Here is a 210,771-nt window from a genome sequence, read left to right as displayed (position 1 = left end):
GAGGAGTGGTGCCTCTCGAGGAAATTATAGCCTAGTAAACGAAACAGCATTCGCATGGGATTCTGATTAGTGGATGATTCTTTTGGGCTTGGTCTACTTCGGCGGGCGTTTTCGGGCTGAAAAACCTTTTCCAAGCTAATTTATCTAATATGGGTTACCTCCCCATAGTAGCATAAGATTTCCGGGCATTAATATATAAAGAGTCGGAGGTAATAATGATTAAAGAGCATCGCCAAATACAGGAAACCATGTTGTGGCCAAGTTGGGCCTAGGATTGCAAAAAGCCTCCATTCGTACTGGAGGTCCCAAGAACTTCTTGCTGTCCGGTTTTATGCCGGCATAAGCGCTTCGGTGTAGACTTGAGAAGATATGTTGATCCCCGTCCTGCACTGTATCCGGGACCATTGCTTTTCCTGAGGCCAAAATAATTTCAATGATTAAAGAACATGAAAATTGGAACATGGAATGTTACAATATTAAAAAAATCACTAACGTATTGACATTTTGACTGACGAATTCAGACGAATCCAACTGGACTTATTAGGGGTTTCAGAAACTCATATCCCAGGGGTAGGAAACACGAAATTAGGTGACATCGAATTCATTTACTCAGGCAGGAAGGAAGGGGTACATAGACAGGGAGTAGGGGTCATGATGAATAAGGAAGCTACTAGGTCCTGAATAGGCTGAGAAGGTATTAATAATAGAATACTAATCGCTCATTTTATGCATAAAAAAATCAGGGTATCAGTTATAATACAGTATATGCCCCTACTGAACCAACTGACGGAGATACTAGTGACTCGATGAATTTTACTTAAAGTTACAGGAGCAAATAGACAGGACCCCAGGTAGAAATATGGTTTTTTATTACTACTACTACTACTAATAATAATTCACTGCAGCACCAGGCCGCCTGAGGCCAACACAGCTGCGCACGCTCCTCCTCCAACCTAATCTATTCAAGGCCTCCCTCTTTACACCTTCCCAGGAAGTTCCCAAGAGATTTTAATACCCAGGTCAGTAGAAATACGGATAGAATGTATACTAGCCTAGGTAAATTAAGAGCGTAACTAGGAATATTAACAAAAAGCTTTGAAGAGAATGTGGTTGTACAAGAATTATCTGAGTGATAAATCATATGAATGAAATACATGAAATATGAATGAATACAAAATGAATGAAATGAAAGTGGAAAAGAGCATTAATTTATGAACTAAGGAGGCATGAAGTGGAGGCCATGGATAATATTGCGGAGGATCCTGAAGATGCAGCTAAACAGCACAGCAGTAAAATATTACACTAGCATGTTAATACATTGAAAGAGAGTAGCCAATCCCGACCTGTCCCAGTTAAAGATAGGAACGGGACCACAATTAGTGACAAGGGAAGAGTTAAAGAGAAATGAACAGGACACTTTGAGAGTATGCTAGACCGATACAAAGTTGCAAGAAAAGATATAGAATAAAACGAAGAAGTTTGATACCTTGGACGTGATAGAAGATTTGTTTTGTGAGAAAGAATTGGCGACAGTAATAAAAGGATTAAAAAACAATAATGTTCCAGATGCTGATAGTGTGGTAAATGAGTTTGTTAAGTATGGTGGCTCTGAAGTTAGAAAAGTTACAGAGATTATAAATATGATTTTTGAAAAACGGTTCCTAGTGTTTTTAGGAAAACCTTAATTAAACCACTGTAAAAGAAAGGTGATAAGACTGAGTTTGGTAATTATCAAGGCTTTAGTCGGGTCTCTGTAGGTAACAAATTACTTAGTAATATGACACTTTTTAGACTGAGAGACGCTGTATACATAGTTTAAAGTGCCGAAACCCAATAGGCAAGTGTATTCTCCTGATGAGCCCTTGTGTTGGGTTGTTGCCTCTGAATTATTTGTCTTTACTGTTTTTATCGTTTGGTAAATGACGACTCATACTTATTGACGACATGACTGCCTGTCCATGGATTATTCTTTATGGTTGATTGTGTATGGCTATGCTGTTTGACCTATGTGGTTGTATGGATGAGTAGGTTTAAGGCCTCATTCAAGTGCTGGTCTATATTAATCACTAATTTAGGAAAACAGTTTTCCCTATCTCCTTTTTTTTTAATGTGTTTGTGCTGTTGCATTGATGATTTCTCTTTTCGTTATAGTTATAAGAGAAGAACAGTGCGCTCTTAGAAAAAGGTAGAGGATATGTCGACCAATTTTTTACTCTAAGGTTAATAATTGAAAAGTACCTGAGTTATCAAACACGTTCGGTCCTCAGTTTTATAGATTACGAGCAAGCGTTCGGTTCTATTGATAGAAGAGCTTTAGCGAAGATCTTGTCTTTGTATGGTATATTGGACAAATACATTGAAGTGATTAGTGATATGTACGGGAATAACATTGCTACGGTTAAGGTAGGAAATAAGTTGAGCAGCTGGTTTCGTATTAAATCGGTAATTAAGCAGGGTTGTGTTCTGTGCCAGTTTATATGGATTATTTTGACGGACTTTTGTCTTAAGAAACAAAGGAAACGCAATATGAGAACACGGAATCAAATCAGTGGGGGGGGGGACTCTCCTGAACTTAAATTATGCTGATGATTCAAGCATCCTAGATGAAAGTATGTGCAAAAATGAATGAACTTTTAGAGGTTTTGCGAGTTCAGTGTGCTATCTGAAAGTTGATGTTAGGTAGACTAAGTCACTAAGGCTAGGAATAAGTGAAGATTAACAAGTGACGTTGGGTAACAAAAAGATTGATTAGGTGGATGTTAAAAGTAGAACAGCCCAGGCTCAGGGTGTTTCTTTATAGTTAAAAAAAAAGTCTGCAAACCAAGATTAGAATGTGGGAAGCTACAGTGATGACAGTGTTCAAATATGGCTCTGAAGCATGGGCACTCCGAAAAGCGAATGAAGATTTGCTAGATATTTTCCAAGAGAAATTGCCTACTGATTGTTCTGGGAACCTGACTGACTGACCGTATTTCAAATAGTAGGCTATACGAGAAGTGTGGTTAAATCCCGGATTCTAGGGCTATAATTAGAGTAAGGTTGAGATAGCTAGGGCAAGTTCTTCCGATGAAGGATGAGATTGCCGAAGACTGTCGTTTTCGGCCAACCGTCTAGGGCTAAACGGAAAGCATGTCGTCTGCGGTTGGAGGATGCCATAAAGAAATATTTAAGGGAATATGGGAATTTCCCGGGAGGGTGTAAAGAGGGAGGCTTTGAACAGATTGGGATGGAGAAGGAGCATGCGTGGCAGTATTGGCCTCAGGCGGCTTGGTACTGCAGTGACTTGTTATTAGTAGTACTACTTCAGAGGTTTCAGGCTTTTATCTACCAAAATGTGGAATTATGTATTTTTTTTGCCAGAAGAAAGTTCGCGTATGTGTATTTATTTGTTTTTGTTTTATTTTACCAGGGGTGATCACATTTAAAAATGGTCCTAGAAGATCAGACGAGGACTCATTCGACCGAAAATTAATGTCAGGAAACACCAAATGCTAGGTTGCGTTGGTGATTCTTTTCTTCAAGTGCCAGAAATCCCTCTCATGAGTCACCCATACTCTTTGCTTCCGGTCATTTTCCTATTCCGAAGGTAGAAAACTTCAAAACAATTCAGATTAAGTTTTTATACCTTGTAAATTTCTTCTTTACCTTCGAACTTTGACAAAAACCATCTCTTGTGTCTTATATAGGTGTTTGTGATAAAATTTTAGAGGCACGGCACAATAAACTCGAGCTTGGCTTATCTACGTTTATACCCCAGCACCATCTTATCCAATTTTTCTATAGGTCACATAAGTTTTTTGTGCCCTTTGCCCACACTATCCGAAAACAAGATTTAATAGTGAGATTCGGAAAAGCGCTATTAGCAAACAAGAAGCACCGATCTACTCTTACACAATCCGTGCAGATCCGCGGAACTACTAGGTATCACAACAAACTACAACCCACTGAGTGCTATTGGGACAGACTTGTAAACTCCTCTGTGTCATATTTTGTACAATACTTATGTATTATTTATGTATAATAATAATTATTTGTAATAATGATAATAATGAAATAATAATAATAATAATGTAATGTAAAAATCTAATGTAATAATAATAATAATTATTTATGTATGTATATATTATGTATTATACATATTTATATGTATTACAGAATTATTTGTAATAATGATATGATAATAATAATAATAAGGTAATAATAATAATATTTATTTATGTATGTATATATTATATATTATACATATTTATGTATAATTATAATAAATGAGTATTTAACAAGTGACTTTTTCACTTTCATTTTGTAGAAATACCGTAATTTTGCGTTCACATTCGAGTTCCATAATACCTATTTAAATAAACGAATACGAATTTCATATTGTTATTTCACTATTATCTAATGTTTTACTATACGAGTTATAAATTGATATAACTGATCATGGTTTATCTGCAAAAAAATTTGTTTTTTATACATAAGTATCACAAACACTCTCAGGCAAAATATTTTATTATAAAAATTAATAACGTTACAATTTTTAAACCATAATAAACAACATCTTGCACACCAACTGTCATATTCCTTAATTTACAGTTGCCAGATTCAAACGGCCCTCAAAAATACAAAGACACAAACCAAGGTTTATGAATGCACTTACTGGGATTCCTTCCCCAGTTTATAGAGGGTTCCCCAGTCCAAAATTAATAAAGACTGATTAATATTCATTCCTCCCAGGTTTGACCCCCCCCCCCATCCTAACTGGAAGAAATTGAGTGGAAAGCAAAACCCGTTGATAAACCACTACCCTTTTCATATAATATTTACACCATGTTAATTCATGCGTATATTTAATCTATTGGAAAGTTCTGAAATTCTAAAAGTGAGGCCCTGGTACGCCCTCTTTATGCTGGGGAGCTAGATTAATTGCAACAACTTAGTACTCATTTAACTTATTTTCTAAGCCGAACAATAAAAGCTCTTAAATACTAAATTTAACAAATCTTTTTATTTTTTTTTTCTGGATATCTTAGCATCTAAGCGCTAGATTAACTCTTAATTTTGTACTCAGAAAGAAACCTGCTAAATAATAAAAATGACAAAAATGCAGTGGCGTTAACACGATATTCATGAAAAGCCTATTGACTAAAGACAATTTTATGATTAAAAAAAAAATACAGGTAGCACTTTGCTTCAAACAACGACCAGAATCTTCAGTTGACAATGCTGCATTTCGCAGATTTTTCAAAATTAAACACAGATTATTAGGAAAAATTCATGAATTTCTTAAAAAAAGTGGAAAAACACTGAAAAAAGCAATGATAAAGGTTAGCTTCATGCATAATGTGTTAACTGTAATTATTCAGCATATTATGAAGCAAGAATTTTTTTTTCTTAACATGTTTCCTTCTTTCCAGTTAGCTATCCAGACAATTATCTACAATTTTACCTTGAGACTCAAGAAATCCTAAGAAAGATGGGAATCCTCCCGTAATTCCAATCTTTTATTTGCTTTACCGTTACCCCCCCCCCCCCACGAAAAAACGCATTTGCCTGCTTAGAAATATGGGCTGTTTTGTTCAAGAGATGAAGGACAAAATTACAAGTCCTGATTTGGCAACATAGCTTAAATAATTGTATCTTAAGACGCTTAAGTCGCTTAAGACGCGCTTTTGGTCGCTTAAGACGCGACCTCATTCGGGCCACAGCTTTGCAAAGAATGTGTAAAAACATAATAAAATACTATACATATAGAAATGATTGCGAACACCAAACGGTCCTGGGTACTTTCAATCAGAACATTGGTGCCATTAATACTACCAGGGGGTGCTCAGGGAGAGGTAATCACTCACAACACCCACCAACCCCTCCAGCTATAAAGTTCTCTTTATGACTTAGGCCCTAATGCATTCGCCCTGGGATCTATTAAAACCAAGTCGAATTGTTTTCGTGAAGACAATACTGCCTATTAAAGCACACAGTGACTTTCCAAAACTTATTTCTCGTCAAAGACAAATGGCTACTGAGGAATTTGACAGAACAGGCAAAACAATAGTCAATTTACGTAAATGAATATAAGTAAGGTTCATATTCAACTTGCAGATCCAATGCCAAGCAAAAAAAAAAAAACTCAATGAGAAATTCTGGCATTCACAATCAGTGGAAAAATTTAGTGTCCCAGAGACTATTCTCAGTTTGGCCACTCGAATAAATGCCGCATCTGAAAACACTGGCGAATTCCGGAATTCCGGCACTCAGTAAAAAGTCCATTTTTACAATTTAGGATAAAGGTAATTGAAACAGTGTTGCCATTCCTTAGGACTTTCCCCAAGATGTTAAAATTGCAGCCCAGAGATTGAAATCTTGGCGAAAGTTTTTTTTTTTTTAATTTAGGATTAAAGTGGCTCCTCAAAAAGTTGCCCAATGTCTTGAAATTTGGATCCTGGGCTTAAAAATGTTAGAAACAAATTGTTCAATTAGTATTGGTGTTGTCTTCGGTCACTCAGCCAATTTTCTACTAAAAACCATCAAACAAATACAAGTAATATCCCCAAACTGTTCATTTCACTCAGTACCAGTATTATTCTTGACACTAGAGAATTTTTACGTTTTTGTAACGTTTAATTTTTACGTTCCTTTTTTTCTAGGAATTTTTTACGTTTAAAATTTAACTAGATAATATTCAAAAGATTATAAAACACTGTAACAGCCATGACATTTAGCATTACATGCTTAGCAAAAATGTCGAGCCAAAATGGCCAATGTGGTAAGAAAACTACTACACATGACGTCATCTTATGATGAGTTTCCAGCGAAAATTTAACAAATTTTTCTTTCGCAATAGAATTTGCTGCCAAAACAAGAGACAATTTTGATAACTAGTATTTATGGATCGAAGCTTTAAGAATTCCATTAATACAGAACCAAGATGCAGATCTCTATGATTCGTGAACTAATACTTGAGCTTAGCATTGCATGTTTTACGAGAGGTTGTAAGGCAAAATGGCCAATGCTGTAAGGAAAACCTACGACTATGACGTCATCTTATGATGAGTTTTTAGCGAAAATATAACAAATTTTTCTTTCGCAATAGAATTTGCTACCAAAACAATATAAGCAATTTTGATAACCAGTATTTATGGATTGAAGCTTTAAGAATTCCGTGAATACAGAACCAAGATGCAGATCTCTATGATTCGTGAACTATGACTTGAGCTTAGCATTGCACGCTTTACAAGAGGTTGTGATACAAAATGCCCAATGCTGTAAGGAAAACCTATAGCTATGACGTCATCTTATGACGAATTTCAGCTACTATTAAACAGTCTTCGGTGCTGCATTACATTTAGCTAACAAACGAAGAAGACAATTTTGATAGCCGCTATTTTTGAAGAAAAGCTTCAATAACTACATCAAAGAGTCGGTCATTCTTGAACTAATACTTAAATTTAGCATTGCATGGTTTACAAAAAATATGAGGCAAAATACCCAATACGCAAGGAAAACTCATATACATCACGTCATCCTAATGCCGAATTTTCAGTGAGAATTTGACAACCTTTGCTTTTACAATACATTTTACAATTCAACCAAGATGGGCAATTTTGATAGCCAGTATTTTTGCAATAGTTTCTCAAGTTACTGCAGAATCAAGAAAAAGATCTCTATCGCTCATGATCTCCCCATCAAATATACCCTCCGAATATATCAAACCAGCGAAATCAAAGGAGTTGACGTTAAAAACTATGACATCTCCCATCATAGGAGGTTAACATGATATTTTGATTTCGAGTTTAAAGTATCAATAACATTTTCACATATACCAACATTCATACGTGAAGAAATACAACATTATATGTACATTAGTACAAAGAATGAAAAAAGCCCAACCATAAAATACTCAACACAATCAAAACTGAATATTTAAAAAAATAAACAAATCACTATCTATTGTACTTGGAATTGGCATTCCAATTATATCGACCACTTTTATATCCACTATTCCTATCCGAGTACCAGGACCTTCGCCTGTGATCACCACCCTGATTGTTCGGGAACCGTCCTCGATTATTCCAACTACGTGATGAATTCCATTTTCCATTATCTCGGGAATACCAGTTAGAATGGCCGTTACTTGCACTGTACTCATATTTTTGCCTTTTAGCTTCTTGATAGGACTGAAACGGGTTCCCGTTAATTTGGCCTGACCAAGAATGTCGAGACTTATTCTTCATTTTTTTCTCCTAAAAAAGAGTATTTACATTATTATAAATGTTCAAATATACACAATATATATGTAGATATATCTTATCTCTTTAAATGAGCAATAATTGTATATTTATATATTTATAATTTTTTTCGAAAACGGCTGCATTTCTTTTTTTTTGAAAATAGACATCCTGAGATTTTCCGTCCTGTAAAAACGATCCAGATAGGTCACCAGTTTGAGAAAATTCGTTAAGAGCCTTAATTTTGAGAAAAAACGATTCATGTGAGTGACGTCATATTTATGAGCACATTTCCTGAGAATAAATACGTCATTTTTGCCTCATGAGGGGCTGTATCGTTTTTAGTGTCTATCACGCACGCCAAATTACACAAAAAATATAAAATACCAAGTGTAATGAGTCTACTTACAAAAAGCGTCTCCAGCAGTTTCTTAATACCTAGAGGACAAAAACGTAAACCGAAAATTGCTTAAAATGCACAAACTGAATCACCAAGTGAGACAAAATCAAGAGGACGACCTGAGAAATGTGACGACCTGAGGAATCCATAATGAGCGAAAATAAACAGCCTTGATCATCAAATATGACAAGTCCAATCCAAGCAGATAGGGAAAAGGCCACTGGAAAAATATCTGAAATACGATAAACGAAAACGAAGAACAAAGAGATTTGCGGTTAAAATATTTGCAAAAACGACAGTTACAACGAGTCGAAACGAAAGTGAAGAACAAAGAAATATGCTATTAAAAGACAAGCAGCAGCAAAAATTCCGAGTCAAAAATCAAGGAAAAACAAAGAAACATGCGGCTACAAGATATGTGACAACGAGGATCAGAACAAATCAGAAATAAAATTGAAGAACAAAGAAGGTGAGACAACAAAGAACAAAGAATGCCTAGAGGACAAAAGTAAATTAACAATTGCTCAAAATGAACAAACTGGACCTAAATGAGACATGATCAAGAGGACGATCTGAGAAATGTAAATGTAAGGGTGAAAAAGAACAACCTAGACAATCAGATGTGACGAGACCAATACGAACAGCTAAGGCAAAGGGCATTAGAAAATGTCTGAAGTAATGATAAAGGAAAATGAAGAAAAAAATGTGAGTAGAATACTTGCAAAACAACAATTGCAACAAGTTAAAAACAAAGTTGAAGAACCAATTGAACTCAAAACGGAAGTGAAGAACAAGAAAATATGCAATTTCAAGACATGACACAACGAGGATCAGAACAAATCAAAAACGAAATTGAAGATCAAAGCAATATGTGGCTAGAAGATATGCGACAGCTAAGGAAAATAAAAATGCGGTTAGAACATAAGCGGAAACTAGAGGATGATGTAAATCAACCTGCTGATTCAATGGGACAACAACCTCGGTTAAAAGACAAGCAACAATGAGAATCAATATATAAAAGCCTGCCGCTTCACCGTGCAGGGGACGTTGTATGTAGGGGATTGGGGATTGTTGTACTTTTTATCAAATACATTTCATTTCATAATAAACAGAGATATTTTTACTAGGCATAAGGGGAGAAAAGGGGGACAATACTTGGGCCAGGATAAAGCACATTTTTAATGTTGCCATGATAAAATTCAACAGCTAGACGTGTTAACAAAAGGATGAGAAATCAAAACACTGACATCAAATCTGTATAATAAAAGGAAGCCAATAAAAATATTCATGAAAATGTTAGAAAAAAACACTGAAGAATCAAGTCGAAGTTAAAATAAAATCGAAAGTGTAATCTATTTGTAAGAAAATAAAAAAAGGGTTTCGAAGTTTCTTTAGAGTCCTAATTACTACTGCTACCACTAACAGCTCATTGCAGCACTAGACCACCTGAGGATAATACAGCTGGGCACACCCCTCTTCCGGCCTCATCTATTGGAAGGTTTACTCTTCCTCACTTCTCTTGACCATTTCCCGCCTCAATCGTGGACGATCTAATTTTTGTTTGGCCCCAGATGAACAAGAAACCACATTCTAAAATAGCGGAAGGAAAAAAGAGAATTTTTTTTAGAGACTTCTTTTTAAGGCCACAAGGGTAAAGGTCACGCAATAAAAAAAAGACCCTTCGCTAAAGCTAACTTCTAACGGGAGTCCAATTATCGAGGCATTAGTCTGGTCTCTGTAGGTAGCAAATTACTTAGTAATATGGAACTTTTTAGACTGAGAGATGCTGTAGAAGAGAAGAACCGTGCGGTTTTAGAAAAGGTAGAGGATGTTTAGACCACATTTTCACTCTTAGGTTAATGATTGAAAAGTGCCTTAGTTGTCCTCAGTTTTATAGATTATGAGCAAGCGTTCGATTCTGTTGATGAAGAGCTTTACCAAAGATCTTCTCCTTGTGCGGTATACCAGACAAAACACATCAAAGTGATTAGATTCAAGATTCAAGATTTTATTTAAACTTCTGTACAACACACACAATATATAAAAAAAAGGGTCAAGCCGGAGACACAAGGTCGATTGACAAAGACCCGGTATAACAATATAGCACACCTATTTGACAGAAAAAAGAAACAAAAACAAATGCATAAAATAAATATCAATAAATCCACGACTCACCACTAGACGGGAACCCACCCACAAAACAACTGACACTCGGCAAATATCAATCCGAAAAACAAAACAAAACAGTGTGCAAGCGAGGGTGACCGATGACTGGCAACTTATTTGAAAAAAAAAAATAATAAAAAAAAATAAAATGAGCCCACCTTATCAATATCAAACAAACAACTATTCACTTTAAGATTTTTTTTTTTTTATTATTATTACTGATTCTTGAATTTATTTATAAGGATAGAATGAAGTTGCTTTTTAATATGTGGGAGAGATTTACTGCAGTCAATATATGGTAGATAAAAATGTCATGAACCCATGATCGAAAAATATGGCGAGAACCGTGATCTCTCAGTGGTTAATTTCAGGTGCTGCATTCTCCATTTATTACGGGTTTCATAAACATGGTCAGGTTGCTCAGGGAAAAAATTTCTCGTACGAAAGTACGGAGGCAGTTCTGAGCGGTTATATTTTACCTTGAATAAAAAAGAATGAAGAGTGAATAATTCTGAAACAGGCAAAATATTAGTTAATAAATATATAGTTTCAGTTTTAGATTTATTTGGATAGGAAGAAGGTGACGGTAAATATCTTTGCAAAATTCGAAGAGCCCGGTTTTGAAGAGTCTGTATCGGTTTTATATGATATTTGAAAGTTGCTAAATAAATTAGGGGACAATACGTAAGATGGGAATGCACCAAGGCAAAATAAATGAGTCGTAGAACTTCATAGGGGAAAAAATGCTGAAGCCTCCTCATTACACCAACTCCTTGGGAGATTTTAACGCGTGATCTATTACAATGTTCTTTATAAGATAGATTTTCATCAATAGTTATACCATGATACCGGAGTGAAGTTACCCTTTGAATTCGAATATCTGTAGCCTGATCAATTATAGTTGAAATTCCTTTTGCTTTGTGTCCAAGTCTACTATAAATGATGAATTTCGTTTTGGCGGCATTCAATGACAAAAGATTAGCTTTTAGCCATACAATCAGCTGGGAAAACACGATTTGCAGCTTCTCTTTGACATCATCTTCCGACTTCCCTGCAAGTGTTGATCCAGTATCATCGGCGAAAAGGACATTCAGGGTGTTGGTTTCTGTTGCTGATGGAAGGTCATTTATGTATATTAGGAAGAGCAGTGGTCCCAGAATTGAACCCTGAGGAACACCAATATTGGGCAATAAGCATGGATCCGAAGCTGTTTTATTGATAGTTGTTACTTGGGATCGACCTGTTAGGTAAGATGCGATAAAATCATGCGCTGGTCCTCGTATCCCGCCATGGCTTAATTTAAACAACAATATTTCGTGACAAATCGTGTCAAATGCCTTCTCAAGATCCAAAAAAATACTTGCCGGAATCATTTTTTTATCAAGACATTCGTGAATAAATTGGACCATTGTCAGGATAGCGTCCTGCGTACTATGTCCCTTTCTAAACCCATACTGATTTTTTGGAAAATAATCATTCGAAGTAAGGAAATTATACACTCGATTATAAAAACATCGCTCCATTAATTTAGAAAAGCCTGAAAGAATAGATATCGGTCTGTAATTCGTGCAATCGCTCCGGTCAGAGCTTTTATACAATGGTATCACCTTTGCTTTCTTCAATGAATCCGGAAAAGTTCCTGATCTAAATGACAGATTTATCAAATGACACATTACTTTATTAATACTCGGTAAAACAACTTTCACAATGTTAGTAGACGATTCATCAATCCCCGGGAAATTCCCATTTTTCAAAAGCTTACCAATATTGGCAAGCTCTTTCTCTGTTACCGGTGTTAAAAACATAGATTTTACAGAAGGCTTTACAAGGTATGTACGATAATCACATTGACCATAGGGCAGGTTATGTTGGAGCTTGTTGGCTACCGAGTGTCCAATTGACGCGAAATACAAATTCATGTAATTAGCTATTTCTAGCTCCCTTTCAATTATATGACCATGAGCGTCCTTTATTTCTGATGGTGTAGAAGTTTTTGGTGATCGATTTAAGCATGAATTGATTAGCTCCCAAGTTTTCTTTGGTGACTTACTTACTTCTCTAAAAGAATCAAAATAAAATTTTGTTTTAGCATTACGTATTATTTTTGAAAGTAGATTTTTGTATTTTTTGAATGTTGTTTTATTTTCTTCGCTTGGGAATGATAACAATTTTTTATAAAGACAGTTTTTTTGTTTTATTGAGGTCAAAAGGGAGGGTGATATCCACGGTTGAATGGGTTGATTATATTTTCCTTTTCGTGTTTTTACTCTGGGGCATGACTCGTCAAAAGCAGCGTTAAATTTTTCGAAGAAATGAGCCATTGCGGAGTTTACGTCTTCAGAATCAAATACACGAGACCAATCGATAATATTCAATTTATCGTTTAAACAGTCCAGATTTTTTTTTGTTGATAATCCGGTGTGATATTTCTGGTGCTTTTTTTGTTTGAAGCTGATATTTCACATCGAAAATCAACAAAAAATGATCAGAAAAATCCGTTAAAACAACTTGTGAAGACGTGGCTGGTGTTGTTAAAAATATGTTGTCGATGAGAGTTGCACTAGTGAGTGAAACCCGCGTTGGTATTGTACATGAGGGAATCAGTGATTTTGATGTCATTAGAGAAATAAATTCGGTTGTTTGAGTATTTTCATCATAATTCAGTAAATTTATATGAAAATCCCCCATGACCACAACATCTTTATCGTCTAAAGATGCTAATAAGGATTCCAAAGATTGCAGAAAAATCGGGATTGGTGCCAACGGAAACTTATAAACGACACAAATTTGTAATTTCATGGTTCCGGCCCGACATTCAACAGCCAAAATTTCACACAATTTTTCAACGTCATATTTTTCGAGCTCTGGCAGACGTTTAAAATGCACTCCTTCTTTCAAAAATAACCCGAGGCCACCTTTTCCATGGTTTTGTCTACTTTTTTTAATGAAATTATATCCCGGAATTTTAACATTATGTTTTGTCACATCACTGATGAATGTTTCACAAACTCCCAAAATATCAATTTGATGTCTTGGCAATAATCTGGTTAGTTCATCAATAGAACTAATTACTCCCTGTGTGTTTATAAATCCAATTCTCTTCGAATTATCTTCAAGTCTATTTATTTCATCAGGAGAAACATACGATGACGGTTTTATTTCTGAAAAAGTATTATTTTCTCTTTGGCCAAAAACATTAAAAGTTTCAGAAAGTAACGAAAGGTTTAGAGGTTTTCCCTTCAAAGCTGCCAGCCTATCACGTCCCCCCACAACCGCAAACTTAGAATTCATTTAAAAAGAGTCGGAAAGATCCTACCTCGTGCCAGCAAGTCCGCGCGACAAGGACCCCGTGCCATTGATGAATCATGAAAAACCTGCCATCCTTCGAGCAAACTTATATTGAGTAGGTATAAGTGAACAGAAATAACTGGGGCAAAAATAATGAAGAGAATCTTGAACCAAGTTAGCCTAAGTAACAAACGAAAGTAAATAATCAACATCACACAAACACAAAAATGCAAAATATATCAATCAAGAGCGGAGTAGACCTTATTTTCTCACACTAGTCGCCTTTAGTGATCTTACGCTTTTTCCCACTACGACTCTGAATCCGATTTGTATTCAAGCCACAATTTGGCACCTTTTTGCTTCAGGCGTGTAAATTGTACAGATCCATTATCTCGTAATTCCTTACCTTTAGCCAGTAATTCATTTCTCACAGTATTTAATTTGGTCGGCAAGTGCTGCGGTTAGGGTAGGAAATGAGGTTAGCAGCTGGTTTTATATTAAATCAGGAGTTAAGCAAGATTGTGTTCTATCCCCCTTTATAAGGACCATTTTGATGGACTTCGTCTTAAGCACAGGAAAGGCAATGGGAGACCACGGAATTAAATGGAGAGGAAGAACTCTCTTGGACTTAGATTATGTCGATGTTTTAAGCATCTTAGATGAAAGTGAGAGCGAAATGAATGAACTTTAAGAGGTTTTCCGAGTTTTAGGGCGCTATAGTAGGTTTAAAAGTAAATGTTAAGAAGACTAAGTCACAAAGGCTTTGAATAAGTGAAAATGAAAAGGTGACGTAGGGTAACGAAAAGATTAATCAGGTGGGCAGCTTCACTTATCTTCGTCGTATTATTAGTAAAGACGGTTGGAGCAGTGAGGATATTAGAAGTAGAATAGCCAAGGCTCAGGCTGTTTTCTTCACAGCAAAAAAAAGTTTGGAAGAAAAGTCTGCAAACCAAGATCAGAATACTGGAAGGTACAGTGATGACAGTGGTCAAATATGGCTCTGAAGCATGGGCACTCCGAAAAGCGGATCAAGATCTACTACATGTTTTCCAGAGAGATTAGCTACGGATTGTTCTGGGTACCCGTCTGAATGACCGTATTTCAAACTGTAGGATGTACGAAAAATGTAGTTCAATCCCATTTTCTAAGACTATAATGAAAGAAAGGTTGAGATGGCTAGGGCATGTTCTGCGGATGAAAGATGATAAATTGCCGAAAATTGTCCTTTGAGGCCAAACGCCTAGGGCTGAACAGAAGGCAGGTCGTCCCCATCTGGAGTATAACGAGTCATAAAGAAATATTTAAAGGAAATGGGAACTAGCTAGGAGGGTATAAAGAGGGCTTTGAATATATTGAGATGGAGGAGGAGTATGCTTAGCTGTGTTAGCCTCAGGCGGCTTGGTGCTGCGGTGACTGGTTAGTAGTAGTAGTAATTTCGCTTCGGCTGCCAGATTTAAAATCCATCCTTTGAAAAAAAATGTCTGAACATGGGCAAATTTTCGGATTGTTTCACTTTCGGATTCAAATTTCTACTTTTTATACGGCATGCGTACCTCCTTAGTCTGTTTGATGGGAATGTAGTGAATAAAAAAATATTCATTGGAAAAACGGCTATAAGATAAGAAAATATACAACTAATGTAAGATATTCTAATATTTGTATCTCTAACAATATTCTAAGTAATATATTCAAATAGCAAGTTTTCTTTTCTTTTCAAAAAAAGATGTTTTTCTTCTTGTAGTTTGCCTAATTACGGAGATGATTTCGCACAGTCTTATCACGAGACTCAAATTCTGGGCGCTGTAGCGGGTTACTGCAGCTGAGATAAAACTTCGGGCCCCATATTAGAAAGCAGAGATCAATCAAATTACACCCCCATAGGACTAAAAGCTTGGCCACGGCAGGATTCGAACCTGCAATCTTCGGATCCGGACTCCGACGCCTTGTCCATTAGGCCACGTGGTCATGACCATACCCGCTTTGCTGAGGTAACTTTTTAATTATTCTTCTTCTTATTTGTGTTATTATAGAAACGCTTTCACAGAATCTCATCACCAGAAATAAATTCAGTGCCCTGTAGTGGGTTGTTGCAGCTGAGATCAAACTCTTGGCCTTGTATTACGAAGCAGAGTTCAATGACACTACGCCACCATCGGGCTAAAAAGTTTGAAAACGGCAAGACCCAAACCTACAATCTTTGGATCCGGACTCAGGGACTTATCCATAAGGCCACGCTACAAATGAGACAAAACTCAACGTCCCATGTTGCCAAACAGAGAACAATCCCACCACACCCCAATAGGAAAAATATTCGACCACAGCGGGACTCGAACCCACAACCTTCGGATTTAGACACTAACACCTTATCCATTAAGCTATGTGGTGTTTGGCTAAACCATAGTGCTAGGGTAACTTCTTAATTATTCTTTTTCTTTGGGCTGTCATGGAGACGCTTTTACACAATTTCATCACCAGAATCAAATTCTAGGTCTCCAAAATAGTAGCGCTGGCAATAGTTAGCTCAATCGGGTATTTTTCCCCGCTGCAAGGGTTCCGACTCTTCCCCTAAGTTTTAGACTTATGGAAGGGTCCAGGGTTGAGCTAAATTCGAGTCTAGTTTCACTTCGCCTTTCAGGCATCCTTCTTTTAGGTTCTATTAGCTTTTCAAAAACTATCTTTTCAGGTCCAAACTTAAGACTCACTCTTAATAGTCTTAAATTTACAATCTTTGAAAATTTGCCCTGGTCGTCTTCAAAGGAATCCAACTGTGAAATAAAGCTTTTGATATTGTTGTCAAAAAATGTTCAAGAGCTGTGAGCTTGGATATATATTTTATGCCACGTGTGAAATGGGTAGCAGTCTTGAAGAAAACTAACAACAAAATTAATATTCATTAGTAGGCTTCTGTAAGATTACCAAAAATAACATGCTATTTTTGTTTTTGACTTATTAATCTTAGACACAAGTTCGTATCCAGGGAGGAACTTGCCGGGTTTGCCCCCCCCCACAAATTCTTGTTCGACAATAAAAAGGTAACAAAAATGCGTAAATCTTTGTGCTTGTGTATGATAAAAAATGTACTATTTATCTAAAAAATTATTTTTTTGGATAAGTGAACCTTCAGAAAAGAATTTCTGATTTCGCTTAGCGACGTCGCTTGGTAGTTGTCCATCGACAAATTATATCGTCATTTGTCTGAACTTGGCAGAGTTAACATCTGAACGCGATTAAAGTAAATAAATAAAGTGACATTAGCGAAGATGTAATAAGGATTTGATGAGGGTAATATGAATATAATATGATTTGGTCATACGAACTGAAAATGTAAAATTCCACTGACCCATTCGAAACGAAAGCGGACCGAATATTCCCCTAAAAGAAGACGTTTTTTTTTTCATAAGGCGATAAAGTGCGGCGACCAAATGGAGAATCGAGAATTTAGTCGTAGTGCTACATCTGAGAAAGGAGGAAGAAACTAAATTCCCAACTTTCATTCGGAACAGAACCAGGCGGAACATTGACTTAAGCGAGGACAGTGTTGGCCAAAGAGGGTGTAAGAATAGGGCAGTTGAAGCAAAATTCGGGAGTCTAGCCGAAGCACTAGAAAAATGAGAAGCTCATTTCTCAATTCTCATTCGAAATAGAAACGAACCGAACATTCGCCTAGACGAAGAAAAATTTTTCATCAGACGAAATAGAGTCCGGCAACCGAAGCAAAATTCTAGAATCTAGCCTAAGTGCTAGAGATAGCAAGCTGTGATAACTTAAAGGGGATGCGATAACTTTGGAATTTTACGTCCCTTTTGTCGACGTTCTTGTCAATCAAAGCAGGTGACACCACAGGTAGCTCCCAAACGGCAAAATTACTCAAAAGATAATTATTTTGAGCTGATTTTTAGCGTTTTCCAAGCATGTATGATGGAACATTTTTAGGACTTGCCCCTTTCCTCAACTGGAAAATGAAAATTCTGCTCCACGAAAAAACAAAATTTACACTTTCTAATGACGTATTTGGCTCATTAAAACTGAATATTTCTATCTCCGGCACAGACAGGGGAGATGATTAGTCTTTCTAAGATTTATGCGAAAGTAGCGTGTCGGCTTTTAGTTTTTTGTCGTTTACTCTCATCCTTTAACCAAACTCTACACGCTACGATAAGATCGCCCAATTAATTCTACACACAAACTAGAAAAGTTCATAACGGACGAGATAGGGTGATCCCTTAAGGTACCGCTCGCCTTAACTTTGATTTAATTCGATTACCTTTCCTGTGTCGAATTCTTCATTGTAAAGTTCATCAGCTGACCTCTTTTTTGACTCCGCCCTCAATTTCTCGCTTTCGACATCCAGTTTAGACTTAGTACCGTCCCATCTTTGAACTAAAAAAAGGGACAAAATTAAAACAAGTTAGCACGGCAATTTTCTAAAAGAGATGTTTAGAGCATAATATACAGTAACCAGAAGCCAAACTTTCATATCCATATAGCAGTCATCCAACCTTGCGTTTGTTGCGTGAATTATCTTATTCTACTTGTTTCAAAAACAGCATATATTGTTTAAAAATGTGAATTTCTGTAGCTTTTTATTGTTTTTCGTATAGCATTTTTGTTTTTGCATCTTTTCTGTCATTTGTTTCTATAGCCTTTTTTTTCTTCCTTTTTTTCCCGTTGATAAAAGCCTTGGTTTTGAAACTGAATTATAAGGACTTCCATTATTATTTGTGCTTTTTTTTTCCAAAGTTCATTGTCCTATTAAAAGTTCAAGCAGTTTTTCAACATATTCGAAAGCCCTTTTGAGAGCCAAATGTCATTATTACAACACCGTGGATTGAGAAGCCGTAATTCTAATTGTTTTAAGATTCAAGCTCTTTCTTTACTTTTGTTTATTTTGACTGGGGAGACACTCACTGTCCTGATGGAACTAGCTTGGTCCCTAGAGCAGAACTGCCTGAAATCTGATCTTCAAAAATTAAAGGCGCTTGGAGCCGAAACGTTAAGACTTCAGCTTTAGCATAAAAAAAAACCAACATAACAAGTACTACGTCAAATTCAGAACTTTCAAAGCAGTTCTGTATAAGTTGCAAAAATTTAGAATCCTAACCCCAGTGAACGGGAGGGGGGGGGCAACCAAATCCAGCTGTACCATTTCAATCACTACATTTGCACAAACAATAATATAACCTATGCCCTTAGCTTATGAAGAAAGAAAGGAACCCAGGGCGCAGAAGCGTCCTTCGGGACTTCTCTTTGGAAGTTAAAAAAAAAATACATATAAATAAGAACTTTAGTAGGGCCAATGGCAACACCCTCGTTCTAAAATGGGATCCAGATTAAATTCTTATCAGGGAGCAAAAGTAAAATTATAAAGCACTGAGAGAGGGCTTTGGGCCTGTAAACCTCCCCCTTGTGTCTCTTCAAAATCTAAAAATGTGTCCTAGGATTTCTTGCACTGTCTATATGAAAGAAATACAGATCTTTGGCAATTCTTAAGCCAACATTTCCCCTCTTCATAATAAACTTAACTATGATAATGAAACATTCTCCAATAAGTACAAATAAATATACAAAAGATCAAGTTACCTTGATTGCCGAATCCTAGGTACGACATGTCTTTGAGCTCTGATACGACGTCGGTATTGCTTGAATTCTTTCCTTCTTCCTGTAAAAGACAAAATTATAAAAAAAACGTTGGTAAAATTTGAATCCTTTTCTTCTTCCTGTAAAAGATTTTTTTTTTGTAAAATTTGTATTCTTTCCTTCTTCCTGTAAATAAAAGAAAAGAAAAACGTCGGTACAATCTGAATCCTTTTCTTCATCCTGCAAAGATTTTTTTTGACATCGGTAAAATTTAAATTCTTTCCTTCTTCCTGTAAATAAAAGAAAAGAAAAACGTCGGTAAAATTTGAATTTTTTTCTTCTTCCCGCAAATAAATAAATAAAAGCGGTAAAATTTGAATCCTTTTCTTCTTCCTGTAACAGATTCTTTTTTTTAACGTGGGTAAAATTTGAATTCTTTTCTTCTTTTTGTAAAAGACAGAACTATAAAAAAAAAACGTCGGTAAAATTTGAATCCTTTTCTTCTTCCTGTAAATAAAAAAAAATAAATCGGTAAACGTTTCTATAAAAGCGTCGATATAAAAACGTTGGTGAAATTTTAATTCTTTACTTCTTTCTATAAAAGACAAAATTACATATATTTCCAACTGATAAAACTCGATATTTTGTAATCATTATTATGAAATTCATAGCTTATTATGATGCTTATTTTATATGCATAGCTTATGTTATATACAACATAGCTTATGTTAGCCAACAACTAAGGAGAAAGGGATGGCACAAAAATAAGCGGTTAACTAAAATATACAGGGCAATATCAAAGAATTCAAGCAGAAAATTATTTTCTGCTATTCCAGCAGAAAATATAGTCGATTAATGAAAAAAAAAAAAAACGAATTCACTTCCGCTTCGGACAACAATAAAAACGTATTTCAGAATCATTAAAAGCCAAAGGGGATTTTGCCGTGTACTCCATTCCTACTCAATAAGAATGGATCGAGGAGGTAACTGCCGTTTGTTAATATTTTCATTTATTCGATTAGCATTTGCAACCACCATCAACAAAGCTCAAGGGCAATCACTAGAAAAATGCGGTATAGATCTTAATACAGATTGCTTTACCAATGTACAATTGTATGTTGCATCTTTGAGGGTCGGTAAACCTGACAATCTATTTATACGCACAGACAATGGGACAGCGAAGACTGTTGTATATTCACAAGTTTTACGTAGTTAATTTGTATTGTATCTATCTATCTATCTATCTATATAAAAACGAGTTGTGTGTATGCATGTTTGTTTGTTTGTAAAAAGAGCGTTTGCATATGACGTCATTATTAGTACATACGGCTTTGTATATGGACAGACAATGGGAAAGCCAAGAATGTTGTATATTCGCAATTTTTACGTAGTTTGAAACACATATATAAATCTATCTATATTCACAGGTGGGACACAGGGACACAACTACAATGGCGCGTAACTAATATGGCACGTAACTAATATGGCGCGTAACGACTTACGCGCGCGGGGGGGCTTGGGGGGCGCGAGGCGCCCCACCAACTAGGTGTTGGGATGGCGCGAAGCGCCACCCCAACAGCTAGTATATATATATATATATATATATATATATATATATATATATATATGAATATATGAACGCCCTTAGCACATTTCCTAACCCAATCTTGGACTGAGTGATAAGGCAACTGAACCAAATTGTTGATTAGGTGGCAATACATATTCCAAACTTTGGCTTTGTCGTATCACGCCCTTGAAAAGCGAAATTCCACCATTTCACATCGTGGAATTCCAAGGAAGCTTCAAATTTAATGTTGGGGGGGGGGGAGTTGTCAACAATATTTTTTATTCGATCCACCAACCAGTTTATTTCGATACATATATATATATATATATATATATATATATATATATATATATATATATATATATATATATATATATATATATATATATATATATATATATATATATATGTGTGTGTGTGTGTGTGTGTGTGTGTAATATATTCATCTATATATATATAAAAATAAGTTGTCTGTGTGTGTGTGTCGAGTGACGTCATGTTTGTGTGTCGACTGACGTCATGTTTCGTCGACTGACGAAATTAAAGACCGGGACATCGGGACACAAATGACGACCGGCACACCGGGACAGAGGGAATATAAATGACGACCGGGACACTCAAAGAGAAAGCGACCGGGACACAAGGAATGTTCGATTAGCAATCACAATCAACAAAGCACCGGGACGCAAATGACGACCAGGACACAGGGAATATAAATGACGACCAGGACACACAAATGACGACCGGGACACAGGGAAACAACAACAACGGGGACGCCGGGGGGCACAGGGGGATATATAAATGACGACGGGGACACAGGGAATGTTCGATTAGCAATCACCATCAACAAAGCTCAAGGGCAATCAGTAGAATAATAAGGTATAGATCTGAATACAGATTGTTTTTCCCATGGACAATTATATGTTGCATGTTCAAGAGTCGGTAAACCTGACAATCTATTTATATGCACAGACAATGGGACAGCCAAGAATGTTGTATATTCGAAAGTTTTACGTAGTTAAAAATATATTTATATCTATCTATATTCACAGATGGGACAGAGGGACACAACTACAATGGCTCGTAACCAATATGGCGCGTAATGACTTACGCGCGTGGGGGGGAGCTGGGGGGCGCGAAGCGCCCCCACCAACTAGGTGTTGGGGTGGCGCTGTCGCGCCCCAACACCCCAACAGCTAGTATATCTATATATACATATATAAATAAGTTGTCTGTGTGTGTGTGTCGAATGACGTCATGTTTGTGTGTCGATTGACGTCATGTTTGTTGACTGACGAAATTACAGACCGGGACATCGGGACACAAATCATAGATTATTCTTTATGGTTGATTGTGTATGGCTATGCTGTTTCACCTATGTGATTGTATGGATGAGTAGGGTTAAGGCCTCATTCAAGTGCTGGTCTATATTAGTCACTAATTTAGGAAAACAGTCTTCCTTTTCTCCTTCTGTCTCTCTTTTTTTTTGTGTGTGTGTTTGTGCTGTTGCATTGGTGATTTCTCTTTTCATGATATATATCTATATATATATAAAAATAAGTTGTCTGTCTGTGTGTCTGTCAGGTGACGTCATGTTTCTGTGTCGACTGACGTCATGAAGTTAGTTGTCGTCATTTTTGCTATGACGGTGACGTCATAAAAAGATATTTAAGACATATATGTTCACGTAGAAATCTATTAATGTTTAAGTTTAAAATGACTGATGAACTTACAATGGCAAAAGCCGATGAAGATGCTCAAAGAGTCTATGCCAAAAAACTTGCTGCTGATAGACAAAGTCAGAAAAGAAAGCGTACCGAGGAATCAAAAGAACAGCAAGGAAACAGGCTTGAGGCTGATAGAGAAAGAAAGAACAGAAAGCGTGCCGAGGAACTACCAGAGCAACGCGAAAGCAGACTTGCTGCTAAAAGAGAAAGTGAAAAAATAAGGCGTACCGAGGAATCACAAAAACAGCAAGAAATCAGGCTTGCTGCTGATAGAGAAAGTAAGAAAAGAAAGCGTGCCGAGGAATCACAAGAACAGCAAGAAATCAGGCTTGCTGCTGATAGAGAAAATAAGAAAAGAAAGCGTGCCGAGGAATCAGAGCAACCTGAAAGTTATCGCCTGGCATTCAGGTACAGCCCAGTCGATGATTATAGCTTGAGTAGATGTGTTCAAACCGGGACAATGTCTAAAATTTGTCCCTATTGCAAGGCCTTGAAATTCAATGGTGAAACAATGGGAATGTGTTGCGCCTCAGGAAAAGTTAAACTTCCTCTATTGGCTGCACCACCAGAGCCATTGAAGACTTTCCTTACTGGAACTACGTCAGAATCTAAGCGTTTTTTGTAACAAATCAGAAAATACAACTCATGTTTCCAAATGACGTCGTTTGGAGCCCAAATCGAAAATCCAGATCAATTTATGTCTACTTCCAAAGTAAAAGGGCAAATTTATCATAGAGCAGGGTCCCTTCTACCATTCTCAGGCGAGAATCATAAATTTTTACAATTGTACTTCATCAGTGATAGAAATTCTGAATTGAATGCACGTTGCGAAATTTCTCCCAACGTTGAAAGGACAATCGTTTCCCAATGCAACATCTTTTCCACGAAAATAATAATTTAGTGCGTCTGTTCAAAACAGCCATCGATTTGATGCCTACTGATACGCATAAAATTGTTATTTCCGCTGACAAAACGCCTCCTGGCCAACATGTGCGTAGATACAATGCTCCAACTATCGACGAAGTGGCAATCGTTATGGTTGGTGATCAGTTTTTACCTCGAGATATTATTCTTCATAAGTGAAACGCTCAGTTGTTAAGAATTGCTGAAACTCATCGATGCTACGATGCCCTACAATATCCTATCATTTTTTGGGATGGAGCCGACGGCTATCACTTTAATATTAAATTGATGAATCCAGCCACTAACAAAGAAATGAGTAAGAAATGCAGTGCAATGCATTATTATTCCTATAGACTAATGATTCGGCAGGATGAAGAAAATTATATTTTAAAATGCCGTGAATTGTTTCACCAATTTGTCGTTGATATGTATGATAAAATTGAATCAGAACGTTTGCTATATATCCGCCTGAATCAGACCAAGCTCTGCTCTGAACAATACATTCATTTGCGAGATGCAGTTATAAATGACGGTAATACCACAAACGTTGGAAGATTAACAATTTTACCTTCGTCATATGCTGGCAGTCCCCGTCATATGCATGAATATGCTCAAGATGCTATTGCGTATGTTCGTCTCTATGGTCTCTCCAGATTTATTTATTACATTTACATGTAATCAATCTTGGGACGAGATACTGCAGCTTTTACTTCAAGGACAATCGGCGGTTCATAGGCATGACATTACGGCCCGTGTCTTCCGGCAAAAGTTGAAATCACTGATAAACTATATAGTAAAACTTGAAGTGTTTGGGTCAGTGCGATGCTGGATGTACTCAGAGGAATGGCAAAAACGAAGTTTGCCACACGCACATATACTAATCTGGCTACATAAAAAAATTACTTCGAACGAAAGTGATGATGTGATTTCCGCTGAAATACCTGATAAAAATGTCGATAAGGGGTTACATGATACTATTGTAAAAAATATGATACATGGACCTTGCGGTGCACTGAACGAAAACTCACCATGCATGGCCAAAGGAAGGTGCACAAAGCAATATCCTCGACTTTTAGTATCCAACACAATTACTGGCAATGATGGTTACCCACAATATAGAAGAAGATCTACTGAAGATGGCGGTAAAACAGCAATAAATAAAGAAGCGTAACGGTACCACCACCGAAGTAGATAACCAGTGGGTTGTTCCATATTCCCCATTATTATCAAAAACATTTAATGCACACATAAACGTTGAATACTGTAACTCCGTAAAGGCAATCAAATACATATGTAAATACGTCAACAAAGGCAGTGACATGGCAGTTTTTGGCTTGCAGCCCGAAATCAAAAGATTTCGACGAAATCGTACAATATCAGGCTGGAAGATACATAAGCAGTAATGAAGCTGTTTGGAGAATTCTTTCATTTCCGATACATGAACGTAGTCCAGCTGTTGTTCACTTAGCGGTACATTTACAGAATGGTCAACGTGTTTATTTCACGGGAACCAACGTGCAACAAAGAGCCCTGAATCCACCGGATACAAAATTAACAGCTTTTTTTTCGCTTCGCAAAAATGATTATTTTGCAAAAAAAAACTGTTGTATACTGAAGTGTCTTCGTATTACACGTGGAATACTAAAAATAAAGTATTTGAACGTCGAAAACAGGGTAAGTCAGTCGACGGTCAACCTACCATCTTCAAAGATACCACGATAGGAAGACTCTATACCGTTCACCCCAATCAACATGAATGCTTCTTTCTACGCCTGCTTTTGGTGAATGTACCCGGTCCGACATCCTTTGAGTATTTGAGAACTGTAAACGGTACTATACATGACACTTACCGTAGTGCATGCCAAGCTCTGAATTTATTGGAGAATGACCAACACTGGGATAACTGCATCAATGACGCGTGCGAAACGTCAACCCCAAGTCAAATTCGTGCATTGTTTGGCATCATTTTAACAACTTGCTCTCCATCAGCTCCTACAGAGTTATGGGAAAAATATAAGTCAAAAATGTCCGAAGATATACTCCATCGAAAACAGTTAGAGACGTCAGATATGACTTTTGATTTTACATCAGAAATTTATAACTACACTTTAGTTATTATAGAAGATTTGTGCGTACGTATGGCAAACAAACCTCTTCAGGATTTGGGAATGCCTTCACCTAACCGTATCGCTGCTGTTTCGACATGTGTAGAATTGGATCGTGAATAAAGTTACAGTACGAGTGATCTATTGTCGTATGTACAAAATAACATTTCCAAGTTAACGTCGGAACAAAAAGACATTTATGATACGATAATGCATTGTGTCGATAATAACGTTGGAGAAATTTTCTTTTTGGATGCGCCAGGAGGTACTGGTAAAACGTTTGTGATAAAACTGATTCTGGCATCAATTCGATCAAAAAATGATATAGCGTTGGCAATTGCGTCGTCCGGAATAGCCGCAACATTGCTGCCTGGTGGAAGAACTGCTCATTCCGCTTTGAAATTGCCTCTGAATTTGCATTCTACAGAAACTCCCACGTGCAATATTTCCAAATCATCTGGGACGGGTAAAGTATTGCAGCAATGCAAACTTATTATTTGGGATGAGTGCAAAATGGCACACAAAAAATCGCTCGAGGCTCTGGATCAATGCTTGAAAGATTTGAGAGGGAAGTCGAAACCCTTTGGCAGCACATTAATATTGCTTGCGGGAGATTTCAGGCAAACATTACCTATAATACCTAGATCAACTCCTGCAGACGAAATGAATGCTTGCCTGAAAAATTCTAATTTATGGGCACACGTAAAAATATTAAAATTAACTACAAATATGCGTGTCCGATTGCAAAACGATGACTCTGGTCAAACATTTTCAGATCAATTGCTGGCAATTGGAAACGGAAAGCTCCCAGTAGACTCAATTTCAGGACGTATACAACTACCTGCTGATTTCTGTAATTTAGTGACGTCCAAAAATGAATTGATTGAAAAAGTATTTCCGAATATTCTAAAAAATTATAAAAATAATAAATGGCTAAGTGAAAGAGCGATTCTCGCACCCCAAAATATAGACGTCCACGAAATCAACAATATTGTTTTGACCAAGATTCGAGACCAGGCAGTCCTTTACAAGTCAGTCGACACAGTTTTGGAACCAAATGAAGCGGTTAATTATCCATCTGAATTTTTAAATTCCATAGATCTTTCAGGGTTTCCACCACACGTGCTACAACTAAAAATAGGCGTACCAATAATACTTAAAATATCAACCCACCAAACCTTTGCAATGGCACGCGACTTGCCGTAAAAAAAAAACAATGGAAAACCTAATAGAGGCCACAATCTTGACAGGGCCTTTTGAGGGTGAGGCTGTTCTTATTCCTCGCATTCCCATGATTCCAACGGATCTGCCTTTTCAATTTAAAAGATTGCAATTCCCAATTCGATTAGCATTTGCAATCACCATTAACAAAGCTCAAGGTCAATCATTAGAAAAATGTGGTATAGATCTTAATACTGATTGTTTTTCCCATGGACAATTGTACGTTGCATGTTCGAGGGTCGGTAAACCTGACGGAATTCGAAACCCTTTGGCAGCACATTAATATTGCTTGCGGGAGATTTCAGGCAAACATTACCTATAATACCTAGATCAACTCCTGCAGACGAAATGAATGCTTGCCTGAAAAATTCTAATTTATGGGCACACGTAAAAATATTAAAATTAACTACAAATATGCGTGTCCGATTGCAAAACGATGACTCTGGTCAAACATTTTCAGATCAATTGCTGGCAATTGGAAACGGAAAGCTCCCAGTAGACTCAATTTCAGGACGTATACAACTACCTGCTGATTTCTGTAATTTAGTGACGTCCAAAAATGAATTGATTGAAAAAGTATTTCCGAATATTCTAAAAAATTATAAAAATAATAAATGGCTAAGTGAAAGAGCGATTCTCGCACCCAAAAATAATAGACGTCCACGAAATCAACAATATTGTTTTGACCAAGATTCGAGACCAGGCAGTCCTTTACAAGTCAGTCGACACAGTTTTGGAACCAAATGAAGCGGTTAATTATCCATCTGAATTTTTAAATTCCATAGATCTTTCAGGGTTTCCACCACACGTGCTACAACTAAAAATAGGCGAACCAATAATACTTTTAAGAAATATCAACCCACCAAAGCTTTGCAATGGCACGCGACTTGCCGTAAAAAAAAAAACAATGGAAAACCTAATAGAGGCCACAATCTTGATAGGGCCTTTTGAGGGTGAGGCTGTTCTTATTCCTCGCATTCCCATGATTCCAACGGATCTGCCTTTTCAATTTAAAAGATTGCAATTCCCAATTCGATTAGCATTTGCAATCATCATTAACAAAGCTCAAGTTCAATCATTAGAAAAATGTGGTATAGATCTTAATACTGATTGTTTTTCCCATGGACAATTGTACGTTGCATGTTCGAGGGTCGGTAAACCTGACAATCTATTTATATGCAGCGACAATTGGACAGCGAAGAATGTTGTATATTCGCAAGTTTTACGCAGTTAATTTGTATTGTATCTATCTATCTATCTATCTATATAAAAACGAGTTGTTTGTATGCATGTTTGTTTGTTTGTAAAAAGAGCGTTTGCATATGACGTCATTATTAGTACATACGGCTTTGTATATGCACAGACAATGGGAAAGCCAAGAATGTTGTATATTCGCAATTTTTACGTAGTTTAACTCCTGCAGACGAAATGAATGCTTGCCTGAAAAATTCTAATTTATGGGCACACGTAAAAATATTAAAATTAACTACAAATATGCGTGTCCGATTGCAAAACAATGACTCTGGTCAAACATTTTCAGATCAATTGCTGGCAATTGGATACGGAAAGCTCCCAGCAGTGGGAAAGCCAAGAATGTTGTATATTCGCAATTTTTATGTAGTTTGAAACACATATAAATCTATCTATATTCACAGGTGGGACACAGGGACACAACTACAATGGCGCGTAACGACTTACGCGCGCAGGGGGGCGCGAAGCGCCCCACCAACTAGGTGTTGGGGTGGCGCGAAGCGCCACCCCAACAGCTAGTATATATATATATTTTTTGTGTTTGTGCTGTTGCATTGGTGATTTCTCTTTTCATGATATATATATATATATATATATGTATGTATGTATGTATATATATGTATATATATATATATATATATATATATATATATATATATATATATATATATATATATATATATATATATATATATATATATATATATATATATATAAATATATATATATATATATATATATATATATATATATATATATATATATATATATATATAAAGAAATTTACAGCATCCAGGAAAGGTAAATTTTCCTTATGACAAATTAAAACTATGTACCTCCAAACAAGCACAATCTGCTCTATATTTATAAGAAAGGAAAAAATGAGGCGAGACTTACCGGTTGCTTTTTATCATTATCTTCTTCTTGCCTTAACGTCGGTGAAGGAGTCTTAAATCTTTCCTTCTTTGGACAAACGTCGTATTTCAACGATTCAGATACATCATTCTTGCTTGACTTTTGTACAGCTTCTTTCAATATTGTTTCGTGTTTCAGTTTAAATTTCTTAAGTTCTTCAATTGTTGCATTTTTATCACTTTGCTTTCTAGTCTCTTCATTTTCATCACAAGCTGCCAATCGTTCTTTTTTCACTTTTTTGGGAACTGGTGAGTTTAAACAACTTTCCGTATCTGAACTAAATTTTGGGTTTTTAGTGTCTGTTGGTATGGTGTTACGCTCCTCACTTTTAGCACGTTTGAAAATTTTACCCTTTATATCTGCAAATTTACGTTTCATGCTCTCCCATTTACTTCTACCGTCGTCTTCGGATATCAGCCAATCGGAGGTAGATACACTAACAGTAGGCGGGATCGTTGTTCCGTTAGTAACCTCCCACTTTCTTTCAGTGGCTTTCACCTCTGTTCTAGTAGTGTTTTTGTCGTCATCCGAATCAGATTCATATGGAACAAGACTCTTAGCTTCTTCGTTTTTGGTTTTTAACTTTCCTTCCTCAGGTTTTTTCACAATTACTTTAGTAGATCCGTTGAGAAGCGAAGGTACTGGTCCTTTTAGTTTTGGGTTCATCACTAACCTAGGTTTAGTGGATTCTTTGGTTTCTGGATTTTGATTTAAAGAAAACGATATTTTTTCTCTTTCCTTAGCCTGAGGTAAGTTTCCATTCCTAAATGGTAAAGGCTGTTTGACAACGCCATCTACTCCTATTATGGCTGGTTTGATCACTGGAACAGGCCTGGGTAATGTGACAATTTTGGCCACAGGTTTAGCTAAGAAAAAACATTCATGTTAATATTTAAACAAGAATCAAATTAAATAAAGAATAAAAAAAAATCTTTGGGTGTTCTTTAAACCCCTGAAGATAAGTATTTTAATACAGTAAAACAAAAAGTATCATAGCTTACGGTCAATGGCAAGTACTTGAGAAAAAGCACGAGAAGAAGGGAGATAATCGCATTGATTTAACAATGCAAACAGAATTTTATGTATAATAAGTACCTCTTGACGCCAGGGGCACCAATTGGGGAGCAGGGGGCAATTCTCTGCCCTCCCCCTACATTTTGAAAAATAGCTTTTGATATTACGATTTTAAAAAGCTAGATTTTTAAATTTCTCCTTTTTCATATCTTCAGTAAAACTGAACAAATCCTCACCCCCATTGCTCCTACTTTTTTGTGAATTGGTAGCCCCCTTCCAGGCCCTTTCATCTGTGCTGATAACCTAAAACAGAACATAGTGCCTGTAGTTTTAAAATTTCCTATTTTAGTTTCCTAAATTTCCTATTTTAGTTTCCTATTTAATTTCCTTATTTAATTTCCTGTTTTTATATGATACTCTCCTTTAACCCAACCATTTAATTTGTAAAGCGGACATGTCCGATTGTAATATTATTTTTTTATATCAGGACATCATGCTAATCTAAACACTTTTATTCAGTATTTCCACTTGTGAGAACTGATTTTGAAAAAAAAAATCCCAATACTCGCGTTCATGAATCGTGTGGATGCCATCATGTATTTTGATTTCGGACAATAAAACTTCAATTTAGTTTGTTTATTGTTTTATTGCTACAAAATGCATAAGCAAAAATAAAAAAACTAAAATTAAAATACATACGCAATGATAATTACTGAAAATGAAAGATAAGAAAGAAGAAGAAAACCAGAGGAAAAATATAAATAAAACATAGATAACAATAACACAAAAGGAAAACAGAATATTACTAGAAGAAGATTCAGCAGAAGGTATGAAAGGGTACTTCTGAGTTTAAACCTAACGAGAAAATCTTCTAGTAGCATATAAGTTGGCATTATTGTGACCCCCCCCCCCGAAGTTATAGCAACGAATTCACGAGATTAAATATTAAAGATATTGGCAAAACTCAAATAACTCAAATTTTTGCCACAAAAAATTTCTTATATGTCGTTTATCTTTTAATAGCCTTAAAGTTTGCATATTTAAAAACAAGTGCAATTGTACTCACAAATGCAGGACAAAAAAAAAATATAAAAAATTGTCAAGACGAGTTAATGCATGAAAAAACGTAGTAAGAACAACAAAAAAAGAAAATCACTTCAAATCTTTTTTTCTGGGGGGGGAGATTTTTCAGGGTCTAAAAGATAAGTAGCAGCTTGAGACCATCACGAAACACTAGATCATAATAGACAATGGAATTGTAGAAAACATCCAAGGTGGCTGAGAGACTCAGCAGACATGCAAACACCAATTCAGGTCATTCTTTCTCACCATAGTATTTTTTTTTTTTTTTTTTAAACAAGCCCAATCCTGGTCGTAGCTATTTGCTCTCTCTATCTCTCTCTCTCTCTTCAATTTTATTTTCCGAAAGTGAATTTATGTTTTTCGCCGATTGTTCACGTATAGTCTTGATTATTGGGAAGTATACAGACTTTTTCAGGGAGAATTTTTTTTGATAGGGGTCAGGTGGAGGGAGTTACATGGGAGGATCTATACATGGAGGAAGGGAATTTTCCATGAAGGGGGCGCCGGTTTCCCCGTCTTATTTAAAAAGCGATCAGAAATTAAATAGAAAAAAAACAAGTTTTTTCAACTGAAAGTGGGGAGCAACATTAAACCTTGAAACGAACAGAAATTAATTACATATATGAGGGGGTTCACCCCCTTGTCTATACCTCGCTCTTTACACTAAAGTTTTTTAGTACTTTCAAAGAGCTATTTATTCTAATTAAACGGCCTTTGTAATTCATGGGTCATTTTTAAAGAATTGGAACAAAATTCGAGCTTTAGCGTAAAGAGCAAGGTATGGACGAGGTGGCGAATTCCTCATATACGTAATAATTTCTATTCGTTATAAGTTTTAATGCTGCTCCTTACTTTCAGCTGAAATAATTGTTTTTTATTTAATCAAAAATTATCAATTGAAAGATTCAGCAAAAACTTACGAGATGGCTCGTGATTAGAGATACTCTTTGTTATTGACGAGAAAGAGCCATTAATATCTGAAAAAACTCTTTTTCTATTTAATCAAAAATTATCAATTGAAAGATTCAGCAAAAACTTACGAGATGGCTCGTGATTAGAGATACTCTTTGTCATTGACGAGAAAGAGCCATTAATATCTGAAAAAAAACTATTTTTTTTATTTAATCAAAAATTATGAATTGAAAGATTCAGCAAAAACTTACGAGATGGCTCGTGATTAGAGATACTCTTTGTTATTGACGAGAAAGAGCCATTAATATCTGAAAAAACTCTTTTTCTATTTAATCAAAAATTATCAATTGAAAGATTCAGCAAAAACTTACGAGATGGCTCGTGATTAGAGATACTCTTTGTCATTGACGAGAAAGAGCCATTAATATCTGAAAAAACTTTTTTTCTATTTAATCAAAAATTATCAATTGAAAGATTCAGCAAAAACTTACGAGATGGCTCGTGATTAGAAATACTCTTTGTTATTGACGAGAAAGAGCCATTAACATCTGAAAAAACTTTTTTTCTATTTAATCAAAAATTATGAATTGAAAGATTCAGCAAAAACTTACGTGATGGCTCGTGATTAGAGATACTCTTTGTTATTGACGAGAAAGAGCCATTAACATCTGAAAAAACTTTTTTTCTATTTAATCAAAAATTATCAATTGAAAGATTCAGCAAAAACTTACGAGATGGCTCGTGATTAGAGATACTCTTTGTTATTGATGAGAAAGAGCCATTAATATCTGAGGAAGCCTGGCTCCGTTCAAACATCAGAATATAAGCTCCGGAGTTAAAAGCTGCATTGACTGATACTGAACGGACTGAACAATCATCAAAACAATAGTAGTTTCCATTGGATGCCACAGCTATTGCAGTATAATGGCCACAATTTTGAGAAGAGCCAAGATGGTTGACAAGTGAAGTGAACTTGTACGTGATGGGAAGTTTTGATCTTTGACTTTCGTGCAGAAACCGCGTTAAACTAACGGACTGAGAGAAGTGAATGGGTTTATTCATTTTACCACCAAAGCCAGAAAACCTTAAAAGAAAAGAAATGTTTAGGTTGAGTCGAGAATTCAAAAAATTAATGACAAAAATCCAAAAACAGATAAAACAAAAATAGAGAAGAAATATTTTAGTTCAGCGAAGAATTCATAAAACCACAAAAAACTAACAAGGAGGAGATACAGTTTAGTTGAGCTAAGAATTACAAAAATTGCGAAAAACAAAACTTAAAGAAAAAGAGGAGAAACGCGTTAAAAAAAGATTTAAGAATTACAAAAATTGCGAAAAAAACTAAAAAAAAAGAGGAGAAACGTGTTAAAAAAAATTCGAAAACGCGTAGAAAGTAGAAAATAGAAATAAACAAGAGCTAAGAGCTCGTATGGCACTTGTGACGAGGCGAGAAGAGCTAAGAGCTAAGAGATTATATGGTATGAGCTCTAACAAAATTTTATGAATCAATAGATTGATTTAAAAAGGAAAATAAGAGGCTTAATGCCGGTCAGGATTTAAAATTAGAGCTCTGAGTCACGATGTCCTTCTAAATATCAAAATTCATTAAGATCCGATCACCCACTCGTAAGTTATAAATACCTCATTTTTTCTAATTTTTCCTCTCCCTTTAGCCCCCCCAGATGGTCGAATCTGGAAAAACGACTTTATCAAGTCAAATTGTGCAGCTCCCTGACACGCCTACCAATTTTCATCGTCCTAGCACGTCCAGAAGCACCAAACTCGCCAAATCGCTGAACCCCGTCCCCCAACTCCCCCAAAGAGAGCGAATCCAGTACGATTCTGTCAATCACATATCAAGGACATTTGTTTATTCTATCCACCAAGCTTCATCCCGATTCCTCCACTCCAAGTGTTTTTCCAAGATTTCTCCCTCCAGCTCCCCCCAATGTCAAAAGATCTGGTCGGTATTTGAAATAAGAGCTCTGAGACATGAATTCCTTCTAAAAATCAAATTTCATTAAGATCCGATCATTTATTCGTAAGATAAAAATACCCCAATTTTCGCGTTTTCCAAAAATTCCGGTTTCCCCCTCCAACTCCCCCCAATGTCACAGGATCTGGTCGGAATTTAAAATTAGAACTTTAAAGCACAAGATCCTTCTAAATATCAAATTTCATTAAGATCTGGTCACCCTTTCGTAAGTTACTAATACCTCAATTTTCAAAATTACCCCCCCCCCCCAATTCCACCAAAGAGAACAGATCCGGTCCGATTATGTCAGTCACGTATCTTAGACAGGTTTCTATTCTTCCCATCCAGTTTCATCCTGATCTCACCGCTTTAAGTATTTTCTAAGATTTCCGATCCCCCCAACTGCCCCCCCCCCCCCCAATTACGCTTGACCCGGTTGAGATTTAAAATAAGAGATCTGAGTTACGAGGTCCTTCTAAATATGAAGTTTCATGAAGATCCGATCACTCTTTCGTAAGTTAAAAATACGTCATTTTTTCTTATTTTTCAGAATTACCCCCCCCCCCCCCAATAGAGCGGATCCGTTCCAATTACGTAAATCACGTATGAAAGACTTCTGATTATTTTCCCCACCAAGTTTCATCCCGATCCCTCCAATCTAAGCGTTTTCCATGATTTTAGGTTCCGCCACCCCAAACTTCCCACCAGATCCGGTCAGGATTTAAAATAATTACTTTGAGACACGATATCCTTCTAAATATCAAATTTCATTAAGATCCGATCACCTGTTCGTAAGCTAAAAATACCTCATTTTTTCTAATTTTTCAGAATTAACCCCTCCCCCAACTACCCCAAAGAGAGCGGATCCGTTCCGTTTATGTCAATCATGTATCCAAGACTTGTGCTTATTTTTCCCATCAAATTTCATCCCGATCCCTCCACTCTAAGTGTTTTCCAAGTTTTAGGTTTCCCCCTCCCAACTCCCCCCCCAATGTCACCAGATCCGGTCGGGTTTAAAATAAGAACTCTGAGCCACGATATCCTTCTAAATATCAAATTTCATTGAGATCCGATCACTCGTTCGTAAGTTAAAAATACCTCATTTTTCTAATTTTTCAGATATAACCCCCACCCCCAACTACCCCAAAGAGAGCGGATCCGTTCCGTTTATGTCAATCATGTATCTAGGACTTTTGTCTATTTTTCCCACCAAGTTTCATCCCGATCCCTCCACTCTAAGTGTTTTCCAAGATTTTAGATTTCCCCCCTCCAATTCCCCCCAATGTCATCAGATCCGGTCAGGATTTAAAACAAGAGCTCTGAGACACAATATCATTCTAAACATCAAATTTCATTAAGATCCCATCACCCGCTCATTAGTTAAAAATACTTCATTTTTTCTATTTTTTTACAAACTAACCGCCCCCCCCCCAGATGGTCAAATTGGGAAAACGACAATTTCTAATTTAAGCTGGCCATGTCCCTGATACGCCTGCCAAATTTCATCGTCCTAGCTTACCTGGAAGTGCCTAAAATAGCAAAACCGGGACCGACAGACAGACCGACAGAATTGGCGATTGTCACTTGGTTAATACCAAGTGCCATAAAAAGTAGAGAGTAAAAATGTTTTGAAAGCAGAAAGAAGAAAATAGAAAGTAGAAAATAACATAAAATCGGAAAAATAGAAAATAGATAAAAGCAGAACACGATGAAATGAAAATAGAAATAAAGGAAATAAGTCACATTTGCCTAAAATCGGCCTATAAATTTGTCTATAAAAACCTAACAAAGAGGAGATACACTTAGTCGAGCTAAGAATTACAAAAATTACGAAAAAAAGAGGAGAAACGTGTTAGTTACGCCACAAATCCATAAAACCACTACAAAAACCCAAAACAAAAAGACCTGAAAATGAGAAGAAATATTCCAATTCCGCCAAGAATTCTACAACCACGAAAATCTAAAAAAAGAGGAGAAACATTTTAGTTGAGCCACGAATAAAAAAAAAACAACACACACAATAAAAAACAAAGCGAGACAAACTAAAAAGAGAAGAGATGTTTTAGTTAGTGCAATTTAGTTTCATCATCGGCTCGCGTTGATTATATTCACTTTATTAATTTTTTATATTTTATTTGTCTATTTATTATATTTTATATTATTTATTATATATTTATTATCGGTGCACACAGTCGAAACTGAAGGAAAGGATCTGAAGGAAATTGAAGAAAGTAAGGAATAATTGAAGGAACGAAGTCCAGCAAGAAAGTTTGAAGTAACATTTCTATGATTATTGATCCAATGATGAAACACTTCAGTGATTAGAAATCGTGAAAGAAGTCTAATAGTAAATTTGTTCCTTTGGGAGTCGGCCCAGCTGGATCACAGTAATGTACAGTAATATGCGTTCCCAACTTCTCCATTGAAGAGTTTCTGGGCACATCATGTGTCGCGCATTTTTCCTTGACTTCTCCTTCGTGGGTACGCAAAGACGAATTATTACCGATGGCTGGTCGTAAATGCGGTAGGAATGTTGAAAAAACTCCAATGCTAGTGCTAGTTCCTCCACTGAACAAGTTCGTTTGTGGTGCTGCGATGTGTCCCATTTCTGAAACGAACATTTATATCTTTGCTGTGAGGTGGTTGGACTTGGTCAGTGGTCTGGAAAGACTCAGAGCCACAGAAAAAAGTAAAAGTGGGAGATAAAATCTTCGACTGCAAAGTTGCGACAGAGCTGTGCAGATACGTAGATAGGATTTTTATCTTGGGGAGAGGAGGGAGTGCGAATAATAATAAAAAAAGTGTTTGAATAAGAGATGCCCAGAAATTCAGCTAAACTTAGGTTCCCCCTACATACGTCTCTGAATTTTTCTGTATGACAGTAGACAACAGCTGTCTCAAGGTCTTTCACTCCTAAGACAGTTTACATTGGGTTTATAGCGTAATAAAAACGCCAGCACAGCGTCCGTTAAATCTTTTACTATGACCTACTCCCACTCCATTCTAGGGTGTCCTATTTTTCTTTCTGAAAATTTTGGGTATTACTCGCTCATGCCGTCCGAAGAACAATAATGCCTGGGAATCATCATCTTTCAAAATTTTGGGTATTACTCGCTCATGCCGTCTGAAGAACAATAATGCCTGGGAATCATCACCTTTCAAATGATACGACACGATTTGCTTTAGAAGCCAAAACGTCTAACTCCACTCTGAAGACAAATTTGAGGCTTTAGACATAAACCAAGCGATCGACAAGGATTAAGACATTGACCGGCCCGATTGACCCACAATGGGCTTCTGGAAAGAGTAGAAACGGAGATAGACTTTGACCATTAAAAATGTGATAAAATTTTGTGTGCAACAATACATAACAACCAACTGGGGAAGGTAAACAGGAAGGGTGTGCAAAAGCACAGGATGGCTGAACCTCACCCCCCCCCCCATTGCACTTCCAGGCTGAAGGGCCTTGAGACGGAGATCAGCACCGCCGGTTCGGCGGTGCTGATCAAGATAAAAAAAACTTATCTTGTTACAGCCCTCCCTCCAAAAATAATAAAGCCTAGAAATGGTCAAAAACCTAAACCTAGCATTTAATAACCAGTAAATTTAGTAACCCCAATAAAGTAGAGCCGAAAATGTCAAAAACCTAAACCTAGCCTTTAGTAACTAGTAAATTTACCAAAAATAACAGCCTAAAAATGGTCAAAAACCTAAATCTAGCATTTAGTAACCAATAAATTTATTAGCCAAAAATCTGGTACTTTGCACTAGCAGTGTCAACGAATATTTTTTTTTATCCGTGACTTAGCGTCGAGTTCCCATAAAAAGCATTTGGTGTTTTCTCTGTAGATTACCAAACGGAACAAACGATACGACCCACGATAGATTTTCCCCTTGAACCAGCCATACTTTGAAAGTTTAGAGTCCCCCTTGACTGAATAGTCGACAAAATAAATGACAGAGATAAAAACCAGCAACAGGATAAAACACTTTCTCCTGATCAGTTTGAAACCCAATTACTAAAGACCTAGGGGCAAGAGCAACCTGATGCACGAAAAAATATTTTGCTCCTCATCTCCCCCCCCCCCCCAAAAAAAACGATTTGCACGAAAGACTAACTTTCAAATTTGGTAACGAGTAAAACAGTTACCTAAAAATCTAGTATTTTACACTAGTATTATACGTGACTAGGTCACTTTCAAAGCATTCGCTAATTTTTCTGCGAATTTTCATAGTGACAAAGTAAATCAAACACGTGGGCCTTAAGTCCAGTTCGTCATCTCTGATAAGACCCATGATATATTTTCCTCTTGACAAGTTTAGAGACCCTTTGGACGTAACGTAACCTTAGACGTAACCACGTCAGTGTGACCAGATGTGTATCTTAAAGTTTAAAGCCATAAAAGTGAAAATACGCCGAAAGCTCCGTTTTTATATTGAAAGAGCGCCGAATGAACGATTCCCTCCACTCCCCACTCCCTGAAAAATGCACCGATTTGCAAAATCCAATGAGAAACCGCCTCACAAAAGCACCGAAGTGGCGAAAATGCGCCCCATCTGGCCACTCTGAACCGCATTCCACACATAAATGAAAGATCGATACTAAATCGATCGATACTGAACACTAAGATCGATACTAAATGAAGATACTAAACGATAAAAATGAAAGATCGATACTAAATCGATCGATACTGAACACTAAGATCGATGCGTTATTATAGTGCGTTAAATTATCGGTGAGGTGTTACCAACTCTTTTAAACACTATATATTAAAAGAGTTAGAGGGGAATATTATACGATTATAGCGAAATTTAGAGGCTATAGTGAGAAATATGCAAAACTTTTTCCCATTCACTTTATTTGGCTTCCTATAGGAGTTTTAAATATTAAATTAAAGATCAGATATTAAATTAAGTACTAATTAAATATTAAATAAACAAAATATTAAAGAAAGCATTGTCCGAACAGCGATGATTTGCTCTATGTAATTAAAACTGTATTTTTCTTTACTGTATCTAAGAAGTCTTTCGGGAGGGAGCAAAAGGAAGAAGTGCTTATGGAGGAGGGTCTGCCCACTTTTATCGAAATCCTAAATTCCCCTTGTATTTTTGGCACTTCTTAATCAAATATCCCAAAATATGTTTTATTACCCCCCCCCCCAAAAAAAAAAAAATTATGTTTATGTGTCTTAATGTTCTTGCTTTCTGAACCATTAAAAACTCCAAGAAAAATAATAATATATTTTAATTTATACTTTAATTATATAAAAATTAATAGATGTATCATATATTTTAATATTAATATATAAACAAAAAATATTGATTTTTACTTTCTTTTAAATGCAGATAAAACATTAAAACTGATCAATTCTGTAAAAATAATGTGCATTTTTACCGCTTAAACTTACAAGGGAAACATACTCCAACAATATAGGTAAATAAGTAAAATAATAAAGAAATAGGAGCTTAAAACCTGCAAGAGTTAATCTCTTAATATTTATTTAATTCTTTGTTTAAAATTTTGACGATACTACTGTAAACTATAAAGTTAATTTCAACTATAGAAAAACGAAGCTATTAACAAGGCAGCCCTTAGAGCTGTAAAAACTTTTTACAATTATTAATATCATTTAAATGTTTACGAAAACAAAATAAACGAATGAGCTGGCCGAAAAGTGGTTATGTTTTACCAGGACATATACCCATTGAGTAAGAAATCTCCCGACAAACTAATTAATTTCATAAATTAATTAAATACATTTAACTCAAATGTCTTACAGTTTCACTGGAAGCCACACCAACAATCATCAATTTCATAGAATACATTAAAAAAAATAAACACATATTTAAAAGGCTGTAAGTATTAGCACCTTTTCAATTGGATGTATTAAACACGGAGAGGCAATTTTAGAAAGCACTGCTTTGTAAAAAGAAAAAAAAAATAGACATGGAAATAATGAGTTGCAACGACTTAAAAGATTGTAAATTTGAAAATCGTTTCAGCTGGATGCTTAAAACAAGAAGAGGCCTTTCTAGAAAGCATTGCTTTCCAAACAGAAACAAAAAAAACATACCTTAAACACACCTAAAACAGAAATAGAAAGTTCCAATATATTAAAAATGCTAAGAGGTTGAAATACCTTTTCAACTGGATGCATAAAACGTGAGGAGGCCTTTCTAAAAAGCACTGCTTCGTAGCTGGTACTTTCTGTTTGCATCGATCACACCTAAAATATAATTATCACTATTAGTATCCTTCTCAAGCTTTTTAGAAACCCCTCCCCTACCTTTTTACTCAATTTAAGACTATCTACAAAATTAACTTTTGTAAAATCTCCCCTCCAATTCAAAATAATTTTGACTAGAGACGTTAGTAAGCTTTCTAGAAAGCATTTCTATCGATCACACCTAAAATATAATCACAACTATTAGTATTATTATCATACTTTCTGACAACTCATCTCTTTTAATTCATAGTCGTGTTTCTACATGTCTTTATGTCGTTACAGTCATCGTTTCTTTAAACTTTACAACGATAAATCCTTCCACGGAACACATTTTTCCGAATCGAAAATGTTGGCGGGGAAACAGACACATTTTACTACATAATGCGACTGCAGATATGAAAAAAACTATTTCATTACAGAAGATTAAACCAACCATCCTGTTAGTTTCCTTCTTGTATTGTTTGCTCCTCCCCCTTGTGTTTTTTTAGGTCCCCGATTTTTGACTTTTTGACTTATGACATTTCCTACTTTTAATCCTTGATTACGGAATTATATTTCAATCCGATAATTACAATTCTGGCATTTTTTTTTACTTTTTTTCGCTTTTATATGACTGTTTATTTGTCATGTTTTCATTTATTGACTTCAAAATTTGAATTCGGCCCTTTGGGGTTTGAGGTAGCATTTTTTTTTGTAATAATCTTATTTTATGTCTTGCAAAATAGAGAAGGCAAGGATTTGGATGACATAACAAACGAAATAGATAAAAATAGAAAACAGAAAAAAAGAAAGTATAAAGTAGTCATTCTGAAAGTAAAAAATATTTTGAAAGAAGAAAATAGCATGAAGTAGGAAAATAAAAAATAGATAAAGTAGAATGCATCGAAATTAAATAGAAATAAAGCAAATAGGTCACATTTGCCTAAATTCGGTCCCTTATAAATCAACTTATAATCGGAGATTATTCAGTTTTTATTTTAAGCACAAGACATGCGTTATCAATCATCAGAAATATTACTGTACAATCTATCCTTTTTATTTGTCTGCTATATATATATATATATATATATATATATATTGCAGAAAAGAGGATAATAATTTAGCCCATTTCCTCATGGAGTGCCAGGAGCTTGAAAGTCTTAGGGATGAAATTTGGGGGGACCATCGGTTGGTGCTACTTTCTGATATCCTGAGGTCTTCGAAGCCTGAAACCATATGCAAAACGGCACGACATGTGGAAAAGGCGGGAGAGGCTCAGTCGAGCCCGAGTGAATGAAAATAAGTATTGTTTTATATTTAGTGTGTGTTCTGTGCAGTGTTGTATTATTAAATCATGTTGTGTATGGCCGAAGGGCTCAAATAAACTTTTTCTTACATTCTTTCATTTCTTTCTATATGAACATTATAAGGGTATATGTGTAAGTTTACATATGTTAATTCCGTAAATTAATATATTTTGAAAAAAATATATACTTATACAATTAGAAGTTCATGAAAATGTATCAAAATAAAACAAGAATTACTGCTGCACATCTACAAGACGATAGGAGGCTCTTCATTGACACCCTGTGGGCTCTTCTAGAAGAAGGGAGGGGCTAAGGTCTAAGGTGAGGTGCGGTCCCCAGATGCCACGTACGTATTCATTAAATATAGAAATTAAACATGGTAAATATTTAATGAAATACGATAAATTGGAACAGTGAAGGAAAACTGTCAAGTAAAAATTATAAACTTTAGAATAGAATAGGAAAGAAAAAGAAAAGAAAAATGGAATAGGAAAGGAAAAATGGAAAAGGAGAGAATATGAAAAGATTTGTAACAATGCTGAAAAAGATAATAAAAATTTAAATATAATGCATCCAGATAGACATAAAAACGCAACCATATCCTTAGGTAGGAGTTAGTTATAGAGAGAATCATCCTTATTGGAAGAAAAACGTATCGGTTTAGTGAACATGTAACAAAAATTTCAACTTAATTTTAATTTTTTAGTTTAATATAGGTGAAAATGTACATTGCTACAAAGGAAAGATGCATCAGCAATATAAATAAAGAACAAACAATCTTAGCCTACAACTATACTCGATAACATACATAAAAGAAAATTAAAAGGGATAGGTAGGCCCAGGTATATTTGTCAGGGGGAGGGGCAAATGAAGCCAAAGGATTGTGTTTAGCCATTTACGTAAAAAACAAGATGAAGCAGACAATGTTAGCTATGAGCGGTTTACATTCAAGTCCAGTAATAAGCCGTCATTTCCGTGTATAGGATGAGAAAAGCGTTCCGGAGTTACAGTTATTGCCTCCGCTGAATCGATTGGTGCATTTCAAGAAAGACACCATCTGAGAACACACAATCAAAGTATCAAACCAAAAACAACAAATCGGAGATAGCAAGTTTACAGTTTTCAAAACGATGCGAAAATTGTGCCATACATCTCCCAGCCACCGCGACAGACAGCGCTACTGGGACTACGCGGCAACAGATATGCAAAACACTGCAAGACACAGATACCAGAAAACCTTACCACCTTATAAAAGAAACGACTGAAAAAAAAATCTCTACTGGAGTGATAGGCGAAGATGTAACGCTGTCTGAAAAAGATGGCAGTGCTACTTCCAGAAGCTGCTGAACATCATTCACGACATTCCTACAACTCAAATGCCTTCATTTAGGGGGGATGCCATTTCCCCCAAAGATGCATCCCTAGTCCTAGTTCGGTGCAACCGAGTTAAGCTCCATTCACCAATGTCAATGTTGACGTCTTTCAATACAAGAGATCAAAGAGGTAATCCAGAAGCTGAGAAATCACAAGGCACCAGACACTGATTCTATTCCAGCTGAAATCAAAGCTTATCTTATTCTTACTGAGAAAATCCATTTGCTCTTCTACTCAAATTGGTCTCGAGACCAATTTTCTCAGGAACGGCAAGACTCAGTTATAATTCCAGTCTTTAATAAAGGCGACCGTACTGAATATAAAGATTATAAAGGAATTTCACTAATAAGAATCGCTGGAAAGACTTTTACAATGATCCTGCTAAACTGATTCTGTCGGGTCCATAAGAGAATAATGCACCCCAACCAATCTGGTTATCGAGCCAGCATGGGCTGTATTGACCAATTCTTTACTCTAAGATTTTTTTTTTTAGCCCAGAGTCAAGCAACAAGAAATTACTGTTGCTGCCTGCATGGTCTTCATTACGGCATTCAACTGACTTCAGTGTGAGACAAGGGTGTGTGTTATCTAATAAAATATTCAACTTTGATGCTGATTTGTCAATTAAAAAAAAAGCAATGCTAAACATCGAATGAGCCAAAATTAGCCCTGATTTCAGTGCAACCGACCTGGATTATGCTGATGACATCGCGCTTCTTGGCGGATCCATCTATTAAGCCCACGACATTCTTCTAAAAGTTGCTGCTCTAGTGGAATTCAGGATTCAAACTATGTCAAATGCTCCTGTCTAAATTCTACCCTTATAACCTAGAACCAAAGTTATATTGAAGTTATCATTAATTTCAAGTATCTTGAACCACAAATAGACATCAAGGGTGAATGCAGTGAAGAAATCCGATGTTGCATTCCTTGAACTTCCACGTTCCTCGCAGAGCTGCAAAAGCTGCTTTACAATAAGAAGGAAATCCAGAGGTGAACAAAAATTCGCATATACGATACACCAGTCCAATGTTTTATTTATTTATTAATTGAAAACCCGTCTACAAAAAACTTAAAAGGAAAAGAGCAAAATATGAAAAAAAATAATAAAGAAAAGAAAACAATAGTACAAGACAAATATCGACAAAACCAATACAAAACAAATAAGAACGCCAAATTTTGCCAAATTCTTCTATTTTGTTCTTGTTTAGTTCTTTTTCTTTTCTTTTTTGTTTTGTTGTGGAGATGAGGCCAAATTACTTTGTTGTAAAACTGTATAAATATGGTTGATGATGATTGTGGCACCCCGGGCAACAGCCGTCTTAAAATTTTGGAAGCTTCATTTGTGGATTTTGGTAGTATGTTTACGGAGCAGCTCCACCGGAATTATGATATTGGGATTGCTGGTCAATATGTTTCTTGTAATTCAAAGTACTTATTTAAGGATGGTTTGAGGTCCGTGAATGGTGGTGGTGATTCCGAAGATCTCAGAGTTTTCCATCTTAACTGCCAGGGTTTGAACTCGTCTTTTAATTTTATAAGCGAGATATGTGAACTTTCCATTTTTCAGGTTATTGGTCTCACTGAAACATGGCTAAATGAGCATAACTCTGCTCTCTTGGATATTCCAGGGTATACATTTTATCATAGGAATCGTCAATTTCGTCAACATGGAGGTATTGGAGCTTATATACAGAGCGATATCGAGGTTTTGGTAAGAAGTGATCTAGTGCTGTTTCACGAGATGTTATTTGAGCCACTTATCCTTCAGCTCAGGCTTAAGCCAAAAGATGTTTATGTTGTTGTACTATATAGACCACCATCTGGGTCTATACCGGCCTTTTTTGATATTTTGGAGGAACAGTTGGATAAACTACCTACTGGTTCGCACCCATTCTTCATGCTTGGGGACTTTAATATTGACCTTAATGATATGAATTCGAATACTCCTATAGATTTCCTACAGCTTTGCATGTCATATAGTTTATTTCCCACTATCAATATTTGTACGCGTGTTACCACTTTAACGGCAAAGCTACTTGATAATATTCTTTCTAATTCTAAATTTTCAGATCCAGGGGTTATTGTTACTGATGTTTCTGACCATTTTGGGATTTCGGCAAGTTTTAAAGTTTGTTTTCCGAGGCTGCAAGGTTCTAGACTGAAAATGAGTATGTTACCTGTGCTCAACCAGGGTAACTTAGAAAAGTTTAAACAAGAGATTTCTAATGTTGATTGGAATAATAAAGTTGAAAATCTAGATGATATAAATATAAGTTTTCAAAGATTTTATGATACATTGATCTCTATTTTGAGTAAAACTTGTGTAGTGAATCGGACAAGGTCAAGGAAAAAGATGCCCAAAAAGCCGTGGGTGTCACCTAGTCTTCTGCGGTGCATAAATAAGAAAGACCAGTTATATAGGGATTCAATAAGGAATGAAAATGATCCAGTTTGCACAAGAATTTATAAAAATTATAGAAATGCTCTTAATAAACTTTTGAGAAACGCGAAGAAAAAATATTTTGAGTGTAAATTTAAAGATGCTAGTGGAAACCCAGCTAAAACTTGGAAAATTATTAAAAGTGTTATATCTTCAACAGATCCGGTTCTGCCTGACGAAGTTACTACAAGTGATGGGTTAAAATCGAATGAGCCTGCTGTAATCTGTAATGCCCTTTCGGAACATTTTGCAACTGTTGGGGCTCGATTTTCTCGTGCTACAGTAGCTTCTGATAATGATCCTCCGCTTGAGACTTTTATGGGTACTTCTGTCGATGTATCAATGTATCTGAGACCTGTCACTCATGATGAAGTTCGTAAAATTATCTTTGAGATGAGAAGTTCTTCGGCTGGGAGTGATTCCATTAACCTTGTTGTTTTAAAAGCTGTGTTTCCAAGCATTTCACATATATTAACGTCCCTTATTAATGCTTGCTTTAAGCAAGGGAAGTTCCCCAATTGTCTTAAAATTGCAAGAATAACTCCTGTGTTTAAGGGTGGTAATAAGAATGATCTGGGGAATTATAGACCAATTTCATTATTACCTGTTGTTTCACGGGTTTTAGAAAAATGCATTAATATTAGAATTTATGAGCATTTGGAGCGTCATAAACTTCTACATACCAATCAATTTGGTTTCAGGAAAGGCAGAACAACTGAAATGGCGATTTCATTTATTACTACTATAATTAATGATGCTCTTGATAAAAAGCTTAGGGTAGCTGGTGTTTTTTTGGACTTAATTAAGGCGTTTGACACTGTTGACCATCGAATATTATTAAAAAAATGTGAATTCTATGGATTAAGGGGTGCTACATTGAGCTTGCTGTGGAGTTATCTTCAAAATAGACAGCAGTATGTCAATTTGCAAGGATTTTTGTCTAGTAAAAATGTTGTTAATTGGGGGGTTCCCCAAGGATCCGTACTGGGTCCGACTCTGTTTTTAATTTTTATTAATGATCTACCGCATGTTGTGAAAGCTCTGCCCAGAATTGACGACTTTGCTGACAATGGTACGAGTAAGACCCAGCTTACTATGCCCTTATTTGCTGATGATACAACCTTGGTGTGTGTTGCCCCTACAGAAGAACTGCTCATGTCAACGATAAATGCAGCAATGAGCAGGATATGTACATGGCTTAAAATAAACCACCTTGACCTGAATATAGATAAGTCAAATTTTGTTATTTTCTCTCGATCTCCGAATTTTTACCCTTGGTTTACGGAAATAATTTCGGAGCGGGGAATTTTTAAACGAACAAGATTCACCAAATACCTCGGAATCAATGTTGATGGAACCCTATCATTTAAAGATCATGTGAAGTCAGTTTCGAAAATATTGTCACGTAACTTAGGTATGATGCGCAAATTAAAACATATTTTCCCCCCAAATGTTCTACGATTGTTATATTTTTCCCTGATTCACCCGTATATTTTGTATTGCTCGTCGATTTGGCTTGGTACTTTCCCTTCGATAGTTCATCCAATCCGTGTGATCCAGAATAATGCTGTCCGAGTTTTTGGTGGTGTTGGGAATCAGGAGTCTTTGAGGTCTATGTATAGTGATTTAAATATAATGCCTGCAGCTGGATTACGTGATTTTTATACGTTGATTTTTATATATAGGTATTACAGAGGTAGCCTTCCCGATTGTTTTACAGGAATATTTTGTGAGAGGTCTGATGTTCACCACCACAATACTCGGATACGAGGTAATACTGAGGTTCCTCGATTAGTTTCAAGTAGGTCTTCTTTTTCACTTATTTACAGAGCTTCAAAACTTTGGAATAAACTGAGTGTAGATATCAAAGAATTAGGTAGCCTTGACCAGTTTAAGTCTTATTTACGTGTGGAGTTGCTCGGTAGGTATGCTTTTGAAACTGATTAATTAATATAAATTTTACATAGCTTATTCATTTGTAATATTTATGTATTTTTTTTTTTTGCTGTTGTCTTGGGGTCACGCAAGGGAGTGTATTGTTTATGTTTTTTTGTTTTTTGTTGATCTCGGTATATGGTCTCATTCTCCATAACTTCTTATTCTCCATATTGTTTCTTTTTTTTTCTTTGAATTTAGCACAGCCTCGCAAGCTTCGCTTATGTTGTGCTATTGATTAAGAAATGTTTTTTTCTAATAAAATTGTTCTACTACTAAAAAATATAAATAAATCAAAGACAAAATAAGAATAAGAAGAAAATCAAAACAAAGCAAATCCAGGGACAAAACAAGAACAAAATCAAACGAAGCAAAAGCAAATTCATACATGCAACATCAACATATTCGTAAATAAATAAAAAAAAAAATTAATAAAACTTAAATATTATTGAACTAAAACGGGGTGCCAATCATTCTGTGAATGTGAAGAACTAAGCCTTCGATTACGCTTATTAATTAACTTAGAGATTGCAAGTTCAGGGTCAGTAAGTCCATACTTTCCCACCAATGGAGAATTCCGATGCCAAGGCGGTAGCCAAAGCAAATATTTGACAAACCGAAAGAAAAAAGACCGTACTTTAAGACAATCACTTCTAATAAACAGCTTCCAGAACGGAGCAACATACAAAATGTGAGGGAGGGGTACAGCATTGGAGAGGCTAGCTAATAATAGGCGGTTGAACCAAAATTCTACTGCAAAAATCGATCCATGAGACGCAGATATACATCGTACGAGATAATCTATAAGAAGGGATCGTGTAAGGCGCAGCGAAGACCCAATGGGAAGACTTAGATAACTGAGGTGGTCAACAGCTCTAACAGTGGCATCGCCAAGTGCTATAGTATAGAGGACGGTGGCTCACGTTTCCAATTAAAAAGAACTATTTCTGACTTATCAGCATTGAAACAAGGGCCAATTTCAAGATACTCCTGTTGAAGGGTGACAAAGACCTCATTCATTCTTTGGAGGGTATGGCTGAGATTTAAAACGTCATCTGCATAACAAACTAGAGACACATTCAATGAAGATAGTATCAGAGATGTAGGGCACTGGTCTTGGGTATGCAATCCACGATTATTGAAAAGATCAGGAGAAGAAACTGCTCCTTGACGTGCACCTTTCAAGACAGGAATGGGTTTCCTATGCGGAACAGGAGGCATGTTTTTATCCAGAGGTAGCTTCAGGCGAATACATAATCGAGAGTACATATCTCGAAGACACTGAAGCACCGAAGAATTTAGGCCATGTTTGTCCGCTTTGAGGAGTATAACTGGGTGGATGAGGGAATCAAAGGCGCTTCTGATATCGTAACTAGCGAGAATAGACATTCTCTCAAGGATTTGATATCAATTAGTACACTGGCTACAACTATAAGGGCGTCAGCATAGCCTATTCCTCGCTTGAAGCCGAACTGGTGAAGAAGAGTGTGATATGACTGTTCAAGGTCAGATCGAAAAAGAAGCTCAAAGACTTTGCAAAAGAAAGTTGCAATCGTAATAGGTCGAAATGACAAACATTCTGGGATTGGTTATCCTTTTTTTGGGGAGTTGGGATACGACCTCCAATGCAAAAAGAAGAGGATTCAATTCGCTGTGTAAAAATATACAATAAAAGTGCGGAGTGTTGGACTAATACCTCTCCCCCAAACTTCAAATGCAAAAAACTGATGGGGTCAATTCCCTTGGATGATTTAGGTTTTAATTGTCCAATGACACCTACAATTGATGCTGTGCTAACAACGAACTCTATCTTGGGACTGGTAGCAAGGAAATTATCTAACTCAGTTTCATAGCAAACGTTCAAGTTTCTGATCATGAGCAGCAAATCTGATTCATAGTAGGCGTACAATTCCTCATCAGGAATGTCAGCCGCAGACAGATAAAGGCGACCTGCGACAGATAAAGGCGACCTATCTCTGCAAGAGATAATTCTAAAAAGAACATTTCGATCATTTTTAGCACTTGACGAATAGGCGTTTAATTGGTTGTTAAAATGAAGAGTCAGTATCTTGGAAAAACTTCTCTTTGTATAGAGACGAACAAGATTCACAGTGCCAGAGTTGTACCACAGTTGCCAGAGAAGAACAAGGACGGTTGCATTCCTTCCAGAGATTAAACCAAAATTTTGCTTCGAGGGAAGAAGCAACAAGATCATGGTTCGAAGATCAGCCTGGAATGAAACCCTTACGTATTTTCCGAAGTGCTACAGCTGGATTTTCGGAAAAACGAAGAGCATGGCTGATTTCGGCTGTCATATTTTGACAATTTAGTTGATCTTTGCAAAAGGTGGAAAGGAGCCCGAACTTTACTCAGAATAAAGCCCGTACAAGAAGAAAACAAATCGGAATTGATTTCAGCCCAATCACAACGAATTTTTGGCCTAGGAAGAATCACATAATTATTCTGATCTTTGAAACCATGAAGTTGGACAATGGATATAATAGGCATATGGCCAGATAATTGACAGGCAGAAATAACCTTCACCACTTCAGCAGAGAGATTGTGGGATATAGCGGTATGATCTAGATTAGAAGTTGGAGCAGAATTGTGTTTATATGTAAAATTGTCATCTTTCGCAAGAGCGTGAAGATAATCGCCAAACATAATCATTACCATTTGAGCTGGTTGATGAATTCCTATTTCTGATAAATCGCAATTAAAAGCATCAGCAATTATGCAGTGCAAACCTACTCGTTTTACTTTATCCAAACAGGAACCAAGCTGTTGAACAGAAAGTGCAAATAATTGAGCAGATTGATTATTACCGTAACCTGATTATTACCAGGAACCAAGCTGTTGAACAGAAAGTGCAAATAATTGAGCAGATTGATTATTACCGTAACCTGATTATTACCAGGAACCAAGCTGTTGAACAGAAAGTGCAATTGAGCAGATTGATTATTACCGTAACCTGTTGGCAGATACACATTAATGGGGGGACAACACTCAAACCCAATTGAAATAAAACAGTCACCCGTCTCAAATGAACTAGAATGGACATCTGACAGTACAAAGGATGCTAGACCTCCTGACGGTCCACCCTTCCTACTTAATACTTTAGCAGAAACACAGAACGATGAAGCACCTTTTATTTTAAGTAAAATTTAAGTAAACTTAATTTAGTAGATATTGTCTACTAAATATCTACAAATAAGGTTGTTTGGCACTGGTAGTTTATTCGAAAAGGCCCCATTAATGTTCCAAGACAAAATACTTAGCAACATGACCTTATTTTTGACAGTTTACAATTTTCGGGGCTGTTAACACTATAGCGCGTATGACCATCCACTTTACAAAAGACAGAAGTTGGAGTTTTTTGCGCGGCGGATCGGAGGTGAACATGTGATCACTTGCTCCACATCTCGAACATAAGGATGGCTTCGCACAGTTCGCAGCAATATGGCAATATGACGCTCGTATCCAACTTTGAGTGAATCCTTTAAGAATCTGTTGAGCTCATTTTGGGATTGGAATTAAGCTTTAAATGTTTGTGATTTTCCATACTGTGCTATTTTAATGCAATTTGGAATGAGTTCTTAAAGTTTGGAGTCGTCCAGTTCGTCAGAAACCTGCTTAACAGCTGCAACAGAGATTGGGTTCTTTAACTGATGCCTCGAGTGAGAGTTCAGATCACTTCACCTTTTCAACAATTTGGCTGGCAATATATTTATTAGAAATGACATATTTCCATTCCCCTTTGCAACTTTTTGGTGCCGTGTGTTTTTAACTGAATTTTGATGATTGTTTATCTACCTTTTATTTCTTTCAAGTGTGTTACCAGGCGGTTTGAAACATTCAGTTTAGTATTTAGTAGCTTTTTAGCTTGCAAAATTACGTCTCAATTATAAAAAGCAACCGCTCTTTTTTACTATTAATTCAATTTTCACACCATCAGTCATCAATCCCCTCAGGAAATTTAAAACTGGGCTTAAAACTAGCTTCTCGGTCAAATTGCGAATAATATTGTTAAAAAAAATCACAATTTGGAGTAAATATTCAGGGCCGTCTATTAGTAGCCAAGCTAGATGGAGCTACTTTACTTCCAGACACCTTTACTTCCAGTTGAGATTATGGAAATCTCACCAGTTAAAATATTTGGCAGCTGATGAGTTTTGAAATGGAATTCAAAGCAAAGATGTTCAATATAGGTACAAACTACCTTTGATAATTCTTTTATTCTTGCAAAAATCCCAGTACAAGTAAGCTAGGCACAAAAATTATTCATACGTCAGATCGTAAGCTATGGAGTTGAACAGTCTGCCGGATCCTGTTACTAGGGAGAGCTTGTGCCCTAAACCAGGAGAAAGTAAGAAAGTAATCTCAATAGAATTATGCAAAGACAATTTTTCCTCAAGTCTGACGTTCCTCAAAAAAAAAAAAATCTAAAAAAAATAAATCGTCAATTTGCCGTCTTATTTTGCATCCTGTATGTTAATTCTATTAACTGGAAGGCCCAAATAAAAAAATTGCTGAGAAAACACTTGAAGTACCAAGGACACAAAATTAAGGAAAAAATCAGGATTTCAACTTATAATGAAACATAACTTCATGTGCAGTATTTAATAGTAGCGGTACGCTAAATTTCTAATTTCACTAAATTTCTGGTACACTGAAAAACTTTTTGTATAACTTTTAAAAAAGCTTATTATTCTAATAAGCTTTTAAAAAAAAGAATTAAAAGGGCCTTGTGTTTCAGGAGTCATTCTTGTAAAATTAGAACAAAAAGTCAAACTATAGCGTAAAGAGCCAAGTATGGAGGAGCATTATACGCAATAATTTATTTCGTTTTAAGTTTTAATATTGCACCTTACTTTCGGTCGAAAATACTTGTTGTTTTTTTTTTCATTTAATTTACCAAATTTAATGCTCCATCAACCAAACAATTGAACAACAAATTCTAAGCCAGAGGTTCCTGGATTTTTTTTTTTTGGTTTTGTTTTTTACAGTCTGCGCCAGATTCGATTTTACAAAAAGAACTAGCAACCCTCAAAGGATAGGCCAGAAGATTTTGGCTGAAATGCCACTTTTTATATGTACCATGCAAGGAAATTACACCTTTCTAACTTCGCTCCTAAAAACCCTTTCAAACGACTACGGTGGACTTAAAAAAGGAGACACTAATTAAACAAATAATAAATGTTTTATTTGAAAAAAAGATTTAAAAATGAACCTCTAGATCAGATATAGGTCTGTTCAAACGGAGGGGTTTTCAAGCTGCCCTAGGCACCTAGGATATGCGGGGCAGAGTTGTGACCACAACTTTCTAACAAAGTGATTACATCAGTCATTTACAAAATTTACACAAGATTTTTTTTTTTTTGGGGGGGGGGGGTCCCAATTGAACCAACCTTACGTTCAAACCCTGGGCAGAAATTCAATTTTTTTTAGAGTTTCCACCTTACTCAATTTATAAAGAAAAGACTAGCACCGATCTAGAAAACCTTAAAGCTGTTGGTTCAAATACAGTTCTTTTTATATTTACCATAATTAGCGATTGTAGATTTCTAACTCCGCTCCCCGACGATCCTTTGAAGGATCCATGAAGGGAAGAACGAGCAACGTTTTTAAAATTCTTTCTTTAAATACTGCTTTAAATATATATATATAATATATATATATATATATATATATATATATATATATATATATATATATATATATATATATATATATATATATATATATATATATATATATATATATATTTAAAGCAGTATTTAAAGAAAGAATTTTAAAAACGTTGCTCGTTCGTATATATATATATATATATATATATATATATATATATATATATATATATATATATATATATATATATATATATATATATATATATATATATATATATATATATATATATATATATATATATATATAAAATATATATATATATATATATGTAAAACATTGGAGAGCCACTCAAAATGGGAATTATTATACTTTTGTTATGATTAAAAGATTTATCTAACATAGGTTAGGATGGGGAGGGGGCACCCTTAGAACCCTTTCTCTAATGGAATTTAAGAATAAAATGTGGATGTTCAATCTAAAAATGACCCCCCACAACACCTCAATTTTTTACTCTGTATACCTACGAAAAAAAAAACGTATGTATATTAAAAAAAAAATTATACTTACTTATACAGGTTAGCCCCTTCTAATGTTTCTTTCTTGAAAAAAAGGGATAGTGCTTCATCAAGTGATGAGACACGGGCAATATCAAGGGCTATGTCTTGAAAATGTTGATGCGTCACAGAAACATAGTGACATTTGAGGCATTTGACTAGAAATAAAAAATGTCTTACAAATACAAAAACGTGCAGTCACAGAAACATAGTGACATTTGAGGCATTTGACTAGAAATAAAAAATGTCTTACAAATACAAAAACGTGCAGTCACAGAAACATAGTGACATTTGAGGCATTTGACTAGAAATAAAAAATGTCTTACAAATACAAAAACGTGCAGTCACAGAAACATAGTGATATTTGAGGCATTTGACTAGAAATAAAAAATGTCTTACAAATACAAAAACGTCTTCATATGCACGAATAATTGGTATGTTTCTGTTTCGGGAAAAGTAGAAATGCCTATTATGTTATTATATCTATTTAATAAATGTGAACATTTTTTTTTTTTTAAACTGAAAAGCTTCTTATTTATACAATGCAGGAATGCCGTCCTGGCTGAGTGGTTGGCGCGCTGGCGTGGGAATTCTGTGTCCAAGGGGCACGGGTTTAATCCCAGTTGTGACCAGTTATTTAGTTTGGGACGGGGGTCAGTGGCGTGACTCTGTAAGCTCAGCCAGAGTCGACCCAGCTCTAAATGGGTACCTGGAGAAAGCTGGGGAAGGTAAGCAGGAAGGGTGTACTAAAGCACAGGATGGTTGGCCCCCAGCCCCCCATTGCACTTCTTGGCTGAAGGGCCATGAAACGGAGATCTCCACCGCCGGTTTGGACCTTAAGGGTCTAGTGCCGTCTTACTTACTTACTTTTACTTTTATTTATACAATGTTAAACACTTACTACCAATTTAAATATTACTATTATTTTCAACTATAAAATAAATTTCAAAAGTAATCTTTAACATTCTTTTTATCTAAAAACAAATTTGTCTATGCACCGGCAATTGTTTTTTCTTTTTTTTTTGCCTCTTCCCAACTAAATTTTGGAAGTTTTTCTTTTGTATTCACATAGAAAAATGCCCTTCTTTTATATATTCAGCAAAAAAAAAATAACGAATTTAAAATTAATTTCAATATTCATTTCAAACTACTGTAAGTCTCAATAATTAAAGGAACCTTATCCTTTTATATTCTTTTGATTTTAAATAAAAGGGCGTTTTATTCATGCACTGATACTTTACTAATAAAATTCCATTATTGCAATAAATTTCAGCATTTAAAAAAAATATTATTATCAATTTTATATATTTTTTATTTCAAAATGAAAATCTTCATTTTTATCTATTGGTAAATATTTACTATTAGTATCTCTTTTAGTTAGTCAGTAGCTTTTTTTATGAAATTTTCTAGGAAGACTTGAAAATTTACTTTTTATATGGTAAAACAATCCTATCAAAATTCACAAAACAATGTTGCTTGGTTGTTATATATATATATATATATATATATATATATATATATATATATATATATATATATATATATATATATATATATATATATATATATATATATATATATATATATATATACTAGCTGTATATATATATACTAGCTGTTGGGGTGGCGCTTCGCGCCACCCCAACACCTAGTTGGTGGGGGCGCTTCGCGCCCCCCCCAAGCCCCCCCGCGCGCGTAAGTCGTTACGCGCCATTGTAGTTGTGTCCCTATGTCCCACCTGTGAATATAGATAGGTTTACCGACTCTTGAACATGCAACATATAATGGTCCATGGGAAAACAATCCGTATTCAGATCTATACCTCATGATTCTAATGATTGCCCTTGAGCTTTGTTGATGGTGATTGCTAATCGACCATTCCCTGAGTCGCCATCGTCATTTATATATCCCCCTGTGCACCCCGGCGTCCCCTTTGTAGTTATGTCCCTGTGTCCCGGTCGTCATTTATATTCCCTGTGTCCCGGTCGTCATTTGTGTCCCGGTGTTCCAGTCTGTGATTTCTCTTTGAGTGTCCCGGGCGTCATTTATATTCCTTGTGTCCCGGTGTCCCGGTCGTCATTTATATCCCCCTGTGCCCCCCGGCGTCCCCATTGTAGTTGTGTCCCTGTGTCCCGGTCGTCATTTATATTCCCTGTGTCCCGGTCGTCATTTGTATCCCGGTGTCCCGGTCTGTATATACATTCGTTTTTTAGTTTTGTTTTTCTCCTTTATTTTTTTCCTTTTTTCTTTTTTTTCTTTTAGTTTATTTAGATTTTTAGATTTTTTAGTTTTTTTATTAGTTTTTAGTTTTTTTGTAGTTTTTACCATTTTTTTAGTTTTTTTAGTTTTTTTTTTTTACTTATGTCCTGGTCGTCATTTATACTCCCTGTGTCCCGGTCGTCATTTGTGTCTCGGTGCTTTGTTGATTGCTAATTTATATTATATTTATATTTTTTATATTTATTAATATTTTTTTAGTTTTCTTTTTCTCTTATTTTTCAGTTTTTTCCTTTTTTTTAGTTTTTTCTTTTTTAGTTTTTAGTTTTTTTTGTTTTTTACCTTTTTTTAGTTTTTTTAGTTTTTTAGCTTTTTTAGTTTTTTTATTAGTTTTTAGTTTTTTTTTTAGTTTTTGCCTTTTTTTAGTTTTTTCAGTTTTTTTTAGTTTTTAGTTTTTTACCTTTTTTTTAGTTTTTTTTAGTTTTATAGCTTTTTTAGTTTTTTTTCTTTTTAGTTTTTTTTGTAGTTTTTACCTTTTTTAGTTTTTTTTCTTCTTTTGTATTAGTGTGAAATAATTCAGACGTCATATGCGGACAAACACGACGTCACTCGACAGACAGACAGACAGACATAACCCACAAACAACTTATTTTTATATATATTTATTCATATTTTTTTAGTTTTTTTTTCTCTTTTATTTTTCAGTTTTTTCCTTTTTTTTAGTTTTTTTCTTTTTTAGTTTTTAGTTTTTTTTAGTTTTTTACCTTTTTTTAGTTTTTTTTAGTTTTTTTTAGTTTTTTAGCTTTTTTAGTTTTTTTATTAGTTTTTATTTTTTTTGTAGTTTTTGCCTTTTTTTATTTTTTTCAGTTTTTTTTAGTTATTAGATTTTTACCTTTTTTTAGTTTTTTTTAGTTTTTTAGCTTTTTTAGTTTTTTTTTTCTTTTTAGTTTTTTTTGTAGTTTTTACCTTTTTTAGTTTTTTTCTTCTTTTGTATTAGTGTGAAATAATTCAGACGTCATATGCGGACAAACACGACGTCACTCGAAAGACAGACAGACAGACATAACCCACAAACAACTTATTTTTATATATATTTATTCATATTTTTTTAGTTTTCTTTTTCTCTTTTATTTTTCAGTTTTTTCCTTTTTTTTAGTTTTTTTCTTTTTTAGTTTTTAGTTTTTTTTAGTTTTTTACCTTTTTTTAGCTTTTTTAGTTTTTTAGCTTTTTTAGTTTTTTTATTAGTTTTTATTTTTTTGTAGTTTTTGCCTTTTTTTATTTTTTTCAGTTTTTTTTTAGTTATTAGATTTTTACCTTTTTTTAGTTTTTTAGCTTTTTTAGTTTTTTTTTCTTTTTAGTTTTTTTTGTAGTTTTTACCTTTTTTAGTTTTTTTCTTCTTTTGTATTAGTGTGAAATAATTCAGACGTCATATGCGGACAAACATGACGTCACCTGATCCATCCACAGATCCACTCACAGACAACTTATTTTTTTATATATAGATATATATATATATATATATATATATATATATATATATATATATATATATATATATATATATATATATATATATATATATATATATATATATATATATATATATATATATATATATATATATGTTTTTAACTACGTAAAACTTGCGAATATACAACATTCTTTGCTGTCCCATTGTCTGTGCATATAAATAGATTTTCAGGTTTACCGACTCTTGAACATGCAACATATAATGGTCCATGGGAAAACAATCCGTATTCAGATCTATACCTCATGATTCTAATGATTGCCCTTGAGCTTTGTTGATGGTGATTGCTAATCGACCATTCCCTGAGTCGCCATCGTCATTTATATATCCCCCTGTGCACCCCGGCGTCCCCTTTGTAGTTATGTCCCTGTGTCCCGGTCGTCATTTATATTCCTTGTGTCCCGGTCGTCATTTATATCCCCCTGTGCCCCCCGACGTCCCCATTGTAGTTGTGTCCCTGTGTCCCGGTCGTCATTTATATTCCCTGTGTCCCGGTCGTCATTTGTATCCCGGTGTCCCGGTCTGTATATACATTCGTTTTTTAGTTTTGTTTTTCTCCTTTATTTTTTTCCTTTTTTCTTTTTTTCTTTTTTAGTTTATTTAGATTTTTAGATTTTTTAGTTTTTTTTATTAGTTTTTAGTTTTTTTGTAGTTTTTACCATTTTTTTAGTTTTTTTAGTTTTTTTTTTTTTACTTATGTCCTGGTCGTCATTTATACTCCCTGTGTCCCGGTCGTCATTTGTGTCTCGGTGCTTGTTGATTGCTAATTTATATTATATTTATATTTATATTTTTTATATTTATTAATATTTTTTTAGTTTTCTTTTTCTCTTATTTTTCAGTTTTTTCCTTTTTTTTAGTTTTTTCTTTTTTAGTTTTTAGTTTTTTTTTTGTTTTTTACCTTTTTTTTAGTTTTTTTAGTTTTTTAGCTTTTTTAGTTTTTTTATTAGTTTTTAAAAATTTTTATATTTATTAATATTTTTTTAGTTTTCTTTTTCTCTTATTTTTCAGTTTTTTCCTTTTTTTTAGTTTTTAGTTTTTTTTTTGTTTTTTACCTTTTTTTAGTTTTTTTAGTTTTTTTAGTTTTTTAGCTTTTTTAGTTTTTTTATTAGTCTTTAGTTTTTTTTTTTAGTTTTTGCCTTTTTTTAGTTTTTTCAGTTTTTTTTAGTTTTTAGTTTTTTACCTTTTTTTAGTTTTTTTTAGTTTTTTAGCTTTTTTAGTTTTTTTCTTTTTAGTTTGTTTTGTAGTTTTTACCTTTTTTAGTTTTTTTTCTTCTTTTGTATTAGTGTGAAATAATTCAGACGTCATATGCGGACAAACACGACGTCACTCGACAGACAGACAGACAGACATAACCCACATACAACTTATTTTTATATATATTTATTCATATTTTTTTAGTTTTCTTTTTCTCTTTTATTTTTCAGTTTTTTCCTTTTTTTTAGTTTTTTTCTTTTTTAGTTTTTAGTTTTTTACCTTTTTTTAGTTTTTTTTAGTTTTTTTTAGTTTTTTAGCTTTTTTAGTTTTTTTATTAGTTTTTATTTTTTTTGTAGTTTTTGCCTTTTTTTATTTTTTTCAGTTTTTTTTAGTTATTAGATTTTTACCTTTTTTTAGTTTTTTTTAGTTTTTTAGCTTTTTTAGTTTTTTTTTTTCTTTTTAGTTTTTTTTTGTAGTTTTTACCTTTTTTAGTTTTTTTCTTCTTTTGTATTAGTGTGAAATAATTCAGACGTCATATGCGGACAAACATGACGTCACCTGATCCACAGATCCACACACAGACAACTTATTTTTATATATATAGATATATATATATATATATATATATATATATATATATATATATATATATATATATATATATATATATATATATATATATAAAAAAAACCTGAAGAAGTTTTCCAGGGTATGAGTGTGAGGGTAAGACTTTCTAGATCTTACTCTGTTCATATATGGGCTTAGCTACAAGGCATCAATCTCAAACCCTCATCATCCTCAACCAATCAGACTTGTTTTTAAAAGACGAAACGAATTATTATCAGTCGATAATGATTACACACAAATATAAATGTCTGACAAAGCATGCATGTGAATTGGACTTTAGAGAACAAAATCGAATTAGATAACATAAAGCAGGAACTTGGAGTAACATCTTGATTCTGTTCTAATTTAAATTATCACACTCATTCACGACACTACAAGACTAAGAAAACAAAGTTTGAAAACTCAGCGAGAATCTTAAAAATACAAAAAAAAACTTTTTTGGATGCTGACCAATGGTCTGTGTTGGGCACGTACCAATCTCCCGATTCGATGTCTTCGGCCGGGAGTGTAACGCGTGGTTGGAAGCAAATAATCTGACTCTTCCCGTGTTTTTCACCCCAGATTTCTCCAGGTACCCATTTAGAGCGGAGTTGACTCTGGCTAAGCTTACAGTCATACCATTGACCCCCTTTCCAAACCAAATAGCCAGCAGATTTCAGCCACCAAACAAGTCTACCTCAAAATCTAAAACCCATTAATACCAATTCTAAAGGGAAAACCCATTAATAAGTCTATAAAAAGGGTATGTCCAAAGTGATTTATCTTAAAGAACTTGATTAAAACACTAAACTAAAACAAGGGAGAACTTTCTTAGGTATCCACCTCAATCACTCCACTCCAGGACAGATTCGTAGGTTCACACGGCTGTGTTTTTTGAAAAACAGCAGTTTTTTTCGATTTTGATCATTTATCTCGGCCGTTTTTTGTTGCAAGTCCATGAGCATGAAGGATCAACGGGCGTGTTGAATTTTTTAATAGCCAAGGAAAATTGCAACCATCTGAGATCCATCAAAAATCGCACCGCATTTCGTTGTTTACGGTTTAATAGATGGAGTAAACCGATTCGATAAGGATAGTACCGCATTTTCGTCGCTGCTGCTTTGCGTGAATCGTTAGGCAATTTTTCCAAATTTCGAAACTATCTCATCCGTTTCTTTTGCTGCACGTTTATCCGTCACGATGGTTCAACGACTGCGGTGAAATATTTCAACTTCGCACTGAGAATCTCAATCACCTGGGAGCCATAATAAAAATAGCATCGCATTTTGCTGTTTAATAGATGGATTGAACCAATTCAATGTGAACAGTTCCGCATTTGTGCCACCGCTGCCCTTCGTGAATCGTTTTGTGCCAGAGATAAAGCATCGCATTTTGCTGTTTAATAGATGGATTGAACCAATTCAATGTGAACAGTTCCGCATTTGTGCCACCGCTGCCCTGCGTGAATCGTTTTGTGCCAGAGAAAAAGCAGCGACGTCTTTCTGGAAAACGGCAATTTTTTTCGAATTTCATCATTACCTCATCTTTTTTTTCCACAAAAAAAAACTGCAAATCTATGCGTCATTAAGGTTCAACGGGTGCGTTGAAATACTATAAAAAACCAATTAAAATTGCCGATCGGTTGCCGCCGGTAGGGACTGTAAAGTCCAATGCCATATTCTTTACCATTTTTTTTACCTTTAATTAAAATTGCAACCATCTGGGAGCAATCAAAAATCGCACCGGATTTCGCTGTTTACGGTTTAATAGATGGATTGAACCGACCCGACGCGTATTTAAATGTTTTCTTGTATTCATTTTTTTTTCTTTTCTTTTTATGAAGTGAGTGATGTTTTATTTTTACAATCTTTTTTATTTCTTTTGATTTACTACTTAATTCAATCTTATGTCCCCCCCCCCCCATTTTTATTGGGGGGAAGGGGGATCCACATCCCAAGCCAAGGGTCATGAGCAATATAATAATTTTTTTCTCCAAATTTGGTGGGGGGCAACTGCCTTGCCCCCCCCCCAAACAACGCCACTGTTTGGGGATCATTACCATGTATTTATTGCATGATTAGTTAATCATGCTTATCTTGTATACGCAGGGATCTATTTGGGGATAATTTAACTTAGAAAAGAAAAAAAGTTAAATGGAAACTATCTTTAGACATATGATAAGCACCCGTTCAACAATCACCTCCCCTGAGTATATCCCCTGCCATTGACATAGGATATTTGCAAGGCTTACGTACAAGGAAAACCTACTCTAAATCAAACTTCATTTATTTTAACATATAAACTTGTTTATAACTGGTCTATATTCATAAACAATATATTCGTAAAATACTATTATCATAAAGACTATAAAAGTGAAGAAAAAACTTTATTCTTAACTGATCTATATGCATAAAATTTCATCAATAAAATAAAATAAAATATTTGGAAAATAGAAACGTTTAAAACTTGGAGAGCCTTGAACATTGATTTCCAAGATCTTCTAAGCTGAGATCTTTAATATGATGTTGTACCCTAAAGAATCACATGCTCTCGTCTATTATCAACTTTTTGTTTGTATGGCCATACTATTTAGAATTAATTGGGCAGTTTTGGCACAGCTCGTAGAGCTTGGATAAGAGATCCGAATAAAAGACAGAAAACAAAAAGCCGCCAACAACTTTCCAGGAAATCTCAGGGTAAACTAAAAATATTTTTGATGAAAACATTGAAAAATACCAATTGAGTATATCTGACAGCTTTGGGAGTTACCTAAAGCATTACCCTCTTTGACTGAAAATATTGCCAACATAGGGAATAAGATTTGCCAACATAGTTAAAGATTTCTTTATTTTAAACCAGCTCTCGTTAGCTTCCAGCTGTTGGCATATTTCAGATCCTCTGTTAATTTTTCTCCAAAATTGCTGTGGGAGTTCCCTGTGGTGCTGGGAAATTCGCTAATAGGCCCTTTGTCTTTGAGACGTCAGCCGACGCTGAGATTTACGAAATTATTTTTAAGGTATCGAATGTCCTTAAGAAATATTCTATGTAGTACTGGCAGGGTAAAGCCCAAACGTACCCTAACGTACCAACGTGCCTCACGTACCTAACATAGTGTACAGTTGAAAACTCAAAGTGCCTCAAATATTGAATTTTCTTTGATGCTAAATCAATATTTATCATTTGTTCAGGACGCTTGCCTGGTTCAGGGCAAATTTGAAGTGAGTAAAGTTGATTGGCCAAATGGATCGTGTTTCCAGAAGAGACATTATTTCAATCTTACATAAAAATACACTTTCCCCGAAAGTGCTTAAAATGAGATTTCGTCCTCTTATTCTAAGCTGCATGTCAATCCTGTCGAACTTCAGCCAATTGTTACTGGTTCAATCCTGGACTTAATTCCAAATTTTAAGAAAATCCTTGTTCGGTATCATTCCCACATAAGACCTCCCAAACCTTAAGTTATTAAACCCCAAATCCCAGGTTAACTTTTATCTTTTTTTATAAGTGCTATTCTTACCTTCTTGTCTAAGGTAGCCACCAAAAATTTGATTAATTGGCGATGTTTCTTTACTTCTGGCGTCTAGCCTAAAAATTTATAAATATAAATGAACAATAAAAAATAAATATCAAAAACATACATACAAATTATGAAACAAAACAAACCAACAAAGATGAGCCAAAAGCAAAATACGAAAAAAGCAAGCGCTACTTTTAAGTCCACGCAATCAGATCATGGATGCAGCGAGCAACGATCGCTGCAACCCAGTAAAGAACGAAGTTTAGCCCATAATAACCGAAAATTTAAAAGTGTTTAATGAAAAAAACTACCAAGTGAGAAAAATTGCCATTTGAAGCCAATTTAGGAAGGGTAGCTATGATTTCGACTAAAACTTGTATGAATTTTGAAAAACAGCCCGAAAACCCTAAAAAACGGTGTAGGATTGAGATGGAAACAGCACCATTGAAACAGCCATTTTTGAAATCCCCATACAGGGAAATTACAGCCCCACACCTCGAACAAAAAGAGAAATCAATTTTTTTGCATGGGTATCACTCTGTCCTTTTCCTTCTTAGTTTTTAAAAAAAAAGCATCAAGTAATGAAATCAAATTTTAAAATCACGAATGTGATCATAGTCTGGCATGTGCACAAGAATTTTTCCGAAGGATGGGGGGGGTTAAAAGCAAAAATTATTTGCTATTTGAATATAGGAATATTGGCCGAGAAATCCGGGAAATTTACGATTTTTGTCTACGAGCCCCTCCCCCTACGTATGTCCCTGAATTTAATATGCGATGATAATACGGTTGATAATAATGACAAAGTATTTCATGACCTCGTTTTTCGACTATTACAATACAAGCAGGTAGCGAGAAATAGCCTCTTGTCTACAATTGATGACTTTTTTCTACTTCAATTTCGAATCATGAATAAAATGCTATAGAAAGGAACTATAGCATGTCTCTGGTATGAAATTGACCCCAAACAGCCATTAGGGTAAGAAACTTCAATTATGCAAAATGGTCATACATTGGGTGTCCAGTTGACACTCAATGGGTGTACATATTGGTGTACACTTGTGTCCCTGATCATTCCGAATCTCACGTTCAGATATCTCTTGACGTAAGAGTCTTTTGGCATTCCATTAAGTTAATACAGTTTAGTTTGCAAATATATAGTTCAAACATAGTCAATATTAGTTACATATATATATAGTTAATACAGTAACATATAAAGTGTGTACAGTTAATTTAATTTGTAAGTATATATATTTACTGTAACTGTACTACATACTGTAAGTTCAGTTTTCTGAAGAATGCTCTGATTTCTAACACTTAATGACAATCAGATCAATAATTTCTGTTTTTATTACAATATATTATTTATTATTTTATATTATATTATAAATAATATATTATTTATTTATTATTATTATATTTTATTATTTTATTTAAATATAATAATTCTGTTATTTATACCACGCGCCACCCTTACCCCAAAGTTTCACTGTCTACCCAACCCGATAAGTTCTAATATATTTAAGTCGTATATAATTATGTCTATATTAGACATAATGTGTCTGTATAGATATATATTTCCGTCAAAGGTCCATAATAATTTGGATTTGTCTTCAATTCATTGACTATTTCCAATTAATTGATAATAAGTTGTCAATTCATTTTCAGATAAGTCAGATGATTTCAAATCAAAGGTACTCAGAAAAGAACAAAAAATATTTTTAATAGTATTTTGAAGATTCGCACCTTTCGATTTTCGATCATTGGTGACACATAGATACACAACGGGACAGGCATATATTTTATGTGAATGTTTATTGTAGTATTAATTGATGAATAAACACGAGGTAATTGTAGAATAAATGGATAATACTAATAATGGATAATAATTGGATAATAAGGGATATAATTGGATAATAAAGGATAATAATTGTAGAATAAATAGAATACGGAAAATGGATATTAGCAAAACAGTGCTAAGTTGTTTCTTTTTATTGTTCGTACTAGTTTTTAGTATTAGTATTTTTAGGAAAATAGATTGTAGTTGCTACACCTTGTGTATTGTTAGATCTTAAATTTTTGTTGCTTATAGAACACCACCCTTCGTTTTGTGGGTAATGCGATAAGTGAGGTTGCTTAGGCTTCGATAATTTAGAACTTAAAATAGTATTTGATAAAGTTAATTTCCTTTTAAAACAACAAATCTTTAAGTATCCAGATACTTATTACTATTACTTATTACTATTACTTTTTTGTATAAAACAATTACTTATAAATTACTATTACTTATTAAATTACTATTACTACTGTATAAATTACTATTACTTATTACTAAAATAAAAACCGCCAAAACAAGCCGCACAGAGCCTATTTTTTCCGTCAAATACTTGATGTTTAAAGAAGAGGAGAAAAAACTAAGTAAGCAACCTATTTTGAACTGTTATATTTTCGTTATATTTCCGTCAGAAGTACATAATAATTTGGACCAACCCATTCAGTCAATTTGATAATGACCCCATAAAGCTTGCAAAACCACAAGGCATAATTACGCTCATACTTCAAAATTACAATATTGTACAGAAGTTGGGACCGATATTTCAGTGGATAGGAGGGCTTAGAAGAACGGAAATCAGATAAAGTTTCGAGCTAAAGGTTAATAAGCACCAGATAAGAAATCTTAGGCTCCGTAGAAGGAATCACCAAAGACCTTAAGCAGTCACTCACACCCCATAGCCAGGAAAAAGAAACATAGGGAATTAAATTGGCTGTAGTTTTGGAACAAGTGCTGCCACTTGGCGAGAACCTAGGTTTAAGAGATTGATAAAAAGGAAAAATGATATTTTGGTGAATAGGGACGAGTTCAAAAAGAATAATCCAAATTTCAATGTAAATCTTGATGAGCCAGAAAAAGTTTCAAGCTATTCCCTAAGTAACACCAAACAAGGAGCCTTAGACTCCCTTAAGGAATTACTAAGGCCTTTATGCAGTCGCTCACGCCTCATAGCCGTTAAAATGGAACATAAAAAGGAGTTGAATAAGAAGTCACTAGTACATACTTTAGAAGCAATTAAATTTTCTGCAGTTTGGGAAAGTGTTGCTGTTTGGCAATAGCTTAAGCTTGAACGACCGATAATAGGGGGGAAGGATATTACAGCGTATAGGGGTGATTTCAAAATAAATCTCCCAAATCTCGATGGAAATTGCGATGGCAGCCAGACAAAGCTTCAAGCTAGTCCCTACGAAACACTAGACAAGGAGCCTTAGACTCCCTAGAAGGAACTACTAAGGCCTTTATGCAGTCGCACACGCCTCATAGCCATTAAAATGAAACATAAAAAGGAATTGAATAAGAAGTCACTAGCACTTACTTCAGCAACGATTAAATTTGCTGTAGTTTGGGAAAGTGTTGCTGCTTGGCAATAGTCTAAGCCTGAGGGTTTGATAATAGGGGAAAAGGATATTACTACGTAAAGGGGTGAGTTCAAAAGAAACCTCCCAAATCTCAATGGAAATTGTGATGGCAGTCAGACAAAGTTTCAAGCTAGTCCCTAAGTAACTCCAGACAAGGAGCTTTATTCTCTCTAGATGCTATCACCAAGGCTCTTGTGCAGTCACTCAAGCTCAATAAACATAAAAGACATAAAGAAGACATTAAGGCAGATAAAGAATAGGACAGAGATGTAGAAAAAATGGTAGATAAAGATTAGAGTAGAAGATTAACATAGATCGAGAACTAAACAAAAAATTCATATATAAGATGAAAAAGTGAGGCTTACTTAGTGACATTTAAACTCATGAGGTATGACTTGTCCATCGCTTCAATTAAATACCTCATAAATTCGTGAGCATCTTCTTGACGACCATGCACAAGATGTTTGCATATAGCTAAAGGTGACAGAATAAAAACAATTATAAAATACTTCCAAAATGTCAGGAATAACCCACAATATTTAAGCTCAGTATCACCCATGTAAAAATGAGTTAGTGAGTGTATTTCCTTAAAAAAAACATCAAAAATCTCAGAATTTTCAATAAATACGATGGGATAAAGCCAAAATCATAAGAAATGGCAGATATTTTAAACTGTCAATCCACCTGCACTACTCAACCTATCTTTGTTGTGCCTTCAGATGGAAGATAGACTTCTATGAACAAGTGAAATAACATCATTTTTGTACAATTCTGAAAAAGGATTATGCCAGCTTTGCCTCTCACTAGAGACTACCTATCTTGCCTTTACTCTAATTAGCCATGGCATTCAAGTCTTTCATTATTTCCACTAAGTTGATTTTAAAAGTTCACATAGCTATATTTTTGGCTGATTAGCGCTGCCACTTCATTTTTTTAATTCGTATTCGCATTCGTTTAATGAAATAGCTATCGTAGCACTCAAAAATGAACGCTAAATTAAGCTACTTTTACAACCATAAAATAGTTACTAGTTAAATACAGTTACGAAATCTGATACAACTTTCAATTCACTTGTTAAATGCACTTACGAAATATGGTCCAAAGGAATTTGTGAATCTCTTAAGAAGACTAGAAAGAGAGGGACAGAAGAAGTATAGCAAAACTAAGACTAATAACAACGAAGTAGAAACTAAGCATCGGCACTGTTTCTGTTTTTGAGAAAAACAGAAACAGAAAAAAACAGTTAGAAAAAAAACAGAACAGAAACAGAAACAGGTCAAACAAAAACAGGTGACCTGTTTCTGTAATCTATTCTGTTTTTCGAAAAAACAGAAAACAGCTGTTTTTTTAAAAAAAAACAGCTGTTTTAACAGCTGTTTTTCCTGTTTTTTCCTTACTTCTTCTATTTCTAATAGGAAAGAAAACATCTTTTTGTTAAATCCTTGTAGTCAAGGAGGCACACTCGTGCCTCTATAAAGAGGCGACACACGACAATGTTAAGCGATCTTCGGTTCCAGTGGTCGCAGACGGATGGGGAGGGATGCATTTCGTAGCCCGAGCTCCAACTAAGAAACCTGCAAAATTTCATCCCCCTCCAACTTTTTCTTCATGGGGAAAATCTGGCCGAAAGTTTCGACCTGTCAACCCAAGCCCCCCTTTAACGTTGTCCGATCGGGCTGAAATTCACAAGTTAAGGTCCCCTAGGGCCCAGGAGCTTATCCGCGAAATTTCAGCTTGATCCGATAACTCCTTCCCTGTTTTCCAGAAACCACGCATAGCCACTTAAAATTCATTTACTTTTTTTTCCTAGACGCCTACAGGTCACATCCGACATCGGATCTGGGTGTACGAAGACTCATTCGATGCGGAATTCTCCGAGTAAGTGCCCATGAAAGTTTCGTAGGAAAATCTTAACCCCCCGAAAGTTTCGACCCTCCAACCCCCCACCCCCCCCACCCCTTTTAACGTTGTCCGATCGGGCTGAAATTCACAAGTTAAGGTCCCCTACGGCCCAGGAGCTTATCCGTGAAATTTCAGCTTGATCCGATAACTCCTTCCCTGTTTTCCAGAAACCATCCATTAGCTATTTAATTAACGGATTTCTCTCCATAAGAGCCCATGTTAATTTGAAATTTTTAAAAGCTATTGAGAAGTTATATTTACACACATGCAAGTTATTAGCTCAGTTGGTAGAGCGTGAGACTTTTAATCCTCGGGTCAAGGGTTCAAGTCCCTTACGGGCGGTTTTTTTTCACAACATCAAAAAAATTTTGATAACACCTGGACAGCTTATCATTTGAGAGATAACAGAATATTAGCTTCTTATGAGCAAAAGAAACATTTCGGTCATTCTATCTATTTTTTTTCTATTTTATACAATGATTTAAAAGCGGGGGGGGGGGGGTTCCTCTCCTAATTCCTGTACGAGGAGTACAGGAATTATTAAATTACATCCACCATGGATTGTAGAAAAACGTACAGAATTAATATGAAAAAAAAATTAAACCTGTGCAAAAGAGTCTTTAAAAGCGGGGGGTTTGCCTCTCCTAATAGTCTTCTTATAGTCCTAATAGTCTAATAGTCCCATGTTAATTTTTGAAATTCTTAAAAGTTACGAATATCAACATTCAAGTACATCAAAATAATCAGCTCGGCACGGCGAGAATGACTGCAAGCATCATAAAAATCCAGCTCCATTCCAGAAAAAATTTTGATAACACCTGGACAGCTTATCATTTGAGAGATAACAGAATATTAGCTTCTTATGAGCAAAAGAAACATTTCGGTCATTCAATCTATTTTTTTTCTATTTTGTACAATGATTTAAAAGCGGGGGGGGCGGCAGCCACCCAAGTTCCTCTCCTAATTCCTGTACGAGGAGTACAGGAATTAGTAAATTATATCCACCATGGATTGTAGAAAAACGTACAGAAATAATATGAAAAAAACTTCGTTTTCTTAAAGAGTTAAAGAGGCTGCGTCCCAAAGTCGAACCTTAAAACGTACAGGAATTAGAAGAGGCAGTTGGGGGGCTGCCGCCCCCTAAACCCCCAGCTTTTAAAGACTCTTTTGTACAGGTTTTTTGTTTTTTTGCTAACCCCCAGCTCTTGGCTTCGGAAAGGCCCTATTTTAATAAACAAAAAATTGAAATGAATGAATAATGGAATAACTTCGAAAAATGTTAAACACAAGAGGACAGGAGAACCATTGCGCCGAAACTAGTAATTAGTAACAATGAAGTCCCCCCCAAAAAAAAACCTGTACAAAAGAGTCTTTAAAAGCTGGGGGTTTGGGGGGCGGCAGCCCCCCAACTGCCTCTTCTAATTCCTGTACGTTTTAAGGTTCGACTTTGGGACGCAGCCTCTTTAACTCTTTAAGAAAACGAAGTTTTTTTCATATTATCACATACAAAAGATGAGCAACTTCGTGTAATTCAACACACTAGCGTATTTTTAGGGGGGGGGGGGAAATTTGTCATAAAATGTGTCCAATCGGGTGATACCAACGCTATATTCCTTTCAAGCTTAAATGTCATTTATAATTGACAATTTACCCTAGTTGCTCTTAGACCGTTGCTTTAGCGGTAAACCATTGCTCAAAGCATATACCAACACTATATTCACCGCTTAAAGCACGGATGCTTTCAAGCCGAGGCTACTTAGACCGCTGCTTGCTAATATATACCAGACAGACACAGAGTCATCCCATCTAGCTTATGTTCACCGCTTAAGTTAGAGGTTATTTAAACCGTCGCTTTAGCGGTAACCCATTGCTCTAAGCAAATACCAACGCTCTATAACGCTCTATGGTTAGACCATTGCTCAAGTGGTAATTACCCTCCGCTACACACATACCAAGGTGTCTAGGTTCACCGCTTAAAGCACGGATGCTTTCAAGCCGAGGCTACTTAGACCGCTGCTTGCTAATATATACCAGACAGACACAGAGTCATCCCATCTAGCTTATGTCCACCGCTTAAGTTAGAGGTTATTTAAACCGTCGCTATAGCGGTAACCCATTGCTCTAAGCAAATACCAACGCTCTATAACGCTCTATGGTTAGACCATTGCTCAAGTGGTAATTACCCTCCGCTACACACATACCAAGGTGTCTAGGTTCACCGCTTAAAGTACGGATGCCTTCAAGCCGTGGCTTGTTGGACCGCTGTTCTAGCGGTAACCCATTGCTCTAAGTAAATACCAACGCTATATTCCTCTTTTATATGGGATTTCATTGAGCCAATGTTTGCCGTTTAAAGCACGAATCCTTAAAGCCGTCAATGGTTAGACCGTTGCTCAAGCGGTAATAGCTATCCGCTACACATATACCAACAGTAGAGACATTGTCATATGGGGTTCCCATCTAGCCCATGTCCACTGTATAGCATTCAAGCTTCTCTCTCTTTCTCTATCTCTCTCTTTCGCTCAGATTTACCCCGGCGTGAATTAGCATGAGAGGTTGACTCTAGTTGAGCATTGTGGAGTGACATGCATGACAGGAAAATTTTCAAGTAGTCAACCCGTAGTCAACGGGTTGACTCTATTTCGGCATTGTCAAGGGACATGCATGCACGGAGAGGTGTAGCATAAATGGGAGACAGTCACAACGGCAATCAAAGGGGTAAAATTAACCTTGACTGGGTTGCCCACTTAATTGGACAATCTGTCTTAGCTTTTTTCTACAATTGGCCATGACTTTGACTTTTCCCACAACTATTCCCTTTTTGTTTAAATTCAAAAATCAACGGTATCATGGTATCATGCCCGCTAGATATGCGTTTCGGGACGGTAGGTACGGGTAGGTATCATGCGTTTCGGTATCATGCCCGCTAGATAGCGCGGCATTTGGAAAAAAAACAGAAAAAAAAAAACAGATAAAAAAAAAACAGAAACGGAAAAAAACAGATGAAAAAAAAAAACAGAACAGAAACAGAAACAGGTAAAACAAAAACAGGTAGCCTGTTTCTGTTTTCTGTTCTGTTTTTTGTAAAAACAGAAACAGAAACAGGCAGAAACAGGCAAGAAAAAACAGAAACAGAAACAGAAAACAGAAACAGTGCCGATGCATAGTAGAAACAGAAAAGAAGACTAAAGCAAAATGAAAAACTACACTATTTTACTACTACGCCGTCCCAGATCCTCAGCAGTTCTACCTGTGGCCTCCACTTTTCACCTACTCAATTTATGTTTTAATGCTTTTTCCAATTTCCTTACATTTGTTTTTAGTTGAATCTGTTCAATCGCACAAATGATTCTTGTACTTTCTAGTAATACCTAGGAAGTAATACTACTTCTAGTAATAAGTTGCATTGTACATATTGTTATATAAGCTGTATAATTGTTATACAAGCAAATTGTTTGTCTTTTCTTTGAAAATTGATAAATTAGTATGCTATTGACCCACCCGCGCCCTACCGAAACTAAATTACGCGTAAGCGTTATTAGAATTTATTCTGCTATTAGCATCAAAACAGCTAATTAAAAATATATAGAAAGCCTTAGCTTACTTGAAATAGTGACGGGATTCCATATAATCAGAAGAATAATGACTCAATAAAATTGCGCAGCCATGGCTCTGAGCCAGGTCTGAGCCTGAGAGCCATGGCTCTCAAGTCTTTCACTATTTCCACCGAGTTGACTTTGTAAGTCCACATAGCTAAATTTTTGGCTGATTTAATCAGTGTTGCCAGTTAATTTTTTTAATTACTTAGAACACCAAAAAGCGAGGGAAAGAAGAAGTATAACAAAACTAAGACTAAAACAACGAAAGAAAACTAAAGCAAAATAAAAAAGTACACTATTTTACTAGTACGCCGTCTAGCTGCACATCCTAGATCCTCAGCAGTTCTATCTATGGCCTCCACTTTTCACCTACTCAATTTATGTTTTAATGCTTTTTCCAATTTCCTTACATTTGTTTTTAGTTCAATCTGTTCAATTACTCAAATGATTCTTGCACCAGCCCCTCCTCCTCTCTACCAAAAATAAGAATTTTAACTAATATTCCAACGCTCAAGTATAGATACAATTCGTGGGACTTGACTAGGCAACCTCAAAAGTGAATTCTAATATTTAAGTTTAACTGCCTCAGATACATTCTGTCAGCAACTGCAAATGAACTACTAGGAAGAAGGCTTAGTCATCTTTCCATAAATTGGGAGATGATGCCTGAGGACTCAAAAAGTGCATTTTTTGCTCACATTTTCTCAACCTTCATGAGCGCTCAGATATATAAATAAGGGTATTTCAGAGGGAAGAGAGGGGGCTATCTTTAACCTTTCAACATTGTTGGTACAAAAACGAGGCAAAGAGTTTGGAACTTGAATAAAAAGCAGTTTTTACATCAATTTAAAAACCAGCAGGAAATTTTAAATTTCTATCTCTCTTAAATTAACCCTATAAATAGTTCTTAGAAAATATTTCCTTTACTTTTGTTTTTCCAGGAAGTAAACACCCATTATTTAACTCATTTAGGGTATAAAACCCTGATTTGAAGTTCTAGTATCGTAGCTTTTTTTCTTTATTGTGCCAGTAGCTGCATATGTTGTTCTTAGATATGTTGTGCTTAGATACGCTGTTCTTAGATATGTTGTGGTTAGATGTGTTGTTGTTAGATACGTTGTGCTACACATGTTGTTCTTAGATATGTTGTGCTACATATGTTGTGCTTAGATACGCTGTTCTTAGATATGTTGTGGTTAGATGTGTTGTTGTTAGATACGTTGTGCTACATATGTTGTTCTTAGATATGTTGTGCTACATATGTCGTGCTTATTTACGTACTTACAACCTCAGTTTACTTATATATTTATATATATTTTTTGTTTATTTATTTTTTTGTTTATTTATTATGTATATATATTTTTGTTTGAAAATAAAACTGACATTTACCGATCCATCTTTACAAAATGTCAATTTCATGAACTGAGCATTTATGCATATTCTTTGCTAAGCTTCTTACTGTTAAGTCGCCGATCATCATATGATAGATTTATGGTACCAGCCGATTTGACACAAAAATCTTCTCAGACATCATCAAAATAATCTCATCTAATAACCCTTACAGTCGTGCGAACAAGTCCATTTACAAGCAAATGGAAAAGCGCACCATTATAGTATGACAAACCACAAACTTTTTTTATAACTGCCTTTTTTAAGGTACAGCCTTTTCTTAACCACTATTTTTTTGAACACCCATATATATATACATATATATATATATACATATATATATATATATATATATATATATATATATATATATATATATATATATATATATATATATATATATATATATATATATATATATATATATATATATATATATATATATATATATATATATATATATATATATATATATATATATATATATGTTAATCAATAGAATATTCTTCTTCTTCCTCACTACCCGCCCCCTCCTGAGTTAAAAAATTACTCTTTTGAATAATTTCTGTGAAAAGAACATGTAATTTATGTAATTTTTGGCATTTTCATTACAAAGACAAACGAAAAACAAAAACTGACCCCCCCCCCCCGCACTTTTCTTTTCCATTAGAATGGGCCCTCTCTCGAGGTTTTAGGCCCAATGGGTCGATAAGATCACCCATAGAAAAAAAAAAACAAAGAAACAAATTAACACGCATCTTTCATGATCTTTCTTCTGGCAAAAAAAAGAAACAAGATCTTTCTTCTGGCAAAAATTACGAAATTCCACACACTCTCCCTGGGCTTTCAAAAAATAATCATGGGCTTTCAAAAATAATCTTTCAAATAACGGTGAAAATTATTCTCTCCATAACAGTCTATAATTTTCTAGTAATCTGTCTCGTCTTTCAGTACTAAATTGAAAGGCTAAAACCTCTTTACTCTTATTTTCGCAAAAAAAGAAGAAAAAACAACATTGGCCACCTCCCTATTGATTTTGGAAAATATTTTTGAGGTTTTGATAACTTATTCTGTAATCGGCTTTAATTTTTTTTCTTTAAGTCTTAGTAATAAAGAAACTAAATTTTAGTAGAGAAACTATCAACTTCTTGAAGCTGATGGTTCACAAAGATAAGTCGATACATATTGTTTCAATATATGTCGTTAGCGGAGTGAATCATTATTTATCAGCCTAACTTTTCACACCATCAACTTTAAGAATAGATATAGATATTAAAATAGTTTCAATAATATAATAATAAATATAATAATCCTTCTAATTGATATAATAATGTTAGAATAGATGATGCTTACCGTTGAGTCGTCGATAGACACATGTTGGTTTTATGGCACCACCTGATTTGTCATGACTAGTTTTTAGCGTCATTTCAACAGCACATAGCACGCATTGGGGAGCGCCGTCTGAGCCTAATAATAGTTAAATTATGCATTAAAAAAGTAAAATTAAACAATATTTTCACAAAATGCTAAAGAAATATTAAAAAGACCAAAGAAATATAATTGAAGCAAGAAAGGACAAAAAAGGGCAAACAAAAGCACAAACAAGAATCAAAAAATATAGAGAAAAAATCAGAAAGAAGAAAGAACAGGAATGGAGAAAAAAATTAAAATGGGCAAACAAACGCAGAAACTCGAAAGAACGAGAATAGGCAAAGCAAAGCAAAAACAAGAAAAAACAAAATCAGAAACAAGAAAGAACAAGAATGGACAAACAAAAGAAAAAAATGGACAAAAGAAAGCAAACAAAAGCAGAATCTAAAAAGAACGAGAATGGGCAAACGAAAGCAACAACAAGACAAGAGTTATGAGCTCATATGGCACTTGTGACGAGGTCAGAAGAGCTAAGAGCTCATATGGCATGAGCTCTAGGAAAATTCTAAGAATTCAATAGATTAATTTTAAAGGAAAATCAGAGGTTTAATGCCGGTCGAGATTTAAAATAAGAGCTCTGAGACACGAGGTCCTTCTAGATATCAAAATTCATTAAGATCTGATCACCAACTTGCAAGTTAAAAATACCTTATTTTTTCTAATTTTTTCTCTCCCTTCAGCCCCCCCCCCCAGATGGTCAAATCGGGGAAAACGACTTTATCAAGTCAATTTGTGCAGGTCCCTGATACGCCTACCAATTTTCATCGTCCTAGCACAAAATATCTCACGAACGGTCACCCGTTCTTGTTAAAAATGCCTAAATTTATCTGATTTTTCCGAACTAACACCCCCTCCGACTCCCCCAAAGAGAGCGGATTCAGTCTGGTTATGTCAATCATGTATCTAGGACTTGTGCTTATTTTTCCCACCAAGTTTCATCCCGATCCCTCCACTCTAAGCGTTTTCCAAGATTTTAGATTTCCCCAACCAACGCACCCTAATCCCACCGGATCCGATCGGGGTTTAAAATAAGAGCTCTGAGACACGATATCCTTCTAAGTATCAGATTTCATTAAGATCCGGTCATCCGTTCGCAAGCTAAAAATACCTAATTGTTTTAATTTTTCCAAATTAACCGTCCCCCCCACTCACCCCAGAAGGACGAATAGAGAAAACGACTATTTCTATTTTAATCTAGTCTGATCCCAGATACACCTGCCAAGTTTCATCGTCCAAGCTTATCTTGATGTGCCTAAACTAGCAAAACCGGGACCGACAGACCGACAGAATTTGTGATCGCTATATGTCATTTGGTAAATACCACCAAATGCCATAAAAAAACGAAAATGGGTAAAAAAAAATTAGAAACAAGAAAGAACAAGAATGGGCAAACAAAAGCAGGAACGAATACAAACAAAGATGGGCAAACGAAGAGAAACAAGAAAGAACAAGAATGGGCAAACACAAGCAAAAACGCGAACAAACAAAAATGGCTAAACAAGCAGAAATAGGAAAGAACAAGAATGGGCAAATGAAAGCAAAAACAAGAAAAAACAAAAATGGACAAACAAAATCAGAAGAAAAAAGAACAAGAATGGGCAAATAAAAGCAAAAACGCGAACAAACAAAAATGGGTAAACAAGCAGAAACAAGAAAGAACGAGAGTGGGCAAACAAAAGAAAAACAAGCAAACAAAAGCAGAAACTAGAAAGAACAAGGATGAGCAAAGGAAAGCAAAAACAAGAAAAAACAAAACGGTCAAGCAAATTCAGAAACAAGAAAGAAAACGAATGGTCAAACAAAAGAAAAAATGGACAAAATGAGCAAATAAAAGCATAAACTAGAAAGAAGAAAAATGGCCAAACAAGAGTAAGAACTAGAAATAACAAAACTGGACAAACAAAATCAGAAACAATAAAGAACAAGAATTTCTATTCTGCAAACCTACTGATATTCATTGCTGTCGCAGAAATTGCACAAATGGATTCTAAGTCGCAAATATGTATTATAATAAATAAGGAAAATAAACGAATAAAATGATTTTATAAAAAAATTAATAAAATTAGAGTATTGTCAAGTTTCACGTTCATGTTTTCAAGTCACAATGTCATTTTTTTTTATCGAATGTTTCAAAATGTTAAGATTATGGTTTCAAGTTTTAGGGTAAACAGACATACTTGCTGGAGGGGGAGTGGGCACTTAAAGGGAGCACTTGTAGTGGTTATTGTACAGTTTTCACTTACTGCTTTCTAACTTGGTCAAAAAGAATACAATGAAATCCCGACACTTGCAGAGATATACATGTAAAATAGTAAATCTGCAATACTCAAACATTTCTTTTATCAAAGAGTATACAGAATTTCTTGCAAGTTTTTCGGCAATATTCAGGATGATTTGTCACACAAGCCTTCTCGGGGAGGGGGGGTTGTCAATGAGAGTGAATCCAGTAAACTAAAACAAACTGGTTCAGGACCCAGTATACTAAAATGTATACAAAAGCAAATTACAAAGTTAGCCTTTTTAAATAAAATTAAAATAAAATATGTGCAACTGAAATTAAAAAGGAGGACCTATATATTTAAGTTTGACATTTGTACACTTAAATGGAGTTATTTTGCTTTTTTGGCATCCATTCAGTGATTTAATTATTAAGCTTTGAAAACTATGAGAAACTTGAAAATTATATTAAGTAGTCTCCAAATAAAAAATATATTAGTTTTTCTCTAGTTAACTTACTCTTAACTACAACTCATTTTTGCGTACTACTAAGTATACTTTAACAGGATTTTGAATAGCACTTTTACTTAAAAAAAAAGAATTCTTATAGTCCGATCTACTCATTTCAGTAATTCAAAATTCCAAAGGCCTATTGACTTTCACTGAATTAATAATGCCCGAGGAAAAACTAGATTGAACTTCATTTCTATTTCAGCAAACTCGGGCTTTTCAGTCAAGACTATATGGCCCTTTTCCTTTTGACTCCCTCTCTGAGTTGAAATAAGCTACTCCAATGTTATCTTGAATCTGCTTAGATATCTTGCAGTAAATCTTTTGATTCTAGAAGTTGAAATATCAGAGGACATACATTGAGTTCTGTGCTCTGGGTGCAGGTATGGTCAGCTAGACTTAGCTGATAGTGAGATTTTGTGGTGTTTGAAGCACTTTAACAGTTTGAATGCAAGGTCTACTGCGCAGACGTCAGCATATTGTATTCAAATAGGCAATGGTCAATTGTTTCACTTTTATATATTGCAATGTCTGCAAAGAAGGGATGAGGGAATTGAATCACTTGAATTAGAAAACTGATACTAAAACGCCTGAAAATTTAGCCCATTTGAGCCATCTAAATATTAGATGGCTCAAATGGTAAATGACTCGATAAATTTTAGAAAAGTGCTTATTTGGGAAGAAAGATAAATTTGGTTTATTCTTATTTAACATTACCTCTGATAATCTCCAGCGATAAATGTCTAACAGGGATTGGTCTCCTGGTTGGCTAGTTAATATTTACAGCAATTTTTTTGCAACCTGATTTGCAACCAATTTTTTTTTTTATACCTGAGTGGCTTGGAACATAGTGAAGTTATGTTCTCATGCCTCTTGAAGCAAGAATATCACTAATACTAAGACAATGTAATGTATCTATATCCATCTTATACTGAGAAGTTAAATACAGCATCTCTGGGCTTGACAAAGAGTGATGACAATTGACAATGTAATGTGTCTATGTCCATCTTATACTGAGAAGCTGAATACAGCATCTCTGGGCTTGACAAAGAGTAATGACAATGACAATTGACAATGTGATGTGTCTATATCCATCTTATACTGAGAAGCTGAGTACAGCTTGACAAAGAGTCAGAATAAACTATAATATTTTGTAAATTGGAAATCAAAGGTTAATTCCAATATCCAGGAATGGGAGAAAAGCTCCACTCGCCACCTTCTCATTCATTTTGGACCCGTCACCAAAAATTGAGAAATGATTAACATACGTAATTGTATTAAATTCAGAAATTTTTTTGTGGATGAAAGCAATGGGGGTAAGTTATTTAGTCCACGTTGAGAAATTAGTGTTTATTATGGGGATTGACCAGCTCCATGGAGGGGGAATTTACGTGCAATAGACTTTGCTGGAACTGGGAGTTTCTTCTGGGCACTGGCAAATTCATTTGCAATGACTCTATACATGGATGGATTTCTTAACCAATTATTCATGGTATGCGAGCTATTAGCTTCAATTTTTGTCAGATAACTTAGGAAAAGAAATCTTCGTCTTTCATTTATTGTTGATAATCCACTCTCAGTAAGCAAAAACTTAGTACTTGTTGCTTTCCTAAGACCAAATGTGAGGCGGATTATATAATTTTGTGTTGTTTCAATTTTTTGCTTCTGGGTCTTGACACAAGTACCATAGACAATGAGCCCGTAATAAATATGGGGTATTATATGTGATTTATAAAATTGGAGTAAAGTTTTCTCATTACAACCCCAGGGCGTGGATAGTACGCTTTTTATTATTCTGATTTTCTTATAGCATTTTTTTGGCTGTATTTGTGATGTGAAGGTGAAAATTAATTTTTGGTCAAGTAATTTATTTGATTATCTTCTGGAATGATTATACCATTTAGTGTTAGTTTTGCATTAACATTTTTTTTCGCTTATGGTTGAATTGGATGGTTTTTGACTTGGTAGGTGCAATGGGTAAATCAGATTTTTGAGAAAAATTTTCAAATTGGAAAAGTGACTATTACAACTTTGAATGTGCAGTCTAAAGGTGTGGCGTGTTGCCCATAATACCAGATCATCAGCATATTGTAAATTGGTGTGTGGGAGGCTCAAGTCCCAGAGAAACTGAGAGAAGATGAGGTAGCTCAAGACTGCACCCTATGAAAGAACTTTGGTTACTGTAGTTTTGGGTGAGGAGGTTGAACCTACATAAACAATGAAACTTCAATTTTCAATGAAAGATTTTACGAAGGATGCTAGCTTTGGGGGTAATCCAGGATTTGCAAGTTCAAGTTCATGCAATCCAAGTTCACCTTGTCAAATGCCCTTTCAAAATCGAGGAATGCAGCAACTAGTACATTATTTTTAGATAGAGATTCATGCATGCCATTTTTTAACAGGATAAAAGCATCTGTTGAGGAGTGGTGTATCCTGAAACCAGTTTGAGTATGAGGTATTATATTATTCTTCTCAATGAACCAAAGGAGCGGATTGTAAATCATTTTCTCCATTACTTTTCCTAGCACAGAAGTAATCCTTATACGCCTGTAAGACTCAGGGTCATATTTGGGTTTATTTTTCCTTAGGATTGGTAGGAGGGACGAACATTTTCAAACATTGGGGAACGTGGAAGTAGCTCATGCATAATTATATCAAGTTAGGAGTTCCTGTTTATAAGAAGGGGTGAGATTCTTTATCCATGTAGGGGGTATGTTAGTGTAGCTTCTACTAGCCTTATTGCTAATTTATTGTATTGCATTATTGAGTTCACGAATTTTGAACTGGGGTGGTATTACTGTTTTTATTTGATGTTAGCTCATTAGAGAAAAGAGTTGCAAATAACTTTGCCTTTTCATTACCATTAGCATAATGAGTATTATTACATAATAACTCATACTGGAGTGGGTTGGGAGATATTTTTTCCCACAGATGTGGCTTATGAGTTTATGTATGAGTGGCTCACGCGTTTCTCTGGATAGATTGCAAATTTATTCCAGTAATATATTTAGCATTTATTAAAGCCTTCTTGAGGATAGTCTCAGCTTGTAATTTATTTAATTACGTAACAGGAGAGAGTTTTTTAGATACGTTCTCGTTGCTGCCTTTTTTGTTCTACATTTATTTTGGCACTCATTTTCCCACCATGCTTTAGGAGTTTGTTTAGGGATTATTTTCCTAGTTGTTATCTTGGGGATAGCATGATTAACTGTATTTGTTGGTATGGTTGCTAAAACTTCAGCATGTGTGTCAGCTGCTATAGTTGAAATATATCCCCGGGTGAGACTTATAATTTCATCACAAAGCTTATTCGAACATGGTCCGATTTGCTTTAGTTTTAATATATTTGGGGTATGTGGCTGAATTTTAGTGGGTTCATTTAGTGGGTTCATTTATTGAAGAAACTATGGCAAAGTGATCCGTGCAAAGGTTATCAATTTTATTTATATAAATTTTATTAAAAATATTTATTGACACACTTTGTAGGTCAACAGTGGAGATTAACAATTTTTGGGTTAAAATATGTATTTAAATTTGGAGGGGTAGCAATTGCTAATTCAGTATTATCCGAGATCAAACTTTCAATAAACTTTCTAAAATATAGAGATTAAGTGGATATCTTCTTCTTCTTCTCCAGAGGGAACAAAATATTAAATGGAGAAGCCCACGTTCGTATATATTATTTTGGCAAAAGATCATAAAAAGAAACTGGACCTGGCTGGTTTGGTGAAAATGAGAAATTCCGGTCAGAATGATAAATTTAATTGCTTGTGGGATCCATTGGTATTTTCATTTTTTTTAAGGATCATAAAATTGTGTCTCTTAGACAAGCTAGTTTAGCCAATACTAGCCTAATGGACCCAGAAAAGCTTTGCTAGTCTAAATAGAGTAGGGCCAAGACATATTAGATCGGATCATTGTAATTAATATGTGCGTTCAAAATATTGTATTTATTTTATTATAAATAAAATGTTTATATTATGTTTATGTTTATAAATGTATAATATAATGTTTATATTACATTATAAACCTTATCGAAAAAAAAATTGCATTCAAGATTTAAAAGACTCCAAATTACAACCAATTACGAAAGTCTTCATTGGAGTGATTCCGCCTCAAAATTAAACAGGGTAAAAATGACAAAATAATCGCCTCTGATAGGCCGAATTCACGTTTCTATAGCTAATTTGGGATATTAAAAAAAGGAGAAAAGTCAACTCTTTGGCAACACCCTATAATTGTTCTTTTTTTTACCATCCAATTTACAAATATCAGTACATGGAGAGGCACCTAAAGGATGAAATTTAAATAATGTTTTTAAGCCGAGAGTATTACCAAAAAACTGCCATTTTCAAAAATCATAATTCATTTATATGTTCAGAAAATAGTATGTTCAGTCCGTTCAACAGAACGAATTCATTCGTAAACTAAGAAAATCATATTTCATTTGCATGCTCAGAAGACCGTAGCTCGTTTATACATTCATAAAATAATAATAAATTTATACATTTAGAAAATTTCAATTTGTTTCTAGGCTCAGACAATCGCTATTTATTCATATGTTTATGATATTATACCACAGTACCATAGATCTTATCAAAACTTTCAAATCTGTTTTTAGACTTTTCATGTTCTAAATTTAACAGTTTTATTAAATTTTCAGTCATTACAGACAGTGATTAGTTTCTACATATTTTGAATATCAATTTGCTAATAAGTAACCACGTAGGCTTATTGATCATCAAAAATGAATTTCACAAAGAAACTGTAACGTTTATCACTGAATTGTAACTTAGCATTAAGCAACTTTACCTCAAGCAACTTAAAAAAAAGAACATAATTATAGCAACGTAGCTACATTAAGCAACTTAAAAAAGAAAGGAAAAAAATTCTTTCATTTATATTATGCGCATTCTCATATCTTATGTGGGTCTAGAGTCACAGGTGGTGTTAAAAAAAGAAAAATCAATTTAGGAACGTGTAATCACTTAATTGTACACCCTCATTCAAGCACAGATTTGCTGTTTAGTCAACAGAGAATGGAATTATTAGCGTTTTCGATATTTTTTTTTTTCTATTGATAAAATCATAAGTACCAAGGACAATGAAAATTGAATTTGATGGCTGGGGTTGGTTGGCTGGGGTATGGGGTTGGTTATAACCTCATATATCTTCAAAAATCTACATAATAGATGGGACCTCAATTTTCTAAGGAAAAGACCTCCATATGCAGTTATATAGTTTTTGGTAGTAGCAAGTGGCAAATTAAAAAAAGGATCTAAAAATCAGCAAAAAATAACCAATTCCAGCAAACAAGTGGGACCTCAGTTTTTTATGAAAAAGACCTCCATATGCAACTGTACAATTTTTGGTAGTAGCAAGTGGCAAATTAAAAAAATGATCTAAAAATCAGCAAAAATAACCAATTCCAGCAAAAAATGAAACCTCAATTTTTTATGAAAAAGACCTCCATATGCAATTATGCGGTTTTTGGTAGTAGCAAGCGCCGAATTAAAAAAAAAAACAAGGATCTAAAAATCAGCAAAAATTAACCAATGAAGGTTTTGAGAGTCATTAGCTTGTTAATTTTCGAATTCTTATAGACCACAAGCGATGAGACGTTTTGGCTGATTAGTTCCATTTATTGTTTTTTACGACTTGATGTGGCAACACTGACAAATCTGACAGTGCCCTAATAATTTCAAAGTTTTCAAACAACCAAATGAAAAATCTTAAAAAGCTAGAGTTTCAGGCATGAACAAACCTAAAATGGTGACAGGGAGCAAAAAAAGGTTTATTTTGAGGTTCTTGGTAGTTTAAATTCCTTTGTTCTTAATTATCTACAAGAAGTTTACTGAAAACACAAAATCTATGCGTCATAGAGAAAAAAAGATAAAAAACTCACCTCTTTGACTGCACCTTGTTCTATGTTTCTTTTCATTGAGTATCCAGTTTACAAATGATGGAACATGGAAAAGAGCCTGAAGGGTGGAATTTAAATAGCATGTATTCCCCATATTGATCATTCCTGCTCCAACCGGTATATTTCTTTTCCACCCAAGCTCAATATCAGTCCAGTTATGCAAAGTTACATTTGGAGGGGGCAAACTTCCTTTTGTTACACCTGTATTATAATAACAAATTATAAGGATTGCTGTGTACACTTTTTAGAAGAAATTTAAACCATTCTACTATAACTCTCCTATTCAACAAAGCATAAATTAAAATTTCCCAAAAGAACAAAATTAATGGTGATTTAATCTTTTTTATTTTTAGTTTTTGGCTAATTTTGTTAAACTAGAAGCTTGAAAAGATTATCAACATTCTTTTTAAATATTTTCCTTATTTTCAATAAATAAAATGTTCCTATTCCAGAGACCAATAATTAAAATTTCTAGAACTCATAATATGATTGATGGAACAGCTTTTTTCCTTTTTAATTTAAGGTTCATTTTGTTAAACTTGAAAGTTCAAGTGTTTTAGAAGTTATTATGTTTTTCACTTTTTTTGCAATTCACGTTAATTAAGATCATATAAACATAACATGTCAATAAATGCAAAAAGATAAAGTAAAAAAATCCCCTAAGTCCTAATTAGAAGCAGTATTGGAAAAATCATCATAAATAAATAATATTACCATTTAATTAAGTTACCTCAAAGTAGGTATTATAAGTGAAGCAATGCTAAAAAAGGCTGCTGAAAACCATAATTAAGGTCATTTGATATTTAAAAGAATTACCGTACCTTGTCCATTACAAGCTTTTTTAGTTAGTGTGGCCAAACTATTCAGAATTAATTGGGGGGTTTTGCCATAACCTGCATAGTTTATATGCAGGGGCTATAAGCTTATATGCTAGCTTATAGCCGGGTATCTTAGAAAAAACTATTTAACTTCTCCAGTTATGTGCTAGAGATATAGATAATCGGATTTAATGAGACTTGTCATATATATATTGTATATATGAGACTTCAAGGAGCTCTTATAATCTACGCAATAAAGACCACCTACTATTACCTTAAACTAAGACTGTCAGATCAGATTTTAGTCCCCGAATAGCATGTAGTAAAGTATGGAACGGTCTCCCTGATAATATCCGTAGCATTCATTCGTTTGATACCTTTAAAACCCAACTAAAAATATTTTTGGTTGATAAATATAATGAAGAATAAATTTATTTTTGAATTGGTTTGATTTAATATTGTTATTTGTTTAATAGTATGATGAATAATGAGGGTAGGGCGACATCCCTAGATGCTAGGCTTGAGCACGTTTATTTATTTAATTTTAATTCTTGTGGTTTTGTGTTGGTGGGAGATGGTGTGGACTTGGATTTCGAGGACGAAGTGGTAAGTAAAAATAACACAAAGTTATTTAATTGGATTTCTTGTTTTTTTAAGAAGAGACTCTTTATTTGGTATTTATTTTTGTTTTAACCCCTATGTAACGGGCCATGGAGCCTTGTAGGGGTAGAGAGTTATTGTTGTCCATTTATTTTTGATGTTAATAAACTGAACTGAACTTGTATCCTTAGAGAACGTAAATTTAGTTTATTTTATTGAACGGAAGTGAATTTTGTTTTTTAAACTTCAGGTAAGGGTAGTCCCTAAATTTTCTTGTATACCTGATTAAAAAAACATTAGAAATCAAAACAAAAGAAGCTTTTGATGTTTCCTATTGGGCTGACTGCCTTGATTGATATCTCTGGGGACACACACTATTTATGCTGTACATATATTGATTAGATAGCATTGCGCTTAACAATTAGGAAGAAATTCTCGTTTACTTGGTTTAGAATAGCATTTCAAACTGTTGACACATCTAAAAACCCCTGTCAATTTATATCAAAATTACTTTTAAAAACATTTGCAGCAAATTATTTGACTAGTCCATTTAAAAAAGGTACTTTCAAATGCAAACAAAAAATTAAAAGTAGAAAGCTTCAAAAAAAAACATAATTAGTTCAACAAAATTAAACTGTAAGATAGAAAAAGGAACAGAATCATTTCTTAGGTGAATAATATTAAAAAAAAACATTTTTTCAACTACAACCACAGAACAACATTAAAACATCAAATGAAATAATTTACCCCACATATGAGGAGGGCTGCACCCTACCGCTTCATTGTTCTGTTATAAATCCGTAGAAAATAAAATCAAACTTTAGCATAAGGAGCAAAGGGTAGAAAGGGGGTAACTACCCTCATTTTCCGTTTGTTTTAAGTTTTAATACTACTCCTACTTTCAGTTGTAAAAAACTGGCTTTTCTATTTAATTTTTGATTGTTTTTCAAATCATACAGAAAAATGCCCCTTTCGAAAGTAAAACAGTTCAAAATAGGGATAATACCATTTTATTGACAGTGAATAGATATAAAATTATTTAACTGGATATTTCGAACACATATACAGTGTTCGAAATATGATGAACACCGTATATGTGTTCGAAATATCCAGGTAAATAATTTTATATCTATTCACTGTCAATAAAAAGGTATCATCCCTATTTTGAACTGTTTTACTTTCGTCATGGAAAGGCAGTGTGATCTTCGAAGTTATCAATGCCCCTTTCCACTCTGTTGACCCCCCCCCCAACAAATCCATATATTTCCCAATAGAAAAAAATGCTATATACAAACAATAGTCAAATTGTATAACTTACAGCCCTTTCCACAGGGGCTATGGAGGGTCATGTCATCCCCAGATGCAGTGTTACTGAACCTTTTGCTGTATCAAATGGCAATCAAAGAATTTAGTTGAATGTCTTTGGAGAAAATTCAAAAATCCACATTTTGGTGGCTAGGAACTTGAAACCCCTACAGTAGAGTTTTCTGGTATGCTGAATCTGATGGTGTTTCATTGAGATAGCTTGGCATTTTGGTGTTTTACTACCGTTCTTGAAAATCAGGCAAATTTTTTCAGGCTTATAGCTTTTGATGGGTAATTTTACCTATTCCAAGAAGCGTAGAAAGTAATAAGAAAAGAAACTCAAGAAGCCTCTAAAAAACAACCAAATATTTGACAATAACTGGCAATATCAGGTTATTGTATATTTGTGTTGTTGCTCAATGCCTAAACTGTGTCTTGTCTACCACTCCAAAGAGTATGGAAATGCAAATCTGTCTTTAAAGAATGAAAAATGGAGAATGAAAAGAATTAAAGAAAATTCCAGGGGAGGGGGGCAAAGATTATTCATTGAAAATCTAAGATGGCAATTCCCCCCCTCCCAAAAAAAAAATGGCACATCTGTCTCTAAGAAAAACGACTAGCACCAATTAGCATTACTCACCCCCCCCCCCAAAAAAAAAAAACTTGATCTTCTAAGAAGCATTTATTTTTTGGTAAAAAATACATTATCTATTCCTCCAACATTTTGTTTTGCAGAAAAAATTTCCTAAATATTTTTGTGAGGATTTTCTATTAGCTTTAAGAGATAATATAAGAACATTTTTTGTAAGGGCTGCAGATAACTAAAATAATAAATATACTTACTAGATGATACTCATACAAATAATAAAATGATACAATAAATAATAGTATAATGATCATAATTATTGAAAATAAGATAGCAATAAGCATAATAGGATAAACAATATTAACATGACAATGATATTATTATTACCTTAATTTGCAGTTCAGGGCGAATTAGTTGCAAGAACTGTGATGCTCCATAGTTGAAGATGGCAATAGATCTGGTCACTGTGTTATGGTAAAGTGACAAACCATCAGGACTAGAGAATGCTGGAGAGATGCAATTTAAGCCCACTCGGTAACAGTGATCACATGGTAGGTATGGTTCAAGAACCATTCTCTAGTGATTCAGAGTTGGCACCACCACGCAACAACAGCAACTTTGGATTGAATGCACAAGATGGTTGGGTATGGCAAGTCACATCATCTCAAAGCTGACTCTCTATTGTCTTCCAAGAATGTTATGGTAGTGAGGGCTAGGCGGGGTTTTCCCACTGGAAACTCCATGGTTTGGCCTCCCATCCCTTGTTGTAAGATGGCAATTCCCCCCCCCCCCCAAATTGGCACATCTGTCTCCAAGAAAAGCGACTAGCGCCAATTAGCATTACTTTTAATTTTATTAATTAATAGATTTTATAATTAATTAATTTTTACAAATTTTTTAATTAATAAATGTAATTAATTAATTTAATTAATTTCATAATTATATAATTAATTATAATTAATTTTATAATTAATTTTTTAATTCCTCGGGCAAGGTTGCAGAGACTTTCTCTTGGCTTAGTCAGTTCCAATTGTTCACCACTCATTGACTGAAAAAATCTAGTTGCGCCTTGGTGTTAACAGTGGATTTGAACAGCTTTTTGGAAAGTCCTTGTGTTTGTCTTTGGTGGGAAGAGAATGTGAACAGCTTCTGGTCTACTTGCTGCAGGCACCTGTAGTTGAGCCTCATGTCATTATGCCTATGCTGACGAGTGTTGGGAGGTTATCAGATTGTAATCTACAGCAGTAGGACTAACTCTGTAAACTGTCAATGCATTTAATGGCTCTCCTTTGGACACCATCAACAAGCTGGATGTTGCTCTTGTAGAAAGGACCAGTAAGACATGTTCCAAAATCCAAAATTGGCCTGACCAGACCTTTGTATAGCTTCAGAAAAACTGTGGAGGACCACCTACTCATGGTTCTGTTCAGGAGTCCCAAATTTATGATTCCTTTCATAATATAATATAATATAATATAATATAATATAATATATATATATATATATATATATATATATATATATATATATATATATATATATATATATATATATATATATATATAATTATAATAATAACAATATTGATAATAATCCAAAATAAGAATATATAATAATAATATAAATTGCATAATAATAGTAATAAAAGTAATAACAATAATAAATAATAAAGCTTACTGGAGGATGCTTCATCTTGTGTCATGTTTTTAGACTGTTTGTCAGGAAGATCAGACTTGCCAAGAACAATATATTTTGCTTTTAGCTGCTTTGAAAAAGCTGAATGTTGACTCGACTTAGCTGCAACATATTCAACCTAGAAAGTTGGAAACTTTAATGCATATATCCACTACTATCTATAATAACAAAATTGATATAGAATACCCAAAGACGATAGTGAACCTCAATATTCCCTTGCAGGTCTTAAATGCAGCCAAAAATGCTACCCTTTGTAAAAAGTTTTAGTTAATGTTACCTTCTGTGGCAAAACCCAGTGAAATCCCATATAAACTAGGTTCAAAGTATATTTGTAGGCCTACAATGATTTATTTTCACCCAATTCTTAATTGAATTGCAGTCCTAACAGGGGTATCCATTAATGAAAATGTAGGGAGGGGGTAATTGCACTTTTAAAATCTAGTTTTGCTGTTCTTCAATTATTTCAGCAAAATATTCAAAAATTATATTTTTCAAAATCTGGGTCTGGGAGCATATTTCCCCCTTTCACAAACTATGAGCATATAGATTTCCAAAAAGGCAACAGAGCAATATCTCAAAAATGGCTAAAAATATCATTGAAAATGTTTAAGGAACTAATATGATTAGAAATTCACTGTTCTAGTGCCCTTTTAAGAGTTATAAGAGATTTAAGGGCAAGCAGTCCTCTTCCCAAGCCCATTATTTCCAAACACATCCAGTCAATATTTTGTTTATTTTATTTGGTTCAAAATTAGAATTTGAGTTCCCTTTTTAAGAGTCAAAAGAGATTGGAGGGCAAAAACCCCTCTTCCCAAGCCTATTCATTGTCCAAATGCATCCAGTGAAATTTTTATTCTTTTTTTTACTTGATTTGATTCAAAATTAAAAGTCGAGTGCCCTTTTTAAGAGTCAAAAGATATTTAAAGGCAAGAAGCCCTTTTCCCAAGCCCATTCATTTTCTAAACACATCCAGTCATTTTTCTTTTACTTAATTTGATTCAAAATTAAAATTTGAGTGCCCTTTTTAAGAGTCAAAAGAGATTTGAAGGAAAGAAGCCCTCTTCCAAAGCCCATTCATTTTCCAAACACATCCAGTCATTTTTTAAATTCAATTTGATTCAAAATTAAAATTTGAGTGCCCTTTTTAAGATTCAAAAGAGATTTATGGGCAAGAAGCCCTCTTCCCAAGCCCATTAATTTTCCAAACACATCCAGTCATTTTTTTTTTTATTTAATTTGATTCAAAATTAAAATTTGAGTGTCTTTTTTAAGAGCCAAAATAAAAGGTAAAATTCTAGTTAATTGACTTCTTGCTATCTCAGAAAGAGTTTAGGTTAGGAAAATGAAACTTTCAGGTATGAATCTACAGACTAAAGTATGTCCCGGGAAGGTATTTTGAAGCAACTACCTCCACTCCTTCTCCCTCCAGAGGGCCCTGACCTTTGATGACCTTTAAAAGTATGTGTATTATAAAAGTGAAACCTTGCAAAATAGATCTTTTGCTTAATTGAAGTACAATAAAGTTGTTTTCAACTTCATAACTTTGCTCAGTTCCATTTTATAAGGTTTTAAAGATATGCAAATACATTTCCTAAATTAAAAAAAAACAACATTGATATGGCTCAAAATTCTACTCTAATAACAGGAATTGCATTTTCAGAACTAAAGGCAGAGAAAAAAGCAACTAGTAACTGAAAATTAAGGTAAAATGTTGTTTGTCAAAATTTCAATAGGTATAGATCTGTCATGTAGGCAAATTTCAGGGCCCTCTAGAGGGAGAAGGAGTGGAGGTGGATATTTTAAAATACCTTCCCAGGACATGCTTTAGCCCTTAGGCCCATCCCTGAAAGTTTCATTTTCCTAACCAAAACCCTTTCCAAGATAGCAAGAAGTCAATTAACTAGAATTTTACCAAATAAATTGAAGGGCATGAAGCCCACTTTTGAAGCCCATACATTTTCTAAACACCCCCAGTCAAAATTTTGAGACAGGCATTTTGTTCAACATAGTAGAAAGCTTCAGTAACTATATCTGTAGGGATATTGTGTAATTGAAAATTGGTCTCAAACTAACTGTTTCATTATAAATCAATTTTTTTAATATTATATAATCTTATATAATATATATATATATATATATATATATATGTATATATATATATATATATATATATATATATATATATATATATATATATATATATATATATATATATATATATATATATATATATTTATATATATATTGATATATATAATATATATATATATATATATATATATATATATATATATATATATATATATATATATATATATATATATATATATTGATATATATATATATATATATTTATAATATATATAGTTTTGTAAAAATGACCAAAAACGCATGCTTTAATTGAAATTTTGGTGACAAGGAAGAAGAAAACACCATAACATTGATAAAATTTATTTATCCAATTTAATCATGGAAAATCAGTGCTTGTGGATAATATGACATTAAAAAAAATGGATTTATAATGAAACAGTAAGTTTGAGTCCAATGTTATAAATTTTGAGACCAATATTTTAAGCCTTTTTTATACCCCATATTTAGGTCATTTTTAAGAGGTCAAAGGTGCTTAAATCTGAATTTCTAGTACAAGCAATTATAATAATTGTAAAGAGCATAAAAAAGGCATCAAGTGGTATATTCACTTTATACATAAGCCAGGAATATTGTTTGCTACAGGCCCTAATTTTACCCAGTAAAATTCTAGTTAATTGACTCCTTGCTATCTGGGAAGGGGTTTAGGTTAGGAAAATGAAACTTTCAGGGATGGGTCTACAGGCTGAAGTATGTCCCGGGAAGGTATTTTAAAGTACCCACCTCCACTCCTTGTCCCTCTAGAGGGCCCTGAAATTTGCCTACATGACAGGTCTATTACCTATTGAAATTTTGACAAAACAACATTTTACCTTAATTTTCAGTTACTAGTTGCTTTCTCTCTGCCTTTAGTTCTGAAAATGCAATTCCTGTTATTTGAGTAGAATTTTGAGCCATATCAATGTTTTTTTTTCAAAATTTAGGAAATGTATTTGCATATCTTTAAAACCTTATGAAATGGAATTGAGCTAAGTTATGAAGCTGTCAGGAAGCTAAGTTGCAAGGTTTCACTTTTATAACACACATATTTTTAAAGGTCATCAAAGGTCAGGGCCTTCTAGAGGGAGAAGGAGTGGAGGTAGTTGCTTCAAAATACCTTCCCAGGACATACTTTAGTCTGTAGATTCATCCCTGATAGTTTCATTTTCCTAACCTAAACCCTTTCCAAGATAGCAAGAAGTCAATCAACTAGAATTTTACCCAGTCAGGAAGTTTTTTGATGCCTGTCATTTATGCAATCTAGCATGTACAAGAAATGATAGACATTAACTTTGTAGGCTAAAAGTAACAAATATCACACCTAAGGGGGGTAGATTTTAGGGTATGCTATCCTACCCATATTAGGCCCTGGATTCATTCCTGAAGTTTCATTACAGCTACCTAGCCTGCCTCAACTACTTTAAATAGATAAGAAGAAACCCCTAAACTGAATGTAACCCAGAAAACTTGTTAAAACGGCAATCATTTAAACTACCTTTGTGTTCAGAATTAGCTTGCTAGAAAGGGTAATTTGCTCATCACTGAAGTCCTCTTTTTTATTCTTTCCAAAAGATTTTTTCAAGGCTGAACCAAGAATATCATTATTGCTCATAAGAGCTGGCATTTGATAAATTCTTTCAAGCAATCCTTGGCTACAGTTCAGTTTTAAAATATATCACATGTGAAATATTTTTAAAAAGAGAAAACAAATCACGCCGTGTTTTATGTTCTTTTCATCTGCCGGTTATTCTTACAGCGTTTCTCGCTATTTTCAAGGGGCTAAATTCAATGACCAAAATGAGCCATATTACAAATCATAAATATCCATATGTCACAGTCAAAATGTATGTAATGCAGAAGTCCCACTCAAATAGTTTTTGGCATCAATTCATTTCCTGCTTCTGCTTATCCTCTGTTTCTCGGGATTTGAGTAAAGTCATCATATATTGTCAAAAGGCACGCGGATACCCAATCCTTTTTTTTCATTAAAGATAGGTGATATAGGCATCTGTATTTTATACTTTTGTCTGTGGCTAAATCCATTTCCCGAATCTACTTGAAGTCGGTAGGGATTTCAACTTCGACTGTGATAATTAAAAGTGTGACCTATAACTTTTCAGGAAAGCCAAAAAAAACGGAAAAAAATTGTCGGCTATGATCGCTCCGAAGGATGAGGCTAATGAGGATAAACGGAATATTTTCTAAACCGAAATTTTATGTTCATTTCAGTGTCAAACATTAAATTCAAGTATTCCAAGTGAATTCAAAATTATCCCATTTAATGGCGTATGTCTCCTTTTTTCCTTGAAAAAAGGAGAAAAACGCCATGTCCCCATATTACAGCTTCATAATATAGCCCTCTCTTGTCATTTTGAATTGCAACAAGACCTGATTAAAAAATACTTGCACCGATTGAATGTTTATACCCCTTTTTATCTTCAGAATAATACGAGATAAAGCAAATCTGACTGCACCATTTGACTCCTTGTGCTTAGTTTACACATAACTCATTTTTGACCAAAATGGCATATGTTGTGCTTTTAATTATCACAGCCGCATTTTATTCTTCAAAGCTGACATTACGAAATAACAATTTTAAGTATATTAAGTGTAGTATATGGAGGAAAAAATGGCACTAGCAACGAATAATTAATAGTTATTAATTAAAATTTACTTTTGGAACGCACACTAAGTAAAAACAAAATTTTGGCACCTAAATTTGGTAATTTTCACTTTTCAAAGCTACGTTTGAAAAACTTTGTCAGTTGGATCATTCATGAAACTGTGTGAATTTTGTAACTGAATGATATCTTTTTCTTTAAACTCTGTCAGTACGCAAAAACTTTATTACCGATGAACAATGTAAAAATACAAACCATTGTGGAGACCTAAATTTGGTAATTTTCACTTTTCAAAGCTACGTTTGAAAAACTTTGTCAGTTGGATCATTCATGAAACTGTGTGAATTTTGTAACTGAATGATATCTTTTTCTTTAAACTCTGTCAGTACGCAAAAACTTTATTACCGATGAAAAATGTAAAAATACAAACCTTGTGGAGTAGATAGAAAGAAAAATTGGAAAAAAAAAATCCTGTAGAAAATACAAGCTCAAAATTTTAAGGCGTCATTGTCTGGCCTGAAGTTTTCTTTATCGGAGACTGACAAAGCAGACATAATCCTTTTTGAAATAATTCCAGAAGCGTTTGTTAAGATTTTCTTTAAGGGAGGATCGACAATGCAAATCGAAAGGATTAAAATATCACTGACTATGCATTGCTGCTAATCTTGCCTTTTGTAAATTTGTTAAACGGTTAATTATGATATTGATTATAATATTGTACGATAAGTTGTTTATGATACTATAGTGTTAGTTATTTGTCTTCTCTTGTCTTCTATTTTTGTCTTCTTTGTCTTTTCTTTGTCTTATTCTTTGTCTTCTATTTTTCACTACTCCACAGTGTCGCTGTAAATATATTCATTTGTCGGTTATAAATAAATAAATAAATACTTACATATGTTAATATGTATAAGCATTGTTCCGAATTAGTTCCTAATTTATTTACTTCTGGAAATGAAAATATATAATTATCCTACACGATATGCTAAAAATATGAGGACACCTCAAGTTGTTATAATTAAGTCCTTATTTTCAATATGCCATATTAGGTCAAATGTTTGGAATAAAATTCCTGAATTTTTGAAAAAGTCAGCAAATATGTGTGATTTTCGTAGAAATCTTAAAACAGTTTGTTTCTAGTTTTATGATTTTTGAAGAATAGTTAAACTTAATTTCATTCGCTTTCAAGTTCCCAATAAAAAAAAAAAAATCTAAAAAAGGAAATAGATTGTTCATTTTTTGTTTGATGGAAATAGATGTATAAGTACAGAATTTTTCCTTTTTCTTTCTTTTCTCCTTGTTCAAGTTTTTTTTCTTTTTTTAAAGGTTTACTCTAAGCAAACAAAAACTTAAGGAGGGTTAATTGTTCTAATGTAATGCTTTTCTTAGTGTTTTCTTTGTGAATTTTTGTTGTTGTTTGTTTTTTTGAATAAACCTCGTTATTAAATAAAAATTGCTGAAAGACAGGCAATTATTTTTGGCAATATAATAAAAACTGTGGAAATGTGGCATAGGACCAGATGAAACATACCATGATGAGGTAATATAAGCAAAACAAATATCCGACAGTAAACAGCTTCTAAGGTACTTAGACCAGTAAATTGCTTGAATTGGGACTTAAGTTCTAAGAGGTTAACAGTATCACCATACTTTTAAGTTTTGTCATAAAAATCTAATATTTATTTTATTGTCTCAGAAGACACCATAATCTTTGTTCAAAAGGTTCCCTGTAATTGAACCAGCAAAGAGAGCAGGAGCGTCAATTCACGGAAATGCAGGGAGGGAGGGAAGAGAGGATTTTTTCATAAAAAAACGAAAAATTGCATTTTTCAAGATATCACGGAAGGGACAATTTTGTCCTTTTTCAGATTTATTCTGACAAAAGCACGATAAAATTGAGCTTCAGAATCTGGACGGGGGTTCGCAAAATCTAGGGAAAGGTGGAAAATTGGCTAAAAGTTGTTCCGAGAAAATTAACAAGATGAAAGACTTAAAACTGAGTTATCTGGGTTTTAGACATCCCCCTCCCACATCAATTACTAAAAAAACTTCCGATGTCTCTTTAAAATATCGGATGTTTGTATTTAGTAGCATATGGTTAAAGGCCCAGTAAAGTTTATCAAATACATTCAATTTAAATTTATGGCCGAAATACCAGCCATTTACATGTTCCTTCTCTCTTTTCTTAAAGGACTCCCTGTTCAACAGCAAATTTTCAAATGAACCTTGTCATTTTGAGGCTTGGTTAATTTGTAGAAAACTCGCACAAGAGCTGTATCCACATGTTAAACTGTCTTTGATCATATTAACCAAATCTTTAAAAAAGTTTTAATGCCAAATGCACATGGTTTAACACCAAAAATTTCCTTATAAGAATGATAGATCCTTGGTTGAACCTTCCGTAATGTTGTCCATACGTGGCAGGTTAACCTTGTACCCATGTTAGCGTGGGAAATACATGAAATATCTGTGGATTTCAAAGTTTAAAGCAAACATTATGAACCCGGACATTCTCAGGCAAATCTGACATTTTTCTAGTTTCTTACTTACCTAAGAAGAAACAAGAGGCTGTTCAACCCAACTCGGCATCCAGAAGCTGCCAGATCAAATGTTTCAATTAAGTCTTTTCTTCAATCTGTAGTTAAACAAACTCCAGCCACACCGTTTCCCACTTGTGACCATGCCAAGAAACCTCTTTCAGAAACCCCAAGAGGTTCGACAGGTTGACTTTCTGACGTTATGCCATGATTTCGACTGATCACTCGGGTTTTTCTTCCATGAAGAAGGCTGCTAATAGTACCTGGCATGTCAGTGTCTCTTTGGGGACTCTCATCACGTCGCTTTGCCACTCGAGACGTTTTTTCTTGATCATGGCGGAGATGCCAAGCCTTTATCCATGTGTTTTCATCAGCCGTTGGCTGCTGATTCCTTTTGACCACCTTATAGCGCAAATGACCCATAGAACTTCACTACTCTACCTCGAAGTTTATTTAAGGACAAAAAGCCTGATATTAAAAAACAACCGATTAAGGGAAGCCAGGGGACTAGAGTTTTCGCACTGTCCACACCTTGATTTTCAAAAATACCTCACTTTTGAGATTTCCATCGAATAATATCTTTTTAAACATTTGATTAAAAAAATCGAAAAAAACATCAAGATCACCCCCCCCCACATTTTGTGAGCAGATGTACCTGAACAGATGTACAACAACATATCCATCTTGATCATAAAGCTTCCTTTAAGTTCTACCATTCAAGATATGACGCGACAACGACATCTAAAATTTTGATTATTTTCTGACATACTCTGTGGCATACAGAATACAGGCCATAAAAGAGCTTTTCAAAAATTCTATACCGCCTTTGAAATTTACATTAATCTTTAATTTACGTTCAGCACTGAACGCTGAAACTTGAAAATAATATTGCACTACCGCAATTTTGATTATGCTAAATAATTATAGACCAAACTAAAAATATTTTTGTGTCATAAAATGAACCTAAACCTTCAAAGGAAGAAGATGAAACCTAGTTTTTTTTTTGTCGTGGAACAGATAAATTTAAAAAACGTCTTCTATAAATATGCACGGAGGTATTAACAGTTTGTGAATAGAGTAAGATATAATAATAGTGGATCCCCTGAACTCTGCGTGGCACTCTTGGTGACGACGAAGAACAAAAGCTGAATTTTTTATTATAGCAGTAAGTCGTCCAAACACCTGGTAATTTCTATAAGTGAGAAAACAAGGAGATGACTAAGCGAACGGACCCAAAGAACACATAAATTCATAAATTAAAAAAATCTTATTTTTTAAGACTAAAAGCTTTTAAGTTATTCATTTATTATTACTTATTTTAGTTACTAAATAGGATTTATCAAAATTCAATATTTATCAAAATAAAACTTATCTTGGCTAATTTAACAGGATTTATTTTATTATTGTAATTTTTATTTTTTAGCAAAAACGTCCTTCAAATTAGGGGGAATCATTCACAGTCTAGGCAAAGAGCCGTTTTTGTATCACCACTGAACGATTTTCTTTTTCTAAGAAACAACTTATGAAAAAACATTCAACTTGAAATATGATTTCTTCTTGTTTTTATCTCATGGGCTTTCCATATTCTTCGAAGGACTCCAATTCGTTAAAATGCAAGGGAGGGGAAGGGGGTTAGAAAAAAAAACTTTTTCAGACTGAAAATACCAAAAAAGGATATTTTTCAAAATCAGGCGAGGGAGAAAATAAGGGGACGAGGAAAATTAAGAGGAGCAATTGTACCCCCTCAATTGGCACCTCTGGGTTCATGCACCCAATTTTCGCCTATCTCTTCAGTAAGAGAAATTATCAAATGGTATCGAGATGACTCCTACAACTGTAGAAAAAATACGGAATTCACCTTTACTCAGCAAGGGTACCACGTCAAATTCAGGGGATGCTCTGTCTGCATCTCTTTATCATCCCAATTACAAATTACAAAGATTGCCAATTCCATTTTTTAAAGAAAATTTTTATATTCTCCTATTAATATTTTCCTATCCTACAGTACACAAAATCCCGAACGAAATTTTACGAAAGATTTTTTTTGACAAGCTTATTTATTTGAAATTAACCAGGCAAAAAAAAACAGGACATATAAACACATGACATAGCTTAAAAAGAACAAAAAGATACGTTTAGTTTCCAAAGTTCCTGACCGTAAAATAAACAAAACTTTTTTTATATTACTAAAAATTTTGCGTCAATACTTGGGTTTATTTTGGTTTAATCACCCACCTATTACAAAGAGGTATTATCAAGTATTCAGTGTAACTAATCATTGCTAATATACGTCTATTTCTCAATAATTTAAACGGTTAAACTGTCGAAAAATAACACAAAACAAAACTTTCACTGGAGGAGTAAGAAGAGCCCTTTCCAAGAAGAAAAGTAGACGAATTAGCAAGCTGCTGATCTTAGGGGGAGGGGATTTAGTAAACAATAACACATGACAATTAACAATAATTTTTTCACAAAACATCCTCTAAGAGTGGGACAATTCCCAGAAGGCTGTGTTCCTACCAAGGCCCTATCCAGAAAGCAAGGGGGGGGGACTAACAGGTTTGAAACCTCCGTCCCACCCTGAATTTTTTATCCGGCTCATAGACACGTAAAAAAATGCATGCAAACAAATTTTCCATGCAATTTTTTGTAAAACTCTTCCAAAAAAATACAGCCCTCCCAAATAAAAATCCTGAGTACACTCTTGGTTCTTAAGCCTTCTAATGTTCTTTACAGTAAGAAATTGAAAAAAAGAACCACCCTGCCCACCCTTTCTCCACTGAAACGAATTTTCTGTCTTAATCATACACAAGACTTGCAAATGGCACCCCGAAGCCCTTTGAAATAAATTTAGCCACATTTGTAAAATGTAAGTTTATTATTACCCCCCCCCCCTCTCCAGAGAAAATATTTGTGAGAAAGTAAGGGCTGTGAAACAGCGAACATCCTAGCATGCTTGACAAGCTGAATACATTATGTAATCCATGGATTATGACTTAGAAACTTTTAAAAAGGAAACAGGCTTTATGAACGTTTTCTACTTCGGAAATCATTGAACGATGCATATTTTGTTGGATGGAGAACTTTCGTTTAGATGGAAGGTAAATGTTTTGGAAATAAATCTGAATATAAAAATAAATCCAAAAGACACTGCAGTAGGCAAAATAATTGCATTAACACAAACTTTGTTATTTATTATCAAAGAAAAAAATTACAATATTCGACAAATTTCAAGTATTTCTATTTCAATTTTTCTTGGCTCAGCACAAAGGTTTATGTCTGAGCTTTCAACAAACTTTTGCCTAAAAATTCAAATTTGCCCAAAAAGTTCGAAGAAAACACAAATCTCTCAGCTAAAATTTACCTAAATCATACCATTACATGATTTAATATCGTTGCTTAGAAATATTCAGAGTCTAGTCCAAGGATTCACGGAAGTACTTGACTACCAAGATCTTTGCATCGCCCCTGCAACAACTGGGATCAAACCAAGGGCTCCAAATTCCCAAACTGAGACCAGTCCAATGTCCCAAAACGGGCATAGAAATTTTCTTAGACACATCTTAAATAGAAAAAAGGCAAGGAAATGCAAAAGTGTCCACAGCGTTTGAATTGCAAAAGAGTAAGGCCCCTATATCGCTTACAATTTCTTATGCATGAACAGGAGGAAACTCTTAAAATGACTTATTAGTACACAATTACATTTTATAAAAGTTAATTTATCAAAATGAATTCAGAAACAGTCATGTACACAGGTCCAAACGCCTCACATTGATTTTGCCAAAGAGACTTTGAAAACTTCAAAGTTCTTCACACAGATATTCTATTCTTATTTAGAATTTTTAGATGTTCATTTATTCAAAATATCACGAAAAATGCTGAGAAATAATTTGCATAATTTAAAATGTACTTCTGCTAATGAAATTGAATATGAATTTTTGGTCACTTTATATAGATTACCGTATGATGAAAAATATTATAACTGGCCACATACAAGGAAGCATTAGGGGGGGGGGAGCGGATAGGTCACAATTTATCCAAAGGATTATTCCAAAGAGTAACATACCATTAGAATTAAAGAACTGGGACATAAAAATATTTTTTTTTTACCCTGAATTCTAACCAGGGAGTCTATTGATCCTGCCCCCTAGACATTGGATATGTTTGAATCTAAAATGATGTTGCTTCTTATGATATAAACGCATAACAAAAGGTGAATAAATAATAGAATCAGAAAACTGCTAATAGAAATCAGAAAATCCAATAAAAAGCTGATAGTCATTGTTATTCTTTGGGATATGGGGGCAACTGCAAAGGAGAGATGGTTGAAGGTGACGCAATTTTGGACCACTCTTTAGATATCAACCCCTCCTCTCTTTATTAATATTTCTTTGATAACTTTTCAATTCCCCTCGTTCTTCCTCAATACTTTCAGGCGATTCTCTTCCCCTGCTTTCAAGGAATAATAATAGCATTCAAGAAGAATTAATATACCAATGACAGATTATACTACAGTACATTTCCCCCCTTTTACATTTAGACTCATTACCTTTAGTTTATGTTGTAATATCATTAGGGAGGGGGGGGGGATGCAACAGCCAAGGAGAGATGGCTTAAGGTGACACAATTTAAACCCTTCATAAATACGCTCTTTCCCCGTTATTAGTACATCTTTTGCAATTCTTCGATCCTCCTGGTCCTCCTTCAATATTGTCAGGAGGTTCTCTCACTACTTTCAAGGAATAATAATATCATTCAAGAAGAAATAATATACCAAGGACAGAATATACCACAGCAGATTTTTTCCACTTTCTATTCATATTCTATTTCTTTCCACTTTCCATTTCTTTCTATTCTATTTCTTTCTTTTTCCACTTTCTATTTCTTAGGAAATACCATCGAATAATAAACTAAAAAAAACAACAAAAAACAAAATGAAGGTGAAATACTATCAAATAACAAACTAATAGAGGTTACATACCATCAAATAATAATAATAAAACAAAAAACAAATTGGAGGTAGAATACCATTAAATAATGAACTAAAAAACAAAATGGAAGTGAAATACCATCAAATAATAAACTACTAAAATGTAGAAGTGTCCAATAACTTCAGAATTTGAAAAAAAGAATCTGAATAAGTTTTTTATTTTGATGTCCTTGGTACTCAAGTCATCCTAACCACCTTCCTTGAAGAATTTTTCAACTTTTAATTTGATCATTAGACTTCCCTTTCAAATAATTGAATAGGAAATTAATTTTCAGGCACCTACGTGGCAAAACTGACAGAAGTGCGGTACTGCCCTAAGATTCTCGATTTTGAAACAGCCTAAAGAAAATATTTTTATAACACATGTTCCCGGTATTTTAGTCATTATTGAAAATTATTTAAATTACTGTAATAATTAATTAATGACGACTAATCAAAAATTATTAATCATTAATATACTTGAATACTATTATTAATCAAATTTCGGTATTAATTAAAATGACAAGAAATTTCGTGCCAACAGTTTGTCAACAGTTGCCGTAAAGAAGATAAAACGAATAAATAACCAATGAATGAATAATGAAACAATAAATAAATAAAAAAAAGAAAAACTAAATTAACTAAGAAGCTCAAACATCTATACCGACTAAATATTAAAAAAGACAAAACCTAGCTCTATTTTGACTAAACCCATCAAACTAAACTGAATAAATAGCATAATAACATCATTTTTTTTTATATTAAATCGCTTTATTAATTTCAGAAATATCTAAATCTTTAATCGAATGTACTTGACTCAAAACTCATGTCGACAAGGGTTGCTCACTGGTTTTTCAAGTTATTTTTCTCTTTAACAATTTGTTTTTCTTTATTTTCGCGGAGCCCTTTGGTCTAGGGGGTTTTAAAAAACATTTAGGTTTGACCCTGTGTCATAACGCACCAAGTTTTAGGACGTGGAATTTTTTTTTCTGATTTTACCACATGTGTGAATTTCAAGTCATACGTTAAAGAAAAAAGACGAAGGGAATCGCCTATGAAAATTTAAAATTAGCCTTAACATACGTCTAAATTATAATATTATTACATTACATTAAACAATTCTTATTTATTTAAACATTAGCTGGTCTTAAAGACAAACTAAGGCTGTATGCAATTGCGCATAAAAGATGCTTGGATTCTCAAAAGACGCAGGAGGTTTATTTGATTCTTATTTTCTTTTTTTCTTCTCGAGTTTACGCATAAATCTTATCTTTATGATCATAATGATAAGATTCAGTTAGGTAAAACATTTCCTTCCGTTTAAACAATTGAAAAATAAGACCAAAACTAAAGTATAAGTTCTCAACTTAGAAACAAGTTATTATTCAAAAGAAAAGCTATTTTTAAGCGAGTCATTGACAACTAGCCATATCTTAATGACAGAAAAAACTACTGTCCTGTTATAAGTAGTGACTTCAGTTAGCGAAAATTTAGTGGGGAGGGGGGGACAAAGGTAATTTCTATATCTAGGGGGAGGGGAGTTGTCGCTTTTCAAATCTTTCGATGGAAAAAAAAGTATTTTTCGGTGCAAATACCCTCAGAAAAATATAGTTAGTAAAAATATTTTCTAGTTCTAGTAAAAATCTAGTTAGTAAACCAAATTATCAATAACCACTTATCAGACTGGTCAGTAAAAATCGTGAGTATTAACTGAAAAATAAGACATTTGAAAATCAGCCACGCTTCGGGGATCCTAGTTAAATTACCTCAATAAAGTGGCATGAATAATTTGATCTTATTTATGATTCTGTACAGTTTTCAAAAATACTATTCATTTTATGAAGTTAATGATTTACAAAATATACCAAACCGTGAAATTTGTAAGCGGTTTTAAAACCATGAGCGTAGTGATTTGAATTTGACGCAAAAAAAACTAACCGGGAACGCTTTCCATTAGTAGCCGGGATTCACTTTAAAATCTAGACACTTTTTGTGTTCTTGCGAATATTTAACTGCTGGTCAGGAATATCAGATAGAAAGCGAACCAAGGTCGAGAATAACGCTTTTAACTTTCTCAATTGGTTCTGTTTTCATTTGTCTTTCGCTAATTCACCAGTTATATATTGTATTTTACAAATATTAAAAATATTGTATTTACCCAACATGCATCAGTGACACAGAAAAATCCGTAAATAAATTTTTGCAAGAAAACGCGTTTTGTATGATAAACCACTCAGTGAGTGACTAAATCATTGCCAAGGGAAACCCTTTTCTGAATTTGTAGCACTTTCCAATACTTATAATGTTAGAGGCTTATTAGGGTTACACTTTAGCCCCCCTCCAAATTCATTTTAAGCGATTTGAACTACTGGAATACTAATTTTTTTGTTTGAAAAAAAAAAAAAATCTGAAATTTAAGAAACATATTTTGTGCATTTTTTCCGTGTTTCTTCCCCAGTTCAGAGATTTTTGGACGACTTGTCTCGTGATTTTATAGTTCTATGGCAACCCTGGTTAATAGACAAAAAGTAATGATAATAACCGTAGAAAATGAAACAAAACAAATAAAGACAAATATAATCAAATAACCGTTTATAAATCGTCAAAATAAGGCAATAAAATGCAGTCAAACTATTAAAAGACAACAAATCACAAACGCTCAAAATTAAAGAATACCTAAAATTAAAAATCAAAAGTTGTAATAAAAAGATCGTTAACGACCAATTCCTGTGCCGCCAGATTTGGAATGCGCAATGAGCCACTGGAGGGTGATGTCAATATTGTCCTTCTCTTTACATGATATTGAATAGCAGCAAATTTCTCTATCTTGAATGGCTGATAAATTCCTAAGAAAATTAAATACATTCTTTTAATATCAATATTACAGACATGTCTAGTAGTTCATAGGTCATAACACAAAACAAATCTCTACTAGATCTGTTTTGTGTTAGGATCTATGAACTCTGAGAAAATAATAATTTCATAAGTGATATCCAAATTAGTTATAGAAAGAAAAAGAGGCAAGAGCAAAAAAATCTTTCAAAAAAGGTCTATGTCACTCATTTACAGATAACGAAAAGCAAAGGAAATAACAAATAAAATTTAAAGGAGGATAAGTCCTTTTATTAGAGAGAAAGCAGATACAAAAATCTGGATATTTCGATTAAAGCATTATACTTAAAACAACCATATTTATACAGAACAAAATAATTATTTTCAGGTCAGAAATAGTTTCCGGTTTATTCACTAGATCTGTCTGAGAGAGTTCATTAGCATGGTTCACTCAAAGTCTTGATTGGTAAATTTTCTTCTTTTATATTGCCTAAATGCAAATTGAATTTAAAGTTGTTTATTGGAATGATCACATCTCCCCATTTATACGACGCATTTTCGACATAACACCTTAAATTAAGTATTTTTCTATGAATACATCACCTTTCAATGACTTTCACACTCCCTTAGAGAAGTGGCCCCTATCGTAAAGACCTTGTGAATTACTTACAGAATTGCACTGACAATGTACGATCCTTGTATCCTAATGCTGGTATCATAATGTGGGGTGACTTTAATGACTTAGATGCCAAATGGCTAAGCAATTCACTATCACTTTGTCAATGTGCCCACAAGAGGTAACCGTATGTTGGATCTCGTTTTTAGTAACTGTCCTGAATATTATAATACTCCAGTTACATTACCCCCATTCGGTTTGAGTGATCACCTGTGTGTTGCTTGGACACCCAATCATTTTATCCCAAATAGACAAATAAATAGTGTGGTGTACAGGCCTTTCACACCTGAACTAGTAAATCTCTACAAGAAATGGCTCACAGATCGTGACTGGCGTGATATTCTCTCATTGTCTGACGGTGACAAAATGGCAAGTTTATTCTGTAAGGAACTGTTCGAAAAATACTGTGAAATTTTCCCACAAAAAAAAAAAAATTGTGAAATCTAATGATAAACCATGGGTTACTCAAGAGATTCGGAATCTGATAAAAGTGAGAAACGAATTGCATTTAACTGGACCCGTAAAAGATTTCAAAAGAGTAGGAAATTTAATCGTATATAAAATAAGATGTTCACGTAAGCAGTATGGGTCTAAAATAATAAGCAAAATATATAAATCCAACCCAAGGAAGTTCTATGACTTAGTTCAGAACATTATCGGCAAAAAAGTAACCAGAGTTGGAGTGAGAGATGTCAATGGTAAACCCTTGTTACCTAGTGAAATTAATGACTTTTTTGCATCAATTTGTAAAATTCATCCGCAACTAAGAAAATTACCACCGAATGATTCAGTCTCAAATATCCCTATACTAGAGATTTGTTCAGTTGCTAAAAAGTTGAAGGCACTTGATTCTCGTAAATCTAGTTATCCTAGTGAGATACCAATTAAATTGATTATTGAGTGTGCTGATCTTTTATCTACTCCTTTAACGGCAATTTTTAACCAGTGTTTTATTGATGGTGTTTTCCCATGTATTTTTAAACAGGCGTATGTAACACCAATCCCCAAATGCAAGGCACCTAAAGATATAACCGATATGAGGCCGATTTCGAAAACTCCAGCTCTTTCAAAAGTATTTGAAAGTTTTATTTTTGATTGTTTATTTGAGGACATAAATGATAATATTGATCACCAACAATTTGGATTTAGATCCGGGCATAGTACTGTTCATTATTTGGTTGCATTGTTGGATACTATCCTTAAGCACTTATGCATTATTTGCAGACAAAGTTAAGGCTTTTGATAGTCTTGATCATAATGTAGTTGTGGAAGAAGCAAAGGCTATGGGTGCCCGTCCATTCGTTGTACGAATGCTCGCTAGTTTTCTTTTTGAAAGATCTCAGTGTGTCCAACTTCCTGATCATGAGCCATCTGAATTTGTAGATATTTTTTGTGGTTCGCCACAAGGGACTAAATTAGGCCCGCTTTCTTTTCTTATTGTTTTTAACCGTATTTTAACAACAATTCGTGAGCGTTTTAAATTAGCTGATGATTTAACTGTTTTATCACTGCGACTAAGCCCTCTGACTACTGAACAGTCTGACTTGACCAAAATCTATCATGATCTAAAAGCTGAATTAGGAAAGGTAAAACTGACTATCAGTGAAACTAAGAGCTCTTATATGACATTTTCCTTCCTAAAGGGTAACAGCCACTCTTCTCATAATTCCATACTGCCAACAAAGAAAACTGTTAAAATACTTGGGATTCTTTTGGACGATGATTTAAGATGGAATTCGCAAGTTGACTATCTGACTAAAAAAGGCGCCTCGCTTTTACATTCATTTTCCAACCTAAAAAGATTTGGTACACCAACTGAGGTTTTAAAGTCTGTATACTGCAGCTATGTTAGACCTTCTCTTGAGTATGCATGCCCTGCTTGGCATCCGGGATTGACAAAAGATCAAACAGATAGACTTGAGACGATACAAAAAAGAGCTGTAAAAATTATACTTGGGAAAAACTGCTCAACTTACGAGGAGGCGCTGAAACAACTCAGTTTGGACTCACTTGATAGTCGTAGACATGGCTTAACATATAGATTTGGACTAAATTGTTAGAATTCCCCAACTCATTGTCGTCTACTACCCAACCTTGAGAGCCCCCCAACTGAAGGACCAGTTACTAGACTCCGACAAATAAAAAAGAATTGTCCACAGTTACTGACTTGCTCAGCCTATAGTACTGAGAGATATCGCAAATTGTTTGTTCCATATTTTACTCGTCATTTTAATAAATTTGACGCGACTAATATTTAATGTTTGATTAATGTGTGTTCGATAATATAATGTTTGTTTAAATTTTCCTGTGAGTGTTTTTGAAGGTATAAATTATTTTTGTCATGACATGCTAATGCTAGCTCCGGCTATTGTAGTGAATAAATACATTATATTCTATTCTATACTATAGGTGATCCCTGTGGAATGCTAAATGATGTATAATCATAGTTTGGTGAATGACCACACAATAGAACATATTAGCTTATTCTAAAAAGAAAGTTAAAAAATTACAAATTAAAAAATGATATCCATTTTAGTTACAGGGAAAAAGAAAGCAAAGCACACACTGATCTATCTGACTGTTATTAATAACAATAACCTGGACAATCATTATAAGTAAATTTTATGACGGCTTTTGATGTGGTTAATCATAACTTTCTTTTATGTAAGCTTCCTGTATATGGGAGCCGAAGAAGTTTTCTATCTTATAGGAGCCATATGTTCTGCTGCTTCATTATTAATCAAATTTCGGAATACAAATTTAGGAGTTCCACAGGGACCACTTCAAGTTCAGACAATATTTAAACGATATTGAATAGCAGCAAATTTTCCTATCTTGGCTGGCGAATAAATTCATAATAAAAACTAAATATATTCTTTGAATTTCATTAATACTAGCACGTCGATACTAGTAGAGAAGCTTTTTTGATTATGATGAATAAACTCTTGGAAAACCCCGCATTAATAAGTGATATCCAGTTTAGTTTCAGAAAGAAAAAGAAGGCAGAGCAAGGACTGAGCTACCAGACTGATATTATTCACAATGGCCTGGACAATTATAACAAAAGTATTAGATTTATTTCTATGTAAAGGTTTAATGAAGATTTTTGATATAGTTAGCTAGAGTTCCTTCTATCTAAGCTTCCTCTATGTTAAATCAATGAAAATGCTTTTCAGTTGGTGAAGTTTTCTGTCTGTTAGGAGCCAACATATTATGTTGCATGTTTATTCATCAGATTCCAGTGGAGTTCCACAGAGAGCGCTTTCAGTTCCTTAGCTTTACATTCTCTAAAAATTATTTACGTCGGTAAATTTCATATGACTTTTGTTTGATAAAAAGATCAATAGCAATCTATTATACCTGTTCTAAAATTTCGGTGATTTGAACGAGAGAGGCTTGAGCATGAGAGGCTTTAGCATTTCAGAAAACTCTTGCAGCTATCATATGCTGCACCAAGGGGTGCAGCATATGGGGCTATCATATGGGGAGTGCAGCTATCATATGGGGCTAACTGCTAACACCCAGCGTCACTGAAAGTGGTCCTGTGACCTCTCGAATTCAGAGACTTTTCAACCAACACATGAAAAATCCCATTTAAATCTAAATAATCATTCCAATCACCTATTCAATTAAATCCCAGAATTAGTATACGTTAATCCAGTTCAAGCAATAAGCCACCATAAACGCTGAGCCCAAGATTTTTGAAAAATCATAAGTGGCAATGGTCAAGCCTTAAACTGACTCTGAGCTTATCCACACCGAAAACATTGCGAAAACAAAGTCTAAGCTATAAGCCACAATATGATGTAAAGCGCCATTGCTAATCCTTGAACTGAAACTGAATCCGTTTGTTAATAAAATCTTAAGAATAACCTACCGCAAAGCCTAGATTTCTCAGAAGGATGAAATGTACCACTGCCACGACTCCAACTGACGCAGAACTGAATCTTTTTTATCCGGAAGACAGGCCCGAGAATTATTTACGGTCGGAGCAAAGGTGCCTCCTCATTCTCCTCCTTAAGAAATTCTGCCTCTCAACCTTGGCAGCCCGACATGCTACTCTATTGCACTAACATCGGGAATAATCTGCATCTTTGCCATCGTTTCAACAACTACTAGTTATAACCTACCTGAACAAAACAAAAAATCTGGCAGTTTAACGTCGTGAAAGTTTATTCGTAAATAAAGTATCATTCAGTTATGAAAATATTTTCAATCAACGTCATTGGAAGTAGATAATGGTGCTGTAACCTCTCAAATGCAGAAACTTCTCTACTACCGAACAGAAGTCCCAATTAATCCCCCCCCTCTTTTCATGTGTTTGGATGGACCAAAGTCCCACTGAACACACACCTGTACACATTCTTTGGTTTTGGGCAGGAAGATACTTTTACGTTTACGTAAAACTTTTACGTTCACGTACTTTTATGTGAACGTATTTTGCGTTTAATCGCCCATGAATCTTGAGCTTTGTGCAATTGTCCGTTTAGTTAATTACCTTTTTGGCAGTATCCGCTTTTGATAGTATTAGCTTTTTGATAGCATATCAAATTTTGAGTAAAGCTAAGATGATAATTTGGTACTTGTATGATTTAGCCCCTACCCCTCAAGTTGTTCATGTTCATGCCTTTCCATTTTGTTCATGTTGTTCTTGTTCATGTTGTTCTTCAAGTTGTTCTTGTTCATGCCTTTCCATTTTGTTCATGTTGTTCTTGTTCACGCCTTTCCATTTTGAGGTTATTGTTTGATTCTGAGGTATAGAGTGTAGCTTTGTTTGAGTAGTTTAGGCTTTGTATTATGGATAGCATATCAAATTTTTAGTAAAGCAAAGATGATAATTTGGTACTTTATGATTTAGCCCCTACCACTCAAGTTGTTCATTCGTTGGCACATTATAGAACCGGTTGATGCGTCATTGGCGCATTATAGAACAGGGTGAATCAATGATAAACTAGGAATAAAAAGTTTGTTTGAGACTTATCATTTTGAGGTTATTGTTTGATCTGAGGTATAGAGTGAAGCTTTGTTTGAGGTGTTAGGCTTTGTATTGTGGGCAATAGGGCTTTTGTTCCTGGACTTAGAATAAAGCAATTTCTAATTTACTGTAAAAGTTTTGCCAACTCGTTTCGAAAGTAAAGTTAAAATATTGTTTGAAGATATTATTATTCTCAAAGCTTAATTTATTAAAAGCTTATTTAAAGCTTAGACTCCCACAAAGGCTCTCAGTATACATCTCAATGCTACATTTTCAATACTTACTTTCATTACTACAAATCACACTTTAAGAAAACGAATTAAAAGGAAGAATAATAAAAATGCAGAAAAAAAGTAAAAAAGAGGATAGAAAAAGGAAAATGAGGGACCAGGTAACAAAAAGCCAAATTACATTCTTTCTATGAGTACATGTTCGTCCAGAGCGTTCAATACTACAGAGCTTTCAATACTACAAATAACACTTTAAGAAAACGAATTAAAAGGAAGAATAATAAAAATGCAGAAAAAAAATAAAAAAGAGGATAGAAAAAGGAAAATGAGGGACCAGGTAACAAAAAGCCAAATTACATTCTTTCTATGAGTCCATGTTCGTCCAGAGCGTTCAATACTACAGAGCTTTCAATACTACAAATAACACTTTAAGAAAACAAATTAAAAGGAAGAATAATAAAAATGCAGAAAAAAAGTAAAAAGAGGATAGAAAAAGGAAAATGAGGGACCAGGTAACAAAAAGCCAAATTACATTTTTTCTATGAGTCCATGTTCGTCCAGAGCGTTCAATACTACAGAGCTTTCAATACTACAAATAATACTTTAAGAAAACGAATTAAAAGGAAGAATAATAAAAATGCAGAAAAAAAGTAAAAAGAGGATAGAAAAAGGAAAATGAGGGACCAGGTAACAAAAAGCCAAATTACATTCTTTCTATGAGTCCATGTTCGTCCAGAGCGTTCAATACTACAGAGCTTTCATTACTACAAATCACACTCTAAGAAAACGAATTAAAAGGAAGAATAATAAAAATGCAGAAAAAAAGTAAAAAAGAGGATAGAAAAAGGAAAATGAGGGACCAGGTAACAAAAAGCCAAATTACATTCTTTCTATGAGTCCATGTTCGTCCAGAGCGTTCAATACTACAGAGCTTTCAATACTACAAATAACACTTTAAGAAAACGAATTAAAAGGAAGAATAATAAAAATGCAGAAAAAAAGTAAAAAAGAGGATAGAAAAAGGAAAATGAGGGACCAGGTAACAAAAAGCCAAATTACATTCTTTCTATGAGTCCATGTTCGTCCAGAGCGTTTGGAAGGTCTCTTTTGTTACCAAGAACAAGCACCGGTATTCCACTGAGCTGAGGTTTCTCTAACAGCTGATGAAGCTCATTTCTCGAAGCTTCTATCTTGTCATGATCTGCTGCATCAACCATATATCTGCAAACAATAGCATCAAATATTACTAAATAGTATAATATTACTAAATAGTACTAATATTACTAAATAGTACTAATATTACTATATAGTACCAAAATTACAAGACTTAGAATACAAAACAAGAGAAGATAACAAGAAAATTTGTGATGACAGTAAATACATGTATCTACCATGTATCAACCATCTGCTGCATCAACCATATATCTGCAAACAATAGCATCAAATATTACTAAATAGTATAATATTACTAAATAGTACTAATATTACTAAATAGTACTAATATTACTATATAGTACCAAAATTACAAGACTTAGAATACAAAACAAGAGAAGATAACAAGAAAATTTGTGATGACAGTAAATAGAACCTAATCGAAGATTTAATCCACTCAAGCGAGATATCACTATCCCAGATGCTCTGTTTCCAACTGTTTCCTCTGCAACAATCCTAGGCGTAACATTTACAAGTGACTGCTCGTTTAAGCTGCATGTAGATAATATTGTGCACAAAGGTCACTACTCAATCCAGAGTTTAACAAGTATGCGCAGGTTATGCTTCTCTGATCGTCAGCTCCTGCTGGCGTTTACAACCTACATCAGGCCTTTCCTCGAGTATTGCTGTCCCGTTTGGGGTCCCCAAACTCAGAACACAGCTTACATGGTAGATGAACTAGAAAATGTTCAAAAACGCGCTACTAGGATAAAACTCGGACCCAATTTCAGCAGCTACGAAAGTGCCCTTGAGCTCTTGAATTTTCTCACCTTATTCGATCGAAGACAGAGGCTAATAATGAAATTTGAGAAATCACTATTAACAAACGAGAAGCACCGATCCATACTTCCATCATCCACATCAATCAGCAGACATACTAGGCATTACAACAAACTAGAACCAGTCAAGTGCTGCAAGAACAGATTCGCAAATTCCTTTGTACCGTATTTCGTAAGTGCATTTAACAAGTGAATTGAAAGTTGCACCATATTTCGTAAGTGTATCTAACCTGTGTGATTGTAAAAGTAGCGTAATTTAGCGTTCATTTTTGAGTGCTACGATAGCTATTCAATTAAACGAATACGAATATTTCAGCTATATATGCAACACCTGTCATCAGAGAAGTACAATACAAAACAAATAAAAAGAAAACAAATTACACAAAAGCCCATAAATAAAATAAATTTAGAACTAAAATTATAAATACATTTTGAAAGAGCCCCAGGCTCCTCACCTCCTGTAAGTTTGTATTTAAAAAAATAGAAACAAGTTACGAAAATCAGAACTGGAAATCAGAACTGGTAACTGGAAATCAGAACGCCTTCCTGTCTTTTCAATATTAGTGTTAATTTACATAGAGACTTTGTGCTACCATTAGAGATTAGACACAGAGTTTAGTAGCCTATAGAAAATATTTAGGTATTTTTAAAAACGTCTAGTTTTTTCGCTTATGAACGACAAGCGAAACATTTCTGCGTTGTGGAAAAAACAAGATAGTAATAAATCATCATAATATTCTATAATTATACTATAAACAATACTAAAATGTTATATAATAGTATTCTATAATTCTAAAGATATTTCAGAAAAATCTTATAATATTCTAAAATAATTATAATAAATAATCGCAAGACCACAACAGGATATTAATAAATCGCAGAAATGTGCACAGATCCCAGAATCACAGATCTGTGCAATTTCTCCTGTATAAACAAAGCTTATATAAAAAACAAAAACCAAAGATAAAAGCAAGATGAAAAGGTTGGCTGCCCTCGGCCAAAACCTAACATGTATATTTTCAAGTTTTTGGAGAAAATCACAAAATATTTTTTCGATTTTTCAAAAAACATTTCGTTTTTGGAGGAGAGAAACATTCCATGAGGACACCGATTTATTTCCACTAAGTTTTTCTGTAAGTTCGTTTTTTCCTATCTTTACTATTTAATTTTCTGACAGACGTAATTACCAAATAATGATGTAGAAAACTCGTGAAAATTGTTTTTCCCACAGAGCCTAGATCTAATTGCAGTAAAGTTTGAAAAAATTCTGACTACAACACTGAATTCGCGGTGTTGGGATTAGGACAGGTTGAATCTTAATTCAAAATCTATCTTTTCGTGTAAATATTAGATTTGGCAAGAGGACAGCCAAGTATTTTCTATGTAATAAAACTGTACAATATCAATGAACAGCATCAGATTCAACGCATCAAGACAACTAAATTGTCCTGAATATAAAACTGTACAATACCAATGAACAACATCAGATTCAACGGATCAGGACAACTAAATTGTCCTGAATATAAAACGGTACAATATCAATGAACCGCATCAGATTCAACGCATCAGGACAACTAAATTGTCCTGCATATATGCCCTGAATATAAAACTGTACAATATCAATGAACAGCATCAGGACAACTAAATTGTTTTGAATATTTTTTTTATCATCCGCTAATAACAAAAGATAAAATCACAGAGTTAAACAAGCCAAATAAGCACTAAAAAGAGAATTTTTTTTTTTTTAGAATATATTTCGAAAAATATATAGTTCCGATGAGGTGGAATATTAATATAGATATCGGCACGAATGTATTACATATGATGCATTAAAGATAACATGATCTTATCTTTTTATTCACGTTTTATTTTTATCTTATATTTATTTATTTTCTAAGGCTGTCACAATCTCTATTAGAGTCAAATTCGCTTTGTATGTCACGTAAAAGAAATCAAAACAACAGATACAGCAAGAAAAAAGTTAAAAATGTCAGTAAAACGTAGAAACTGTCACAAAAATTTAACACAAATCATTAAAATAAATAAATAAAAAAAGAAGGGGGAGGGATAAAATGATAATACACTATGAAAAACAACTATAACAGGCTAAAGAAAAAGAAAAGAAAATGGTGCAATTCGTATTCTAAGTCAAATGCTGTTAAAAATAAAGTCAATTGAAATCAAAATGTCAATTAAATACCAAAAAGGAATATTTTACAATTGAAGAAACGACTAGATTAAAAAAGGAATAGAACTCAAATAAACACAACAAACGGGAAAAACAAAGTGGCGACAGATAAAATAGTGGACATGGTTATTGTGACCATTCATCATACATTAAAATATGAGACTGAGGAGCTCATTTTGATCGAGGACACATATCAGGACATATATCACAGGAATTATTTTTATATGAATGTATTTCATCTATTATGTGCTGATATGATGCAACTCTGATAAACAGAGATTCTCAGCAAGTTTTTGAACTTATTGCCATAGAAGTAGGGTTTAGATGTGAGTCTTTTGGGTACTTGTCTGTTATAATGCCGACCTCTCAAGAAGTGAAGTTAGGTGAATCCAATGAAATATACCTAAGTACAATAAAAATATAACACTAGTAACAAGTTTGGGCAATATATTTGCACATTAGAGGGGGGGGGGCTGTTAAGTATAGCGGGTCTGAATGCCTAATATGTTAGGTACAATTATTAAGCATATTATGCAGCAAGAATTGTTTTCTAACTTAACACTGTCCAAATACTTTACCCCTCTCCCTCTAATGTGTAAATATGTAGCCCAAATTATAAATTTCTCATTTATTCTGTCGCTTTTCTTTGTCTTGTCTCAGATTAAGCTGAAAGAAACTAAACAAAGAAACTGGTTCAATAGTGCGTCAATGGATAAACAACTTGAGTACTCAGCACTAACAGACAAGTACCGTGTTTTGTTTTATTGTTTACCGTTTTTTAAACTTAAAATTAAATTTTGTTTCTCCATTTTCCTGTTTTCCGTCGTTCTACAGCGCGTCAATGGATGAACAACTTGAGAGGTCGGCGCTATTACAGACAAGTACCGTGTTTTGTTTTATTGTTTACCGTTTTTTAAACTTAAAATTAAATTTTGCTTCTTCATTTTCCTGTTTTTCCGTCGTTCTACAGCGCGTCAATGGATGAACAACTTGAGAGGTCGGCGCTATTACAGACAAGCACCGTCTTTGTTTTGTTGTTTACCGTTTTTTTTTGAAATTAAAATTCAATTTTGCTTTCTGATTCCCCTGTTTTTCAGCACGAAACAGGAACTAGAGCATTCAAAAGCCAAATTCTTTTTGATGTATTGGTTGCACTTTCAAATATTTATTTAGGTTTTTAACCTATAAAGCATGAATTTTTTTAATTTAGAAAATTAGTTTATTTTATTAATATTACTGTAATTTAGAAAATTACACTTTCTATTTAGCGTCAGTGGTAAGCTTTCAAGTTTCCATAGTAAATATTACGAAAAAAGTTTGTGCTTTGATTAAAAGCTGTCAGAGGCTTAAGAGTTAATTACTTTCTTCTTCAAAAGTGTTAATTACTTAAGAGAAAAAGGCAAAAGGAGGCTGAGCTTTTCCTCTTATCTAAATTATTTCTATTGATCAATTCAAATCCTTTTGATGATAATAAATCCAACGCACACGTCGCACAGTACACTGGACGTAGACAGAAGGGGATAGGGTCCGATCCCTTCCGAAATACCAAATTTTCTCGTTTTTTTTTGCTCCTCTTATGCAAGTTACAAAATAATCTTTTTTCTTATACCCCCCCCCCCCAACAAAAAACAGTGTATGTGTATGTACTGGACACGAATTTATCGCGAAAAGTTGAATTTTTACCAGAATATATTTTGCCACAAATAAGTATAGCTTTAATTGTCTTTCCTGATATATAATTTCATGATTATAAATTGCACGTAAATGTACACAAGTTTATAGTACATGTAAATGCACGTTATACACATTGAACAGGAAATTTAACCAGAATATATTTTGCCACAAATTAGTATAACTTTAGTCGTTTTTCCTGATATATAACTTCATGTTTGTAAATTTCACGTAAATGTACATAAGTTTATAGTGCATGTTAATGCACACTATACGCATTGAACATCAAATATATATTTTGTCACAAATGATCATCAGATTTTTACTGCTTTTCGTAGTAGAAAGTTTTTCCACATCCAGCAAAAGGTTTAGAGGTGTTTCCTGAAATTTTTTGACAAAATGAATTGAATACTTTAAGGCAGACATGATTACTTTATGATAATATCTTAGATTAAATAATACTATAAAGCCAAATTGTCTCCAGAGAAAATCCCTAACCACAATCTAAGATCTTCTAATATACAGGACCAGGTTTTAGGATGGAAATACCGTATTGGGTTCATGACTATTCTTGATTTGCCGACTAGCTATAGACCTTTCAGAAAGTATATTTCTTTCTTGAGATTCCTCAGCACGCTTTCTTTTCTTACTTTTTCTATCAGCCGCAAGCCTGTTTTCTTGCTGTTCTTGTGATTCCTCGGCACACTTTCTTTTCTTACTTTCTCTATCAGCCGCAAGTTTTTTGGCATAGACTCTTTGAGCAGCTTCCTCGGCTGTTGCCATTGTAGGTTCTTCAGTCATTTTATAATTAAACATTTTTCCGTCCACGATCTTCTTACAATTAAAAATTTGTCTTTGAACGATTTTCTTAAATACCTTTAATGATGTCATCGTCATAACAAACATGACGACAACTAACTTCATGACGACATGACATGATAACATGACGTCACTCGACAGACACACAGACAACTTATTTTTATATATATAGACCATAATAATATAATATAATATTATATATTATATGGTGTTGGGGTGGCGCTTCGCGCCACCCCAACACCTAGTTGGTGGGGCGCTCCGCGCCCCCCAAGCCCCCCCGCGCGCGTAAGTCGTTACGCGCCTTATTAGTTACGCGCCATTTTAGCTGTGTCCCTGTGTCCCACCTGTGAATAGAGATAGATATAAATATATATTTTTAACTACGTAAAACATGCGAATATACAACATTCTTCGCTGTCCCATTGTCTGTGCATATAAATAGCATTTATATTCCCTGTGTCCCGGTCGTCATTTGTGTCCTGGTGTCCCAGTTTGTAATTTCTCTTTGAGTGTCCCGGTCGTCATTTATATTCCCTGTGTCCCAGTGTCCCGGTCGTCATTTGTGTCCCGGTCTGTAATTTCTATTCAAACAATCCCTGTGTCTCAGTCGTCAATTATATATCCCGCCTGTGCCCCCGGCGTCCCCGTTGTAGTTGTGTCCCTGCGTCCCGGTCGTTATTTATATTCCCGGTCGTGATTTGTGTCCGGGTGCCCCAGTCTGTAATTTTTCTTTGAGGTTCCCGGTCGTCATTTATATTCCCTCTGTGTCGGTCGTCATTTGTGTCCCGGTCTGTAATTTATCTTTTTAGTTTTTTTTTTTAGTTTTTTACATTTTTTCAGTTTTTTTTCTTCTTTATTTTTCAGCGTCACTATGAAGTACATATCGCCGAACCTTTGTTTTTTAACTTAAATCTGGTAGGCATTGATGACCTTATCCAAGTCAAAATCCCAAACCCAATCATCATCGCTATCATTTTCAGTTTTGATATGTTTTGACTCTCGTTTTCCAGGTGGATTTTCATCTAACTGCGCGGTTTTGCGTTCTTTAGCCGCAAGCCTGTTTTCTTGCTGTTCTTGTGATTCCTCGGCACGCTTTCTTTTCTTACTTTCTCTATCAGCTGCAAGCCTGTTTTCTTGCTGTTCTTGTGATTCCTCGGCACGCTTTCTTTTCTTACTTTCTCTATCAGCAGCAAGTTTTTTGGCATAGACTCTTTGAGCAGCTTCCTCGGCTGTTGCCATTGTAGGTTCTTCAGTCATTTTACAATTAAACATTTTTCCGTGAACGCATGTCTTAAATACCATTAATGACGTCACCGTCATAACAAAAATGACGACAACTAACTTCATGACGTCAGTCGACACAGAAACATGACGTCACCTGACAGACACACAGACAGACAACTTATTCTTATATATAGAGATATATATATTTTCTTTTTAGTTTTTTTTTGTAGTTTTTACCTTTTTTAGTTTTTTTCTTCTTTTGTATTGATGCTAAAGCCAAGGTTCAAACCTGGAGCCTCTCGGACCTAGAACCTGAAACATAACGCTTTACCAGCTCAGCTACTTCGGCTTGAATACATTCGTTTTGAGCAGCTTCCTCGGGTGTTGCCATTGTAGGTTCTTCAGTCATTTTACAATTAGAAATTTCTCTTTCAACGGTCTTCTTACAATTAAAAATTTGTCTTTGAATGATATTCTTAAATACCTGTGTCCTGGTCGTCATTTATATTCCCTGTGTCCCGGTCGTCATTTGTGTCCCGGTATCCCAGTCTGTAATTTCTCTTTGAGTGTCCCGGTCGTTATTTATATTCCCTCTGTCCCGGTCGTCATTTGTGTCCCGGTCTGTAATTTCTCTTTGAGTGTTTTTTCTTTTTAGTATTTTTTAGTTTTTTACATTTTTTCTTTTTTCAGTTTTCTTTTTCTTCTTTATTTTTCAGCTTCACTATGAAATACATATCGCCGAACCTTTGTTTTTTTAACTAAAATCTGGTAGGCATTGATGACCTTATCCAAGTCAAAATCCCAAACCCAATCATCATCGCTATCATTTTCAGTTTTGATATGTTTTGACTCTCGCTGTCCAGGTGGATCTTCATCTAACTGCGCGGTTTTGCGTTCTTTAGCCTCAAGCCTGTTTCCTTGCTGTTCTTTTGATTCCTCGGCACGCTTTCTTTTCTGACTTTCTCTATCAGCAGCAAGTTTTTTGGCATAGACTCTTTGAGCAACTTCATCGGCTTTTGCCATTGTAAGTTCATCAGTCATTTTAAACTTAAACATTAATAGATTTCTACGTGAACATATATGTCTTAAATATCTTTAATGACGTCACCGTCATAGCAAAAATGACGACAACTAACTTCATGACGTCAGTCGACACAGAAACATGACGTCACCTGACAGACAAACACACAGACAGACAACTTATTTTTATATATATAGATATACTAGCTGTTGGTAACCCAGTTGGTGGGGGCGCTTTGCGCCCCCCAAGCCCCCCACGCGCGTAAGTCGTTACGCACCATATTAGTTACGCGCTATTGTAGTTGTGTCCCTGTGTCCCACCTGTGAATATAGATAGATATATATATATATTTTTAACAACGTAAAAATTGCGAATATACAACATTCTTGGCTGTCCCATTGTCTGTGCATATAAATAGATTGTCAGGTTTACCGACTCTTGAACATGCAACATATAATTGTCCATGGGAAAAACAATCTGTATTCAGATCTATACCTCATTATTCTAATGATTGCCCTTGAGCTTTGTTGATGGTGATTGCTAATCGAACATTCCCTGTGTTCCCATCGTCATTTATATATCCCCCTGTGCCCCCCGGCGTCCCCGTTGTAGTTGTTTCCCTGTGTCCCGGTCGTCATTTGTGTCCCAGTGTCCCAGTCTGTAATTTCTCTTTGAGTGTCGCGGTCGTCATTTATATTCCCTGTGTCCCGGTCGTCATTTTTGTCCCGGTCGTCATTTGTGTTCCGGTGTCCCGGTCTGTAATTTCTCTTTGAGTGTCCTGGTCGTCATTTATATTCCCTGTGTCCCGGTCGTCAATTGTGCCCCGGTGCTTGGTTGATGTTGATTGCTAATCGAACATTCCTTGTGTCCCGGTCGCTTTTCCCTGTGTCCCGGTCGTCATTTGTGTCCCAGTCTGTAATTTCTCTTTGAGTGTCGCGGTCGTCATTTATATTCCCTGTGTCCCGGTCGTCATTTGTCTTCCGGTGTCCCGGTCTGTAATTTCTCTTTGAGTGTCCTGGTCGTCATTTATTTTCCCTATGTCCCGGTCGTCATTTGTGTCCCGATGTCCCGGTCTGTAATTTCGTCAGTCGACAAACATGACGTTAGTCGACACACAAACATGACATCACTCGACACACAGACAACTTATTTTTATATATATAGATATCTGTTCTAGTCAAAACAACTGCATTGATATTAGCATTTGTCTCCTTTATATTCTATTCCTAAAATCTACTTACGTGGTTATCCTTAGTTAATTTATCAAAATATTACCAGCAAAGCCCGCCAGACAATAAACATAAAAAAAAATCGTAACATATACTCTCTTGTGAAGATCAGAAACGTACAACCTGCTACTGTGCAAGAAACGCTTACTTCACGTGCCTGTTGTATACCGTCTTGCAACTATTTTCAAAGCTGAAGAATAGTGATTACTTGGATATTTTCGAAGACGTAGTGCCTTTCTATGACGTATAAATAACAGTTCAAATAGGGATAAATCCTTTTACTAGACAGTGAAAAACAATGATAAATTTCTGGATATTTCGATCACACGCACAACAACCATCATCAGTTTATCTGCCAATGACGGTCTCTGTGTATTTGATCAAAATGTCCAGAGTTTTTGTAATTGTTTCCCACTATCTAATAAAAGGATTTATCCCTTATTTGTACGCGATACCTTGAAATGAAAAACACTGTACCAATTACAGGTACAGATTAAATCTATGTCCATATTATAATCTAGGCTTCTGAAAGAAAAGGTGGGGAGAGGGGTACCTGGAACTGAAGTCTCAAAGATACCCAGAGTGAAAGTAATAAAGAATATAATCTTAAAAGAAAAATTGAAGTTACGATTGTAATATTTTTTTAAAATTCAATTTATAATTGAGACATTGCTGAAGGTCTTCAAATTTTATGATTTATTAATTAGGTTTAACAGAACACTGAAATAAATAAGCATATGTAATCAAATGTTGAGGAAATTTACACTTTAATAGCCTAACCAACCTGAAAATACCACAGAAGGAAAGAGCCAAGGATCATACACTCCTTTGATTCCAATACCAAGAGACCTCCTAAGACCTGATACTTTTATTCGTATTGGATCTGTATTACCAAAGAAAGAAGGTGACACAAACAAGTTTTCCTATAGGTCAAGGACCGTCAGCCTTGGCAACAGTAGCAATCTAAGGAGGACCATAGACTAGCTTTTAGATGACGATTACTAGAACCTTACATTGGAACTTCGTGACTAAAAAAATTAGTCGATACAAAGAAGTTTTTCCTATGGGTAACTCCCGGCGGTCCTATTCACAGTAATAATATTAAGAGGGCCAAGGACCATCTTTTAGATGATAAATATTAGAACTTTGCTTACACAATAGCGTTCACTCCCCGGCAGTATCGTTCCCACATTGAGCGGAATCTAGGCTGGCCACCAATGTCCCACAGTTTGATAGTGACGTTGCCTTTTGTTATTTTCCTCATATTGAAGCCAACAGTTGGTATCATGTCTTCGCTAAACTGACCAGACTGAAAAATGAAAAGACAAGCATTTTTGATCAAAGATCTGTACTATCCTTAAGAAAAACAATTAATCTAGACAAAAAACGGATCAATGGAAATTCTGGCAACTGCAACAGAAAAAATCCATCTGGTTTACAAATGTTCTCTAAATTCCTGTATATTAATGTTTTATTACACACATAACTATTATGAAACTCAGTTTAAGCTCATTATTAAGACATAACTATTAATAAGCTCAGTCAGTTGATTGTTAAGTTCTCTAATATTGGGTAGCAGATTTGAAAAACAACCAGGTGTTTACAGAATCCCTGGTAGATGAATATCTCTTTCATTGACACTTAAGTTTTTATTTTTTTTTAACTTGCATAACTCAGATGACATTTCAGTGCGACATAGAAAGCAGACCTCCTCCTCCCGATCTGACCCCGTTCTACCACCAGTCAAGCACTTCTTCTCCCTTGAAACTTTAGTTTAGAACAGCTTTCCTCCCCAAAGATGACTTGTTCCTACTAAACCGGCACAACACTGAAAAAGATCCTCAGGACCATCTCCTGCCACCCCTCCTCATTTTAACTCCGTATCCAAGCGTTACCTATAATAATGCTAGATTTTGAAAGGTAGTTCAACCAATTATTTTCTGCCAGGGTACTCGCTGGGTGACAGCTGTTTAATAGATGAACTTCTTACCATTGTTGTTCCCTGTCAAGTTAATGTTATTTCAGAAAACTACCCCCTGTTGTGTTTCCCCTCAAGCCACACCTAAACATCCCTTATATTGCTGCTTTCCAAACGGAACCTTGTCTAAATCCCCCCAAAATGGCTGTCCTTCCCTCAATTTCATATCCTTCTAACTCCAACCTGGCTCCCAGACTTCAAAAAAGGCCCACTTGTTTAAGCAGTTGCTTTACTTCACAAAGTTCCTCGCAGTAAACGTTGAAAGCAACGAAGTTCGGCAGATTAGCGGAACTAGAGGTCATAAAGAGGCCCACTCTCTGGTGCATAAAATTGATAAAATGGCCATAACAGAGGTCCAAGCCCACAATCATAATATTGACTATTGATAACAACTCTCAATTTACAAAACTACGTTCTTATGACCACCTACGTAAAAAGGAAGGTGGAATATTATTATTTGTACAATATTATCTTTTCTGTAACGTAATTTCTACCCCCAATTTTTAGATTATAACGAAATTACTCGGGTAAGCATGAGACCCAAAGTTTTTACTGGGTCTGTTTTTCGACTACCACACTGCCTTTCTATAACGAACAAATACAAGTTCAAATAGGGACCTGTCCTTTTATTAGACAGTGAAAAACACATACAAAAAATTCCGGGTATTTCGACCACATACATCAATGATCTTCATCAGTAGATAAACTAAAGTATTACAATTAGAACATACTATATTTATACAAAATAAAATAATTATTTACGGGTTACAGATAATTTCCGGCCAGACCAGCAAATTAAAGAATTAATGACAGTGACAATGAATCTATTTGAGCATGGCGAAATGTCCAAATTCAATTTAGCGCGTAAGCATATAAAGAAAGAAATATATAAATCTACATCTTCCCACTAAAAAAACAAAGCAATGGATTTTCTTCACCTAAGACAATTGGAAGAAAGCTAAAGATAATACTGTTTTCAATCTCCAATAAGAGCGCTTAGATACAGCAAAAGATCGAAAAAAATTCCTTTCCTCCATAGTTAATAAAGTCCACCCCTCGCTCCAGACAACTATTTATGACCCACTTAGACTTGTAGACAAAAGTTGAGAACATAAAACATTGCAGCACTGTCTTCAAAACGTACCAATGGTTAGTTAATTTTTATTAATTAATTAGTTAAACCGTATTAATTAATTAATTAGAGACTTTGCCAGCGATCTTTCGTAACCTTTGTCCTTACTTTTTAATGAAATTATCTTGACAGCTTTTTAATGAATTTCGTGTTGATCTCTGTTTAAGTAGAATGATTGCGCCTTTCCTCTCTCATAGAACAAAAGATGTCAAATATCTAAGGTCATATTTTGCTCCAGTCTCAGTTTATAATAGAGTGCCCTAGGGAGCCTTGTTAGGTTCAATTTTATACCTTGCAATGATTAACAACACTGAAATTGATTTTTTGGATAGATGGAATTTTTGATGATCTAACTGCATCTGACAAAAATTTAAGAAGTAGGCCAATGGATATCCTAGAACAGATATCAGATGAGGCTGTTACTAATGATAAGACATTCAATCCTATACAGTCAGTAATTAATTTCCTTAAGGCTCGCCCTTCTTTCAATATTTATACCCCCTTTCCCACCCCCTAATGTTCGTTAGTAGTATGAAATTACTGTGTCTTCCCATCTCAAACTATTCAAAATGATTAATGGTAAGATATTAATTATATTTTAAATAGATTTGAATAGGTTAAACTAATGAGATTTCAAAATACCGTGAAGGGAAGCATTCAACCTTCCCTTCTTAAACACTTTAAGAAATTTATATGTCCTAAACTACACCCTCTGAGAATTTTTCTTTCATTTGTAGGCCCATTCCTTGAGTACACCTGTATTGTCTGGGATCCTGACACCTTTAATGAATTTTCAGACCGAATAGAGACAGTCCCAGAAGGCGCTTCATAATTATCTCCAATGAAGGTATAGTACCCAATACATCCCTCTTTTGGAAAACCAATTTGGTCACCCGTAAGGAAAGAGGACCAAAAGTTTCCTTGTGTTTTGCCAACAATAACCTCCACAAAAACCTATACAAATTCCTTTTTCCTTAGTCAATTTTCCTCCCTTTGACCTCATCTTGCTTGTTCAACTTTAATACAAAGTCCCAATTTTAAGCTCATTAAAACTTTGAACAGAAAAATACAGAAGAAACTTCTTACTGTATGATTTATGTAAAAAGACTATCAATTTTATTCATGTTTACGACCCTCTGCAGCCTTTTTTCCATATTGATACTGGTTAATTAGTCCATGCTGTCTTTTATTAGTTTGAATTTTTTTTCACTGTTTATCGTTTTTATTTATTTATAATACTCCGTACTTTGTGTTTTTTATACTTTTACGGGTTCATTCATTCATAGTTGATATGTCGAACAGGTGAAATTCCTCCTCCCTCTATTCAACACTCATTTAAATTTTTTGCACTCATTTTTTATAGCCTACTAAATTGTCTTTGTGTTTTTATTTGGCTGAATTTGTTATAAATTCTGAAATTCTTAATTGTTCTTACAATTCACAACGTTTTTAACCTTTTTTTGTGTTCTTATTCTCATATTTTATTTTGTGTTGTCTGACTCTCAAGTGCTAATTTGGCCCATCTGAGCTTGTGATGACCATTTTTCGAGAATATACCTTGTTTTGCATTACCAAGCTCTAACTGTGGGTAAAATTATTTTGAGAACAAGATGGTTCCAATTTGTTATGAGAATTGTTATGAGATGGTTTCAATTCCCTGTGGTTGAAGTATTTTCTAGAATCACAATTTTCCAGTGAGCTATATGGGTATGGGTAGCCTACATTATTGTTTTTTTTATTTCAAAGGTAGTATACAAGGTGCATTCTGCCAATAAAGAAAAGACAGATGGGCATTACTTAAAATAGTGTTATAGTGTGGGGGATCTATAGTATGATTTAAGTTACAAATTGCTTTTTTGTGATAAAATTAACTCCAAACTTCAGAGGAAGAAGATGAGATCTAGTTTTATGCACTATGTGATATAAAAATTCCAGTAGGATAACTTTGCTAATTTTAAAATCTTTCTCTGTGCTAAAATCAGCAGTGCACCCAAAATCGGGGTTGATTGAGGCACTAATCCTACCCAAAATCTTCATATTTGAAAGATTTGCCAAATATTCGCTTTGTTGTTGTTTCTTTTGTAGGGAAAATCTCCAAGGGAAAAATAAGCAAAGTGTTTTATTAGAACTGAGAGACATAATTCAAAAATTTCAAATAACTTACTGCAATGACATTGACAAATGTTGTCTTCCCAGAATATTGAAGTCCAACAAGAGTTAGTTCCATTTCTTCTTTCCAAAACAAGCTCTTAAACCAATCCAAAATCCTATTTATCATACCTAGCATCTTGAATTCAAATCAGTAGTCCTGAGAAAAAAAAGAGCTTTAATCAGATTCAATGCATAAAACCATTTGTTGGAACCATTTTTCAAAAATCAAGTGAAGATGACAGTAAAAACTAAAAAAACCATTTGGTACCATAAAGGTACTATTTAGTACTACAAAAGGATTATAAAGGCAAATATGTACTAAAAAAAAGCCTAGGAGGGGCAGTTGCTCCCCCTGTCCAATTGCAAATTACACTCAATGCAGCTAAAATTACGTCTTTCTTTTAAGCGTGCTATTTCTCTATAATAGGCTAAAACATATTCTGTTCTTCATGTGATCACTTTCACAAAAACGTGCTATACCATACCTAGAAAGTCAAAATAAAAATTCAAGTGTTATTGTTTTTCTTTTATTTTCTGTCTTCTTGAAAAAAAAAGGTTTTTTTCAACGATTTTCAACGTTAAAAGAGTATCTTCAGGGTATCAACAAATCTGTAGAATGCATTTTGAACCAGCTTGAGAGCCTTAATCCCCCTGTATTATCATCTCCGAAATCTTCAGGCAGGTGTCTGTGCATGCAAAGTAAAAAATCAACTAAATTAATCAAACTACAAGTATGAAAATTTATTTGAGATGATTCTGGAAAAATGAGAATGCCTATAGACTACATAAATATTAAAAAAAGCCTTTAATATTTTTGACTTGGTGAACCTACAAAACTAAAACATGTTCCAAATTATTGCCATGAATAAAAAGGAGATGAAATTTAAACTCTGCTATTTTTTTAATTACTTAAATAGATTTTTTGTATTCTTTTAATTTTAGTAGAATTGTTTGGGGTGCCTCTATTTGAGATTCATTTTGTATTGATTTATTTTGTTTAGAGTTGTATGTGTTTGAATTGTGTAGTCTGTTTGTATTGAGTTATTAATGCTGATATAACTGTACTGATACTTAATGACTAAAAAACTGTACTTAACTGTACTAAATAAAGTGAACTGAACAGCCGATTATTAATGCTGATATAACTGTACTGATACTTAATGACAAAAAAACTGTACTAAATGAAGTGAACTGAACAGCCGATTATTAATGCCGATATAACTGTACTGATACTTAATGACAAAAAAAACTGTACTAAATAAAGTGAACTGAACAGCCGATTATTAATGCCGATATAACTGTACTGATACTTAATGACAAAAAAAACTGTACTAAATAAAGTGAACTGAACAGCCGATTATTAATGCCGATATAACTGTACTGATACTTAATGACAAAAAAACTGTACTAAATAAAGTGAACTGAACTGCCAATTATTAATGCCGATATAACTGTACTGAAACTTAATGACAAAAAAACTGTACTAAATAAAGTGAACTGAACTGCCAATTATTAATGCCGATATAACTGTACTGATACTTAATGACTAAAAAAAAAACTGTACTAAATAAAGTGAAGTGAACAGCCGATTATTAATGCCGATATAACTGTACTGATACTTAATGACAAAAAAACTGTACTAAATAAAGTGAACTGAAAAGCCGATTATTAATGCCGATATAACTGTACTGATACTTAATGATAAAAAAAAACTGTACTAAATAAAGTGAACTGAACAGCCGATTATTAATGCCGATATACTGATACTTAATGACAAAAAAACTGTACTAAATAAAGTGAACTGAACAGCCGATTATTAATGCCGATATAACTGTACTGATACTTAATGACAAAAAAACTGTACTAAATGAAGTGAACTGAACAGCCGATTATTAATGCCGATATAACTGTACTGATACTTAATGACAAAAAAACTGTACTTAACTGTACTAAATAAAGTGAACTGAACAGCCGATTATTAATGCCGATATAATTGTACTGATACTTAATGACTAAAAAACTGTACTAAATAAAGTGAACTGAACTGCCAATTATTAATGCCGATATAACTGTACTGAAACTTAATAACAAAAAAAACTGTACTAAATAAAGTGAACTGAACTGCCAATTATTAATGCCGATATAACTGTACTGATACTTAATGACAAAAAAAACTGTACTTAACTGTACTAAATAAAGTGAACTGAACAGCCGATTATTAATGCCGATATAACTGTACTGATACTTAATGACAAAAAAACTGTACTAAATAAAGTGAACTGAACAGCCGATTATTAATGCCGATATAACTGTACTGATACTTAATGACAAAAAAAACTGTACTAAATAAAGTGAACTGAACAGCCGATTATTAATGCCGATATACTGATAATGACAAAAAAACTGTACTAAATAAAGTGAACTGAACAGCCGATTATTAATGCCGATATAACTGTACTGATACTTAATGACAAAAAAAACTGTACTAAATAAAGTGAACTGAACAGCCGATTATTAATGCCGATATAACTGTACTGATACTTAATGACAAAAAAAACTGTACTAAATAAAGTGAACTGAACAGCCGATTATTAATGCCGATATAACTGTACTGATACTTAATGACAAAAAAAAACTGTACTAAATAAAGTGAACTGAACTGAACAGCCAATTATTAATGCCGATATAACTGTACTGATACTTTCTTGTTTCATATTTTTGGTTTCTCATGGGTTGCGTGTGTTTGAATTATGCACTTATTTTGTATTGAGGTGTTTGTACTGAGCCATCTGCATTGATACATCCTTGCTTCTATAGTATTAATTAAAAAAAAAACTTTTCCCACAAAAGAAGTTTTTCAAAGACATGTAAAGATTAAGCCAAGAATGAGAAGAAATGAAATCAAAGAATCTTTCAAGCATAAAACTATCACAAATTACTAGCAATAAATAAATGAAACTCAAACAAACAAAAATTACAATAAATAGCTAAGTCAAATTCAAAACAAGAAAGATTAATATTAGTAGGGCTGATACCCCCATGCCTTCTCAAGACCAGAACACAATATGTGCTTTACTGAAAAAAAAACTTGGATTGTTAGTTTAATTGACATATACTGATATTTAAGCCTTAAAATTTTGGCAATTTTTTTTGAAAATAAGAAAAATGAAAATATTTAAAATGTATTTTGTTTTCAGTAAAAGCAAATTATATTCTGGACCTGAGAAGGCCTGGGGGTTATCAGCCCAACTCATGTTAAATTTTGCTTGTTTTGAGTTTTGGGCTCTCTTAAAATTTTCATCAGATATGTTTTGGGGAATGATAGGCTTGGGAGGAGGGAGATGATTGCCCTCCATTAACTTTTGACTCTAAAAAAAGGGCACTAAAACTTCCAATTTCCAATCAAATGAGCTCCAGCCAATCCAAACTTTATACGACTACTTGTTACACAAAAACCTTATATGCCCTGGGCATATAAGATTTAGACTATTGGTAACGAACTGCCTATCTCACAATTTCAAATGAATGTGTTTTGAGAAAAGAGGATATCAGGGAGCAAGGCTAGTTACTCTAAATCATTTTTGACTCTTAAAAAGGAACTAGAACTATAGATTTCAAATATCATGAGCCTTTTCTAAAGTTTACATGACCACCCCTTCCATAAGAACTTTATATGCCCCAGGGGCATAACTTACAACCCTTACCCCAAGACTATGGGGAAATCTGTCCATCTAAAATGCCTTAATATATGATCTTTGGGCTATTTTTGAACAAATGGTTGTCCAATTTTATCATATACATTTTTTGAAAACACGACGTAGGGGGGGGGGGAGCGACCACTTTGACTCTTAAAAAGGGAAATACAACATCTGATTGAATCAGACTGATTTCTTATCCAATGAGCCTCCTCTGGAATTTATACGACCCCCTTTCCATAAAAAAACCTTAAATGCTCTCGGGGCATAACTTATAACCCTTGTCAAAAAATAACAGAGAGAGGTAAAACTCAATGAAAAGACAACAAACGAGACTGTGGCCAGTAGAGAGAAAAGATGAAAGATGAAAAAAACGTGGATACTACGCCTCTATGTAAACTAGGCGTCCTCAGCAAAAGAGAAACAAAGATGAAAAAAAAAACAACAACAAAAACTAAACTAAAAACATGTAAAACCACCACCAATATTAATAAAATACAATTGTCGCAACTGATCCACGTAGGAAAAAAGAAGCTATTCGAGCTAGCCTACTTTAATGAGAACATCAAAACAACTGAAGAAAACATTATAAAAACTGAGATTAAGTTAATTATTCTGTTGCAAAATAATCCTCTTGTTAGCTTTTATTGAAGCAAATCTTTTTGGCTCAGTAGGTAATCTAGTCCCCTGGTGATTATGTCTTAATTTCATTATTGACTATTGGTTCACTTTTCAAAAGACAGTCATAAATTGCATTAATATTTAAATTTCCTGTAGTCTCTATTTATTGAAAGATTAGCAAACATATGTTTTTTAATTTCTATAGCCTCCATCGTCCATTGAGAAAAACCCCTATCCTTAGAAATAGCCGTGGCCTCATCAACTTGTACAAAATGTTCAGGATGAAAGGACGTGTGTTCATCCACAGCCGAAACAAAAGTTTCAGGAAGCTTGCTTAATTATAGAGTTTATTCTATTGAGTCCTGATGATCAATAAATCTTTCAAGAAATTATTGGTGCTTTCTACCAAAATAAAACTTTCCACATGAACAAGGAATTTTATACACCCCACCAACTAAATTTTCCTAGGTTAAATCCTTCCCGGAATTAAGGAAACTACCTATTGGTCTCACTGACTGGAAAAATTTATCTATGTTTTGTTTACATAAAATTCGTTTAAGAATCTCCCCCCAAAATGGGTACATAAGGCAAATAGGTGCATAGCTACTAAGACTTTATATACCCCCAGTGCATAGCTTACATCCCTTGCCTTCAGCTGGGTGTGTGTGGGGGGGGTGTCATCCTCAAAGACATAATTTCCGGATCTTTTAACTATGTTGAACAAAATAGCAATCTCAAAATTTTGACTGGATGTGTTTGGGGAAATGTGGGGGTGGAAGGGGGTTTAGTTGCCCTCTAATCACTTTTGACTATTAAAACGGATACTAGCTCGTTCAACTTCCGATTAAATGAGCCTTTTTAGAAGTTTCTGCAACAACAAATCATCATCTTGAAATTTTCATCAGATGCATTTTGGAAAAAATGCGAGGTGGGTGGGGGATCCACCCTCTGATCACTCAAAATCTTAAAGAAGTCGCTAGAAATTGCGATTACCAGTCCAATGAGCCCCATCCAAAGTTTACAAAATCATCCTTTCTGGCTGAACCTTAAATGATCCCAGGGGATAACTTACAACCCTTGCCATGAGGGCTGTGGGGGGAGGATGACATCCTCAAAGACCGAATTTCTGGACTTTTCAACTACATTGAACGAGACGGTTATCTTAAATTTTGATTTGAGGGGCTTGGGGAAATGGTGGGCGAAATAGGGGGGGGGGGGGTAGTTGCCATCCAATCACTTTTGGACCAGGAAAAAGGCACTAGTCCTTTCAATTTCCAATCGAATGAGCTCTTTTTGAAGTTTCTACAACAGCTCCTTTGATACGTGCCCTGGTCTAAAAAAAAAACTTAAAAAAAAATACATTGAGCCCACATTGCTCTTTACTTAGGCAGCCTATGATACGTTTGAATTGTGGGCTTATTTTGTAAGTGTTTGTGCTGAAACACCTGTATTGATACATCCTCGCTTCTGCAATATATGTTTGAATTGTAGGCACATTTTGTATTGAGGCGTTTGTGCTGAGACACCTATATTGATACATACTTGTTTTTACAGTATATCTTTGAATTATGGGCTCATTTTGTATTGAGGTCGTTGTACTGATGTACTTGTATTGATACTTTCTTATTTTTTATAACTAGTTGTTTGTTTAGAGTTGTATGTTGTTGGATTTGATTCCCTGTTGGGAATCAGAATGTGGGGATTGTATGAATAGAATAGAATATATTTATTCACTGCAATAGTCGGAACTAGCATTAGCATGTCATGACAAAAATAATTTATACCTTCAAAAACACTCACAGGAAAATTTAAACAAACATTATATTAATCAAACATTAAATTCTAGTCGTGTCAATAATATTAAAATGACGGGTAAAATATGGGACAAATGATTTGCGATATCTCTCAGCACTATAGGCTGAGCAAGTCAGTAACTGTTGACAATTCTTTTTTATTTGTTGGAGTCTGGTAATTGGTCCTTCAGTTGGGGGCTCTCAAGGTTGGGTAGTAGATGGCAATGAGTTGGGGATACTCATCTTGCATTGAATTCTTAGCACTGCGATACCTGCATTGATACTTTCTTGTTTCTTATGTTAAGTTGTACATACTGCTTTCACATTTAAAATGGACTTTCTTTATATTCAAGATGTTGAGTTAGTTGGATTGACTATGTCAAGTCAAGTTCTCTGCAATCTGTTGTCAGTCTTGCGTTTCCTGAGTTGAATTTGTGCAAATATTCATATTGCTTATGGTAAGATATCAGCCAATAAATATAGACAAAATCAAAAGTGTATATACAGATTGTACCATTGTTTTGCTTCACCAGAAATCCTTTTTCTGTCAGGTACCTCGCATTTATTCAGGAAAAAGCATATCTCTACAATTTGAGTAGCATATTTTAAATATTGCAAGTTTTTGCTTTATTTACCACAGTGGTATTGTAATAGGGATATAGTTGAACGATTTGAGCTTTTAGATGTACCTTCTCAAATTAAGGATCTTAATAAGGGTATGTGTCAAAGGACGTTGACTAAATTGCGTGATTACGACCCTCTTTTTCTTTTTTTTTCTCCCCAAGGTAGGATGAGTGTATAGTTTTTGGTTGTTTTGTTAATAACGTTTCCTTTTTCTTTTCTCCATATTTTTATCTTTGTGGGTTAAAAACAAATGATGATAATACAAACATACCTAATTAAACTGATGAAGTTTCTATGCCTAGTGCAATTCCTGTAATAGGAATTAAAAAAGGTAAAGGATACGGCATTAGACTTTACAGTCCTTACCGGCGGTGCTGATCTCCGTTTCTTGGCCCTTCAGCCAGGAAGTGCAATGGGGGGTTGGGGGCCAGCCATCCTGTGCTTTCGCACACCCTTCCTGTTTACCTTCCCCAGATTTCTCCAGGTACCCATTTAGAGCTGGGTCGACTCTGGCTAAGCTTACAGGGTCACACCACTGACCCCCGTCCCAAACTGACGAATTGGGAACACTGGGATTCGAACCCGTGTCCTCTCAGACAAAGGATCCCGAATCCAGCGCACCATTGCCCTAGGAAATTATCTTTTCCCTAAAACTACCCTTTCAATTATTCTCAATTTCTACTTGGTAACAAGATGTGAGGTTTTGCAATTTACATAATATAGCTAAAAAATCTAAGCTATGCATCAATATGGTTATTACTGAAATTATCTTTTCTCCATAGTATTGTCTTTGTGGGTTAAAAACAAATGATGATGATGTTGAATACAAAACATAAGTAGCAATCTATACTGTGTGTGTAAATATTTCTAATTATCAATATAGCTTTACTTCGTCTGTTCTACTGAATCTATTTTATTATACTGTTTTGTTTATTATATTAGCTTTGTTCAGCTTGCTATAGTTGACTTATGTGTACTTTTTATTTTTGCTTGTTTATTATTTTTTTCTTGGTACTTCACTGTTTATACTTTTGAATGTTTGTGGGCAAAAAATATAACAACAATAACATGGCAGCATTTGGAAAGTGGTGAAAAACTTGATGTTAACAAATCCAAAGGATCAGATAGGATACACCCATGGCTTCTAAAAGAGTGCCGAAATGTTCTCAGTTCTCCCCTGTTTAGACTGTGTAGATTCAATGGATGCACTCAAGCAAAATATTGATAAAGAATGGCTGCACCAACATTTCCTGTGCAACTAGGAAGCTGTTGAGTGCTCAACCCAAATGTAGCAAGCAATTGCATCAAATGACCTGCAGAAGTCATAAAAGAGCATTACAAGGATATAAAATCCTTAGATTTGCTCCAAGCTGCGATTTAAGGTAATAAGTGCAATTACTTTGGACTGCCATTTAAATTGATTGTCTACAGCAAAATAATATGACAACATTTGGGAAGTGGTGCAATTTATTTTAATTTGATCAAAAATGGGTGCTAAATTATTTGTTGAGTACTGTTAAATCCGAAATATTTTTTTATATATTTAAATGAGAACAGTTGTTGTGTGGTGGCATGCTGGGTTTGGTTGCATTTTTGGAGTGATTGAGAAACCGATTAGAGGTTGAAGTCTTATTCAAAAGGAAAATTTTTCAGGGTGAATAGTCCACAAGCAGTTTTACAGGGAGAAGGATTCTCAGCAAGGATGGAACTAACTGGAAGGAATTTGACAGGGGGTGGGTGCACTTCATGTTGGATGAAATTTCTACCAAGGCGTTTTCCATGAGGGGAAGGGGTATATTTCATAAAGGGTGAGCCAGATTTACCAAAATTATTTGACAAAAGAGCAGAAATTATGACATATATGAAGGGTTGCCCCCTCCTCAATACCTTACTCTTTACACTAAAGTTTGACTGTTTACTAAAATTGAAACACGGGGGGCATTTAATTAGAATGCAAAAAATGCAAAAGATTTTTTTTAGATTTAAATGAGAACAGTTGTCCTGTGGTGGCACACTGGATTTCATAGCACACTAGGTTTGATCTCAGCTTGGTAATAAAGAACACGTAGTTTGAACTCAACTCTAGCAATATAATGCAGCATCAACACAAGGACTTTAAGAGGTCAGAAAGCACTTTTATTCCAACAGATAGGCTTCATTTGAATAAGAAAGTTATATCATTTTATCATATTTTTCAGGCTGTAAAAGTAAGCGCTATGTAAATCTTGATGAGAGATTTCTAACAGAGTAGTTGAATTATATATATAAAATTTTCAGGAATGGGCACAGGGCACAAATCATGCACCAGAAGGGGGTTTTAAGTTCCTATTTCTATCCCATTCCTGTTTCTGGGACTTGGAAGATTGCACTGAAGATAAATATATGTCATTGATCATTGTTGCTTTGGACACAGTTGCATTCCAGAAGTGAGAGCCATACCTTTCACCTTCTTTTAAAATTAATTTAATGATTGCACCAGAAATGCGATGCATTTTGGCATTGCACAGAGGTATAAAGAAGTTTCAGACAAAGGATAGCAAGGCATAAGCAAAGGTAAAAAAGGCAACTTTTAAAAGAAAGTTAAAAAGGAATCAATACAACTTCAGACTGGGAAGTTTCACAATGCAAGTTCATGCATTACTTCTTAGGAAAAATAATCATTTCATTGTTCTTCTATTACAAACCTGGGAACAAGTATCCACTAAATTAATAACACTTCAATGGAATGATCAATTATATCAGTTTGGTCATTGGGAAGACACCATTGGAAAATAGTCTCTCTCTTCTTATTTTCCCCAGGGAACAGTGATCAAAAATTATATGCAAGTTTTTTTTACACATTTTTATACGAGAATTTTTTCACCCTTTTTCTGCTTTACTTCAGATTTTTGTCAATCACATCAAATTCTCTATACAGTCACCTGTACTTCTGGTACTAGGTAGCCAGACACACCACTGAATTGCTTGATCTGGCTAAAGATTAATGTGTTGTACTTCTAATTGCTCCTCCCCTTCCACTCAACTATTATAATCTCTAGAAAGGACAGTCATGGAGTCAGTCAAGACCTACTACAACTGAGAAGTCATAAATATTACAACCACTCATATATGAAGAGTTTTATCAATGTATACTATTGCTAAACTGCTGAGGAAAGCATAATCAAAGGCTTTCACTCCTTAGAGTATCATTAGTGGATTCAAATATGAGCTGGATCTACCCCACAAACAGATATATCTTCAATGATTATAAGTTCATCTTGTTGTACATCATAGATAGACTGCCAAACACACCTAATTAAGCACCCACTGATGGAGTTTCTATGCCTAGTGCAATTCCTGTATTAGACTTGTCCTTTAACATAGATGCTAATGCTGAAGCAGTACTGGATGCATCTCCAGCTGAGGAGCAAAGGTTAGCAGATAATTTGTTTAAAAAGATTGTTATACAATCTCCTTCTCAAAAGGTTTATCTAGAAAAATTAACAAGAAACACAGTATTAAAAAGTCAAAAATGATAACCAAAACCCCAATGAAACAATGCATCACTCCTTAGAAAAATGGTGCAACTGCCAGAATAGTCCTAGAAAAGATGAAATTCAGAGAAGTGAAAAGGCTAGAATGCAAAAATTTTGTTTCTTGTAACAAGTTGTAATGGGAGTGATGGTTTTGATATTTGTAAATCTGTACACAATGACTCTCCAGACTCCAGTAGAGACATTAGAGATGAGCACCATGGCAGCAACTGCCAGTTTGAAACTGAAAACATCTAGGTTTGTAATTACATTTTGATTGAGCAGAAGTAACTGGAGAACTTGGGGCCCAGTTTCAGAAGAAGACTAAAGTAAGAGACATTGTGCTAAATTACCAACTAGTTTCTTAAAGACACAAGTTGAAATGAAACTGGCATTGCTGACAATTATAGGTGAAATATCAAGATTAGAACAGCAGCTTATTTTGGTGCTACTACAATGTGTGATCTTAAATGAATTTTTTTTCTGTTTTATTTTTTTCACCTTACTGAAGCTTATTCTCTAGCCTTTATAGCCAACTGGTGATAATGGATTGCTCTTTCATAGTCAAAAACAGTTTCTGCAAACTTTCACATTTGTTTTGTCAGGTGGCCAAACACAGGCCAGAGACACCCAAACCTGTGCTGGAGTGGCTTAGCAGCACATTTGGCCACTTAGAAAGAGTAACTTCTAACTAGAACAATGGAGAAGATTAAATTTCCTAAATGTCTTTCCAGGATGGTACTCAATGAGTTACCTATACTTTTGCATTCTCAGCATCTTCCTATTGGTTGAACTGATGTCTGAAAATTAAAGCTTAAAATAATGGGCTGGTCTACCATATATAAAGTAAGAGCTTCAAAGGCCACTTTTTAATTCTTGACTAGATCTTAGGATCTATGTCATAAAAAATCATAAATATCATAAAAATACAATAATAGATAGTTTTTATAACACAAAGATTTTTAAAGATTATTGGCCTTTAGAGAGAGAAAGAGTAGAGGTAGGTATTTTAAAATACCTTCCTGGGTCATACTTTAGTCTGCAGCAACTTTATATTTTTTCTTTGTGCAGCATGTTTTTTTCTGCCATTGGATTTCAGTATTACACCAGACATTGAGTAACTTAGGCTTAAGGTTTATTTAAGGTTTTTTATATTACACTAACTTACTAGAGATAAAGGACCTTTTTTAGATAAGACCACAAATAGACAGGTCTTTGGGCTGCCCTTATTTTATTACATCATGAAACAATGTCATTATAGTAACAAGATCCCAGCATTTTATCCCTCTTCTTGGCAAAATTTTCCCCAAAGGTTTCACAAAGGTTTATTTAAGGTTTTTTATATTACACTAATTTACTAGAGATAAAGGACCCTTTTTAGGTAAGACCACAAATAGACAGGTCTTTGGGCTGCCCTTATTTTATTACATCATGAAACAATGTCATTATAGTAACAAGATCCCTGCATTTTATCCCTCTTCTTGGCAAAATTTTCACCAATAAATTGCCATCATATTCTTAAATCAGAAATTGCAGTTTGGAGTAATCTAAGGATTTCCTCTTAAGAATAAATTCAAAATGTGACCCCTGTTTTGACAAGCAATAGAAAAGAAAAATTATATTTAATATTCATGATTTATTCAATAAATATCAAACAATAAGTTATATTTTTAGAATTAGAGGAGAATCTGCTTTCTGTTATTATGTGAATAAAACTGAAACACTGAAAAGATATATGCATCAAAATAGGATAATTGGTATTTCTAAAAAGTGGTCCCTGTAGGTAAGTCAATAAACTAATAGAGTTAAATATTGAGCAGTTCATATAATTGATCACAAATGAAGTGCACATACTATTAGATGCCATTTTTATGTAAAAAAAATATCAAAGCTGACTGAAGAAATGTGCCAGATGAAAAATGGTGAATTTCTACTGAATTTTTTATCCAACTTAATTGTGACAAATCAATGCTTTGGATTATATAGCTTTAATAAAATGGATTTTATACTGAAATAGTAAGTTTGAAACCCATATTTTAACCCTATTTATATATAAAAAAAAAATAGAAAAACTTTTCTTACAATTTTCAAGGGTCCACAAAAGACTTACAACTGAAAGACTTACAAAAGTAATTGTTATAATCAGAAAGAGCATATAAATGGTATCTAGTTGTATATTCACTTTACTTGTAGGTCAATTATATGAACTGCTCAATATTTACCATAAGAAGCATTTAGCTTCAATAATTTTAATAATAATTTTAATAATTCTTCTCAATTTTTAATTAGTAACAAGACGTGAGGGTTTGAATTCTATATAATATTGCTGAATTGCACAGGGTAAAAACCAGTATTCAATAGAACAAAATTATGTAAAACTAGAACCCTTACACCTTGTTACCAAAGAGAAATTGAGAAGAATTGCATATACCAATGAATAGCTAAAAACCTAAGCTATGCATCAATATGGTTATTAATAAAATTATCTAAGATCAAACACTTGAAATTATTAGTTTATTGACTTACCTACAAGGACCTCTTTTGGAAATACCAATTATCCTCTTTTGATATATATATATATATATATATATATATATATATATATATATATATATATATATATATATATATATATATATATATATATATATATATATAATAAAATTTTAAAATAAAAAAGTCACATATTCAAATTTAAGCTTTTTTTGAGCTCTTGAAAATGACTAAACTATTAATAGGTTTTGAGTATAAAAAAGGACTAAAATATTGGTTTCAAACTTACTGTTTTATTATAAATCCATTTATATATTTATAAATTATAAATTTAAATACTGCTTTGGAACAGAACCTCATGGGATATTTATCTACTCCTTCTTCTGATGGGTTTCATATTTTCAGGGTAAAATTATGACAGTTCATATAACTGACTTACCAATAAAGTGAACATACCAATCAATGGCTTTTTTTATGTTCTTTATAAATATAATAATCACTTCTACCACAAATTGAAATTTATGCACTTTTTGAGCTCTTTAAAATGGCAAATTTTCAATTAAAAAATGAGTTATTTCTTGTTTTCAACAAAATAATATTATGTTTTCTCATTGCCATCTTTTCTTGGTTGTTTTTGGAAAAAATAATACTACATTTTCTCAGTGCTAAAATTATTCATAATAAGGTTAGTTTAGGTTAGGTTAAAAAGTGCTTAAATTTGAATCTGCAGTAGAAGCAATTATTATATTTCTAAAGAACATAAAAAAGGCATTGATTAGTATGTTCACTTTATTGGTAAGTCAGTTATATGAACTGTAATAAATTTACCTTCAAAATTATGACACATATAACTGACTCACCAATAAAGTGAACACACCACTTGATGCCTTTTTTTACATTCTTTAGGAATATATTAATTGTTTCTACTGCAAATTCAAATTTAAACACTTTTTGAGCTCTTAAAAATGACAAACTTTTGATTAAAGAATGAGTTATTGCTTGTATTCCACAAAATAATACTATGTTTTCTGAGAGCCATCTTTGGTAAAATTCTAGTTAATTGACTTCTTGCTATCTTGGAAAGAGTTTAGGTTAGGAAAATGAAACTTTCAGGGATGGGTCTACAGGCTAAATTATGTCCTGGGAAGATATTTTGAAGCAACTACCTCTACTCTTTTGCCCTCTAGAGGGCCCTGAAATTTGCCTACGACATGACAACTATTGAAATTTTGACAAAACAACATTTTACCTTAATTTTCAGTTACTAGTTGCTTTTTCTCTACCTTTATTTCTAAAAATGCAATTCCTGTTATTTCAGTAGAATTTTAAGCCATATCAATATTTTTTTCAAAATTAGGAAATGTATTTGTATATCTTTAAAACCTTATAAAATGGAATTGAGCAAAGTTATGAAGCTGAAAACAATTTTATTGTACTTTAATTAAGCAGAAGATCTATTTTGCAAGGTTTCATTTTAAGAACACACCTATTTTTAAAGGTCATCAAAGGTCAGGGCCCTCAAGAGGGAGAAGGAGTGGAGGTAGTTGCTTCAAAATACCTTCCCAGGACATAATTTAGTCTGTAGATTCTAGTTTCATATTCCTAACCTAAACCCTTTCTGAGATAGCAAGAAGTCAATTAACTAGAATTTTACCCCATCTTTTTCTATTGTTTTCAAAAAATAGTGCTATATTTTCTCAGTGCTAAACTTATTTATAATAAGGTTAGTTTAAGTTAGGTTGAGAAGTGTTTAAATTTGAATTTATGGTAGAAGCAATTATTATAGGCTATTCATTAAGAACATAAAAAAGGCATCAAGTGGTATGTTCACTTTATTGGTAAGTCAGTTATATGAATTGTCATAAATATATACCAATTTACCATTTTCAGTATTATATTGAAAACACATCAAAGAAAGAAGAAAACAGCATAAAATTGTAAAATTTATTTATCCAGCTTAATTGTAGAAAATCAGCACTTGTGGATTATATAACATTAAAAAAGGATTTGTAAAGAAACAGTAAGTTTAACACCAATGTTTTAAGCCTTTTTTATACTCAAATACTAGAAATATTTGGCCAAGAGCTCAAAAAGTGATTAAAATTGAATTTGCAATAGAGGCAATATTTATATTTGTAAAGAATATAAAAAAGGCATTAAGTAGTAGGCTATGTTCACTTTATTGGTAAATCAATAATATAAACAAAGAAAAATTTACCCAAATTGGTGCTGAAAAAGCATTTTGGGCCATGGGGCTGGAAATACTCATGGGTTATTCCAAATGGGTTACATTTGAAGAACAAAAAGTAAACTTTTGAATTAATAAAACAGTTCTAACAGTTCTTTTAAAATAATCAAACAGTTCTTTTAAGGAGGACTCTGGGATAAATTTATGACTGGCCTAGGCTAGCATTATATGGGCTAGGCTATTTAAAATTGACATGAAACAGAGATATCAAATGGCTTGTTTGTTTTTTTTCAGCTAGTTTATAGGCCTACATTTTCAGCTAGTTTATACAGCAAAAAAAAAAATTAGTTTAAAACTAAATGCTAGTTTTAAACTTAACTTTAAAAGCTAGTTTAAAACAAAAAAAATTGTCACTAAATTTAGGAACAGACAAGTAAACACTATAGCACAACTAAAACTCTTCAAATTTAGTTTAGGCCTAATAGGCTACTACCTGCTAAAATTCCTTGAAAACAAGGTGACAAGTTTTTTTTCTCAGATGCACAATGGTTTATTTTGCTTAACAAGCTTTTAGAATGTCAGTTAAAAGAACAAACAGTTCTTTTAAGGAGGACTCTGGGATAAATTTATGACTGGCCCAGGCTAGCATTGTATGGGCTAGGCTATTTAAAATTGCCATGATACAGAGATATCAAATGGTTTTGTTTATTTTTTTTTTCAGCTAGTTTATAGGCCTACATCTTCAGCTAGTTTATAAGGTTTTATAAAACAAAAAAAATGTCACTAAATTTAGGAACAGACAAGTGGACACTATAGCCCAACTAAAACTCTTTAAATTTAATTTAGGCCTAATGCTACCTGCTTAAAATTCCTTGAAAACAAGGTAACGAGTTTTTTTTTCTCAGATGCACAACGGTTTATTTTGCTTAACAAGCTTTCAGAATGTCTTTACCCAGAATAAATAGAAGCTTAGTTATTATTTACTTCTTTCTTAAATACCGTTTATGTTCTTCAGGAACGCTGCCAATCAATATTTTCTGCCCTACATATTAGATAACTTTTTCGGTGGTTCATTTCTCCCTTCAAATCGAGCTCTGCAATGATAATGTTCATATTTAATGCCACAAATCGACCTAATTTTAAGACAGAAGGAAACACAAGAGATTTCATGGATTAAGTTGAGCAAATCACAAATATTTTATTACCTAAGCACAATAAGAATATATAGAGGATGACAAATATTTTGACCCTAGGTTTCCACATTTTTTTGAGTCAGTAAAAGCTAGAAAACATATACGTCTTGCATTTTGATGCTAGAGTTAACTGAAAATAATGAATAAGATTGTTGTGAATAGGGATGGTAGACTTTAGCAAAACCAATATTGCGTTAAAGGGAAAAGAGAACCGTTTCAAAATAACAAAAACCATCCACTCTCTCCCTCCTTCCTGATACAACCGCAAAACTTACGGAAACAGTACTCAGAACTGTAAAACTCTTACTCAGTACTTGCACTTTTCTCAGAGTGGGTATTTGAACAAACCGGACAACTCATTTCATAATGAACGCAGTGTGAACTATGCAAGTAAACTGTCACAGCTACAAACTGTCACAAACTGTCCCCTGTCACAGCTACAGCCGCACAAAAACTTGTGTATCTCTCAAAATGAAAACTAGTCTACGAATTACATAGAGCGTGTCCGAAAGCTCAAGTATGCAGAATTAATTTCGCATCCGTCTGGAATTCTTCAAAGAATTCTCAGTTCGGACTAGAATTTTATCTGTAATTATCGCAGGGTTATGACGTCAAAAACCCCACGAAAAAATTCTACGAAATTGCAGCATTTATCTGAGGTTTTTCAGAAGAAACCAAAGAAAGATAGTGGCGATCCATATCTAAAGCATAAGGAAGACCAGAGCATAAGGAAGAAAGGTCTGTTTCCAGAGAGATTTCAAATTCCAGAAATGTGTGATAAAAAAAAACTTCCAATGTAAGTGGCTAAGAATATCTAAGTTTAAAAAAAAATCATTTTTGATCAGCAGCTTTTAGATGATTATCATTAAGGATGTAGATCTTCACCTTGCTCAGTGATCATAGAGCTTTAATTGTATGATAACTGTTAAATACAATGACCATTGACTTCTTGTTCTGTTATTCTTGAAGCAAAAAAATTAAGCTGTTTTAAACAAAGAGAAAACACAAAATTTGTCATGCCCTACTAAAAGATTATCTCTAAGCAGAGTGATAGCTGATCAGTAGTTTTTTGATAGTTGTTTAATAGAGTGATTGTTAATATTCTAGTTGAGTGACTTCTTGTTATCTCAGAAAGCGGTAAGGTTACAAAAATGAAATTTTCAGGGGTGGATCTACAGTTTAAAGTATATCCTGGGAAGGAATTCTAGAGTACCCACCTCAACTCCTTCTCCCTCTAGAGAGCCCCAAAATTTGCCTACATGACACCTTTGACAAGTTTAATAGGTTTGTCAAAATTGAAAATTTGACAAAACAACATTTTATCTTAAGTTTTAGTTATCAGCTGCTTTTTCTCTGCCTTTAGTTCTGAAAATGCAATTCCTGTTATGAGTAGAATTCTGATCCATATCAATGTTTTTTTTTCAAAATTTAGGAAATGTATTGGCATATCTTTAAAACACTATAAATTTTGATTGAGCAAAGTTGTGAAGCTGAAAACAATTTTGTTGTTTTTCATTCAACAGAAGATCTATTTTGCAAAATTTCACTTTTATAACACATATTTTGAAAGTCATCAAAGGTCAGGGCCCTCTAGAGGGAGAAGGAGTAGAGGTAGGTACCTCAAAGTACCTTCCCAGGACATACTTTAGCCTGTAGATACATCCCTGAAAGTTTCATTTTCCTAACATAACCCCTTTCTGAGATAGCAAGAAGTCAATCAACTAGAATTTTACCAAATGATTTTCTTTCAAATAAAATTGATCTACCCAAAATAGGGTGATAATCCTGTCTTCAAGCAATCATCACATTAAAGTTGCAAACCCATTGTTAACATCACAATGCAAATAAGCTGAAATAGCAGTATAATTGACTAAGTATCAGTGCAGGATTAGCATTTTAACCATGGTCTGGCTCCTTTAGAATTATGTTTGAGTAACCTGATGTGAGCTACCTCTTCTAATCAGTATAGGGCTTTAAAATAATTTCCCAGGGATCAAAAATATGGTAGCTTTTCCTTTAACTACATATCTTTAACTATATTGTGTATCAGACACACATTTATTTTTAAGCTTTTTGATCTAAAGGATTGTTTTTTTTAAACTTGGTCAACTATCAGAGACAGCACCTTACTTATTCTTGAAATTATACTAAACAAATCTGATAAATTCTAGTAGGATCCAATTTGGTGATATTTTGCTATGTACATTTATTCTATCTTTCATTTAAATTTGATACTCCTTTCACTAACTTCAGCAAATCAACAAAAAATTCTACTTTTTGTGTATAGAACCTCCTCTTCTTCCCTGTTTGACCCAAGGTCAATGAAAAAAAAACTTTAAAAGCCTTAGCCTTTTTGACATAGGGTCATAGTCTCAGAATCTCAATCAAACAGATGGATGGACAAATAGATATTGCAATGTCTGTGTTATCTATAGTTAACACATTTGATCCCAGAAAAGATTCAACTAATTTTATCATTGTCACATCAAATTTAGCATGCTGATGAACCTGATATTTGCTTTGTAGTGTACTTTTTCAAACACTGTTTATCAAAAATAAAAAGTCTTTTATTTTTGCTGTTTATGATTTTACAGAATGTTATATTTGAGTGTGGGTGTGTGCTAGGATTAACAATGCTTATGACAGCAAAGGTCCTTCCATTTGTGGCTCCACAGAGTATTGAATCTCCGAACCTGAACTCCTGAGTCAACTGTCATATTTGAGATATGTGAAAAAATGTATTTAATTTTTTTTTGGCTCCTAAAGGTGTGGTTGAAAATAGTCAGAGCTTTGGGGTGTGAATCCCCTTATTTATCCTGTTGGAAGGAGGCTAGTACTGTACTTGTAATTTTCATAGTTTCTTGTTAATCTTATAATCTGAATTTTCTGGTTTCTTTACCACTTCAATGGTATTCTATGAACCTGTTCTTGTTCTTTGTAATATGCCTTTACCATATTTGGGATATACCTGTAGGCTTCTCTTTTATACTCTACAACAGCATCCTTATTTGGATCAGGTTGCATGTAGCTTTTTCTAAATGTTGTCAAGTCTCTTAAGTCACTTATCCCTGATGCTTTCCCTACTTTTTTTAGTTGGTCAAAAAAGTCCAAAGAAAGTTCCCATTGATAAGAGCCCAAAAGTGAGATTGAATTTGGCAAAGCTTGGAGGTTTGCCCCTTCAGTCTGTTGAAAGAAAACAGATTCTTAATTGAAGCTTTGTTCATTTCAATCTTAAGAGTGACCTACATTTGTGACAATTCATTAAAGGGTTGTAAAGTGATACTTTTATTTATTCATTTGTCTTGTTTGAATTCTAAATGATTGTTTTTTAATCTTCAAATTGATATACATTCCTTACAAATTAATTAGTTGCACCACAGTTCCATTTGCAAGTTTTGAACTACTTTGTAACCCTTGGTCTCAAAATTGCATATAAATTTATTGAAGCTAGGGAACATAGAACTTCTGTCTGTTTGAAGAAAATGGATGGATGTAAGTTGGTTTAATTACACTTAAGTCCTAGGGCCATTGCAATTAAAACAAAACAACAAAGGTTAACTATAACAACAAAGGTTTAGGATCTACCACCTTATCTCGCTGGCAAATGCGATTTAAGGTAATTTTAAGGTAAAAAAATACTTGACATTACATAAGTATAGCAGTCACAAAGAAAAACCATTCACAAAATTTTACTTTTGTGCTCAGTTGTCAACCTGAACAATTGCCCTAAATTTTTCATGACCCACATCTCTCATGACCCACACTCTTGTCTATAAATCAACAATTCATTGAAAAGGAACAACTACCCTACTGGTATTTCTTCATTTGTACTTATGTTTGATATGTTTAAAAGAAAGCTTGTATGGCTAAGTCAGTAGGCCAGTAAAGGACCAGGTGGTCCTTTAGCCAGGAAGTACAATAGGAAGCTAGGGGCCAGCCATCCTATGCTTTTGGATGCCCTTTCTGCTCCACATTTCTTTAGGTAACCTTTTAAAGTTGGGCCAATTCTAGCTGAGCTAACAGAGTCACATCACTGATCCCTGTCACAAAACCAAATAAACTGGTAATGCCAATAATTAAACCTGTGCCCTTTGGACAAAGGATTCTCAAGCTAGAGAGCAAGCCACATAGGAAGGAACACAAATGTGACCACAGAAAATTGTTTGAAAAAAGAAAATATTGAAAAAAAAACTCAAGTCATAGTTGCTGCCCATAAACAATATGCATTTTATTTAGACAAATTAAATTTAAGACAGGTATCAACAAAACTCCATCAGGAATTGTATTTACTTAAGATACAATAAGCAATATGAAAGCTTAGTTTTGTGATAATCTAGTCTTGAAATAATACAATATAAGAAAAATTATATTTTCTATTTTTTTTTTCACAAGCTCATTTGAGACTGCAATATGCCCATGGTGCACTTATAATCTCTAAAATGCTTTAAACAGAAGGAATTGTAAAGATGATTGTTCTGATCAGTAAGAAAAATATTAACATAGCTCTCTAAACTTGGCACATTTTAAGCATTCTATTTGTTTTCCACAAGCTCATTTGAGACTGCAATATGCCCATGGTGCACTTATAATCTTTCTAAAATGCTTTAAACAGAAGGAATTGTAAAGACAATTGTTCTGATCTGCAAGAAAAATATTAACATAACTCTCTAAACTTGGCACTTTTTAGCAAAGCAAATATAAACAAAAGAATTCAGCTGAAAGGTGGTAAAATATATGACAAAGCTAATTGGTCTAAATAATCAAGGCTTATGAACACAACTACCTTCTAATCTCAATTCTTTGTGTTTCTGATTCTTAGCAGGAGCTTGGTAATGGAAAATATCAGTTCTATTAGCCTACTAGATATGGTCTAGATGGTTCTGGAGAAATTTACATTTTATTTTCTCTAGAGATATATTTAATGCATAAGTGGATATGCACTATGTTACAAATCTAATGATCACCCAATTTGTATGACCACTAGATTTCAAGGGCCAGAGAAAATTCAATCCTTGAATCTAGTGATGACCTTTGATCTTGATTGCCATCATAAGAAAGTCATGGGCCTTACTTATTATTAGGCATAGGCCTACCAAAGACTATGGTGAATGCTAGATATACCCAGTGTCTGACCTAAGCTATCCAAAATCAAAGTCTTGACAATTGTGCATGCATTATCTGTAAGAGAAAAAATTGCTCCTCCATCAGACAGAGCAAAAGAATGTACAGTACTTTAATTTGCAGTAGTAGCAAAGTGATCAGGAGCTACATGGAAGCTGTTTTCAATCTGATGGTTGATTTCTGTTTCTTCCCCTACTACTGAAGTTGCTGTTGAGTAGGGATTTGAGCTTCAAAGAACAAATGACGAAAACAGCTTTCGGACTGAGTATTTAGAATTAACCCTGCATCTGGATGCAGCATTCTTTGTGAAATAAGCTTTCGGACACGGTCATAAATGTATACTAATGGGGGTGTCTCAGGGAAATTACTGAAAACCCAGAACCTATGTGATAATAATGATGTTCTGTTCACACATGAGTACCTTCTTATTGCCAACAGTATAAATTTGTTGAGCACTGTTGTTCTACTGCCGCAATGAGTCATGCCGTTAGACACTCCGGGGCTTGTCCACTGACTGAAAGAGCTGTTATCGTTGCAAGAAGTCTCCTCATAACTGAACACTTTCAAGACTTTGAATATTACGGTAGTCAAAACTCAGAATTCTGTGGTGGTTTCATTGTGTTTACCCACCGCCTGCCGTAACGCTGCATCAGAATGACAATTTGTTCAAGCCTGCCCTTCAGTCAAGTCCTTCGTGTCAGTTTGTCAAGTATGAAACCTAGCAGTGTTTGTTCCTGGTGATATGAACTATAACCCTTTTGACGAGAGTGACAGTCGTGCAAGTATTCTGAGAAGCATGTGCCCTCAGCTCGTGGCGGGAAAATGTCTAAGGTCAATAAAATTGCCATTGTACTGCCAGAGAAAGTTCTAATCACGTGTATTTCTAAGGGTATTGATGTTTCCTTGGTTAGCCATGGGGACAAAATCTTTGATATCACTAGAGCAGCGATCAGAATTCAGGAAAATATTAGAATCCTCGTTAGCGAGTATAAGCAATTTGGCCTTCAATTTAACGAAAGCAACACCGAGTTGTTGGTGCTTAATCACCGCTCACATTTCCCGCCAAATGTTCAGCTGGATGGACATATCAATAAAGCACAAGATACACTGACGTACTTTCGTGTACCGATTGAATCAAAACCTCGCGACACGCGTCAACTTCTAAAAGAATCTTTTGCCAGGAATTTTTGCAAACCGTACGTTTAGTAGATGTGTTAAAGTTCAAATTTAACCACCATATCCTAGCTAGTGTTTATAAAGCATTTGTTGTACTATATTTGCTCGCCCTTTCACCATTTTGGTTCTTCTTAATGCTTTGAATATTAAAAATATATGGGAGTTTTTTATATAAGTATGCGAAATATTTGCAATGGCTCGTGAAGAGGATTTTAGCGTGAAAAGGAGCCAATGGAACAATTACTTCTGTTTAGTAACTACAGGCCACTAAACGAAATCTCGTCGGGTTTGAAAAATAATAATTTTCGCGAAGTCCACTCTCCCCTATGAAATAATCTCATATTGGTTAAAAAAACGAAAAAAACTCCAATCTAGAACTTAGCGATTATTATATTCGTATAAAAAAACATTGTTTTTATTTATAACAATTTCATTTGTACTTCTGCTATTTTTTCACACGACGATATTTTGATTTTAGGATTGAAAATTGTAAAACTCATGGATTTTAATTTTCCGTCTTTAAATCTTTTTCACCAACATAGATAGCTGCTAAAACTTTTTCTAGTTCTATGCGCTTGCTAAACCTCGATTACAAATGACTTTGGATCCAGGATTCCAAAAATGGGCATAGCTGGATTTTTTATTATGGGTCATTTTCATGAGGACAATAATAGAACTTTTATACATCATATATCTGTGTGAAAATATCCATTTATTCAACAAGAAAGCCGATTTCTTCATCCATGTCTGATCTGGTCTCAAGACCGAGATGAATTAGAACCAAGTCTAACTTTTCTTGCATGGCCAAGTTAAAACATGGCCAAGTTTAGCCATTCTGCATGGCCAACATGCTGTATGGCATACTGCATACACCATAAGCATTTATTTGCAGAATTGATCATGCTGCCAGGATAAGCAAAAACATGCTGTCATTAAACACATCCTGTGAGAAATCATATGTTAATTTGGTTGAATGACTTCCATCTAGCTCTCACACGTATGAAGATACAAATAAAGCTTCTTTAAACAATTTACTCTTTATTCCATTAGAAAACTTAAACAGTTGGTATTAAAAAAAACATAACAAACAAAAAGAAAATGTAAATTAGCATCACCAATATAGTTAATGATTAATGCAAGCTAGAAGAACCGAAGCCACTTCCTCTAGAGCTCCCATAGCCGTCACCTGGAAAAAAATATTTTTTTAAAAGTAGCTTACATTGATTCAAAACTTGTATATTGTTTAGGTGGAGGTAAAAAAGAGAACTTGTGGTATTGTAAATGATTGGTAAAATTTTTTCTTTAATCAATGGCTCTTAGGTGTCACTTTAGAGGCTGGTATTCTTTTTGTTGTGGTAGTCAACTTTTCTGTGTCATGAGGCGGGTGTATCCCTTTTCCAGATGGGCTATGAAATTATTAAAATTTTCCCTCGGTTGCCAGATTTGACGAAAGTCAATAAATAGAAAATTTCGGTCGTATCCGACTGCTGCTTACTTTGTAACAACACAGCATAAAGAACGCCAGAACATTAATGTTCGTTTACGAATGCTTCGTGATTATTGCATTTAGGCTAAATTGTGTCACATAATTTAATGTTTTACTTTGTGATCGAAGGAAACTGAAAACTGTTAAGAGGGGAAATTTGGTGAACTAACAGGATTTAGTAGGAATTAAAGACTGCCAATGCCACTGACAAAAGAAGCTAAAATCTGGTCTATTTCTAACAGGACTTTACTTAAAAACCTGACTTTCTGTTTGGTTCCAAATTCAAATATTCTGATATTAGGCAGATATTTATGATTTTACATTTTTTTCTCGTTCATGAACGTTAGACTAGGATAGTCTGAAGTTATTTTGAATTTTATGATTGTTTATCAGAGACAGCCTATAGTATTGCCTTAGTAAACAGCAAAGTGCCTTCTATGTATTATCTATTACTTTTTCTCCTCATATCTTTGTATAAAAGGGCGGCCACAGAAACTTGAGAGTGGAATATTTTGACTAGAGATTGATAGCTCTAGGACTATTTCCAAGAATACTGATTAGCCCCCTCCCGTGGTCAATTTCGCTACCGGTGTCCTAATAGCCCTCCAGGATACCTGGTCAAAATTTTGGGACAGTAATTTTGCTGAGAATAGTCGGAAGGTTCGACAAAGTCGGAAGGGATTACATAGCTCCTTGGGCAAGGACCTGAAGTTAAACAGATTCCCAATTGCTTAAAATAGATTTGTAGCGGAAAAGGGGCTGCTGTCCAGTCGTTAGAAACTTTCAGAGATCATCTTCTGGGTTGGACCTAAATGTTTGATCTCTGACAAGTTGGAAACTGACAACCGTCAGTCCTTGGGCCAAAAGGAAACTAATTCACAAAGTTTTTTCATTTTTTGGGAGGGGGCTCCTCCAATTTGACCTAGGCAAGGACATCATATTTTTCTCGATTGGTTTGAAACTTATATACCAAGTCCTCGGGTCATGGGAGCAATGCAGAAAGAAAAATAGAAACAATTCTCTCCCATCCCCCCAAAAAATAGGGCCCGACAAATGGCTGGATAAATTCTAAAATGTCTTTCCTAGCAACTTTGTATTGAAGAGCTTGCAGATACATGGGAGGACACCCGTTCAGTTGTAAACTGAAAAATGCTAGTATCCTTTTTTAGTGCGAATACTGATTGGAGGGTGGTCAAACTCCTTTTCATGCCCTTTTCTGCTACTATGTTTTCCACAGCCCCATGCCATCAGATTATAATTCTGGAATAGACTTTTTGTTTGGAAACAGTCAAAGGTCTAATACGTATTCCTCAGTGGTTAAGTTTACCCCCACAGTTCCAGGGACAATGAACTTAAATCAAATTAACTACCCATCGTTCACAGATAGTTTTTAGTGGAAAAGATGACAATGTTTACTCTTTGTTATCCGGTCAGCGATCAGCACCCAGTACCCAAGGTATTATCCTGGAAACAATACTTGCCCCTAAGTAAATCCCAAAACTCTTTCTGCAATATCTAGAGAATAACTTGGGGAACCTACTTGAAGATTTTAGGAAGTCATGGGGGATCAAACTGATCTTAGGTTCCGACTTGCGGGAAAGGTAGAAAGACATTATGTATTGAAGTCATTGAAATAACATATCAGCATAACAGTTAAGGGGATAGGGTTGAAACTTCTAAGCATACTGTTGGAGAAAAAAAGCGACAGGTTGAGAAGGAGATTCCAAATTTTGTATTCGAAGGATGAAGAATTTTGATTCCAATCTACCTAAACATTTTTGAGCTCATATGGGAAGCATAATCATTGCAATATTAAGTAGTAAGATAAATTAAAAAGAATGCGTGCACAATATTTCGGAAATGTCTTGGAGTGCCAAACCGAAAATTCTTGGAATATTGAAGTTTTGAGAGAAAATTCAGTAATATCGAGGCTTGACGCGTAAAATCCGAATCATTTTACGCCTGTTTGCTTTAGAAATTCGAATTAGAAAATTAGAAATTCGAAATTAGAAAAATTCACACCTCATATAACATTTCGGGGTAAAGGAAATCTTAATTAACACAAAAGATTAAAAAAAGTTTCTAGTTATATTGGTTTGTGACGTCGTATTTTTTGAAAATATGTTTTGTTTGCAGCAAAGTGCAAATGATGATCTGGTTATTGCAAGGTCTGGTTATCGATGCTATTACGTTGAAACTAAGTTAGGAAATTTATTTTTCATAGCGGAATATAATTGAATAAGCTATGAAGGGTCTGTAGCTTTTAACATGGGCTATGAAATGATTTAAATTTTTCCGCGGTTGCCAGATTTCACGAAAGGCAATACAAAAAGATTTTTGCGGCCAAATAAATAGCTTGCTTAGTGTTTCCGATCAATGTCTAAAATATCATTGCTTCAACTGATAAAAATGCATTTAAAATGAATTTGAGACAAACTTGGACAAGCTGTTTAAAATAAAGCAGCCTCCTATTTATGGTATAAAATTCATGTTAGTATTCTTTTTCAGATGAGTGTTTTAATAAGTTTTGATCAATGTTCTAGAGCGCCCATAAACAAATTTTTAAGCAGCCAGCCAAACGCCAGGACTCCCATGGCGGCACCACTTTGTTACTTTGTCATACAAAATTTATTGTATTTTTTCTAGCTTAAACTAAATATTGCACTATTTAGTTAACTTAATTGGTAAATTTTCTAATTAATTGAATGCTGAGATGGCTAAGAGATAAACAAACCTATAGAATCAATATTTTATCTTAAACTCAAATTTAACATTTACTTGTGCTGCGATAGAACGCTAAAGTTTGTTTGTATCAAAATTTTTTAAGAAAGACTGCCTAAACACAAGGGGGGTTGAAAATTAATGAGAATTGTTTTTTAAAGCGCTTTAAGACTCTAGCAAGACTCCTTTTTATATATGGAATAGCTTCTGTTCGTTCTAATTTTGATACAGGTTCTTACTTTCAGCTGAAAAGAATAATTCAACTCTAAGTCCACGGGCCATACAAAGAACTCTCTACTATATTATTTGCCTGAAAGGCCACTTATTTATGGATCCAAAATTGCGAGGAGAATCGTTTACAGTTGCTACGTAACTGTTTGTAACTGCCCTGTAGCAAAGAAAAAAAAAGATGTAAATACCGTCTTATATTTTCACGTTATAAAGTTTGCTTTAGTTCCATTTTTTGTTCAAAATATTTTCTGCAGCCAATCAAACTGTTATTTAAAAAAATACTTTATTTTCCTATTTTATCCTGGATAAGCTGCTGGATTTTCGTTGGATTTTTCATTTGGACAATGGGACAGATAACACGACAGGCTAATCAAAATTTGGTTCAATTTTAGGATTATAAAAAGAAAATACATTATCGGATAAACTAGTGACTTATAGTGCATTTATGCGTTAAAATACTACGGGATAGTATCTGAGAATCTTCAGCCGCATTGTTCCCCAAATTTCAATTGATGTTTTAATAAAAATCTAAAAGCTAAAAAGAGAGAAAGAGCCATTTGAAAGATAAAATCAAATTCTACAATTTGGCAAAGGAAATAGCAGATTCCTTTTTCTCACTCCTCAACAGCCTTCTTATTGAGTCCTGAAGTGGTTTTGACATGCACGATAACTTATACCGGATCATCCAGCAAAATATTAATTTCTCACTGTGATGCTTGGGAAATAATTGAAGGGTAGTTGGAGACACAGTGTTTCTTTGACGAATACAATTTATATTAACTAATAAGCAAATAAGGTTTGTTTGACAAATTTCTTACCTTGGATGTTAGCCTGAGCAGCTGAGGCTGCTGCAGCGGCTTTGTTTGCTGCCTGCTGAACTGCATTTAAGTCACTTAATGATGACTGTTGTTTTGCAGAAAGTGTAGCGGCATTTTGCTCTGCTTGTGCAGCCATTTGAACTTGAACTGAAAGGACAGCTTGTATAGCTTGTAATGCAGAGGCTGCTTGTGAAACGTGGTTATTGGCTGCTGATGATATAGCTGAAACAGTCTGAGCAAGTTGCATAGCCTGGACCTGAGAGATTTCTGCTGCCTAGAATAAAGCTTCATTATAAATTTTCCTTTTGAAATCTTAAGTTTTTATTCTACTTTTTATCTTTTCACTAATAAATACTTCACTATAATAATTATTGTTGTGAATTGACCCACATCGTTTGGGCTCACACAACAAAGACTGGTTGCCTTCACCCCCCTCCCTTCCCCAATAAAAATCGACAGTAAGCATTCAGCTACTGGCACCCCTTCGATTATGGTATTTTGAGACAGGGCTTGCCTACGTTTTGTTCTCTTTATAGAACAGCCTATAATGGTAGTTTCAAGATGTCTACAATTATTTTCCCCTCACCCATCTCAACAACCCAGCCACCAGCTTCAGAGCAATTTGGGCAGACAACATTCCTTCTTTAAAAGAGAAGTTTCCCATAGCGATGAGTATAGCGATGGGAAGTTTCCCATCGCTATACTGCTGTCATCACAAACAATTCCATCTTCTTGGAACTTCTTTCTCTCAACTCGGGTTACTCCTCATTGATTTTCGCTTGCTGCACTAGCATATTTCCACATGTTCAGGCAGACCGACTTCCCTACCCCCCTTTGTTTAATTGTGGCTGCAATTACTGGCTTTGATCCATCCAATCTCTACAGCGTATTCCAAAAAACATCCTGCTTCATGTTCAGACACTAGGCAGTTTGCCCAGTGGCTGAGGGACTGAAATCGGCAGTAACACACTCCTATTTGTGCCTACTACTCTTAAGGACACCATCTTAGGGTTATCACCCAGATAAACCATGAATAAAAGTTTGTATAATAGTTATCTTTTGAACGCAAAGATAATCTTGGCATCCATTAATTGTGTATGAATCTCTTATGATCAGTGTGATGATAATAAAGAAAAAAGGGAATAATATAAACTAATCCAAATTACAGAGCTTAATTTTAATGTCGAATAGTTTTTTTTCATAATTATAAATTCCTTTCTTAACAATAATAAAAGAGCTTAGTTATTTAAAGTAATTATATGTAAAACAAAAAGTATTACCATAATAAAAACCTTGGATTTTTGATGAGATGAATTTGAATCCCTGCTCTTCTTACTCAAGGTGCAATCGATTTTCTGTGCAATGCAATCTGACTTTATAGTTAGTGTCAGTTCAAAATTAAATAAATAAAAAAGTTTGTTCAATTGAAAGTAAGGAGCAACATTAAAACTTAAAAGGAACAGAAATTATTACGTGTATGAGGGGGTTGTTCATTCTCTAAATCTCGCTCTTACGCTAAGTTTTTTTTGTACTTTTAAAGTAAGCTTTATTGTTCTACTTAAACGAACATATCAAACAGTTCGCGGTAACGAACTGCAGTAATGAGTGACCCACCTCAATAGTAACCAAAACTCTAAAAAACGGATTTGAAACACTAAAAAACAGATACCAATAGATGCATAAAAAGAATCTTATTTTTATGCTGATTTTAAATATATAAGTTTCATCAAGTTCAGTCTTACCCATCAAAAGTTATGAGCCTGAGAAAATTTGTCTTATTTTAGAAAATAGGGTGAAACAACCCCTATAAGTAATTGAAACTTAACAAAAATCACATCATCAGATTCAGTGTATCAGAAAACCCTGGTTTAGGAGTTTCAAGCTCCTAATTACAAAAATGTAGAATTTTGTATGTTTTGCCAGTAGACAGATCACGGATGCGTGTTTATTAGTTTTTTTTTTCTAAGGGGTGATCGTATTGACCAAGTGGTCCTAGAATGTCGCGGGAGGGATCATTCTAACTGCAATTAAAAGCTATTGTGCCCATTTTAAGTGGCCAAAAAATTGGAGGGCACCTAGGCCCCCTTCCACGCTCATTTTTCCCCAAAGTCACCGGATCAAAATTTTGAGATATACATTTTGTTCTGCATAGTCGAAAAATCTAATAACTATGTCTTTGGGGACGGCTTATTCCCCCACAGTCCTCGGAAGAGGGGCTGCAATTTACAAACTTTGACCATTGTTTACTTATAATAATGGTTATTGGGAAGTGTACAGACGTTTTCAGGGGGACCTTTTCGCGTTGGGGGCGGGATGGATGGATGAAGGCTACGCGGGATGATCTTTCAATGGAGGAATTTATCACGAGGGAAGAGAATTTCCATGAAGGGGGCGCAGAATTTTCTAGCGTTATTTAAAAAAAGCAATGAGAAAATATATTTAAAAAAGTTTTTGAACTGGAAGTAAAAAGCAGCATTAAAACTTAAGACGAACATAAATTATTACGTATATAAAAGGGTTTTTCTCCTCGTCAATACCTCGCTCTTTACGCTAAAATGTTTTAAGTAATTTCAACTATTTATTTTTTGGCCTTTGTGATTCAGGGGTCATTCTTAAAGAATTGGGACAAAATTCAAGCTTTAGTGTAAAAAGTGATGTATTGACGAGGGGGCGGACCCCCTCATATACGTAATAAAAATATAGAAGTTCCTTACGTAAGTTAATTCATAAGTTACGTGTATTTATGACTAATAAAAACGTTTGTAAAAAAATAAAGCTCTTGTTGCCTTTTTAAGTAATCAAAAATTGGAGGGCAACTAGACTCCTCTCCCATTCCTTTTTCTTATCAAAATCCTCCGATCAAAACTATGAGAAAGCAATTTAGCCAAAAAAATTAATATGCAAATTTCGTTTTAATTATGCATGTGTTGTGAGCCAAAATCAAAACATACATTAATTCAAAAATGTTCAGAAATTAAATAGAAAAAGAAGTTTTTTTTAACTGCAAGTAAGGAGCGACATTAAAACTTAAATTGAACAGAAACTATTCCGTATATGACAGGGGTTGTCCCCTCCTCAACGCTCCACTCTTTGCGCTAAAGGTTTTTATTGTTTTAAAAAGTAGAGATGTGAGAAAGAGTCAAACTTTAGCGTAAAGAGTGGGGCGTGGAGGAGGGGACAACTCCTTTCATATACGGAATAATTTCTTACTGTCGCTCCTTACTTGCAGTTAAAAAAACTTAAAACTTGTTTTTTTTATTTAATTATATTACGAGTTGTTTTTAAAAAATTGTGACATAATTCAAACTTTATAATAAAGAGCAAGGTGTTGAGGAAGAGCAACCCTCTTAATATACGCACTAGTTTCTGTTGGTGTTAATTTTTAATGTTGCTCCTTACTTTCATTTGATTTTTTTTTTTTATTTTAGATTCTGTTCGCTATTTAAATAATACCAGGAAATCTGGCTACACCTCCACGGAAAATCCCTCTTCCCCGCGTATTGATTCCCTTAGACAGCTCAATAATGGTGAAAATTTAATGCAGACCATTACCCTTAACATCTCCACACGTAAAATGGAGTCGGCAATGAGAAGGCAAGACACTAAAAGAATTTCATATAGGAATTCTGGCCAATTCTCCCAGTGTAAAATGTTTCCCGAGAAATTCACCCCCTGGAAACTTTCCTCCCCATGGAAGATTATCCACGTGAAAAATTCTACCACTAGAAAATCCTCCCCCTAAAAATGTATGCATACTTCCCAGTAACAAATACTATACATAAGCAATGTGCAAATTTTTACAACTTAAAGACCTTTCACCAGGGGTTGTGTGGGTCATGATATTTACAAACGCATAGTTATTCGGCCTTTCAAGTATGTTGAACAAAATGGCTATCTCACAATCGTGATCAGATAACTTTGAGATAATAAGGGTGTGGGAAGGGGCATAGTTGCCTTCAAATTTTGGTTACTAAAAAAGCGGACTAGAACTTTTAATTTACGTTACGTTTAATTTACCTTTCACAATATTCTAGGAACACTGGGTCGATACGACAACCCCTGGGGAAAAAAAACACGCATATATGATCTTTCTTCCGGCAAAAATACAAAATTCCACATTTTTTCGGATGTAAACCTCTACAGTAGGATTCTCTGGTACGTTGAATGTGATGGTATGATTTTCATTAAGATTATTTGACTTTTAGGGAGTGTTTTACCCTTTTTTCGAACTTCAGGCATAGTTTCTCAAGCTCGTGACCTTTAATGAAATGAAAAACTTAATAAAACTTATGTATTTAAAATCAGCATAACAATCAGATTCTTCTGATTTATATATTGGTTTCAAAATTCAGTTTTTTACAGTTTCGGTTACTATTGAGCCGGGTCGCTCCTTACTTACAGTTCGTTACCAAGAACTGTTCGATAGGGTCATTAAGTGAATGAACGAATGTTCCTTATTACCCATCTATAAACAAAAAAAAGGAAACGATGGAATACATTAAAAGAAAGGAAAACATAACAAACATGTCATAAGATATACACAGATTACTAATAATACCGAATCTAAAATAGTACGCCCTTCCCGGGGTGAAAAGAGGACTGGTTACTCTGTTTCTGAAACTATTCATCCCTTGCCTGAGCCGGTTCCACCAAGCCAAAAGGGTTGACGATTTACCTATTGTTGAACCACCGAGGGGCCTGAAGCAAAAACTTCGCATACTTAAAATAGATCTTTCGCAACACTCGCCAATTAAATTCAGTAAAACTGTCCCAAATGGGGTTAAATATAGAATATGCCGGGGAGCCAAACTATTATATATTCGAGAAAGGACTTTCTGTTCCAGATTAAGTTGCAGTGTAAAAACACTAGCATAAGAAATTTTAAGTTTGCGTTCAGCATTCTGAAGCAAAAGCTTTCGTGTATTCTTAATCAAAGACCCAATCGGGAGACCTAAATATGTTAGTACAGTGGTCGGTGCCACCTCACCATCACTTAGACGGACACTATCGGACAAATGACTACCGTGTAAATTAAAGAAGAGGACTGGGGCTCACAGCATTCATACTTAGTCCAATTTGTTGATATGTATCAGATAGGTTATCAAAACTCCGTTGAAGACTAGCTCTTGACTGACACGGATTTAACCGATAGTCCGCATAAAAAAGCACTGATGTATCCATCCCTTTTGAAATGCAACTAATAGATAGGACAATATGCGCAGGAAGAGACGTGTTGTTATAGATAAACGGTGATATGATTCTGTCGAAGATAGGGAGCTCACTATCCAAAAGTACATTTCCCAACTTCGAATGAACGTTTAGATGCCTATGCATATAATATAACGGAAAAATTACATCAAGACCAACACCACGGCTATGCAACTCCAACATGGCCTGCGACTGATTAAGGGAATCAAAAGCATTCATAACATCGTATGCTTCGAGAACCAGAGTGCTCCCAGATGCTTCTGTATCTCTGAGTGTATTACAGAGATTCTTAAGGGTATGGAAGCAACCTAAACCTGAATGGAACCCGAACTGGAATGGTTTTGAAGCTTTAAAAGACTTTAAGCGTTTTAAGAGCTTTGAGTCTCGGGATACATATACTCTGAAAGTTTATAACTAAGTTTGTAAAAATTTACAAGCTGGAATAATAGAATAATTTTGAAGCAGAAAAAATTAATTACGAAGAAAGTAAAAACAATGAAATACTGGAAAGTCGTTTCGACAGAATCAACTAATTGTTTTTAAGAAAAATCTATTACTGCCAAACTAAGAGGATAATACCGACCACAATCTATAAATTTTTATGATATTACCACATTATAGTGTTGCCACATCAAGCGCGGAAAAATAAGCAGAATTAATTAATTAAACCGTACACCTCACTTCGCCCGTAAAAACTTAAGCATTCACAAGTTGTTGGTTCTCACAGACAAGTATACTTTCAAAGGAAAGCTTTAGTTTCTTTAAATTTTTGGTGCTATATGTTTTAGCTCATTTTTCGATGATTTTTAACCCCCGGTTCTTTTCTTTTTCAATTTGGTACCCACTGTTCCTCACAGTGTCACAGTCCTTTAAATAAAATTGAATTCCAAATTTTCATAATTTTTAAGACGTATATGGTTGTATTAACCATATAACCAATTCAATATAACCAATATAACCAATAAAAAGTTCCATATAACCAATTGAAACAATCAGATTTTTATTTTTGCTGTCCTTGGTAATTGAAAAATTGGGAAATCCTCATTTCTTAATCAGCGAACAATAATTTCATTGAAATTATTAATAAAATCCATGAAGTGAAGCAGCTGCCAAGAAGGACTAATTGACAAAGAAATTTCACAGCAAACAAAAACCTTACTGAAACTACAATGGAACATAACTTTTCTTTGCTAATTCTCTAGGGAATACAAACACAAATCGACATTTATGTATAGAATTCAAGGCCATTACATAGGACCTGGTGCATTATTGTGGCAGGAAATAGGGGGCTAAAACGCTTACTTTAAATATGATAGCTTATGAAAATAAAAACCAATTAAAGAAGATCGTTCTATTTTTAGCCCCTTATTTGAGACTCGTTATTTAATTAAAGGGCCTTATATTTTTTACTCCTATATATAGAAGGTATTGACATGGAGTCTCCAGGCTACAGTTCAAAGTTACCTAGAATGTAATTAGCTTCAGGACTGTACAATATTTTAGTCTGGTTTTGATAGTTTTTTTTTTTTCTATGTAAATCTATCTTAAAATGAGGTGGGAGTCTTGGTAAATCATGATAAAATGAAGCTATAACAGCTATGCAAGATATGTCTTTACCTATGATCAATCATGTGCTTTAAGAACCTAAGTTTTTTTTTTTTATATTTTACCATTTTGACCATTTGAAAATTTTGTGTATTTAACCATCAATGTGGCCGATTGATGCCGATGGTCTTGAATGAGGCAGGAAAAGGCCATACTGATTTATCAAAGACTGGAGCCGAGGTAGCTTAGTGCTGCAGTGAGCTTTTAGTCCAAAAAAGAGTGGTAGTTCAATCCAAAATGTTTCAGAAATAAGATAAATAGCCCAAAAATATAATGAAACCATCAGAAACAGGGTTGAGCAGCCCTAACTTACGAAACTATGTATACATAGTTGACAGGGGCAATCAGCATCAATACAAAATGTAGCAATACCATGCCTAATTGTTATGAAGATTATCCTGTTTTTCAATACATGATCACTTCTTCAAAGTCTCTACAGACGAATTCATTTTTTGAAGGGGGGAGGGGAATTAAAGAAAACGCACCAACAGATAAATTCAATAAAAATACGGTTTATGTTAACACTTTAGAAAAAATTATTAGATGAGAGGGGACCAATGTTCAAAGTCTTCTCATCTGTTGGCTTCTTTTAATTAAAATATCCGGGAAGATTTTGAATATTCCTGTAAGTATTAAAACCCAATTCTGAATTGATTCCAGAAACCCTGCTGCAGGGATTTCAGAGCCAGGTTTTAAGGATGTAATACTGAGTTGACCTTAGTTTTCCGGGAAATTTTAAAGTGAGGAAATGGGTATGGTTATTTGGGATTTTCTTTGTGCAGTTGCAAATTAGTGGAAAAACTGACGAGATAAGTAGTGGATAGACAAGAAATTCTACTCTAGTGTTTGAAATAAAACATAAATGAGCAAGAATTACCTGAGCTGCTTGAGAAACATCAGCGGCTAGACTTGCCTCTACTTGTGCTGCAGATTGTGCTGCTTGCGTAGCTTGAGTAATTTGCTGAGACTGAGTTTGTTTTGCAGCAACTGCTGCAGCAGCTCGCTGTGCAGCTTGAGATGCTTGATCTGCTAGTTGTGAAATGGCTTGTTGAGCTGCTTGCTGAGCTGCAGACATCTGAGCTACTTGTGCTGACTGGGCTATATTTGCAGCTTCTTCAGCCAAAGCAGTAGCACCACTATTATCTTTGTAGCCTGTCCCTGATGATTTATGTGAGCTAACGACAGCAGGGAGTGTCATAACTGGCTGTAGAGCGGATGAAAAACCCGAGCCATAGCCTGAAGATGAGCCATATCCAGGATTGATTGGTGCTGGAGCAGTAGGCGGCTGTACTGACGGTTGTGGGCCGTAGCTTGAAGGCTTTGAGGGTGTTGCTGGAACTGAATCATAGCCAGAAGATGAGCCATAGCCAGGATTCACGGGTGCTGGAGAAGGAAGTGGTTGTACTGAAGGCCGGGAGCCGTAGCTTGAGGTTTTGGATGGGACCGATGGAGCGGAACCATAGCCGGGAGATAATCCTTGGCCTGGGCCAATGGGTGCAGGAAGAGGAGCTGGATGTAATGAAGGCTGAGACATATAGCCTAAATGTTCTGTCTGAACTTGGCCATATCCAAAGGATGGTCTTTGTCCGGGCTCAGCTGGTGTTGGACGAGGAACTGGCTGTACTGATGGATTTGAGCCATATCCAGAAGGTCTTAGCGGGGCCGATGGACTTTGTGCATAGCCAGAACGGGATCCATATTCATGACTAGTTGGTGCCGGAGGAACTGGTTGCACTGAAGGATATGAGCCGTAACCTGAAGATGTAACAGGAGCAGGAAGTGTTATTCCAGGTTTTAATAGAGTTGACGAGCCGGCACCATAGCCAGACGATGAACTGTGTTCATGTTGAGCCTGTGGGTAGTCAGGAACAGGCTGTACTGCTGGTCGTTGACCGTAGCCAGCTGGTCTTTGGTACGAAGAACCTACGTTAGTTGAATGTACAGATGCCGGTAAAGTTTCCGGTTGAACAGAGTGACTAGAGCCGTATCCACTCTGCCCGTTAAATGATCCAAAACCCCTTCTATCCTGAAATATAAAATATATAAAAGTTAATATTTGTAATTAAAAATCACTCACTAAAAGAGCTGAATTAAAACCAAAAAAAAAAAATAATATCGATACAAATCAATGAAGATCCTATCTTTTGAATAAATTCATATTAAAAAGAGCATATCAGCGTTAACTCTAAACAATATCCATGTTAGTATTACTCTTTGTTTATTAACACAAAACATGAAAATAGGCTAGGGCACTTCATTAAAAATAGAAAGAAAAATCACCTGTACAAAAACAATTGTTCTAAGATGGAATGGGAAGGCAAGGCCGGCTCCCCACTTTGAAGGCAAAAATACAAAAATTGGCAATATTTGAACAAGTTTATTGCTTTTCTTGCATTTTTTTTTCAATACTCGACTTCCCTCATTTGTAACAGTATCCGCAGGTCCACCCTCCCCTATTAATTCTTGTCAGAACCCTCGCAGGTACCAAAAACGCAGACATTTTAAATGGCGAAAATTTGGCTTGAAAAATGCTATGAGGTTTCTATGTGCTGTGTGCTATGAATTTATGAGTTTTATGTTAATCAGAGTCACAAATTGTAACCTTTTCGTACATTTTTGCTAATATTAGATACTTATATCTTCTTATCTAAGTTCGACAACCACGCAGTGAAACTGCTTTTCCACACTGTCACCTTTGAATTTCAATGGATCTACCTTCAATCTTTACTCCAAGACATCTTTCTAAGTTATTGGCGCGTGGGGCTGGGAATCATTTGTCCGAGGGGCTTGCAGAAATCTGCGGAAGATTAGCAGGAAGGGTGTCCAAAAGCGCATAATGGCTGGTACCCAGCCCCCTATTGCACTTCCTGGCTGAATGGCCACGAAACAGAGATCAGCATCGCTGGTTTGGACCTTAAGGGTCTAATGCTGTCATACTTATTTATTTACTTGTTTTTTTACTTACAATTCTTACTCTGCAAGCGCTATATTTTCAACGGTGCATGTTTAACAATTGTGCCGCTTGAATCTCAAAAGCTCAACATACTTTTCCTATTTTTTTCGCTATTTTACTTAAAATTTTAAATAAACGACTAATTTAGCAAATACAAACAACGGGAAGAATACATTCACCGGAAAGAGGAGAAAAACGCATGGAACTAATTCTTCATTGAAAACCTCTTAAGCTTTGACTTTTTGGTCAATTGTTTTTATGTGCCTTTGTTAAATGGTTTAGTATCAAACAGCTTGTGATAACGAACTGTAAGTAAGGAGCGACCCCGCTCAATAGTAACCGAAACTCTAAAAAACGCAATTTTGATACCAATAGATACAACAAAAGAATTGGATTTTCATGCTGATTTTAAATATATAAGTTACACCAAGGCCAACTCATCGAAAGTTATGAGCCTGAGAAAATCTCTTCATTTTCAAAAAAAAGTGAAACAACCCTTAAAAGTCATAGAATCTTCATGAAAGTCATACCATCAGATTCAGCCTATCTATAAACTCTATTGTAGAGGTTTCAAGCTCCTATCTGTAAGATATGGAATTTTGTATTCTTTGCCAGAAGAAAGATCACGGATGCGTGTTTATTTTATTTTTTGTTTTTTTTTCCAGAGGTGATCTTATCGATCCAGTGATCCTAGAATTTCGCGAGAAGGATCATTTGAATGGAAACTAGAAGTTCTAGTGCCCTTTTTAAGTAACCAACAAATTCGAGGGCAACTAGCCCTCTTCAGCGCTCATGTTTTCCCCAAATTCACTCAATCTAAATTTTGAGATAGACATTTTGTTCAGAATATTCAAAATATCTGATAACTATGTCTTTGAGGACGAAATAATCCCCCCACAGTCGCCGGGGGAAAGGCTGTAAGTTATTAACTTCGCCCATTATTTACAAATAATATTGGTTATTGGTAAGTATACAGGCGTTTTCAGGGGTATTTTTTTCTGGCGGGGAGGAGGGAGGGGTTTGGGGGATGATTACGTGGGAGGATCTTTTCATGGAGGAATTTTTCATAGGGGAACAGAATTTCCATGTAAGGGGGTGCTGGATTTACCAGCATTATTTAAAAAACAATCAGAAATGAAATGAAAAAGAAGTTTTTTTAACTGAAAGCAAGGAGTAACATTAAAATTCAAAACGAACAGAAATCACTATGTATATGAGAGGCTTCGTCCCCTCATCGATACCTCGCTCTTCAGACTAAGGTATTTTTAGTAATTTCGAAAGAGCTGTCTATTCTAATTAAACGGCCTTTGTGATTCAGGGGTCATCCTTATAGAATTAGAGTAAAATCCAAACTTTAGCGTAAAGAAGAAGGTATTTACGAGGGGTGAATGCTCCTCATATTATATATATGAGGAATCATCAAAACCTTTCTCTTTATGCTAAAGTTCGAATTTCGTTAAATAATAGCTGACATAAGCAATAATTTGTTTGTTTTATTTTCTGTTTAATTTTATTACCGTTTGTAATTATTATTTGTTTTATTACCGTTTAATTTTATGTTAAAAAGCTTCATAACTATGATTTTTTTGGGATAATAAAACAAATATATTATATGTCTTCGGCTTGTGTTTTTTATTAAATAAGAAAACAAGTTTTTACCAACTGAAAGTAAGGAATAACATCAAAAATTAAAACGAACATAAATTATTATGCATATCTTTTAAAGATCTTTTCTTTCATTCCTTTCAGTCATTAAACAAAAAAAAACAAGTTTTTTAAAATGAAAGTGAGGAGCGACATTAAAACTTAAAACGAACAGAAATAACTCCGTATATGAAAGGGGCTTTTCCTCCTCAACACCCCGCTCTTTACGCTAAAGTTTGACTCTTTCTTTTAACTCTATTTTTTAAAACAGTAAAAAACTTTAGCGCAAAGAGCGAGGCGTTGAGGAGGGAAAGCCCCTTTCATATACGGAGTGATTTCTGTTCGTTTTAAGTTTTAATGTCGCTCCTTACTTTCATTTAAAAAACTTGTTTTTTGTTTGTTTAATTTCTGGACATTTTTGAATTAATGCATGTTGTGATCTTGGCTATCCGTAGAAATTTGCATATTAATTTTTTTTTTGGCTAAATGGCTTTCTCATATTTTTCATCGGAAGATTTTGAGAAAAAAGGAGCGAGGGAGGAGGCCTACTTGTCCTCCAATTTTTTGATTACTTAAAAAGGCAACCATAGCTTCTAATTTTTACGAACGTTTTCCTAAGTAAAAAATATACGTAACTTACGAATTAACTTAGGTAGCGAACTTCTATATTCGTATGTTTTTATTGCTTATATTAGGGGGCTCACCCCTCGTCGATACCTCGCTCTTTACACTAAAGCTTAAATTTAATCCCAATTCTTTAAGAATGACCCCTGAATCACAAAAGCCCGTAGAATAAATAGTTGAAATTCCTAAAAATACTTTAGCGTAAAGAGCGAGGTATTACGAGGAGGTAAACCCCTCATATGCGTAACAATTTCTGTTCATTTTAAGTTTTAATATTGCTCTTCACTTTCAGCAGAAAAAACTTTTCATATTTATTTTTTCATTGTTTTTTTTTTTAAATAATGCTAGAAAATCCCGTGTCCCTTCATTGAAAGTCTCTTCCCCCATAAGAAGTTCCTCCATGGAAAGATCCTCCCACGTAACCCCCCTCAACTCCCCCCAAACCAAAATATCCCCCTGAAAACGTCTGTACACTTCCGAGTAACCGTTACTACATGTAAACATAGGTCAAAGTTTGTAGCAAGCAGCCCCTCCCACGGGGACTGCGGGGGAGTAAGTCGCCCCCAAAAGACATAATTATTACGGATTTTGATATTGGTGAATAAAATGCCTATCTCAGAATCTTGGTCCAGTGACTTTGGAGAAAAATGAGTGAGGGGCCTAGGTACCCTCCAATTTTTTGGTCACTTAAAAAGGGCACTAGAACTTTTAATTTCCGTTAGAATGAGCCCTCTCGCAAGATTCTAGGAGCACTGAGTCGATACGATCACCCTGGAAAAAAAAAAACAAAAAAAAAACAAACAAGAAAACAAATAAACACGCATCGGTGATTTGTTTTCTGGCAAAAAATGCGAAATACCACATTTTTGTAGATATGAGCTTGAAACTTCCACAATAAGGTTCTCTGATGCGCTGAATATGATGGTGTGATTTCCGTTAAGATCGTATGACTTTTAAAGGGTGTTTCTTCCTATTTTCCAAAATAAGGCAAATTTTGCAGGCTCGTAACTTTTGATGGGTAAGACTAATCTTGATGAAACTTTTATATTTGAAATCAGCATTAAAATGCAATTCTTTTGATGTAACTATTGGTATCAAAATTCATTTTCTAGAGTTTCGGTTCTATTGAGCCAGGTCGCGCCTTACTACAGTTCGTTACCACGAACTGTTTGATTTAAGAATTGCTCAACTTATGATTCTCATTTTCATAAAAATAGTTTCGATCTCTTTGGCCGTTTTGTTACTATGCCTTACAAAATTAGTTCCGTAAATATCACTAATTTTAGTTACGTGGGAGAATCTTTCCATGGATAAATTTCTCGTGTGGGAAGGAAATTTTCCACGGAGGAGGGCTGGATTTCCCAACATTATGCAAAAAGCGATCAGCAATTAAATAAATAAAAAAACAAGTTTTTCAACTGAAAGTAAGAAACAATATTAAAACTTAAAACAACAGAAGATATCACGTATTTGAGGGAGGTTGCCTTTCCTCAATAGCTCGCTCTTACGCTAAACATTCTTTTTTAACTTTTAAAAGAAGTTTAGTAGGTTATTATTCAAATTGGACAGCCTTTGTGATTCAGGAGCCATTCTTAAACAACTGGAACAATAGTCAAACTTAGGTTATTATAAGATTATTATTAGTTAAAAAAGTAAAATTTATATGCCAATTTTTTAATTATTCACGTACAGTGAGCCAAATTAAAAACTTGTATTAATTCAAAAACGTTCAGAAATTAAATAAAAAAAAAGTTTTTTTCAACTGAAAGTAAGAAGCAACATTAAAACTTAAAACGAACAGAAGACATCACCTATTTGAGGGAGGTTGCCTTTCCTCAATAGCTCGCTCTTATGCTAAACATTCTTTTTTAACATTTAAAAGAGGTTATTATTCAAATTGAACAGCCTTTGTGATTCAGGAGCCATTCTTAAACGATTGGAACAAAAATCAAACTTAGGTTATTATAAGATTATTATTAGTTAAAAAATAAAATTAATATGCATTCTTTTTTAATTATTCATGTACAGTGAGCCAAATTCACAGCCTGTATTAATTCAAAAAAGTTCAGAAATTAAACAAAAAAGTTATTTTTTAAATGAAAGTCAGGAGCGAGATTAAAACTTAAAACAAACAAAAAGAATTCCGTATATGAAAGGGGATTTTTCTCCTCAACGCCCCGCTCTTTACGCTAAAGTGAAAATAGCTCTTTATGCTATGAAAAGGGCTGTCCGCAAAGTAGAGTTGTGAGATAGAGTCAAACTTTAGCGTAAAGAGCGGGGCGCTGAGGAGCGGACAGCCCTTCACATGTACGGAATGATTTATGTTAGTTTTAAGTTTTAATGTCACTCATTACTTTCAGTTAAAAAAAGTGTCTTTTTTATGTTTAATCATAACGATCCAAGACAAGAAAAATTCGGAATAGATCTTTCGAATAAGTATTAGGACTCTCTTTTTCAGTGACTGGTAATTTTACATTTTTATTATACATTTCTATTTTTAAGCCCCGAGTCTCAAAAGCGCCGATCATAAGACTTTTTATTCTGCAATGCCAAGATTTACTTTAATTTTTTTTCAAATTTTAATCTACAGTCAAAGTATATTTTATTTCAGGCATATTCTTCTCCTATGTTATTTTTTTGTTTTTTTTTCTTATAAAATTTTTGAATTTTTTTTTGAACATTTGAACGTTTTTTTTTCGAACCTTTTTTGTTTGTTATTTCTGCTCCTCTCAGAACAATGATGCAACAACGCATCTATTGGAAATTATAATTAATTTGAAATTTTAAGTATGTCTTCAAGAATGATATTAGGCCTAGTAAGTTTTTTAGAATAAATTAAAGCAGTTATCATAAGTTTATAGTGTTTCCTTTTGGTGAATACTAATACCAGTTTTTCTTTTCTTGATTAATTTGTTTAAGTGAAAGATAAAATAACACCTAGGCTTCCTCTTCTGGCAATTTCTCCCTGTTTTGGGGGATAACCGCTTCTTTTAAGGACACTCATCTAGGGATTCATGGGAATCTGGGGTAAAGGTTTTAAGGATATTCAGAGAAGTTTGACTTTTTTGAATGAAGGCTGAAAAATTCTCCTATATCACATGCTAGTTTTCTTGAAGAATTATATGCTGTAGCACTGGTTTATGTAGCTTTTTTATATCATAAAAATGATATATATATATATATATATATATATATATATATATATATATATATATATACAAAGAAAGCTGGTGCTGTATTTGAATTTGCAACAGCACGGCATTTCTAAGCAAAAATTTTTAAGCATATTCAGAAATAAATGTAGCCAAAAAATAGTAATGACCGATGTTAATCTTGTTAAAATAATTTTGAATAAATTTTCATAATTTCGAAACATCCTCGTATAATTAAACTGTGTTTAGTGTTTAACCCCCTCCCCTCACAATGTTCAACAGTGTGTAGACTAAATTTTTGGAACTATGGCATACAGTCCTTAGACTTTGCTCATTTCACTGCCATGTTAGAGTGTTTTGTCATGATTTCTGTATTGATTTTGGTTGGCAAAATGCCAATAAATATATCCTGCAGAAGGTGAAATCTGTTTGCCCCTCTCAAAAGCTTTGTCTCCAAATTAGATTGCTTATTTTCGACGCTATTTAAAAAAAATCGTCTAAAAACAAGCTAAAAACGGCTAATAGGACAGAATAGACTAAGATAGCCAGACTGAATCGTTGTTCATCAGGATGATACTGAAGTTTCTTTTATGTTTTACTTATTGTTTCTTTGCATTTTAAAGCTTAAAATAAATTTTATTGTTTATATATATGTATAAAAATGCTTACTCTTTTGTCATCATCGTCTTCTTCTAATAGTTTAGTTGTATTCCTGTTATTGCTAGTTTCTTTTTCAGCATGCGAAAGTACTAAACCTTAAAGAAGAAAAAGAAGACATTTTTCACTAGAATGAAGAAGGCAGATAAATACATAGCTTCTTGTAGGACAGAAGGGAGAGGGGATTTGAAGAAAAAATACAAATAGATGAATCATTTACAATATATTGAATTTTATAAGGAAAGCAGTAATATATTGAGATCTCTGGGGAAGGTGGGATGAGCTAAATGGGTTTCTTACTACTATGGCGGGTATCAGAATTTATACATTTCAAATCTTTGCCAATTATAACTCACAACACTAAACAAGCGAATTACTAGCTGCAGAAATGCCACATATCAAAACACACAAACAGAATTGAAAACCGAAAAATGTATTTTCGGGCGAAAATTGAAATTGACAGTGCAAAAGCGTTTGCCAGGATGGGACACATAGTTATTATTTTCTTATTTTTTTAAAAAAGGGGGGAACACCACCTAAGCGTAAATGAATCTTAATGGAAATCACACCATTAGATTCAGCGAATCAGAGAACCCTACTCTAGAGGTTTCAAGATCCTATCTACAAAAATGTTGAATTTTGTACTTTTTACCAGAAGAAAGATCGCGGATGTGTGTTTATTTGCTTTTTTGTTGGTTTGTTTTTTTCCAGGGGTGATCGTATCGTTAGGGTGGCCCTAAAATATCACGAGAGGGCTCATTCTAACGGAAATTAAAAGTTTTAGTGCCCTTTTTAAGTGACCAAAAAAATTGGTAAGCAAAATTGGTGACCAAAAACTGCACGTATGACGGCACTAAGAATTTACAGCCCATAAATTTTTTATCATTAACAGGCCTTCAAAAAATAGTACATACTATTATTCTTATGTATTATATGCGCCGTCAGACAACCAGCCACTTTTAAATTTTCCTTGTTAAATTCTCCATCTATGTAATGCATAGTGAAAGAAAACGAGACTAAGAAAAAAGCTAGTTGGTGTAGGCTTAGGACTTAAAATCCCTTAACTTTAGCTCTTCTATGCTTAAAAATTTTATAGATGTATTTTTCCAACATGAGCTTCAAACAACTCACTTTTTTCGTAAATTTTCAAGAACGTTACATTTTGCATAGGGTAGAATTTTTAATTTATAACTTCCCCCCCCCCAGTACTAGTAAAAGGGGAAAAATGTGCCACCAAAAAGAATTTTGGTTGTCTTTATTCCTGATGGTCAAACCACCTTATAGTCACACTTGTAGGTATACTGTGAGCAATTTGGTCAGTTGGGCTCTATTTCACTCAAAAAGCACAATTTGTGTGACTAACCAATTAGAGCCAATACTTAAAGCAGGTTTTAACGGAGTTAAAAAAGACGGGAGCTTAGAACCTCTCCTATCTGTAAGCTGAACCTGTGAAAAAATATAAAGACAAGTTAAATCTAATCTCGCAAAACGAACAATAGGTGTATACATGTATATTTTTTTTATTCATTTATTTCTTATGTTTTAGTCGAAAATGGTACGATATTGTTTTCTGAAAATTGGCCTACCACCATTTTTGCTGTAAAAATGATTTAGATAGTTTGCGACTGCAAAGATTCCCTTAGGTTCTAAATTTTGGAAAAACTATTTTTCAAACGAATTATATCAAAAATACCGAGGCGTCCAATGGTTTTATTTACCCTAATGGTTTTATTTTCCACAGTGAATACAATAACATGAAGTTAAAGCTGTCGGGCGAAAAAGATTAAAAACTGTCTTTCTTTTCATCTGGGGAAGTTCGTTCCCACGGTACTAAAATTAAAAGATAAAGTTATTTAAAATACCAAGTCCGATAAATTATACTAGAAGTAGGGTGCCACTAAGATTACAAGGCCAATAAAATATTTTGTTTGATTTTTTTTTAGATATTTTAAAGTCTTAAATATTTAAATTTTAAATATTTAAACTCTTAAATATTTAATATTTAAATATTTAAATATTCTTAAAATGAACCAATTTATGAATAGAAAAGCAAGACATAATAAAGCAATAAAACATATTTTATAAATTAAGACGGCTGTTTTATTTACATCGAGTGACAGTTTGGTTCAATAGGAACCAAATGAAAGAAGACATAAACCCAGCAAGAAGTCCTCAGCATTAGAAAAAGAATTTAAAGAAGCTCCTAATGATTAAGGTCGTTTGAAAGGAGTGTTCTACCTTATTAAGATGTTGAAGATTTGATCTTTGTGTATTTGTGCATCTGTGCAATTGTCTGAAAGAATGTGATGAAAAAGATGCTATGCAATATTTTTATTTTTTTTCTTAAACAAAAAAAAAAAAAAAAAAAAAGTGAAAAATGATGATTTTCATATGATGACAATTCATATCGGAAAATCCATCTTTTTTCTTCTCATTTTTAAGTTGGTTTTTTAAGTGGTCATAACGAGTTAGACTGGTTCCAAAATTCATAGAATATTCAGTGGCTTCAACTGGGGGGGGGGGGGGTAAATAATTCAGTTTCAATTTATGCTTGTCAATCGGGCCGGAAAATCTAAAAATTTGACTGTAATGTATAGGTATCGGTAAAAACTTTTCCAGGAGAGATATATAAAGACCTGAAACATATTTCAATCGGGGGAAATATTTGATCTTTGTGCATTTGTGCAATTGTCTGAAAGAATGTGATGAAAAAGATGCTATGCAGTATTTTTTGTTTTTTTCTTAAAAAAAAAAAAAAAAATGAAAATTATGATTTTCATATGATGACAATTCATATCGGAAAATCTATTCATATTGCATATATTCATATTGCAAAATCCATCTTTTTTCTTCTTATTTTTAAGTTGGTTTTCTATTGAAATTTTGTAAATAATTAAGTGGTCGCAACGAGTTAGACTGGTTCCAAAAATAGCCCGTGGCGTCAACTGACGGGGTTTCAACTGGGGGGGGGGGGGTAAATAATTCAGTTTCAATTTATGCTTGTCAATCGGGCCGAAGAATCTAAAAAATTTGATTTATTGCATAGGTATCCGTAAAAACTTTTCCAGGGGAGATATATAAAGACCTGAAACATAATTCAATGGGGGGGGGGGAGGGGACTTACATGCTCGTAAAATAGAATCTTGCTTGAAAAGTTTCAATATTTATTATGCTACGAAATATGGTATCTCTTTCTGTATCTTTTGCAATATAAAATGAGTAATTACGGGCCACCTCCCTCCTGGATCTATATGCTGACAAGAGGTGTATAACTAAGTTTTACTTTGAGCTTTTACTTTAAGTTTAAGTTTACTTTAAGTTGAGTTTTACTTTAAGAATCTTCCTTTACTTCATCATTAAAAAATGATTTCGTTTAATTTAAACAAAACACTCTGAAACATGTCTGAAGCAATTCTGCAGCATGGGCGCTCCAAAAAGCGATGAAGACTTGCTAGTTGTTTTCCAGGGAAATTGCCTATGGATTGTTCTGGGTACCCGGCTTACTGACTGCATTTCAAACAGTAGGCTGTACAAAAAGTGTGGTTCAATCCCGCTTTCTAGGGCCATAATGAGAGAAAGGTTGAAATGACTAGGTCACGTTCTACGGAAGAAGGATGATAGATTGCCGAAGGTTGTCCTTTTCGGCTGACCGATTAAGGCTAAATGGAAAACAGGCCGTCCATCGTTGGGTGGGAGGATGCAATAAAGAAAGATTTAAGAAAAATAAGAACTTTCTGGGAGGGTGTAAAGAGGGAGACTTTGAATAAACTGGGATAGAGGAATAGCGTACGTAGCTGTATTGGCCTCATACGGCTTGGTGCTGTGGCAAGTTATTAATATTAGTAGTAAACTAAACATCAAAGTAATATAAAATGGTTTGTCGATTGATACAAGATCAGCACATTCAGAGTTTAAAAATACAACTTTTTTACTATTTAACTCCTTGAAGTTCAAAGCAAATAACTCAAACACATATGTTGAAGAGTAGGGCCATAAATAACACCTGCTCATGAATAAAGGTATTATATGTCACAGTACAGGTTACCACCTGTAGCACAAAAGTGTTATTTTAGCACTATTACCCCTGGTTCCCACTACTGTTATTTCGAGTAAAATCCTGCGACATGCGACAAATGACACAAATCATGGGACAAACGATGCAAAATCCCTTTTGCTGCAATGTCGGATGCGTTGAATAATTTCAACTCATACGGCAAATCACATGCGTTGCTTTGATAAAAAAAAAATAGTAAATAAACCATAACCAAAGTAATGGAGCTAATTGGAAAGCTAATTTTGGCTGTTAGGTGCCATCCCATATTATATTCCAAGGACCACAATGTTTTTACAATGGATCACGAGTTTGAGAACTTGATTTGAATTCTTCTAGAGTTTGTCGCAGCGACACAAAAGTCTGTGTTTCTTTGTGAACCTCCATCCGATTCTGTCGTACGTCTGCTCCGCCAGAAAAAAATCGTGTCGGGACTGACGCAACAGTGGGTACTATAAGTTACAGTCAATTTCTTGATTTTAGCACCAAATAATTGCTTTGTAGAACCCAAATTCGGGCAATTATAACGCTTTTGGAACTGACCGTGGTGGCAACCCCTTATGTCATACATATAATGCTCAGAATATTGTGCCCTCTGTGTAAAAACACAATATTGATATTTTGTTGTTGCAAAATGGGATTAATGGGTTTTACAAACTTTTTTTTTAGTTTTAACCCTTCTTAATATTCTACGGCAAGCTTTTAAGCACTTTATTATAGACTCAAAGGTCGGATTAGGCCTCCCTTTGAAGAAGCGGCACAATTTTCACTGAAGTGGTAAATTAAATGAGAATTGTTATCAGATATCAACCTAAATATCTGCTCTAAATCATTTCTAAAATTCGATAGGTACTTACACCAATAAGGGTACTGACATCCCTACTTGGAATTAAACAAAAAAACGAGTTTTTTGAAATGAAAGTAAGGAGCGAAATTAGAACTTAAAACGAACAGAAATTACTCCGTATGTGAAAGGGCTTTTCCTCCTCAACACCCCGCTTTTTACGCTAAAGTTTGACCCTTTCTCTTAACTCTACATTTTAAAACAGTAAAAAACTTTAGCGTAAAGAGCGGGCGTTGTGGAGGAAAAGCCCCTTTCATATACGGAGTAATTTCTGTTCGTTTTAAGTTTTAATTTCGCTCCTTATTTTCATTTAAAAAAAACTTGTTTTTTTTGTTTAATTTCTGGACGGTTTTGAATTAATGCATATTTTGATCTTGGATATCTTTGCATAAATAATTTAAAAGAAATTTGCATATTAATTTTTTTGGGCTAAATGGCTTTTTCATAGTTTTAATCGGAAGATTTTAAGAAAAGAGGAGCGAGATAGGAGGCCTAGCTGCCCTCCAATTTTTCGATTACTTAAAAAGGCAACTATAACTTTTAATTTTTTACGAAAGTTTTCATAAGTAGAAAATATACGTAAATTACGAATTAACTTACGTAGCGAATTTCTATATTGGTATGTTTTTATTGCGTATATGAGGGAGCTCACCCCTCGTCGATACCTCGCTCTTTACACTAAAGCTTAAATTTTGTCCCAATTCCTTAAGAATGGCCCCTGAATCAGAAAGGCCGTAGAATAAATAGCTGAAATTACTAAAAATACTTTAGTGTAAAGAGCAAGGTATTACGAGGAGGTAAACCCCTCATATGCGTAATAATTTATGTTCGTTTTAAGTTTTAATGCTGCTCCTCACTTTGGGTAGAAAAAACTTTTCATATTTATTTTTTCATTGTTTTTTTAAATAATGCTAAAAAATCCTGCACCCCCTCCATTGAAAGTCTCTTCCCCCATGAGATGTTCCTCCAAGGAAAGTTTCTCCCACGTAAACCCCCCTCAACTCTCCCCCCCCAACCAAAAAAATCCCCCTGAAAACGTCTGTACACTTCCCAGTAACCATTACTATATATAAACACAGGTCAAAGTTTGTAACTTGAAGCCCCTCCCACGGGGACTGCGGGGGAGTAAGTCGTCCCCAAAGACAAAGTTATTAAATTTTTCGACTATGGTAAACAGAATGGCTATCTCAGAATTTTGATCCAGTGATTTTGGGAAAAAATGAGCGTGGGAGGGGGCCTAGGTGCCCTCCAATTTTTTGGTCACTTAAAAAGGGCACTAGAACTTTTAATTTCCGTTAGAATGAGCCCTTGTGCGACATTCTAGGACCACTGAGTCGATACGATCACCCCTGGAAAAAAAAAAAAAAAAAAAAAAAAAAAAAAAAAAAAAAAAATAAACACGCATCCGTGATTTGTCTTTTGGCAAAAAATGCGAAATTCCACATTTTTGTAGATAGGGGCTTGAAACTTCTACATCAAGGTTCTCTTATACGCTGAATCTGATGGTGTGATTTTCGTTAAGATCGTATGACTTTTAGGGGGTATTTCCCCCTATTTTCTAAAATGAGGCAAATTTTCTCAGGCTCGTAACTTTTGACAGGTAAGACTAATCTTGGTGAAACTTATATATTAAAATCAACATTAAAATGCGATTCTTTTGATGTAACTATTGGTATCACAATTTCATTTTTTAGAGTTTTGGTTACTATTGAGCTGGGTCGCTCCTTACTACAGTTCGTTATCACGAACTGTTTGAAATCAAAATGTAAACGATTGAGCTCTGAGAATAATTTGAGGTTTGACGTAATCTCTGATAATTTTGATGTTTTAATGTTGATGTTTTTAAAAAAATGAAATTTAAATGGCCACAAAATACCAGGCACACTCATGATTTTTTTACTGGATGGGTAGGGGTTATAAAAGAATTTTTTTTTATAATTTCTATAAGAAGTCCTCAGATATTTGGGAAAATTTAGGAGTTGGAGGAAGGGCGTGGATCCCAAGGCCTTCAGTGTCCCTGTCTAGTTTGAATTGATCCACATCAAGTACTACAAACCAATAAAAAAGAGGATGAATTAATAACAACTTACCACTAAAGAAAATGACTGATAGCACATAAAGGGGCTGCATCTTCTACCTGAAAAAACAACAACAAACTTTAGTCACTAGAATTAACATTATTACCACCATAAAAGTTGAAAATTGCGTATTTTTGAAAATAATTATTTACATTAATTGTGTTGCGAGAGCAACACTTTGGTTCTGTCCCGTTTTTTTGTTATTTTTTTTTCCTGTGCCGCCAATCTCAGCTTATTCCTGGAAACTGGTAAGGGTCTAACCTGTGCGGTTCTTACGGAAAGTGTGGACCTCAGGCCGGATTGATGAATATGACATTACATTTTGGAAAGCTCCGTAGAACTCTTGCCTGGGGCCAAAAAGGATGGTTTTTGCTTGTCCTCGAGCCAGAGCCTATGGTGTGCGAAGTGAAGTGGAGTTATATAGCCTATGTCAGAGAGGAGTATCTGAAGTTGTGCAGCCAAGCTTTCGTTTCATCAAACCATGTTTCTGCTTTCGAGTGGAAAGCTCCGTTCTAGCAGGCAAGCAGGCAGGCACCAGTTTCAAATTGAAGATGGACTAAAATCTATAAGTGTTAAATATATGCGGTAGTTCCCCGGCTCCACAGCCAATATATCTTCTTTGAGTGATAAATAGAAAAATTTACAGAAACAAAAAAGTGTGATTTTCCCACGGGTCCGAAAGTGCTGCCATCTATTGTTTCTAGCCATTTCTGTTCGTGATTTCAGCTGACTTTACCATTCTTTTTTTTCTACTTAGGATTGCAATAGAGAAATGGTATCAGATATACCTCTTAAACTTTAAAAGTTCTCTCATTGCTAAAGAAATTAGAGCTTATCCTTTGCTCCTTTCTAAGTGGTGGTGTTAGAAAGTTGGCCTCCGGCAAAAAAGTCAACTTTTGAACTAAGACAGATAGAATTTTTTTTCAATGACAATCGATAGACCTTGATAAGCTGATTAAAGTATATGTCATCCATTTCTTGTTACAAAAATTCCTTCATGACATACACCAGTTTGAAAGTTTCAAGGGGTTGACAACTTCAGTGGTAAGGTACACACTTGAACCAAAAATAGGCCGATACCAATTGTGAGATATGTAGGGGACTTCCAAGCAACAGTCGATTATTAGCTTATAATCATCTTTGGCAATGAGGGGTTTGCAACTTTTGCTGATTGGTGTACCTATTATCTGTTTCTGGTGTATTTAATGGTAAGAACAACTTGGTTCCCGATTGTGAGACATGTAGGGGTGTTGTAAGTAATAATCAGCTGTTACGCTACAATGATCTTCAGCGACGAGGGGTTTGCAACTTTTGCTAGTTGGTGTACCCATTATTTGTTTCCGGTAAACTTGATGTATATCACGGGAGAGGGACTTGTAAGTAAGAATCGGTTGCTAGAGGAGGCTCATGAGGGGCTACAAATTTGTGCAAATTGGTACACATCTATGGTATTTGATCCTGAAAAGTTACGGATAGCTTTATAATACCAAGATTATATAAGATAATGTTCCAAGTTTCCATCGGTCACGATGTCTACGATTGAAAAGGATAAATTTCAACCGGCTGCAAAGTGACATTTAGGGGCCTAGTAGGTAATAATCGGCTGTTAGGTTACAATCCTCTTCAACGATGAGGGGTTTGTGACTTTTGCCTGTTGGTGTACCCGTTATTTGTTTCCGGTTGAACCTGATGTCTATCACGGAAGATGGACTTGTAAGTAAGAATCGGTTCACTTTAGGCTAGAAATTTGTGGAAATTGGTGCACATTGTATTCGATCCCTGTAAATCTACCAGTTTGAAAGTTTCAAAGGGTTGACAACTTCAGTAGCAAGGTATACACAGAAAACAAAAATAGGCCGATACCAATTGTGAGACATGTAGGGGACATGTAAGCAACAGTCGGCTGTTAGCTCATAATCATCTTCGGCAATGAGAGGTTTGTCACTTTTGCTAGTTGGTGTACCTATTATTTGTTTTCGGTGTATTTGATGGTTAAGCCAATTTGGTTCCAGTGGTAAGACACGTAGGGAACTTGTAAGTAATAATCGGCTGTTAGGTACAATCATCTTCAGAGATGAGGGGTTTGCAACTTTTGGTAGTTGGTGTATCCATTTATTTGTTTCCGGTAAACTTGATGACTATCACGGGAAAGGAACTTGTAAATAAGAATCTGTTGTACGCTGTTAGCTCATAATCATCTTGGGCAATGAAGGGTTTGCAACTTTTGCTAGTTGGTGTACGTATTATTTGTTTTCGCTGTATTTGATGGTTAGATCAATTTAGTTCAAGACATGTAGGGGACTTGTAAATAATAATCGGCTGTTAGGCTACAATCATCTTCAGCGATGAGGGATTTGCAACTTCTACTAGTTGCTGTACCCATTTATTTGTTTCCGGTGAAGTTAACGTCTATCACGGGAAAGGGACTTGTAAATAAGAATCGGTTCACTTCGGGCTAGAAATTTGTGCAGTTTGGTACACATTGTATTCAATCTCTGTAAATCTGACAGAATTAAATGTTTACACAACGAGTACAAACGATAACGTAAAACAATGAGATAGTTTCAAAATAATTAATACAGTCTCATGTATGGTATTTGATCCTGAAAAGTTACGGATAGCTTTATAATACCAACTAGATTATATAAGATAATGTTCCAAGTTTCCATCCGTCACGATGTCTACGATTGAAAAGGATAAAGTTCAACTGGCTGCAAACTCAATTTAGTCCCTTTTTCCGATATTCTTTTGCTGTTGTTTTTTCAACGCTGAAGAATTTGATCATGTGATTACTGATTGTGTTCTTCTTTGAATATGCCGTTTTGAAAGCTTTGATAGTTTTGACAACTTCAGCATTTAACCGATAGCGAAGAAACAAAACCAAAGTGTTGCTCTCGCAACACTTTAATCGGCAAAGCCGGACAAAGGTTGCCGCAAAACTTCACGTTGCCCAGGCAATGTAGGTCTAGTTTACTTTGAGAGCGCACCCTACCTATAAAGTATAACAGAAGTGCTAAATGAGAGATCTACAGATTAGCCCATTGGAACAATCGCAGGCTTTTACAAATTGCAACCCCTTCCTAAATTTGAAAATTATGTGAAAATATAGAATTGTTTACTATGCAATAAGTACATATAAAATAAATATTTCATTTTTTTTTTCTATTGCCCTTTCAAATGAGTTAAATCCTTCTGGGTTTCTTCTGAAATAGAATTCAAGCTAAACACGAGAGGTTAATTATATCTATGGATACACTAAGCTTAATTATTAATAAATTAATTATTAATTACGATTATTAATAACGATGTCGTACTAGACACGTACGTAAAAGGGATGGGACCATCACCCCTCCCGAAATGTTAAAATCATTCAAATGGGTTCAAATTATTAAATAATAATTTATTTTACAATTAGCAACAGAAAAAAGTTTTTTCGTACATATCTGGTCATACCATTTTGTGGATAATAATAAAAAAAGTAATCAATTTTATCAATTTTTATTCAATTTTAATGTATTTTCCTGTTCAAAAGAGTTGCATGCACGTAACTTGGTGCACCCACGTATCCTGTAGGCAAAATGCATGTACGCACGCATCCTTTACGCATCAACTCACATACAAGTATCCTGATATCTGTATTAAAAAAAAAATTAAAAACCATAAAAATTGAGAACGGGATTGAGGGGAGGGAGAGGGTTTAGGTTGCCCCAATCATTTGGTTATGAAAGCATAGCGGTTTTGAGATACAATAGCTACATAAAAAAAATTGTTTAACGGGAAGCTCTTTCATATAAATACAATTTTGGGCAGCCACTATTCATTAACAATATAAAATCCAAAAAAATAATCAAATTCACCCCTCAGAATAAGCCGTATTATGCAACTAAAACTAATTAGATTTTAACAATTTTGGTTAAAAATACACGGGGAAATCGTAAATAAATAAAGAAGCCATTATGGGGATAAAACCAATTCTGCTTTTTCACACCCAGCTTAACACTTAAAATCTTGAGAAAAAAAGAGAGAGAGAGAGGGGGAGAGAGAGAGGCGGGACACTCCAAGGGCTGGTGGTGACCAGGCTAAAGCTACCTTAGCACCCCCGTAATTGGGCGTAACGACAAAATTTTCCTGTTCATTTTCTCGGGGCAATTACCACGTAAAGGTTTAAACTTGTACAGTTACCTCTTCTCATCCTTTGATTTACCTGCTTAGGTTCCATTCCAACTCAACCCCATTTCACACAACACTCATGCATCTCAACCCCCATGCAACTTAATCTTCACTAAAATCCACCCTCATTCAAATCAAACCCATGCATACCAATCTTACTCAACTCAACCCATTAAACTCAATCCCATACAATTTAATTCCATTCAACTCAACCCTGTTTTATGTAAACCATCATTCTAATGTCATTGATGCAATTCAACCCTGATTTAACAAACCCTAATTAGCTCTAGCCTCATGCAATTCATCCCCCTTATAATTCAACTTCCGTTAAACTCAGCCCCATTTACCTAAACACCCCTTCAATCCAACCCATTGCAACAACTCAACCCCATTTTAAATCAACTCCTATGCAACTCAAACCCCTAAAATCTACTCCATGCTTCTGAACCTTCATTAAACTCAATAAACATTTAACTCAACTCAGCTGCAACTTAACCCTATTTATATCACTTTCATTAAACTCACCATTCTGGAAATTGCTCCCCCCCATAATTTAACTCAATCCTTTTTTATTTAAAACTCCCATTCAAATCAGACCTCCTGAACTCAACTGTATAGCTGACAATCTTTAACTCAACCCGTTTTGTCAGAAGTTCGACCAGAATGGGATGGTCTTCATTCATTGGTTAATACTGGTTCCTGGCCCAATTTTGTCCAAGGCTGGTTTGGAGAAATGTTTTAACTAAAAAGGTTATTAGGATCATGTATGAGAAAATAAAATTTGATGCTAAAAATTCATTAATTCAGAGAAGACATTTCCCAGAACAGAACTTTTTCATGTATTAATTACAAAAAAAAAACTTTCCGTAAAAGAGGGTTTTCAAACAAAAGTAAAGAGCCATGGTAGACTTAAAACCAGTAGATATAAATGCCTATTGTAAATCAGACTCAAAACGACCAGAAATTATTTTTAAAAAATGAATAAAACCCAAAACGAACAGAAATTAAATATATAATCATACGAAACCCACAGATAACAAATATTAATGTAAATGAATAAATAAATCTTAAAACGAGTTGAAATTAAGTTGAATATTCAAGTCCAGCTGAAGACAGACAAAAATCACCACAAACTACTCTTTGTAGGGGTTTTTCAACAAAAACGGGGCTACCACCTTTTTCTCCCTCCCCTAACCCTAAAAGTTTTAAGCTTATTGCGTTTTCTGCGTTTTATTAAAACCTATGTGTCTTGAACAGTCCTTGGAAAGATCAAATAACAACATACTGAATATTTGATATAATGATGTTAATCGTTGAAAACTCAGCAATTCAAGATATAATTTCACTGTAAGTTTTATTTTTATTTTTCTATGTAGTACATATAAAAATAATTGCAATATAATGCGTTTTTAGTAAAGTCCAAATGACGTAATTGGCTCATATTATAATAAAATAACTGTAACTCCTATCATAATACAATGGGCTAATGAATAGCCCCTAATAAAAGCAGAAATTACTAGGAATGAATAAACGAAACCCAAAACGATCAGTAACGAAAATGAATAGTTACATCAAACAAAAAGATAACAGCTACTTATTACTATGGATGAATAAATGAATTCTAAAACTAACAGAAATTAAAATAAATAAATAAGTCAAATCTAAAGCGAGCGGAAACTATCAAACAGTTCGTGGTAACGAACTGTAGTAAGGAGTGACGCGGCTCAATAGTAAACGAAACTCTGAAAAACGAAATTTTGATGCTAAAAGATACATCAAAATAATCGAATTTTCATGCTGATTTTAAATGTATAAGTTTCATCAAATTTAGTCTTTGTCATCAAAAGTTATAAGCCTGAGAAAATTTGTCTTATTTTGGAAAGTAGGGGGAAACACCCCCTAAAAGTCATAGAATCTTAACGATTCTATCGTTAATAGGAAGTCACGCCATCGAATTCAGCTTATCAGAGAACCCTACAGCAAAGATTTCAAGCTCCTATCTAAAAAAGTGTGGAATTTCGTATTTTTTGCCAGAAGACAGATCACGGGTGCGTGTTCTTTTTTTTTTTGTCTTTTTTTCCCCAGGGGTCATCGTATCGACCAAGTGGTCCTAGAATGTTGCAAGAGGACTCATTCTAATGGACATGAGAAGTTCTAGTGTCCTTTTTAAGTGAACAAAAAATTGGAGGGCACCTAGGCCCCCTCCCACGCTCCTTTTCCCCCAAAGTCAACGGATCAAAATTTTGAGATTGCCATTTTGTTCCGCATAGTCAAAAACTATAATAACTATGTCTTTGGGGATGAATTACTCCCCCACAGTCCCTGGGGGAGGGGCTGCAAGTTAAAAAATTTGACCAGTGTTTACATACAGTAATGGTTATTGGGAAGTGTACAGACGTCTTCAGGGGGATTTTTTGGTTTGGGTGTGGGGTTGAGGGGAGGGGGATATGTGGGAGGATTTTTCCTTGGAGGAATATGCCATGGGGGAAGAGAAATTCAATGAAAAGGGCGCGGGATTTTCTAGCATTACTATAAAAAAAATCAATGAAAAAATAAACATCAAAAAGTTTTTTCAATTGAAAGTAAGGAGTAGCATTAAAACTTAAAACGAACAGAGATTATTATGCATAAAAGGGTTCTAAAAATACTTTAGCATAAAGAGCGAGGTATTTAGGAGGAGATTAATACCTCACTCTTTATGCTAAAGTATTTTTAGTATTTTAACTATTTATTCTACGACCTTTCTGATTCAGGGTTCATTCTTACAGAATTGGGACAAAACTTAAGATTTAGTGTAAAGAGCGAGGTTTTAGCGAGGGGACAACCCCCTCATATACAAAATAAAAATATAAGAATAAAAAAGTTTGTTACGTAAGTTAATTCTTAAGTTACGTATATTTTTTACTAATAGAAACGTTCGTTAAAAATTAAAAGTTCTAGTTTCCTTTTTAAGTAACCGAAAAATCGGAGGGCAACTAGGCCTCCTTCCCCACCCCTTATTTCTCAAAATCTTCTGATGAAAACTAAGAGAAAGCCATTTAGCCAAAAAAAAAATAATACGCAAATTTCATTTTAATAATTTATGTCCGGAGAGCCAAAATCAAACATGCATTAATTCAAAAACGTTCAGAAATTAAATAAAAAAACAGTTTTTTTTAATTGAAAGTAAGGAGCGACATTAAAAATTAAAACGAACAGAAATTACTCCGTATATGAAATGGGTTGTCCCCTCCGCAATCCCTTGCTCTTTACGCTAAAGTTTGACTCTGCCACAATTCTACTTAGAAAAAAATTAAAAACTTTAGCGTTAAGAGCGAGGGATTGCGGAGGGGACAACCCATTTCATATACGGAGTAATTTCTGTTCGTTTTAAGTTTTAATGTCGCTCCTTACTTTCAGTTAAAAAAACTAGTTTTTTTTATTTAATCACAAATAAAGGCAAGGCTACCGCCCCCTTAAAATCTCTAAAAGCCAGAGTGTCATTTATGCTTTATTGAAAACAAAATATTTTGTTATATATTAACTAAGTATATTTTATAAATTTTCAGCACTCTTTTATCATTATAACGTTTAAATGTGATAATTGCTGGGACTTCCAGGAATAAATATTCTTATATTCTAAGAGCATAGCCCTGTGGCTACAGTGGTCTGGTGCTACAGCAAGTTATTATTATATAATAATTATATTATTATAATTAATTATATTATTATTATATTATTATATAATAATATTATTATTATTATTATAAGTAGTGGTGTTATTGAAGGTTTATTTGGTTATATGCGAGGAAATTGGCTACCTTTCCGAAAGGGTTGTGCACATACGCACCTGCTTGCCAAATTTTAATCAAATTTATTGCCTACAGGACCAGAAGAAGAAGAAGAAGAATAAAAGAAGAAGAGGAAGATGTGAAAAAAAGAAAAAGAAAAAAGAAAATCCTTACTCTTTTCTTGTCAGCAGTAAACTAAAGCTGAACCACGACTACAATATCATCACTCTCTGTATCTTAACTTTATATATTTAATTCCATTGCTGCAAAAAGCAGTCTTATGGAACATGATAATCAAATTTTTTCATTGTTTGGTATTATGATTTTATTTTCTTATTATCTATCTCCCCAGAGCAGCAAATAGTGATAGACTCAAAGATGAAGCCTATTTTAGCTCTTTATGCTTCCTTGAGCTTGCAAATTAAATAAGAAAGAAAAAAGCGATAGCTACTTACTAAAAGTATTCATCGTTTATTGTTATAACCTTCACTAAATAATAGAAAAAAGGGTACCTCTACCTTGTGCCAATTTTATCATTGACATTGGATTCTTCTTATTACTACATTTTACTTTGTGCTTTCCCGTCAGAATTTGTATGTCTTAAAAACCAAAACTTTAAACGCATAGAACTTTGCACTGAACTTTAAGAAGTTTCAGAACTTTAAGAATTCGACCTTAAATTCGGCCTTAATTCTTTATTTAGTCGACATATATATATATATATATATATATATATATATATATATATATATATATATATATATATATATATATATATATATATATATATATTAAATTCGGAGTTTTATTCAAATAATTTTTATTCCAAATAAGTTTTATTCAAATAATTGAAATGGTATTGGATCTTATATATATATAGACCATAAGTTTTATTCAAATAATTGAAATGGTATTGGGTCCTATATATATAGACCATATATATATATATATATATATATATATATATATATATATATATATATATATATATATATATATATATATATATATATATATATATATATATATATATATATATATATATATATATATATATATATATATATATACTAGCTGTTGGGTTGGCGCTTCGCGCCACCCAGAGTGATCCTCCTCATATAAGTAATAATTTCTGTATGTTTTAAGTTTTAATGATGCTCCTTACTTTCAGTTGAAAAAACTTGTTTTTTTTAAATTTAATTTCTGATCATTTTTTAAATAATGCCAGGAAATCTGGCTACACCTCTACAGAAAAATTCCTCCTCCCCACGGATTTATTTTCTAGAAAATTCAATCCTGATGAAAATTTACCCCGGACAATTACCCTTAACATCTCAACGCATTAAATTGAGTCGGCAAAGAGGAAGCAAGACACGAGCCAAATCTCGTTTAGGAATTCTAGCATAATCCCGCTGGGTAAAATTTCCTCTGAAAAATTCACTTCCTGGAAACTTCCCTCCCCATGGAAATTTATCCCCGTGGAAAATCTTACGAGCTAAAAATTCACCCCCCCCTCTACCAAATAATTGTATGCATACTCCCCAATAAAAAAAATACAGGGCTATGCGTGACCAATTGACAAATTTTGTAACTTAAAAACCTTTCCCTATGGGCAGTGGGAGGTCATGATACCTCCAAAGGCATAATTATTCGGCCTTTCACCTATGCTGAACAAAATGTCCGTCTCAAAATATTAATTGGACGATTTTGAGAAAAAGGGGCGTGGGAGGGGGCCTAGTTGCCGTCCAATTATTTTGGTCATTTAAAAAGGGTGCTAGAACCTCTAATTTATTTTCGAATGAGCCCTCTCCTAATATTCTAGGATCACTGGATCATTACGATCACCCCTGGGAAAAACCAAATGAACACACATCTGTGATCTTTCTCCTGGTAAAAAATAAAAAATTCAAATTTTTGCAGTTAGGAGCTTGAAACCTCTACAGGAGGGTTTTCTGATACGCTGAATCTGATGATGGGATTTTCATTAAGATTCTATGACCTTAGGGAGTGTTTCCCCCTTTAGAGGATGTTTTCCCTCTTTTTTAAAAAAATAAGGCAAGCTTTCTCAGGCTCGTAACCTTTAATGGATAAGATTAAACTTAATGAAATTTATATATTGGAAATTCTCATAAGAATTTGATTTTTATGATATATCTTTTGGTGCCAAAATTTCGTTTTTTAGTGTTTTGGTTGCTATTGAGCCGGAGCGCTCCTTACTTACAGTTTGTTACCACGAATTGTTCAAAAATTTATATTGTAGCTGATTCAAAAATGGTAACAATTATTTAAATTAATTTTAATAGTAACATTTTATTGCAAAAACAAACATAGAGGAATCTCGAAAAAGAGGCCTGAAACCTCTTGTAAACAGCGTCAAATCAAAATAAAAATGTAAAAAATGTAACATTTGAATCTGCATGGTCAAAAACCCTACTTAATAGATTTATGACCCCCTCCTTGAACAGCAGGAAAAATCAGTATCTTTGCCTGGGAAGTACTGACGTGTCTGTTTTTCCTTTTCTGCTTCTATTTTTGCTTTACTGCTATTGGGGCACTGACATATTTCCCATCTATTATGTTACTTCTCTTTTTCTTGTCTCACGCTAAGCTGAAAGACACTAACGAAGAAACTGGTTCTACAGGGCGTCAATGAATGAAGAACTTAGAATAGGCGCTATAACAGACAAGTACCAGATTAGTCTATGGGTTCATTTGAAAAGACAGTTTTATATCTACGTGCTTTTTATATATTTGACTTGATAGCTTTTGAGTTGTTTACTTTTGAGTGTCCCACAATTGGCAAAGAGAAAAAAGAAGAAGAAAAAAAAGAAAATACTTCAGCGCCTCCTATGCAAAAAAGTATTCCTCCTTGTTGTTCAAGGTAGTGGAATGTAACTATTCTGTATAAGGTTTTTAACCATGGTGACTCCAATGGTTCGTTTTCACTTCTAATAATCAGTTTTCCTAAAATTTTAAAGTGCCTTAAGCAAAACATGAAAGCATACTTTCTTAAGAAATGTTTATTATTTTTTGTGGCATTGTGGCAGAAAAATCAACTACAGTACGTCAACGAATGAAGAACTTAACATAGGTGCTATAACAGACAAATACCAGATTTGTTTATTTTTATATCTACGTGTTTTTTATATATTTGATTGGGTAGCGACATCATAAAGTGTTGTGTGGCACCCACAAATAGCCCTTTGGGTGATATTTCTGGATTGCAAAGGCTTAGAAGCATAAAAAGGGCACAATTAATTTCCATGAGTGAAAATACTACACCTGAGTTTTAAAATTCCTCTCGTATACTCCCCCTCCCAGCCCCCTTAATAAGTTTCATAGTTCAGCACTTGACTATCGGAACTAGTGGACTACTGCAACATCGTAGATAGGTGTTTAATGATTTGATCCAAAGCTCCTGATCATATAAACGTGCTTCTCATGAATTTGTATTTAAAACTCCCCATAAAACGAGCATTAAGTGGTGATGGAGCATCGAGTTTTATGTTATTCTCTTTATAGTGCGTAATGCACAAGTGAACAGGAATAGCAAAAAGTATACAGTAAACATTGTAAGACAGGATATGATAGACTTGTGGTTAGGACTCGACATTGTGGCCGCAGTAAACTTTTTTGAATTTCATATGTTGGTATATCCCTTTTTAAATAGGTGTTTACTTTTGAGTGCCCCACAATTGGCAAAAAGAAAAATGAAGAAGAAAAAAAGAAAATACTTCAGCGCTTCCTATGTAAAAAGTAATCCTCCTTGTTCTTCAAGGTGGCGGAATGTAATTATTCTGTATTGACATTTTGAACCATGTTGACTCCAACAAAGATTTTGAACCATGTTGACTCCAAGGGTGCAATTTTGCTTCTAATAATCAGTTCTCCTAAAACTTAAAGTCCCAGAAGCAAAAATAATGAAAGCATACTTTCTTAAGAAACATTCATTATTTTTTGCAGCATTGTAGCAGAAAAATCAAAATAACAGTAACGAGAATTCCAAAAATCACTCCAAAACCGGTAGGAAACTCTGATAATGAGTTTTGGAAAGTTCTTGCTTTCTAAATCTCAGCACCGTGACATTCTACCTGATCAACCTTTACCATCGAGAACGAGAAAGCAAGATAAGCTAGTTCCCGTTATAGCAAGAACAAATCGATACGGTAATTCTTTCATCCCGCTTTTTGTCAATATCAAACAGTTCGTGGTAACGAACTGTAGTAAGGAGCGACCTGGCTCAATAGTGACCAAAACTCTAAAAAATTGAATTTTGATATCAATAGCTACATCAAAAGAATCGCATTTTAATGCCGATTTCAAATATATAAGTTTCATCAAGTTTAGTCCTACCCATAAGAAGTTACGAGCCTGAGAAAATTTGCCTTATTTAGAAAAATAGGGGAAAAAAACCCCTAAAAGTCGTAGGATCTTAACGAAAATGACACCATCAGATTCAGCGTATCAGAGAACCCTACTGTAGAAGTTTCAAGCTCCTATCTACAAAAATGTGGAATTTTATATTTTTTGCCAGAAGACAAATCACGGGTGCGTGTTTATTTTTTATTATTATTATTTTTTTTTTCCCAGGGGTCATCGTATCGACCAAGTGGTCCTAGAATGTCGCAAGAGGGCTCATTCTAACGGAAATGAAAAGTTCTAGTGCCCTTTTTAAGTGACCAAAAAAATTGGAGGGCATCTAGGCCCCCTCCCACGCTCATTTTTTCTCAAAATCAACAGATCAAAATTTTGAGATAGCCATTTTGTTCAGCATAGTAGAAAACCATAATAACTATGTCTTTGGGGATGTCTTACTCCCCCACAATTCCCTGGGGGAGGGGCTGCAAGTTACAAACTTTGACCAGTGTTTACATATAGTAATGGTTATTGGGAAGTGTACAGACGTTTTCAGGGGGATTTTATTTTGTTTGGGGGTGGGGCTGAGGAGAGGGGGCTATGTTGGAGGATCTTTCCTTGGAGAAATCTGTCATGGGGGATGAAAAATTCAATGAAAAGGGCGCAGGATTCTCTAGCATTACTATAAGAAAACAATGAAAAATAAACATGAAAACTTTTTTTCAAATGAAAGGAAGAAGTAGCATTGACTTAAAACGAACAGAGATTATTACGCATATGAGGGGTTCTAAAAATACTTTAGCATAAAGAGCGAGGTATTTAGGAGGAGATAAATACCTTGCTCTTTATGCTAAAGTATTTTTAGTAATTTCAACTATTTATTCTACGGCCTTTCTGATTCAGGGGTCATTCTTAAAGAATTGGGAGAAAAGTTAAGATTTAGTGTAAAGAGCGAGGTATTAACGAGGGTACAAACCCCCTCGTATACATAATAAAAATATAAGGTTATGAAAGTTTGTTACGTAAGTTAATTCTTAAGTTACGTATATTTTTTACTAATAAAAACGTTCGTTAAAAATTAAAAGTTCTAGTAGCCTTTTTAAGTAACCGAAAAATTGGAGGGCAACTAGGCCTCCTTCTCCATCCCTTATTTCTCAAAATCGTCTGATCAAAACTAAGAGAAAGCCATTTAGCCAAAAAAGAATTAATATACAAATTTCATTTTAATAATTTATGTGCAGAGAGCCAAAACCAAACATGCATTAATTCAAAAACGTTCAGAAATTAAATAAAAAAAACTGATTTTTTTAGCTGAAAGTAAGGAGCGACATTAAAACTTAAAACGAACAGAAATTACTCCGTATATGAAATGGGTTGTCCCCTCTGCAATCCCTCGCTCTTTACGCCAAAGTTTGACTCTTTGCCACAATTCTACTTTTAAAACAATTAAAAGCTTTAGCGTAAAGAGCGAGGGATTGCAGAGGGGACAACCCATTTCATATACGGAGTAATTTCTGTTCGTTTTAAGTTTTAATGTCGCTCCTTACTTTCAGCTAAGAATATCAGTTTTTTTTATTTAATGTACAAAAAGAGTTAATGTTTAAAGTTACACTTGAACCTACCAATAAACACTTATTCTTGATCTTTCTTCTGGCAAAAAAAAAGAAATGCAAAATTCCAAATTTTTTGTACATAGGAGCTTGAAACCTCTATAGATGGGTTCTCTAGTATTTCAGATCTGATGGTGTGATTTTCACTAAGAATATTTGTTGTTTTGGGGTGTTCCCCCCTTTTCAGAAAATTGGCAAATTTTCCCACGCTCGTAACTTTTGATGGGTACAATCAACTTTGATTAATTTTATATATTTTGAATAAGAATTTAAATCCAATTCCTTTGATGTATCTATTACTATCAAGACTCTGTTTTTCTAGTTTTTGTTACTATTGAGCCTCGTCGCTCATTACATACAGTTCATCACCACGAACTGTTCGAAAAAAAATAATTATATCATCAAATTAAGTATCAAGAAGAACACAACAGAATGACAAAGTTAAAACTTTAATCAGTGATTTTCTTTCTTTTTGCTATAAGTTTGAAATTTTTCTGTATAGGATTTAAAATAGATTTATTATTATTGCTCAAGGAGATTAACATAGTATTTATGCCATGACATTTGGCTAGAGCTATCATTCTGCAAAAGCTATCTTGATCTAAAAGCTCCAAGGTAGAGATGTAATTTATATTATTTTTTTTATTAGACTATTATTAGTGATTAAAATCCCTATTCAGCAGCTTTAGATAAAATATAGTGATAAATAAAGAGCGATTTAGTAGTATAGTTATAATATAAATACAATTAAAATATAGTGGTGCACTGAAAAAATCGTTTCAGTAGTTTTGCCACAAAAACTAATGTCACAATATAACCTAAGGGATTTGAACTCTTATAACCATACTTAAAATTACTAAAAATCTAAGTAAAAACGCAATTATTCAAATTTACCAAAATAAATAATCTGACTGCATTTAGCTGAACTTTTCAGCAATGTTCGAACGGAATTTATGCTAAATTTTTGTCGATTCTTTTGTAAAATTACTAGTTTTAACTTAAAGCTGCTTTTTTGACAAAAATTACTAATTTTTAGGGCAAAGATTCTAAATTTCGTTATAAAGATTCAAATTTCCCTAACATTACAATACAAATTAGTGGGTTTAAGTCAAAATTAGCTGATTTTCTTAAAGGCATTCCCAAGGGAGATTTTAGCCTTCGAAATCCTAACTTTGACAATTTATGCCTATTTTGAGCAATTTTGTGCTAATTTCTTGCATAGTTTGTTAAAAAAAAATCATACTGGAAAACTTGACATTGTCTGGCGGGAAAAAAATAATAGTAAGCTGTAAATTATATCTTGGAAACTTTATGCTTTAGCTAAAACTTTAAATGTTAAGAAAAATAAATAAAACTTCCTGTAGTCTGATAAAAACAAGAAATAAACAAAATATGTCTCATGGCTCCAAAATTAATTTGCAATAATTATCATCAGTTTGATTAGTTTATTGTATTTTTCATTGCGAAGAAAAAGTCGGCATACAAGAATAAAAACACTGACTTTGAAAAATTTGGAAAAACACTAAAAAACTACCTGTATGTAAATGTAGATTGCTTTTTTCTATGTAATTGATAATTTAATTTTCATTCTAGTATCAACAGGCCTGCTGTCAAAATGAAGATTACAATTATTGGCTTCGCTTTGTGTAAGTTTTTTTTCTTTTTTTTTTGTCACGGGGGAGAAACAAACTGATAACGCACACACACACACACAAAAAAAAAATCTGTTTCATTTTCTTTACACATAATTATGAGTTCTATCAAAAAATATGAAATGCTCTACCAGTTATTGGCTTCTTTTAGACAAGCCGGAGAATCCTGTGGCACCGCAAAGGGATGGAGGATGACAATCTTCTTTAATAGTTCTTTTGTAAGAGGATGTGAGGCCAAGTTTAGAGCTGTATATTTATATTAATCTAAATGTTATTAAATAGTTAAATTTCAATAACAAAAACAAAATTCAAATAAAAAAATAAAATATAAGATTCAAATTTCGAAGATATGTAAAGCCATAGACGTATTGAGTCATAAAATACAGAACAAAAAATTGGTTTTTGGTTTATGTGTTTTTTTTTTGGTTTGTGGTGAGCTCCGTTTCCTTCTTTTCCCAGGCCACCGGGTAAGGATTCTTTACATTACTTTTTGTTTTGTATCCCATTTCTTAGGAAAATCCCCCATTTTTGTCAGTCAGTAACAGGACCAATTTTATTATATTATGTGACTATATTACTTAAACTACTTATATCACATCACTTATTATAAAATTACTTATTTTACTTGTATTGTTTAATTTTTACTTACACACTATTATCTGAATTACGTTATTTATTATATTATTATATCGTATTATTTAATATATTACCTGACATCTATTCAGTCAATAAATCTATGAGTATAGCTCCCAAGGACCCATGATTACATTTAAGTACCTTAGAGCATTATCTATCTACTGAAACTCCATGAAACTTCAAAATTTAAAAAAAATGTTAAAGGACTTTATTCTACTTTTAAATCCTTTTGAAACTTTTCGGCGCGACGGTAGACTGTATTTTTAAGTGACAGGACCAACTTTATTATATTATATATTACTTAAACTGCTTACATCATATTACATTACTTATTTTACTTGTATTATATTATTTTTACATATATATTATTATCTGAATTACTTTATTTATTATATTATTATACCGTATTATTTAATATATTATCTCACATCTATTCTGTCAATAAATCTATAAGTATAGCTACCAAAGACCCATGATTACCTGTAAGTGCCTTAGAGCATTATTTATCTACTGAAACTCCATGAAACTTCAAAATTAAAAAAGAAATGTTAAAGGACTTTTAAACCTTTTGAAACTTTTTGGCGCGAGGGTAGACTGTATTTTTAAATTAATCTTTATACCCTCCCCCTTGAAAGATGATAATACCTTAAAAGGGTCCAGACGATGTGTTATGGTGAAAATATAGCCGTATAAGCTCCAAATTGCATTATGTTGTCAAGTGCACAGCTACGAAAAAGATTTTCAAATTGCGGCCTTTGGATATCATATGAACCAAAATAAATACAAACATAGAATTTGAATTGTATATCAAGTCTAAAAACTTACTGAAGCTGAATTGTTTGTTAGGCTAAAAATTAATCATCCAAGAATGCTTCATATTAATAAATAATAGTAAGACTGTGTTATAATAATATGCTTTATTTTAAATAATAACTATAAAAATTTGATAGTAATAACAACAATAATAATAATGAAAATAATAATATAAATAACAATGTGAAAAGTGAAAATTTGATAATAATAACAACAATAATAATAATGAAAATAATCATATAAATAATAACATGAAATATGTGACATATGTTCTCTCCTTTTGGACGCCAGATATAATGATTTCGAATCTAAAGTAGTAGGCTATATTGCTAATGTCAATGTCAATGTAATAGTTGTCAATGTAATAATTGTTAATGTCAATGTATAGTCCATCTTTTTAATATTTCTTTCAATTTTTTTAGTTTGTTGTTTCTCTGTGCTAATAGATGCTGAAGAATTGAGAGAAAGAGAAAGAGTAAGTATGCACTTTCCACTTTGTATCTATATTATACTTTATATCTTTAATATAAATTTATAATAGTTTTTCATTTTAACTTTGGATATTATGGCTGCTCTCATGAGGCATCTAAAAACGAAAGAGGTGGTAGGGAGGAGGGGGCTAAGCATTAATCCTGTAGTTATCAGCAGTTAAAAAAAACTTTATAGTCGAAAAGTTGGACACAAACAAGAATATATATCTTCTCATATTCATTCTTTCTCTTGGTAACTTGTTTTGGGTAGCAATTCTTATGGCATTTCAACTAAAATGAATTTATGTTACTGCTAAACAATGAAAATGTAAAATACTTTCATAAAAACACAAATATGTGTTCTCAGTTCACTAAGTTTTGATAGAAAGAAGAGCGAACACAGCATAAATATATATATACGGAGAGTAGTGAAATAAATGCTATGTTTGATAAAAAAAAACACTCATAGCGCGCTGACTGCAATGATGTCTGTTAAGCATAGAATTTTTAAGCTTTAGAATTTTGTACAGTTTTTCTTCTTTTGGGAATAAAAAAAAAATTCTGAATAAAGATTAAAATCGGGTGCATGTCAGTTTCTTGAGACGTGGTGTCAAAAAAAGAAGACAAATATCCCATTATGACAGAAAAGGTTCTACTCATTTTTTTCTAAGTATTCCTTCTTGAAGGAATAAAGAATTCCTTCCTGAAGTTGTTTAAGATTTCACCTACCTGGGCTTCTTAATTTCTTCAGATGACTCGCTTCTCCCGAGCTGCAAGCGAGATTATTCAAAGCGTCTTCTGCCATGGGCAGACTGAACCGTTACCTCTGGCGAAAACCAAACATTAGTCGTACAACGAAACTGAGGATCTTCAACGTCCTAGTCGGCTCTGTGATGTTTTACGGAGCTGAGACACGGAAAGCATCAGTTGCAACCCTCAAGAAAATCGACGTATTTCAGCCGAAGAGCCTGAGGAGAATCGATGGCCTACGATGGTCCGACTTCGTCAGCAATGAGAAGCTCATGCAGCTCACAAAGCAGTCTCAGTTTTCGACTGAAGCAGCCGAGTAAACCTAACGATGGCTCTGGCACCTGCTTCGAAAGCCAACCAATCTATCCGCAAAGACGATCTACACATCTACCCTATCAAAGCTGGTTGGAAGCGACCTCACGGCCGACTGAGAAACGCTGGTCCGACAGCCTGTCCGAGTTCCTGACGATGGCAAACATCAGACCGGGCGAAGCTCAAATACTCGCCATGGACCAAAGCGGATGGAGGAGGCAGTCGTCACTCTCTATGGTGAGTAGCGCCCAGAAGGAGACATAAGTCAAGCAAGTCAAGTCTTCTTGAAGAATTGAGGAAATGCCTTTGACAATTAACGTTGGACATTTCTTGAAGAAATATCAAACTTTAGCGCAAAGAGCGGGGAGGTCCACAAAATTGAGCAAATCCCACAGTTAAGCAAAATAATTCCTGCTTGCTTTAAGCTTTAGTGTCAAAATTTAATTCAATTTGAAATAAACTTTTTACTTTAGCTTCGCAATGTATCATATAAAAAGTTCCTACAAAAACGTAGATTGAATGTCTTTTTGATTTTTTTCTCCAGGAGCGAGTGAAACCTCTGGTTACGACATAATTAGTTAAATGTAATTTATTACTAATATTAATAAAAATAAAAATAATTCTCAAAGGAAAATTTTCATGTTCTAAGGGTCCTTTACTTAAAATGTCATCACCCCTAATGTCAAGAATAACTAAAAATTGAAAATACTATTGCTTGTAATAATTTAATAACAAAAATTATTTAGAGTTGAGAATTCTGAGAGTATTGATGAATGTGCACTGCGTTTTATCCCTGAACAGGGGTTCAGCTTTAATTATATATAAACTTTACTTACAACTTTTTTTTCATTGTGCTGCATATACCAATTAACATACTGTTAAAAATCTTACTTGTCGTTGTAGGACAAAAGAGGAGTAAGCAGCCAAGGAGCAGGCTATGGGAGCAGTGAAGCTGCTGCACCAGGTATTTTACTTGCTCTAGCATTTCACTATCCGCTAAACTATCCAACTATGTAAGCTACACCATCTGCTTACTATTTAGAATTTTACTCTCTGTTATTTTACTTACTCTGCTAAAAAGCAAGTTTCATTTGCATTTTCATCATTACTATCGTTAAAATTAACTTGATTTATTGAGGTCAAATTTGAGGTGGCATTACTAGTTCTTCTTAAAAATTTTTGGTGCTTAATGTCCTTTTCATCCTTAAAAAAAAAGAAAAAAAAACTGGCTTGTAAACTTATTTATAGAGGTGGGTCAGCCAACAAAATTTTAAGCTACAAAATTAGGATGTTTTTTATATTTTTTTGTTTAAAGAGAAAACAATTAAATTTTGTCCGCCAGATCGTCAGTTCTATTTCGTAAAATGGCTGTAAGTATACTGTGGCTGTTTGATCCAAGTTCAATTTTTTTTGTACTATAATATTATCTAAGATTCTCCTTAATATGACTAAAAAAAGCCTGTTGAATAGCGTCCCAATTTTTGTTCACAACAATGAAGAAATTAGCAGTAAAAATACAAAATGACCTTTTTCTTTTCAGTGCCACATCCTGGTGGTGGTTATAGTGGTGCTACAAGTGCTGCTAAGGAAGCTGCAAATCAGGCTAAGGCTGCCCAGCAAGTACAGCAATCTGCCGCTGCTCAAGAAGCTCAACAAATTACTGCATCTCTTGCTGCTCAAGCTGCGAAGGCGGCACAGCAGGCAGCCGCTATTGTTGCTGTTAAACAAAATCAGGTTGCTCAAATTACCCAAGCCGCACAGGCTGCTCAAGCGGCGGCACAAATAGAAAATTCCCTTGCTTCGCAAGTACAAGCTGCAACTCAAGTAAGTATTTTTTTTTTCATTCTACCTTCATAATTTCTGAAGAAGATACTATTCTTTTAATTCTGTAAGTAATCCGAACTGTCCATAAAAGTTTGCTGTATATGCTGATAACTTTCCTCTACCATTTAAAACTCATAAATGTATACTAAATCCTAAACCATAGGCTTGAATAATGGAAAGCAAGACTAATCGTGATTTTTTAGTAAAGTATTTGTACATAGTTAGAACAATATGGGGGGCCCATTATGATTTACTGAATAAATTTCAATAATGGTGAAAAGGGATTGAATATTCCTCTAGTCTACTGAATATCTGAAGATACGACATTTCGTGGTTAATTCAGTAAAGCTGTTGTACATAGATTGAACAACGTGGGGTATCCAGCATGATTAACCAGTTAAATTTCAAAAGTGATGAAAATTGCTAAGACACAGTTGCTTAATCTCGTCAAAATCCTGGGGGGGGGGGGAGCAAAGTTGGAGCAATTTTTCCCAAACCAAGTGAAAGTGACAGTAAAAACTGATAAATGAGCCATTGGGTACCATGAACGTACTATATAGTACTATAAAAGTACTATAAAAATATTTTAAAGTGCTATAAAGGTAAATATAAAAAAACAGATCCATTTCTGTTGATGCTTAGATTATGCAGGCTAATCTTTGTTTCGACAAAATTTTTGAAGAAACTAAATTTCAGCTGGGGAAGGGGCAAACTTGGGTATGGGGGGAACCGAGGTCTAGGGAAGACAGTTTCTCCCCTGCTCCATAGAAAATTTCAACCCTGCTGAGACAGCTACTTTACTATTTCAATATACTTAGTAATATTCCATTGAAGAAAGGGTTTTATTAACAGTGACCATTTTCATATAGTATTTACAAATCCATTTCAGTTTAAGTCTAATTTCACAAATAGAACAAGATACTCCTTTCATGCTGTTGTTTCTCTTTAGGCTGCTGAGACTTCTAACAATCAGGCTATCCAATTAGCACAAGCTCTATCCTGAATTGCTGCAGCAGCAAATAATCATGCTGCGCAGGCTAAAGCTGCCCTTCAGGCTGTTTTGAATGTTCAGAGCATTCAAAACCAGATGGCACAGCAAGCAGCAGCGACTGCTCAAATATTGGTCGCAAAACAGCAAACATCCCTTTCTGACTTGGTAGGAGCCCAACAAGCTGCAAACAAAGCTGCATCTGCTGCATCCGCTGCTCAGTCAAATGCAGTTGGTAAGTAGGATTACTAACAAGTTTCTTTTTCTATTCACAGCTTTAACAAGTTATCAAAAGGTATTAAAAGGTACCTACTGTACTTGCCAGACTTATTTACGGCCACAAAATTAAAACAAACTCAGCAAAAATTTTACGATTGCCAGTGGTAAAAACTCAGCCTCTATTGGTTTTAGTTTTAGATCTAGAAATTTTGGAACTCCGAATTCTTATGAATTCTGAATTCAGAAATTTCTGAATCTTCAAGAATTTCTAAGCTGCTGAGTTTATAAGTTAGTATTGTTGAAACGGGGTTCAACGAAACCCCAAAAGTAAATAAATTATATTGTCAAATTACAACTGTTCACATTTTTGGATGGGGGGAGGCAGTGGAGAATCTCTATGTGTGTGCCTAAGGCACATAGAAAATGTTTTAGGAGGGAGAAATTTTCTTAACTAGCAAAATGACCAAAAATGCTCTTAAAAACATAAGAAAGTTAGAAAAAAAATGTTAAAATGAGGAGGTTTGGGTGGCTCTTGCACCCAAAATACAGAAAGTGGGCCTGGTGGAGTATGATTATGAACTATCTATTAATTGGAGTCATTAATCAAACTCTTAAGGTCCACTGAGGGCGTTCTTAGCCCATAATTTATATAATTCAGAAGTGCTAAGAAATTAAGCATCTGTAATAAGATAGTCTAGAAAATTCATTCTCCCTTAAATTTGCCCATTTTTGAGATGTATCAATACTGTATCAGTAAGACATATTTGGTGTAAATTGTTTTTTTTTCCCATCTGAATGGCTTAAAGCAGACTTACATATAAAAACTATTACTGATATCTGGGTATTAATTATATAAAATCATATTTAGCAATTTCGTCTTACCATATATACAAAAATATACAATTTCAAAATAATTTGAAAAATCTAATCAATGACTTAATTATAGTAATGTCTTTAAAAATTAGTTGGAAGCTACCAAAATTGGCCATACCAACAATATTTCTCCTTCAGTAAAGACCAAAATTATAAACAGTCGCTTTTCCTAGAACCAAATTTTGCAGGTTTAATTGTGTTTGTATTTATTGTTATTACTTCATAATTTTGAAACATCCAACACAAAAATCTTGGAAAACCGTTATTTTACGGTATGAATAGAAATAAGGTGAATCTAAAAAGTGTTTCTTTTTTATGTCCCATTTCTTTATTCATTTTTCTTATTTCTTGTTTTTGATTTATATATTTTTATATATATCCTTTTATATTTTCTTTCTTTTATTGGACTTAAGACCATAGGGCTGTAGAAAATTAACATATCAAAAGCTTGCTTAAGGCAAAAAACTATTCGTATTTTTGACGTAATACCTTAAGTTCACAACTGGTGTATGTGGTCACCGAGATTTTAGTATCTGTTTTCACTGTTTAATGAAAGAACTTATCCCGCATTGAACTTTCATTTTTTTTATAAGCCATTAAAAACAAATTATGATCTAGTGGTTATATTTAGAATTCTGTAGAACAGGAACTGGGGTAGGGGGAAGAGGGGCTGTGACATTGTTTGTATTGTACTATTACCTGCTGTGTTCATTGATTTTACGTATATTTTTATAAGCCAGTTTGGAATCAAATTAGCACAGTTCATTTCAATTTCTCTACGTTATTGTAAATAGCTTTAAAAATTTTTAATTAGTTTTAATTTCAATATCACTTACTGGAAACAAACTTAAAATAGGCCATGATTTTTCAAAATTATGTAGTTGATATTTGTCTGTAACTGTATTTTGAAGGTTTTAACTCAATTTAGGTAATACTATTTTTTAAACCATATTAGACTGTCATTACTTACCGTATGTATTGTTTTATTTTCAGGTGGAGCATATGGACTTAGTGTTTCAAGTGGATATGAACATTAGTTATTGTTGATTGCTCTTTTAGTTTTCAAAAATAAATTGTTTTGTTTTTCTTTTGTCGTGTTTGATAAATATTCTATGTCTTAACAGGCATACACACTAGGTCAGTACTTCTATGCAAAATGGTCAAGCTAGATGAAGTTAAGTATAATGTTTTTAGCTCAAACAAGTCCCTTCAAACTCTACTAACGTAAAAATACATAAAACTGTCATAATTATCGTCTAAGGTCGTCACAAGCATTATAAGCGAACTGTCCAAAACTCAAAAAAGTTGAGTGAAGGGGGAGATTCAAGCTTTGATCAACCACGAATGGTTTTCTGAGAAACTTTCATTAATATACAGTTAATACTTTCAATTTCTCATTCAGAAATTCTATTTTGTTGCTACTATGTTAACTTTTCCGTATCATAAAACGCACTGGGAAATTCTCTCGCAAATTCTCTGTAAGGCCTGAGTGCTTGGCACTGCCTACATTAGAAGTAAAATTTCCTCCGCAAGATTACAGAGCATAACACATTGTTTTTCCTTGGTATTTTGCAAAAGAGGCCGAAGTCCAGTTTGTTCCAAAACCAGTCAAAGAGATCTATCGATTGGTCTATTCCAAACAGGTATATCTTTAATTCTGATTGAGTTGTAAATTGGTCCAAAAGGGTATAAAAAAAAGTGTAATTCTCTTATTTTCTAAGCAACGAACAATTCAGAAATTTGAACATTTCCAGCGAATTCTGATCGAAAAATTAACTAGAAATTAGTCTTTAAGGTTTCAAGTTTATTAAATTTTGACTTAGAAATATTTTTTCATTGTTTGTTTTTATTTTCATTTATTCTCCTGTAAGATTAGGAAAAGTGGACTTAAGCCCTTTTTGCAAAACACCACGGAGTTATGCTGGTGTTAAAAGATCTACAGCCTAGTGTGAAAGGGCCATCATTCATTTGTTTTAGTGAATTTTAGCTGGTATTTATAAACAACATTCACGATTTTGTTAATATTAAAATAATGCCGTTGTTGGTAGAACAATAATGGTCATTGATGCCTTTGTCTTTTCAACCAATTTACCTTCGGTAATTGGAGCCTCAAACTCTGAAATGTAAATACGTGGCTAACTAAAATTTGAATAGTTCTTGAGTGTTAATTTGATTGGGTTGAAATTGTGTAGAATAGCAATCAACTTATGTTTTTTTTTCTTTTATTATTGTTTAGTGCATTTGAGGGAAGGCGCTGAGCGTCAAGAGTGGTAGAATGGTAGTCTAGTTATGATTTTTTGAAACACACACGCAAACACAAATACACACACACACACACACACACACACACACACACACACACACACACACACACACACACACACACACACACACACACACACACACACACACACACACACACACACACACACACACACACACACACACACACACACACACACACACACACACACACACACACACACACACACACACACACACACACACACACACACACACACACACACACACACACACACACACACACACACACACACACACACACACACACACACACACACACACACACACACACACACACACACACACACACACACACACACACACACACACACACACACACACACACACACACACACACACACACACACACACACACACACACACACAAATGTGTGTATGTCTTGAAATCTGTCTGTGTGGTCTTTGTGTTTTTGTGTGTCTGTGTGTGCGTTTATATGTTTGTCTTTTGGTAAGTGTTTGCTTCTGTGGGTGTGTGTGTGTGTTTGGGTGTGCGTGCGTTTGTGTGTGTTTTTGTGCGTGTTTGTGTGTGTTTGTGTTTGCGTGTGTGTGAGTATGTATAGATATATATTTGTGTTTCTCTGTGCGCTTGCCACTGTGTGGATCTTGGAAAATATCCAGCTCATCTATCTCAGGCCTTGGTAAAAGAAACCTGGTTAACCTATCTCAGAATCTAATTGACTCCCTATGAGTCTGGTAGTATTATCTATATCTCTGAAATTTCCTTTTCTTGCATGTCTGACTTAGGAATAGTCATTCTGAACGTTTGACTTGCTAGCATAGCCTAAAATGATGGAAACCTAACATGATAATGCAATAAAATATTTTTATTTATATAATGGCATACAGAATGTCATTATGAAAAAAGAATGATTTGAATCCATCGTATAATATATTTGATCATGTTTCCTTTTGATATTGCACTTATTCCATTTTGAGGTCATATTTGGCTTTTAATATGGTCTCAGTTACAATTTAATCACACAGTTCATCATTGGTATTATTGGGTTCATTGATTGCAACTGTTGGTAAACTCTCGATTGTACTAGTAACTTTTGCCGGCGCTTTGTTTTTCATCAATTCACCTTTATACTCCTTTGTTATAACGTCTGCCAATGCCCATTTTATTTTAGTTGTGATTTCACTGTTTATTGCCAATTTATTTTTTATATAGATTGCAGTTTCGGCACATAAATAAGATATGGGTTACGACATTGGTGCAGCTGCAGGCCTTTCTTTTTCCCTTAATCATCATTTGAATGTTAGTGCCAGAAAGATGGCGATAGAATCTGTCAACGGTCAAGGTGTTACCCAAACTATCAGCACGAAGTTGACCTTCATCATCAGCTGAAAGTTTTAGACTTGCATTCTCTTTGCGTACTATTATCTCTGGAAATGCTATTATCGCATATACAACTTCATTCAAGTTGAATTTTTTGGGTAGTTCAAATGAATCCAACTCCTTACTTTTAAGACAGCAAACAAATACATTTCGAATAATCCTACCTCTAGTACTTTTTTCATTGTTGAAATATTTTTCTCTCTAAACATTCAGTGCTACGATGACTTTATCATGAATACACACTTTCTTGAATATTTCATTCTCACCTTTTAAAATAAGATGTAAGTGTTTGTCTATCCAATATACAAATAATACTGATCGAAAAGGTACAATAAACTAGCTACTGTTGATGACCAGCCATAGATTACCATGGGACAGCCACAAAAAAAATCCTGGAACCGATGGAGCTCTGAGTGGAATTTCTGGAATCTGAACTGTAGAATCCGGGGACAGAAGTGGTGGAGCCGGAACCAAAATTGGAATCGGGACCGGTGGGACCGGAAGTAGAATAGATAAAACCGGGAGTATAACTACAACCGGGGATGGGAAACAACAGAATAGGAACTGGAACCGCAGTAACTGGGGGCCAGAAGCGTAGGGGCAGAAGTGAGGAATGTATCTGCCCATCGTAAACGATTTTAGTGTAAACGAATGTTTTTTTCGGAAAATGCCTGGAAAATGTCTTGAGTGATAATGCACGCCAGAGGGTGTCGTGTGCCAGCCATGGAGTGTCACAATCTGGGAAGTGGTATAGTGCACCTGATTGTTATGGTATAGTACACGTGTATCTCACCTAATAATATGGTACACCTATTTTTTACGTAATAGAGAATGTTTACCTATGTTGAAAATGACACAATCTTGCGCAACATGTCAGATTTATTGAGAATGAAGTAATCAAGCGTGGCTTGTTTCTTCAGGGCCTCTTGAGAATCCCCGTTTGTAACTGAGGGTGGCACACACGTGGGTGTTAGGAAATTGCAGCGCACACATGAGTGTTACTTATCGGCCGCGCACTCATGACTGTTACGTAATAATTGCACACACGCGATATACACACGGATATTAAATAATACTTTGAGAAATTTTTTGTTCAAGATTTCATTTTCTTCGACGCGTTTTTTTTTACTGTGCCTTGGACAGCTGGACCAAGAAGCTTCGGGAAATAGATCCGAAGTGACAAGGTATTGATTGCATGTTTTCAATCCTTTCCACTCAAGAGCGTTCAAGTATCCAATATTGTTATTGACTATTGCTCTATTAGGCGCACCTGCTTGCGCATTTTGTATGTTGTTCTTGTATATTGTAGTATTGTTCTAACTTGACCTAGACAATTCTTTGTTTTGATTCTCAGATGGCTTTGTAAGACAGAAAATTTTTATTTTACATACACATTTTATTAAAAAGAAATTTTTAAACATTATTGAGCCACATTATTCTTAGGGCAATGAAATTCATATTATACAGGTCAGAAAGGGTATTTGCAGCTAGAAAATCGTTCGATCGAGGATTATTGACATAATTGCAGATAAATTTACCAAAAAGTATATCCAAAACATCAAAAATATATTACTAAACGAAAACATTACTTTTAATAAATAAATTTAAATCGACTAAGAGGAAGGGGTGCCTAATTAGTGGTAAATTAAAGGAGGCAGACATGTGACTCAATTCCAAATTTTGTTCATTTTTCCTTTGTATTATTTTCTGGAAACTCCCAGCCTGTGACACTCAATGGAAGTTATTTATTTACGATACCTTATTGGATGTTAGATTTCAGTCCCCTTCTTCCCATAAAACTCTTTAATGCCTCGCCACTTTAACTTTAGTCTGTTTAATGGAAGTTACTTCATTAGGATACATTATTGGCTGTCAGGTTTTATGAAAAATCCTGTAAAATCCTCGCACCTTATTTTTAAACTACTTTATGGAAGTTATTTATTTACGATAGCTTATAGAATTTTATATTTCAGACCCACTCCCTCTGAAAATGGAGGAGTGTTTACTGTCATTTTGTGCCATAAAAGCTTAATTTTTGCCGAAACAAGATCGGAGTATAAGAGTAATCGATTTTCATAGTCTAGAGCCTTAAAACAAGAGTTTTAAGCCACCCTATCAGAACCGAACACCGCAGAAAGGCGTTTACTGCCATTTTGTGCTACAAAAATCAATTTTTGTCCAAACGGGATCAAAATATCAGTGAAATCAATTTTTCATAGTCTAAAGCTTTGACACTGGAGGTTTTAAGCCACCCTATCTTAAAAGAAAATCATGGAGGAAAGCTTACAGCTGTTTCATGCCATAAAAGACCGATTTTTTCCCAAACAGGATAAAAACATCAGAAAAATCAATTTTTATATTCTAATTTTTATGTTCTAAAGCTTTAAAACAGGAGGTTTTAAGCCATCCTATCTTTAGAGACCACTGCAGAGGGGTGTCTACTGCCATTTCGTGCCATAGAAGAAGAATATTTAAACGTGTTAGTCCAAAGCAATCCCTAGTCTGTGACACTCAATGGATGGCACACGACACCCTCTGGCGTGCATAATCACTCAAGACATTTTCCAGGCATTTTCCGAAAAAGACATTCGTTTACACTAAAATAGTTTACGATGGGCAGATACATTCCTCACTTCTGCCCCCACACTTCTGGCCCCCAGTTACTTCGGTTCCAGTTCCTATTCTGTTGTTTCCCATCCCCGGTTCTGGTTATACTCCCGGTTTTATATATTTTACTTCGGGTCCCACCGGTCCCGATTCCAATTTTGGTTCGGGCTCCACCACTTCTGTCCCCGGATTCTACAGTTCAGATTCCAGAAATTCCACTCAGAACTCCATCGGTTCCAGGATTTTTTATCTGGCTGTCCCAAATTAATCTATGGCTGGTCATCAACAGTAGCTAGTTTACTGTACTTTTCAATCAGTATTATTTGTATATTGGATAGACAAACACTTACATCTTATTTTAAAAGTTGAGAAAGAAATATTCAAGAAAGTGTGTATTCATGATAAAGTCATCGTAGCACTGAATGCTTACAAAGAAAAATATTTCAACAATGAAAAAAGTACTAGAGGTAGGATTATTCAAAATGTATTTGTTTGCTGTCATAAAAGTAACTAGTTGGATTCATTTGAACTACCCAAAAAATACAACTTGAATGAAGTTGTATATGCGATAATAGCATTTCCAGAGATAATAGTACGCAAAGAGAATGCAAGTCTAAAACTTTGCACTATACACTATACCCATATGCATATAATAACGTCTTAAGGGGTTAGTAGCTCCAATTTTACACCCCTATCTGTCCGTTTAAATTGGTTATAGCGTCGCTTTTGGTTTTAAAATTTTACTGAATGTTTTTGGAAATGAATGGGCCTGGGAGGAGGGCTACTTGTCCTGCAATCTCTTTTGACTATTATAAATTTCGATAGAACTTTTTGATTTAGTTAAATATCCACCTAAATATTCCTTCAAAGCTTCAGCTTAATACTCTTTTTTCATTCAGTATCAGCATTAAAAGCAGTATCCGCATAGTACCTTTTGTTTCTTCAACTTCCCCTTCATGACACACTGACACACTTCAACTTGACACACTGAATGTTCAAACTTAATACCATGAACTGATCCTGAAGCAGTTCATATGCGTCCTCTTAACAACCTCTATGGGTATAGTAGATAGATAGATAGATGATTTATTTTCCATATAACAGTAAAATAATTACACAACAATCTACAAATCCCCACAAAGGTTCGATGGCATGTAGGAGTGGGATTACGAAGAAGATCACATAACATTAAACATGTAAAATCTTAACATGTAAAGCATTTGCTCCATAAAAATGGAGATATATTAGTTTTTACTAATATATATATATATATATATATATATATAAATATATATAACAAGAAACTTCTTTAAACAAGCTTTATCAAACTGCACAAATCAAAAAATGGTTAGTACTATATACGTTAAGGAAAAATTAAGCATATGGAAAGAAAAATTTTTTTACGAGTATTTTGAATGTGCCAAACGAGTGGTATTCTCTAACTGAATGGGGAAGGGTGTTCTATGTCAAATGAAACGCAACTAAAGGATTAAAATCGGATCTTATTGTCGGTGTATGGGGAATTTGAATATTTAAGGAACTACCGAGCTGATAAATTGACCGATCAGATAAAAAGAAGACGTAAATCTAAGAGGTCTAGGCTTTTCACCATGGAGCTGAAAAAAAAGTGAAAGACGCACAGGATATAGAGTTTTTCGGATGTTTTTTTTCGGCCTTTCTCTAGTAAGATAAGCGATAGAATCCGAATTATGAAAGAAAAAGATAATTATCGTTTTAATTGAAAGTGAAGCAAGGGCTCGTTTGCTAGGGCTGAAGGAGAGAAGAACCAGCAAGTGTGTGTGTGTGTGTGTGTGTGTGTGTGAAGGAGAGAAGAATCAGAAAAAGAACCAGCAACGCCACCACTTTTCATAATATATGAAACATCAAAGCATCTTCTGTTTTACGTGTCACTATGGACATTTCCATAGATTATTAGAAACCTGAGAAATGTCAAAAAGGAAGAAATTGGTAGAAACGCTGTCAAATGAGGTCTAAAGCCTGGCTCATATGCCTTTTTTTCCAGGGAGCGGAGGCGCACACTTGGAAAATAGTAGGCCAACCAATAATAAAAAAAAATGAAACCATAAGAAATGAAATAAAATATGGTAAGAATCTCGTATTTCATAAAGGGCTTGAGTCTGAATGATCTCCTCTTTCTCTTCCTCGTGTACGTACTTGTTCGAAGGCTGATTGACGCCTGACAATTTGACCGATCAGATAAAAAGAAGACGTAAATCTAAGAGGTCTAGCCTTTTCACCACGGAGCTGAAAAAAAGTGAAAGACGCACAGGATATACAGTTTTTCACTATCAAGTAACGGTTTAGTAACCGAACGATTAACATCCTGGATAAGATTTATAGCTTTATCGTAAGTATTCGACAGCGGTTTGAGAAAAGAAGGGAAAGTATACATAAATATGACTGTAAAATAAGAAATATAAAAATGAATTAAGCTTTGAAATAGGATTCTTAGAACTGGTCCAAGAAAACTATGTTTGAGTTTTCTTAGACTACCGAGGTTTCTGCATACCTTCATTTTAATCAAATCAATATGGTGTTTCAAAGATAAATTTTATCTAGGAGGATGCCTAGGAAACGGTCATGGCCATACTTTGGTCTACTAATAACTCCTTTGCATATATGAATTTCACATAATTGAGAACAAGTCTGAGATATACGATAAAAAGTCATAAACTTGTTTTAGGAGCATCAAAGGCAAGAGAGTAAGCCTAAAATAAAATTGAGACTCTCTCGATAAAACCTCTCTCCAAGAGGTTTTATCTCTTAAAAATAAAATAAAACCTCTCTCCAAGAGGTCCACTAACAATAGTGTATTTTGATTTAGTTCCTATCAGTTTCAATATTTCTAAAATTTTTTCCCTTAATACCCTTAGTTTTTACTAATATTTCTAGGAATAAATATATAACGAGTCGGAGGTAATAGGCTTGGGACTGTCTGTGTAGGATTTCGACTCTTGTTAATAGAAGAGCATAGCCAATTGCTGAAAACCATGTTGTGACCAAGATGGGCCCAGGATTGCACAAAGCCTCCATTCAAACTGGAGGTCCCAGGACCTTCTTGCTGTCTGGCTCTAAGCTTGAGAAACTATGTTGCTCCCCGTCCTGCACTGGTATCCGGGATCATTGCTTTTCCTGAGGGCAAAATAATTTCAATGATTTAGAGAACATGAAAATTGGAACTTATAATGTTACGACGTTACAAAATGACTATCGTATCAACATTTGAATGACGAATTCAGACGATTCGAACTGGACTTATTAGGAATTGCTCAATTTATGACTAAAAAGTTCAGGGTATCAGTTATAGTGGTATATACCCCTGTTGAACCGACTGACTAGTGGCACATATAAATTTTTCTTACAGTTACAGGAGCAAATAGACAGGGTACCAGGTGAAAATCTGCTGTTTTACTAGGAGATTTTAACGCCCAGGTCGGTAGAAATAGGGATAGATGGTATCATAGCCTAGGTAAATTAGGTGTATGAAAAGAAAACAATAATTGCTAAAGACTTTTGCAATTTTGTAGGTATAACAGTCTAGTTAAAACCAATATGCTATTTGGTCATAAAATGGCCCATAAGTTGACATGGTATTCACGTAATGATAAGACAGTAAACCTTATTAATTATTTTATACTAAACCGAAGACTGGTAGGGTCAATACAAGATACTAGTGTATATAGGAGTGATGTTAATGATGTTAAAAAAAAGATCACCATCTAGTAGTGTCTAGGGTTAATTTAAAGCTGAAAATCCGGAAGGATATCTACCTCTCGGGAAGTTGTGATGTTGGTATACTCCAGGATGAGAATTTGAGAAACAGTTGAATACTAAACTTTCCAAAACTTTGAGAACTTTCCAGAAACAGTTGAATACTAAACTTGAGAGTTTAAAATTTGCCAATGTGGAAGATGATTTGAATAATTTTTGAAAAACATTTTGTGAAGTTGCTGATGGTGCGTTAGGGTAGAAGGTTAAGACTGTAGCTAGGAATATTAGTAAAAAGCTTTATGTTTAATAGAGAGAAGACAAAAAAGACAATTTTATGAAAACAAAATGAATGTAAAGAAAGTGAAGAAAGCATTAAAATATGAACTAAGAAGGTGTGAAGTCAAGGCCATAAATAAAATTGCCGAGGATCTAAAAGATACAGCTAGACGGCATAATAGTACAATATTGTACTGGCATGTTAATAAACTGAGAGGAAGTAGTCCATCTGAACTTGTCCTAGCTAAAGTAAGGAACGGGGCCACAATTAGTGACAAAGAAAGAGTTAAAGAAAGATGAGTGGAACATTTTAAAATATACTAAACCGAGATACACTTGCAAGAAAAGATAAAGAGGAAAGTTGGTAATACCTGGGATATGAAAGAAGATTTGTTTTGTGAGGGAGAATTAGTGACAGTAGTAAAAGGATTAAAAAATATTAAGGCTCCAGGTGCTGGTGTGGTATATGAATTTTTTAATTATGGTAGCCCTGAGGTTAGAAATAACCTACCAAAGATTATGTGTATGATTTTGAAAAAGGGAAAGTACCTAACGATTTTAGGAACACCTTAATTAAACCACTGTATAAGAAAGGTGACAAGAGTGAGTGTCGTAATTGTCAATGCATTGGTCTGGTCTCTGTAGGTTGCAAATTACTTAGTAATATTATACTTTTTAGACTGAAAGATTCTGTAGACAAAGTTTTAAGAGAAGAACGGTGCGGTTTTAGAAAAGGCAGAGGGAGTGTCGACCAAATTTTTACTCTTAGGTTAATAATTCAGAATTGCCATAGTTGCCAACAACTTTATTCCCCAGTTTTATAGATTATGAGCAAGCGTTCGATTCTGTTGATAGAAGAGCTTTAGCAAAGGTCTTATCCATGTATGGTATACAAGACAAATACACTAAAGTGATTAATGCTATGTACGAGAATAATACTGCTGCGATTAAGGTAGGAAATGAGGTTAGCAGCTGGTTTTGTATGAAATTAGGAGTTAGGCACGGTTATGTTCTATCCCCCTTTATATGGATCATTTTGATGGACTTTGTCTTAAGGAGCGCAGGAAAGGCAATGGGAGACCACAGAATCAAATGGGGAGGAAAAACTCTCCTGGACTTGGATTATGCTGCGGATTTAAGCATCTTAGATGAAAGTGCGAGCAAAATGAATGAGCTCTTAGAGGTTTTGCGGGTTCAGGGTGCTAGAATAGGTCTAAAAATTAATGTTAAGACGACTTAGTCACGAAGGCTAAGAATAAGTGAATATGAAAAGGTGAAATTTGGTAACGAAAAGATTAATCAGGTGGGCAATTTCACTTTCCTTAGTAGTATTATTAGAAAAGACGGTGGGAGCAGTGAAGATGTTAAAAGTAGAATAGGCAAGGCTTAGGGTGTTTTTTCGCAGGTAAAAAAAGTTTGGAAGAACAGGAAGATAAGTCTGCAAACTATAATTAGAATTTTGGAAGGTACAATGATGACAGTGGTCAAATATGGCTCTAAAGTATGGGCACTCCGAAAAGCGGATGACGATTTACCAGATGTTACCCAGAGAAATTGCCTACGAACTGTTCTGGGTACCCGGCTCACTGACCGTATTTCAAACAGTAGGCTGTACGAAAAATGTGGTTCAATCTCGCTTTTTAGGGCTGTAATGAAAGAATGGTTGAGATGGCTAGGGCACTTTCGGCGGATTAAGGACGACAGATTGCCAAAGATTGTCCTTTTCGGCCAACCGTCTAGCGCGGAAGCTAGGGCTAAACGGAAATCAGGTCGTCCTCGTCTGGGATGGGAGGATTGCGGTGAGTTGTTAGCAGTAGTAATAGTAGATTGCCTAGCTTACAGGTCTTAACCTGAGGACTCTGGGGAGGTTAACTTCCCCAAAGACATAATTATCTGGACCTTTCAACAATGCTGAACAAAGTAGTTCTTTTAAATTTTTGATCGGATATGCTTTGGAATGATGGGCTTGGGGGGAAGGGGCTAGGGCCCTCCCTTCACTGTTGACTCTTAAAAAGGCTTTAAATCTTCTGACTTCCAATCATATGAGCCCTATCCGATTTGAAATAATATAGAAGAACTTTACATACCAGGGCATAACCCTGGGCTCTGTAGGGTCATATCCACCCCGAAAGCATTGCTATATGCTCTCCGGACTAATGTGAACAATATAGCCATGTCACAATTTTGATGAGATGTGTCCGAAGAAAAAAGGGTGTCAGGGAGGTAAGGGGGTCGTTTCTCTCCATCACTTTCGACTTTTAAATCGAACTGAAACTTTAAGTTTCCAATCAAATAGGAGTCCTCTAAAGTTCATGTAACCGTTCCTTCCATGAAAAGCTAATATGCCCCTGGGACACAATTTACAATAATCGCCCCCAGACTCTGAGGCTTGTTTCAACCCCAAAGGCTTCTTATGTGATTCTTGGACTGTTTTTAGACAAATGGTTATCTTAAAATTCTGTCGGATGTATTTGAGGAAAATAGATCGTGAGGGCGGGGGATCCAGCTGCCAACCCGCACTTCAGGTCTTAAAAAGAGCACTAGAACTCATGATTTCCAATCCAATGAGCCCCCCTCTCCTGCAAAGTTTATACGGCCATACTTTCCATAAGAGCCTCTTATGCCTCCAAGGCGTATTTCACAACCCTGTCCTCGAAGGCTGTGGGAGGGAGGGGACTTATTATCCTCAAATACATAATTTTTGGACCTTTTAGCTACTCTCAACAAAATGTCTATTTCAAAATTTTATTGGATGTCTTTGGTGAAATGATGGACGGGGGGATATGGCTGACCTCCAATCACTTTCGACTGTTAAAAAGGACATTAGAAGTTACAACTTCCAATCGAATTAGCCCCTTTCGAAGTATTCAATAAAAAATCGTTCTATGCGAAGTACCATGGTCTAAAACAAAAATGGGGTAGCTGCCCTCCGATAATTTTGAATCTTAAAAAGAGCCCTAGAACTT

At 34.4% G+C, this 210,771-nt stretch overlaps 3 protein-coding genes and 1 non-coding gene across 6 annotated transcripts; all 4 read right to left on the bottom strand.

The window, feature by feature from the left end:
- Window positions 1-4,488: 4,488 nt before the first annotated feature.
- On the bottom strand, window positions 4,489-92,102 carry LOC136039182 (ubiquitin carboxyl-terminal hydrolase 36-like). Its single transcript, XM_065722704.1, has 13 exons — window positions 91,850-92,102; window positions 88,210-88,345; window positions 83,206-83,424; window positions 74,496-74,609; window positions 66,618-66,726; window positions 62,842-62,909; window positions 53,790-53,934; window positions 40,467-40,553; window positions 33,083-33,435; window positions 29,325-30,208; window positions 19,657-19,735; window positions 18,341-18,456; window positions 4,489-8,237 (listed from the first exon to the last, which is right to left on the bottom strand). Exons 1-13 carry the CDS (start codon window positions 91,976-91,978, stop codon window positions 7,938-7,940), a joined length of 2,739 nt encoding a protein of 912 aa, XP_065578776.1. The 5' UTR covers window positions 91,979-92,102; the 3' UTR covers window positions 4,489-7,937.
- Window positions 15,969-16,041, bottom strand: Trnar-ccg (transfer RNA arginine (anticodon CCG)). The gene has a single exon. It is a non-coding gene; the product is annotated as a tRNA-Arg (tRNA).
- A 10,953-nt stretch (window positions 92,103-103,055) lies between the features above and the next one.
- Window positions 103,056-140,532, bottom strand: LOC136039180 (ADP-ribosylation factor-like protein 8B-A). 3 transcript variants are annotated; one of them, XM_065722701.1, is made up of 5 exons: window positions 140,474-140,532; window positions 124,609-124,752; window positions 120,489-120,643; window positions 110,251-110,412; window positions 103,056-103,324 (listed from the first exon to the last, which is right to left on the bottom strand). In XM_065722701.1, exons 2-5 carry the CDS (start codon window positions 124,729-124,731, stop codon window positions 103,192-103,194), a joined length of 573 nt encoding a protein of 190 aa, XP_065578773.1. In that variant the 5' UTR covers window positions 124,732-124,752; window positions 140,474-140,532; the 3' UTR covers window positions 103,056-103,191. The 3 variants fall into 3 exon arrangements, with proteins under 3 accessions (XP_065578773.1, XP_065578775.1, XP_065578774.1); XM_065722703.1 differs by having other exon boundaries at window positions 140,380-140,518; XM_065722702.1 differs by lacking the exon at window positions 140,474-140,532 and adding an exon at window positions 140,015-140,111.
- A 7,500-nt stretch (window positions 140,533-148,032) lies between these two features.
- LOC136039179 (ice nucleation protein InaA-like) lies at window positions 148,033-183,230 on the bottom strand. Its single transcript, XM_065722700.1, has 6 exons — window positions 183,198-183,230; window positions 175,096-175,142; window positions 168,123-168,208; window positions 159,958-161,106; window positions 152,268-152,541; window positions 148,033-148,197 (listed from the first exon to the last, which is right to left on the bottom strand). Exons 2-6 carry the CDS (start codon window positions 175,133-175,135, stop codon window positions 148,142-148,144), a joined length of 1,605 nt encoding a protein of 534 aa, XP_065578772.1. The 5' UTR covers window positions 175,136-175,142; window positions 183,198-183,230; the 3' UTR covers window positions 148,033-148,141.
- Between the last annotated feature and the right edge of the window lie 27,541 nt (window positions 183,231-210,771).

Source organism: Artemia franciscana, chromosome 19 (genome assembly GCF_032884065.1).
Source record: "Artemia franciscana chromosome 19, ASM3288406v1, whole genome shotgun sequence".
Taxonomy (NCBI): domain Eukaryota; kingdom Metazoa; phylum Arthropoda; class Branchiopoda; order Anostraca; family Artemiidae; genus Artemia; species Artemia franciscana.
Note: the sequence above shows the minus strand (reverse complement) of the source record. Positions and strands in the feature narration are given on the sequence as shown.

Bases quoted from the DNA above. Each gene is read 5' to 3' on its own strand.
- LOC136039182 (XM_065722704.1), bottom strand. From the start codon at position 91,978: ATGCCAGCTCTTATGAGCAATAATGATATTCTTGGTTCAGCCTTGAAA. The intron at 66,727-74,495 runs GTAAGCATCATC...TGTCACCTTTAG, and splicing joins TGTCTATCGACGACTCAACG to CTATATGCAAACATCTTGTG. The intron at 62,910-66,617 runs GTAAGCCTCACT...ATAAATTTTTAG, and splicing joins ATGAGTTTAAATGTCACTAA to GCTAGACGCCAGAAGTAAAG.
- LOC136039180 (XM_065722701.1), bottom strand. From the start codon at position 124,731: ATGCTAGGTATGATAAATAGGATTTTGGATTGGTTTAAGAGCTTGTTT. The intron at 120,644-124,608 runs GTAAGTTATTTG...TTCATTTTTCAG, and splicing joins CATTTGTCAATGTCATTGCA to TCTGGTCAGTTTAGCGAAGA. The intron at 103,325-110,250 runs GTAATTTGGCTT...TAATTTTCTTAG, and splicing joins CATGGACTCATAGAAAGAAT to GAATTTATCAGCCATTCAAG.
- LOC136039179 (XM_065722700.1), bottom strand. From the start codon at position 175,135: ATGCAGCCCCTTTATGTGCTATCAGTCATTTTCTTTAGTG. The intron at 168,209-175,095 runs GTAAGTTGTTAT...TTCTTCTTTAAG, and splicing joins ATCAGTCATTTTCTTTAGTG to GTTTAGTACTTTCGCATGCT. The intron at 148,198-152,267 runs GTAAGAAATTTG...ATTTTTTTCCAG, and splicing joins TGCTCAGGCTAACATCCAAG to GTGACGGCTATGGGAGCTCT.